The following is a 288,358-nucleotide window of genomic DNA, read 5'->3' on the forward strand; positions in this document are numbered from 1 at the left end:
ATTATAAATTGCATAAGAATTGTGATGATATTCCTGCATTTTGTTTAGCCTGTATCACTTGTGAATTCAAAATATGATAAAATATATCGCTATCTGGCAGCTCCACCCCCCACCCTATTATTAGCTCTACCTGCTTTACTTTGAGAACGTAGATGGATCATAAAAAAATAAACAAAAACGTAATGTGCAAGCTCACATACCTACGACAAAACAGTTTTAATAAATAGTCCGATTCTAAAATCTCGTAAACGCCTAAATATGTACAAATTTAGCCTGTGCTAGTCAAAGGTACAGAATTATTTAATTATACTTCTTTAAAGTAAACGATTACGCAAATGCTTAAAGATGGATTAATAAGTAAAGAAATAGTACTTGACGTTCCAAACACTTTTGAAGCGCGTTTCTCCCACCACTTCGTGCCTCGAATTTATCGCGTCACCTAAAAGAACACCAAAGGCTATACGAATTGTACGTTGTTCCCACGATATTATTGTAGGTCTGTAGTATATTTTGCATCATAATAGCGTAGTTATTCCTGTAGAAATAATGTATTTCGCTACCTACAGACGATAGTACAAAAGAGGACATAGTATTAGGTAAAACACTGTGACACGCTATTAAGCAAACCACAAGTAGATAGGTATAACTGGCACCTTATAATAAGAAGGGAATAAATTGCTAAATTATTTTTATTACTTTATCGCTCTACCTCGTACATAATTGTAGACTCCAGATGATAGAACATGGAAAACCTTGAACGAGTACTCGCTAAACCGTTTGAAACTCAAATACCACTGTGTCATTGATATGAAGCAAATAAATAAACAGGTTGGAAAATACTGAATAGTAAACTAATAGTAACCTCAGGCACTCTCACAAAATCTGGAAAACCCCAATACTACTAATACATTTACGTATTTACAATCATGAAACTACATGTATCTGATGAACGTTCAGGACAGTAGCAACACAAACAGTTTTTAACACATTAATGTAATTTTGTATTTTTGAGGCACTCAAGGATGTAACAGAAAACTTATCCTTCTTCTTTATGCAGCTAAAAAATATCTAGCTTCAGTTATGGCCGTTATGTAGTAAGATCTACCAATAATTGGAACGGAGAATAATAAACGTAACGAATTTCCAGGAAAAAATTCATTAACGAAAAAATATAAAACTTTAATGAAAATAAGTCACTGCTTAGCTGTTCTAAATAATAGATAAGTTAGACATTAAGTGAATATTCGAATTAAGTACACTGCCGAAGCAGGAATTTGAAACACCTGAAGCGCGCTTCACTTTTCTTCGTTCTGAACGCGAGGGTACAGCGTCAGATTTATTTTTGAAAACAATCGCGACACGCGCTTGCATTTGACACCACGGCTACAGACAATAACCGGTTTGACAAACTCTTACATATAAAAAAGAAAAATTGATGGTGCGCATAATTTCATCGAGCAAATTTTTGAAAATCAGCGTTTGTTGACATTCTGATTTCCCCGTGCCGCAAATGCTCCAAATTTACGAATTTTTTTCGAGAATTTGAGGGCATGACTGTCGTAACGGGCACTCGCAAATTATAGATTAAAGAATCACAAATAATTTCGGTACTTACCGTGTCCGTCGCTCATTCACTTTTCCCGAAATACACAAAAATTATACACTCACTAGTACACGGCACCCGCACAAGCAGCCATCATCCGTGGGAATCCGATTCCAGATGTCAGTAGTACTCTGCCACTAAAGAATATAGTTCCCCCCTCATCTCAGCTTTTTACGCTATGGTTAACGATAAGTACAATACAAAACGCGGCTATTAAAATCTATAAGGGCTCCTGAAGCTTTTCTGCAAATTTATCACGCGCGTTTCTAAATAATCGCGTTTACCCTCTCTTTCTATACGTGCGTAGAAATACTTACCAAAGATTACACACCGCTGTGTAAACTCCGTTGGCATTTAACAAACGACACTTTTTTTACATGCAAATGTTCAACACCATAAAAACAATGTTTAGGACTGTATATAATAGTGTGTTAATAATTCAAGTTTTGTTGCGGAATCGATTATTAGTCAAAGATAGTAGATATACCACTGGAAAAATGTGTTTCGTAGTCAGAGCACTTGATTCGCACAACCACTGGGATTGTTGTCACCGATAGTCAGTTGTCTGTGAATGACGGATGAGAGAGGGAGAAACGTTATGTTGATTGAGGACTTACCAAGCGCATGGCCCACAATAAATGTAGCATTTAGTACAGAACTAGAAAATTTCTGCACGTCTTCTTTGTTAATAAACTATTTATGACTATTCGTCTATGCAATTAATTGGCATGTGAATGCGAAGTATGATTCTAAGTAAACTATATACACCAGGAAAATGTTGAAAAACTTAATTCAGATTGTAAACTTTATAGGTGTTTGAAGTCAACTTAAGTATTCTGTAACGATGCATGTATATTAGTTTTGGAATGAGGGAACATTCCGGTTGTCAGTAAATCTTGAAAGAATTTCAGTGAGGCATATACTGGTATCATATATTTTTCGTACCCGTCAAAATACATATCTAACAGTATTTGTTTGTCCATGTAAATGGTGTTTTGCCAACTAGAGTACGTCGCAAGAGTTCTCGTAACCGAACGAATTAGTAATAGGAGCTTCATCATGGATACGGTGAAGAAATACATGTTAAATTGCAAGAAAGGAATTTTCGTCTAATGCTCGACGTTAAAGTTGTATTTACTGCTGTAACAAAATGAACAGCCCTGATATAAGTAAAGGTGTTGGCGTAATGATGTCGGATATTGCCGTTTCACAGTGTTTTGATTACAATGTGTGAATATTCTACACACAACGTTGTAGGTCATTGTATTAAGATATTTATTCATTACAAATCGTACACGCAATAAAAATAACTTTAAGGATTATTGTTGCAATATGAGAAGTTAGTTCGTAGGTGTTTTATTTCTCTTAATTTCTTGCCCATATTTAAGGATAGGATTGGAGGGAATTAATGGACATTTAGGTTAATAACTAGAAGTTCTTGCTACTTCACCAAGTTGGGTTTCCTAAACAGGATAAACATACCCTTGTAGTTGATTAAATTTATTAATTGTGAAAGGAATCTTATGGTTTTGTCACTCATATTTCATGGATTATGAAAAGCTCACAAACATGGTATCTCATAACATAGAATTTGTTTGTACACCATGCATAACGATTTTATTGCTTCAGCCAAGTTCTACCATCAGTGGGATTTTAATTTTGAGAATAGTGACACACAAAAATGCGGGTGATGTACAGGCAAATACAGTGGTTTATGGGTTACTAAATATTTGCTTAATTTTTCCGTATCTTTTCTTTATTTACATATTAAGTGTCAGTTTGCTCTAAGAAATAAAGGTTGTATTTACAGCACAGCGTGCCATGTGAAACATGAGTTCTTATCGTGGTTATGAAATGTGTTGGCATTAATTACTTTTCAAATATCAAATAGTACCCTTACAGAAACACTAAAACTAACTATTATGTCACCCAGCTAAATTAATGCAAACAATTCCATGTTTCAGATGCCACAGTGTCTTATTAAAAACTACCTACGAACTGGCAGAAACTAAATTTTGTGTCAAAAAGTAAAATGCTGTATTACGAATGTACTCCTGTATTTTTCATGTTTTCAAAATTAATAAACCAATTATCTAGAGCTACTACTTTGTGCCAATATGTGTTTGGCAGAGACAAGTGTCTGGCACCTAAACAGGCATGTGAACTCTTGTTTTTTGTTTGCACAAACTGATCAAGATAAGAATTTAAGTTTCCAACAATTCACTACTTTTTCCTGGCTTACGCCACAAATGAAAACTTCTTGGGTGAATAACTGGACCATCACAATGAACAGGCATCTTAGTTCCATAAACCAGTCAATTTCCAAAGAAATTTTCATTTGTGAGTGAACAGTTGTTACTAGGTTGCAGTTTATTGTCATTGCCCCACCCCATTCTTCTCCACCCACTAACTCTCCACCTAACTGCCTACCCTTCAGTCATTAAAAATCTCCAGTTTAGATTACAATGGCAAAATAATACTTCAGTGTAAGCAAATGTGACATCCTACTGGATATTTCTTGCCCGCTCAGCGAGTATTAGAAAGCTGTTCCTACCATCACAGTTCCACACTAGAAGTACCAACACTGCACATACAAATGAACTAGGCCTATATTGATGGAATAAAAAATTTAAAGTTCGATAACTTCTACCGTATTTTACAATTTTTGTTTGTTATGCTGCTTTCATACCACTGATGCTAGTTCAGGTGTATTATACACTGTGAACCTAGCAGTTTTAGGCAGGCTGAAAAATTTCTCCCAGCTTCTTATAACAAACAGCTCCAGATCACAATCCGAATTCTCCATTTTCCACCTCAACTTCCTACATTAGCAGTAAGGTTGCTCATACCTGAACTGTGTAATTGAATTGCCAGCCTTGTGAATTACATAGTGTATTGCAGGCAGGGCAAAAGTAAAATGTTGCCCAATTCTTCATGATTGTAGTGCTCTGTATTACCAATTTTAACATCAGTTAATAATTTCACAGCAGATCACAAGATAGCTTACTATTATTTTTTTTTAAATATACCCTGCTATGTAACCTCACTTTTAAACTATAGTTTTACTACCATCATATGCAAAGTGTATGGATGCACAGAAAAAAATCAGTATGTGTTTCAGGTGATGCAGCTGTGAATCATTTCAAAGGACTGTGATAAGTGAGTAGTTGTTGATGATGCCATACGTACTTTAGAACTAAGTGTTCCATAAGGATGATAGTGGGAAGAGTGGATATCTTTGTAGGTGCATTTAACTTCTCAACTTTTCCTCTTACCACCATCTTGTAAACAGTAATTGCCACAGTGTAAGTGACTCATAAGGTTGCTATGTGTTCATTCTATCTGACCTCTACTCACTCTGTAAAACAGGAGGTTTCCACAAATGCCATAACACAGCTCTCCCAACAATCCCTCATGGATGAAAATTTTAATGCACACATTGTGCTACAGGGATTCACTACCCTCTGCCCAGGGGAAGAGCTCTTGAGAGTCTCTTATTGACAGAAGGTCTGTGTCATGTGAAAATGAGACAGAGCACACATTTCATCACTGATATAGTGTTGTTCTGCACTGTCAATTGTTGAATACAATCTCATACCCTATCAGACATTGCCTAGAAGGAACTGGGTGGTGATCTGCACTTTAATGGCCATTTTTCACTCTGTATACACTTGCCATGCAGATGAAAACTGCCAAAATGGATGTTTATCTATGTAAAGTGGACACAGTAAAATCAACTTGCTGCTCTTGAGCACCATCATTCCATCTGGGAATGGGTGGACCAAATTATAAAGACATTCTTAACACACTGCTGAAGCATACATCCCATTGTATTTTAGAGCGTGTATGGAGGCAGCCAGTTGCCTGGTTGAGTGATGAGTGCTACTCTGCTGTCATATCCAGGCTGGTGGCACATGGAGGATCTAATACTAATCAACAGCAGAGAACCTCACATCATTTTGGTTAGATAACTGCTACCAAGTTATAAAGAACAGTAAATGATTATCATGGCAACCTTTCCTAAATAGTATAAACCATTCCACTGATAGTATAATTTGTGGGAGACCCTTATGACCCAGTTATTGTTATGATGCAAAATGGAAATCCCCAGCCCGACCTAAAAGACAAAGCACAGACAATGGTAGAACATTTCACATGAATAACTGCCACTGCTAGTCAGGATCCGAGCTTCTAACACCACAGACTTGTCATTGAGAGAGGTAGTTGAACATTCAGTTTCAACAATGGTGAAGCATAGAACATCCCCCCTTAAAGTGAGAGCAGGATTCACCTTTGTCTGTGACTTACAACACATCACCTGGTTACAGTGAGAGTTATTAGAGTATGTTGTAGCACATTATGAAGAGAAGTCACCCTCTTTAATTTTATCTACGTTACAGAACAGTTTTGTGGAGACATGCTATTTTAATTGCCTCTTGAAACATGGGAAGGAACACATTTGTGCTCAAGTAGTTATTACTGTATTGCCCTCACTTGCTGTATGGGAAAGATCTTGTAGCAAATGCTCACCCACTGTCTTTCCAGGGCCTTAGAATCCAGCAGGTTCTTAATCATTTTTTGTTAGGTTCAGGAGATATCTATCATCCACTGATAATCTAACACTATAAAGTCTACAACAGGCTATGCCACACAGGCATTACTTAATAAGAATTTTTTCAGCTTTTGAGAAGGCCCCTGACACCTTTTTGATTCATAATATCCTTGGATGGCTCTCTAAATAGGGAATCTGTGGACCTCTTTCAATTTTCCTTCTTTTCTTCACATTGTTTTGAATTTATATTGTATAATCCTCTGTTAATTGTTTTGAACAAGAGGATGAGACCCTCAGCATAATGTTTTAATAGTAAATATGTTTGCAGTTGCTTTCAATAGTATTGCATCCATACTAACAGATATTGTACAGTATTAATTACTTAGGGATAACTTCTCCATTTTTAGTTATTTTTCCAGTGTTAAAACAAGCACTTGATAGCTGCACAAGGCAGCTAGGAGGCTGAAGAAGTGGACAGATAAATTAAATTTTTTACAAGGAAATCTGTGGGTACCATTTTTAAATGTTCATGCCCTGTTTTTAAATTGCCTGAATTGAAAATGGGGAATACCATTTTAGACTTTAAATCGATGAGGTTTCTGAGCGTAATTTTAAATTCTCGAGCCACACCTAAGGGAGCAATAAATCTCAGGAATTTGATATTTTAAAATGTATTAATTACAGGTCTAGAAGAGCAGATCAAAATGTTTGCTCCAGTGTTGTCAAACCTTTCTGCTATCCCAGCTTGAGTAATAATGTATGGTGGACAGGACAACCAATGGGTCACATTAAAAAATATATTAGATGCTGTCCACCATGAGGGAACTAATGAGCCACTGGGGTATTTAAGACCAGGCCAATTAGTCCAGTGATTTGCTTCATTATATTAGACCTGACATAGGATAGAGAGAGAGACGACGACGACAATGATGATGATGATGATGATGATGGCATAAGGATGCCTGCACATAAGAATTTTCAGGAAAATATTAAAAAAACCACACACACATTCTTCATGTAAGGCTTTTGTGTAGCTACTAAATGCCTAAATGTTGTGCATTCAAATGATCTTATCATGACCACTATCATGGGATATTAGTTACCTACAATAATCTTTTATGAACTGTATGTCACTCATTTCCCTCCACTTATTAACTATATCCTGTTAATGAAAATTTTTCAGTTGGCAAACAAAAGCTAGAAAATTCAACTCTAACTAGATTCAGAAAGAAAAATATTTCTCATTGACTACTGCTACTGATCATCTTACAACATGAACTAGACAAGGATTGCAAACTCATGTTAATGGCATGAAAGTGACAATGTTTACATTAACTGGGACTTTATTCTCACATTGTATAAACGACAGTTATTCCCTAGCAAATACCAGTGAAGCCTCGTAAATACTAAGTAAGCAGTAGTGGATAAACCGAAAATACTTCCTGAAAAAAGAGCATCTTCTTTCAGTGCAGCAGTAGCTGATGGGATTACAAGTAATGGAAGGAGTGTAGGTAAACAGTAACCACATAATGAGGCATTGAGCAGTCTACAGGAGCATTGTTTGAAACATCAGCAACAATTTAAATTGTTGCTATGTTTCAAACAATGTTCTTTCTCTGAGCTGACTGACTGACAAAACACACACAAAAGAAACTACATTGTTCCAATGTAGTGCACTAGCTGAGCGACAGCTTCTGGTGTAAAGTGCGTGCCTGGCCTTCCCACAGCAGTTCGGGAAGCACACCGAAAAAAAAGTTGGCCACCTCCAGAAAATCACTCACAAATAGTGTAACACTTTGTCCAGCATTGGTAAAGGCATCAGTTCACCAAGGAAGAGAGGGCACAAGATTCTTCAGATATGGCACACCCCAGTTAAAAACCATTCTTTGATGATCAGATTCCGCAGAGCTACCAAACTATTATGTCTGACCCACTGTTCCAAGTAAGTCCAGGTATTTTTTTAGGAGATTAAGATTGGGTTATTTAGTGGGGCAGTCAAGGTGTGATTGGCTGTCTGATTATTTGTCAAACCAGGACTGTTTGCTTGTAGCACATTGTACATGGTAATTATGATCTTGGAAGATGTGTGTGTTCACAACATTCTCACCCTGAAAGTGAAGAAGACAAGGCAATGTTTGGACACCACAAATGTTGAAATAGATTTCCTGGTTCATATTCATGGTAACCTGAATGAGTGAGCGAGCACAAGCCCTGGTGTGAAAAGTACCCCTGAAACATCACTGAACCACCTCTGAGGTGAACTGGACCCTCCACACACTGCAGGAGAAATGTCTCATTGCTCAGACAGTGTACTCAGTACCTTGTAACATTTGAAAAGAGGCTACTCTGTAACTCGTCAGACCACTCTACATGCCTCCAGTCAGTTACTGTCTAATTTCTGTGTTCTTTGGCCCATTGAAGATATGGTGCTTTTGTGTCACTGTGAATGCCTTTTGCAAGATACCTGACTCCAAATGTCCACTGCATGCAGGTCCCATCAGAAAATTCACTTGGAAACTGGTGGAGATAGGCCTGCATTCACTAACAGTAGCAATTTCTGTTGGGTTTGAGACTCATTGTCATTGAAAAGATGTGACATCATCTTCATTTCCTGTCAGTTAGGATATTTTTATGACCATTAGCATTACATCATGTAACATGTCTGTGAGTGGTAAACCATTCCTTGAAGAAATGAACAGTCTCTGTCCATAAACCAATAATTTGGGCATCATTGAACCACCTCCAGCCCTACTACACCCACCAGACACTGCAGGTTCAATGTCACATTGGTCCAGTGTCTGCTAAAAGTCTGGAGAAAATGATGACAAAATTCAAAAAGACAGGTTCTTTTGAAGTGCAGTGTGTCAGAGGGAGGAAAACAGGACAATTAAAAGCCATTGCTTCCTAACTGTTGCATTACGATTCCATGGTGGATGTGCTTACCTAACGGTGCCACAACTGTTGACTGGCAGCTATTTTTCCCTGTGCATCAATAATACGCTGTTTAAATTTATCGTCACTCTGAGCAGGATTTTCTTTCTACAATGTTTTGATACTGGAATTTTAATAATGGGCACCCTGTACATCAGCAGCTATGGATAACATCTATAGCACTCAAAAAGTGACCAGTTTTGTCTTTTATGGGGAGTGATCAATAGTTTATCCACTCTATAGTGCCAGCCAATGAACCTGCAGCAAAGCTCACCACAGAACCAATAAAACTTCTGGTTTAGATCTGTCACTTGCTTCCACACCAGATATCCAGAACAGTCTTTATGGTGATGCTGCAGATTGACATCTGTGCTGAGACCTCATAAGGGGGTATCTTTGCCAGTCTCCTGAAAGACCAAAAAATAGTCTCAGATTTAACACAGCACAAAATGTTGATAGCAGCATGACAGATTATCTGTATCTAACTACAACTTGTCCTAATGCTAGCTCCCAAGATGCCCTCTTCCATGTGGCAGATGATTTCTCCCAGTATACACATATTTGCACATTCAACCTTTTCCCTTCCCTTGACATTTTTTCCTCTTCATGCACATACCATTAAAACACACTACACTACTACTTTTCCCTAAGTGGTTGCCTGTACCTCGATGACAAAGAGGTCTTTGCTCAAGCAAACTCACTGGTTCTGTTACATTGTCAACAAGAGGCACTGCCTCAAACATATTCATTAGAAGTATGAGGATTTATCACATACTGCTTTCACTATAAAACAGTTGCAGATTTTGCCTGCTCCACCAATGACAAGCACTTGGACAATTTGATGCCAGATCAAAGTTCTGAGGGGACTATAGCAGCAATAAGAGAAGCAGGAAAGGTCATTATGTACCTCCATCAACTAATCTGAACAGCTCAATTGGTTGTTCACATTGAATTGTGGTGACATGAAACTATGCTACAAAGTAAACTACACTTTAATGTAGCCCCCAAAATACACAAACATGTACAGAAATTTATGAAAGAGTTCTAATGAACAGTCATAAACTAGCTACTGTTCACTTTCACACAGAAGCACATGATGAGGTAAATAAAAAAATAAATGAAGTAAAAGATGTGTCCTGCATAAACTATGTACTGCTGCTCCTATAAATGGCAAACTCATAACTTGTTCTTTACCTGGTATTTCTACCTGGGTGCACCATATTACAGCTGCCATTTTTTAAAAATATAAATCATATCACAAGAACTAAATTGTATAGGCGACATAAAAATCTTATTATATCCCAGAGAACTGATGGTCATTCAGTCACTTTGGAACTATGTGACAATTCTATAATGAATAAAAACTGTGTACTCCAGATTACAGGAAATTTTAGAGGAGGAGGGGGAGGCAAGTGCACCTTCTTCCCCCTTATGGATGACTGTGGTGTTGTCCATTGCTTTATTGGTGGCTCCATGAGATAGTGTACATGAACTGTGCCAGTCAGCAACACCACCTCCAATTAAACACACACCACCCCTTCTACACTCTAAAGTGCCCGTGTCACACTGCTTGCCCACCTATGGACACTGCATCTGGTGTAACAAGCAGTGTCTCTCCTATTTGGTCTGATAGACTTGCAAAGGCCTTTGCAGTCTTTCATCAATCTTCCTTCCTTTCTTTCTGGGGTCTTTGTGGACTGACACCATCTTCTCCCCTTGATAAGAAAAAGATTTCCCCTGCCTTAGCCTGACATTCATTTGCACCCAACACTTTTTCATATACTTGTTGATCAATTACAGTACCACTGAGAACTCTAACAATTGAACCACACCTTCTGCTAGAGCTTCAACTAAATTTTTTCATCCCTTCAATTGAGGAATATCATACACACCATAATATCAGCTCTTAAAAAATGTATTTAGCCACCTAATGTTTCCATTGTCTCCTATCCTATAGGAGGCAAATCCACTTGTGATAGAATAACAACAATGTTATCCACAAAAAGCAAGCAGGGACAATCAGCGACCATAACATTGAGACATTTCAGAGTTAACTCATGTCCACTTCTTCTGAAAAAGATATATGGATACACAGTTGCAATGCTGCACATTTGGACTGACACAATTCAAAGTTAAATTCATTCCCTGAAAATTTAAACTCAAATAAAAAGAAAGAACACAATCTTAAAACAGGCTGTGCTTTAATCATCCTTCCTGAATACAAAGGCCTCGCCACTGTTATAATGAACCACAGTGAGTATATGACAGAAGGCATTTACCAGCTGTCTTCCACCTACAATCTGCCATAGTGATCTCATCCCAGAAGTCCAGCGTAACCTACAATCCAGTTCCTTCTCAGATCCCTAGGACGACCCCAAAACCTCTCTCCTGAATTCATTTCCTTCCTACATCATATACTTTTTTCTTCTCCAGATAATTAATTTATTCCTCCATAATTTTTTTTTCCATTTCTCAATCTCCTGACTGCATAACATCCTTGGTACCTCATATGGGTGTGTCATTGTTGTTTAATGGGCTGAATCGTTGCTGTAATACTGGCTTCTTCCAGGTTTGTTATTTACAGAAATAGCAGTTTCTTTTCCCATCATTCATTGCTTTTAAATTGCTCTCGACTTACACTTCCATATCATGAAGTTAGTTTTTAATAATGTCACTAAATGCGTCTTGTTAACACAGCCCTTCTCAATAACATAGTCAAAATAAAAAATTTCACATCCAGTTTCTATAACATTATCTTTTTCTTTTGAATCTGATACACCAACAACTCAGCAGATTCAGTGGCTTGTGTAATTTTTTGAGTTATTATTTTTGCATTCCTGCTATCAGTCATTGTTTCTACACCATGTTCTTTCAAAAACTGCTGAACATAGAGTTTATTTTGATAACCAAGTTATTCATGCTTTCTTAGTACAGTCTCGACAGTTTCAGCTATAATACAGAGTTTCCTTGACAAACAACTTTCAGGTCCAAACAGTATTTTTGCAACTGGGGACACCAATAGTAATTGCAGTTTTATTCTTTACTTTTATTCTAAATTATTTGTGTGATGCCCTTTTGTCTGGCTTTCTTTTTTTCCTTTTTCGACAAACTAAGTTATAACCTCCAACTGAACAAAACTAAACATCTTCAAAATATTGTTCTCTCTCTTTCTGTTCATTGAATACCCGCACATGAGTTTGACCTGTTCCAAACCCTTTAATTTGTGCACCATTTTTGCCATTATTCATATTTCTTGGAATTTTAAGTGTTTGGTAAGTCATGTACCAGTGGCATCAATCTGTAATTTAATGCATTGAACCACCAGTCCTGTTTGTATGTACTTACCCGCTGTCTGAATCTTCCTCCTACAATCTCTGCCATAGTGATCTCATCCCAGAAGTCCAGTGAAACCTACAATCCAGTTCCATCTCAGATCTGTCAAGGCATTACAGTTTCACATCATTATAACCTTCCTTTCACTTTTGTATGTATTTGTAACAATATTAGAGAAGGAAAGTTCCTACTAATCATATAGTGGAGATGCTGAGACATGATAGACACAACAAAAAGATTCACACAATTATAACTTTCAGCCATTAAGACCTTTGTCAGCAATAGACACACATGTGTAAGCTATAATTGTGTGGAAACTTCCTGGCAGATTAAAACTGTGTGCCCGACCGAGACTCGAACTTGGTGAATCTTTTTGTTGTGCCTATTGAGACTCAGCATCTCCACTATATGGTGAGTAGCAACTTTCCTTCTCTAATATTGTTACATTCCATCCTGTATTTTCCATTGTATGTATTTGTGTTGTTATATCCTAGAATTTCCTACAACCATTTCTCAAACTGACAGCATTGCACAATCTTTTGTTTTATTTTTGTTTGGATGCTTATTTGACCAATGACATTTTCTCTTGCATCAGTAACTACTCAAACAAGTTTTGAGATTTGATAAATGACCTACCTCCTTGACACAAGAAAAACATTCTCTATCTTGATTCAACTTAAAATATCTGTCACATAACTCTCAGATATTGTTTGACTGCATCTTTGTTGTTGTTAATCTTGAGAATTATTAAGCTACATCATTGCTATCATTCCTGTAACACCAACAGTTTCATCTTTTTGAACTGTTATTCTCAACTCACAAAGTAAACATCCTGCTTGTAATTTATTCCATGTTTTATCAGGAGGTAAGCCATCCCATTCAACATAAATATAATCAAACTATTTTGGCAAAGATTACAAAAATCACACAAAAAAGGTCTTCATCATCCATTGGCTTATTAATCAAAGAGATTTTGTTTGTATTGCATTAAATTTGGCAAATGACTTTGAACAACACCAGATGCTTCACACTCAGTGTTACAGAACTGATCTCAATATCAATCAATGTTTTCCACTGAGTGAACAGCATACATTTTATGCAGCTTCTCACAAATATTTTTGGCAGTTATGCGTTCAAATGAAGCAATAACTCCATGTCAGGTGATGGAATAAGACATTTCTAAACCTTGGACCATAGAATGTCTTGACAATTCTGTGCACTTTTTCTGGTTTAGGTAACCATTTTTATTATTACACTGCAAAGCCACACCAAAATAAAAATTCTTGGTATATAAAAGTGAACTTACCCTTAAAATGCCTGAAAATCATCATCTCAACTTTCTTCTCCTTCTCCTTCTTCTGCTTCTTCTTCTTCCTCCTCCTCCTCCTCCTCCTCCTCCTCCTCTTCATCATCACTGTTGTCTTCTTCATATATAAGACAGTCTCCACTGCCATTGAGAGTGTTACTTATGCCATACATCTTGAAAGATTTAACAATAATTCTTATCTTACTCTAGACCATGACTGTTTTACCCACTGACACACTCGTTTCAGTCTAGGTCAGTGTTAATTTGTGTTGGGTTTCATCCATCATCCATTTGTTCCATTCCTATCTCATAACCACCTTCAATGGTTTATTTTTCATAACATCAAGCCATTGTAATTGTAAAGTAAGTCCTCCCAGAATAATGGCAAGCTCTGTACTTCCCTGTCTCAATTTCTCTTTCACAGAATTTTTCAAATGACTACTAAACTGATCTAGCACAAGAAGAGAACTCCTCTTCAATAAAGCACCTTTCCCACTCTAGCACACTCTGTTAATCCATAATTTAATACCAGCCTCATCCATCCAACCCTTGTCATGTACATGAACAACACCACATGGCGATATTTAGAAGGTTTTAGCATTGTTTTGTACTTGAAAATAATCATTGCATTAAGCTTAGAACCAGCAGCACAACATGAGAGGACAACAGTGTAGTGCAGTTTTTCATGTCCACTTCTTTTTATAGTTACACTTTTAGCATGTTTCATGGTAACAGCTCTGTTTCTCAGTACATCAAATGTCAGAGGAGTTTTGCCCACATTCTCTATGTGGCCTAGTTCCACATTGATTTTCTTTCAGTGTTGAATAATGAAGTGATGGATAGGTAGTACGTTCTCTTCATACACTTGTGGCATTTTCTGAGATATTTTAGTTTTTGTCTGTGTGCTAAGTCCATGACCCTTCATAAACCCATAGCACCAACCCACACCATCCCCAAACACTTTTAAGTTTCACTGCTTACAAGTGTGTATTTGAATCATTTTTGTATTTATTCCAGTGCCATTTTGACAGTGTCCTTGAATCCATTTCAATATGTCGTCTTCTAGTTTTGGCCATTTTGCATTCAGTCCTCCATTTGCATATTTAATCTTCCTCTTTTTTTCAGTTCTTCTTTACTGACCTGCCAGTCATGAATGGTTTTTTTCTGCTGGTAGAGGGCCAAAATGCCGCTCAGCTGCTCTTTTTCCATGTTCTTCTGCATATGCTATTACTTTCAATATATAGCCTGCATCATGTGAATACCTTTTATTGTTTCCATTACAGAACCAGCTACTAACAAAAATATTGTACTGTTACAATAACACAAATCACTTTCAATTCGATCTCATTGGCACAGCACAAGAGACTGCAATGACGCATCATAGACTAGACAGCGTTCTGGGCTTGTGATGGCCGGATGGGGGGAAGACAGTGTTAGCAAACTTGTGAATCCCTGCAACACATGTTTGTCACATTGGTGCACTGCTGCTGCCAGCTGAATCCGATGTTGCCAGACAGAGAGAGGTTCCTCACAGCATCATATATATTGCCATTTTAAAGACTGGTGAGAATTTAAAATCAAACACTGGACATTTTTACATTAATTTCAAGTATAAGATACACCAGAATTTTGTAGGCAATTTTTTGAAGAAGAAAGTGCATCTTATAGCCCGTAAAATATGATAATTCACCAGGTTGTGTAATTTTTCTCCTCAACCAGATTTTCAATCTATTGCTTTTTGTCTGTCATCATCAAATATTATGAGGTTATGTAACGTAACATTGCTGTTGAAAGGATTTGCAACTGCCATACAAAACTTTATGCTACAGATGGAAACCACACTGTCCTACCATCTTAAAATATCATAGGCAGAATAAATAATATTGGTATTTTTCAAAAGCACCACAATGACCACACTGTTATTTGATATTGCATCCATTTGACAACAACAGATAAACTAGAATTTCACCAAAAACTGTTTATATCACCTAATCATACCATTGAGTGACTATTAAGATATAATAACATTGATACAAGTTTTGTATCTAGCAACTGATTGTATTAGTAGTTTACTTCTTGGTTTATAGTTGAACACAGGTATAGGGACTGCATATGTTGTGTATGCATATGAGGGAAAGAAGTGGACACTGTCTGAAAACAGTTGGGAGCTGCATTAGCCATAGTTGGCAGACATCAATCTGCTATTCTTGGGTATGGTGGTGTTGAGGCACCTGTGGCAGATCTAATGCCTGTAGCCCTAGAATTGCTGGGTCCCAGGGCCTTCAGATACACCTGACGTGGCCAATTTACAATCATGATAGGGTTAACAGAAAACTGTGGCAGGATCACGAATCTCTGGGCAGCAGGTAAAAGTGGGTACTGGTCACATGGCTCTCCCCTTAACCTTAAAACAGGTTTGAGGTTTTGTCCATTCAAGCCAGTTGGAATAGGGGACGCTCCCTCTGGTAAATCCAGACAGATGTGGAGAATGGGTTTGTAGGTCACTGTGTGAGGCCACTGTTGCTGTCTCCTAAGGAATAAATATAGCCTCTGTGAGCAGCAGCAATGTGTGGTTAAGCCTCTCTGGTCACAACAATCAAAGCTTGGTGACCTATACTTGTGCACCCAGTGTTGTAGTTGAAGTTATCATTTCAGAGTCAGTGGGAGTCATTAAATGAGTGCCATAATGAGTGTTTGTCCATTGTCTTGAAGAATATTTACCATTAGCATCAGTGTAGGGTGTGTCATCCCAAAATGAAGTTTCTGAAAGTGAGATGGTATTACCATCTCATGGCATGACCCATTATTCTGATTCTGTAACTACCACTGACAAAATGAATTTAATTAAAAGTTATTAATTAATCAATAAGTCATCATAAAAAGAGGTGTAATTCTCATTAAGTGAAGCAAGGGGAGTCTCACAGCTTGGATCATCAACATTAGGTAGGTAAAGGAGCACTCAGAAATCTAATGGTCAGGCTTAGAAGGAAAGCCAAAGGCAAGTGCCCACTCAGTATATTTGCCAGAGATCTTTCTGAAGATATGAATTAGGCTTTGCCTGCAGACACTCAGTGCACTGGCTGCAAATTGTGGCTCATGTTGGCATGAATGACATCTGCTGCATTGCCTTATCTGCCAGTATTCAGTGAAGCAGCCTTAGCACTTTATACTAGCTTGCGTTTCTGATCTAAGGAAGTTTGGTAGTGCAAATCCAAGTTTAAAAGACAAGAGGAATCATTTTTATTTATTTTCATTCTTTGTGGATTAGTTTTTCTAATTTAGCTTAGCACTGACTGCAGCACAACAGTCGCTTAGTGTGAATACAGAAAATGTAACCACTTGCACTGGCATTTCCTGATCAGGTGCCAGCCTCCATCCATAAATTGCCAGGAGAGTAGATCCTTTGTTGGTGTCTACCAGTGTGCAATGAACTATAATCAGAGAAAGGCTCAGTGTTCTCTAGTTGTCATCATCATCATCATCATCATCATCATCATTATCCCCCACCTTCATTTTGGTCATCCAACTCTCCTGGTTTTCAGGAACTATGTTGAATATCTTCTTAATCGTTCTCCTGTTTGCAAATTCCAGCCTTTTTAATCTTAGTGTAGCTGACAATGTCTGGTTTGGGAGAGAGAGAGAGAGCATTATATATATATATATATATATATATATATATATATATATATATATATATATATATATGGACAGTTTGTTGCTGGTCATTCCCACATAGAATGCATCACAGTGTAGGCAGGTCAGTTGGTAAATCACGTGGGTGCTTTCACACGTGGCTCTGCCTCTGATCGTGTACACCTTCCGGGTTACAGGACTGGAGTAGGTGGTGGTGGGAGGGTGCATGGGACAGGTTTTGCATCGGGGGCGGTTACAAGGATGGAGCCAGAGGGTAGGGAAGGTGGTTTGGAGATTTCATAGGGATGAACTAACAGGTTACGAAGGTTAGGTGGACGGCGGAAAGACACTCTTGGCGGATTTTTCCCACGTGGAATGTTTCCTTCCATTATATATATATATAACCCGGAAGGTGTACACGATCAGAGGCAGAGCCACGTGTGAAAGCACCCACGTGATTTACCAACTGACCTGCCTACACTGTGATGCATTCTATGTGGGAATGACCAGCAACAAACTGTCCATTCGCATGAATGGACACAGGCAGACAGTGTTTGTTGGTAATGAGGATCACACTGTGGCTAAACATGCCTTGGTGCACAGCCAGCACATCTTGGCACACTGTTACACCGTCCGGGTTATCTGGATACTTCCTACCAACACCAACCTATCCGAACTCCGGAGATGGGAACTTGCCCTTCAGTATATCCTCTCTTCTCGTCATCCGCCAGGCCTCAATCTCTGCTAATTTCAAGTTGCCGCCACTCATACCTCACCTGTCTTTCAACAACTTCTTTGCCTCTACACTTCTGCCTCGACTGACATCTCTGCCCAAACTCCTTGTCTTTAAATATGTCTGCTTGTGTCTGTATGTGTGGATGGATATGTGCGTGTGTGCTAGTGTATACCTGTCCTTTTTTCCCCCTAAGGTAAGTCTTTCCGCTCCCGGGATTGGAATGACTCCTTACCCTCTCCCTTAAAATCCACTTCCTTTCGTCTTCCCCTCTCCTTCCCTCTTTCCTGATGAGGCAACAGTTTGTTGCGAAAGCTTGAATTTTGTGTGTATGTTTGTGTTTGTTTGTGTGTCTATCGACCTGCCAGCGCTTTTGTTCGGTAAGTCACCTCATCTTTGTGTGTGTGTGTGTGTGTGTGTGTGTGTGTGTGTGTGTGTGTGTGTGTGTGTGTATATATATATATATATATATATGTGTGTGTGTGTGTGTGTGTGTGTTTTTTTTGCATCTCCTCCTCCAGGCACCATTTTCTTCCACTGGTCCAAGAATTAGTCTCAAGATCTTTCTTTCAAATATGCCCAGTTGCTTTTTATCAAGTTTTGTTAATGTCCACATTTCAGCACAGTATCTTAGCACCTGCTTAACTAAAATTTTGTACATCATAATAACTTTAATTTTCCTGAGTAGCAACTTAGATTTCAGATGTTTTCTGAGGTCACTGTAGCACTTGTTGCCAGACAATATTCGCTTTTGTATTTCAGAGGTGACATGGTTTACTTCTGATCCAAAGTAAGTGAAACTATGCATTGAATTTATATGATCCGTATTATATGAATGGTGGCTCATTTAGATGATTTTTCTCAGTTACATGCATGTACGTAGTTTTCCCTTCATTGATCTGTAGGTTCATCTTTCTAGCAGCCTTTTTGAGACGTGTAAAGGCTTCTTTTGTTGCTCTCGGTGTTCTTGCAATTACATCACTATCACCTGTATATGCCATCACCTGAACTGATTTGTACAGGATATTTCCACCTAGTACCGATGCCTGCACCTCTTATGACCTACTCCAAAACTATATTAAAGAGAAGGCAGGATAATGTGTTCCCTGTCTTACTCCATTTCTTTGGTCACAGCACTTTATAACATATTCTGCATTTTAACTCAACTCCAGATATTTTCCATAGTAACTTTTACTTAGGCAATCAGTTTGTTAGGAATATGTAACTCTTCCGTTGCTGTATACAACTCCCTTCTGTCAATACTATTGCAGGCTGAACTGAAGTCTATAAAGAGGTGGGGTGTATCAACCCCAAATTCTTTACATAATACTTCAAGTGACAATGGTATCAGATTGTACACTTCACTGCCTCAAGAAAGGTAGTATAGCTTTTAAACACAAAGTTTTGTCTATAGCTCAGATTTTGTTTCTAATTAGTTTGATAATGCAAAACCTTGTATAAAAGAAAAATGGATTCATTTTTTATCTTTTTTGGTACCTATTGTTTTCATCCAACATTTTGCAGTAGGGTAGATGGGAGTGTGCATGCTGTATGTGGGCGCAATGGAGTTTGCAAACAACTGAAGACACTATTGGTTGTGGTCAGCTATCTAGGCTGCTGCCTCAGTGTGTAGTGGCACCATAGAAATGGGCACATCCCACGGAACAGCTCAGGTGTCGCTTGTTTTGCCTACAGTCTCTGCTGGCAACTATTTTTTTCCATGTATCTAATTCAGTCTAGCCACACTCACTGCAGACTGAACATCAGGCTGTAGACTGCCCTGTCATTTAAGGAGAAGAGTGAATATGGGTACTGACCATCTGGCCTCACCCAGTTGCCCTGTGAGTTGACAAGTAGTTGCTCCTTCAGCGGAGTCCAAGCAGGCACACAAGGAGAGGAAGGAGGGGGGCTTTGCTAGTTGTTGGGAGTTCTAATGTTAGATGCTTTGTGGAGCCTCTGAGGAGAGTAGTGTCCACGGCTGGAAAGAAGTCCAGTGTGAGGCGAACCTGAGATGATGGTGCACAGTGCAGTCATCTTCAGGTTGTCATTCATGTCAGCATTAATGCATTCTGAGGCCATCTTCAGTTTGTATGGGTGGCTGGCAGATGTGGTGAAGACTGCTGGCATCATTCGTAGTGTGCAAGTAGAACACACAATTTTCAGTGTCATGCCCAGAATTGATCAGCAGCCTTTGATCTGGAACCAAGTGGGGGATCTCAGCTAGAGGCTCTGCTGATTCTGTTACACTCTTGGTTCCACATTTCTGGACTTGCATTGGGGGGTGAAGAATTGCAGGACTTCCCTTGATAGTTGAGGGTCGCACTGTGCATAGGAACTAACTACTCAGGTAGTACTGTACTTATGAAGTGCACATGGGTTTTATTGTGGGTTAAATGATAGTTTGAAGTCCTCGGTTAATGCTCACCAACTGATCCACAGAGAGCAAAATCAGACTGCTTACAAAGTAAAGACACTAGCAATGTCAAAATTTTAACAGTAAATTTCTGAAGCATTTGTAACAATTTTCCTGAATTTACTACCCTCCAAAATCTGTCATGACCAAATTATACTTGGAATCGAGAGTGTGATGAAACCCAAAATAGAGAGCTTGAAAATATTTAATGAGGTAGGGAATGTATATCAAAACGATTCATTAAATGCCATAGGAGGAGAAGTGTTCATTGTAACCATCAAAGATATTGTGTCTATCAAAGTCAAAAATTTGTCTGACTGCGAAGTTATCTGGATGCAAGTAACTGGCCTTGATGAATTCACATTAATCATACAATGTTTTACTGGCCACTTGATTAACAGTTGTGGAATCATTCAAAGAAAGTCTGTGATCAGTAATGTGAAAGTGCCCTGATCATGCAGTATTAGTTGGCAGCAACTTTAACCTACCAAGTAAAAACTGGGACCTCTGGGAATTCATTGCAGGTGCTACAGACAGACAGAATTGTAAACGCACTGTACGAAAACTTCTCAAGCAGTGAGTTTGATAACCAACACACAAAAGAAATATAAGGGGCAATTCAAAAGTTTTTGTTTGAGAACTGCAGTGTATATGCAATGTAGCATGACTGATGCAGACATACAAGCAATGACATGTAGGCAATGGATTAATGTGGTGTTTGTTCTTTCTGATGTGCATGTGGTATATGCACAACAGTGAACTATGGTGGTATTATTACCAAATGTGTCCGAACAAGACCAAAGTGGTGTTATGGTAGACATCCATCAAAGAATGAAGAAAGTTTGTGGTCAGCATGTCTTTTGAAAAGTGCCATTGGTGAATGGTGCACCAAGTTCGGTGTTGGTTGCACTTTGACAGTTGTTTGTTGTTGGTCTTCAGTCCAAAGACTGATTTGATGCAGCTGTCCATGCTACTCTATCCTATGCAAGCCTCTTCACCTCTGAGTAACTATTGCAACCTATATCCTTCCAAATCTGCTTACTGTATTCATCTCTTGGCCTCCCTCTATGATTTTTACCCCCCAATGCTTCCCTCTGATACTAAATTGGTGATGCCTTGATGCCTCAGAATGTGTCCTAGCAACTGATCCCTTCTTCTAGTCAGCTTGTGCCACAAATTTCTCTTCTCTCCAGTTCTATTCAGTGCCTCCACATTAGTTACATGATCTACCCATCTCATCTTCAGCTTTCTTGTGTACCACCACATTTCAAAAGCTTCTATTCTCTTCTTGTCTAAACTACTTATCATCCATGTTTCACTTCTATACATGGCTACACTCCATACAAATACCTTCGGAAAGGACTTCCTGACACTTAAGTCTGTACTTGATCTTAACAAATTTCTCTTCTTCAGTAATGCTTTTCTTGCCATTGCCCATCTACATTTTATTTCCTCCCTACTTTGACCTTCATCAGTTATTTTGATTTCCAAATAGCAGAACTCATCTACTACTTTAAGTGTCTCATTTCCTAATCTAATTTCCTCTGCATCACCTAATTTAATTTGACTATATTCCATTAGCCTCATCTTGCTTTTGTTGATGTTCATCTTATATCCTCTTTTCAAGACACTGTCCATTCCGTTCAACTGTTCTTCCAAGTCCTTTGCATCTCTGACAGAATTGCAGTGTCATCAGCAGACCTCAAAGTTTTTATTTCTTGTCCCTCGACTTAAATTCCTACTCCAGATTATTCTTTTGTTTCCTTTACTGCTTGCTCAATATACAGATTGAATAACGTTGGGGATATGCTACAACCCTGTCTCACTCCCTTCTCAACCACTGCTTCCCTTTTGTGCCGCATACCATCCACAGATGCATGATCTCACAGAATGCTTCTATAAGATGTTGGCAGATATGCTCTCTGTGTATACAGATGTTGAAAAGAGAAATGGGGAACAATACTGCTCATTGTATCATGACATTTGCCTACCTTTGATCCACATCATAGTGGAAAGGATGGAACAATGTGACCAAAATGTGAGGATCCACCAGCACTACCATACAGAGGACCTTGGTCAAGATCTAGATCAGAAGAGCTGTACTTAGCACCTGTGAGAAATTCAGGTCACTGTTTCACCAGAAGAGAGTGCATTGATACAAGTTGTGGTGCTGGTCTGCCTTTTCTCTCTCATCGTTTGAAAACATCTCAAATCAGTTTCAGAATAGATATCACTCACCAACATTTTTCCTCAGTCAAGCCAGATTCTATTGGCAGTTTGATAGTTGCTTCCTGCTGTACATTGTCTTTAATGGTAAGGGAACACAATTCTTCATTGATGACACTAAACGACCGTTCCTGGGCTGGTTCAGCTGTCTCTATGCCCATATTTTTAGGGATGAGTTGTGGCTGCTCACAACAATTAGTGACTCAAAGCTGTCCTCAGTCACATACAGTGCTTATGATTTTTGATGGCATGTAGACATCTTTTTGTGAACCTGAGTAGCTTTTTGCGATTTACAGTTCTAATGAGCATCTCAGTTGATGACTTGAACTCATGTCCTTGATGACAATGGGATAGTAATGTCTTCTATGACAAACAACCACATTGAACGATCTATGTTATGTGTGGTTCCTGGAATAGTTTCACAAATTCAGAGCTTACACAGTCTATGACTGCTTGTGATGCCTGGAAGAAGTCCCCTCCAAGGACAACATATGACTAAATTCTGCTAAAATGGCAAATTCAAAAGGCTATGTTCTGTCATTGATAGTCATTTGCAACACATGCTCCTGTCACCTGGGCATATTTCCCATTTGTGACATTCAGCATAATTGCTTTATGTCATGGAACATAGTCTTCTTTAGCTGGCAACAATAAACATTTAACATTACAGAAGAAGAAGAAGAACCTGAGTCACTAGTGTCCAGACAGGCTGGCCATCAATAAGATTTCCTGTCATCCTGAGATGATCACGTCATTAGTTTTCCTGAATTCAGTGGCTAGGCAAGTGGTTGGTACCTCTACACAGCAACAGGAAATGGCTACAGCTTCTTTGGGAGCAACCTCATCCTGGTTCCTGTGATGAACCTCCTCTCACTGGTCAGTTAAAGTTCTGCAGTTGACTGAATAGGGCAGTTGTGATGTTTGAAGTCTTGCTGCATAACAGTTGCCAAACACTCATCTTCTTTCTCTACAGCAGCATACAATGTGTCCAGGGAACCCACAGTGAAAACATGAAAACAGACCAGCATATTGCTCTCTGTCCTTCAAATGTTTCTTCTTCTGTGGGGCACAATACTTTGTGGTGGGGTTGGTTGTACCTGCATTGGTCAAATGCTGGGTTGATGTTTGACAATGATGGTGTAGGTCTGAACTGACTGAGTCTGTTCTTCACAGCATGTTCGACTGGTGGTGGAGATTAGTGCGAGACATCAAGACACCTCTTCTTCAATGTTCTCTATTATCTCTTGATGTATGAGACTGATTTCTTGTGTAGTTGGTCTGAGAGTTCTAGCTGCCAAAAAATGCTGTATCTCTTCTCTTGTGACCTGCTGTGTGAGAGAGGTGAGGACACGGTGGTCTTCCACAACTGCCATAGGGACTGCATTTGGGACTCACACCTCTTTTGTCCAAAACTTTTCTATTGCATTTCCTTGATGTGCTGACACAACTTGATGAATTCCTCTGTTGTACATTCTTTATCAGAAGTGTCTGAACATGTCTTCTGCACCTCCTTTTGTCAAATGTGATATTTTGTTGGCTTCTTTTGATTTCTGTCATATTCTGTTTCTTAATGTTGAAAACTGCCAAAACATTTTTTATGTAAGGCTGTATTGTTTTGCCATGACATTGGGTCCTGTTCTTCTTTCATAAAGAGGACTTGCAGTTGATTGTCACCAATGTTTTCTTCAGATTCACCTGCAGTTTGTTCAAGCTTCCCATTGTTGTTCTTCAACAATTGCTAGCCTGTGCCATCAAAGTAAAACAATGCATTTGCCAAGTACATATGTTGTCCTGTCTGTTGTACTTGGCAACTTGATCAAATCTTGTCAACCATTTCATTGGGTCCTAACCAAAGACTCCAGAAATGATGGGTGCCTTTTGTGCAGCTTACTTATTTCTGGCCTGGAATCCATTGGTCCTCTGAATGTACCTCTGGAGCAATGTATTGCTTATATTCTGCTTCCTGTCCATGTAGGCAACAGCTTTTACAGTGCACATCTGGACTCATGATGATGTAGATGTTTTAAAGTACACGGTGCCTTTTTACCAAACAATGTCACATCATAACCAGAATCCAAAAGCAGGGTCATCAATGAAATGCTGCAGTTATCAGTGGAAGTATGTTTATTACAAACACCGATGTACAGCCACAACAGAAGTGACCTGAGTGGAGAGTATAGTTATTCATGAAAACTTCGAATTTTCCAGAATGCTGGTATTTATAAATACACCAAATATTCCAGAATGTACAAATGTAAGATATTTCAAGAACTTTCCAGAATTGATAGATACTAAATAACAAATAATTGCTAGTAGTCAGGTTTGAACTGCTGCCCCACTGCACACCATCCAGCAACACTAACCACTATGCCATACTGCAAGCATCACAGCTCACAACAGTATAATAAGTTCTTTATTAATGATGACAGAGTCTTTTAAGGATTTTAAAATTTTCACATACCAATCAGAAATATTTAAATGTTCCTCATAATTAACACCACAAACACTTCTTATGATGGACCATGAATTGATTTCTCAATCTCTTTTATTCAAAATACTCTAAACACAGTACAACAGATAAATGATAGTATTTGAAATGCGGTATTGATGTATTGTTTGATACTATATATGTGTACCTGTTGATTACAGATGCTAATTATGCAGTCTTGAAGTTTCACCTTCAGGACCACAGAACAAAGAGACAAAGAAAATTTACTTAATTGCAAACTGGTGAACATTATTGTACCAAGAAAAATCCATTAACTGTCATTTGTAACTCCAAATGGGAAAATTCAGATATGTTACAGAAGTAACTACATGTGATCCATCATCCTTTCATACACCCACTGACAGATTTGTGAAAACTTTAACATTCAAATATTGAACTGTTCTCTGAATATGGGACAGAGATAAAAAGTGTGTGTAAAAACTATTGTACCTTATATGTATTGTACCTCTGTTTTCAGAGTTACTCACAACTTCATTTCCATTGTTAGCTACTTTTGTAAAAGGAGAGTTACATACAGAATTGATGGCGTCCCACCTCGGTTTATTCAAAAGAGATATCTACAGGAAACAGCATAAACTTTCTTAAGTCCATAATCCAAAGTAAATCCAGTCCATGCCATATTAAAGTTCCACCTATGACACTTATTTATTTCTTTGCCATTTTCTTTTAGTCTGTTACCTACGTAAAAGAACAGACCAAATGTCGCACGTGAGTTGGCATGAAAAAAGCTCATAATGTTTCTGACTGCTAGGTCTAGAATTAGCAAGCCTAATATTACCAACAGCACCTCAGTTGGTGTTTTTCTGTATGCACCTGTCAGGTGCAGGAGTACATTGCTCTGTGCTCACCATAGAGGCTGTGCTGTCGTTACCTTCCTGGCCCTATGAGCCCAAATGCTCGACCTGTAGCCCCCAACAACAAGTAATATTGTGTTTTGGTACATTCTTATTTCACTTAGTGGCAACTGACAACTTCTTTGGCCAATTGTTGTTATTTTTGGTAGGATTTTAATGCCTCTCTGGCAGCCAATTTCTACATGTGCATGAAAGTTTTACTTTTCGTCTATGTTGATTCGAAGGTACTCACATAGTTCTTTCCTTTTCACAGGCTGATCATTTATTCTGATTGTGGGATTTCTCATTCTTGATAATGTTTCTTTTAGTAACATACAGGCTGTTTTGTGCACTGCTACATTAGTTTGTTTTCTATGAACCAGCTTCTTAGTCTTTTGAAAACTACTCCACTGTTCTCCTTTAATTTGGGCCTATTGTTAGCACATACTATAATAAGCAGACTGTGATGTAGCCTCTATTCTGAAGCTGGTTTGCTAATGGCTCTACGCCAACGTCTCAAAACTCTGGACCACAAACAGAGCCCTATGGGCAGCCTGTGGTGATGTTTTTCACAATTTTCTTTTGGGGACTTTCTAATTTCACCTGCCTGTTTGTGCAGTAATTTCGTAGACACTTATAGGGACACCTTGAACAGTCCCATCTCTTTCAGTCTTTTTAATAGTGCAGGCCACCACAAATTATAAAACACCCCAGCAATGTCAATCATTATGCCTATAACATACTTGTCATCCGAGGTGTTTACACTATTCATTGCATGATTTACCTCATCCTCAATGGATTTCCCTTTCCTCAAACTGTACTGCAGATGGCTCAAGCCTACTGCCTGTGGTTTCGCAGGTGGTGGCACAGAAGCTTTTCCTGTACTTTGACTACAGCACTTACCAAGCAATTCCAGATTCTGGGCACCCGACCTTGCAAAAGATATTCGTTTAATAACAGTGTTATATGTGGCACAATTTAGTCCACTAGCTGATGTAATACTTCTGCCAGTATTCTATCAGGTCCTGTTGCTTTCCTCTTCTTTATCTTCACTGTGCTGCTCTAGTAATTCAGAGCAAAAATGCTGATGGAGCTCTGTGTCTTCCGTCATTGTATTGTCTGTCAACAAAGTTTTGAATAGGAACTGAGCTGATGTTTTCCAGTCTGTTACCATTGTGCCACTGGATCTTCGCAGTGTTGATAATAGAGTGGGTGATAAAACCTTATTTGTTACATGTTTGTATGGAAAACACCAAACAAATGTTACAATTCAGTCCTTAATGTACGACTCTGATTTTTCTACTCTTGTTTGGTGTAGTAATTCTTTATAATGTGGTTTGACTGTTCAATAGAAAATCAGCCTTCTGTGACATTCTGTTTCCCCTAAAGATCTTTTGTAGTCTCCTCACGTGCCTTGATCTATATCTTAAGTGCTATATCATGGGACTCCAGGGAATTTTGAGCCTTTTTGACTTCCTAACAAATGTTGGGATTGCCTTGTCTTGCACCATCTGCAACACTCACAACAATTCATCTGCTTTGGTGTGAACATCAGATCGGCTTCCTTGCAGTGGCTGTAACTTGAATACTGCCTTTAAAAGCTCCCAATTTCCTCTGTGTTTATTATATAAGTCACTCAGGCTGGATGTTAGTGTCTTAGTCATTATCTGTATTTGTAACTGTGAAATAAATGAGATTATGGTTACTTGTTGTAAGTCCATCACAGACCTTCCAGTTGGCAATATGGTTGTTGACTTTTGAGTTTGCAAGGGTGATATCTCTATTGGTTGGTGCACATCAGGTGGTGCCATTGAGTATACTGTTATGTAAGTGTAAGAATACTAACATTCTTGAAGAGATCTTGCACAGTTCATAGTTATGAACATACCATAAAATACTGAGCATGTTAAAGGGTCTCCTTCCCAGATACAGGGAGGGGTGTTGGATCCAGATCGAATCCGCTTTACAGATGAAAATGGAGACCAGTGTGCTGGTCAGTCTGGATCTGGTTTTTAAGTGATCTTCCATATCCATCTAGGTAAATATTGGATTGATTCCATGTCTAATATCAGATACATGGTGCACAGTGTCACATTTGGCTAGAAAATTACACTAGATGCAGACAGAAGGGATATATGGATTCCTCCCTCTAGCAGTAGCTTCCAAATGTCCATTAAAATGCCTTTGGGAGTCACAAACCCTGTACATGACAAGGGTTGGTACTCGGTGAAACTATAGAAGCAGTATGCTTGTCCTGGTCTGGTGTTGGCCAGATAACGAGCACCAGAAAGAAGGTCAGGAAAATTCATAAAGTTCATTTCTGTGGAATATTTACTTAGATCTATATTAGCTGTCTCCGGAGACAATAAAGTAAAATAAGATACATGTATTAGTATTCTTTATGCATATCTGCTGAACAAGAAACTTCTGAGGACAAGATAAATTGGCTGTAAACTCTTAGTAGAATATGGGAGTATAGAAGTCATTTTAGTTTATTACCCATGCATTTAAATCAGTAAAGAAAAATAGGTTAAATCTAGACATGTACTTAGTACAGTTAGTGGAGACAAACACTTTGAAATATCAGATACTGAATTAATGGGGGCAGACAACAGGAAGAAATTAATCATTTTGTGAATGTATCAGTCACCCAGTTGGTAATGTGGCTACTTTTTCGGTAAATTAATGTAAGTTCTAGATGAAGTCTCACCTACAAAATTAACATAATTTTATCTGGAGTCACAAACATAAATATCACCAATTAAGCTAGCTGCAACTTGTAATGTGACTCATCTGTAAATTCATTGACAGCCTTTGTAGGTCATTGGTGAGTATCTGTCTTGTGGGTGCTGCCCATAATCTAATTTTCTACCACTTTTTGAAATGATGTTCACAATACAGCATGAGTTAATATGATACATCTCCGCATTTAGTAACACTCATACTCACTTAATGAGCAGCTTAGTTTATAATGTGTCATACTGAGTAATAATTACAAGTAAGAACATTCACTCAACAACAAACTATTTTTACATGGCAATATTTTATAGTACTCAACCACAAGCAAGTTCTCGGTTTATCACCATGCATATAAAACATTAACTATACACTGTTGGCAAGGTTAATACCTCTTGCCAGTTCAAAGGACTTTACAAAAACATTTACATTGACATATAGATGTTAACACACTGATGGTGACTGTGAACTCTGACATATATGTCCAAGCTTTGATTACAGGACACTCACTCAATAATGGACTCTCATAGTTACTTATAGATGTGCTTAGAGATAATTATTAAACATTGTTATTAAATTCTAGATTGTAATGAGAACAATGTTGAAAGTAGCTGCAAAGGCATTTCAGAAAAACAATAATTTGGTTTATCTCCATGATGGATTACCACAAAAATAATAAAGTTCACTAGTCTGTTTAATTAACACCATGTACACCTCTGCTGGAATTTACCGATATTCGTGCAATATTTGTAGGTTCATAATTTTCTCAATTTTGTTAATTTTTTTAATCAAACCATTATTCAGTTAACCAAATGCAAATTTCAGTTAAAAAATTTATGGTAGCAAAATTATTCCATCGTTTCTTAGAATTACACAATCTTAAATACCAAAATAGCAAGAGTATCTTATGGGAGGTAAATTATAATTACAAATATCGTTTTAAATAGTTGGCTTTTGGAAAACATGAAATGTTTACTGAAAAGAGTAACTGAAGGGGTTTGAATGAGGTACATTATTTTACAAACCATTAACTATCTGCCCAACTGTTTTGGAAGAATTTAAGTGTTTAATAATTCTTCAAAAAAATTGTTTTTAAATAAACTAACTATTCCTTTGCAGATAAATATCATGAGGGTAGTTGGTGAACTATAATGTTATATGAATAAGACATGGAACAAGAAATTAATCATTTTACATGACTATAGCATATGTACGAGAGTTGTATCAAAAGTAAAGTTCCCACATTTTTTACAAATAGAAAACATTGTTTATTTTTATTAATCTATACATCGTTGAAAAGCTTACTCTTTTGTCTATTTTTCAACCTAGTCTCCATTTTTTTTGACACACTTTTGAAGACGGTGCTCCAGCTTTTGTATTCATAAGTCAAAGAAGTCTCCTGCCGACCCGTTGAGGAAGTGTGTGACCTCTGCTTGGACTTCATCATCGGTCTTGAAGTGTTTTCTATCTAAGTGTTTCTTTAGCTTGGGGAAGAGGTGATAATCACTGGGGGCTAAGTCCAGGCTGTACAGGGGATGGGGCATAACAGTCCACCCAAATTTCTTCAAAAGCTCCTGTGTTTGATGAGCAATGTGGGGCTGAGCATTGTTGTGAAGAAGCACTACTCCCTCCATCAGTCGCCCTCTCCGGCAATTCTGGATGGCTCGCCGGAGTTTGGTCAATGTTTCACAATTTCTGTCTAAGTTTATTGTTGTCCCAGGTTGCATGAAATCAATGAGGAATACCCCCTTCCGATCCCAAAACACAGTCACCATAACCTTTTTTTGCCGACTGCGTTTGTGGCGGTGAACTGGAGTCACGCCACTGACGAGACTGTTGTTTTGTTTCGGGGCTGTAATGAAACACCCATGTTTCATCTCCCATGAAGATAGAGTCCAACAACATCTCCTTGTTGCCTCCCCCCTCACACTGCTGAAGAAACTTGTGAGCACAGTCAAGGCATTGCTCTTTGTGTCCGTCAGTCAACATCTGGAGGACCCAGAGAGCACACACCTTGCAATAACACAACGTTTCTGTTAAAGTTCTTTCAGTTGTGCCGTGGTAAGCTTCAGGAATGTGTTCAACAAGTTCATGGACAGTGACCCTCCAATCATTGAGCAGTTCACTGTTGATCTTCTGGACAATCACATTCAAAACTGGCAGTCTTCCACTCCGTTATTTACCATAAACTTCCGTGCAACCCTTAGCAAAAGCCCTGCACCATTTGAAGATGTGCTGAACAGATATACAATCTTCACCATAAACCTCTGTCAGGTGCCAATGAATCTCCATGGGCGGTAACTTCCTTGCATGGAGAAATTGGATTACTGCTCGAACCTCGCACTTGATGTGAGCGGTGATCAGCACTTCCATCTCTGACAGCTGCCATGCCAACACTGAGTGACATAGTGGATCGCAGATGGGTGGGCTCAAGAGTGGGGGAACCAACACGCATGGTGCTGCTGTTAGATGTAGCCTAGCACCTTCCCTCGACACTGTAGCTCATTGGGAACCTTACTTTTGGTACATCCCTCGTGTTATGTACATATACATACTGAAAAAAATTATAAACATTAGGAATAGAATTGTAACAAGTGGAGCTAACTCATCCCCTTTCCACCTCACTATGTTTCAAACATCATAAGCTCCTTCACAGTTTTGACACGTCCTTGGTGGTCAATAGTGCAACAAGAATGATTACAGTAACTGCAGTAATAATCAACCAAGTGGTCACAGATATGGACAGGCAGGGGAAAGAGTGATTTAGCTGTACAGATCTTGAACTCTCAGGCCATTTATTAAATACTGACAGTAATGTCTGGTTTGGAAAAAAAATCTGTAAACTGTAAGCCTACAGATGAATTTCACAAGTCAAAATACAAAATTTTTCAAGAGAACTAGCAATCCTAAAGTTTGAATGAAGTGAATAGAGAAACCAATGTAAGTGCAAAATTCTCTAAGTTCTCTGCCTCATTTTAATTGGTACTTCAAAAGATGTTTCCAAAAGTACCCATATTATAAGCAGTGTATCACACAAACAAATGGTCAACAGTATGTATTGGGACATACTCCCATACTCTTACATATGGTACCTCACTTCCAAGAAAAGGCTGATGATGAGCTGGATTTCTTCAACCACTATTATAGGTACATAAAGATTTGTAGATGGGTGTTAATTGCACAATCAAAATCATCAAATGACAAAGTCATATGCAATGCAATGAGTAAAAGCAAAATATTTGAGGATCTCATTAAACAGAAAACAGGGAGAGAGACAAAAAACCATAATACTATACCAAAAAGGAAAAGGGAGGGTGATAAATTAATAAATGATCCACACCTATTCGCAAACTATCTGAATGACCTGCCCCCCACTTCCCCTTGCCCCCACCACCACGAACCATGGACTTTGCTGAAGCAAGGGATGGCTTGCATGTCTCATCAGCACAGACAGCCATGCTGTTGGTGCAATCACACTGCAGGTATACCTGAGGAGAGGCCAGACAAAAGTGTGGTCCCTGAAGAGGGGCAGCAGCTTATTCAGCACTTGTAGGGACGTCTGAATGATTGCCTGATCTGGCAGCAGAGGATCACATGGCGCTGTTGTGCTGGTACTACAAATGCCATGATTTTACTGTCTGAGAGCATGCAGCTCTACTGTATGGGTTAATAATGATGTCATCCTGATGAGCTACAGCCTGCACTAGCATTTGTAAAGCCTATTGAATAAATAGGGACATAGAAAATTAAGGGAGAGCCTATACTACAGTACACACACAAAAAGATAAGCTAAGGGATTTTATATACAGGTAAGGGATGCTAAACAGCAAGATATTTACTTAAGCTATGCTACTATGTACAATATTTACAAATTTAAGTATTAAAAGTGCATACACTAATTATACTTGATGGATGAGAAAAAGTCTTCTTGCTGCAGGTAAACAAGCAAATACAATATAAGAGGCAAACTGAAAAGATATCGCGCCACACTTCTAATACACTTCATATTTCAGACTTATAAGGTAATTAGAGATGCACACATGACAGTAAATAAGTTTTGTGATTGCACAATTGTGCACTTAAGTGAATGAATACATGGTTGAATAAATGAAAAAGGTATTAATAGCCATCGAGCCACAATACACTTATCTATGTAGATTTGAATATAATAGAGGCAAACATTCCACATGTGAAAAATATATCTAAAAACAAAGATGATGTAACTTACCAAACGAAAGTGTGTGTGTGTGTGCGTGTGTGTGTGTGTGTGTGTGTGTGTGTGTGTGTGTGTGTGTGTGTGTACCTGTCCTTTTTTCCCCCTAAGGTAAGTCTTTCCGCTCCCGGGATTGGAATGACTCCTTACCCTCTCCCTTAAAACCCACATCCTTTCGTCTTTCCCTCCCCTTCCCTCTTTCCTGATGAAGCAACCGTTGGTTGCGAAAGCTCGAATTTTGTGTGTGTGTTTGTGTCTGTTTGTGTGTCTATCAACATGCCAACACTTTCGTTTGGTAAGTTATGTCATCTTTGTTTTTAAATATATCTATGTAGATTTAATTTTAAGTTAGTATTAAGTTTTTTTCTTCCAGAGAACAATGCATTGACATGTCCTAAAGCGAGGAAAGATAAATGCTTGTATTGTGTCAGGTACCTTATAAACATATGAAAGGACCACACTGCAAGTAAATATAGTTATAAGTTTATGATATGTATAAATGTGATAGTGTGAAAGTATGTGAAGAAGAAAACAGTTGCATTACATCAAATATCGTGATGCTGAACTAAGGTTGAGCACAACAAAATAATCAAGGGGTCAAAATCTTACTACTGTGAGTGTTGACTACCCATGAAAGTGTCAAACAACTGATTTCCATTGAAATTTTTATGCACATTTGTTACTTATGTAAACATTGTTTTGCCATCATTGTATGTAACATATCATATTGATGATACAACTCTGTATACCTCAGCACATGATATGGTTATCCTTTATACAATGAGCATAACAAGTAACTATTGAGCTGCACTTTTAAACACTGAGTAAGTATTTGATACGATTGGTATCATCAGATTTGAATTGTGTTTATAAACAACAAACTATTTTGTTCTTGAGATCACAGTTAAATCTATTAATGAGAGGTAACCATGCACATTCATGCCTTTCCGTGGAATCTCCTCAACCCTGTAGTGTGTAGATCCTTCCTGGAGAATGCTAGAGAGGTGAGGCCGTTCATAGTTATCTGATTGGCACATTGTATCTATTGCAGTGACTATTGTTAATTTCTTTAAGTCTTTTGAATTGAATAAATATTCTCTGACAAGAATTCACTGTAAATTGAAATGAAATGTATATCAATTTATGCAATAAATGAAAACAGAATCTATTATTGTATGAATGTTATATGAAGAATGTTATCCAAAAGAGAGTGAAATGTGTACTCATATAACTGAAATTGCATAATGTAACAAAAATGAAAACAAAATGACAAGCAGTGACACTGTACATACAAAGGGGAGAGAATATGTTACAGACTATAATGTGTATAAGTGATGATAATAGCATGTCAGCCAATCAATAGGATAAGGGTAATTTGTAACTGTATTTGTATTTTATTATGTTATGTGTATAGTATGTAGAAAGGACCCTAGAGAAACTTTATGTAATGCGATTGTATAAAAGAAGCTCAAAAAAAAGCACAAAAACATACAAAACATGGCTGCAAAGTGTTAAGTGTGCATGTGATAAAACAATACATGGGTGTGCATGTGATAAACTAAAAATGGCAATACTTTGTGTAACATGAATTTTCTGTGCTCGACAATGTCGTAAAAGTGGCAAGGAACTTACCTCATTGATGGTTGTCGGATGTATGACTGGTGTCCCGACTGAATAAGTGAGAGCGACGAGGTGAAATAAATTCCTCGGGCCACTGATGTGGAAACCCGTTTTCACCGCATTGAAGATTTCACAAAGGATCACGCTACTGAACATGAGCTTCACAAATCTGTGCAGCAAAAGCTACTATAAATGCCTCACATGGACACTCTGGCCTTCTACTAAAAATATGAGTGTGAACTGGGACGGTAACGGATGTTGCGCTGTGGGCGCATGCTTCACAAGCTAATCCCTGTGCAGATGCTGACTGACAACAATGGGACTACGCAGTTATGCAAGCGCTTTGTCAGGAGAGAAATTATTATATACACTCCTGGAAATTGAAATAAGAACACCGTGAATTCATTGTCCCAGGAAGGGGAAACTTTATTGACACATTCCTGGGGTCAGATACATCACATGATCACACTGACAGAACCACAGGCACATAGACACAGGCAACAGAGCATGCACAATGTCGGCACTAGTACAGTGTATATCCACCTTTCGCAGCAATGCAGGCTGCTATTCTCCCATGGAGACGATCGTAGAGATGCTGGATGTAGTCCTGTGGAACGGCTTGCCATGCCATTTCCACCTGGCGCCTCAGTTGGACCAGCGTTCGTGCTGGACGTGCAGACCGCGTGAGACGACGCTTCATCCAGTCCCAAACATGCTCAATGGGGGACAGATCCGGAGATCTTGCTGGCCAGGGTAGTTGACTTACACCTTCTAGAGCACGTTGGGTGGCACGGGATACATGCGGATGTGCATTGTCCTGTTGGAACAGCAAGTTCCCTTGCCGGTCTAGGATTGGTAGAACGATGGGTTCGATGACGGTTTGGATGTACCGTGCACTATTCAGTGTCCCCTCGACGATCACCAGTGGTGTACGGCCAATGTAGGAGATCGCTCCCCACACCATGATGCCGGGTGTTGGCCCTGTGTGCCTCGGTCGTATGCAGTCCTGATTGTGGTGCTCACCTGCACGGCGCCAAACACGCATACGACCATCATTGGCACCAAGGCAGAAGCGACTCTCATCGCTGAAGACGACACGTCTCCATTCGTCCCTCCATTCACGCCTGTCGCGACACCACTGGAGGCGGGCTGCACGATGTTGGGGCATGAGCGGAAGACGGCCTAACGGTATGCGGGACCGTAGCCCAGCTTCATGGAGACGGTTGCGAATGGTCCTCGCCGATACCCCAGGAGCAACAGTGTCCCTAATTTGCTGGGAAGTGGCGGTGCGGTCCCCTACGGCACTGCGTAGGATCCTATGGTCTTCGCGTGCATCCGTGCATCGCTGCGGTCCGGTCCCAGGTCGACGGGCACGTGCACCTTCCGCCGACCACTGGCGACAACATCGATGTACTGTGGAGACCTCACGCCCCACGTGTTGAGCAATTTGGCGGTACGTCCACCCGGCCTCCCGCATGCCCACTATACGCCCTCGCTCAAAGTCCGTCAACTGCACATACGGTTCACGTCCACGCTGTCGCGGCATGCTACCAGTGTTAAAGACTGCGATGGAGCTCCGTATGCCACGGCAAACTGGCTGACACTGACGGCGGCGGTGCACAAACGCTGCGCAGCTAGCGCCATTCGACGGCCAACACCGCGGTTCCTGGTGTGTCCGCTGTGCCGTGCGTGTGATCATTGCTTGTACAGCCCTCTCACAGTGTCCGGAGCAAGTATGGTGGGTCTGACACACCGGTGTCAATGTGTTCTTTTTTCCATTTCCAGGAGTGTGTGTATATATATATATATATATAAGAGGGAAAGATGAAAGGATGTGGGTATTAAGGGAGAGGGTAAGGAGTCATTCCAATCCCGGGAGCGGAAAGACTTACCTTAGGGGGAAAAAAGGATGGGTATACACTCGCACACACACACACGTATCCATCCACACATATACAGACACAAGCAGACATATTTAAAGACAAAGAGTTTGGGCAGAGATGTCAGTCGAGCCAGAAGTGCAGGGGCAAAGATGTTGTTGAATGACAGGTGAGGTATGAGTGGCGGCAACTTGAAATTAGCGGAGATTGAGGCCTGGTGGATAACGGGAAGAGAGGATATATTGAAGAGCAAGTTCCCATCTCCGGAGTTCGGATAGGTTGGTGTTAGTGGGAAGTATCCAGATGACCCGGACGGTGTAACACTGTGCCAAGATGTGCTGGCCATGCACCAAGGCATGTTTAGCCACAGGGTGATCCTCATTACCAACAAACACTGTCTGCCTGTGTCCATTCATGCGAATGGACAGTTTGTTGCTGGTCATTCCCACATAGAATGCGTCACAGTGTAGGCAGGTCAGTTGGTAGATCACGTGGGTGCTTTCACACGTGGCTCTGCCTTTGATCGTGTACACCTTCCGGGTTACAGGACTGGAGTAGGTGGTGGTGGGAGGGTGCATGGGACAGGTTTTACACCGGGGGTGGTTACAAGGGTAGGAGCCAGAGGGTTGGGAAGGTGGTTTGGGGATTTCATAGGGATGAACTAAGAGGTTACGAAGGTTAGGTGGACGGCGGAAAGACACTCTTGGTGGAGTGGGGAGGATTACATGAAGGATGGATCTCATTTCAGGGCAGGATTTGAGGAAGTCGTATCCCTGCTGGAGAGCCACATTCAGAATCTGATCCCGTCCTGGAAAGTATCCTGTCACAAGTGGGGCACTTTTGTGGTTCTTCTGTGGGAGGTTCTGGGTTTGAGAGGATGAGGAAGTGGCTCTGGTTATTTGCTTCTGTACCAGGTCAGGAGGGTAGTTGCGGGATGCGAAAGCTGTTTTCAGGTTCTTGGTGTAATGCTTCAGGGATTCCGGACTGGAGCAGATTCGTTTGCCACGAAGACCTAGGCTGTAGGGAAGGGACCGTTTGATGTGGAATGGGTGGCAGCTGTCGTAATGGAGGTACTGTTGCTTGTTGGTGGGTTTGATGTGGACGGATGTGTGAAGCTGGTCATTGGACAAGTGGAGGTCAACATCAAGGAAAGTGGCATGGGATTTGGAGTAGGACCAGGTGAATCTGATGGAACCAAAGAAGTTGCTGCCTCGACTGACATCTCTGCCCAAACTCTTTGTCTTTAAATATGTCTGCTTGTGTCTGTATATGTGTGGATGGATATGTGTGTGTGTGCGAGTGTATACCCGTCCTTTTTTCCCCCTAAGGTAAGTCTTTTCGCTCCCGGGTTTGGAATGACTCCTTACCCTCTCCCTTAAAACCCACATCCTTTCGTCTTTCCCTCTCCTTCCTTCTTTCCTGATGAGGCAACAGTTTGTTGCGAAAGCTTGAATTTTGTGTGTATGTTTGTGTGTCTGTCGACCTGCCAGCACTTTCATTTGGTAAGTCACATCATCTTTGTTTTTGAGATATATTTTTCCTACGTGGAATGTTTCCCTCTATTATAACCATATCATTAATTTGAACCCAACAATTACGTTTGTTATTGTCGCTGTTGCATTTCGAAATCTTTCCTGTCGTCTTATTTTCTCTTTATTTTCTCTTTCTGTTTTTACCAGTAGTCTCACTTTGTATTCACCTTCCCCTTTTTACCGCAATACAATTTTATCCCGCCTATATATACTCAATAATACGTAGCCCACTTCCAAACCATACCTAAAAAAGTTTTTATTTTCCGCTTTCAACACTACCGCTGCTATAAAATCCACCGTTTCTAGTTCAATAACAGCTGCTTTCACGTATTAAACAACCATTTCGGCCAGTTCTAATAACTTTCACTTTATTTCCACTTCCGTTTTTCGCACATCACTGATCATTTTTAGCCGCTCCCCACAGGTTTTAACGTCATTATTTCTTCGTCAGACAATTGTTAGCCCCATTTTCGTAATCTTTCACCATAACACCACTCCTTTTAATACATTTACACGTTTTTTCGAAATTTTCCCGAATTTTTCCGTCCTTTAACGTGTTTCAGCGGCAACACAACCACCTAACCTTCATGCACATTGCTGTCTACCAACCCAAGTTCACCACAGGATCAACTTAACCAACACTTTTTCGCCTTTTTTCATACCAGATCTCCAGTTACTTTCTAGTTCACCCTTATCTCTCCCCATATATTTTTATCTTTCATTTTCATTTCAACCTCATGTTACACTTTCCACCTTCTAATACCATGTCACCCTCACAACACCCCCACAACGACCCCATTAAGTTTTATTTACATTCCCTCCGCAAACATGCCTTCACCCTAGCCAGATTACGCTCGCATATTTTATTTTCTCAGGCTTGTCTGACATTTGGCATAACCCCCAAAGGTCTCACACTTAAAGTTCCCATCTCTGGCTGCAACCCTTCTTTCCATCAGTCCCTATACCAGTTCCAAACTGAACAATCCATTGCCTTCACCCACCTAATCCTTCACCTACACATCAACTCAGCCAATGAACACACCTGTCAACTCCTATCCTTAATAAAAGTCCTCAATCTTTCCTCTCCCACATCCACACCGGCTATTCAGAGCATCCTCCTACAGGCCAACCGCAAATTAGAACAGCATGCCACCCTTCACCTCAAAAAACTATCCAATCTCCTGGTTTCCCACCTCCAAAAAGGCAACTCACTCACCCTTCACAACCTTTCCAGCAAACCTCAACCACCTCTCATTGCACACAAACCCAGTCTCTCCCATCTACTCAGTCTCCCACTCCCAGCTCCACTCCCTCCAAAACCTCAAAATTCCAATCAACACAATCTGGCACCACAACACCCTAATTCAGTAGTTAACCTTTCCTCCAAACCTCTCTCCCAATCCGAAACCTCTGTCCTATCCAAAGGCCTCACCTTCAGCCCCACTCCCAGATTCAACCAAACAGCCCTCGTCAAAGATTTACTGTGCTACACTCGTACTCTCTGCTGGAAGTATCACTTTGCCACGAAGAAAAATGATCCTAATCCTACCCCTAATGATCCGACTCCCCAAGACACTATCCAAATTTAACCCTGCCTGGAACAGTTCTGTCCTCCGTCACAGCGGGACCCACCTCCTCTTCCTCAAAATCACCCTCTCCAAACATTCCAGGAATTTCTGACTTCCAGCCTTGCCTCTCAATCCTTCTTAAAAAACCTTAATCCTACTCCCAACATCACCACTGCTGAAGCCCAGGCTATCCGTGATCTGAAGGCTGACCGGTCCATCGTCATTCTTCCGGCGGACAAGGGTTCCACGACCGTGGTACTTGATCGTCGGGAGTATGTGGCTGAGGGACTGCGTCAGCTTTCAGACAACACCACATACAAAGTTTGCCAAGGTAATCCCATTCCTGATGTCCAGGCGGAGCTTCAAGGAATCCTCAGAACCTTAGGCCCTCTACAAAACCTTTCATCTGACTCCATCAACCTCCTGACCCCACCGACACCCCGCACCCCTACCTTCTACCTTCTTCCTAAAATTCACAAACCCAATCATCCTGGCCGCCCCATTGTTGCTGGTTACCAAGCCCCCACAGAACGTATCTCTGCCTACGTAGATCAACATCTTCAACCCATTACGTGCAGTCTCCCATCCTTCATCAAAGACACCAACCACTTTCTCGAAAGCCTGGAATCCTTACCCAATCCGTTACCCCCAGAAACCATCCTTGTAACCATTGATGCCACTTCCTTATACACAAATATCCCGCACGTCCAGGGCCTCGCTGCGATGGAGCACTTCCTTTCATGCCGATCACCTGCCACCCTACCTAAAACCTCTTTCCTCATTACCTTAGCCATCTTTATCCTGACCCACAACTTCTTCACTTTTGAAGGCCAGACATACCAACAATTAAAGGGAACAGCCATGGGTACCAGGATGGCCCCTTCATACGCCAACCTATTCATGGGTCGCTTAGAGGAAGCCTTCTTGGTTACCCAGGCCTGCCAACCCAAAGTTTGGTACAGATTTATTGATGACATCTTCATGATCTGGACTCAAAGTGAAGAAGAAATCCAGAATTTCCTCTCCAACCTCAACTCCTTTGGGTCCATCAGATTCACATGGTCCTACTCCAAATCCCATGCCACTTTCCTTGATGTTGACCTCCACCTGTCCAATGACCAGCTTCACACATCTGTCCACATCAAACCCACAAACAAGCAACAGTACCTCCATTACGACAGCTGCCACCCATTCCACATCAAACGGTCCCTTCCCTACAGCCTAGGTCTTCGTGGCAAACGAATCTGCTCCAGTCCGGAATCCCTGAAGCATTACACCAACAACCTGACAACAGCTTTCGCATCCCGCAACTACCCTCCCGACCTGGTACAGAAGCAAATAACCAGAGCTACTTCCTCATCCTCTCAAACCCAGAACCTCCCACAGAAGAACCACAAAAGTGCCCCACTTGTGACAGGATACTTTCCGGGACTGGATCAGATTCTGAATGTGGCTCTCCAGCAGGGATACGACTTCCTCAAATCCTGCCCTGAAATGAGATCCATCCTTCATGAAATCCTCCCCACTCCACCAAGAGTGTCTTTCCGCCGTCCACCTAACCTTCGTAACCTCTTAGTTCATCCCTATGAAATCCCCAAACCACCTTCCCAACCCTCTGGCTCCTACCCTTGTAACCACCCCCGGTGTAAAACCTGTCCCATGCACCCTCCCACCACCACCTACTCCAGTCCTGTAACCCGGAAGGTGTACACGATCAAAGGCAGAGCCACGTGTGAAAGCACCCACGTGATCTACCAACTGACCTGCCTACACTGTGACGCATTCTATGTGGGAATGACCAGCAACAAACTGTCCATTCGCATGAATGGACACAGGCAGACAGTGTTTGTTGGTAATGAGGATCACCCTGTGGCTAAACATGCCTTGGTGCACGGCCAGCACATCTTGGCACAGTGTTACACCGTCCGGGTTATCTGGATACTTCCCACTAACACCAAACTATCCGAACTCCGGAGATGGGAACTTGCTCTTCAATATATCCTCTCTTCCCGTTATCCACCAGGCCTCAATCTCCGCTAATTTCAAGTTGCCGCCACTCATACCTCACCTGTCATTCAACAACATCTTTGCCCCTGCACTTCTGGCTCGACTGACATCTCTGCCCAAACTCTTTGTCTTTAAATATGTCTGCTTGTGTCTGTATATGTGTGGATGGATACGTGTGTGTGTGTGCGAGTGTATACCCGTCCTTTTTTGCCCCCCAGGTAAGTCTTTCCGCTCCCGGGATTGGAATGACCCCTTACCCTCTCCCTTAAAACCCACATCCTTTCGTCTTTCCCTCTCCTTCCTTCTTTCCTGATGAGGCAACAGTTTGTTGCGAAAGCTTGAATTTTGTGTGTATGTTTGTGTTTGTTTGTGTGTCTGTCGACCTGCCAGCACTTTCATTTGGTAAGTCACATCATCTTTGTTTTTAGATATATTTTTCGTACGTGGAATGTTTCCCTCTATTATAACTATATATATAGAGGGAAACATTCCACGTGGGAAAAATATATCTAAAAACAAAGATGATGTACTTACCAAACGAAAGCGCTGGCAGGTCGATAGACACACAAACAAACACAAACATACACACAAAATTCAAGCTTTCGCAACCAACGGTTGCTTCATCAGGAAAGAGGTAAGGAGAGGGAAAGACGATCCATGTGTTAAAAGAAGCTGACTTGCCCATATAAATTGATAACCACTTAGGGTAGCTCCAGTGGCCAAAAATAAAGGCTATGCCCATACCGGCCAGGATTATCAACCCACAATAACAGAAATAAGCTCACACACTTTGCACCTCCATATGACATCAGAGCACAGTGTGTGTGTGTGGGAGGGGGGGGGGGGCAATTGTGTTGAATCCTATTAATTTTTCATTCTTTTATTTTTATACATATAAGCTATATGTAAACTGAATGGGATATACACAAAGCCAAAGGTAAATTAACGAGTTGTTTTGTAGCAAGGATAATGTTTTGATACATCTACATGAAAAAAAGGAAGAAATATGTTCTTCAATTTATTAATTCCTGCATCTTCTCCTGTTTGTTTCTATAAATGGTAGAATGTGGATGAATGCATGGATTCGACATTATTAAACAATGCGTATCTCAACTGTACATTAAATCTGTTATAAAAAGTTAAAGGTAAAATTAATTCACATATGTGAGATGTGCATCCCTGTCTGTCCATCATTTCACCCACCACAAGATCCTGCATCAGGAGGTTTGGAGCAGACAAGAGGAATTTGTGCGAGCAGCGGAGGAGCAATCCTGCATCAGCATTGTTATAATTAAGACCACGCACAATGAAATTAATTTGAAGCAGTATATAATGCAAATTATGAGTATTGACCTTTAATATGTTGATATTGAAGGTGTTTTGATACTGGTATCAGTTAAAGTCACCCAGGATTGTGTACAGATTCAGAAATTACCTTCCAATTTGTTTCTCATCAATTTTTTCCCAGTTACTCAAGCAGCAATTATTGATTAATTTCCATTATCTCCCCACACTTATATGCTACCATGCATTGTTTACAACTGGGCTAAGCACAAGGCGAAGTGTGGAATTTAGAGTATCATCATCTCTAGACACACAAAAGTTAAATTCTTCCTTGTTACAACCACTCATTTTATCATTTACACATTTGACACACAAGAAAAAACACAAACAAAAATGTTCATTATCAACTAACAAAATAAATTCTGGAATGTGACTTTCCAGCATCCTAAATCTAATATTATTATACACATATACAACTTAGAGCGTATACAGCCCTTCTTCAATGTATATATAGGTTCTCAAGCCTTTGTGTGGGTAAAGACCTCATTATATCTGATGAAGCAAGTGTCGATCAAGCTTGTGCCCCCACTCTCCTCCATGTTCCAGAATGGGGGCTTACCATGACCAGTTCAAGTTTTCCGGTGTCACGGTGGCATCTGTCTCTGGGTTTGGTGTAACTTCTACTATATGGACTGTTGGTGTTTGATTACACCAATTAGCGTCCTGTGAGGCTCTTGACTGAAATTCTCTTTGCCTTTGTGCATTATTTGGCATATTTGCATTACTTTGCTAGCCAAATTCTGCTGTCTGTGGATTATTCAGCTGTCTGGTATTGTTTTATGTTTGCCAAGCGATCAGCTGATTATTGCTGGTAACTTGTGTCTGTACTTATTGTACAGGCTGGTGATATGCTACTTGCCCATTGTAGTTGTTCTTTTTCAGTTTTTGCCCATTTCTTTTATATCTGCCCTTAAATTTACAGCTTTCTTCAATGCCATTGTGATTACCGTTACTGTTACCATAGGTCTGTGAGGGGTAAGGTTTCCATCTGTGTTGTACCACAAATCCGTTGTTCACTTGTTGGTCTGTAAATCTCTATGACACTATCTGCATATTAACAGGCTTGGGTTGTACTCGTCTCTCTATGTACACCAAATCTATTGAGTCCAGTACAGATAGAAAGCATTCGGCGTCATGTTCCAGAACGGTAATGAGTTTTTCCCTAATGTAGGCAAGATGATGGCTCTTCAAAATTTTCATCATGTCTGCTTGAGATACTGGGTTGGTCCAGTATCTGGTTTTATTCAAATATTTTCCAAAATACCCCTTAAACTTCCATGTTTGTTATTGAGCTATGGAGTTGGGTTGAATATTTGTCATCTGAGCCTCTCTTGTATGGGCTGAAAACAATACTTAGCCAGAAACACTCTCTCAAACTGTTCATAGTAGTGGCAACATTCCACCATGTCTGTAGCCCATAGCAGAAAGTCACCTTGTGCGTATCCAACAAAAAATCTAATTTTCTGGGCTTCTGTCCAGATATGAGGTAAAACATTTTGAAATGTTCTGGTAAAGACCATGGGGTTTGTTCCTTTCCCTTCAGAGGTAAATACCAGAAATTGTCAATGCCTAAGTAATCACTCATCTGCAAGTAATGTTGACAAACACGCCGCACTGTCCATGAGTGGTGCATTTGTGTTTACTTGTGGTGTACCGCATGGTCTGCTCGACAGGTACAGCTGCCGGCAAGTGTTGCTGCATTCTGAAGCCTTCACTATTTTCCTTTGATGGGCTAGGCATATTATGTGGGTAACCAGTGAAAGTATTGTCCGCCCCCAGTAGCTGAATGGTCAGCGTGATGGATTGTCAATCCTCTGGGCCTGTGTTTGATTCCCGGATGGCTCAGGGAATTTTCTCCACCCAGGGGCTGGGTGTTGTGCTGTCATCATCATCATCATCATCATCATCATCATCATCGACTGCAGGTCTCCGAAGTGGCATCAAATTGAAAGACCAGTACCTGGTGAACGGTCTTCCTGATGGGGGGCTCTAGCCATACGAATAAATAAATAAAATAAAGTGAAAGTATCTAACTTCTCTAAAAGCATGGGTTTGTTTTCTGTCAAATGTTGTTTTGGAATGTCAGTAGTTTTAGCAATACTGCCTCAAAACCTTTCGTCTGCTTTCCTTAAACCTAAATCTATTTTAGTTAGAAACTGACTTTCTTTCTCTTTTAGAGTTTCTTCTACTGTATCTACATAAATTTTGCACTCTGATTCTACCTTCTCAGCATGGGTGCTGCTCCTATCCAGCATCCCAGCTTCAGCTTTTCAGTTATTTCCTTTACATCTGCACATACCTTATCTCCCTGTTTTTTTAGCAAATTTTGGCTCTAAACCTAACTGATCCACTCTTAGAGAGTTAACTTTTGTACTTCAGTAGGTGAGTTTTTGCACACGTCTTGCAGCTCACTGACTTTGCCTGTCATAATTTTTACTGACATATCCACTTCGGATTGCAACTTCTGAATTTGAGAATATGCTTCACTTAGGTTTTTTAACTCAGCTGCAAGTTGTTCCTGTTTATCGTGTAAGAATGATACTCTTTCTGTTAATGTATTTATATTGCAGGATACGTCAGTAATTATTTCTTGTTTTAGTTGTTTACTTAGCTCTGTCAACTTCCCAGATAGTTCGTCCAATAGTTCAGTGCATATAGTTTTGCTCACTTCACTGAACTGTTGAATAGTACTATTCTTGAAATCATTAAATGCCTCATTTTGGAGTGTAAACTGTTCCCATATATTTTCCTGATGTTTTTGAACTGCTGTGTCATACCCTTAAGTTGTTGTGCTACACTTGCCTGAAATTCCTGTTGTTTTGTAAACTGTTGTGTTACACTTTCCTGAAATTCCTGTTGTTTTGCAAACTGTTGTTTATTAGTTGCATGAGTTGTGTCAAATTGTGTGTGTCTCTAGTATTTACATTGTTTTTACGAACTGTTTCCTGTTCTTGCATTGGCGGGGGCTGAGAAATTGTTTCATCGAGTGTCATAAAAATGACATCATGATTAGTTATATTTCCTGTGCCATCGTTTTTTGATAGTGGGACACCAACCTCATTGTTTTGGTTGCCATTGGCCAGTTCATGGGTTGCCGCTTTACGTTCAACTGTTGCCAAACTCGGATTTCCTACATCTTGGCATACTACATTTTGTAATGAATTTTCATCAATGGCCATTTCCTTTGACTCCATTGTGAATAGTTTTTAACAAAATTATGAATAATTTTTTTCTCAAAAATGAAATTTTGTGTGTATTAGTACTGTTCAATTAAAGTTGGTTTATTTGTGTATTCACTTATGAATCTGTATTATCTGACACAGTCTTATAGAATTTAAATGACTCATCTTGAACTTCAGTGATGACTTTGTACAAATTTTCATCTTTTCTGCAGAAATGCACTTTCCATAAAGGATATTAATTGGAAGGAAAAGAGATTACCTAATGCCAGAGAGACAGCACCAAATGCAGCCATATAAGCATACAGCATGGCAGCTTCCTACCTTTACCACTGAAATCAGCATTCCCGGCATGTCTCATTTGCAAACAGAATTTAATTTTAATTTGCTCCTTTAATGTTTTTACGATTCCCAATCTCGCAGACATGTAACAAATACAATGAAAGTTTCATTTGTTTCTTATAACAATAAACTGAATTATTTATCTCAAATTTTTTTATCTCAACAATTGAAAGGTCTGTTCATATTTCACTCAGCACTGTCCTTTAAACAGTCCCATTGAATAGTGATGTATTTGTGTGTGTGTGTGTGTGTGTGTGTGTGTGTGTGTGTGTGTGTGTGTGTGTGTGTGTGTGGCGGGGGGGGGGGGGGGGGGGGGGGGTAACGGAAACTGATTAACAACTGATGCCTGATGCTTGAATTGAATAACTGGAAAAAAACTGATTGGAAAGAAAAGTTGAACGAAATTGGAAAGTAATTTCTGAATCTGTACACGATCCTGGGTGACTTTAACTGATAACAATATCAACACACCTTCAATATCAATATATTCAAGGTCAACATTCATAATTTGCATTATGTACTGCTTCACATTAATTCCATTGTGCATAGTCTTGATCATTACAATGCTGATGCTGGATCGCTCCTCCACTCCTCAAGAAAATTCCTCTTGACTGCTTCGAACCTCCTGATGCAGGATCTCGGTGGCGGGCGAAATGCTGAACAGACAGGGACACACATCTCACATATGCAAATTAATTTTGCCTTTCTAATAACTTTTTATAACACTTTTAATGTACGGTTGAGGTACACACTTTTTAACAATGCTGGTACATGGATCCAAGCACACATCTGCATGCTACCACTTATAGAAACAAACAGGAATTAATAAATTGAAGAGCTTATTTCTTCTTTTTTATGCAGATGTATCAAAACATTACCCTTGTCACAAAACAACTCATTAATTTACCTTTGGCACTGTGTATATCTCATATGTATAAAAAGAAAAGAACAAAAAATAATATGATTCAACACAGCAGGGATATCTGAGGAGAGGCCACACTAAAGTGCAGTTCCTGAAGAGGGGCAGCGATCTTTTCCATAATTGTAGGGACAACAGTCTGAATGATTGATTAATCTGGCAGCACAGGATAACATGGCGTCGTTGTGTTGATACTGCAAATGCCGTGATTGTTTGTCTGAGAGCATGCAGCTCTACTGTATGGGTTAATAATGATGTCATCCTCTTATGTAAAATATTCCTGAGGTAGAATAGCCACCATTTGGATCTCCAGGCAGGAATAACTCAGATGTATGTCGTCATCATGAAAAGCAAGATTGGCATTCTTCAGGTTGGAACATAAAATACTGGGTCCCGTAATCAGATAAGTAATTTAGAGGAATTAAAAAGAGAAATTGATAGGTTGAAGTTATAGTGGAGATTAATTAAGTGTGGTGCCAGGAAGAACAGAACTTCTGATCAGGTCAGTAGAGGGTTATCAACACAAATTCAGATAGGAGTAATGCGGGAGTGGGCTTAAAAATGAATAAGAAAACAGAAATGAGGATAATCAAATATTAACAGGATAGTGAATACATCATCATAGCCAAGACACACACAATACCACCACCGACCACAGCAGTACAAGTTTATGTGTTAACTAGCTCCAAAGATGATGAAGAGATTGAAAGGATATATGACGAGATAAAGGAAATCATTCAGATTTAATTCTGATGGGTGACTGGAATTCAGTAGTAAAAAAAGAAAGAAAAAGAAAAATAATAGAAAACATGGCCTGGGAGGAAAGGATAAACAATTTTGCATAGTGCACAATTTTGCACAGTGCACAATTTTCATTGCTAACATTTGTTTTAAGAATCACAAAAGAAGGTTGTATAGATCAAAGAGACCTTGGGATACTGGGCACTTTCAGGTTGATTGAGACTTCAAAACCAGCTTTTAAAGTGTAAGAAATTTCCTAGGATATATAAATGTCCAGCCTATAATCTATTCATTATGAACTGCAGATTAAAAATTAAGAAATTACAAAAAGGTACTGGGACCTGAATAAATTGAAGGAGCCAAAAGTTGTTGATAGTTTCAGAGGGAGCATTATGCAATATTGGACTGAAAACAGTGAAAGGAATCCAACAGAAAGCTAACAGTTAGCACTGAGAGACAAAACACGCAAGGCAACACAGGGTCACACTGATAAAAAGACAAAGCTTATCAGAAATCCCTGGATAACTCTGGAGTTACTGAATTTAAATGACAAAAGAAGAAAAATATAAAAATAGTATATACAGCAGGCAAAAAGGAATACAAATATCTAAACAACGAAATCGAGAGAAAGTACAAAATGGCTAAGCAGGAATTGCTAGAAGACAAGGTTTCAGAAGTATGCATAACAAATGGAAAGATAGGTGGCATACATATAAAAATTAAAGAGACCTTTGGTGAAAAGAAGCAAAGAAGGGAAAGCTGAAAGGTGCAAGGAATATATAGAGGACTATATGAGGGGAACAAACCTGAGGACAATATTACAGAAGGAAAAGAGAAAGTAGGTGAAAATGAGAAGGGAGATAGATGCTCGAGAATAATTTGACACAGCACCTAAGGATCTAAGTGGAAACGAGGCCCCAGAAGTAGATGCCATTCTCTCAGAATTATTGAGATCCATACAAAAGCCAGCCACGACAAAATTATTCCACCAAGTGTGCAAAGGAATATGACACAGGTGAAATACCCTTAGACTTCAAAAAGAATGTAATAATTCCCATACCAAAGAAGGCAGTTGCTAACAGGACCATTGCTTTAATAAGTCATGGTTGCAAAACACTGACAAATTATTTAAAGAAGAATGAAATAACCAATAGAGGCCAGCCTTGGGGAAGATCAGTTTGTGTTCCGCAGAAATGTTGGAACACAAAAGGAATAGTGAACCTATGACTTTTCTCAGAAGGTAGGTTAAGGACAGGCAAACTTACATTTGTATCTACATCTACATATATACTCTGCAAGCCATTGTACAGTGTGTGCCAGAAGGTACCCTGTACCACTATTAGTCATTTCCTTTCCTGTTCCACAAGCAAATACAGTGAGAGAAAAATGATTATCTATGTGCTTCCATATGAACCTCAACTTCTCTTATCTTTGTGGTCCCTACATACAATGTACTATGGCGGCAGTAGAACAGCATTTGTAGAATTGGGGAAAGCTTTAACAATGTTCCCTGAAATACAGTCTTTAAATTTCTGGAGGTAGCAGCAGTAAAATACAGGGAGCAAAAAGCTATTTACATCTTCTACAGAAACCACACAGCTATTATTAGAGTTAAAGCACATGAAAGGGAAGCAGTGGTTGAGAATGGAGTGAAACAGGGATGTAGCCTATCCCTGATGTTATTCAGTCTATACATTGGACAAGCAGTAAAGGAAACGAAGGATAAATTTGGAAAGAGACTTAAAGTTCTGGCAGGAGAAGTAAAAACTTTGCAGTTTGCCAGTGACATTGTAAATGTGGCAGAGACAGCAAAGGACCTGGAAGAGCTGTTGAACAGAATGGAAAGCGTCTTGACAGGAGGATATAAGATGAACATTAACAAAACCTAAACAAGGCTAATAGAATGTAGTTGAAGTAAATCGGACGATGCTGAGGGAATTAGATTAGGAACTGAGACACTAAAAGTAATAGATGACTTTTGCTATTTGGGAAGCAAAATAACTGATGTAGCTGAGGTAGGGAAGACAATAAATGCAGACTTACAATAGCAAGAAAATTATTTCTGAAAATGAAGAATTCGTTAATATTTAATATCAATTTAAGTGTTAGGAAGTCTTTTTTGAAAGTATTTGTCTGGAGTATAGATTTGTACGGTAGTGAAATGTGGATGATAGGAAATTCAGACAAGAAGAGAATAGAAGGTTTTGAAATGTAGTGCCACATAAGAATCTAAAGGTTAGACGATGTGACAAAGCAAGCTAGGATATTTTTACTTCCCCTCTTGTTTTGCCATCTGCCTCCTTAAAATCATTTTCTCGGTTTTAACTGATTACCATTAACATACATGAGTATAATCTGCATTTTCATAAAAAATAAAGGTTGGCCCTCAGTTTTAAAGAACATAACACCAGATTTAATTTTGTGCTTAGATTTATGTATGTAATTGATTTTCTAATTTATTTTGACTAGTACTAGTTAGGATCTTTCATTATAGGGTAAAATCAGTAATTGTTTCATAACTTAAATTCTGTTGTTTACCTACAAACAAATATAAATTATGTACTAATTATAAACATTTAGAAGATGAATGCTAGTGTTCTTAAAGTATCTATTTGGCTCTAGCTGGAAACTTATTAGCAAAACCAGTCCTTAATTAATTCAAAAGTAATTAAGTTTTGTTTGATTATTGTTTGAGTACTTATATTTGTTAATTTAATGATGTAAACAAATAATTTGGCCTAACTCTTGTAGTAGAAGAAACTGTTAAAAATAACCAATTTTTTATGTTTCAGTTAATTTAATGAGTTAAGTTTTAATTGTAATTCATGTAAATTTAACTTCAAACAATGTGTAGTTTCAGCACCTACTATTCTGAAGATATATAAGGGCCCGATGTTTGGTCACGAGACAGTCAGTCCACGGCCGAGTTTTAGATGAGGATCCTGTGTTGGTTAGAACAACAACAGTGCATCAATTGTGTGTTAAAGCAATGACAGTGGATGTTCAATTTATATGAAAGACTGTGAACTGTGTGGTTAGGCTTTTACTGCACGTAGATGTTCAACAGTAAACTATTGTAGCAGTATGTGAATGTTTGCCTGCAATCTATTAATGAGGCTTATCGAAAGTTAAGCAATAGTGCACAGGCCATATAACTGTGTATTACTGGAGGGTTGTGAACAGTGAAAGTAAAGTACTGTGAAATGCAAATGTGCACCTGTTGGCTACATTATTTAAAGTGACAGTATTGTTCTTCCAACCCTATTTTTTCAGCAAATGTGTTGACACGGAGGACAAACAAATGATGAAATAAAGCAGGAAAGTGTTGTCACAATGGGAGCATCGAAAAACAAATGTGGAGGATTTGAATCAAATTGTAGAAAAAAGAGATTTAGGGCACAACTTGATTAAAAAAAGACATACATGGACTGGACATATACAAAGCATCAAGGAATTAACAATTCTGTATTGGAAGTATGTATGTGTTTGGGGGAAGAGGGAGGGGGCAGGGGGGGGGGGGGGGGGGGAGAGCAAACAGTTTGGGGAAGGACCAAGGCTTGAGTACAGCAAGCAGGTACAAATGGATGTATGCTGTGGTAGCTACGCGGAAAAGACTAGGCTTGCAAGGGATAGACTAGTATGGAGAGCTGTGTTAAACCAGTCTTCAGACTGAAGACTACATTAAAAACTACATAAATGAGTATTTTTCAAGCATTGCAGAGAAATTACAACAAAAATTTCCTAAAATGAATAGAACACCTGTAAGTAATTATGCAGTAAGTACAGTGATATAACCAACCACAGAACACAAAGACAGTAAGATTGTGCAAAAGCTAAAACATAAAAAGTCAGTGAGCTTAGATGAAATATCAGTCCGTGTGCTGAAGCAATGCATACAGATGTGATTCTTGAATCTTTTCTGGTGCAAAGAGTACACCATGAGGTTTCAGGATTGCAGCCAGATGAGACTGACACCTTGCCACAATATTTTAGGTGACAACTGATCAGCCATCTCCAGGTGAGTGTTTTGCACTGTAAAAAGTGTAGAACACTTACCTGAAGATAGCTCAATGGTTGTAAGCTGAAATATCACAGGAAGAAGTCAACGTCAACTGACTGCAATGCCAAAATTTCATGGTATAATGCACACAGAGCACAGAAGTTCTGTTAACAAACTTTAAAAAAGGTACTGCAAAAGACATAGAAAACTACCACCCCATTTCCCTATTGTCATCATTCTCAAAGTCTGCAGCTTATAGTCTAATGGTTGGTGTCACTGCCTCTAGATCATGAAGTCCTGGGTTCAATTTATAGACTGGTCAGAGATGTTCTTCACCTGGGAACTGAATATTTGTATTGTTGTAATTATTTCATCTCATCTTCATCAGTGCACAAATTCTCAAAGTAGTGTCTAATTGAAAGATGTGCACCACGCGGCCAAACAACAACAGACAGGGTCTCCCAGCTGTTAATGCTGTATGACCATTTATTTTTATCTATCATTCTCAAAAAAAAAGAAATAATTATCAAAAGCAGATAATGAGCAATGATTTTCTTTTAAAAAATAATAAAAAATAAATTTAAAAAAGTAACTTGTGTTATTTTAAATCGCAGGAACCACAACATGAGCTGAAATTTTGTGCATTAGAAACATCGAATATTCTCAGAATGAAATTTTCACTATGCAGTGGAGTGTGCACTGATATGACACTTCCTTGCAGATTAAAACTATCTGATGGTCTGAGACTCAAACTAGGATCTTTGCCTTTTGCAGGCAAGTACTCTACCAAGCTACCCAAGCACCACTCATGACCCATCCTCACAGCTTTACTTCCGCCAGTACCTCATCTCTTACCTCCCAGCCATCACAGAAGCTCTCCTGCGAAACTTGCAGGGCAAGCACTCCTGAAAGAAAGGACATTGCAGAGACATTACTTAGCCCCAGTGTGTGGGATGTTTCCAGAATTAATTCTCATTGTCAGTAGAGCACTTCCCCATGAAAGACAAAGGTCCTGAGTTTGAGTCTCAGTCTGGCACACAGTTTTAAACTGCCAGGAAGTTTCATGAAGTATGCTAGTTAAACTTGATTAGTAATAGGGTAAAGTCAGGTAAGAGTATGTGTCTGGTAAGGACCCTGTGCAGGTTGTTGTCTGTTAACAGGATCAATACGACGACCAACCTATCTGATCTCCTATATGTGGATAGCTAACTAATTGCCTCAACTACCCCAAAACTAACACCAAAAATTCGGTTGCCCCTATGTTGCAACCTGGAGAAGGAGCTGAAAATAGGACAATTACCTGTGGCTGTGGAGCAGTGCAGAGAGTATGTGGACCCATCAGCAGCTGCTAAAATGCCTGAACAAGGAGGACAATAAGCAACTATGACAGGTTTTTGTTAGTTAGGGAATTAGCCAGACTTCACACAAAATATGGAAGTAAAGTCCTTAGATGTAGTGTTGCAAAAAGACCATCTGAAGCACTGTGCTAAATTGCTACTAGGACCTACCCCTACTCCCATCATATAGTGATGCTTTTTCCATATTCTTCACTACAAAGAACCCTGACAAGATGAACAATGGACTGCAACTGACTCTGCCTCCTAATGACTCTAACTGACTCTGGGTCACTGCAGCACCCAGTATAAATACTCTCCATTGATGAGCACTTCCTGCATGCCCTCCTACAGCCTACACCCTTGTTTTTCTTCGGTAAGATTCCACTGAATGTTCAGATCAGATGTAAGTGAACGCATGACTTCATGATTTCCACTCTTACTCATCTCAGTGTATGTGCTGGTAGCTATTGCCATCCAAAGGGCATGAGACTTATGTTTGTCTGTACCTGTTTCCTTGTAGGCCATCCAACCCGACAGTGCCAGCAAATACACAGTGTTGTCTTCATGCCCATTGCTGGCTTAAGGACTTCATGACACCTGGCGTCCCAGGGGTAAATTTTTTTGAGTTTCGCCCTTCAAAGAATACCCCAAAAATGTCTTCTTTTGCTAGTTTTACTATTCAAGTAGAGTACCTCCTCAATCATTTATTTCCTTCTTATATACATCACAATCATTTTACAATTTTTCATAAGCGTTTTCTCTTAGTGTGAAATCTTCATCATAGCTTCATATAAACTATCATAGTTCTTGAACACATGGTTCACTTCTCTACAAAAATATTCAACAATTTCTTTTTACAGTCAAACAATGGAAACTCCAGGTAGGAATATCAGCACTTTAGGAAAAGACAGATTGCTACTTACTATGAAGAAGACAGATTAAGTTGCAGACAGACACAATGAAAAGACGTTTAAATAAAGCTTTTGACCATAGACTTCATCAGTAAAAGAGAGACAAATATCATTCATACACACAAGCATTTAAAGCCTACCATATCTCAGTATTCAGTGCAAGGTACAGAATGTCCTGATAAATTGCATGTTGAACATTTAAATTGCACGTTGAACATTTCACTGGTACTAGACATGGAGTGACCCCATTCCCCTTATACAATTTTGTATCTGTTGGGTATGGGCTGTTTTTAATTTCCATTCAGGATTTGCTTCTACTGTGTGTACTACTCATGCACTCTTGCAGCCCATCAGCATATGGCTTAACATTCCACAATTACAACATTTCATGGATGTATTACAAAACTGTGTACTGCTAGTTTGTTTAGGGGGAGGCTGAATGTTACTTTTTGAATTGGTTTGTTGATTGGTAGGTTGATTTGGGGGAGGGGACCAAACAGTGAGGTCATTGTCCCATTTTTGAAATGGTTTTTCTTTATGGGACATAATAGCATTTTCTTCCATGATTGCAATATCTATTGGCTCAGATGAGGTGATGTCCTCTCCCCTCACCCTAATAATAGTCTTTATGTGCTCATCATACAGTCCCCGTATGATGCAGTTCAACCCAGCTTCCCAATTAATGCATTGCTTCCCTGTAAATTTGAAGTGTCTAATACTCTTCAAGTAGCTCCCCTGAATTGGTACTGTAAATGGTCAACCCACAAACCCCATTGTACTGTAATTTCTGATGTTCATTGCTGACTAGCAAACATGTGGCAAGCATAATAATCAATTGTTTGTGTACTTTGATAATTATCAATGAGTTTTGCATGGACTTCTGACCAGGAAGTGGTTCTATCTCTAAATAATGTGTTTTCCTTTTTGGTGTCTATGAATTGTGCCTTTACAAATTTTTATAAAAAATCATACAATGTGTGATCAATAACCTCAGATATACTATCACAGTTATCTAGGAACTCAATACAATGATTTTGTCTCCCCCCAAATTTTTGGGGTAACAATTTTAAAGCATCATCTAAACTTACTTACTGAATGGTAGGCTCTTCAAGGTTATTCTGTGACATTTTGGTAGTTGCTCACTCACTCTTACTGTTGACCAGCTGCCTTTTCTGTTGCTCCATGCTGCTTGGTGTTGCTGTAAGGTGCTCCTGGGGATGGCATTGAGGCTGCTAGGCTGCAGTCCTCTGCTCATACAGACACATTGCAAAGACCTACGCTGCTACTCATAAGGTCTGCACCGCTATTTGTGAAGATCTGTGCTGCTACTCATGAATGCTGCTTCTTCAGTTATAAGTCTCAAAGCTGTTAGTCTCTACCTGACTTCAGGCTGCGTTTTGACAAAAATTTCCTTGCTCTGTCTATTCCATCAACTCACAAGCTACAACAAACCATAACTATAGGTTGTTGTCTATTAACAAGGTCAGCTCTATGACCAACCTCTGATCTCCTATGATGTGGGTAGCTAACTAATTGCTTCAACTACCCCACACCTGGCACCAAAAATTTGGTTGCCCATACGTCGCATCCTGGAGAGGTAGCTGAAAACAAGACAACTAACTATGACTGTGCAGCATCGTGGAGATCTCATGGATCGATCAGCAGCTGCTAAAAAGACTGAAGAAGGAGGACAATAAGCAGCTACTGATAGGATTTTATGGAACAAGCCAAGTTACAGGCAAGGGGTGGAAGTAAAGTCCTTAGAGAGGCATAGTATTACAAAAAGACCATCTGAGGGACTCTACTGAACTGCTACTAGCATCTACTCCTACTCCATCACACAGTAATGTCTCTTAAACATTTTTGCTACTGAAAAATCTTGACAAGATGACCGACAAACTGCTGCTGACTGCTACAAATGACTGTGACTGATTCTAGGTTGCTACAATGCCCAATATAAATATTCTCCAGTGATATGTGCCTCCTGCATCCCCTCCAGGAGCCCATACCCTTGTTTTCCTTTGAGAATATTCTACTGCATGTTCAGATCGCATGCAAGTAGTTCTGTGATGTGATTTCTGCTCTTGCTTGTTCCTGCATACATGCCAAAGCTATCCAGAGTGCAATATGCAGATGTCACAAGACTCATGTATGTCCATATCTGTTTCCTTGAAGGCCACCAGCCCAGCAGTGCCAACAAACCTTGTTGCCTGCTGCTTGCTTGAGGGCTTGGCAGTTCCCTCATAAAATTACCTTTAAGCATTTTTTCTCACTCTGTTTCCCTATGCAAGACAGTTTCATGGCTCTCCATGAAGAAAAATCCTCAGTGCTCTGGAGTAGAGTTTCATTCAGATATTCACACTCTTGGCTACTCTAGTGAGGGGGTGTCCCGTCTTGTTGAAAAATGAAGTTGTCTTCATGCAGCCTCGGAAACAACCAGTTTTGTAACATAGCGAGACACTGCTGACCGTTAACTGTGTTTCCATCAAAGAAGACTGGGCCATAAACAGGTGATCGGGATATCGCACAAAACACATTGACTTTGGGCAAATCTCGTACATGTTCAGTGGCTGCATGTGGGTTCTGTAGGCCCCAAATTCGAACATTGTGTTTGTTTACCTGACCACTAACATGGAAATTTGGTTCATCACTGAACATGACATGCGAAAATGTTATCATTGTCAATAGCATCAATAATCTCGTTACAAAATGCCATATGTTTGCATTTATCATCATGACACAGAGCTTCTAACAGCTGTAACTTGTAAGGCTTCATAACCAACCGACATCTCAAAACACACCAAATTGTTGTTGCAGGCAGTTGTAACTCCCGATTAGCATGATGAGTTGATTTTGAAGGACTTTGTTGGAAAGTAGTTTGAATTCATGCAACATTTTCTTCAGGAACACAAGGGTGGCCAGGACTCTTTCCTTTATATACAAATTCTGTAGCTAGAAACTGTTGATACCATCTGCAAATGTTCTGAAAGGTCTTTGCACTGTAATCACAGAATTGCACTTTGCAAACTCGAGAATACAAAATTATTTCAGTTGCGGAGTAGCCATTTTAAACATATGATGGTTACCAAGCAAAACAGAAGACAACTGACATCTAGCAGCTATTAATATGAACTAGACTATGTATCCGTTTCTCCAATAGCAATCGATAGTTTGGACAAAATAATACTTTGTAATGCGTATATTCTTACTGAAACACTCGGTAGTTATTTCTCAACATAGCATTGCTGGTGATGAACACAGTTCTCCCAATGAGAGACCAGTTTGTTGATACTAGCACTATAAACTGTTTGACTCTGTTGATGGAGCCACAACCTCACCCACAACCTCACCTCTGCTACCATTGTCTCTTCACTATTAAGGTGAAGTCCTCAAAGGTGTTCTTTAATTTCTGGAAACAGATGAATATCAGATGAGGCAAAGGCAAGACTGTGTGGAAGGTGATCGATGACAAGGTGTCTAATTGTTGCAGATGTTGCAGCACTCCTGTGTGGTCTGGTATAGTCATGCTGAAGGAGTTGGTGCTCCATGCGTGGAAGTTTTGTGCAGTTAGAAATTTGATTACAGCTTGCTGTTTCTTACACACTGACAATAATGTTACACACCACCATATTACGTGCTACAATTTGGAACCCTCCAGCAGCAGAGGGCTGCAACTTGTGTCAGCAAAACGAAAAGTCAACTGAGTAATATACATGACATGTAATACCTCAACAGGTGTTGAGAACAGAATAAAAAATTTGAAGGCATTACTTTTTAGCATATCCTCATATATTAAATGTGAACAAATTTCTCTTTTCCAAAAACAGTTTTCCTGCTACTGAAAACCTGCATTTTATCTACTCTTTGCTTCAACTATTGTCCATTTTTTAATCTATAAACGCCATAAATTCCCCAGGTCATCTCCTATCAATTATTCCATATAAGTCTCACTTTCCTCATCCTTCTCCTGGTTAATGGTTCATTAGGCTGCTTTCCTCACATTTTCTTTTTTGTACATCATGATTTCACATGTGTTCTGTACACCTTATTTATAACATTTCAAATGATTTCAACTTTTCCCTTGATTTCTGATGGTTCACACAATACTATGCTCCAGATGACCACTTTCAGGAATTTCTGCCTGAAGTCCACATAAATATTTGATACCAGTAAGGCTCCATTTTAAACTTTTTATAACATAACGATATTGTTTGGAGAGTCAATAAATCTTCCTGTTCCTGTGTTGTTTCTTTTATAAGTTCAGGCATACTCGTTTCCTCTTATTATTTTTAGATTTGATCCATTATGGACCTTACATTTTTGTTTTTGTTTCTCCTTATTTTGTTCTTTAATTAGCTTTAGTGACATGGTCAGTACAGTTATGTAGATAAGGTCTCATAAAAAACAAGCTGAAATAGTTCCTCATGCAGATGACACTAATATTGTAAACACTCCAAGCATACTAACAGAAACAGAAGAAATGGTAAACAGTGTCCTTAAAAGCATCATTGACTTGTCTTCTGTGAATGATCCCATGCTCAATTTTAAAAAGATGCAACATATCCAGTTACGCACATCTATGGGTACCACACTAATGGTAAGTGTAACACAAGGTGAGGAAATAATAAGAAGGCAGAAAATTCAAAATTCTTAGATGTCCATATAGGTGAGAATTTAAAATGGAAAAAGCACCTTTTGAAACTCCTAAAATAACTTAGTTCAGCCACATTTGCAATTAGAATCGTTGCAAATCTTGGCGAGAGGCAAATCAGTAAGTTGACATGTTTGGTTTATTTTCGTTCAATAATGCCATATGGACTAATGTTCTGAGGTAACCCATCTTTATAAAAGAAAGTCTTCACTGGTCAAAAAAGATGCTGTAAGAAAAATACATGGTTCTCACCTCAGATCATCTTGTAAACATCTCTTTAGGAAGTTAGGTATGTTGGCTACTGCTTTACACTATATTTATTTCCTTATGAAGTTTGTTGTAAATAATTCATTGCAGTTCAAGAGGAACAATGATGTACATAATTACAAAATGGTACCAGAAGAAAAATCAACAGTCGTTATGCCACAACAAGTTTGTATTTAGCACAAAACAAGATGCACAACGCTGCAACCAAAACATCTGATCACTTACCAAGTGATATGTAATGTCTGACAGACAGCAAACTAAAATTTGAAAGCAAATTGAAAAAGTTTTGATGAACTATTGAAAACTGTGGTACAATTTTTTCTGCACCATGTGCAAAAGATAGCCTGTACCCTGTAGTTACAGATCTTGCACTACTAGTTATAGTGACACCTTAGTTGCACAAGAAATGTCAGTTTCACTTACTGTCCTTTATCTACATCATCTAGAAACCTGCATATTTGGTTTTAATCTGCTAAGAATTTTACTCTTTTTCTGAGCTATTATTTTACTTTCTTAATTGTCTCTTCAACATGAAAGTTAAAAGCAGTGATCTTAACCTGCACCCAGCCTCTGTTCTTTCTTCACAAAAACTGTCTTTGTTCTACTTCAGTTACTGCCATTTACTTTTTGGAGCCGTTTTAAGAAGATAGTTAGTCTTTCCTATTTGGTCTCAAACATCTCAGGATTTTTCTAGTCCCACAAACATTAGCAAGGTATACTGATTAATCTTTACTCTTTTTTTCTATTATTATTTACAAAGTTGGAATTGCTTCTCTCATACATTTTTCTTTTGTGAAACAAAACTACTTTTCAGACAGTATCTACTTTGTTTATCTATTTGGTCTTCTGCGTTTTATTCTATTCAGCAACCATATATAGCCTGCTCTAAGCTGCTTTTATATCAATATTAGCTTTCCTAGTGTGTCTGAAGCATCAGCATTTATCCCCTTTGCATTTATGCCCTTTTATATCTGTATCTTTCATCGGGTTATTGCTTTTGACCAGGAGGGTGATCTGCCTGTATAGCATAATGTACAGCATGCCAGCCTGTGAGACAGAGATGTGAACCAGATTTGGATTCAATCCATACAGCTGATTAATGACTGTGGACTGGTAAATCTGCTAACCCAACTGCACCTTTTAGGCCCTTTCCCACTCCCATTGAAGTAAATGCTGGGCTGATTCCAAAATTCCTTTTCATTGAATACAATACACAAACAGCCAAAATACGATGTCACACAGGACAAAGTTTAAACAAGTAAAAGGATAGGTTGAAATATCAACAATATTATGAAAACGATAGATTGCCACTCACTATAAAAATAATACATTGAGCTGCAGACAGGCACAATGAGAAGGCTATTAGATGGTGGCACAGTAAGTCTGTTAGGCACAGTGTTGGGAGGCTTTGGGCATAATAGGAGAGGGGGAAGGGGGAATGTGGAGGAGAAAAGGAGAGGAGAAGGAAAAGGGCAAAAGATCAGTGCGTGCATTAGAAGAAAGTGGCACACAATGAGAGTGAGACGACATGAATAGGAAGGAGGTGATAGGACAGAGGGGGTGGAAACTGTTGATTGGAGGGTGTGGAGCAGTAGATTACCACCAATTGAGACCAGGATAATTTTGAGAGCAGAGAATGTGTTGTAAGGATAACTCCCATCTGTGCAGTGCAGAAAAGCTGGTGGTGGAGGGGAGGATCCAGATGGTCCAGGTTGTGAAGCAGCCATTGAAACCAAGCAAGTTGTGTTCAGCTGTATATTGTGCCACAGAACACTCCCCTTTGCTCTTGGCCACAGTTTGTCAATAGGCACTCATCATGGTGGACAGCTGGTTGGTAGTCATAACAATATAAAAAACTGTGCAGTGTTTGCAGCAAAGCTGATATTTGATATGACAGCTTTCACAGGTGGCCCAGCCTCTGATGGGGTAGGATAATCCTGTGACAGGACTGGAAAAGGAAATACTGCGTGGGTGGATTGGGCAGCTCTTGCACCTAGATCTTCCACAGGAATATAATAGCTGTGGCAAAATTGGGATTAGAGTGACATATGAATGGACTAGGGTGTTATGGAGATTGAATTGGCGATGGAACACAACTTTATGTTGGTAACTACCTACCAGGATGAATGGCCACCACCAAATTATGGCCAAGAGCAAAGGAGACCAGCCTTTTGCGCAACATTCCAACATACAGCTGAACATAGCATGATTGATTTCAATAGTTGCTTCACAACAGGGGCCATCTGGAACCTCTCCTTTACCACCATCTTTTCTGAGCTGCACAGATGGGAGTATCCTTGCAACACATTTTCACTCCCAAAATTATCCTGGCCTCAACTTATGGTAACCTACTGTACCCACACCCTGACCCAACAGTTTCTGCCCCCTCTGTCCTATTATCTCCTTGCTATTCATGTCCCCTCACCCTCATTGTGTGCTGCTCTCTCCCAACCCATCCTTTAGTTTTTTCCCCTTCTCTGCTCCTCTCCCTTTTCACTCCCTGTTCCCCTTCCCCCCCTTCCCCACAACCACCCCATGCTGCAAGTTGCAGCCTTGTCATGCACCCATCTTGTCCTTGCATGCTCTGCCAAACAGCGTTCTTCTCTACACCCACCATTATCCCGCTATCCCTCTTCCTTCCCCATTCCATTCCGGATTGCTGCTTTCATTCAACATGACACGACAGTTGCCTTCCACCTAGAGCTGTTTGAAATAGTGGTCAAGTGTGCATGAGGTGTACTTGCTTGTGTGAATCTGTTTGTATTTTTGTTTATGAAGAAGGCTTTGCTGGAAGCTCCTCAATGTGTAACAGTCTTTTTGTTTCTGTCTGCAACTCATTTTCTCATCTTTATGGTGAGTAACAGTCTGTCCTTTTCATAATATTGTTGTCAGAACAAAGTTGACAAAGTTCACAGTCAGCTGATGCATACAACTTCCATCCTTTATGTTACCTTAGTGACTGTGATGTCAGGAAAGGCATCCAGCCATATACTTGAATAATAATATAAAGTTCTCCAATTCATGAAAAACTGGACCCTGTACTGGATGGGATGACTGCTAGAGAAAAGAACAAGAAGACTGTGTTTGATAGGGAGAAGCAGGTTGGCAGCTTTCTACATTTCCTAGAATACTTGCTTGAACATTTTGTTTCATATTATTCCTAGTTCCCTTTTTCATAGTTTTACTGCTAGTCACCTAGCACTTCACCAATTTCTGTATGACAAAAAATATCAGGACACCATGTATACACACCTCCTCAAAATTTTGGAATATCATAGAATTTACTATAATGACTGCTTATGGTACACCCATTGAGGTTTGTACAATACCTTACTAACAAAATAAACATAATTCCTTCTGAAAACAGAAATGATCTTGTTTAGTTACAAAAATCATTACACTCGGAAAGACGAAAATAGCAACAATCTTTATCTGATGATGATGATGATTATCAGTATTTAGTAGTATGTCCTCCCCCACACATGGATGAGTTCTTTCATTCTGGAAGGCATGCTCTGGATTATACCAACAAGTTTATCTTGAGGTATGAGGTCCCACTCCTCATACGCAGTTCCAGTGAGCTCCTGATGATCATCAAGCAGATTCAAACAGGTCCCATACATGCTCAATTGAATTCATTTGTAGGGATGGTGCTGGCCAATGCATTTGATTGATGTTGCATCTCTGAAGATACTGAGACACTGCTAGAGTACAGTGTGGTCTTGCGTTGTCATCAGCTGGGATGAAGTTGTCACTGACTTCATGTCTACAGGGCCTTTCAATCATTTGTAGGACCTCTTGTAGGTATCGAGGATCAGGCAAACTGCCAGAGATGGGAATTAGAGGTGACTGCCATCCCATCATTATTGCCACCCAGAACATTACACTTACACAACAAATGGATGGACTTCCTGAATATATCAGTACTCCTTGAGTTGTCTAGCACTTTAAACCCTTGCACATATGGTGTCACATCACAACCCAATCCTGTTCTTGTCTGTAAACATGACATTACTCCTTTCTGCAACAATCCAATGTTGATGTGCAAGAGCCCAGGTCCTTCGATTGCGTCGGTTCCATTGGTCCACTGCATAACTTCTCATTGGTCTTATGGAATGAAGACCACCCTGATGAGATCTTCTATGCTCTGTTTGAGATACAGATTCTTGTTGCCCAGGAGAAGTCATTTCCAGTGCTTCTGGCAGTTGACATTGGGCGCCTGTGAGCCGACAATTGGAGGACAGGATCCTGCATTTGTATTGTCATATCATCTCTCTGTAGTTCCTCCACACCTTAGACACACAACTTTGGGTGACATGTAACCAATCGGCAACATCTTTCTGTGTATGACCTGGTGAAAGTAAAGCTACTACCCTGACTCTATCAAAGTGTCATATGCCTCTACATGGCATGTTACTTTAGTGCTGAACACAAACTGAATGAAACTGTTGTTGATACAGGACTGCTCCTGGTGTACCGCTGTGGCAGCAGTATGTTTACATTACTGAGAAATAGCCATAAAGCATTCCAGTAGTAAACACCATGCAGAGTATGGGCTCTGACTGGATAATACATGAAGTGTCTAGGTCAATGAGACCTCTAGTATTGTAGACTACATTTTACAGTAGTATTCCAAACTTTTGTTGACCAGTGTAGTTAAAACCTCTAAAATTCTGACATATTTAAAATCATGAAATATTTATGAATGTTTAATGCAACTGAATAAATAAACAAAAATCTATTCACCAAATGGTAGCAGGAGAATGTACTCACATACAAAAAGGTTTAACTTATGCAAGCATAAGCAGTAGCTCCTTCTTCTGGCAGAAGACTTGAAGGGGAAGGGAAAGGACTGAAGATGTTTAGGAAAAGGGGTAAAGTTCAAAAAATTGCCCAGAATCCCAGTTCAGAGGAGACTTAACATCAGTAAGCAGCAACTCAAAAGTGGAATATTTCTATAGACTTTCAAATTACAAATTATGTAATAAAAAAATATAAAGAAAAAATTTTACTTCCACTAACCAAAATCATCAACCAAATGCTACATGAGGGAATCTTCCCAGATTGCCTACTGTGAAATCCACCCCTAACAAAAATGACAACTATCATCCCATCTCATTCACACCAATCACGTGGAAAAATTACAGAATATTGTACACACAAACAGATGAACCAGTACTTCAGGCAAACTAATATACTTAATTCTTCACAATATAGTTTCAGACCTCATCTTTCCATTGCCAAAGTAGTTGAGATGATTGTCACAAAAATATATGATTCTCTTGAAAGTAAGGAAACAATCTGTTCTGCTCTTCTGGATTTGAGTAAAAAGGTTCTGTCTCCCATAGTATACTTATCAAAATACTCCAGTACTACAGAGTTGGAGAGAATGCTCTTTACCTTACTGAGTCATACTGAAATAACAGAGAGCAGATGATAACTATAAAATCTAAATATTGGACTCATTAACTATTATAAAAAGGCATTCTACAGAGCTCAGTAATGTGTCCATTCCTGTTCATTGTGTGTATAAACAATTTACCCTCATTCTTCAAACAATGCAAAATCCGGGATGGAATAATAACAACTTTTTAAAATGGGTAGATTGCTACTCATAATATAGAGAAGATATTGAGTCACAGGCAGCCACAACATAAAGACTGCTACATGTGTGAGCTTTTGGCCAACAGGTCTTCTTCTAAAGTAGAAAACATCCCCACATTCATGCAAGCACAACTCACATATGCATGACCATTGGCCTCTACTCCCAGAGAAAGTGGTCATGTGTGCATGTGAATTGTGCTTGCATGAATGTGTGAGAGAGCTTTGCTTGCATGAATATGTGTGTGTGTGTATTCTACTTTAGAAAGAAGCCTTTTAGCTGAAAGCTCATATGTAAGCAGTTGTTGTTGTGCCTGTCTATGACTTAATATCTCCTCTATATGATGAGTCTATGATTTTCATAATATTACCCTTATTATTTCCATGTGTATGCAGATGATACAACACTAATAACAAAAGTTGATGACATAGGGCAGCAGCACCATAATGTAAATACAGCAATATATATATTGAAGCACTAATTGGTTCCAGGCATATTATTTACAAATTAACAATAATAAAACTGAAGACATTGTTTTCAATGGAAGTGTCTCCAACGAAGATCGCAAAATAATTAAACTGTTTCTATGTATATTGGGAACTCAGCTGCGTGAGCCACACAAAAAAATTGTGCTCCAAACTGTCTCGAGTGATTTATCTATTGTACCGATTGGGGAATAATGTAAGCAAACCGCTATTAGTGTATGCATATTTTGCTTCCCATCTTACCTATGGAACTCTTCTATAACTGTGCCAGCTCAAAAATTGTATTCAAGTGGCAAAGAAAGATCACTTCAAAGGGTGCAGTATTATAACAATCCTTATCCTCTCTATATGTAGTTGACTTCTTAATATTAAAGAGAATTAGGATGTCTGTACACAAGTGCAATACAAGAACTGGACAATCAGTTGATATGTACTACAGTTGCTAACTAAGGTTCATAAAAGCACGAACATCTAGACCTTAGATTTTTCAATAGACTTCCACAAGCTGCCCATTCTATTCCTTACAATACTAAAATTGTTTTAGCTGAATGTTTTTTTTTTTTTTTCATAGAAAAAGAGTATGAGGAATCAGGCATAAATGACTTAGCGCTGTGACTACTTATTGTCATACTAAGTTGAAACAAATTGTTGGTTTAAAGGTTGCAGTACATATTATTTTCACATGATATATAAAACAATGTGTCACTGATGTAAATACCATGAAATTTTATGAACTTTATGTCTCTTGGGATAACGTAAAAATATTTACCAAGAACATATAAAATGTTCTCTACCCTAATAACACCTTTTTTTTCACTTGATACTGGTTGCACATGGTTGTGACACCAGAAAGGGCATATGTCATGACAGACGTGTGGAAAAATGGAAATGAGCATTTGGCGTCATTGGCAGGGAGGCCCTTGCGGGACAGGTCCGACCGCCTTGGTCTTATTACATTGGACGCTTCATTGGGCGCCCTGCGTGCTGGATGGAGATGAAATGATGATGGGGACAGCATAACACCGAGTTCCTAAGCGAAGAAAATCCCTGACCCAGCCGGGAATCGAACTTTTTTTTATTTATCGTTGTGTTTGGTCATTGCGGACGTCACATGACATCCGTTCAAGTTCGTTGTTGATCCTTTAACTCAGTATTTTTATTATTATTGCAGAGGCTAAGCAGCTCTCTTACCGAACATGCTGAGTTACCGTGCTGGCACACCTCAGCTATCGGTGTGCACATGACAGCCATGTGAAAGATGTATAATGAGGAACCATTCATCAAGCGACGTCACTCAGCGAGCAGGGAAAAGACGGTCAACATTTTTGACGTAATGGAATGTAAAAACGTTCCACAGTGCATTTCAAATGGCGATAATCACATACGCCGTCAACGGCATGGAACGGTAGATATGGAACAGGACGACACTGTCCAGATTTCTCAGGGTGAAAGCTTTGACATGACGTTGGAAACGGTTGTGGGATGTTGACGTTGCAGGGAAAAGGTGGGGGGGAGAGAGAATTTTGTCGTCGTCTGCTAACATCGGAAGCTAACTTATTTTCTCAACGCTGACTTATGCTATAGTTGTGGGTTTTGTGCTTTTGCCTCTTCCTTCAAAGGCTATAATTTATTATATTCCCTTGTTTTCGTGAGAAATGACAAATGTTCTATGACCACTAGGGTGCTTTTTCCGTTGAGTGTTCTTCCATAATATATGCCATATGCCTGAAAGCGAAAAATGATGTACGTGTTGCATTAACTCAAAGAAGGTGTGTATAAATAATAACTTGAACTGACGAAGCAATTTTCATTAAAAACCTTTTGTTGTGTGAAAAAGTCAGCTCTATTAAGGAGAAAAATACAGTTTTTGTGACTTTATTTGCTATGTACAAAAACAAAACGAAAATAAACGGAATTGATAAGTCAAACAGACTCTATGTATTTCTTTAGAAATATTGTTTGATGTGTTTGTATTTATATATTTTCTCTAGCAAATAAATGTTGATGTTTTGAAATATTTTCACTTCTCAGCAATTTACTATTCAAAATGGATCAAGGATATCCATTAAGAAGTTTGTTTTGGCTGTTAATTAACTTTATAATTGTTAGTTCCTTAATTCTAATAAACATTAGACTTCGACTTTTTGTAGTATGGACGGCATCTCACCAGCTCATTTTAACCGCTCGGTACTGGGTTAATAAAACTGATGTTCAGTTTACTGTGAAACCTCCATGGTTTGACGATGAAGTCGCCTGACGTTCCGTTCCGTTGACGTCGACTTTGAATCGGCCTTTAATGAAGAAAGAAATATATGGACTCGTTTGCTTGAGTATCCATCAGCTGGGTTTTTAGTATTTTTGTGATATCTTCCTAAAGTCTAACTGGTCACTGCTATTCTCGTTGCCCCTTTTGTACAGTCCCTCGCTTGAATCTACTTTTAGCGAGATAAGTGTCCCGTGCTCTCGAGCAGCATCCGCTATAGAATTTTATGAGTAGTACACTCTTTTGAGGCAGGCTTTATTTTCCTAAGATCAGTGAAATAATCGAAGACTGCAATTTACATGCAGCTGAACAAGGCTGGTTATTTCACTTCATATCTACTCACATTGTTTTATCCCACTGTTGCACAACGTAATTGAATCATGGTTTCCTCAGTACATGGCAATGAAAATTCATAACAAGCTAAAAGGAAAGAATGTTCTGAGTATGAACCTAGAGACACTGAAAACAAAGCTATATGATATACTTGTCAAACGCTGCTACTACACTGTTGAGGAGTTCATGAAGGATGAACTGGACATTTGAGCAGGATAAATTTACATATAGTCTTGCGTGTAAATGTAGCTGTCCTTCACAAAAGGGAGGAAAGAAAAATAAAAGTTTATATTAATGTTAAAATTCTTTGTACCAATTGGGCCTAAGTTGTGTTATCCATTTTTTTACGAGTCTCCTGTACACTAATGATATGATTAGAAATTGTATGTTATGAGACGAATATAAAACACTATTCACTTTTTTTCAATCATGAAGTCACTCTCTGAGTCTAATCGAGGATTTTGGTAGGAGTCTGAGCTCGTAGATATTTTGTATCATCTAGGCGTCTCCAAATCCTCAAGAGTAAACGAAGGGGTTTCCTTATCCACTTTAGTACCAATTATAATGGCGATAAAATTTTCGAGACTGTTTAGTCTGACAGCTATGTTGAAAAAATCTCTTTCTTTCTCGAGATTAAGAATAAACAGATGTAGTCTCCTCTCCCCGACAGGATTCGCCCCTGAGTCATAGGCCAATAAATTCTTATATTCTGGAACGAGAAAGCGTTACATTTATAAAAGGAAAAGGCGGGCTAAGAAAAGACGATTATTACGACAGACGACAACATCTCCATGCATGAACTAATTTAGTATAAAAGGAAAAGAAAAACATGTATGAACCAGAACTAAAGACTTACGAATTGTGTGTGTTTATTTTTCATTTCATGTGTGTGATTTATGTAAAACGATGTATTCTTAGTGAAATAATGAATGGTACTTTATATTTTTGAACCTCTCATATTTTAAGGATGTTTTCCAATACCAACCTAGTGATTATGTATTTCAAGTAAGCAGTGTTTTAATCCTGTCAGCATTGTTACGGTTCGCATTAGCTTTTGGAGATGAAAATTACTGCATGTGTATTACTTACGAATCTCCATATGGGTAACGACTCCGCGAGCGCACATTGTAAAACCGAACTACAAATTGTATGGGATATTATTTAATAACCACTGGATAACATACTATGGAAAGCAGATTTCATAGAAGACCTTTTTATTTGGGTGATTTTATCTGAAAACGCTGTGGATGATCTTAATTTGTTTATTTTGAATGGCCAAGATTGTGATTAAACATAAGCGTCATGTAATATCGAATAGTTTCTTTTTGATACGGAGTCGACGACAACGAAAGAAACAAAAGACGCAAAGTTCAAGGACACGTTCTTGAAACCTAGATATAGGAAACCTCAGAATTTACATGTTTTCCATCATGTCTGAATATCTCAATTTTGTATGAACAACGCGCAAATTACCACTCCCGCCTCCGAGGAAGGATATGACGTTGGAATTAGAACAGTATGGCTGACAGTAAAGGACGTAAACATTCAAATACAAAGGAGAGATCGCATGAAGGTAAGTGCAGTTGTGTCCTTTTGTACTGTCACTGTAAGGAAGCTATTTGTGTGAAATGAGCAACGATAAAAACTTTAAACTTGACTGTTGCCAATGACATATACATATTAGCAATATTGTATGTTATGTTATTTTGCACAATACCCACGAAGCGATTGATTCCTTAGGCAAGTATGTCGACTGGTAACTGGTGCATATTTTATGGTAGTAGATATGCTGTGCACGTATTTTTGCGACAAATGCGAGTTGACAAAATTTACGTGCTAAGGTTTATGTGTTGTCTAGTAGACGTAGGTTATGTTTCATGTTTTCTAAACTGATATGCTAATACTGAACAATTTTTCGCCACGGTTGGTGGTGTTTATAACCTTAGAATATCTGTCACCATATGGGAAAAGTTTTGTGAACGTATGTTGCTTTGTGTACAGAAATGATGGGTAAATGTTTGGGTTAGAGACTGTTTGCTTTTATAGTGTTTTGGATCAAAACCGCGCTCCGTTTAGCATATTCCTGTCACGTTTGTGGACACGCTGTGGATACACACTTGTTCAGGCATTTAGTGTTTATAACGGCAACGACAGTGCGAGACGTTAATACAATCTGAATATAGCACTGTGTGTAATGAATTAGTGTGCTTAAATATCCGCTGGGAGCTACTGGTTAGTTGTTCTCATGCACCATTATATTGATGTAAACATTATGAAACTCACGATGAGCTAATGTATACGTATGGGATGTATCACATATTTTAAACTTGAGTCGTGTTTTTTGAAATGTGTAGGTGAATACAGGATACAAAGTCAGACATGTCTAGCCATTCTATATTTTTTTTTTTTTTCATTGGCTTTGTCACAAATGAACAAACTATGTTCAAGAGGTTGCCGCTCTCTGAGAACTGTTATTCTGTTGTCATTTGGGATATTTCCTAGCTCAGTGACAGGCAGCTAATTGTAATAATAGACAAATGAAATGCAGTTAACACACTCGCTACTTTTACAATATATCATCTGTGATCTATTTCATGGTTGTAGTTGCAATATTTTGAGATGATTGTTGAAATTTAAATGACACAAAACTACATGATTCTAGTATTGTTGAAGTACTTTCTAAAGTGTCATTCATTGACAGTAATCTGTTATGTGCTTTTCAATAAAACAAGAGAGAAATATTTGTTAGTTAGGTCTTGTTGTGTTGAACTGAAAAAGTTTAAAGAAGAGTTGTGTGAATCGAAACGTTTGATGACTTGTATGTTTCAAGGAGATGGTTCACCAAGTAAAGATCTTTTTTTTTATCTGTTGTGACGACTTAGAAACATCAGTACTACTTTCTTGTAACTCTGATTGAACAGCAATCACATCTCTGGTGTGGTGGAACTTTTGTGCCATGTCTACATCTGTACTCTGCAAACAACGTGAGATTCCTTTTGCCAGTTATTAGGCTTTCTTCCTGTTCCATTCATATATGGAGCACAGGAAGAATGATTGTTTGAATGCTTCTGAACGAACAGTAATTTTTGTAATCTTATTCTCACAATCCCTGTGCGAGTGATACATTGAGGGTTGTATTATATCCCTAGATTCATCATTTAAAACAGGTTCTTGAAACTTTGTTAATAGACGTTCTCAGGATAGTTTACATCTGTCTTCAGCAGTCTGCCAATTCAGTATCTCTGTGACACCCTGCCATGGATTAAACAAACCTGTGGTCATTCATGCTGACTTGTGTGTATACGTTAAATATCCCCTGTTAATCTTATCTGGTACGGGTCCCACACATTTGAGCATTATTATTCTAGGCTGGATCACACAAGTGATTTGCAAGCAATCTCTTTTGTAGACTGACTGCACTTCTCCATTATTCTGCCAATAAACCAAAGTCAGCCACCTGCTTTAACCCATGTCATAGTGATTTGGATAGTCTTTCAGTGCGCATAATAATGCAAAATGTAAACTTACTTACTTTTTTTTAAATTGCATACCAGTCACCTGCTGGCATCACATTCTAGTGACATGTGAATGAATAAATCTGTGTGATCACCACAAATACTGATACTGTGAAGGATGTTGAATAACAAAAATACCACAAAATAAGAGTGTGTGTGTGTGTGTGTGTGTGTGTGTGTGTGTGTGTGTGTGTGTGTGTGTGTGTGTGTTTGATTTTACATTAAGGTTTTCAAGGGATATAAAACTGTTTATATTTTCTACAGTGGGATTCTCTTCTCTCAGCAAAATTGATGAATTAGAAAACATGAAAAGTAATTATTGTATGCAAAATATGGTAGTGAGGCTACATTCTTAAATATGTTAGGAAGTGTATATTTTTGGGATGGAAAACTTCATTGTTGGCAGTATGGTATAATTACTATTTCTCCTATGAAATACCTGCAACAGTTAGAATTTTTGTGCCACATAACTACAATCTTTTCATATTGCTGAAGCACCTGAATGCTTTTCCATGTTTTGTCTTGTAGCTACCCCAGTTATCCCCACTTCATCCAGATTCCTTGCTTTTTTAACACTTTGGAGCCCCATGCGTGTAGTATAGTGTAGTCTTCAGTTTAGCCTAAATTACAGACACAATATTGTAGTCAGGACTGCCGTACCAGTTATGTTTAGAATGTGGCAGTCCTCGCTAAGACTGTTTGGTAATATTACTAGAAGGGAATTCTTTTCAACATTGAAGATAATGTAATATTATGGGCATGGCACTCACAGTATTAAGGCAGAATTTACATAGTGATATCTGTGAGTGCAGCATAGGCTTTCATTTTGTCTACCTGCTACTTATTTTTAGTGTTTTCTCATCAACAGCCCTGTACATAATGTTGGCTCTCCATCTCATAGAGGGCCATTACCATGTCTGTTGTGGGGATAATAATGTATTTTCCTATTGTTTTCCACAAAGGTCTTCATAGGTATTGGACTGTAGTTCATTTGTGAATTTTACCAAATTATTTTTGTCTTTGGATTCACCATACCATTAAACTGGTGTGTGCATAAGAAGGCAGCTATGTTATGCATGCGGTGCAGAGACAGAGTGATGGTGAATGTCTTGTGGCATTTTGTGTCATAAGCTTCAACCATTACTTGTCCTCGAACTGGCAATGCTGGGGTGAGCGCTACACCAGACCACTGCTTCTCTTCTCCCTGGTAGAATGTGTATGCTGAGAAAACTAAGCTTATCTATGTATTACGTGTCGTGTGTGCTTCACACCACCCATATTGAACAATGTAGTGGCTAAGTAACCTCACCATGCCTTAACTAAAATGAAAATAAAGTACACCAGAGACAGATACTACCGCCAGATGTGGCAGAATGACACTGCTATCGTTTGTGATTGCCCATTGTACAATCACTGCTGTTTGCCACTATTAACACAGTAGTTTGTTTGCCACTATTAACACAGTAGTTTGTTTGCCACTATTAACACAGTAGAGTTTTTGGGAGGTTGGGCTATAGGTGGTTAGACTTATAGGAGCACCATCAAGAAAAAGTTCTCTCTGTTCAAATGTTTCACGTTAGGGGGCCAGGGCAAGTTCATCTGCACGAATAAAATGTGTTGTAAGGAAGTGGCTGGTTGCTTATATACATATGAAACAGCAACAGAGCCAGCACAATTCAATTGCTTGAGGCAGCCCATTTTTTTCTAAATCCTCCAGTTGAATTTTTGCCCTTGAAAATCAGGAAGAAACCTACCATTCTGCAATAGTGTTGATATCTACATGCTAAGTTTTGGATCCTTATTGGGAACAAATGTCTTTTGTAAGATAATGGAATAGTTACAGTATCAAATGCAGTACTAAGGTCAATGAAGCTTACGCCTGTGATGCATCTGTGTTCAAAAAAATGTTAAGTAAGTTGAGCTAGGTGGAGGATCTGTGTAACAGAACTCGTGCCCGTTTTGAAGACAGTTCATTGTGGGTTGAACTATTGATCAACAGCCTGAGTGATTCAGTCAGTTGAGTAGTATATTTTCGAATAACTTCTACTGTGTTCTGAGATTTAAAAAGGCCATTACACTATAGCTATTTCTGTCATGGTTTTGGAATATTGGGCCTCATTCAAAAGCTGTATCAACCATTCCTTTGTGGCCATGCGGAAGTTCATTGTTCTGCTGTGACAGCACTGAAACCAGCGGCTTTCCCTGCTTTACATTGAATTATTGCATTTCCAGTTCAGTGACATTAAAATATTGCTGGTGTTTCTTTGTAGGGTGGACTTGTATTGTGGGTAACAGGCTACAAATAAAAAAAGTGAATTAATGGAAAATAAGCACACTTATAAAGTGTTCTTGCATTTGTACGAAGTAGGATTAAGGACTAAGTAAGTATTACACCATTGAAACCTAACGTTTTCGTTTTGGAAATTAGATGGTAAACTAATGAAAGAGACTGCTGATTTGTTGTTGGAGAAGTAGTACTGCATTTCAGTGTGTTGATGTTTCCAACTAAAGTTAAATGAAAGACAGTGACACTTCAGTCTGAGAATATTCTTGCGGTTTTTATTCTTCTAAAGGATGTCGATGATCATGACATTTTGCTTAGTGATGTGATAAAAAAAAAGCTTATACTATGAGACTTTCATTCTTCTTTTTTTTCCAGTAAGTAGCCTTTCTTGGTATTCATTGCCCAAACCAAGAACAAAAGAAATTCAGAAAGAACGTACGCAGCTCAAGTCGTAAGGTGCAACTACTCTCCTGATGGCCAAAAATTTTGAACTCATTCAAGATGTTACACAGCACTCCTCAGCATTTTACCCATTCTCAGTTGATGCATATGTATGTGTGTCCATCATTTTATCACCTCACAAAGCTTGTATGTATGTTGTTTAAATGAAGAAACATAAGTTTAATTTTTAAGGCAAAAATGAAAAACCAAATCCTCTTTATTTGTACTATGTCCATCGTTTTGTACCACAGAGGTAGATAAATATAGAAGAAACATGGAAAAACAATCATTTTCACAGCATCGAACAGATCAAAAGACTGTTAAGCTGCCAGACGTACTGGAACTAACGTACGTAGCTTTTTCACACGTCACTGCCGAACGCTGGCAGGGTATAGAACGAGTCGTCATGAAAGAAGAGAGAATGCTGCACCTGGTTGGCTTCATGGATTCTGTTGTTGATAGGCTCGTTATCAACGTAGCAGCAGGTGACACTTCCAGAACTGAAATGCATTTCTCAGATTCGGATAAGGAAGGAGCTAAGAGATTGTGTCGTTAGTGGCTTCAGTATTTAACTATACCATGAAATCCTTCAGTACTCTCTTGTGGTGCACACAGCTTACGCAGAAAAAAAGTACTCTATGATTAAGTCAGGAATTTTCATCATTCTTGTTTTTAATTACAGTAGTAGGCCCATGTTAGCTAAAAACGATATGTATTGGTGTTTTTGTCTAGTCGTCTAAGGACCATATTGTGGGAGATTGCTGTGTATTATTTCATTCTGCTTGAAAATTAAGACATTCGAAGCTGCATTGCTCCTCTGCTCGTATCTTTTTACGTGTGAACTGCAGCTGGCCATATCAGTGCAGGCTAGCTGTAACAGCTGACAGGCCAGTGCTGTCAAAGTTAAATGCGCCGGTAAAGCTGTTGTCCCGTATTATCGCTAAGTCGATGTGGGCGTAACGCACAGCACAAAACGTACTTATTATCGTACTCGAGACGGCTTGGCTCCAGTCCCACTTGATACGGAAATCCAATGAGGTTCCAGCAAACGCGGGATACATAGTGCAATATTTACATCAGGTTTATTTTTGTGGTGAAAGTTTTATAGAAGTGTATCTGCTGCGCTGGAGATTCTTTGATTCTCGAGAGGACATCAAATTAGTTGCTCTAGGGCTTTTTTTTTCCCCTCCCACAGAACTTAGGGGAACAGTAGTCGCCGAAATTTTCACTTCCTGTAATAGCCTGCCATAATATTATTCCGCAACAATAGTGAAAATCGTATCAGTCGCTGACTGACTGGTTTTAACGTGGCACGGCCCTTGACCAACGTTGCTCAGTTATCCCGCCGATGACTAGCATAAAATAGCGGAAAACTATAAGAAAATTTTGACTAGCAGTATTTTATTAGTTCATATAGATATGAAGAGTGATCAACTTTGATGAAAAGTAGTCAGATCATGAAAATGTGCAGCCGAGACGGCTAAATAAACGATTTAAATCAGTCTTTATAAAAATACCGACGAATTATATTTAATAAGTAGTTTCAAAAAGGTATACGAGGGATATTCATAAATAATGCGTAGGTTGATATTACTGTGGATTGTTGATGCAACAACGAAAATTACGTCAGATGTAGCTGGGAGCTTGAGGAAGAACCACGTGTACTCTTCACATAAAATTGGCGACAATTAGAAATAGAGGCTGCAAGGGTATCTGGTACTGTGATAGTGTCGTACATCAAGATCGGAACTTCACGCGACAGAAATGCACAATGCATTTGTGGTGATTTTGCAGTGGACCGTGGTACACTTTCACGTGGGGTTATCCATTTCGTGGTCGTCGTCGTCGTATGAATATAGACGATAATCCAAAAAGATGAAGTGTGAATCTTGAGGCAGTTTGACTTGAAGTACTCTCAGAAGCCACGGGAATTTCCCCAACATCAGAATTCTGTATTCAGAGAAATGATTTGAAGAAGAGAGAAATTTCTACGATAGGAGTCCCACACTGCTGGAGAAGCAGATACCCCTGGACTCTGCAACCTTGTTCTTGGTGTCGAATTGTCGATGCTGATGAAACTTAAATTAGAGAGGCATTGAATCGGAGTTGAAATCGCAGTCCTATGTGTAAAGAGCTTCAGATTCTGCATGTCCAAAATAATTTCGACGCTTTTATTCAAAGTTCAAGCAAATGATGAATTTTTTTGCTTATGATCACTAAGGAAGCATCGTTACAGAGTACTGCGTGGAACAAGTGTCACAGCTGTGTATTATCTTAACTTCATGCAAAAACCTGCTAAAACTCGACCCCAGTTGCTTGAGGCTGGGCCACTCGTTCTCCACGACAATGCTCGCCCGCATTTCAGCAATGTTGTAGGTCAAAAACTGCGCGAATACGGATGAGAAGTGTTGCCGCGTTCTCCCTACATCCCGGACATGAGTCCACCAGTCTTCTACTTGGTCCCGAATTTGGAAAAACCTATGCGTGAGCGTCGTTATCTTTCTCTGGAAGAGCTTTCTACCGCCGTTACCGTTCGACAGACGAGCAGAAATGGTGTCCTGAATGTAGTAATAGAGCTTCCGAGAAGTTGGGACTCAGTCATAGGGAAGCAGGGAACTATATTGAAGGACTATAACGAGGTATTGAAAAAAATAAACGTACAAGAAATAAGAATAATAATCGTTATTTATTAAATGCCCCTCGTACGTGTATGCCAGTACACTTGCGCACGATCTCATTGCTGTGCAATGAGTTGGATAACGTCTGTGATTACATTGTTATCGTTGTCGTTAGGAGTATAACGTGTTGTAGTGTCCTTAACAATACTCGGGCGAAGCGTTGCAGAGATGTGGAGAAGCCCAACCCATCAACGACAGGAGCCTGCAGACTCTAGGGAGAGCCGGATACGCAGAATAAAATGAAACCTTGGCAAAGTTTTCGTGAGCCTAAAATATCGCGTGGTGCGCTGCGGCGACGGCCTCTGCGGCGCGCTGTCTGTAGTGTGCAGCGTGGGCTCCAGCACAGCGCAAGTGCTGGCTAGCGTTGCGAAGCTGCTTGCAAGTTAAGCAATGACGGGTGACAGGCGTAGTAACGAATCCCCGACACCGGGGCGCAGCGGGCCTCGCCGACCGGCCAGACGGCAGAGTTCGGGTCGGCAAGTGACCCCTGCCCAGCAGGTACCTGCTCAGCAAGCTCCTGTGGCTACCCAGCAAGTACCTGCTCAGCAAGCTCCTGTGGCTACCCAGCAAGTACCTGCTCAGCAAGCTCCTGTGGCTACCCAGCAAGTATCTGCGCCTGCCGAGCCAGTACCTGCTCAACAAGTTCCTGTGGATACCGAGCGGGTATCTGCTCAGAAAGGAGCTCTGCCCGTTAAGCAAGTACCTGTGCCTGCCCCACGAATATATGCTCAGCAAGCACCTGTTCCTGCGCAGCAAGTGCCTACTCAGCAAGTACCTGTGCCTGCCCAGCAAGAAACAGTGCCTGCTGCACATCCAGCAATTGAGAAAGTGTCTACTCAACGATTACCTGCCCAGCGGTCATCTACTCAGCAAACATCAGGCAAGCATATCACTCCGTCTGGAAATCTTTTGCTAATCAGAAAGGACATGCATGGTCATACGTAATGCCGACACTTGTGATACTTTCAGGAACGTTGCTAGGTGTTTTACTGCCTTAGGCGAGAACTGATAAAATACGCCACCTCTTTTTCAATACCATTGGTCTAGTCTTCTCGGTCTCCTTCTCTCCACCACCGGCATCCAATGGCACAAGAATGTAAATTTCGTATTACACTTTTAATCAAGGTGACAAAACGTCCTCTTTTTCTTCGAGTATCCCTCAGTTTTCATGCTTTGTCCTCATTTCCTTTAAAATTGATTGGTGACAACAAGTGTCCTCAGTTTATTTTTTGTTCAGTTTTTCAAATTTCCCAAAATAACTGAAGTTGAAAGAATGTGCTGAAGATTTTAAATCGGAACTCAACTGAATACACCAGCGTAGCCAAATTTGGCATCACTTACTTATTTCATTTGATTACAAGAAAGTGGACTAGTAAAGATGTGGAACTATTTTCTGGCGCTAATGAATTTTTGCTTGGATTTAGAAATTATGCTATACTGTGGGGAGACATGTCAAAGTATGAAACTCGATCATCTGGATTCTCAGTGTTGTTTCGTTATCTGTTGCAATTGAAATATCTTTAGAATGAGGAATAAATCTACTCTTTTTCAGCATAAACTTTCTTGCGATTAAATAAATAAATGACGCAACGCTTGCATTTTCTGTTGAGAGTTCTAAAACTTTTACTAGCAGTCCCGGCGGCGCAGTGGTCTGAGCGATTTTCTGATCATTCGTCAAAGATGGGTCCGGGTTCGATTCCCTGCGAGGCATGGATGTTGTTTATCTAAAGGCATTGGCTCGATCCCTTCCCTGAAGTCAGTGGCCCCTAAATTAGAGACGGGCGACTGCTTGTAGCCCATTGAGTTGCTCACGGTGGTCGTTTAAACCCTAAGGAAAAAATTAAGTTTTTTGTTAAATTGTTTCTTCAAAGTTACGAAACAGAATATCTCTTCTTCTGTACAATACATTTTTGGCTTCATGTTTTTTTTCCCCTTGTACAGAATCACACTGAAATTTCAGTACGAAATCAAAATGTAGCTTTGTTTTTGTGTTGGCCCCTAATAGTAACATTTAGAAAATATCAGAAGTAATTCTCTGAATGATAGTACATTAGTCTTCTTTTATGCTTTGCCAATCTTCGAGAAGCTAGCGCACGTGCCCCGCACCAGCGTTCGACACAGATGAATCGTCATGTTTGTTTTCGTTTCATACCCAGTTGCGGGTGCTTTAGTGTTTAGGAAGCTAGAGGCAGTGGGTTTATCTTCGTCAGACTAAATAAAGACTTATTAAATAACTGTTCCATATGGTTTGAAAACAATTCAGTGTTTAAATTTTTACTCATTTTCATTTATGCTTCTCGTTTGATCAATTTACTCGCTGTTTAATTTGAGATTAATTTTTGCCGCCCCTAAAATGTTGCCACTTTAACCGGTCGCTTAGGCTTGCCTGATGATAGAAACGACCTTGGATACTTTCTATATGCCAGTCGTAGCTTTGTGTGGTGGTGTGAAACGCGCAACAAGCTTAACATCGGGAACAAGAATATACGGTTCAGTACCTTAAATAAAACTTCTGTCAGAAGATACCAAGAACATCCCAAAGCTGAGTTGTCGAAATTGTTAGTACGTTGTGCAGATGGTGCACCAAAGGTCGTAAATATTTAAAGAAAATTTTATTTATTTACCACCAATAGCTGTTCACACAGCAGCTACCAATTTAGATTGAAACTATCATTAGGCGACATAAAATTGTTATAACAGCTACTACAGCGTCAGTCATCTTGCGTCACTGTCTTCAAGGGTAAAATGTATAGAAAGTAATATTTGTCTATAACTGTCTACTCTATGCAGTATGCAGAGTGAATTACACAGAGCAGAAGGAAGGAAGAAAGAAATGGACAGTGACGAAGATTACCTAATTGTAAAAATTCATTTTACCTTTACTGACAGTGACGCAAACGATTTTTTACAATTTTATATTCACTATTGACGCCATAGTAAGAGCTATGCCACATAGGCTGCTGCCACTATTTTATATTGCATGATGTGTTCAGTCTAAACTAGTACTAAATAAAGGTTTGTTCTATCAGTAGCTCTTAGTGGTAAATAAACGTGACTTTCTGTAAAAATTGTAATTGTTGTTGTATGTAGGATTACAGGATAATTGCTGTTGGATGTAGCGTTCACAGCAAATTCAAACTCGTTATCGACCAAAAATTGCAGCAGCTGTTTCTCCTATATTGCAAAATTGGCATTTCGTACAATGTGGAGCGCAAGTTATAAGAGATATTAACTCCAGTCCAAAACGATGCTAATCGAAATTTTTACCGTCGCTGTGGAGCCTCCTTTTCACGTGGTTCGTTTGTTTCGTAAAGTTTAGAGGTGTACGGATGGAGAGCAAGTAGTCCACCTTTGGAATACCACTGAGTCTGTGGGATTCGAGAAGATGGCTCTCTTGTACTTGCAGGTGTGCCTCGTTAATACATATAGTTTTGCAGATGTTGTCGAGAACCCATTTGGTAGAAGACATTGTTCACAAGTGTCAGAAACCACAGAGGCTTTTCAGTAGAGTAGAACTGAGAGATACAGCTACCTAGCACAGTCTGGTATGTTGATTGTGGTGTCTGGGATTGTTTGTTCTCCCAAAAGCGATTGCTGTCATTATGAGTTATCCTCTGCGTTATCGTCAGAAAGTATGTTTTCGGGTGTACAGCCGAATTTAGCTGGATGAACTATTACTTGAATGACGATTTTGAGGGCTTGATTAGCCACCTGATCGGTTTCAACCCACGGAAGTGTAACTACTGGCGAGTCTGACCTACTTACGCATGCATATCTCACGTGATTATTTTCTAAATTTTTGCTCTTATTTTTCACAAATATGTTCAGTCAAGCTAACACTGAACTTTGTAAACGATTAAACTAATATTTAGTGACATTTTTAGCATACGTATTCTTTCTACCTTACACCAAACGTAAGAATGAAAGTGAGTGCAGTATCTTGCTGTACAAAGTCACGAATATGGTACTGTTGCAGTGATTGTGTACATATTCAGCAATAAATTTGTTGTGCGGTTTAAATTCTGCTCTTGGGCTTAGCCTTTGATTTGGTTTTACAGTGTTTTTACCGTGTCTTACACTTCTCCTCCACATAGCTATGTTTGTATGTGGTACTGTATGACCAACAGTAAAGTGCTAAATTGCCTTTCCCACTCTTACCAACACATTACACCACTTACCAAAAGCATCCATGCCACTTTTTGTGTTAGTGATGACAGCGATTGTGCTAAATAAGAGGCCATAATGCATATGATCCACTTCAATGTTCTTTGTACTTATGACTTAAAGGTCAGTGGCCGGGCACCAACTTCCTGAAGCAGTACGATGCATTTCGGAAACACACCTGAGGAAGAGGAAGAAGAAGAAGAAGAAACCGCGAGACGATAGACTTCAGAGTGTTGTGAAAGATTTTTAAAAAAAATCAAACTTTACTACAGAATCGTACGTACATGGTTCGTGTATAGGTAGCCTTCTAAGCCTGCAATCGCGAATTTGCTGTTTTGATTTCTTTAGACGGAACTTTTATTACTTGTAGTAGCATTCAGTATTTATCTGATGGAATTGTTAATTGTAAATGTGCAAGTATAATTTTTAATAAAAATAACATTTTATTTGTAATTACTAATTTAAATTAAAACTAACATTGCAGCAACCTCTCTCGTCTAGCGTTTTTAAGGCTTACATTTCGAAGTCATCTGCGATTTTAGTGCCGCACAAGCTCAGAACATCGAAGTTAACTTGTGCACCTATACGACGGTTTGGCAGCACAATGCTTAGGATACAAGGCTCATATTTTGAAGGAACGATGCTCAAATCACCGATCAGTCGTCCTAATTAGTTGTTCGTAAATCGCGCCAGTCGATTGTCGGGAGGTTCCTTCCGAAAGGCACCATACTGTCTCCTCCCTTACCCTTGTCTGAGGTGGTGTCAATGACAACGATTTCGACTGGTCGTTAAACCAGACCCTTTCTTCATTCAGTTTCACTTTGGTGTCTTGGTATTTTGGAATGTTATTGGTTAACATAGTGGCATGCCATTGGTTCATCTTGCTCTTTCCTTGGTTACTTTGCAATGTAAATGAAAGGGTCCTTGTCCGTCCACCGTATGGCAGCGGCTTTAGGATCAGATGACTGGTAGCCGTTTAATGTTTCGCTAGAGCAGTGGTTCCCAATCTGGGGGGGGGGGGGGGGGGGTATTACACCTGAGGGATAAAATGTAATTTTTTGGGGAAGTAAAAAGAAAGGATTCGGCCGTATTTCCGTCACGAAACCAAATTGTTTGTATTCAAATACATGTAAGCAGGCAGAAAACGGTGCAGCGCTCGGCAACGCCTGTATAAGACAAGTATCTGGCGCAGTTGTTGAGTTGATTACTGATGCTACAATGGCAGGTTATCAAGATTTAAGTGAGTTTGAATGTGCTGTTGTATTCAGCGCACGAGCGATGGGACACAGCATCTCAGAGGTAGCGATGAAGTGGGGATTTTCCCGTACGACCATTTCACGAGTGGACCGTGAATATCAGGAATCCGGCAAAACAACAAATCTCCGACATCGCTGCGGCCGGTAAAAGATCCTGCAAGAATGGGACCAACGACGACTGAAGAGAATCTCTCGACGTACCAGAAGTGGAACCCTTCCGCAAATTGCTGCAGATTTCAGTGCTGGGCCATCAACAAGTGTCAGCGTGCGAACCATTCAACGAAGCGTCATCGAAATGGGCTTTCGGAGCCGAAGAACCACTCGTGTACCCTTGATGATTGCACGACACAAAGCTTTACGCCTCGCCTGGGCCCGTCAACACAGACATTTGACTGTTCACTGGAAACATGTTGCCTGGTCGGACATGTCTCGTTTTAAATTGTATCAATCGGATGGGCGTGTATGGGGATGGAGACAACTTCATGAATCCACGGAGCCTGCATGTCAGCAGGGGACTGTTCAAGCTCTTGGAGGCTCCGTAATGGTGAGGTCCGCGTGCAGTTGGAATGGTATGGGATCTCTGATATGTGTAGATACGACTCTGACAGGTGACATCCTGTCTGATCACCTGCATCCATTCATATACATTGTGCATTCCGATGACCTTGGGCAATTACACCAAGACAATGCTACACCCCACACGTCCAGAATTGCTACAGAGTTGCTCCAGGAACAGTTTATACACTTTCGCTGGTCTCCAAACTCCCCAGACATGAACTTTATTGAGCATATTTGAGATGCCTTGCAACGTGCTGTTCAGATCTCCACCCCCTCGTACTCTTACCGATTTATGGACAATCCTGCAGGATTCATGGTGTCAGTTCCCTCCAGCACTACTTCAGACATTTGTCGAGGCCACGCCACGTCGTGTTGCGGCACTTCTGCGTGCTTGCAGGGGCCCTACACGACATTAGACAGGTGTACCAGTTTCTTTGGCTCTTTGTACTTTGATCCTGGATCTATTCCAGTAAAATTGAGACACATACGTCAAATATGCTTAAATATCTCATGAAAATGTCATCTCCGAACTGTAGGTAGGTCCTCCGCTAGATCAGAAATAGCTGCGTTATTCACTTCGCAACAGTAAGCGAAGTAATTAACAGCACAACAGCAACTATGTAGTAGCTACTATACTTCTGCAGGGCCTACACTGTATTATTATTATTATTATTATTATTATTATTATTAGTGGCAGTGGGCAGGCACAAAGCATTGGCAGCCTGTTCAGATTCAGGAATACAGCAGTCAAATGATCTAAAAACAATAGGCCTAAGTGAAGTGTACACATTTTAATTCGGTAGAGGTGCAGGTGGTGGGTGAAACAAATGTCGCCAGGGAGAGGACTGGTACAGAGGAAGCGTTTTTACTAACAAGTATTTACCTCATTGATAGTTAGCTTTCTTTTGTGAGAAGTAGATTTGGGTAACCCTCACAATGCACTGAGAATTGGTCTATAATTCTAAAAAAGGTTATTCGAAATAAGCCGTACCTATAATCGCACTGATTATTAAAAAATTAAATGTTGTTTATCAACTGTCATTTTGAAACAGTGTTCAAAGGAATTCTTTTTCATACTAAAATGTAGTTACGTAGTAATCTTGGTGATGGTGGGGGCAGGGAGGGATACTATCTGATACATGATTGCACTCAGGGGTAATGATTTCAGAAAGATTGGGGATCACTGCGCTAGAGAGACAAGGAAAAGGCGCTGTTGGATAAACTGTGGCGAAGGCGGATGGAGGGCATTGGAGGGCATTGCTGGCATGATGTGCCTTTGTTGCCGAATACTCAGTTTTAAACCGTGGTGTGCCACTTCTCACTGCCAGTGTTCTGTCCGGGCATGTGTAGCACGCTGTCGGAAAGCGTGCAGGCCGCAGCCAATTAGTGACGGTATCGGTGTAACAGATTTAACACTCTGCCGTTTGTTTTCCCGGTTAAAGACCGGGGGTCTATTGGCGCCTTTACTGCATGACTTTGCATCGTGTTCGTGTTCGCGTTCGAACAGCAGCCGTGATGCGGGTAAGTTCTGCGTGGGCTTGTAGAACAAGGAGGATGTGAACGTGCGCCCAGATATTTTGGCAGCATCCTAGCGCTGAGCTCATGCCATTGTTCTTATTTAGTAGACTAGCGGCGGTTGAGAGCAAGTAATCTTTGTCCCACAAGACGCCGGAATAATCTTGGCCCGTAGTATTAGTTCCCGTGATGACAGTTGAATTTTGCTCTCGGTTATTATTGTTTCCTTCAGTAAGGCAGTTCATTTAAGGAGTCTTCGTATTCGACGACAAAACCAGACTAGATAGGTCATAGGATGTGGTTCTGGATTTAAATTGCCTTTCAGTGCTGTTTACTGGGAGATAAGCTTATCGTTGAGTGTTCATAGCAAGCAGTGTGTGGCAGAGGCTTCTCTTTGTCTGTCTTGCTGACGGTGACGGTAGCTTATCGCTCTGCCTATGTAGTTATCTCTGCGATGTGGACACACTCCACGTAGTCAGCTACTCTAAGGCTTTGTTTGTAAATAAGTGGCTCATTGCGATACGTATTCACCATTCCACTCCCACTCAGTGGTAGCAAACTCGTCTCGACCAGCCAACGCATAGGGCATTGCCCTACGTAGCATAGCTTACTGTTACGACAGAACCCTCCAGAGCGTGAGGTATTTGCAGTGCACGCACTGGTAACTGTAATATCCACGCATTCCGACAGTGGTACGACACTGAATCACCGAGGAGTCTGGCATTTATTTTACAAGATCGAAATTTGAAAGTGATGAAATTCCAAATGTTGAATCTCCTCCCTGAAACTGAGGCGTTGACGCAGAAAAGCGTGTGTCACAAAAGCTAGATTTTGCAGGAGAGGCGGAGAGATTTCTGAACGTAGTAAAAATGACTCTCATTTGAGGCGCTGAGGACCATAAGGGCCTAAAGCAAAGCATCATTGATATTGAGGCTATGACATGTAAGCATGTCCGTGACATCTGTTGATCTTATGGTGCACCAGCTTTATCTATATTAGTAGCCCCCACACTGTATGTATGGACATTTACGGAAAGCTGCGTCGCTGATTTCTCGGATATTCATTTCCACATGGGCCCAAAGCGCAAAGCATAATTTAGTTGCTCTGCACTGCACAGTAGGATTGACAACATGATTTAGAGTCATCATCATGTACATGGTAATAATACTTAATAATCGGAGGTACATCGGCAGTTTTATCCGAAATCTCAAGCCCGCGAATGTGCTTAATGATAATGATAACAAGGACCATGAAGTGTTGGAACAAGTCATTACTGGTGCGTGCGTGCGTGCACATAAAGTGTCTGTTCTTTATGTTCTGATTCTAGTATATTTCAAAACATCAAGTGGGTCATTACTTTTTTCAAGGAAATGTAGGATGTTGAGGCATGATCAAAAAACAGTTTAGTCGTGTGACAGTTGGTTTGTCCATAAATTTCATTTTCGGAAACGCCTATTTTGTATGAACAAGTTTGATGTATTTGCTGATTTGAAACGCGACCATAGTTGTCTATAAATGTGTGATATTTTTTTGTAGACAAAGTATGTCAAATATATCCTCGTTAGGTTTAATAATTGATGACCTGCTCGTTATAGTTGTCTATAAATGTGTGATATTTTTTTTGTAGACAAAGTATGTCAAGTATATCCTCGTTAGGTTTAATAATTGATGACCTGCTCGTTATCCTGGTAACTTGTAGTTGCACTCGCAACCGTCTTACAGAGTTGATACTAGAGATCTTCCTGTTGCTGTTGTCTACGGCGGGGTCGGCTTCTAGGAGAGCAACGTGATCTTCAGCAAGGAGTTCATGTGCCGGTATTTTCCAAATCTGACTAATTGGGCAGTGCTCCAGACGTAAGAAGCCGGTTCAAGGTCGAATGAGTTACCCAGGAAGGCCTATGTTTCCAACTTTCGTAGAGAAAGTTCTGAAAGCCCTGCCACGAGGTAGCACATTACAAAACTGCTGTAAGCAGGCAGGAAATGACCAGTGAGACGGCCTCCTGCTGCTGCTGCTGCTGCTGCTGCTGCAAGTCTTATATGTGAAACAATGTAGTGGAGCGCTTTGCAGCTCGCGAAATCCTTCGAACGGCAGGCCTCGCGAAGTTTGAGCGGCAAGTGATGGGTCCACTGGGCAGGAGTTTGTGTTTTTAAAGTTATCGCTCCGGAAGGCTGGAGTTAGTTATTCTTCGTGATCAGTGACGTCACGTTTCCCTTGCGGAACACCTACGAAGCAAGCATTTAAAAGGGCGTTCCCTTGCCCGGGCGTCAAATTTTGCTTAGGCACTTTTCCGTTTTTCTCGGCCAGCGTTGCGGATTAGTTAGTGTAGACTTTCTTGGGGAAAAGAGGCCTCAGAGCACTGCGTGGAGCCAGCTCAAGATCTAGTTGGATGAAGGGGGCGTACTTGGCAAGGGTTAATAGATATCGATATTTTTTGTGCAAATTTAGATGTCGTTGTTCTTGAGTTTTTACTAATGACCTTGAAGTGCATTCTTGTTATCAGCGTGGGTCGCTAGTAATCAGTTGTAGGTGTTATGTGTTCGTAGTGAATATATTCCCCTTCGAGTGATTGTATATCGGAATCTGCCTGATAGTATTTAGATAGCTACAGGGCATTTCACTATTGACTTTAGAGTAATTAAAAGATATTATCCCATCCTGCGGGTCTGAGCGAGACAGGCGAAGCTTGTTTACTTTGATTTGATATTTTAGCAGAGTAGAGGCGTAATCTGCATGCGCCAATAAACTGTTAAGATTAAATCCGTCAAACAGTACGTCGTGAATCTCGCACGCTGCACGGTGTTAACGTTGAAGAGGCTACGACTGGTTACGACCGTGAGTGTTTTTTAGTGCGACAATCGGGAAGATCAGAGATGCGGTTGAAAGGAACGCTCCAGAAGTGTATGAGCCCAATAAGAAATTGTCTGATGTTCCTATGTTTGTTTCCCAAATCTACTCCACAGTTTACGTTCGTCGAGCAAATTTGTCCTGACACTTGAAGCAACACAAAAAAAACCACTCTTCTCTGAGCCACACGTATAGCTAATGCCATTTTTGGAGAGCTGTACAAACTAAAGCCCATCTACGCGATCGACTGTCTTGTCTGAATTGACTTCTGGAAACAAGCGAGTCTGCTGCACTATCCCTGGCCTTTTATTCCTCTACTGTTTTATCGGCTGATCATTTTCGTTTACACATCAGCGCCAAAATTTCTAGTGTTAAAAGAATCTGCTGTGCAATTCGGCGTATGAACGGTGAAAGTGAGATAGTTAGAAACTATCCTTTTTTACGGAAAAATCGAAATGCAGGAAGAAGCAATGGCGTTAGTTTATAAAATACGAAAACAGATTTCATGGTAGAAGTTATTGTCAAAGGTCGTATGGCAAATTCTTTACACTCTAGAGAATTGAAAGAACACGAGAAGTGTCATCCAGTCATTTCACAATATATACATTTATTTCCTTGAAAAAAATTGTAACGGTACGCAAACACGTCAAACAATATCCGGAGCGCAATAACCAGCGCCTTTTTGCTTTGTCCTTTGTATCCTGTTTTCTTGCTAAGTCCCAAATGAGAACTAAAATTATTTTTCTGGTCAATTAGTTCTGACTTTTCACTGTTAAAATACTTTTCATTAAAACACGTTTATCTGTTTACATTTTTGTTCATGCATGGTGTAAAACGTAAGTACCTTTCTGCTTTGAGATATTTCTCTTGGACAACAAAACAAACATATTAAAGATCAAGAAGACACGAAAGCATAGAATCCATTTCTATAATAGGAGTGAGCCGGGCCAGAATAGGTTTACTTCCGATGTTTGCAGACCTCACCGTAGTCTCTGGCTTCTGTGCATGCGCTTTGTGCAGTATCCTCAAATATAGTACTGCATATTCGGCACAATCCATTCATCATTCACGTCATAGACACATTTGTGTCGTGCTTGGTAGCAGATTTACAGGTAGGCACGAAAGGCGCACGCACTTGAGTAGTCTTATGTTGACTTTCTAGTCAAAACCGACCAGAAAGTTGCTCGTTTAAAATCTTGTTTGAGCTACTCGTAATTTATTTCATCTCTAACGTACTTTCAGTCCATATTCTATCCTCATTAGAACGTTCATTCCATTGAACAGGTCCTGTAATTATTGCTAGATTTCACCTATAGTAGCATTACCATTAGCAATTTTTTTTATTATGTTTTCACCCTGAATTGTAATCTCACTCCTGCCTGCAGTTATTAAAGTAGCGAAACATTAGGTTTTTTTTTTTGTATACGGAAGAAGGCGTAAAACCTATACCTGCGTCAAGAAGTGTTACATCTACATAGAACATAGCTACCACCTTTAACTGTAATTGACTACAAATTGTGAACTGCGTGTTCCAGTAGGAACAAAAAATCTTCCAATCAGGAGATACGTCTCACACACTGCTGTCTCCCCAATAGTTTTTGTAGTTCGGAGTGACTGATAAAGTTAGTTGACACTAGCAGTCGGTCGTAGCCCGTAAGCTGCAGTTAATTGCACAGAAACACTATGAACCATCTGGATGTGTATAAATAACAATGGGGTCTACTCCAAGGACTAGTAACATTGTCTCAACACTAATCCTCCGTCACTTCGGTGTAAAAAAAAAAAAAAAAAAAGTAAAGCAACGCTTGTACGTCTCTTCACAGTTTATTGTTGGTGCTAAATCGTCAGCTGATACAGGAAAAATGCTAGGATGAGATCAAATGCTTGTACACAGTACTTGCATCGCCAGTGAAACATCTGCAGGCGCAGCACCCAAAGCCTCCAACTGCAAAGCAACGTAATAGTTTGTTACAACACCCACCTAGAATTACGTTGACGTCAATCACCGAACATAAGCCGAACTATGTCGGGCAGCGGGAAACGAGTAAAAAACGCTGTTGTTAAACGAGGCCCTACATGTTTATTCGATAGAGATGTGTGACTTCACTTGACGACTTTTAAACGCTTTGATATTCTTGTAGTAGGCAGTATTTTTTTCTGAATATTGCATCTCTGTTTGCTGCAGAACATCGACCGCGGCAACACTTTTGTCAGTCAACATAGCATGTATTGCTGTTTGTAGTAATCCAGCATATCGCGTGCCCTACACCTTTGCACGCTTCGCTGTGTTGAATGATGAGTCTGAAAGACGTCGCAACTAGCTGACAATGCAAGCGCCGTTATTCCTAGCGCGTGACTCCCATCTAATTGGTCTAAGTGGCAGTGCTTCAATGGATTGTACATGGCAGGGTCGTGTGCTATTCTTCGTTGTGCCCGTCTCTCTACCTGCAACGGAGAGTTTTGTACGCATATACACAACAATTAGGGACTTCTCTGTATCGTTGGCTACAGTTAATGTTCCCTTAGCCTTGGTGTCTCACTTGCTCAGCAACGTTAGTGGTCTGCATAAAACCATCTACGAAGGATGCAAGCGATTTAAAACTCACAGGAATTGGAATGTCGGATAATATACACGTCTTCAAAGAGTTCGATGAATGGTGTCATTCAGCAAAGAAAATATTCGATGCAAACAAAACTACATTACTCAGTTTCAAGATAATCTCTACAGGCCTACACTACATATTTGTAAACGTTTGTAAAGCTGCTGTAAGTTGTCCATTTAATCCAAAAGTGTCTCCATCGAATTGCGAGTCTGACGAATATACAACGCTGCCATCATGATTGCGTACTCTAGTCCGGATGTTGATGTTAACATCAAGCATTATCCTCTGCTATGATAGTGTGCCTATAAGGTGGCTTGCGCTACACTTGCTATTGCAAATCTGTTAGTCAGTTTGACAGTTTCCAAATCCTCAGTTACCTGTATTGTACCAGCATCTGCCGCAATTTCGTCGTTGCTCTGTTACATTTGCCTTCCGACAAACCCAACGTGGCTAATCGGTAGTTTCTTTTCCCTCTCCTAAAGCGTTCAATCCATTGTCAACATTTTCTCTCCACGGCTTCTGTTTCATAGCCTTGCACCATTAAGGAGGCAGTTTCCGTCTAAGTCTTTTATTCGACGCTACGACATGTAGAAACTCCAGCAACATCGCGTTGTGGGTGCGCCATACTTATTTTCAGTATGTCGAATACGGACTAAAATTAATTTGTTTTAATAATTTCTTCATATTATTGGAATTTCTGCCAGCATTATTGTGGATTCTGTGCTGGCGGTAACGTACAGGTTTGTGCTCAGGAATCGAAGTTTCATGCCGTGGTAGGATGGGACGTTTGTTACTTGTGTCTCAACTAGGACTTTAAGAATAAAATGTTACGGTTTGTTGTGTCCCCTTCCCTGTGGTTGAATAAATGTTGCTATTCTTACTTGAAATAAGGGTGAAACTTTAAGAGTTTGCGTGAAATGGAAGTTCGTTCGTTTGAATAAAGCTGTAGACGAGCTAAGTCGTAAATCTTGTCACAGCACTTTGTCTGTGATAAGTGAGCAACTTGGTTTAGATGATCTTTAAGTGAAGCTATACGGCCTTGCTCACATTCCACAGCCTTACTGTGCCTTTGGGGCGATCACTATATTATGCAACGGCACTTCAGCTTGGGTGGTCAGGTGATTCCTTTTGGGAAACGATTGAGGTGAAACTATTGAGCGCAATCTTTATTACATGCGTCAGTTAACTGCAATATCCAACTGAAGTTAGGATCTGCTTTAGATCCAAACATTCGACTGATTCACAGAGAGAGATTGTCAACTTGCTAAACAGATGCCCTCCTGGTTGTGAACTAAACCGCATTACATACTTTACGATCCACATTTGTTCTCCACATTAATTGTTCCTAATGGATGATTACTTCGAACCATCTAAGTGCATTGGTTCGTAACTGATGTTCTGGCACCAGAGAGAGAGAGAGAGAGAGAGAGAGAGAGAGAGAGAGAGAGAGAAGAATCCTGTGGACACTTACGAGGGTGGTCTGATAAGTCTGGTAAATTTCCATGAAAGAGCGGAACATTTTTTGTTGCGCACGTTCATAGTTGGTAAGCTTGATTTTTTTTTTTGTTTCCTCCAACGATCTTGTAAAGAATTTAAACAATGTACAGCGTACAGTTCATTGTTGGCAGGCCTCTGAGTTGGCCAGTTTTTCGACTGCGATTGAAAATGAAGAAATCAAAGTTTCGTGCTGTTATTAAACATTTTCATTTGAAGAGTTGAACTGCCGCACAAATCAGAACAAAATTTGATGGAGTGCACATGGTGTGCACAATCACTGAAGGTCATTTACTTTTGCATTAATGAATTTGTGAGATTGTAGTCATCTCAGCTAAACATGTGCATAATATACTGCACGAAGAATATATAATCAAAAAGGTGTCCGAGGTGGGTGCCGTCATTGCTCACAGTCGACCAAAAGCGCAGCCGACGCATTTCAACATATGCATGGCAATGTGTAATCGAAGTCCACAAGACTTTTAGCGCCGATTTGTGACTTTTGATAAAACCTGTATTCATCATTACACAACGGCAGTCAATGGACAAGGTTGGTGCAAGTGCACCGAGGAATGCAAAGATCATTTTGTCAGCTGGTAAGACGACGGTCTCAGTTTTTTGGGAATCCCAGGCAATAATCCTCATAGATTACGTGGAAAAAATGCAATACCATAACTGGACCTTATTATGCTTCATTGTTGGATCCTTTGAAACTTGCATTGGCTGAAAAAAAGAAGGCCAAGGTTGGCACGCAAAAAAGAGCCCTTTTACCAGGATAATGCACTATCCGACACATCAGCGATAGCAATGGTGAAAGTGCATGAATTAGCTTCGAATTGGTTGCTTTTCAGACTTGGCTCAAAGTGACTTCCTGTTCCCCAACATGACACTTTCGCTTGCTGGGAACAAATTCTCATCAAACAAGGAGTGGTAGTTCCAGGCAACGAGTATTTTGCAGTTTTGCAGAACCTATTTTCCTAAGGGAATGAAAAACTGGAGGATCGCTGGACCAAGTGCATATCCCTCAAAGGAGATTATGCCGAGAAGTAAAGTGAGTTGTTCATGAAATACATTTTTCTTTTTACCAGACGTATGAAAGCACTCTCGTACTTAAAAGTTCTATGACGCTTTTCTTCGTCCTATCTAAAAAGAGGGACCAGGTTCGTAAGAAAGTGAAGCAAGCAGTGATATAACAGTTAAAAATTATAGTCTGATGGGCGAAACGTTATCAAGACTCGTAGAACCGAAGTAGATTTGACTTCTCTAGAGGAGCATGCAGCTGGTGCGTACACAATGTCACAGAAGTCAATGTGTTTGTAAAATTCTTTTTGCGTCCATCATTACTTCGTACCAAAACGAAAGTGATAACGGCTGCTTTTCTAATGGTTTTTACCAAGCCAAATGATGTGCACTGAAAAACAATGGGCAGTTACTAGTTAATTTGCCGCATCACGATTAAGTCAGCGGCTGCATCTGTTCGCTTGATAATTGTGGAACAGATACTGCCCAGTCATCGTTATACAGTAACGTAGCTGTAGGCTGTATTGTGTTAGTTATCGTGGTTGCGTTCTTCTTGCTGTCGAAGGACACAGTTTCATGTAGCCATTTCTTTAAACACTCTCCGTCGTTACGTAGAATATTGTTTTTATACTCTCAAATAAACGCGCGTTTAACGTCAGCAGTTTCTAAACCGGTTTTTGCAGGAGAGCATGAAAGCCCTTTTAGACTTGTTGAGGAATTGTCTTTTTGTGCACCTTAGATAGCAGTCGGTACTTTTCTGAGTAGTACATCAAAGCTGTCATTAACACGACGTTCGTTTGTGCGCCGTAGTGGTTTGCCAAGCGTAGTCCCATTGGAGTTGGAATGTACTTGCTTCCTTCAGAATAAGTTGTAAACCACACTTGCTTTTCGTAGACCTTTAAACTGACTTACCCAGCCAATTATAGGCAGATCTACAGGTTAACGTGGAGTTCTATACGTGATGCGGACTGGCATTTTTCACGTTAACAAATCGTATGGGGTGAAGCGATAAGTGACAGAAAAAAGAAATCCTAGAACCGACTAGAGATTCACCCTGGACGTTGATAGTCTGGCGGTTGTCACTGAACCACGCTATATGGAGCTTGGTAAAGTTCTGGAAGTTTACCTCCCCTCCACTCCCCCCTAACCCATCTCAATTCATTCCTGACCCATTCGTGAATGTTGCGCGGGAAGAAAGACTGTCAATAACCTTCCGAATGAGCTCGAATTACGGCAGTATAAAAGCAGACCGGATTTAATGTATTGCTTCCAGCCGCACCCATCTACAAATTTCTAATTCTTTTTGGTCTGTTAAGCACGTTGCGAAAAATAGAGCAGCGGTGGAATTTGGGACTGGAAGGAAAAAACAGCGTTCTTCACTATGCTGTTCTGATTCTTCTGTGGTTCCCATCCCAAAATACTTCACTGAATACTCTATCTTATCCTTGTCGCAGAAAAGTGGAACGTTGTTTCCGGTGGTTCTCTTAACTAACGAAAAAGTGGTAAAAGTTTTGCCGCTAGTAATTGCGGAGAATAACCTAGACATTTCATGCAATGTGAATAGGTGCCACAGTAGAAGCTCGTCTGAAAACGTCTTCGCTCTAAAGAGATGAGAATAAAAATAAACATTTAGCGTCCCATCAACAACGATGTTGTTATGGACGGAGCTCTAGATGGGTTTGGTATACTAGTGGGAATGAAATCAACCATGTACTTTTCAAAGAAACTTGTCCACCATTCGCCTTAATCGGTCAAAATCAGTATAGTTGGGTGGAAGTCTTAACGCGGTTCCTCCCAAACACAGGTCCCGTTTTACTAACCACTGCGCCGTATCCCACATAGTGCTTTAGTAAGCGTTGTTAGTTGGTGGTGATTAATCTTTCCCCGGCCTGTGAAACCAATTCACCCAACCATTTAAGATAGAGACATGCAACTCAACATAGACTCCGATACATAGAACAGCCTGATAATTTTAACAGATAATTCATTGGTTCCTGCTTCGACATGGTACTCAACCAGAGAATGTAATTCACATGTAGTGCTTCGGCACATGCAAACTGGATATACCTGACTGCAGCCAACTCTGAAATTACGGTTTCGATTTTGGACGGTGACTAAAGACATTTGTACAGTGTTCGCTGCGATTGTCTAAAGTGAGTTTCTTCCATGTCCAGTGGGGAGGAAACATCAGTATGTGGTATTAGGGTATGGTGAAATAGCGTTAATTTTTGGTTTCTTTGTCTTTCTATGATGATACTCGCAACTGCATTGATGTCCTCAGTGAAAGTGAGGAAGATTCAAAAGATCTCTTGAATAGGGCGGACAGTTTTATGATTAGAATATGGATTGAGGTAAAAAAAGACCAAATTAGTAACAGAAATGACAATACATGTAAAAACCAAAACAGTCTGATAGCAAGTATTTGTTTTACTCAGCAGATTGTTGTCGTCGTTACGTATTGTCAAACTTAGGACCGCCCTTTTCAAAGTGACCATATACCAGTCATTATAACAGAAATGATATAAGCGCAAAACTTCTCATTACAAATAGGAGCCATCAAGTGAAGGAATTTTGATACCGGTACCTCGGAAGTAAAACAAAACGGACGAAACATGGATATAAGGAACCTGACTAGCACGGGCGAAGAGGGCATTCCTCAGCAAAAGATGTGTACTGGTATCAAATGTATCAGTTTGAAGAAAAAAATTCTAGTAATGTACTAATAGATATGGAACGTATTTCTATAGAATTGAATTACAGACTATGTGTGGGTAGGGCGGGGGGGGGGGGGGGGGGGAGGGAGAAAGAACAGAAAAGGGGAATTGTAAGATTTGATATGTGATGCCATACAAGGATGTTGAAAATTAGGTGTACCGATAATGTAAGAAATAAGGTTCTGTGCAGAATCATCATGCGAAGGTATGTATAGAAAACAGTAACAGTAAGAATGAAACAGGGTGATAGGACATGGGTTAACGGCGGTAGAGAAGAACTCTCATGGCATTTGAAGAGCTGTGAAGGGTAGAAGCTATAGGGGAAGACAGGGATTGCAATATATCTAACAATCTATGATGTTGGGTGTAAATGCTGCTCTGAGGTGATGAGGTTGGCGCAGAAGTTGAAGCGGGTCTATCAACCAAGTCCGAAGACGGAAAGGGTGGAAGAAGAGTTGACCAGCCACATAGTTTGATGTAAAACCGCTATTTAAGAGTTTCTGAATGCACAGTCTTTTATTTTTAATTGTTTTGGAGTTGTTAATACTATTTGCGCAAGCTAAGTAGACACTCTGCGCAGCGTTTGATGGGAATGACCGTAAATGGCAAATGCCTGTACTGTCGCACCTATCGCCCAAGCGCCGAGTGTCAACTTAGTTTGGGCGAACGGATTATCCTCGTAAATCTGGCATTGGTGGCACGGCTTTCTTCGCCCTCCTAAGCGATGACGTGGTTGTGCGTTGTCAGACAGCTGCTGATTCATGAAATTATGTGCATGCTGTAACAATCCAAAGGTTTCATCTGAGTTTTTTGTGCCTTACAGTGATGATTCAATGCAGCATTGACGCACCTAGTCAACGTGATGTTGCTGAAGAGAGACTTTGTAACATTACCACTCTCTCATGTTCCTATCAGTAGTGGCACTGATAATTATGCTGTTGAATGTAGAGGCAGTTATCCAAATAGATTATAGCGTATATAGCAATACAGCGGGCCTAGCACTGCCTATTGTTCCGCGGAAAATTAGCATGTGCCAGTTTTCAATTAAAAACAGTAATACTGTTTCGGATTACGTACATATGGTTGTGCAGTACTGGAATTGATAGATCATTAACATTACGCATGAGGAATACATTGGTCGTAATTTTACTTTATTAAACCGCATTTTACATATTACGAAATTGCATTTTACATATTACGAAATTGGCATTATAATCATATTTACATATTGCAAATTGCACCACAATATTGTTCAGAGATTGTTTGCTTTGTATTGTCAAAGCTTGCCAAAAAATCATTTGTTCATACACCCTCACTTCAAGCGACGTATGCTGCCGAGCGTAACAATTAAAGTTAGTGTTAATCTATAAGCCCCTATATTTTTGCGGTTCTTATGATCATTTTTTGCGTTTCTTTTCCCAATTTTATTTTCAGCCAGTGTATCTTTACAGTTGGTTTGTCAAACAAGTTCCTAGGGATTTATTTAACGTTAAGACATTCAGGTGCGCCAGCGTTATTATTCTTCCCAACCGAAAGTCACTGTGTTAGACTTCCAGCTTCCACAGCGAAGCCCAACATAAATCAGAATCTCCCAGCATTTCTTGTATCCAGAGGTTAAACCTTAAAAGTGTATAACTCGACACATTTTAATTTTGGACGTGAATTATGATAAATTTCTCTTGGAACGCGGTCGACCGTCATTGCTGCTGCTAATAATTTGATTGATGGTAAAAACTTAGATCAACGGTTACCTTACGCTTTCAACAGTTTTAATTTGTACACGGTGCAAGCAAATAGTGGCTCAGAAGTCATATTTTGATTTCGCGATGGAGAGCCTTATTCTCAAAAAGCAAGCCTGTACTTAAATTGGTGACACAAATCTGTGTTACGTTCAGATTATATATGGAAGTAAAATAGTCAAACTTCCTGGCAGATTAAAACTGTAGCCGGAGAGCCTGTCCTCACAACCGTACCTCAGAACTGACAACGTGTTTTTTGCGCTCTGGGATTGAACCACGGCCATTCTTTTGGGATACGAGGGTGGGCAATACCGGCTGATACCAGGAATAAATGTGATTGTGTCTGAAAACAAATTATTAAAAAAAAAAACAGCTCGATGAAATGTTCTTTCCAAAGTAGTTCACAGATGTTAGCCAAAGTGTAATTCTGAGGACCATTGTGTTAGCTAACACCGAATATTTGGAATTGTAATACGATAATTGATATCTTTGACAGAGCTCCCAAAAGTTTTTAAGGACTTTCGTGTGTCGCACCTTCAATGTAATCGAACATTATGCAGCCGTATACATTTTGTTTGAAAGTGGGGGCGGCGTGGTTATGAATTTAGGAGCGCACTGTCAGGTAAAAGGGCACGGGGAACTGGCGACAGAGGTACGCGGGCGTGCTTAGAAGCGACGTAAAGCGCTTGTCAATGGAGCAAGAGGGAAGCACAGGGCACGGGAGTGTCGCCGTTATAGGTAGTCAGTTCGTATTCGCTCCCCGTCGGTTGTAGATTCTGCTATGCACTGGACGCTGGCAGGCCAAGCGTGCGTGATCGGCGTCTAGAAGGCTGTCTGCGCCGCAGCGTGAAGGTTGCCGCGGTTGCCTGTTCGTCGTTCTACTTTTATCATTGTTTAGAGACGTGTGTCGCTGCCAATTCGCCATCAGACCGCACGGAAATCAGGTCGTAGTTTACCCGTATCGCTTATGACAAACACAAAAACTATGCCGCAAGAAGAGCATATCCCTTTTGTCTGATTCGTGAAGTGTTGGCAGTGACGGAGGATACGTCGTATCAGTGATATTCTTTCCTAACACATTCGCATATTGTGCAAGTGAGAAACTGATTGTCTATATGCCTCATATATTATTCTCATGACCCCTTTGCGAGGAAATGACCCCAGCAGAACTATCGCACAGTATTTTTCGAGTACAGGTTATTTAAATTTACCCAACAGCATTTCGCGAGAAGTATTTCTTCCAGTGATTTACAGTCAACTTCCCTCAGCATATTCTGTTGCCGTTTCGTATGGGCCATACCGCCTACCTGTTACGACCCTAGCGGTGCGTCGCTAAATCCGTTCGATGTGTTGTCAAGCCTACCTGACAAAGAGGCCCAGCACTGCAACAGTGCCCTTCTCATTCGTTACACAAGCATCTTGCGTGCCCCTACCTGTACAGATGTATTTGATTTTCCCAATACCCTTCCAACAAATCTCAAGCCTTCTAAGCGCCTTCCTTAATACTGATTTTACGGGATCGTCTCATTTCATATGCTTCTTTCCTCTGAAGTACGGCTTGACGTGCTCAGTGTTCGCCACAAATTTTGTAGTCAGATAAGGTGTCTCTCTCTTTTTCTCTCTTTCATTACACCAAACTGGAATTTTGTCAAAGCCTTTCTGCAATTTCTTACGATCGTCCAACGGCGATATTACATGTAGGCATCAGCATCGTCAACGAACAATCATACTGTGATACTGAACCTATCTGACAAATCGTTTATGTACGAGGTTGGCTTGATAATTCTAGTAACAAAGCCAGAAACAATGTTTGTTTCATAAACAATTCACTTTACTTCTCGGTAACCTCCTGTGAGGGATATACATTTGGTCCAGTAATCCTCTAGGTTTTTCATCCCATCGGAAAATAGGTTATGTCAAACTGTAAAATACTCGTTGATTGCACTTTCTCGTTTGATGAAAACTTCTTTCCAGCAAGTCAAAGTTTCAAGTTAGGGAATAGGTAGAAGTCATTCGTGGCTACGTCTGGTGAATTGGGTGGAACAAAGTCAAAGCACAACTCACTCACCTCCGCCATTGTTATCGCTAGTGTTGGATGGATGGTGCGTTATCCTGGTGTGAAAGAGCATTTTTTGCCTACCATTGTTCGTCGTTTTCCAGACATTGCAATGATCCATTCAGGAAGCATAATATGGTCCAGTCATGTTTCTGCCTTTTCCTAAGTAATCCATGTGGATTATACCTTGAGAACGACACCCCCCTCCCCCAAAAAAAAAGTAGCCAACACCTTAGCAGCTTACAAAATGGCCTTTACCTTTTCGGCGCACTTTCACCAGCCTATGTGATTTTTTTTACCTGTATTTTGACTCGTGTAAGGATGGATCCAGGTATCACCAGACATCGTGTTGAAACGTTGTGCAGTCTTTCAGTTGAGATACCTACAGTCTCAGCGATCCCTCGAGGTTTGGACAGCTGGAGCGCGCTTCGCCCTGCGTGCTTGTCCGACCACGTTTAAATTCATTAATCCAAAAGTAAATATTCTTCTTTGATAGTGCAGAGCCCGTGTGGACTTCACCTAATTCTGTTTTAATTTTTGTCGCAGTCCAGCCCTTCAAATAGAAATGTTTAATAACAGCACGAAACTCGGTTTTCTCCGTTTTTCAATCGTGGTCGACATACCGACCACTTCGTGCAGTTGTCAACAATTACCTGTACGCTGTACACTGTTGAAATTTATACGATCTTTGGAATAAACAAGCCCACCAACCATGAAGACACAGCAAAAATGTTTCCTTCTTTCATGGAAATTTACCAGACTCATCAAACCACCATCGTATGATGAAAACATTCTGTGTCCTATTACGCTTCCTGGGGACATTCGATTGGACTAGTTCCTGTTGGACATACACCTTCCAGTGTACTGTACACCCTGCCTCCCTAGCGGAATCGCCAGTGCGTTTGACTATCATGCGGAGGAGCCGTGCTCAATGCCAAGTACTGCCTGGAATTTTTACACGGCGGGAGGACTTGAACGGGATGCATTCTGTCTCATTAATGCCAATTGAGGAGCTTCTTGAATGAGAATAAGCGGTTACAAGCTTTTGAAAAGCCGACAACAGCCGGGAGGGCGGTGTACTGACCTCATACCCCATCTTCCGCACTCGGATGACGCCAGTGGCAGAGGATGACGTTGCGGTTGGTTCGACATCGCGTGGTCTTAAGAGCCTGGTTGTGCCGTTTCTTTGTTTATTTAATGTTCTTTCCTCTGTTAGTTAAAACTTTATTGATCCAGTAGCGTATCGGTGGCGATAGGAAGAAAAGTTTGAGTACTATGTTATGGATGTGGAAATGTCACAGAAGTCTTTCTTTGGGATGCTATTCTAACTCTGACGTCACATTGTCTTGAAGCCAATTATGTCGTCGAAGCGTTGACCCTTCATGTGAATTTCTGTAGTTTGTTGTTTCGTGCTTGGTTCGTATTGATAAGACAGACTCGTCATCGTGATCATTTTTTCCAGAAAAGGATTTTCGGTGCTTTGTATTTCAATGAAGTCGCGGCAAGTGCCTACGCGTTGTTGTTCTTGTTTTGGATTCAAGTTTTGCAGCACAAACTTTTTATACACTTTTCTCTTCAAGAAAACTTTCTGGTGAATTTCTTGAAAACTCGATTTAGATATGTTGCGTTTTGAGAGACAGCATTGCACGTAATAGCCGCAAGACCTTTATCTCACACTGCCTGCTCGCAACTGACTGGTCGAAAGCATATCTATTGTTTACAGATATTCAAGCAGCCACCGTTGTAACTGTGGACGTCGCTTATACCCCAGGAATAAAATCCCGGAACTTTTTGGACGGACGGTTTGTCTACATCTGTATTTGCATCAGTGCTGTGCAAACGACTGTGAATTGCAAGGCAGAGGGTACGTCGTATTGTACCAGTTATTAAGACTTTACTATTCCACTCACGTATGGTGGACGGCGAGAGTGGCAGTTTAAATGCCGCTGTGCGCGTTGTAATTAATTCTGTCCTCACGATGCATACGGGAGCGAAATGTAGGGATTGTAGTGTATTCCTGGAGTTATCATTTAAAACCGGTTCTTGAAACTTCGTAAGCAGACTTTCTCTGGGTAGCCTATGTCTATCTAAGAGTGTCTGCCTGTTAAGCTCTATCAACAGCTCTGTGACACTGTGCTGCCGGTCACACAAACCTGTGACCTTTCATGATGCCCTTCTCTCAATAACACTTGTTAGTTCTATTTGGTACGGGTACCACACGCTTGAGCTATTTGTAAGCAAACTTCTTTGTAGACTGATTGCATTTCTCAAGCGTTTTTTCGATTAGTATTCGCAAAGTATTTGTGGGAGTGTTGCGTTGCATTGAAATGAAACGTGGACGATATATTGTACAGAGAAGAAAATAGAATCTTTTGAAATGTTTTGCTACAGACGAAAGCTGAAGATTTAGCGGCTAGGTTAGGTAATTAATTGAAATCGGGGAGGAAAAAATCCCCGTACCACAACCCGATTAAAAGGAGGTATAGGTTGATGGATTCCACCATGAGGTATGAAGGAGCAGTTGATTTCGCAATGGAGCGAAATACAGAGGTTAAGAATTGTAGAAACGAAAAGCTCTTTTCAGCTAGTCATAATTGCCCATGAAACTGCAAAGACATAGATGCCTGCGCCGTACATGGTGGAGTGCCCTTAAAGAGCTGCGGCATGGATTCGAGCCATCTCCGCACTGTCATCTAGTGAATTAAATACTAGTCTGCGAATCAACGTATTGGCTTTCATTATTCGATGAGAAATGGATCCAACGTCATTCTTAGCGCGGGGAAATCGTCAGATGTAAAAGTTACTTCTTGTGCACAACAAGGAAGTATCAACAAGACTCCTTATTGCACGATACATTGCATATGTGTGATTTAATGGGAATCGTCGGGAACTCTTGATGCTGTTCGTGTGCAGCTGTTGTTTATGGAAAATTGCAACGGTAGAAAATTGTATCGAAATACAGAACGTAACGACCACATAAAATTGTATATTAGGAAAATCAATGAGAGAATTCCTAAAGAAACTTAATTAACTCAAAGTCGACGTTGTGTTGCATGAGATAAGTGACCTTGTTTCATATTTTTAAGAACAAAACCTAGTGTACATCACTTTTAAATTTCCATTATCGGTTTCACCCGATCTGAAATACAGGCGGCCGGTATCCACCATTGGTGTCAGCTGCTGCGCATCGTTACAACGCGCTCTAAAATCGACAAAACCTTCGTTAGTTACGCAAGTCATCAACTTCGGAAAGGATGGACGATAGACTGGACCATGTGCAAGCTGTTTCGTAAATCACTTTCCAAGAGCCGGCCTTATTGGCCGAGCGGTTCTAGGCGCTACAGTCTGGAACCGCGCGACCGCTACGGTCGCAGGTTCGAATCGTGCCTCGGGCATAGATGTGTGTGATGTCCTTAGGTTGGTTAGGTTTAAGTAGTTCTAAGTTCTAGGGGACTGATGACCTCGGAAGTTAAGTCCCATAGTGCTCAGAGCCATTTGAACCATTTTTTAACTTTCCAAGACAGTTTAAATGGTTCAAATGGCTCTGAGCACTATGGGACTCAACTTCTGAGGTCATTAGTCCCCTAGAACTTAGAACTAGTTAAACCTAACTAACCTAAGGACATCACAAACATCCATGGCCGAGGCAGGATTCGAACCTGCGACCGTAGCGGTCTTGCGGTTCCAGACTGCAGCGCCTTTAACCGCACGGCCACTTCGGCCGGCCAAGACAGTTTAACGAAGCGTTGTCAGTGACTACAAACAATAAAATGGAATTCCAGGAAAACTGGTACCTCCTTCAGTAATAGCTTGTTCGTCAGAATGGAGCTTTTGCTTCAGGAATTAACGGTAGAATTTAATATTTTTGTTCTTATTTGCTGTCTACGCTCTCAGCCGCATTATCGTTGTTTCGGACCGTAACAGTTAATTCAGCGCGGAAATTAAATTATCAACGCACCAAGAAAATTAAGCTGTAGCTATTCACGGAACGGACAGTGAAGAAGCTCAAGCTGTTTCGTTTAGCTAGGTGTAAAATCCCTGTCTGTAACAGCTGTAGAACAACTTGTTACAGCCACAGGGAAGACTCTGGTAGCCAGGCACGCAGAGCAGCACAGTTCCCACGCATTGTTCTTGTTTGATATCCAGGATAAAAGGTTGTTTCACGTGGCGAATTCGCACCACTAGTGCGATATAGAACAGCAGTGTGTGAAGAGATTTGGATTTTTAATTCTGAGTGTGATTAACACCGTTAGAGATACAGCGCCATTACAATGGTACCGTAGTGTGAAATACACTTTCAGTGAGTACCGTTTTATCACTGATAGCAGTCACTACTAAAGCATTCTGTCAATGCGCGTAAGTACCATCCCGTGCTACTAATGTTTCTCGGCTGCTTGGTAACTTCGCACTGCCACTGGTTTTTCGGAAAAGGTACTCATTCATCACTGCGGAGTTCTTTGTTGGGCAGTAGTTTGCCTCATGCTTTTGACTAGCCGAATTAGTGTTGACATAAGTGTTTGAAAAATCTATACGTTGATAACTTTGTTTTGAATAATTATGTCAACTAACTACAGTCAGGTAAAATATTGAAGACAGGTGGTTGTTGTGCTGATACCTGAACCGGGAACTATTTATCGTTTCATCTTGATTGAGGGATATCCACAGTGTTTATGCCTTCAACTATATCCCCGCCCTGCCCCATGAGGTCTCCATTCTTTGGTGAGTTAGTTCTTGGCTATCACTGGCCCCTAGCTTTCGCAGCACCCCTTCCATTTCTGTGATGCATGTCTATCCTCCTGTTATTCTTTTTCCCCTCCCTTGGGAACATTTCTTGGGTATCTTCGGTAATGCTTTCTGAAATTTCGGTAGTCCGGTATCAGAACAGTCCCTTGTCTGCTTTTTCCTTCTTCCTTCTTCTCCTTCCCTTTCTCCGCATCGGTGTTTGAGGTCTCTGTTAGTTCCTTTTTCCTCCCCGTGCGAACGTAAAGGCCCTCTCACGCGTTTGACGCTTAGCAGGTGATTGGATAACGCGTAATTCCCAGCCCCGAGTCGACAGGTAGGGTTTGCACGTATTCTCGTGCAGGCCAGGTTCAGGGAGGCGTGATTGCGTGAGCTGTTACCATTCCAATTGCCAGTTAGTCCCTCAGTCAGGAGTTCGGGAAGTGTGACCTGGGGCATGAGCAATCACGTAAGGAGAGTGAGTTCCTCTCTGAGGAGGCCCTCAGTTGGAAGATGCGCACCATCGCAGGCGCTGGCAATAGTGGGGGATTTTTTCGCAGTGGGTAAATCACCATCTCAGCCTCTCTTTCTCTGTAAAAGATGTGAGGCTAAAGATTCAGAGACACTCTCAGGTGCACTATGGTTCGTCGTGGTGTGACATGCCAAAGTAAGCAGTCACTTGGTAAGGTAAATCTGTTTATTATTCAGAAATTATGTAAAGGGACTTCGCTTCGGAGACCAATTGTGATTTTCAAGACCAAAACTGCCTGCAGATTCGCTCCTCCATGACTAACCTGTTTGTATCAAAGACATCATACGCTGAATTCTTCGTGTGGTATTATTTACACTTCTCTACTTGATGGTCTGTCGAGGGAGAAATCCAAAATTATTTCTTGAGCAGGGCATCACAGTCAATCGGGTGATGAGAAAGTTTGATGCAAACTTAGTGCTTACAAGCACTCTTTTTGTTTTTTTTTTCTTACATTTGCTCGAGTGGTGCTTCTGTTGAAGATTAAGGCAGGCTATGAAGTAACCAAAGTCCGTCCGTACATTCCAAGTCCGATGCATTGCTACCATTGTCGACCTTATTACCACTTTCGTATGTCGTGTCAAAACGGCCAAATGTGTTACTTGTGTTAGAGATGATCACGAGAGTAATTGTCGACCTCCTTCTCCCCACTGTATCAATTGTAGTGGCGACCACCAGTATGGGCGCGCCCTTCTGTTACCTCCGAAGTTCACTTTCGGCTACTGCTTCGACAAGTTAACTTCACATACCTGCCACATTCCCTTCACTGCCCTGGCTTCGTGCGGCGTCACGTCTTCATCTTGGACTACATTCGCTTCCCAAGGACGCTACTCCGATTCCAATAATCACTGTAAGTTTCTCGACCTTAGCGATAGCACTTGCGTGTATACTGATGGCTCTAACAAGGGAACCTCCCCATCGTACCCCCCTCAGATTTAGTTATAAGTTGGCACAGTGGATAGGCCTTGAAAAACTGAACACAGATCAATCAAGAAAGCAGGAAGAAGTTGTGTGGAACTATGAAAAAAATAAGCAAAATATACAAACTGAGCAGTCTGTGCAACATATGCAACATCAAGGACACAGTGAGATCAGGAGCGCCGTGGTCCCGTGGTTAGCGTGAGCAGCAGTGGAACGAGAGATCCTTGGTTCAAGTCCCCTCCCTCGAGTGAAAAATTTTATTTCTTTATTTTCGCAGTTATGATCTGTCCGTTCGTTCATTGACGTCTTTGTTCAGTGTAATAAGTTTAGTGTCTGTGTTTTGCGACCGCACCGCAAAACCGTGCGATTAGTAGACGAAAGGACGTGCCTCTCCAATGGGAACCGAAATCATTTGATCGCAAGGTCATAAGTCAACCGATTCCTCCACAGGAAAACACGTCTGACATATTCTATACGACACTGGTGACGGCATGTGCGTCACATGACAGGAATATGTTGTCGACCCACCTAACTTGTACACTTGTCGAATAGGTAAAAAGATTCTTCTACCTTGCCCGATTTAGGTTTTCTTGTGGATGTGATAATCACTCCCAAAAAAGTGATGAAAACATAAGAGTTTGTCACATAAACTGCAACAAATGACTGCAACAGTCGCACAGTTTTCCCTGTGCTCTGTCAAAACATACGTTTTTAACGTTTTCAACTTTTTCCGTGTGTAGACCGTCAAATCCTGCATATGTCCAAGCAAATCTGAACATGTCCTGTAATTTTGGAGAACGAAGTTGATTGTGTGTATGTGTGCCTGAACTTTGATAATTGTCTGAAAATAAAAAATTAAAATTTTCACTCTGGGAAGATTTGAACCAAGGACCTCTGACTCCACAGCTGCTCACGCTAACCACAGGACCACGGCGCTACTGAGGTAGTTCTGTCCTTAATGTTACATATGTTGAGCATGGACTACTCAGTTTGTATATTTTGCTTATTTTTTTTATAGTTCCACACAACTTCCTGTTTTCTCGATTGATCTGTGTTCAGTTTTTCAAGGCCTATCCACTGTGCCAACTTACAACTAAATCTGAGGGGGTGGTGCGATGGGGAGGTTCCCTTGTAAGACTGACCGTGGTGTCAGGTGTGCTTTCGTCATTGGCACTGACCATTGTCGGTGTCGCCTTACAGAACACTGCTCGAGTTTTACAGTAGAGCTCTTTACCTTCTATCCGGCTACCCAATACATGCGGCGACACAGGCTTTTTAATTGTCATACGTTACGATTCTTTCAGTGCCCATCAGAGCCTCACTGTGCTGTACACGATCCATCCCTTAGTGCAACGGGTCTAAGAAAGCTTCCATTTGCTCGCTGTTGAGGGAGCCACCGTGATGTTCATATAAGTTCCTGGTCACGTCTATCTGGCGAGTAATGAGGCTGCCGACACTGCTGCTAAGGCTGCATTCCTCCTACCTCGTCCTGACAGCTCTTCCATTCCTTCGGATGATCTGCGTGTTGCCGTCTGTCGGCTGGTGGTGTCACTTTGGCATCACCATTGGTCTTCTCTTCGCGGGTACCAGCTCCGGCGAATTAAGGCTTGGCCGATCTCCTCTAGGCCATCTCGCCGCGAGGTCATTTTATTTAGGTTGCGTATTGGGCACTGTCCTTTTAGCCATCGCCATTTGTTACGTGGTGATCCCCCCACCACGTTGTGCACGTTGCCATCAGCCGTTGACGGTTCGCCTTTTCCTGACGCAATACCCTTTTTTAACCACTTACGTTCCAGCGTATACTTGCCGTCTGAGATACCGGCCGTTTTAGCGACTGACGCATGGGCTGTCGACTGCGTTTTGCTTTTTATCCGTCATAGCAATATAGCGAAGGACATTTAATCTTTGCTTTGGGAACTCCCCTGTCTCTGTGGCGTATTTTGTGGCCCTTTCTCAAAGGAGAAGACCTTGTGTTTAGCTTTTCCTTGACGTATAGCCACTTTTAACTTATTTTACTTCTTGATGTTCTAAAGTTATGAAATGGGCGCATATGACCTCAGTTACTTTTGCAAAAAATAAAAAATAAAACTATATTTTCAGTGATTAACATTCTGTATAATAGTTCAAATTAAAAACTCAGTTTATCAAAATGTTATTTTGTGGGTTTCTTTGTCATGTATTTGGGGAAGTTCCTACGAATGTTTAAGTAGCTGTCGCAGACTGAAAATAAACTTAAGTTGATTTAGTTAGTGTTCACTGGCGATGAACGTATGTTTATGAGCCACTTACACACGTTGTTTAGACGAATGAGGCGTAATGTAATTTTTTGCTCAAGGGCTCGTTCCCCAGACGCCAAATTTGATTGAGCATTGTCATTTGGATGGTGCTTTTTTGAGATTCTTGGTATAAGTGATGAATTTTTATTCAGATGACAGCATTGTAATTTCGGCAGTGGAAATTACACTTGACACTAGAGGTTCATTTGCTTCGAACACAGTATTGCGTGAAGGTTGCAGGTAATTCGAAAATCTTATATTTAGAGCCGCTCGGTTTTTTTGTTTTGTTTATTTCAACGAATACCTTCTAGCAAGTAGTAGCGGAATTACACCAAAACGAATTTTTCCTTTATTAATATGTTGCAGGTATTAAGTGGTAAATATATTTTGTCTTATTGAAATCTTTGTCTAAACGTGCGAGGGAGTAGCTGATAGGTCGCTTAGCAACTTCCATCCTCACTTTCTCGGCGGCCGAACTTCCCCGCATGGGGCCTCCCGGCCAACAATGCCATACGATCATTTCATTTAATTGTACCGTAGTGTATCACATTTACTTTACACCTAAATAATCTCTAAAGCAGCGCACTTACTACCTCCATTCGAGGAGACACTTAAAACCGATATGAAGCAAATGAAATTAATCGTGCAGCTTTTAAGCTGATTAAGTGGCGTACGCAAAACGCGTGGCTGCTGTGGCTTTTTCGGTCTCATTTCCGTATTGGATTTAAGACAGTAACACAGTTACGTATGTATTAAGTTATTTATAGCTAAACATAGGAACCCGACGTGTGTAACACAAATGGTTCACTGATGTTGTGTAGGTGGCTGTATCATATCATTTCGTAGACTGGATGTCGTTCTGTCCGCTGTGCGTAAGAGAAAACCGGACCGAGTTAAAATAATGTACGACGACTTTATGTAGTCGGAAATGCGTTGTGAATCGGCTGAGCTGGCATTAAACCTTTCGTAATATCGCCGTAATACCTGAAAATTGTGCCAGCTGGCTGGCGACCTTTCGTTTGTAATGTGCTATAAATGCGTTTTAACTTTACCCTCCATCTCTCTGTGACACGACTTTGTGGCCCTCACGCTGTTCTCTCCTTAACATGACCACAAAGAAAAACCTTCCCGAGCGCTTCGTAGTGACAGGTCAGCCGTTTAACTACAAAAGACCATAAGCCTACTTCTTCATCTTCTTCTTTTCCAGCATTATTCTGCAAGAAAGGCCGTGTCCGTGCCCGTTTCTTCCTTGGTATCCGGCATCCCATTATCTTTCGGCGATATACTTTATGGTTACTGCTTAATGGTCATTACTTCATACTTCATGGTAAATTGTATCCAGGTGCCCTTTGGAATCGTTCATACTAGCTTCTGCCTTCTATTTTTATTTTATTAAGTGCTAGCTGTACTCGGCCACGCATTACTGTGGCTCAGTCTGTTTAAATGGAAAAGAAATACAAGAAAACACACGTTTTTTTGGATATGCGCTATAATTCCTATTCTAACTCTTCCTTTTCCGTGTCCCTGTCCATCACCCCATCCCTCTTTCTTTGCCATCTCCTCCACCCTCTCGCTCCATTTCCTCCTGCCCCCGCTTTCCCCCTCTCTGTCCATCGCATTCTCTCCCATTCCTTTGACCATCTTCTCCTCCCCCCCTCTCACCATCTGCTGCTCCCTGTCTCCTCCTTCCCGTTTTCTATGTCCATTTCCTCCCACACGTCTGTCCATTTCTTCTTCCCCCTCTCTCTGACCTTGTCTTGTTTATTGTTGTTGCAAACTCTGATTTTGTAGTTGTATTATAATCATAAACCAACATTCCTGCTTACTAACAACGCCTCATTATTATAACGTTTCCCATTATTAAATTCATTTATTACGTATATTTAAGTAATAGGTAAATAAAGCCGGCCGTTGTGACCGAGCGGTTCTAGACGCTTCAGTCCGGAACCGCGCTGCTGCTACGGTCGCAGGTTCGAATCCTGCCTCGGGCATGGATGTGTGTGATGTCCGTAGGTTAGTTGGGTTTAAGTAATTCTAAGTCAAGGGGGCTGCCGCGCGTGATTAGCCGAGAGGTCTAAGGTGCTGCAGTCATGGACAATGCAGCTGGTTCCGGCGGAGGTTTGAGTCCTCCCTCGGGCACTGGTGTGTGTGGATAATTTAGTTTACGTAGTGTGAAAGCTTAGGGACTGATGACCTTAGCAGTTAAGTCCCATAGTGGTCAGAGCCATTTGAACAAATTAGGTGAATAAAAACACACGCGTATACCAATGGAACGTTGTCACAATCCCAAAGCAATTGGTCAATTAACAATTTTGAACAAACCAACATTTACATTTTTATAAAGTTTCCCCTTTTATTCGATATGTACCGACCATACAGCGTTCCAGCAGACATATAAAAACAATGGAGTATTCGAATGCAACGCTGTGTCAAAATGTAAAAGCAGTACACGAAGAACTTTCGGAGATACGAGATTTTGAAGAAAGTACCATCTGTGTTTGTACTTGTGTAGAAAATGTAGATGTTACTAATCGGAAATCTCCGAAAGTTTTTGACAGATTGCTTTGAAATTTTTAAACAGCCTTCCATTGCTATACGCATGGGTTGTTATTTACCTTTCTAAATATATGTAATATACAATATTTTATAAATTTAATAATAGGGAAACGTTGTTACAAAAAATCTCATACATTAAAGAAATAGGTATCAAGGACTTTCGGAGATACACGGGTTTTCAGCAAACCAACATTTACATTTTTATTTATAGAGTGTCCTTCTATCTAAGAATATTTTTAAAGTTAGCAAAGTGTATATCTAAGTGTGCCAATTGGGAATTTGATTTCTAACGTTTGAATTCGTGTCTTGCCACCCCCCCCCCCCCCCCCTTCCACTACTTCATCTGTGTCTACGCATCCATACAGGGAAGAACTACTAATTTGTACAGCTTTGTATCCAGATCTATGCCGTTCTTATACGAAGTGTAACGTCCAGAGATTTTTTAAAAATACTCTAATTTTATCTCCAGCAGCTATTAGTATGCACAGATCACATTATAAGCGTCAGACTACACTATATTTTACGCAAAACGTTTTCTTTTCGCTTCCTAATCAATTCCTGGCAGTTAAGTTTCTTGTGATACATGTGTGTTCCCAGCAGAAATAACGGAGGTTTCCTGATCTCACGCTTAAGATACATGTTTTAGTGTATTCCGGGCTGTCTACTCAACCCATTTTTAAGTTTGAAAGGTGCCAAGAAGTACACACATTACAGCGTAGATGTATTATATATTCCGCATATTTTGGCCGTCATATATCCATATTAAATCATGTTAGGCAGCCAGTAGTGCAATATCAGCTTAGCTATATTTGTAGTTGACCTTCATTTCGTGGAGGAAACAGTAGCCGAACTTGCAAATAGACTCCAGCTATTTTGACTATTGAAAAGAAAACTGCGATTGCTTGTGCTCGTTCTGCTTTTACGAGTGCAGTTCGAAAATTAGCTTAAACTTCTGGACGTTGCCAGTAGCTTTTGAAGTTGAAATGGTGTCTGGTAACGCTGCAAATAGGCGTTGCGGCCATAAATAATGTGTGGCCCCAACCAACATCTGCCTCAGTGAAGGCCATTTTGCCGCGTCCGGTGTCTGCTTCCTGCCGTCAGCAGCAATACAGATCTCGAAACATCGTTACCACTGTCCACATTAAATTTGGAGTTACACACCCATGCTTGAAACATGTCGTCTAGAGTAAGTTCTATCAAGCAAAGTTAAATTTTGAACAAATTATGTAAAATATAGGGCAACGCATGTTTACACATGCGACATTCAATGTGTCGCACCAAGTTAAATAAGTCACACAGTGAAATACTACTACTTACGAAGTTACGAATTCTTTCTAAGAGTATCTGTCTGGAAAGTTTAAAGAAAATACCTGTGAGTCTTCCTTGAACCCTATTGCAGTTGATCCACTATCGATGTCTGATTGCAGAACAGAATCGATTCTACATTACATTCGTACTCCGGCTGAATGAAAACTTGCGCCACTGAGGTAATTGCACTGACCATGCAGCACGTTCTCCTTACTTGTCCATTGCTCCTGACAGTTGTTAGGTTTGGGCAGTGACAAGATGAAAAGGCAGTTTCACCTGGTTCCACATTGTAAATATAACCAGAATCTTAGTTTACCTTCTGCTGAAAATACTTGCCGTTCTTGGTAAGATACTTTCAAACATTTGCAATATAGACGCTTTTCATTCCCCAGGTCAGAGATCATTTCGAACAAACCGCAGGTGATGACCAGTTTGTAAGGTTGACAGAGGAAAACAGAAGCGTGACAATATATAAATTACGTAAATGTAGCACTATAGATAATACCAACAAAGATATTATAAATAACATTAAAACATTGTAAACTCATTCATACATGGTGCTGTAAAGTTTAGTTTGTCGCAAGTGGTAAGAATGTAACATAAATGGTAAGCCAGACGCTATTTTTCATTCATTATGGGAACAGAGATCATGGTTTCCTGAGACATGTCGTCAATTATGAAGATACAATTTGATGTTTTACCAAGTACTTTGATAGCCATCATCGTTTTTCAGTTATGCTAGGATCGTCTGTTTTACTTGAGTAAAATTCCATCAAGTTACCTTCCGTTAAGTATGTGGATGCACTCAACGACTGTGATATGACGTTCAAAATGGAGCACAGCAATCAGTCGTCCTTTCCTTTTCAGGTTTTGGTAAGCAAATCTAGATTTCGGCTACTGCCTTCCTATTATCAATGCACTATTTTATAGCATTAGTGGAGCATACCATACCCTTAAAAAACACACACCAGTCTCCTGAATTATTTAAGACGTCAGTAGAGCTAGAACGGAATTTGAATAATATTCAGCTTTAAAACATCGAAAGGACAGAAACTGTAAATCAGAAATATGGCATACTAATCTTTTGAGACAAGTTATTTCCGAAACTAAAATTTATTAACGTGAACCATCGGGCAAATGAAATGGTTCATATGGCTCTCAGCACTATGGGACTTAACATTTGAGTTCATCAGCCCCCTAGAACGTAGAACTAATTAAACCTAACTAACCTAAGGACGTCTCGGGCTCCCTCTTTGTGGACGATTTTGCGATCTACTACAGCTCTCAACGGACCAGCCTTCTCGAAAGACGTCTTCAAGGATGTCTCGATCGCCTCCACTCGTCGAGCATCGAAACCGGCTTCCGTTTCTCACCCAGTAAGACCGTTTGTGTTAATTTTTGGCGACGTAAGGAGTTTCTTCCGCCCTCCTTACATCTAGGTCCTGTCAACCTTCCGTTTTCCGACGTCGCTAAATTCTTGGGTCTTATGTTTGACAGAAAACTGTGCTGGTCCTCCCACGTTTCCTATCTTTCGGCTCGCTGTCTGCGTTCCCTTAACACCCTCCGTGTCCTGAATGGTACCTCCTGGGGAGCGGACCGAGTGGTCCTTCTCCGCCTCTATCGCGCCTTGGTGCGCTCGAAATTGGATTATGGAAGCATAGTCTACTCCTCTGCTCGGCCGTCTATTCTTCGGCGTCTCGACTCTATCCACCACCGTGGATTACGTTTAGTGTCTGGAGCTTTTTACACCAGCCCTGTGAAAAGCCTTTATGCTGAGACTGCTGAACCTCCACTGTCCAATCGGCGGGCAGTCCTTCTGAGTCGTTATGCTAGCCATCTGTCTTCCATGCCTGCTAATCCAGCCCATGACCTTTTTTTCGACGCCTCCTTTCATGTCGGGTATGCAGGCCGCTCCTCCTCCCTACTACCCCCGGGAGTCCGCTTCCGTCAACTGCTCCATTCTCTTTCCTTCCGCTTTCCTAAAACCTTCTTGACAACTTGGGGTAAAGCACCGCCTTGGCTCCGTCCCCGGATCGACTTGCTCAGCGACCTATGTCAGTTTCCCAAGGATGGTACCCCTACACTTGTTTACCATCGGGCATTTGCTGCTCTATGTGCACAAATGACGGAAGCCACATTTATTTATACCGACGGCTCGAAAACATCGTTAGGTGTAGGGAGTACCTATATTGTTGGCGACACCCCAAATCACTTTCGGCTTCCCGACCAGTGTTCGGTTTATACTGCGGAGCTTTACGCTGTTCTCCAGGCTGTCCACTACATCCGCCGCCATCAGCGGATACAGTACGTAATCTGCTCAGATTCTCTCAGCTCTCTCCTAAGTCTCCAAGCTCTTTACCCTGTGCACCCTCTGGTCCACCGGATTCAGGACTGTCTGCGCTTGCTCCACCTGGGGGGCGTCTCAGTTGCGTTCCTCTGGCTCCCGGGACACGCTGGTATTTGTGGGAATGAGGCGGCCGATATAGCGGCCAAGGCTGCAGTCTCTCTTCCTCGGCCAGCTATTCAGTCTCTTCCGTTTACCGATCTACGGAGCGGTTTATGTCGCCAAGTTGCTCATTTATGGCATGCGCATTGGTCAACACTTCCCCATAATAAATTGCGGGAAGTGAAAGCCCTTCCTTGCGCTTGGACCTCTTCCTCCCGAACGCGTCGTCGGGAGGAGGTAATTTTAGCTAGACTCCGGATAGGGCACTGTCTTTTTAGCCATCGACATCTTTTAAGCGGTGATCCTCCCCCACTCTGTCCCCACTGTTCTCAGCTGTGGACGGTCAGACACCTTTTAATTGAATGCCCCTATTTTAATCCGTTACGCTCCCGTCTACAGCTATCGCCTGATCTATCGTCGATTTTAGCAGATGACACGCGCTCAGCTGACCGCGTTCTACAGTTTATTAGTGACAGTGAAATGACGTCAGTCATCTGAAGCTTTTTTTTTTGGGACAACCAACCCCTTTCTATAGTGGATTTTTAAGCATTCCTTCTGCCTTTAGTTTCTCAAATTTATGACTTTGTTCCCATTGCTGCTGATTTTAAATTTCGTTTTTTTCCTGTTTCCTACGTCACGGGCTGGGCGCTAATGACCATAGAAGTTTTGCGCCCTAAAACCACAAACAAAAAAAAAATAAAAAAAATAACCTAAGGACGACACACACATTCATGTCCGAGGCAGGATTCGAACCTGCGACCGTAGCAGTAGCCGCGGTTCCGGACTGACGCGCCTGGAACCGCTCGCTCTTTATGGCCGGCCGGACAAATGAAAGGAAATGTGTTAATAGATTATTTATTTCATAAACAGCGTGGATAATTGAGAGTTGTATTCTCTTGTGAGTCAGTCGATCCATCGTGTGTGTGAATGACATCGTTTAGATGTCCAAGACGACAAGATTTGAATGAAACCAATAATCTCACTTCACACTGTCTATAATGCCCCAATAACAAGAATTCACTATGCTGCCAGAAGTAGGTAATACTTTAGTACACATGGGTCGCAACACCACCTTCCCGAACAATTTACCTTTAAGAACCACGCTCCTTTGACAGACTCTGCTTAACATAGAGCGCTTCTTAACTTACTAAGTAAAACGTGTCCTGTATGGTTTTCAAGGGAATCTTATAACAGTCTTCTTGCAAAATAGTGGCAAGTTCAGGTAGCGATAATGGAGGGGGATAACGACCATGCATTCTTCTCTCCAAAGTAGATCACTATGACTCAATAGTATTGGAATATGGTGACTGGTGGCCAGCGAAGATGCGACAATTCATTCTAGTGCTCACAAAACCAGTCCTGGACGAAGCGAGCTGTTGAACAGGGTCTGTCACCTTGCAACACAGCCTAATCACTATTGGGGAACAAATATTGAACCGTGGTATACCTTATCAGCCAAAGTGATCACATAATCCTTAGCAGCAATGCAACCTCGCAGAGAAATAATGGGGCCCGTGGAATACAACGACATTGGTGCCCAAATCATCGACGAACGTCCACTATATTTCACTCTTGGCCCCAAGTAATCTGCATCGTAGGCTTGGGACGGCTTACACCAGACGTAAATTCGCCCAGAAGTTGGAAACAGCGTAAAACAATACTCATCCGACCAAATGACTTTCTTCCGTTGCTCAATAGTCCACGTTTTATAACTTTTTTTTTTCTTTGCTGGCATTTGCATCACTGATGAATGAGTTTGGAATTCCAGCCTGCTCTATAATTTCGTACTTACGGAACCCCCATGTTGTTTTGGTGCTGACAGGATTCGCGAGTGCGACGTTCATTTCTGCAGTGACTTTTGTAGTTGTCATCAACTACCTTGGTTACGGAAGCACCTACCATAAGAGCACCAACAATTTGCCCATGTTCGAATTCATCTAACTACGACTTAATTGCTCCCACAAATACACAGAACAGTGTTCGGACTACGACTGGCACAACTTATTGAGGTCATTTGCACAGGTGCCGTTCGTGGTAAATTTCAGCAACGCCACCTGCGGATTTTGATGTCATCTGTATTTATGTTCAGCCATGCATTTCTCGCTGCGTTTCCACGTTTCGTCATCCCTATATTTGATGTAATTGTTGTGCAGAGACTAATGAGCAGAAATTCCCTATTGATGTGTATTAGTCGTTTCGTGTTGCGCAAGATATTCAGATCGAACATAATAACAAGCGGTTGACTATTGTAAATATCAATTGCGTATGTATAGACGAATCGTAATAAGTTAGGTATAGCTATATAAGATGACCCTTAATACACTGAACGACGAAACTTCGGAACAAAATCCAAGATCATGATTGCATTATGTTATATCATACCCGGGCTGAAATGTTTATCTTTTTACTCGGCGTTGTCCAAACTGCTGTGCCTCCCCAGATTCTCCTCCTCCTCCTCCTCCTCCGCTTTCCTTATACTCTTCCTCATCTTTCCAAATTTTCTGCCGCATCCCTCTCGTTTATATCTCTCTGCTGATAGACAAGTTCCATCATTTTTTCCTCATATCCTTCGGTAGTCACTTCTGCTCCTATACTTTCTTCGTGTATAAAATAATCTAATCAACTCCCTCCTGATTTCTGCTGCCACTGTAACTTTAGGTATTGAACTCTCTTCTCCTTTTTTAAAAATAACTTATGTATTCATTCGTCTGCATTCACCCTTTTCTGGAGCTTTTACATGCACTGACTCTCCGTCTCTTAGTTCATAACATTTATTGCCACAAATACCTACCTCCATCCACTTCGTAAATTGCTTCATGTTGACTTGAGTGTCACCTCGGCTGACTTCAATTTTCTCTTTTCCGCTGCTAGTTTCATTCTCTCGTTGGAAACGTCTCTTCTGCTGCCGGCCATTAGCCACTTCTCTGCACAGTCAGTATACATTGTCATTGCTCTACTCACAGTGCCCGTCCCTCTGTGTTGTTGCAAATGTTTGTAAATACTTTCTTCTTCTCACGGTCCGGTTCTCGTATCCACGCCTGTTGTTAAGAGTCCTCAGAACGGCCAAAATCGCCTTTGCTGTCTACGCCAAATAGACCTGACTGCCATTTTGCATGTTTGCGGATCGTCACATAAGCGTTTCCAAATTTTCCGGTAAGTTTGGGTTCTGATTCTTTCTCCTCTCTTCTCCTGCTTCTCTTCCATTGTCACTCCGTAGTTGCCTGTTCCTCGATCATTTCGATCGCACCCCTTCGTCTGACAGTATTATTGTTGACCATTAACCATTCATGTAATTCAGGCGTGGTTCAGATGGAGTGATTGTTGTCATTCCACTCACTGTACTTTCATCAAAATTTTTTCATTTTTCCATGGACCTCCCCCCTTTCCTCCAGCGTAGCTTTCTTCAATTTCCTCTATAACGCTCTGAATTGTAGCTCACTTTTCCCAAACTGGTCTGTATGGTGCAGTTTTCTAAGTATGTTCTCACAATATTCATACACACTTCCTCCACTGTACCCTGGTCCCCATAGAACTTAATTTACTACGTTACATTGATTTTCTGGTGACAAATATTTTTCCATAAATTTCTGAATAAATTCTTCAAAGTTTCGACGTTGCTTTCGTATGTTGTTCCCTCACTAGTGGCAATCGTCTTTCATTATCTTCGTTCAATGTGCTGGTAGGTTTCTCCTCAACTCATTCACAAATTCATTAGGCTTACAGACCTTTCCTTTCTGAATTCTAGGCCGTTGAATTTCACTCTCTCAGCGCCATTGAAAATTCTTTTGTGGAACCCCACACATGCCAACATTTCGCAGCCCTTTCTGCAGTTACTTACCCATTTTACTGTAGTTCTGTTCTATGAACGTAGTCATTTTCTGTATGGCTTTTACCCTGCTTCTGGTTTCTTCATACTTTTCGGTAATTTTTTGTATGCTACTTGCTGCCAGTTGTTTACATGTTCGACAACTTTGTTTTCACCTGATCGACGCCACCTGTAACCTCAGATTGTAAGAGGGAGGTTTGAGAAGTTATCGGAGTCACCACGAGAGGTCAGCGCCAGTGCAGCAAGTTGTTAACGTGATATTCGTTGGACTGTTGCCTGTAAACACGTGCCACGTCAGTGCTCTTCGAACTGTGGCGGTGACGTGGTTGTGTTGTTGTTCCCGTGTAGTGATTTGCGAAGATGGAAAACATAGATTCAAGCAGTGATTAAGTACTTCGTAAAGAAAGGTATGAAAGCAAAGGACATCCAGGCCGATTTCCAGAATAGACTGGGTGACTCTGCTCCTTCATATTCAACTGTTGCCAAGTGGACAAATGAATTAAAATTTGGTCGGGAGAGCTTAGATGATGATCCGCGCAGTTGCCGGCCAAGATGTGTCACTACTCCAGAAGTCATTGCAAAAGTGCACGAAATGATCATGGAGGATTGCCAACTGAAAGAGCATGAAATTGCTCACGCTTGCCAGATCATCTGAATAGGTATATCACATTTTAACAGAAGAATTAGAAATGAAAAAATTATCTGCAAGATGGTTGCCGCGACTCTTAACAGTGCGCGCCGGTACATATGTGCCGTCGCCATGGCATAATTACCCGGTTGCCACACCCGCCTTATTCACCTGATGTGGCTCCGTCAGACTTTCATCTCTTCTAAAAACTGAAAATTTTTCTCGGTGGGCGAAGATTCACTTCAAACGATGACTTGATAGCCAGAGATGACAACTATTTGGCAGACCTGGAAGAAACTCATTTTCGAGATGGGATCAAGGCACTGGAACATCGTTGGACCAAGTTGGACTATATCGAAAAATAAAAAAAAGTTTCAGTGATGTAAGTACTTTTTTCTATTCCGTTCCGAAAACTTTTCAAACTACAAAATGAATTAAAGTGTCAGATATTGACGTTAAGCGCGTAAGCGAGAAAAAGTTCGGAAAAGGTTTGAAATTATGCTCAAAGGTTTTTGGAAGTCACTTAGTACTCTCTGCCTCAAATATTAGACGAATAAAGACAAACGCACAGTATTAAACTGTAATACTTATTGCAACAAACTCTACCATTTGGTTATATCTCCTAATGAATAAATTAAGTCAGCTTCTTTTAATTCGGTCAGTAACTACGCGTAATACGTAAAATCAAATATTTGTCGCCACTGGAAGCGGTTAGAGAGGCTGCCTGCAACTGGTACGGATTCTGGGAGAGTCGCTTAGTAAAATACGAGGGCGTGCTGAAAAGTAAGGTCTCCAAATTTTTTTCCGTCAGACTCTTAAAGCTTTTTAAATAAAACAAGCTTTATTAACGTTCTGCATATTTCTTCTTCACGCCTACGTATTTATTTCTCAATGTAGTAACCCTGGCGAGAAACACAGTTCCCTCAAATGAGAGACCAGTGTAACTGTAGAATGTTTGACTTTGTTGACGGAGCCACAACCTCAACTCTGCATGCACTGCTTCACCACTATCAAAGTGAAGTCATTGAAGATGTTCTTTAAGCTTTGGAAACAGATGAAAATCGGAGGGAGTCAGATCGGGACTGTAAGGAGGAGTATCGATGACAGTGAGATTACAGGGCATGAGTGAGGTCTGGCATTGTCATACTGAAGGAGATGATGCTCCATGTGTGAACGAAATCCTCGAATTCGTGCTTTCAATTTTCTGATGGTCTCGCAGTTTCTTGCAGAGTTGATTGTGGCGCCTTTATTCACGAATTCCAAATGCATCACTCCTTGAACATGCCAAGACACTATGAGGGTGACTTTTCCTGCTGATGACATGCTCTTGAACTTTTTTGATAGCGAAATTCCATTCCTGCTTTGTTTTCAGAATAAAAAGATGAACCCAGCTTTCATGACCAGTAGTAATGTTTTTAAGGAACCCTTCGCCCTCACGCTCAAAGGCAGAAGAGATTGTTGACAGATGTTCAATCTCCTTTGTTTCAGGTAAGGAGTGAGCATTCGTGATGCCCACAATTTTCTATATTGCTGTGATGGCCTGTACACGCTATCGTGATGTGTCACACTTCACGAAGAGCTGTCTCTGTGTTATCCGACTGTTTTCTCTGATGAGTTCATCTACCCGCCGTGAGCCTCGTCGGTTGTACACGGTCGTCCACTCCGAGCTCTTGTCACACACATTGAGATTAGCACATTGTTTCCTTCATTACGAGCACGAACAACGCAAACTAGCTCGATACTGATATCAATACCATCGTTACCGTAGTCAGGTTTCATTCTTCTGTGGAGTTAGTTGGAGGCACATTTTCTACAGTTATTACAGCAGACTGCATCTACATAGTTGTTACACGCCTCCATCTTAACATGCTACAATTTGGAGCCGTCTAGCCCAGAGGGTTGCAACTTGAGTTACATAACTGTTTGCTGTTGTAAAAATATACAGGGTGCCCCACCTCACTTTTGCCATCTCATATATTCCTGAAATGGAACAAAATGTGAACAATCCAATTGGTCAGTGATGCATCTCTCAGGGGCTCACACAGTGGGCAGGAATGCTCAGTCCATGAATGTAAACAGACATGACTTTCAGCGTAAAGTTGCGTTTTGTTTAAATGGCCGATGTATGTTTTTTCTACCGAAATGGAAATTAGAGGTATAGTCAGTGATGGCAGATTTGGTTTCACTGCTCTAAACCTTATAGACTTTAAATGTTGGAAACGGTACCACAGTTATGCCACAATGCTGTGATGCCGTAATACGGGTTGCTCGCGCTGTCCTGAAGCCTACTGTACTCAACCCTTTCTCTGCGCATTACGGCAGAGACTGTGGCGCCGTTGTCATCCTTTAAAGTGTACTGATTTCAGAAGATATGAGGCTTATAACAGTGAAAACAAGTGGGTCATCTCTAATTGTAGCTATATAGTTTTCATTTCTGTAAAAAAAAAAGCCATTAAAAAAAAGGAAGTTTGTGCTGAAACTGATGTTTATCTAAATTTATGGATTGTGCATTCCTGCCCATTGTGTGAGCCCCTGGCAGTTGCGTACCTGACCAATCGCATTTTCCACATGGACAGCAGCTTTCTCTATCTCTGTCAAGTTTGATGCGATTTTCCTACAATGGACAAATGAACAGAAATGCTCTACTGTTACATAATAGGTATTCAGATCTAACGCAGTAGCAGAATGTGACACTTCTAAATATCAGTCACATGTGGATGGACAAAGCCGAACAAGTGTTCGATATAGCTGCATAAGCTGAGCCTTAATGCACTAAAATCAGTATTACATCGTGTTTACTAGTACAGTGTCTCTACAGAAATCTCGTTATAGTGTACGATCAAAAATTCTACACTAGCTCTGGGAGAAATTCCTGTTACTGTTAACTCGATAGAGTTAGCTCTCGATAGAGCGGCACATAAAAATAAAATACCCTCTCTAGCACAACCTTCAAACTATATCTTTGTGAAATTTCAACATTTCAGCTGCAGCACCAAGGGAGAAAAATATCATTGTGTGTTACATTCCGAACATCCCTCCGTATTATTTAGTAGTGAGGTTGTTGCTTGATCCTTGCAGAGACTGAAATTTGCTCGCTACAAAAGCAGTATTAACGCGTTTACTTTCCTGATGTGTTGCTGACGGTAGTTGATGTACGACTGCCATTTCCCTCTTACCCTGTTCCAGTCGCGATTGGTTAGTGGGGAGAACGATTGCTGGTAAGCCCCTTCGTGAGCTCGAATCTCTCTAATTTTTACCTGCGTCTTTCCACTAGATGTACGTAGGAATAAGCAACGTTTTGGTTGACTCGGCTGAAGAGAAACTGAAATTAACCTGAAATTTCCCACAGATATCTGTTGTAATCAAATACTGGGTGTTTCAAAATGAATATCGGGGCTTTCAAGGTTTTATAGCATTTGTTACATTCCGTTTACAGTTATAAATAACTAGCTGCGTACCCGGCGTTGTCCGGGTATGTATTTACTCCAGTCTTCTATTAGTCCCTCTCTTCCTGTTCCATTTCGCTGCCTATTTTCTTCTCCCCCTTCTGCTCTTCACCTCCTCCTTCCCCATCTCTCTGTTTGTGTTTCCTTTCCCCCGTCTCCTCTGTCCAACTCCTCTTTCCTTTCTCTACTTTTTTTCCTGTCATCAGTCTGTGCGGCTCGTCTCTAGAAAAAGTTTCATAAAGGTTTGAAATTCTGTTCAGAGTTTGTTGCAAGTGTCGAAGTCCTCTTAGTCTCAAATAATGGATGAGTGAAATATGGGTAATCTTTCTTGCGCCCACAGTGATTCTTTCCAGGAAGTAAATGGTACTTTAACCAAGCGTGGTTGAAATCGATCCGTGGTTTAGAAGGAGATGTGGAACATACATACATTTTTGTAATTTGTATAGGTATACCAAACGAAAGAGTAACTCTTAGTTTTGTTTGTATATCAGTGCGCCGCTGTCGCTGCGAAGGAAAGAGTCCGGACGACCAAGAGTGACTTAAGAGTGTTGAACAAGAGATATTCTACAGGCACAGCCCCCAAGAAATCAGTTTGAACGGCTAATAGTGAATTAGCAGTTCCAATGACGTCTGTGTGGAGACTTTTAAGGAGGCGAGTGCAACTAACTCCTTATCGTTTCCAGTTCTTACAGCCCCGAAAGTCTATACAGACTACCGTTTACTCGCCAACTTGCTTACGAAATGTTACTTCATGACGATGAAGATTTTCTGGATCGTGTCGTCTTCACTGATGAATGGACATTTCAGCTGAGTGGAATTGTGAACACACAGAATGTGCACATCTGAGGGTCAGCAGATCTTCCACGAGATGGTGTACCTTTGCAACGAGACTCTCCGAAATTGAATGTTTTTTGTGCTATATCCCGGCGCAAACTATATAGCCTTTTCATTTTCGGTGAAGCAACTGTAACTGGTTTGATTTTCAGTTTTGATGCGCTAGAACAATGGCTCTTTCCTCAGTTGGAAATCACAAATCTTGATTTGGCAACTGCATCACTGGCATAATTCAGTACGCGATTGGTTACACGAGGGGCCGGATGACAGAGCTTGTTTCGCAAGGTCTCCACGTCCACCCAGTCTGATGCCAAATGATTTTTACTTTCGGGAGTTCATAAAGGATCACATGCATGTGCTTTTTGTTCCCTGTTGATCTACCCGACTCAGTGAAACAGAATTGAAGGAGTCGGTGCAATAGTTACCCCACACACACTGATAAAGGTTTGGGATGAACTCGCGTATCGATTCGTGTGACGAACGGTGCTCACGTTGAACACTTGTAAGAAAAAGTGTTTGAGCTGTTCTTTCATTTGATGCATTATTTATAATTGTGAGTTGAATCTAGTAAATATTATAAAGTCTTAAAACTTCGATATTCATTTTTAAGAACTCGATAGATTAAAAAATTTCACACATGCGTGACCAGAAAATAATTATTTAAATAAAAATCAATTTTTAATATACCATTTTTTGTCTCTTATCATGACACACAGTTTCGTGAATTGCATTGCAGTCATATTGGAGTTAATATTCTCTAAACAGCGGCCGAAAATTTCTTTCGTATAAACGCATTTGTGTAGGTGAAGATACTGTTCTTGATGCGATTATCTTCTATTATGACAATGGCAACCTACAGTGTCCACGTGGCTGTGAACAGCAATCTCTCTTGGAGGACTGGTAAAACCCAGAGATACTCATATTGCTAATCGAATCGCACAATTCAGTTTTAAATTTTAAGCAGTATGCATCTTGAAACAAGTGTGGAGCGTTGCCCTTATCTGCGACACAGAATCGAATCTGACGCGGTGTTTAATTTAATGCCGCCATCATTAGTTACTGGCCGTTAAAGTCGTGAAATTCAGCATTATAAAGCACCTAACCTCGTACGTCCCCAGTATGTTGCAGTAGCTCCTTAATCTTTAGGGATCTTTGTGTGTGCCATATGGGCGCAAGATTCATTCATTAATATGGGAAATACTGACTATTGTTCTTTTTTACGTTAGCGACATTGCGAGGTACTATTTGCACGTAGATAATTACACAAAAATACTGAAACTGTTAAAATTTAATAGTGCGATTTTACTGGACAACAGTCATTCGTACGTGGTGCATCGACGACGTGTAAAATTAGACACGCATGAAAGGAGTTTCGTACGATACAAAGCAGGTGAAAACTATCTACGTCATACAGAGCATATAGACGCCGAGGCCTCGAAATGCTACGAAATTATTGCCTGTTGTTTTGCTGATTAGACCGATCCGTTTCGCCAGAACACAGGAAGCGTTAATCAGAATGTGTGAACCAAGATTTTAAACCGACTCAGCTTAAGTGGCTGACACGTATTTTTACCATGGAATCTGTGCCAAAGCTAGCATTGTAAAGCACCTAGCCCCATACTCTAACAACATTAAGGCTACACATCGTCTCTGTGCTAACTTTTTCATCTTTCGGTTGATTGTGTGGTGTGGTGTGATGTTTCGTCCTCACTTGTGCAACCGGAGCAACGAGATAGGCCGTCTTGAAGATCTATTTTTTAAGGCGGGTAATCACTGGACCAACGAACGACAACCAACCACTGTATGGGCGGCAAATCGGAGCCAACGAAACGGTTGGCCTTGATTGCAGTTCGGACTGCCGGCGGTAACATCAAAGCGTTGAAGGTGACTTGGACGTGATACCCATCTCATGGTGTAGACGCCAGGTCGAATGTTCATTGGTTCAGCAGCAAATTCGCTGTGTGTGTTGAACGGATATGTATTTATAGTGTCTAAAAGTATTTTACTATTGAGTAGAATACGGAGACGGCATTAAGGCTGATATTAATCGTGGACGGCAATGTTTATAGGACCCTACGAACTGCGACTGTAAAAACAAATTGAAGAGATTAGCCGGCTGTTGTGGGCGAGCGGTTCTAGGCGCTTCAGTCTGCAACTGCGCGACCGCTACGTCGCAGGTTCGAATCCTGCCTCGGGTGTGGATGTGTGTGATGTCCTTAGGTTAGTTAGGTTTAAGTAATTCTAAGTTCTAGGGGACTGATGACCTCAGAAGTTAAGTCCCATAGCGCTCAGAGCCATTTGAACCATTTTAAGAGATTAGACGCTTGGAGCTGTGAGAAAGTAATGTGAAAGAGAAAGTGGAGTCTCTATGGATATCTTTTCTAGTGCAGATTCAGCTCTCCTAAAAGAGGCGCAATCATCGGAATTTTTTTGGCCTGCACAATTCAATAAAAATTTGAAATCTGTAGCTCTCATTCGTAAAATATGAAGTAACCCATATTCAAGTTCAGCGTTAAGGTCGGACATTAAATTCATCCCACCACACTGCTCCCTACATTTTAAGAGTGCACATACACCAGCGTCGTTTCTTCTACTTATTTTCTGATGATCAGCTAATTTCAGTAAAAAAGTCGCAGCACGTGCGACGAATGCTCAATCCTTCTCTTCCCTCATAACATTGGAAAGTGGAACTGTTATTAAAACGCCACTTTATAACAGCAACAAAATGGGAGCAACCAAGAGGAGTTATCAGAGCCAACTGCGATTCCACATAGTCGAATCCCTTGGTTCCAGCCCCATTGGTTTGCTGAGGATGATAGGCCAAATGCCAATGCATTTGCGACCAACGTTCGGTCTAATCCATTGGGAGTCGTTAATTTGCCTTCATTGGGCTAGTGTGTGCGTACCATCTACATCTACATAGATTCTCTGCAAGTCAGCGTACGATACGTGGCGGAGGGTACTCTGTACCACTACTAGTCATTTCCTTTCCTCGATTACCATACTATAAGCGAGACTGTCAGTATTCAGTATTATTGAATTAACTGTCACTTTTAGTAGCAGATCATTGATATACATAAAGAAAACCAGCAGGGCCCTGCGGTAAGGCTCCCACATAACCCTAGCTACATTCAAAAAAATTTCCGTTTATTGACAATGGAGAAAAACTTACTGCTTTGCAGATACGAAGTGAATCATTGTTGAGGTTTTTCTCTAACCCCATGATGTTCTAACTTATGCAAGAAGTGTTGTGTACGCCACACAAGTAAATGCTTCTGTTAAAGCAAAGGAAATAAGTATTGTCCTCTACTTACCGTTTAACACTGCTAGTGCCTCTCACAGAAGAGCATAAATTAAATTTTCTGTGGATACTTCTTTCTTGAAATGAAACTGCGAGTCTGACACACAATTTGTCTATTCTGAGGCGCGCCATGTCTTTCATACACTTTCTGAAAAAGTCTCGAAAACATTGATAGCAAAAAAGTTGGCCCGTAATTGTCTACATTCTCTAGATTCGCTCTTTTATAAGAGGTTTCATTGTATTTCAGCCTGACGGGAAACTGACGACACCTGAAACACACATTGTGTGGGTGACTTGTGTGCAGAAGAAATACGAGGGGCGTTTGAAAAGTCCGTTCAAAAATAAAAACTTTTGGGGTAACCCTTTTTTATTTTTCGACAGTCTCCTTTTAGACTTATACACATTGTCCATCGTTGTTCTAACTTGTTGATCCCTTCCGAATAATAGGAATTGTCCAAGTCTGCAAAATAGGTATTAATTACTGCAATCACCTGTGAAACGAGTTGGAATCCTATTTCCATTAATTTTGCCACCACAACTGCTGAGTTGTGCAGTGGTGCAATTTTGCCGTCCAATCGCCGGCGTTTTTCTTGCAGCTCGGTTTTCAAACGGTCCAATAACGGTGAATAATATGCACCTGTAATAGGTTTTACCCTTTTCCAGATAGTCGATAAGGATTTCCGGCCGAAGGAATTCACCTTTTTTGGTGCAGATTCTCCCTTGGTAACGTATTGTTTAGATTGTTCTTTGGTCTCAGGAGTATAGTAATGTATCCATGTTTCATCCACAGTGACGAAACGACTGAACAGCTGCAAACCATCCTTGCAACACTTCACACGATTCCGTTTTTGGTCAAGCGTGAGCAATCGCGGAACCCATCTTGCGGATAGCTTTCTCATGTCCAAATGTTTATGCAAAATATTAAGCGCCAGTTCATTGTAGATGCCCACAGCACTAGCAATCTCACGCATCTTAACTCTTCTGTCATCCGTTACCATATCATGAATTTTATCAGTAATTTCTGGAGTCATAACCTCCACAGGGCGTCCAGAACGTTCAGCATCACTTGTGCCCATATTGGCTCTCCGAAAATTTTGAAACCACTTATAAATTGTCCTAATCGAAGGTGCAGAGCCACCGTAATGTTCATCATGCTTCTCTTTAGTCGCCTTAGACGTTTTGCCTTTCATAAAGTAATGTTCAATCACCACACGAAATTCTTTTTCATCACTCGACTTCCTTGATTCACACGAATGCCAAACACAAAGAAATAGACCAATATGGCTGAAACTTGGTGTGCGTTCTTTCCTAAGGTGCTACTAACTAAACATAACCTCGATACGTGCCGGTGGTGCCATCCCTCGGATTTTGCACGGACTTTCCAAACGTCCCTCGTATATGGATCTGTGTAATCGTATATATTGTATTGTACCCGTGGAAGAGTCTATGGATTTAATAAATGGTTTAATTACATCTTCGCCGTGCGGTTCTAGGCGCTGCAGTCTGGAACCGCGAGACCGCTACGGTCGCAGGTTCGAATCCTGCATCGGGCATGGATGTGTGTGATGTCCTTAGGTTAGTTAGGTTTAACTAGTTCTAAGTTCTAGGGGACTAATGACCTCAGAAGTTGAGTCCCATAATGCTCAGAGCCATTTGAACCATTACATCTTCGCTAATATCCTGTAGCTGTCAGTGATACAGTTATCTCGGAACATCTTTTTAAGAGTTCTCCTTATTTTTATGGAACTAATATAATTTTGATTCAACTTGCCGATGATGGTGAAATATTCTTCTCATTTGCATACAGTAGTGGATGGAACGTTGTCGACACCAAAAAACTGGCGAATAAGGATACAGTATAGCTATAGTGTCTCCAGAGATGGAAAATTATCTATATGTTAGCTGCCCAACTCTACGGTCCACAGACTGAATGTGGCCCACGGTGAATATCTTTGCGGTTTGGGCATGGAATCACCATTACACATGTATTTTTGTATCCACATAAATCTCTTTTAGTCTTCTCTGACTAAAGAGTGACTGAATTTCGCTCGTTCGATGCCTTTCCGTACACTTACAAGGGTGGTCTTTTAAGTTATACAAACGGTGGAAAAAAGCATTTTTGGTATACATAGTTTCATTGTTTCTCAAAATATCCGGCTCTGTAATTAAGGCGTTCGAAGTGGGTTTGGGAAGTATCCAACAGTTTCATGAAGTGGTGAAAGTCACATGAGGGAACAAAAAAAAAGGCGTTCGGCGATCAGTTATGTGAATATGGTCACTGAGATATTTTATCAGGTGTTGCATTCGTCAAATAATTGGTTGCGATGTTGTACGAGGTGCATTCAAGTTCTAAGGCCTCAGATTTTTTTTTTTCTCCGGACTGGAAAGAGATAGAAACATGCACATTGTTTTAGAATGAGGCTGCGTTCATTGTCAATACGTCCCAGAGATGGCAGCACCGTACGGCAGATGGAATTTTACCGCCAGCGGCGAGAATGAGAACTGTTTTAAATACTTAAAATGGCGACGTTTTCCTTACTTGAACAGCGTGCAATCATTCGTTTTCTGAATTTGCGTGGTGTGAAACCAATTGAAATTCATAGACAGTTGAAGGAGACATGTGGTGATGGAGTTACGGATGTGTCGAAAGTGCGTTCGTGGGTGCGACAGTTTAATGAAGGCAGAACATCGTGTGACAACAAACCGAAACAACCTCGGGCTCGCACAAGCCGGTCCGACGACATGATCGAGAAAGTGGATCGCCGAATGACTGTTGAACAGATCGCCTCCAGAGTTGGCATTTCTGTGGGTTCTGTGCACACAATCCTGCATGACGACCTGAAAATGCGAAAAGTGTCATCCAGGTGGGTGCCACGAATGCTGACGGACAACCACGTGGCTGCCCGTGTGGCATGTTGCCAAGCAATGTTGACGCGCAACGACAGCATGAAATGGGACTTTCTTTTCGTCGGTGTGACAATGGATGAGACGTGGATGTCATTTTTTAATCCAGAAACAAAGCGCCAGTCAACTCAATGGAAGCACACAGATTCACCGCCACCAAAAAAATTTCGGGTAACCGCCAGTGCTGAAAAAATGATGGTGTCCATGTTCTGGGACAGCGAGGGCGTAATCCTTACCCATTGCGTTCCAAAGGGCACTACAGTAACAGGTACATCCTACGAAAATGTTTTGAAGAACAAATTCCTTCCTGCACTGCAACAAAAACGTCTGGGAAGGGCTGCGCGTGTGCTTTCTCACCAAGACAACGCACCCGCACATCGAGCTAACATTACGCAACAGTTTCTTCGTGATAACAACTTTGAAGTGATTCCTCATGCTCCCTACTCACGTGACCTGGCTCCTAGTGACTTTTGGCTTTTTCCAACAATGAAAGACACTCCCCATGGCTGCACATTCACCAGCCGTGCTGCTATTGCCTCAGCGATTTTCCAGTGGTCAAAACAGACTCCTAAAGAAGCCTTCGCCGCTGCCATGGAATCATGGCGTCAGCGTTGTGAAAAATGTGTACGTCTGCAGGGCGATAACGTCGAGAAGTAACGCCAATTTAATCGATTTCGGGTGAGTAGTTAATTAGAAAAAAAATCGCAGGCCTTAGAACTTGAATGCACCTCGTATGACACTCAGCAGTCATGCTGAAGTATAATTCTAGTTTTCAGTTTTTCCTGATAACATCACTGACTTGCAGCGAAGAAATTATTGTATACAATTTAGCATTAACTGTTCTTGAATGATCAGTAGCCGCGAGACAGCCAGTGTAACCAATCAATCAATCATTTTCATGGCAGGGATTCGCAGAAGAACCACTTCTGTTAATTATTATGCATCTTGGGACACCCAAACAGCTTGTAGCTTCTTAGTTACCGCCTCGTGCCGATATCTAATTTCGTTTCCTGTTAAGATGTCTCGAAATCTGGCAGAAAATACAAAGAGATTGTGGTTATATGTGAAGTACACCAGCAGCAAGACACAATCAACACCTTCACTGCGCAATACCAATGATAATACTACTGATTACAATTTCACTAAAACGGAGCTATTACACACAGTTTTCCGAAATTCCTTCATCAAAGAAGACGACGTAAATATTCGAGAATTCGAATCAAGAACAGCTGCCAACATTAACTTAATAGTGCAGCGAAGCAGCTTAAATGACTCAATAAAGGCAAACCTTCTGTTCTAGGTTGTATGCCGATGCAGTAGCTCCATACTTACTAATCATATACAACCAATCATTCGACGAAAGCTCCGTACCTAAAGAGATGAAAGTTAGATAGGTCACACCAATGGTAAATAAAGGAAAAAGATAAATTCGATTATTTACCGACCCATAACTCTGACGTCGATTTTTAGTAGGATTTTGTAACATACACTGTGTTCAAGCATTATGAATTACCACGAAGTAGTCTGTTGACACACAGCACAGATTCAGAAAATATCGTTCTTGCGAAACACAAGTAGCTCTTTCCTCACACGAAGTGTTGAGTGCTATCGACTGGGGATCTCAAATTGATTCCATACTTCTAGATTTCCAGAAGACTTGTTACTCCGATCGTCATAGGAGAGTTCTAATCAAACTACGTCCCTGTGAAGTGGATTCGTGATTTCCTTGCAAGGTAGTCACAATTCGTAGTGATTGACGGAAAGTCGTCGGTTAAAACAAAATTAATATCTGGCGTTCCCCAAGGAAGTGTTAGAGGTCACATGCTATTCATAATATATAGAAACGATTTTGGAGACAATCGGAGGAGCCGTCTTAAATTGTTTGCAGATGATGCTGCCATTTATTGTCTCTTAAAGCCATCACATGATGAAAACCAATTGCAGAATGATTTAGACAAGATGCGAAAAGTGGAAGTTGACTCGAAATAGGAAAAGGTGATATCATCCACAGCAGTACTCACAGAAATCCAACGGCAGTCAATTCAACTAGATTACTCGAAAAACTTAAATTAGAACGATCACGTAGATAATGTTGTGGGGAAGAAAAACCAGAGACCGCGTTTTACTCCCAAAACACTTAGGTGCAACAAATCTACTGCAGAGGCTACGTACTCTACGCTTGTCCGTCCTGTGCTAGAAAATAGTTGAGCAGTTGGGGATCCTTACCAGACAGGATTGACGGATGACACCGATAAAGTCCAAAGAAGGGCAGCTTGTTTTGTATTAGCGCGGATAAGAGGAATGTGGATCACGGATATGATGAGCTAGCGCGGATCAGAGGAATGTGGGTCACGGACATGATGAGCGAAGTGTGATGGCAGTCATTAAAACAAAGGTTATTTTCGTTGTGACCAGACCTTTTGATGAAATTTCAGTGACCCACTTTCTCTTGAATCATGGTAATAAAATAGGGAAATATGTGTGTTCATTTTCCCCACGCGCTACTAGCGAATGGGAGGGTAGAGAAATGGTCTGAAGGTGGTTTAGACACTAGTGTGAATTGCAGAGTAGTCATGTAGATCTATTTGGATTTAGACATTTTCTCGGTCGTATTTTTTCAGCATTTCCTTAAGCCAGCCGTCTTGAGACTATTTTTGACTTCAGTCAAATGGTCAATATAAATAGAACGTTGGGCATCCTTTCCTCTGGGTTATTGAGTAAACGTTCGCTCCCAAACAGAAAATCCACTTTCTGTTCTTGCATCTCCCTGCATCGCCTCCGTCAGTGCGGCTGTTTTGTTACAAAGGTTGTCCTTATGTTGTTGGTTGCGTTATTTCAATCATTAATCTGACGGCCATAGACGTCAGTTGCGGTAGCATCCACGCGTCGTGTGATAAACTGCTTGGTGTCTGATCCCTGGACTTTGGTGTCTGCTCAGTGGCAAAAGACTGCTGGCTACCCAACCGCAATTTGCGTAACGCGCCAGTTGTATGACGTTCGCTCGTTTCAGTGGAATCAATACCAAATCATAACACACATCTGCTTCACGCCTATAATTGAATCGCTCCATGCAGAAGGGGCCTTAGTCCATTATACCTAGTTTCGAGAATACTAAAAAAACCAATCTAGACACTAGAGTATGAGATCAAAGCTAAGAGTAAAAGTACATGTTGTTTATCTACCGAGTATCAAGGTCCTTGCAGAGTTTAAAGGCATTTAAAGTGTTTTAATTTAGGGAAAAAATGTTTTTTTGGTGATGGACTGAAGTCCTTTCTGCATGGACCAAAATAGATTTTCACGCTTTTAGTACTTTCTTGAGGAAAATGTTTATTACTTTGAGGATATGCTTATAGTTTAGGAATGTGAAAGGATCATGAGCAGTAGAAAAACAAAACAACTGGTTGTCAATCAATATTTATTAAGAAAATAACAGAGAAGAAAAACAATCAAATACATCATTTTGAGTTTCTTTAGTCATCTTGCTCTTCACTGTTACGTCACCTGTGGGCCAATGTGTCAGTTCGTGGTAGAATTCTTCATGCTCATTCTATACATAAGTTATTAATCTAGTAATGTTCTTTATTTTTGCTGCTTCTATTGGAACTTCCCCCATGGGATATGCACAGTTGGGTGGTATAGTAGAATGTGATATATGGCCAGTTTGAGACAGACGGAATGTGTATTTCACATTGCCATCAATAAACCGGTATGTTGTTATACATCCACAGAGTTGGCTACTGAATGAAAAGTGCATCATTGTACTGATCCCGAAATGTACTTTCTGGTCTCGTGGTACTGACTTCGGTATAGTTTCTTCTGATATGCAGTTTCTTTTATAAGGAATCCAAGATGTCCTCCGTTTTCACTTCACATACTTCAAATTTCACAGATGTGCCACTTTCTACGATCAGATTGGTAATTGCCTGCACACAATATAGTCGATCATGCTTTCTAAGGGTGCGTTTGATTGTAGCAAAATCTGTCACAGGGCAGAAACTGACTGGAAAGAATTGCTCAATTTGTTTAAATCGGCCAGTGTCTGTTAAAAATAGAAGCAGCCTTACTAAAGTATGGTTCTTGTTCTGCCCTGCACAGTTATCGGAATACAAATGTAGCTATGTAATTTCAGAAGGAATGTCCTGCAGGTAATTATACAAGAAAGAACATACCTCATTACATCCTTTCCTGGCAATATCCTCGTTATAAATGTATATTTTAGCTTTATTTTTCTCGATATCATGAATGCAAAACACATTAGTAGTCAGCTGGCGCATGTAAATAGTTTCCTGAACAGGGATCACTGGTAACTAAATGTTCTGCATAAAATCTATTGCCAAAGATAATACATGGCGTTTATCTTTCATTTCAGTTTCCGCTTCAAGTTTGCTATAGAATTTTTTAGCCCGTCTCTTGTGCACCAAAACTCAGCCACTGCACACCGTTTTGCAGCATCATTAGTATGGGGATTTCGAATCTTAACTTTTAATTCTTCACACAAGCAGCATGCATTTACCTGAGGTCGCCCAAGTGGCAGGGAGTATTTTTCATTGAAAGACAAAGCAAATGTCTGGTAGCTACATTTAACGGCAGTATGTTTCTCCTTCAACATTTTATATATCAACTTAATATTGAGTCTTGCGTCTCAATACTTAGTTGTTCTCCCACTGTAGTGGCTTTATCTTACTGGGTAGCTATTAATGTGTTCTCTCATGAGTTGTCTGGCTTTGGCTGACAAAGCGTTTACGCTGGGAGTTCTCTCTCTTTTATCATGTGGACTCTGATCTGATAGAGACAGCTTTCTCAGTCGTTTCACTCTCTTGTCACTTAAAGCTAGAAGAGCCAGAAATGCTTTGTGACATACCTTCATTTTGGTGTTACCCACAATTACATGGTAAGTAAATACTTTGTCGACTTGTCGAATTGAATCGTCTGTTCTAGGTAGGCGTCGCTGGACGTAATGTATGTCTATAACGACTGAATATAAACATCTTGTTCATCCTTAGAAGCCAAGTTATGAAGCCGTACTAAAATAGATTCCTTTTCATCTGCACAGATGTCTTGAGAGCACTTTGACCCTCTTGCACCTGAAAACATAAAAGGATCGTATATAGAAACATATTCTCAATTGACTGCCATACTAGCAGAGGCGAAGCCAAAATGTGCGCGGAGAAAAAGAGCAGCGCTATGGACGATCCATAATAAAATTTATCCCAAACACTAGTTACAGTGCTCAAAAAACTGTCAGTAACATCCAATATAATTAAAAATTGCCTGCAGTCACATCCTGTAATTTTAGCTGGTATGCGTTGTCCTTTATAGTTAATATATTCTTGGCCATATAGCTTTGCTGTTTTTGAAATATTCCTCTTCCATGTTGAAAGATTCTTTTTCTTCCCTTGTCTACTTTCTTCTTGTCTTGATACAGTGGTGCCTTCCATCGCTTTCGGAAATAAAACTGGTAGTATCGTCAACAAACGAATGTGTAGGTTAGCGTACACTTTCAGCTGTTTCCCTCCCCTGAATAAGTTGCGCACGTTAGCCAACATGCTCTGCACATTGAAGTTAACATTTCCGTGTGAAGTGTCCAACTACGTGCCTGAAATGCAGTTGCTTAGCAAGAAGGGCTTCAGTCCTGGACTGAATTCCTTTCTGCATATAACTCAAAACAAGAAACTTCAGTTTATGTATCTTCAAGCACTGGACGGAATACATTTTTGCTGAGAATGATGGGAACAGCCATTAAGATACGATTTCCATCATAATCTCATTTTCACAATTTTGTGACTGAAGCCCTTTCTGCATGGAGTCATTCGATTGCTTTTCGCTAAGTGTTTTCTTGTCTTATTTATATATAGAATACGCAGGGCACCCTATCGTCTCATCTTTTTTTTCGCAAAGGAAAATGTTTTAATTTTACCTCTATATCAAGACAATACAACCATGAACTATTATTTAAATACAAAGTATGTACACGTATGTTCCTTACAGTGAGAAATTTATATCAGAAATTATTGCTGGGTATTCATGTATCCGCCTTTTACACAAGTGGTTTCTTGTGCCTTCTTTTCTGTTCTGTGCCTGTTTTAGTCGTCTTCGTACTTGAACGGGATAGAGCTGTTTATCCGCCATTATTTGCATGTGTTGCTCGGAGTTCCGTTGATGAGTATGAGCAACTATGGCCTAAAGATGATGAAACATCAGATGGAAAATATTCTTCAGACTTCCTTAATTTTTTTTTTTGTTCAGTGGAGAATAAGTGGCGTTTACGGAAACACTATGGTGCATATTCTTAAGGCAGTACTAACTTTAATTATGTTCTATTATGTGTTCATTTGTCAGAGTTACCGTATATACAAATAGCGATTGTCGAATTAGTCACTGATTACAAAGCAAACTTGATTTTGCTGTCTCGTTCCACAGCTATCCGGTTATTATTGCGTGACCCCAGAAAATGTCATTCTCATTAGCATATTTGATCCTGTATCTATAACATTTACATAAAGCCGGTTTTGACACTAGTCCTACTGTGCATTAAACTGATTCCCACTTACTCCAGTACATGTCGGTTCTTTCCATAATGTTCTAGACGTATGTAATTGGTTCATCCTGAGCCTGCTGTTACTGAATGTTGTGTACCCTACTTAGCTTTAGAGTAATTGTTGTTGTTGTGGTCTTCAGTCCTGAGACTGGTTTGATGCAGCTCTCCATGCTACTCTATCCTGTGCAAGCTTCATCATCTCCCAGTACCTACTGCAGCCTACACCCTTCTGAATCTGCTTAGTGTATTCATCTCTTGGTCTCCCTGTACGATTTTTACCCTCCATGCTGCCCTCCAGTACTAAATTGGTGATCCCTTGATGCCTCAGAACATGTCCTACCAACCGATCCCTTCTTCTAGTCAAGTTATGCCACAAACTTCTCTCCTCCCCAATTCTATTAAATACCTCCTCATTAGTGATGTGATCTACTCATCTAATCTTCAGCATTCTTCTGTAGCACCACATTTCGAGAGCTTCTATTCTCTTCTTGTCTAAACTATTTATCGTCCACGTTTCACTTCCATACATGGCTACATTCCATACAAATAATTTCAGAAACAACTTCCTGACATTTAAATCTATTATAATTAGTAAACTACTTTCTCACATTTGACCACTTACAGTATTTTCTTCCTGTCAGTAGACATACCTTTGTCATTCAGAAATCCGACAAGTTTCCAGCTTTGTCATTCCAATTAACATTTCGTATACATGACACACCAAAATTTAATATGATTTTCGTGTGTTGAAAGTCAGATTGATTGATCGAGTAAAGAAAGAAATTATCAGCGATTGAGTAAAGAAAGAAGTGATCAGTGGGGAAAGTGCGGAGTCAAGTGCGTAATGAATCCGAGGAATGAATTGCAGAAACCAAACGGCTGATAAGAGAAACAGCAAAGTTGTCGTATTATGAAATTGGTGCCAGGTTATAATTTTTCTCCCATTTCCCCATCGGTAAAGTGCTGCGATTTTTATTGAGACTTCTTTTACTTCCTGCAGTTGAACGTTACAAAATCCAGAAGACAGCCACTTCGTCTCCTAGGGCTCTGCAGTATAATAGTATAATAACCTGTTAGTATTATATCTTGTTAACAAATACGTATCATAATCTTTCACAATTAACCCTTTCAGACCTGGTTTTTTTTCTGGAAGAAGGAAATTTTTATTTATGTGGTAATGGCCTTAGGTGATTTTTTTTTAACAATTTTTAGATCCAAGGTTAACACAGAAATGTGTACCCGTTTTCAAAACATACTTTGTATACTTCGGCAACATTTTATAGACTAAAATAACTAATTACGAAAAATTCTTTATTGTAATAAATAATAATCATTCAGTAATTACCAATCCAAGTAATTATTCATTTGCGTAGTGGAATATATTGAAGCAACCACATCCGTGTATTCTGGTGGTCACAAGCTGCTGCGCACTGCTACATTGACTTGCTGGTATTTTCGTAGTGATGCGCAACGGTTGAAAGCACTTTCGCTTGATGAAAAGGTTGAACATTCACAAATGTATACCTCAAGTTTCCATTGCGGAAAAAGCTTCTTTTGCAGCTAACACACAGTGGAAGTTAATGTACACAATTGTAGCTAAAGGTTCTGAAATGGTTAAATTGTAGTGTTTTAACACTTAAGTCCTCGGTTTTATGTACTTTTGTTCGCTGTAGAAGTACAACGAAGGCCTTCCAATAGTTTTACACTAGTTGGTGACCTTTCTTTGATCTATTCATTTGTTGCTCACTAGCCAACTGTTCTAAGCTTTGCTAAACGATGATATCACTGGTTTTTTCAAGGTGTACAACTTTGCTTCGGCCGTTTTTTTCCTCAACATTTGAGGCTTTAATGAAACAAATTGGTTACACATGTATCATTCGAAGTATTTTCCATCGCTGGCCACCACTTTCTGCCATCTTTCGGGCAGTGTACGAATCCCGCGTCGAAAAAATTGTTCATCTTTTGAAGCGATCCACGAAGCGATTCAATTTGTGACTTCTTCATGAGATTGGAAGTGTTGGTCAGCCAGGCGATACGCCATTGATATAAACAAGTGATAGTCAGAGGGAGCAATGGTTGGAGAATACGGGGGGTGGGGCAGGACTTCCCATTTTAACGTTTCCAAGTATGTTTCGACCTCTCTTGTAACGTGGAGTCGAGCGTTGTCGTGCTGCAAAATCACTTCATCGTGCCTGTCGCTGTATTGCGGCCGTTTGTCTTTTAATGCTCTGCTCAAACGCATAAATGCGTTCGATAACGAGCACCTGTGGTTGTTTCACTTGGTTTTGACACCTCTTAGTACACGACGCCGAGCTGGTCCCACCAAATGCAGAATATGATCTTGGAGCCATGAATATTCGGTTTGGCCGTCGACGTGCAAGGATGGCCGGGATATCCCCATGATTTTTTATATTTAGGGTTATCGTAATGAACCCATTTTTCGTCCCCTGTCACAATGCGATGCAGAAATCCCTTCCGTTTTTCCCTCTGAAGCAACTGTCCGCAAACGCCGTTCAATGTCTCTTGGTTTCAGTTCACACGGGGCCCAAGTTCCTCCTTTCTGATTCGTGCCCGTAGCCTTGAGACGTTTTGAAATGGCTTGCTGTGTCACTCCCACTAATCGTGCCAATTCTTCTTGAGTTTGACGCGAGTCTTCACTCAGCAATGTCTCAAATTCTGCATCTTCGAAAACATTATCTCTTCCACCACTATTGCCGGTCTACGACGTTAAAATCACCGTTCTTGAAGCGCTGAAACCACTCAAGTCACGTTCTTTCACTAATAGCGTCCGTACATACGTACTTGAGAGCATTCGATGAGACTCAGCCGCTGTTTTCTTCATATTGAAACAAAACAATAACACCTCCCGCAAATGACGAGAATTAGGCTCGTAAACTGACATTTTCAATCAAGAACAACTTTTATGATGCAGACACAAATCTACCAGTGTTTGAATGAGGTTACGTTGACCGAGGTCCAAGCTAACTGCCTGCCTGGCGTCTACGATCTGTTCCTTTCGATCGCTACTTACCGTTGTCGCCACCTATCGGAAAACGGCGGAAGCAAAGCTGTACACCTTGTAATTCATGACGTCATCTCCAAATCTAAATTTCTAAGTATGACTGTTATGAGCCACCTTTTTACTTTTCGCTGTTGCCCGAGAGTTAACTTTGTCATTCGCAGCTGTAGAATCAGGTAATCAGATTTTTTTCTCTTAACAAATTTATTCTCGTCTGCTGTGCGTTTCATACATTGTAAAATTATCATGTGATGATGGAAATTACAAGCAATAGTTTTGAGGAATCCGGGGCGAGCAGGCTAACGTCCAGGAAGTAAACAGTTGCCGCCTCCTCCCCCTCACTCCTATTCTTGATTTCTACGTGCCTGTTTGTAGTTGGCTTGATAGAACGAAATGAAACACTGTAAACTGCGTTTATTCCAAAGAAGACCCTATGCTGGTACATATTTATGTTTGATATGTTGCATAGAAATGTTGCGGACGACATAAAATGTAGCTCTAATAATGACATTTCGTCCGTATGTATCAAATGTCGTGTGACTTCGGTAATATGTGGTTCCAGCTGTATTATTTGTAGTTGTCCTATAAACATACAGTAGCTGACTACTACCAATATTTTTATACTAACGCATTACTGATTTCGTGTTTCGTTTTCTGTCAATCGCCAATTCTGTGAACTAGAATTGTAATTCAGATAATTTTCGACGTTCTTGGGTATTAATTATGGTTTCAACTGGCATAGGAATTCAGTCTTTGATGCAAATGTTTGCATTGTTTCTAACGGAGTTTTCGCTGCAAAATGGTGTAATGGATGAAGCTTAGTTATCTGGAGGTAATACTGTGAAACGATATGAAATTGAACGATCACATTAAATCAGACGAAGACAAGGCAAATATAGGACAGATTCTTTGCAAAGATTGAAGGAAGGCGAAGTACTTCTCTTATGGAAACCTCACACAAGAAATTACCGTCCCACATTACATTGTTGCTTGAGTATGTGGGATGTTTATCAAGTAGACTTGAGAGGATTGTAAGGAATTTGGAGCCGCGCCATTGATATTGTTACCGGTTGTATAGCCCATGCAAAGGAGACTGACTGCTGAAGTAAAGGTACTAGTAATGGGGATCTCAAAGTATTTTTAAACGACATCATATTCGCCGTTGACTGTAGTCACTATTTATTTTTACGGTTATAATTTCGCCCTTTGGACCATAATGAAGTGGTAGTGCAAAAGAGTTTGCTTCAGCACTTATCAGACTTTAAAATCCTCACACAACTGTCGTAGCGAACACTTAGCCATTTTACTACAGTGGAAGCGGCAACCAAATGATTATTCAAGGTAATTTGTTAAATCTGAGACCAGAGACATAACACGGACTTTCGGAAAGACATCAACAACGCAGCCAGGAAGATAAATGCGATACCCATCTTAACGGTTCAAGCATTCGAACCACTGACAATAAAAATACCGAGAAGAATGGAAAGAAAATTAAGGATCTATTAGATGACGATCGGTTTCGACTTGGCAAAGTTAGACCAGATGAGCAGTTCTGAATTTGAGTTGATACGGGCGGCAAATCTTGAGAAAAATAAACACACCTTCGTAGGAACTGTAACGTTGAAAAAGCGCACGATAACATAAAAAGGTGTACCATGTTCGTAATTCTCAGAAAGTAGCTATAACCTGTAGGTAATAACAGGTATATACAATATGTACAAATTCAAGAGGGATCAATAGGAATGGAAGACGAAAAAAAATTACTCAGATTAAAAAGGGCTTGCGGCATGGATGTTTCTTTCTTCCCTACCGTTCAATTTGTACGTCGATGAAGCATTTACTAAAATAAGAGAGTGGTTCAGGAATTGTGGGTGAAAGTCACACGACGCATGTATCTTGATGAGTCACACGACGACGATCGTGCAAGAACGATTTTGCCTTCACAATTAACAGAATTGAATGTTACCAGCCAGCATGGTCCGTGTTATAAAAGCAGTGGAGGACTCGTTGTCTTAAGCTTACATATAGTCGAAAATTTTCTTGTCTGCTTTGCGAAGTTGAATATATAATCTAGTGATATCATAAAATTTATATGTTTTGGCGTCCATTTGAATTTTCTCTGTCAGTGATGGCCCTTCATCTAGATTTCGTATTACTCTCGGCAGTCTGAAGCTGGTGATCACGCAAGGTGCTGCCGCCCAGTTTTTCAAGTCAAATACCTGACTGCTCTTTAAGTTGCTCTTATGTCATGGGAGGCACTGCAACAGATTTAAAGCATGTATTATACGTGGTGTGATCAAAACATAACGAATATTTTTTTTTAATGTCGCGTGCTTTAAACATCGGATTTTCAAATTTTTTGTCTTGTTAGTACACGTGTTCCTGATATGTTAGCATTTCCAGTCGTTTTGAATATTCAGCTTATTGTTAACAGTCGGAAATGCTATAGGTGTTTTCGAGTGCTCGATGAATTTTTAGTTTCAAAAAAGATGGATCACAGAATTTGCATTGAATTTTTGCTTGAAAAATGGAATAAAGCGGATCACTGCATTCGAAATGTTGAGTGTGCCTTCTGGCGACTCTCAGTAAGACAAGAGTTTACGAGTGATACAAACGTTACACAGATGGTCGAGAAAACCTTGAAGACGACCACTCTGTGGACGCCTTAGCATATCAATTACTGACGACAGTGTGGAGGAAGTAAAGAAAATGGTTTTGGAAAATCGCCGAATCACCGTTAGAGAAGTTGATGACGTGTCGGCATATCCTTTGGTTCACATTTTTTCGGATGTTATAGGCATGAAATGTGTAGCTGCAAAGTTTGTTTAATTTGGAACAAAAACGTCGCCCAGACATCGCTCCGGAATTGCTGAGTGAAGTCGACAACGATTCAGAACTTCTTTTAGAAGTTATAAAAGGTGACGAATCATGGGTATACGGGTATGAAATCGAAACCAAGGCCCCGGAAGTCCCAGTGTTAACTGCCTGAAGAATCAAGACCGAAAAAAATTCGACAAGTTAAATCACATCGAAAGATTCTTCTCACTCTTTTTTTCGATTACAATGGGATAATGTATCATGAGTTCCTGCCTTATGGTCGTATGGTTAGTAACGAATACTACCTGAAGTTACATTGCCTCACCCATCTTATTTGCCGGACATGGCCTCATGCTACTTCATGTTCCCGAGGCTGAAGAGAACGATGAAGGACCTAGTTTTGCCACCGTTGATGAGATAAAAACCGAGTCGCTGAAGGATCTGAACACCATAACGCAAAGTGAGTTCCAGAAGTGCTTCCAAGATTGGAAAAGCGCTAGCAAATTTGCATTATATCTGAGAGGGAATGCTTTGAAGAGGACAAAGCTGATGTTAATGAATAAAGATTATTTAAGAAAAGCAAGAGTTCTCTTTACTTTTTGGTCACAATTCGTATATATGAAGCCTATTGTACGGTATTTTGTTGGCAATATAAACTGTCTTACACGTGTGAAATTCATAAACTTTCTTCTAGAGTATGAATCTACCGGTTGGTAAAGGTCATGAGAGACGCGTTAAAACTCCGTAATGGCTGGAAATAAAAGCTACCATGACACTGAATTATTACGGCAACACTCAGAATAAGCATGAGTCAGCAGCCTGACGCATCACCTTAACGGAACTAGGTCTTTTATCGTATTGGAGAAGATACGTATCTCATTGTCGATCAGGCCAAACTGATTTAGTTTTGATCTCTCATTTTCATTTAGTTTGTATACTTTGTCCCTAAATTTCTGTAGTAGACCAAACACTTCATTTCAGCTGAAGTCTATTTTACCTGTTGCTTATCGTACCTATCGATTGGCCTGTGAGGGTGATAAATCACATTGTCACCATATGTTTGCGCCAACTCTGAAGTGGTGTAGATAACTCAAAGCGCTCAGAGACACAGATTTTAAGTTTTCATTTGTACAAACAAGTAAAGAGGGCAGCAGAGAAACTACCGCGCTCAAAGTTACCAATGTCTTGCAAAGGTTCTTACCAAACTCCTAAAACGCTTAATATGCATTAAATTCCGTCCGTAAACTGTCAGACGTAACTAATACCTCGTTTGGTGTATTCCTCTTCGCCACTCCGAGCCCTTCGCATAAACGAACACCAGCGTTAACAACGTTCATGGTATATCACATACTCAGCTGGGAATCTCTGGTATACGAGCCGGCGGATCACATGTGCAGTTGCGTAACTTCGGGTGTAACCAGAGTTGCAATTACGTGAACGTCACGCAGTGGGGAAGTGCGGTGCTTGACATGTGTGAAGCATGGAGATAGTGAGCATTATCCGACTGCGTAATACCAATGAGAAAAGCGGATGAATGTCAACGTCTGATACTGCGCCCTGAGCTTTCCAGGCAACGGTACAACATACGTGGTCGTCGTGACTATTTTTAAAGAATACAAATCGTATAAAACCGTCCAAAAAGGTCATATCGCCATCTAGCGTATGAAATATGGACAATCATTTAAAACGTGATTCCATAAAAGCTCAGGGAATGAGCTGCATATATGGGCTACTCCGATAAATCAGCCTATCATTGTACAGCTTTCCATTTAATGATGACGGAGAGCACATCGTTTTGTAAAATACACAAAATCTCTCTGATATTAGAGGCTGCACTGTTAAGACACTGGACTTTTTGGAAGGAACTGGCATGAACCCCACGATTATCGTAAATCGTTTCTTACATATCACGGAATGATTCTGTAAAGAAGATCGCGGCTAATTTCTGTCGACACCTTTTTAACAGTTGCCGTATTGACCAAGATTTTAATATTTTTGTAATCTCGAAGTCTATAGTGACAGAGTGAGATGGCTTAGCGGCCAGCACATTGGACTTATCGTTCGGGAGATTTGAGAAGTATAATAATGACATGAAACTTCCTGGCAGATTAAAACTGTGTGCCGCACCGAGACTCGAACTCGGGACATTGCACTTTTGGGGGCAAGTGGAGATACGCTACTGGCGTACGTAAAGCTGTCAGGACGGGTGGTAAGTCGTGCTTGGGTAGCTCAGTCGGTAGAGCACTCGCCCGCTAAAAGCAAAAGTCCCGAGTTCGATTATCGGTCCGCAACACACTTTTAATCTGCCGAGAAGTTTCATATCAGCGCACATACTGCTGCAGACTGAAAATATTCATTCTACAATAATGACATTGTCGTGGCGCATTAGTTTGTCTAGAACCTGGAAAAGAACTTCGGAATGAAGTCACACGTTATGCATTGACAGTTTCTACACAAGTTATGAATTGACTTTATTATTTCCAAAGCTTGGAACACCTGTGGTGCGTACATTAAATGATAACAGGAATCTCCTGCCGAAGCTGCTTTTCCTCTCATATGTGCAAAGTCAGGAACATAAATGATGAACCTTTCTGTACAAGTAAGAAACAAAGAAACAGATTTTCAGAGAAACCAGAAATCGTCTTGGTTTACAATAAAGGAAAGGCTGCAACCGATCTCTGACCATATGTCTTATTATGCAACAAAATGCTGCAAGGAAGTTCAATGGTGGAAAACATACGTTGTTGGCAGATAATTCAAACGCACGTAAGATAACAAAAAGGAAACTAGAACACAAATGACATCAGACCTTTCAGAGAAAATTGCTGTATCATTGCTTCTCATTCCTTCTGATTGTGTGAAAAAATAGAGTACCAACACACAGTCATTCAACAAAGAAAATAAAGCGAAGAATACTCGAAGAATGTAGACAGTCTGCCACCCGCCGGTGAAACAAACTGAGAGAAGAGAATGATCTGTTCACATTTTATCAGGTAGCCCTCGGTAGCCATTTATGTGCATGGAGTGTTTTGAGAAATGTCACAGGAAATGAACGTCTGTAAATCTGGTCCAGTGTGTAATATAATTAGATACATTATCTTATTAAAAGATGTTATCACGTTTCATGGTGTTTTAACTTCCGTCCCCCACTTACAATTAAAACAAAAATGAGTTCTGTATTGCGTGCAAACGTTGGAGAGGCAGGTGTGTCACTGACCTCGGCTATATATTGACAGCTGCGTATGATTAAATTATTGAATTCATCTTCCAGAAAATCCCTGTCGGGCCATTCTGTTCTAGGTTTACTGGTACCGTATTGCAATGGCTTCAGACGAATCCTGGGTGGTTCCTTTTAAGTACCTACCTTGTTTCAACTTGTCCAGTTCGTCTCGTAATGTTGTGTTGGTCGTAAGTCGCCTCCCCCTCCACCCTTAATCCCACCACCACATCTCTCTCTCTCTCTCTCTCTCTCTCTCTCTCTCTCTCTCTCTCTCTGTGTGTGTGTGTGTGTGTGTGTGTGTGTGTGTGTGTGTGTGTGTGTGTGTGTGTGTGTGTTCCTGCTTTTGTGGGCTTCACGTGGCATCACAGATGCCGCTGTCATTTGTTGGTGCGCAGGTGAGCACATCTCCGCGAAGCTCGCAGCACGCGCGTGCTCAGGATGTGTTGACCCGCATATACGCTTCGCAGCGTGCGCGTTGTTCTGTGGACATTGCACCGAGATATTGTATCAGGTGTGCGACCAGCGCGACCGCCGCCACGCGTCTTGCCTTTGTGCCGTCGGTGCTGCTTAGTCTTTGTATTCGCAGCGATTGATGCTCCATGAAAACGAAAAGCATTGGTCCAATGCAAGGTGCGGGACAGAATATTTCGCAGGAAAGTGCATTCTCTTTACCGTTAACATAAAATGAAGCTATCACTTCTTTGCCAAGCGCCTACTACTATGATCAGTTTTGAGTAGTCCGGCTAAAAGACTGCATCATTCACGTGGTTATTCATCGCAGTTCGCGCATGTCTTCGTAAGGGTGCCGCGCCCCCCCCCCCCCCCCCTCCCCATCTTCTTGTTTTACGGATGTAACCTATTTGCCCACCGCTTTGCGTGCTAACTGCCACTGAGCGTCCGAGCAGAAAGGCGGGCGCTTCCCCGTGGCCTTCCGTGCTACAATTGTATATAGCAGTGGTGATTTGTCTGCTGCGGTAATATTTTGTTACTTGGCTGTTTATCTTCAATTTAAAGTAACATTAAGCTCTTCTAATTCACACCAATAAATTTTAGAGGCGTCATCAGCAGCGCTGTGTTGTGCACACGTACGTGCAAAACCTGAAAGAACAGGGTTTGTAATGTTGCTATTCATATACGACCGTAAATTTGAATGCTGACGCATAATCATTATCGTAAGATTTACTTCTTTTTGTCTTTCGTATTGCTTTGGCTGTCAGGTTTCGTCTTGTTTGTAAAAATTTTAGGCTAATATGAACGGAGTGGCATTTTATATAGTGAAGGATAAGAAGAAATATTAGACTGAAGCTGTTTACACCTCGTCTAACTGAAGAGAGATAGTGATTGTGCTAACTAAATCATAAACTGCAACAGCTGTTTTCCAGACGCCGTATTTAGTTGGGCAAACAAATCCACTTCAGACTTCATTATGTAAACACGACAGCGAAAAACTGTTTGCGAAATTAGGTTTTCGTCTTTCGGAAGATGTGCCGCATGTAAACGTATTGAGTCAGACTGTCGCGACTAACGGTGAAACAGTAAAAGAAGAACCGATAGAGTTTGGACAATGCTATCAATTATTCAAATGCAGCACTTTGAGCGCTGTTACAAAGATTATAGCTATATCAGAATAGTACATCCGTTATTACATTAAGTAGTTGCCTTACTAGTTTTTACCAGGAAAATGAGTGAACCGTCACGCCCCGGCTGTGAAACTGAATTACCTTTGTGTTTTCTGTTTTTAACTCTGATTTGCACATTACTCGGCACCTCCTGTTTCCCTAAATGATGTCAGGTGAATGCCAGGATAGTTACTTCAACAAGATCACAAACGAATTCCTGCGATGTCAGTTGATGGAGACGTGACATGAAAGTGTAGCTTTTCTTTCAAATACTCCTTGAAGTTGATCATTTTTCAAGGCATTTAAAATTATCTACAATATAAAACTCAGTAGGCTAGGACACTTTTAATTTACTAATTCGCGTCAAAGTTTGTCTTACAGAATTGTTTATCAAGAATAACTGGATTTCTGCAGGTTTGATACCACAGCCGTTAAAATGACTGCCTTGTTATGGCACTGCTGGCAACGTGTTTGTTTAAAAGCGCAAGAGTGTACAAGTAATGTTTGGTTTTGTAGTATTAAAGCTTACGTGACGTTCGCTGATTCCATAGTCAAGTCCACTTGAAAATGTCTGTATAGTGGAAATCGACCACTATTGGTGCAAATAAACAATATTCTCAGCATATATGCCGTTCTAGTTGAAATAATGTCCTCCTTCAAACATCCCTTTGCACCGTTTATGTACTGACTGTCATGGAGTAGACATTTCTACCGCAAGAATACAGTTGGAAAATATCAAGTGTCCGTACGTAATTTGGTCGTCGACTCGCCCCTTGCTAGTAGAATTTCCGGTACGCAGTTGCTTTTCGCTCAAACGTTTAAGTGCTTCGACGATAGAACAACACACACAAGCACAGCTGTCATACGTATAGAATGGGGTCCCACTGTATCTGAATTATACTTTTCACGGTTTTGTGTTAATTTATCCTATTCATACCTTCACTGTTGCTTCAAAACTGTTCACATCCTCAGAAATATTTATCAGAATACTGTATACACTCTTTCAGTCTTGTTAGACGGACTCCACGGAGTTCGCAAATACATATATTATTTGGAAATGGACGTTCTAATAAAGAGATAGAGGCAAAAGAATGAGAACATACTTGTCAGTACGCTGTATTTGTGTAAACTTTCTAACAGTTATACATTTCTGCGATAATTCTTTAGACTTATGCTTAGAAAATTAAACTTAACACAATATTAATTTAGTCGCAGTAGCACCACAATATGAATAAAATGCCCCTTTAACTTTTTTCACGACGGAGTCACAGCTGTTGCTATGTAGGACTTTCAGACCTTTTTTCATCCCAAGATGCTTAGAAAAATTGTGTAGATGTACAAAAGCAAAATCGTATAAGGTGTGTTATTTCTGCTGTCTTAACATGTCATGCAAAGGCCAATGCTTCGTACTGCAAGACTGCAGCTTAAAAAAATTAAACTTCCTTCTATACATGTTAAGATATTCCCATACATGCTCTGCAGCAAAGGTTCAAACTACTACTAACACTTTTTGCGGCATGTTAGTCAGTACCGGTGTGTTGGTGCTTCCAAGAAACGTTGCCGTTGCGTGGAGAATGCTGACGACATGTTTTTCCAATTTTTAGATAGTTGAAGTATGTCCAAGAACAATAACTGCATTCACAAGATGTACGTTATCCACTCAGGCCAACATCCTTTATCTGTCGCTGAAGAGAGAGTTGCTGCCGTACGTAAACAGGAGGAAGGCTAGTGTGTGTCGTACCACGTGAACTTGTTCTTTTGTGTACCTACAATTTCTACCACTCTGTCCCAGACACTGCTCAAAGGAGTCAACCTTTAGTTTTGGATGCCGCACTCGTTAAGAGCATGGCACATACGGTCTCGCTAAACCAGTCTCGCAATATGTTGCTTCTCGCTATATGAGTAGCACTGATATAGGCACCGAACCTAGTTTTATTGCTGCTATATTCCGTTTAAGTCGAAAATGAGGGTGTGCTGTCCACATCCTAAAGAGAATAGCAGTTCTCTTCTCTGCGAGGAAAGTTTTAAATAAGTTGGCTCGAGCTTCTAAACCGCAGTTAAAATTTGCTATTTCAAACAAAGGCTCTCTCAGCTCACAGAGACAATAAATAAAGCTCTTCTATCTTACAGGCTGGTGTGCGTGTCATTTGATGACACCACTCTGGCGATTTGAGTGTGTGTGTGTGTGTGTGTGTGTGTGTGTGTGTGTGTGTGTGTGTGTGTGTGTGTGTGTGTCACTGCTTATTGATCTGAGCAGCATGTCACTTGACTGCATGGGGATGGATGGGCCTCGTTCTAGACTTCACCATCCCAGAAAAATCAGCGGTTGTCCCTAGGAACTGATATCTGAATTTCAGCACATGACCTCCGCTCAGATTCTTGGTGGAATATGCATGTTCCGTCCCGCCTGACGGGAGTTCAGCCCTACAGATTCCCTTATACCCAAGAAAACTAGGGGGCATGAAATTGCTTAGCTTCGTTTTTGAAGATCTTAAAACAAGTCGAAAATGCGTAGTTAGTAACTCCAGGTTCGAAGCAACAGATTTGCAGAAATTTTACACAGTGACTTTTGTGAAATTAATTCAAACAAATTAACCCATATATGCTCACAGGGTCAATAACGAGCCTGCTGCGACTCGTCAAGGTCAATATATTCTTACTGGTCAGGTCGGAAGATGATACGCATTTTTTAAAAATAACTGCCAAAATGTTCCACAAATGTAAACGTGCATGACAAATGCTTTGCAGAGTTTATGCGTAATGATTGTTTTATGTACCTTATCAACCTAATACAATTACTTAACGGTTCGTAACTTACAAATAATGACTGATTATAAACATTGATCAGCGGAAAATACGTTTCATTTCTTGCCATTTTCGAAAGCAGCTGTATATAAATTACAGTCGTTCAAAAGGAAACGCTTTTTGCGTGCTTCACATTTTTATTTTTCTTGAGCACTCAGACGCGCATTTCTCCTTAGTAGCAAAGAGTCTTCAGCGTGTAATTAATTATTTCTAAGCCAAACAGAAAACTGGTTGAAAGTTTGCACGTTTCCTTTTTATACGTAGAAAACAGTGACAGAACGGAAACTTGCAAACTTTCATCCAGTTTATCATCAGAGAGGAAGCTGTTTGGCTTAGATATAACGAATTAGCCGCTGATCTGACGCCCACTGAAGATGCCTTGTGACGATGGCGAAACGCGTTTGGGTGCACAAAAAGATGGAAAAAATGTAGAGCATACAAAAAGCGTTTTAGTTTAAAGCACTGTAATTGGTTCTGTTTTGATTATTCCTGGTCCACAGTAGTGTAAGATTTTGTGTGTCCTATACTCATTGAAGATCCACTCAAAAAAATCTTCTTTCAGAACTCACAACTACAAATTACTGTTACAGATGTTGTCTGTGGTCGCTAATAAATGACTTACGTGAAAATTATAAAACACTGTTGTAGAACACGTTCTGGGCATATGGGTTAAGAAAAGGCCATCAGTTTCAGGAATCTTCGTGCTTTAATGTTGCGTCCTCTCTGAACTTTACTGAAAGGTTAACTATCGAACGGTTATATTTTTATAGATACGTAAATTTTGAACCTAATTGTGTTGCCAGATATGTATCAATTTGTATTCCTCATTAATCTGAGTTTGCGGTTCTTTCGTACACGACATATTCATTGTCGAAGTAAATAAAGTATTAGCCACAATTAAACCCCTTTCTAAGATAATACCGTCAAGATACGTAGGTGGTCGCAAACATGGTTCTAATTCCCACATTTCAGAAACCATTCTGTCACTTATCAGTACACGAGCATATAAGGAGAACATTATAAAATTATGAGCATAAATATCAAGAATTAGTAGTACGTGGAGCAGTTCTCCTACTGAGTCTGTTCGTCCTTATTTGAACGTACAAAAGAGTGTCGTAGTATATAATACACGGGCTATTTCGTTACAAGCGTCAGTAATCATGGGCTTTAATCGCTAGACCACAGAAATAATGGTAGAGGCGATGAAAGCAATCGTTCCAATACAGAAATACGACATTATGTTCAGCCGATACAAAATTTTTCAGTGATATGCTGAAATTTCTGCCGTAATATAGGTGTTAAAATTCTAGAGCACCGTTCTTTTAGCTCTCAAAATGTTATGTGCCGAAGTTGGAAACCAACGATTTTTTATTTTAGAAAGAGATATTCACTCTGCAGCGGAGTGTGCGCTGATATGAAACTTTTGGCAGATTAAAACTGTGTGCCCGACCGAGACTCGAACTCGGGACCTTTGCCTTTCGCGGGCAAGTGCTCTACCAACTGAGCTACCGAAGCACGACTCACGCCCGGTACTCACAGCTTTACTTCTGCCAGTAAACAAAATGCATACAAAACTCTCAAAGAGAGAATCCCAGAGTGCCCCAGAGAGCATCCCAGGGTCACACAGAGAGAATCCCAGAGTGCTCCAGAGAGCTAAAACACTAAGAAGAATCGCTTCTCGGCTTTTGGCAAGATCAATGTGTAGAAATGTATATAAAAATATTAAAGCCATGTCTCCGCATTATCCTTTCTTTCAGGAGTGCTAGTTCTGCATGGTTCGCAGGAGAGCTTTTATAAAGTTTGGAAGGTAGGAGACGAGGTACTGGCAGAAGTAAAGCTGTGAGTACCGGGCGTGAGTCGTGCTTCGGTAGCTCAGTTGGTAAAGCACTTGCCCGCGAAAGGCAAAGGTCCCGAGTTCGAGTCTCGGTCGGGCACACAGTTTTAATCTGCCAGGAAGTTTCGATTTTTTTTTAGTTTAGTTTTGAAACATGAAGAGAGAAATCGGAAATAGTGAGAATGTTTGAAAAGTATTAAACTGGACATAAATTAATGCTCTCTGCAAGTGTCTCAATATTTTATCCAATCCAGATCGCTGGTGTACTATTTTTTAAGTTCCTGCACAGCAGAGGGATTCACGGAACAGCATTAATTACTTGCAAGTGCTGGTACACAATGACACAATGCTCTGCCACTGAGATTCAGCGGAAGTTATCCATCGATAAAAGTAACAACCGGGGTATCAGATGTTTACTCTTAGCAGAACTGGCAGCTTTCTGTTCAGAACACAGAGGAAGGAGGACATCTAATTTTGTGAGCTTATGAGATACCGAAGTTATATTAGTCATTATGTTTGTAACGCTCTCGTAAGGTGTGGAAATGTGTGGGTTAAAAAGTTGCCAGAACGCAAGCTAATGATAACATTAGTGATATTCTGAACGATTTCTGGGACTCCAGTCTGCAGTCTGTGTGAATAGGTCAACATTATTAAACAACACCATTCTGAATTAGTCATCGCTGATCGTATAAACATACTGGGTGATCAAAAAGTCAGTATAAATTTGAAAACTGAATAAATCACGGAATAACGTAGATAGAGAGGTACAAATTGACACACATGCTTAGAATGACATGGGGTTTTATTAGAACCAAAAAAATACAAAAGGTCACAAAAGTCCGACAGATGGCGCTTCATCTGATCAGAATAGCAATAATTAGCATAACAAAGTAAGACAAAGCAAAGATGATATCTTTACAGGAAATGCTCAATATGTCCACCATCATTCCACAACAATAGCTGTAGTCGAGGAATAATGTTGTGAACAGCACTGTAAAGCATGTCCGGTGTTATGGTGAGGCATTGGCGTCGGATGTTGTTTTCAGAATGTAGGTCGATCACGATATACTTGCGACTTCAGGTAACCCCAAAGCCAATAATCGCACGGACTGAGGCCTGGGGACCTGGGAGGCCAAGCATGACGAAAGTGGCGGCTGAGCACACGATCATCACCAAACGACGCGCGCAAGAGATCTTTCACGCGTCTAGCTTCATTCTTTGAACTAAAATAATCCGTTCCGTGATGTACAGCCGCTCTAGTGATATCTCCTGCTCAATCCATTCGGGGACTCCATCGCACTGGGGAAACAAGCCTCACGTATTCTCAGAATATTTTCGGTACCTTCCGTTAATTAGACTTAGCCGGGTTTCCTAAGATGTGTACTCTAGGCCCTTATTGGGTGTAAATGAAGCTCACTTACGACTCTTCCAATTAATCTATCTGACATCTCCGCAACGAGATTCATGTGTTTGTGTGAACATAAATATCTACGAATAGCTATTCGCAGGGTCTTCCAGTGAGTGATCGATGTAGTAGATTTCAACAATACATGGTCTTTTAGACTATTATATGATGCCGAGAGCGTACAGTCTACCTTCAAATGTAATCGTGCAATACCTTGCCATCACTTAACGTAGATACTATAACTTTAGGATGTACTCTAATTGACCTTCCTCAGATAATAAGAGTGATGTCCAAATCGTGCGCACGTCGTGGAGTCAATCAGTATTTCATTTTGTATATTAAAATGAAATCGTCAACACAGCCCTAAAGTAATACTTAAAAGTCAATCACGCGGAGTTAACTTCAGAAATCACATCACATTACTTACGATCCTTATTTACATCTGACGTAAAGTCAGTCAAATGATTCCTGTAAACCTTGTTTGTGGGTTTTTGTTACAGCATTTTTATTTATGCACTGTAGCAAAAATTCAAGTGTTGTCAATGCCTATTCTGTACACTGCCTTTCTTGCCAATGTTTAATTCCCTAGATCGCTTTAACATCTCTGGTTGCTAGTCGAACCAAGCGCATTGTGCTGACGTCATAGACAACTGCCAGAGGCCTACGCTACTGCCACGTCTCCCTTATGCCAAGTCATTGCTGTTGTCGGCCGTGGGTAACTGAAACTGATTTGAAAGGCAAAAGTTTACGACGTTCATGATCCCGTTCCTCCAGACAGACAACATCGTGATAGTAAGCTTGTACCTGGGGCAACATAGGAAGTTTGTCTTCAACCGTCTAACAATGGCCGAATGGTTTGATTTTGTCATGGTATTGCTTCCATCATGGATGGATTTTGTGAAAGTCGTCTTGAAGCGGACGTTGTAGAAACGCTATGGGCAAGCTAATTGAAGATGACTGTCATGTGACCATGACGAAGGGGTGTTCTTAGGAATATCGATTTTTCTTACATGATTAAAGTTTGAAAAAGATCTGTTGCTGGTGGTTTCCCCACACTTTGACAACCTCAAAAACACTCTTGTCAGTCGATGTAAGAAAATGCTCAAAAAATTCGGCTGAGGAAATTTAAAATCTAACAACAAAATCATAAGAGGATACGAAACTTGTATACATCCGCACGGGCCGGAAACTTGACAGTAAGCAGCGACCAACTCATCGCCTGTTCAAAGGTGACCTAAACATTTTTTTTTTCTTGCGATATTGCAGTGCCTGTGTTGTTCCGAATTACTATGCAGCGTCCCTTCGGGGATATATATATATATATATATATATATATACACAAAATGGATGTACGAATACAGGTCGTAAACGCATGGTTGAACGTTTGAAGTAATTTTTTTTTGTCAAAAGTCTCGTGATTGGGCTGCAAGTCTGCCCGTAACTAGGTGTTCAGGTTCTTGCTCCGAACGTAATTTCGCTATATTCTCAATAGGATAGAAAAATTGAATGTATAATATTACTCCGTCTATTTGTCGGAATTCTGTATATAGTATAGAGAAAAATACTGTGTTAACAACGTTTTCTTTTACACTGTGCTATAACGAAAGTGATAACGAAAATCCTCCATGCAATTGGTTGTGGTGTCGAGAAGGAACTTTTTCGGTGTACTTTTAAAGCAAACTTTATTTCTTCAGCTAGTTTTCATAAATACGAAACTAAACAAAAAACATTATTCCTCACAGCGTAATTAACACAATTTTGTTCCAGGGTCAACGATAGAGAAATGCAAAAAGACACTGTCCCCTCTACTGTTGCATGTTGTTTTCCTATTGTGTTCGGACAATTCAGACCAGTGAAATAGCTGATTTATAACAGCTTCTGTATTTTTTTTTTTTGCTCTATTTCCTTCTGTTCATAACTTGTCCCTGTTTTGGAAACCTTCGACCTTTTTACCTTTTCCCTGAATTCTTTTCCTATGTCTTTCTCTTGTCTCCAACTGCTGTCGATATTTCTTAAGTTCTATAAACCATGATGTCTGGGTTTTTTGTCAAAGTTGTTTTTTCTTTTAGCCTCTTGTTATCATTCGTTTTAAGTTGCCATGAAATTTAATCCTTCGCTTTCTTATAGCATTTGTTATACTCTCAGGTTTTTCGTAGAGCTCCTTGTTGCTTCTCAATTTCCAGATCCCATTTTTCATACTTTGGACCCAAAATTTTTCGAATTCTTCAAATTATTTGACTTTTTGACTGTGCTGATGTCGAGACATTCTTAGGCATAAGGACGCCCAGTTTTACTTACCACATTTTAATGCCTTAGTTTTGTATTAATGGATGAGGATTTCTTTTTCGTACATGTCCCTTTTTAAGTGGATTGCTGCTTCCATTTTTTCTGGCCCTGTTTGTGTTAGCTACTTTGTTCAGGGCATCTGGTTTGATTGTTTCTATCAGGTATTTAAATTCTGGAACTTAATTTATCTTTCCATATTTTGATTTCATATATTTTGGTGCACCTTTTACGTTGGTTATTTGTACGAATTTTTCAAAAAAATTTTGTAATCCAGTTTTTTCTGTTGCATCTTCGGCGATGTTTATCTGCTTTGCTGCATCTTGTAGATTCTCTTCTAAAATTGATAAATCATAATTAAAAGCTAAGCAATCATTTTCAAGGTTGTCACTTGTTCTCCCAAGTTTTCACTTTATTTCCTGCTCTCATCTCCTGTTCTTTTTCTCCAAAAAGCAATTGCGTAATGATGGAGGCAGTCCATACCCTGTCATGCACTTGTTTTAATTTCGAAAGGTTTTGATAATTCACGTAAAAAATTAACTTCAGAAATTTTAGTAGTCGAAGTTTTATTGCTATGTTATTTGCAACGTGCCTCTTGGCGCAGTGTTAAAGAGACTGAACGTTCGCTCCAGAGAAGCGGGATTGGAATCCACAATCTCGATCTGAATCAGCTTTTTGGAGGTTTCCGTGATAGAAAGTTTCAGTCGAATAGCGGTATGGTTTTCAGACAAATGATAGCGTATTTAGACTGGATTTCATTCACCCTAAGCTTGTGCACTGTCGCTAGTGCCCTCGAGAATAGCGTGGAGCCCTTTGGCGTAGAACTGGTGACTAAATCTACCGCTGCAAAAATTCAAATAATTTATTTTCTACGTCCATATTTCTCCTTTTCTCCATTCATTAAAAGGATGACACTGTTACAAACAAATATATGCGAACAGTTACGCAGTTTCATAATTCCACGCCTCGTGCATTGCTCCAGTCTTCATAGTGCAAAATTCATGTGTCACACGAATTGCACAAAAAAAAAAAAAATTGTGGACATAAGAGGTTTGCGGCACGAATTAACATAAAGTGACGAAAATTAAGGTAGGTGTAGTTCGAGGCCGCTCGCGATTGTTACCGTCTTCGAAAATGCGAGGACATTGCGAGTCCCTGGCGATCTTACTGTAAGTAAAAATTTCATGCTTTTGTAGTTCCCGAAGTGTACATAGTGGGTAGCGCGCACCGCTACAGCATGTCCGAAGCCTTTCGGCAAACGCGGACGACCCAAGCGCGCCTATCCCCTCCATAACACCGCTGTCACTTGGAACAGGTTTGCCGTCGTCCTTGGGACACACCGCTGCACGCATGATTTTGCTCGTAAGTTTATTTATTTAGACTTCTGACTATTTCCAAATTTTGTCGTAAAATCTGAGTATTTTCTCCTACAAGCACGTGTACAACACACATGATACCTGTATTTTTCTTCGGTATTCTGCTCTGAAATTAGTTGAGTCATTATTTTGACCTGAAAAAGACAGCAACTGTACACATGACGTCACTTTGAGCCATCTGATTTGTGCATTCTGGTGTCCTTCAAGCAGGCATATGTCTTCCATCAAAATGAAAGAAACAAAATAATTTTTACTATTCTTCTGGAAATAGATTTCTATCTTTCCAAGCAGATTTTTACTGTAGGTTATTGGCATTTTTCAACCTGTTCTGAGAATGCATCTCTAGTAACAAAAGTTTAAGTATATCTGTAAGCATGTCTAGATTTTTGTAATGTTCTAGTTTTGTTTCAGCTGCTGCCGGAGATAGTAACATCAGGGGAAGAAAAGAAAAGATGGGAGCAAGACCCGTGCAGATAGTTGTAGCTAAGGATGATCACACTTTTGAACTGGATGAAGCAGCACTTCAGGAAATACTACTGCAAGATCATGTGAAAGACAAGACTGTAGTTGTTGTTTCTGTGGCTGGAGCCTTCCGCAAAGGAAAATCTTTTCTGCTTGATTTTTTCCTGCGTTACCTGAAGGCACAGGTTGGTATTCGTATTTGCAATGATAACTGTAGAACAATTAGAAAAGGAATTGATGTTATTCACACTATTTGTAATTGTGCTCTGTGCTGCTCCCTGCTTCTTTTTCTCCTGAACTTCAAATCTGTCTCACGTTCAAGGGAAGCAAAAGTATGTTGAATTACCGACACATCATGTTACTAAACATTCATATGTTGTACTGCTACATTGTCTTGAAAGATTTATTTGCACAGTTCAGTTTTGTGTATGTATATGAAAAGAGATGTTACTTTGGAAATATTGATAATATTCATTGCAAGACTTGCTGAGCCTACATATTTCACAAATATGTTATGGTGCTATAGTGAGTGTGGAGTTACTTTTCCCTTATTATGTAAACAATTTGCCACCTGACCAAAATAAAGGTTATAACTCAACTGATGACCTCACTGTGGCACACTTTCCACTTAATTGTCACTTAAATATACAAATGTACAGCTGTGATTCGCTAAAATACAAAGAACTGATAAAATGTTTTACTCTTGAAGTTACATCTCCTTCTGAGCATTCCCATGGAAATTATGATGTACTGCTTGCAATAATTTTAAATTACGTCTTTTTGTAACATACTGATCACTCAGTATTTGAAAGTAAGAGCACTGAAATGTTGAAAAGGGTGGTGTCAAAGATCTAGACTTTAGATTCAAAGGTAATTTATTCTCATTCTTGAATGCATTGCAGTATTCCTATCTCAAATAGTGTAGCCTAAAACATTTCTTTCACATTTATTTTGTTACATTAGTTAGCTGAAATTTTAGCATTGAGTAAATATAAGCTGTATTTGATGAACTTTTAATTAGCAGAGATTTTTTAAAGGCCATTGCCACAGTTTATTTGCCCGACTTTCACATGGTTTAGTGTAGATATTGAGAGCTGTAATTCAGATTATGTTGGAAGTGTATACATAGTTTTGCCTAAAGCAGCATCTAATTCTATTTTGCCAGTAATTCCATATTTGACCCAAAATAGTAGCATGCTATACTAAGAGACATAGCTGATCTAGAACTAAGTTGAAAACTTGAGCGTGTGCAATGCATCCAATGATCTTCGCAACAAGATATTAACTTACTCTTCCTTCCTTGAATTCAAACACCTGTTGAACAGTTGTGGATCTGGTAATACCATACTGAGTGTCTATTTTTCAATACTTTCACACACTCATCTTGCCAAATTTTGGTGTGGTTTCACTCTCTCTGCTGCATAAACCCAGCACTCAACTCCTAATATGAAATAACACTTGGACAAAAATTTATCTTATTTGCAGGACAAGCAGTAGGCACAGATTTGCCTCTCCTCTCACCTTATAACAACTGACATTTTCATGAGCAGATTGATGACTGACTACAAAAAATAATTATTGGAGTATTGTTAAATCCAGGATGGCTGAGTGTTCACTATGTGCACATATTCTAAATAAGAACTTCGGGAAACTTATAAGTCTATTGTCTGTTTTGTTTCTCACACCCGAGAGTAGATGATGTCTGTAGGGGAGTCAATAAACACATTGTGTGTTTCCAATTTGCTCAGTTCTTTTGTACTTAACTCCTCTCTCAAATTAATGAAATTTTTCCTTCTGGTAGTTGTGGTACTTAGTCTCATGTTTTGATCAAAGTTTAGTAGTGTCTACAAAATTAGAATATTAGCAAACACACAAATTAATGTATATGACTTTCTGCTAACAGGGAAGAGCTGACTGGATGGGGACAGATGAAATGCCCCTGGATGGTTTCTCATGGCGTGGTGGTTCCGAGAGAGATACTACTGGAATCCTGCTGTGGTCTGAAGTGTTCATAGTGGATCTCCCAACTGGAGAACAGGTTTTGTTATTTTTCATACTATTATAAACAGTCCAATATTGGTTCGTAATTACTCCCCCCCCCCCCCCCCCCTCTCTCTCTCTCTCTCTCTCTCTCTCTCTCTCTATACCTTCAGTATATTACACACACACACACACACACACACACACACACACACACACACACACACACACACACACACATACTAGATTTACGAAGAACAGATCACAAAATAAAATACAAATCAGTTTTTGGTAGTGCATGAATTCCAGAAAATTGGTTTGAACACTATTTTGACAGCAACATGGGCAATTGTAGAAGATAGCATGTTGATATAATTATGCCATATTATACAAACTTTCTTTTTTCACAGATATTGGTAGCATTTGTTATGTAAGTGGAGAATTAATAGTTACGGTCCATGCTTAAACAACAGTGTTAATGATACGTACACTTATCCATCCTGTGAACTTTAACTTACTTGCAAAAAGTGAAGTTTTTTCACCGCTGAATATCCCAATAACTTCCTTGGCATGTTTTCATGTTGTGTTATAGCAGATAACCCTGACAATATGTCACAGTTTCAAAAAGTCTTAGATTTCAGAAGGATATGCAATCTATAATAATCCCTTGTAGGTTTGGCCCCACGTGTCATATTGTTAAAAGTATTTTGTCATTAACCAGTTCAGTAAGACATGTGATGGACATTTTGAATATATTCCATGCAAGTTTTACCCATCTGCCATCAAATTCCTGTATTTTATAGTGTTAGTAGTTCAGCACACACAAACTGATGAGTCAGAACATGACAAACACCCACCATGAGACTGAACACTTCCTGGTGGCTTTGCGGGTACTTTATGTGGTAAGGTAAGTATATAAGTGGAACAGAGATGATTTGGGAATCATTTTTATGGGCTGCAAATGAGTAATTCCACTGACATAAGTGACTTTGATGGGGAATAAGCGTCTTGTAAATGTTGTAAGCTGGCTGAGCATCCACAAGTTACTACTGTGGGCATCTATGGGAATTGGTTTAAGCATAGAGAAACCACAGTAAGTGACAAGATGTGTTATGTCCTTTCCTCATCACAGAACGCAGAGGCTTTCCAGCACTGTCAGGCCGATTGCCACAGCTGTCTGTAGCAGATCTGACAATAGAGTACAGTGCTGGTGCAGGCATAAGTTTTGTGGAGCGCACATTTTTGAATGTGAGACTCCTGTACAGATGACCCACATGTCTTTTTGTGTTGCCTCAACATCATTTACGATTGCAGTGGGCACAGAATCATCAATATTAGACTATGGATCTGTGGAAATGCGCTGTCTGGTTGGATGAATCACTCTTCTTCGTTAGAACAGATTGACGGTCATGTGGATACGCCATCATCATGAAAAACAGCTCCACAAAACATGCACCATGCCACAGATGCAGGCTTTTGGGGGCAGTAATACTCTATGGAGTACATTCACTTGGGCTTTCATGGGAGCTATGGTCATATTCAAAGGCACCATGATAGCTGTGTGGACCTGTTGAATCCCTTGATGCTTGATATCTCCCCTGATTGTGATGGCATCTTCCAGCAGGATAACTGTCGTGTCACGGGCCAGGAATCGTGCAGTAGTTGTTTGAGGAGTATAATAAAGATTTTTGGTTCATATCTTCGTCACTAAATTTGCAGGGAGAGCCTTTATTTGGAATAGGTGGTATTACGCCCAGTACCTTGTTTCATGAAAAGACTGAAGTTATAATCCGGAGACTGCATGCCTCCAGCCATCTTCCCAGACATAACACTTTTCAGTGCAAATCGTTACGACCCTGGGAATTGTCCCTCCTTGGCAATGCCATGGGAGAAAAGCAAAAGCGAACGACTTGGAGACATTCCCTTCAGTTGTACCTAAACATATGGGGAATCCTCTCTCTGTACTAAGCCAGTGTTCTTTATGGGGAATATTGAAAGCATATTTGGTGAACTCTCATCCATTTGTAAATTACGAAGTAGGTCAGTTTTAATTTAGATGAGATATCCTACCCACTGCGAGGCCATACTCTATTGTAAACAGCTTGGTGATATACCTCAATACCGTAACAACGTATAAGAACCTAAACATAGTGCTGGATATAATTTTTCACCAGGATGTAACATTGCAAGTGGTTTAAGAAGCAGGTGAACACTTGGGGAAGCGAAGGATCCACATTGTATGTCGCGTATTATAGACTATTCCAGCTTATGCATTCACTTGTGAGCTGGGGAGCACTCACTTGCCCTCAGAGCACTGCCTCTCGGCTGTGGGCTGTGGTTATGTGAACACATCTGCAGTGAACGAGGATACAAGTGAAGGGGCTGGACGGAGCGTGACATCATGAAAAACAAGCTGTAATTCAAATCCCATCATGAGCATGGCTTTTGTTAAATTAGTCTAATTGTAGTGTAATGTACATGAAATTAATCAGAATTAAAATTTGAGGGCCACAAAAATGTATTAGCTGGTAAGGGGTGAGCAGCCTGTTTGGAAATGATGAACAGAACAAATTATCAAGTAACCTTTGCCCAACTAACAAAAGATTATGTACTTACAGATTTTTTTGTGAGACTGATGCCCTTATGTGGGGTGATATCTTGTTTGTTGCAGCAATGCACAGCATACCCTTCATTGTAGGTTCGTGAAGCAATGATCTTTCCCTGTTTATTATCCTCTTCATTACAGAGAATAGCTGCTCACAACAGTATATTGACCTGACCATGCACGTAATTCCAGGTGCATTCCTTTGAAGCCGAATGAATGTTTCTGCTGTTGCATTTTGATACCATTGATACAAATTCTGACTATTGTAGTACCTGTCGTTTAACAACATTGAATTTTGTGTGTCAGTCAGTTTGAATTACATTATGGGTGGCAGGTCATCAGGTATAACTGAAAAAGGAGTACTGAAACACTGCAGTTTCTTCTCAGAATATGTCAGTTATTGTAACCATGATTCAAAACTATTAGCTGATTAATTATAAGTTGACTGTTTACAAAGGGGAGGTCAGCAGATAAATTTAGAGAATTGAGGTATGTGAAAACATCAGATCCCAGTTCCCTATTTGCCTCTCAAATAAATGGAGCTTATCTCTGAACACCCTGTGTTTGCCATGTGTGTAGTATCAACAAAAATTTTCCCCCTGTAATGACACATTCAGTGTATTCACATGCAGAATTATCAGCCAGAAAAGTGAGGTCTGATATCTATTTTGATTCTCTGAGGCAAGGAATTTCTTCCCCTTTCATGTCTAGAAACAAAGCAATTAAGTCACAAATAGGAGGAGGAGGAGGAGGAGGAGGAGAAGAAGAAGAAGAAGAAGAAGAAGAAGAAGAAGAAGAAAAACGATACTTCCGCTGATCCACTGAACAGTGCAGTGGTAAGGCCATACTTAACTTCAGTGTCTTGAAAAAACTGTTCAAACTGATGGTGGCTGTCTCTGTGTGTTTGTACAAAATTCAGTCACTTCACAGCAGTGTCCATTACATGACAAAGTTCCACAGTTTCATCACACAATGCTTCCTGATTTATGACACAGTTGTAATAGGTGGTGGATTTGAAGTGGTGAGGGACACAGTGAAGTGCCAGTCAAACAGCGTGATGTTCTAAATTCCTTTATTTCGGCTCCTCACTGTGGCTCCATACAGGAAGCAGCAATGTGGCTGTGGCATCCAGTGGCCTCATCTGTGATTTTTCCCCACACTGCTGACAGAGGTCAGTATCAGCCGGGCAGTGGCATGTGACACAACTGCCTTTGTCGACAGCAGCTCCAGGGCCGGGCAGTCTCGGTTAACCGCAGCCGCATATATTGTGGTACGACTTGCATACCGTGCACTGCCCAATAGGTGGCAGGCATGTGATGTAACGGCATTGGTCCACTGCCCCGCATTGATGGCCAGCATGCTGATGCCCACGACCAGCTGTGGTCCAATGTGGTGGTGCCTCCAGGTCCTGTGGTTTCAGGGAGGACTGTTGTGATGGAGAGTCAAACCGTGGTCCAGGAACAGCATTTCAAATGATGCCCCTAGGCAATAGAGATGCGATACTAACACAACTGATTTTAATTAGAAATGGCTAGGTATTTATATGCTTCAGAGCTGAGATCATGTAGGCTTTGCTTCATTATGTGGCACATAGACTAAGCATTTTGGTGGCTGCTGGTTTGCGAAGGCTGCCACCCTCCCCTGCTTAGGCACTGCTGTGTCAGCTGTTCCCACACCTCACCAGGCCATCTCGCTTCGCATCGTTGCGACAGCCGTGTTATATTTTGTAAGATGTAATACTTTTGCTTGCCTGCAGTTGGAGCTACTGCAAACCATTTCTTATTTTGCATATTTCTGACCAAATGTGGTCTGTACACTACACACGGTATGCTGTAGCTCTCTTTTTCCCATGTCACTCTTCAGTTCACTTTTTAAGCAAGAGACAAAAACTTGCTGATGCCCTTGGTGCACCATCTGTGGCCACAGATTGAAGGTGTTTCCATGAGAAATTCATGACGTCCATATACTCATATATGGCTCCAAAAATATTGCACCTATTTTCACATAATCCAGTGTCTTTGTATCCAGGAGCTTATCCATAACTTGCACTGCATGTCCGCAACACACACAAAAAATAGCAAGTTGAACAAAATTGGGTATATCTGTGCTCTTACTGAGTGTGAGAGGAGAAGCTGTGAAACTCTGAGCTTTATTCCCGTGTTGTGCCTCAGAAATCAGCTCCCATGTGAGAATTAGATGAGACACCATTTGCTTTGAGACACAGACACCTTCAAAAGATTTGATACCCTTGGAAGTTTGCATTCTGCTACTGCTACCAGGCAGCATATAATGAGAGGTCCCAAAGAGAATGGTGTACCAGTCATTGCTATGATGGGAGTTACTTTGTAATTCACAAAAATTACAGCTTCAGCTGTAATGAATAAACACATTATAGTAGTACTAGAAACTTATTACAGTTCTAAAAAAATCCTCATTCACTGTATTTTCTTAACTTACATCTTCCTCAAATTAGAAAATAGTTCCATGCTAGGATCCCCTTCTATTCAGTTATAATCCACTGCGTGAAAGCAAATGTAATGATGCTGTAAATTGTATTTGTTTGCAGAAAGAAGCATGTCGTGACACAACAAGCACTGTGGATGTCTGTCTGTGAAGAGATATGTTCCTTGTTACAAAATAGGCAGTGGACACTCGTGGCTGGACTTTCTGTTGCATCCACAAGAAGTGCATCTGTGTACTTGTGCCCACAGAGTACTAAGACGCGTGACATCAGCTCACACAATCACCGCAGCTGCAAGCTGAAGCCGTGAGCAGTCCTGCCTACAGGTCACTTGTTGGAACTGTCGGGTGTACATAGAGACCCAGCAGATATGGGGAATTAATCCTCACTTTTGAAGGGGGCGTGCTTCCGGAGGTGGTCAAATTTATGGTTTACCAGTGCAATTTGAAGCCACGTTCTAACCTCCAACGTGGTGCATTAAATACCAGTGCTTTGGGCAGAAGTCTTCCTGGTGTACGTATAATCACATTTGTGAGGACAGTAGCCAGCCATTTAATGAAAATTCATCCTGTGCGCTACTACCTGTCTGTCAGTTGCGGGAACCGCCACCTTCCTCGATCTCTGAACTGGGCTACCCAAATTGAAGAATGCAAAATACAGAAATATCGGATCTCAGATTGCCTCTCATATTTTGAAGGTTGGGAAAAATATTATGGTTTATATCTTGTCTTCATGATATCAGCTTCTGCCACTACTGTGGCCAGGTCGTTGTCAGTATGTGTCATCCATCATAGACCTCTGGTAGTTGTGCCAATAAACTATACCACAGTTCCAGCAGCACCACCTGTGCAAACCACTCCCTACACCCAGCCAAAGAAGCAGCATCCTCCTCTGGTGCGTACCAGTAACAGGACTCCCTTTCAGGAACCTTCTTCTCATATACCTAATGACCAGAGTCCAGGACTGCTCACTGGTCTTCCTCTCCTACTCTCACAACGAATAAGTCTTGGCAAGACTCTCTACTGACAAAAGCAGTGAAATAGGAGAAAACTGAAATCTTGGGAGAAGGCTACTCTGGTGACTGCAGAGATGCCGAATCCCCCTCACATCATCAGACTCTGAAACAATATTAATTGTTGTTGTTGTTGTTGCAGCCCTTGTGGTGCAGACTACACAGAGTTTGAAGATTGTTACATAGCCCCAATTTTTGGGTCTCCTCATTGTTGGAAAACTTGATACAGCTGCCCCATATTTTTCAACTAAATCTTAAGGTTTTCTCAGTGTTACCACAAGTTCTGGAAATCAGGGAATTTCAAATGTGTCGGGGGAAATATAGGGGAAATTTGAAAAAGACACTGGAAAAAATCTGGTTTTTTTCTCTCAGTAGATGAAATGGTTTGTTTACTGAGATGTCGTGCATTGTCACTGGCTGGATGCAGCTGAGTCTGTGCGCCGCTTCCGTACTCCCTGATTCTTTGTGCATCTCCCCTTTCTACCACTCCCCTCAGCTTGCAGTCAGTGCTGCCACCACTTGTTGCCGCTAGCCTAGCAACTGCCGACAAGAGGTAGACAGGCGTGAGGGGTATTTGTGTGGTTCTGATTCTCAGAGACTGTTGATGCAGAGGCTGGAGATGGCAGTGTGCATGAGTACTCTCTGAGTGATTGTGTGAATGAATGTGTGTGTGTGCTCTAATTTTCTGACAAAGGCTATGGCCAAAAATTTAGTTGCAAAAGTGTGATTGTCTTTTCTGTGTGCCTGTCTGCAGCTCAGCGATCATCTTTATGGCCAGTTGCTACCTATCCTCATTAGTAGGGACCGAAAAATGTAGCATCTATTTTTGGCAAAATTTGCATCTATTTTTTGCACAATTTGCATCTATTCTTGTCAAAATTCATGTCTATTTTCTTTGTTTGTAAATGATTAGATGCACAAATTTAAAAGGTCGTCATGTTACCTGAGTGAAGACGGACAAATTATTAGTTCTTTGTAATTGACTGTTAAAAAGAGTGCTGATTGGGAATTTCCGACTCGAATGTTTACTTTTGCAAAAGCTTCAACACCGTTTTGTTGTGAAAAGGCCTTTGTTTCCTTAGTTTCGCTATATTTAAGCTTTCAAAACTGATTGTAACTGACAAGACACTTAGCATAAAGTAGTAGATTTTTAATGTTTGGGGAATAATTTCAGCACCATCAAAAAACGTTACAGATTTTGTTTTCCAATCACTATAGGACAGATGGCAGGCACTATGGCTAGAGTTGCAGATGGCAGAGAGTGTAAACAGACTAGAATTTTGACTGCCATAGGGGAAGGAGCGGTGCAGGGAAACAAAACCCACCTCCATTGCTGCACAGCAACCTGCAGCAGAACTCTCACATTGTCACAGGGATCACCGATCTCTTCTGGTGTTGTAAGGGTCGTAATCAAAATCCGTGATGTACTGGGATTAGTCACTTCCTTTATTTCAAAATAAGAAAATGAAACAATGAACAACAAGCAGAACAAAAGCATTTGGGGATGGCTACTGCGCATTTGCTTGTTGAAGTTAGCAGAGTATTGTTAATGACGTAGTTCAGACCAGACCTCTAGTGGTGTCCTGCACAACTACAGTTAAAGACATCAGCCACCTAATTTGCCACATTAAAACTGTCCGCATTGTCTTATCTTTTGAGCTTTCGCAAACAAATGTGTGCATTTCGTTCTTATAAAATGCTAGATCCCATGGCTGAGTACTACGTTTCACTACACAAGTGTATCTTAAACGGACCATTCAATCGTCCACAATTGGCATCGCACCAAATCATTGAGCATATTAATACATTGTTGTGTTCATACACTTCATTTTGCACGTAGGTTCTTGCACACGTTATCTTTCCAAAGTGGGCTTCGCCACATAATGTATAATGCCAGTAACTGCATTTTCGATATTCTATGCAGGAAATACAGCTATTTCAAACTGTCGCTGATAAATGGCTCCTCTGGATACAATTCACTATGAAACGGTGTCTATTAAGTAATTTTGCATTTTGAGGCAGAATTTATTTCGCATTAATCACAAAATGCGAGTTATTCCGGTCCCTACTTGTTAGTATTGAGTCTCGTAGTATTTGCGCAAGTTATCTGTTGCATGGATTGATCATTTCATTAACATGATTTCTGTGAGTAACTGGCCACATGAGTGGACTTCAATAACGGGCCAAAACCGCAGGTCATTTCTGTGGGTATTTCTAACAGATCAGGCGTGTCAGTTTGAAGTCCATCATTTCCCACTAATGTACCCTGCTTGTTGGATCTAGTCCCATCGATCTGCCCACAAGCCAGGTCTATTTGTGTTTGACGTAATGCAGCAGATTTTTGTGGTTTATCCATGAATCCAGGAGAGCAGTGTTCCTCAACAGTCCAGAGGCCATGGGTGATGGATTTCAGGAATTGCGACTGTCTCACCGCAAGTACATTGTACAGTGCAGCATTTTTTAGACATTTTATTTATTCCAGTACATTTTTGCTTTCGAAAGTAGTTTATATATTACAAAGTATGGACAATAAAGAAAACTGTGTCAGTTCCTGGCAGTTTGCACACTATGTACTCATGTATTTCATGAAAGAAAAATCACAGAGTACATGTAAAATGAATATAATAGAGGGAAAACTTCCACGTGGGAAAATATATCTTAATACAAAGATTCTGTAACTTATCAAACGAAGGCGTTGGTACATTGATAGAGACAATAACAAACACAAACACACACACAAATTTCAAGCTTTCGCAACCCACGGTTTCTTCATCAGGAAAGAGGGAAGGAGAAGGAAAGACGAAAGTATGTGGGTTTTAAGGGAGAGGGTAAGGAGTCATTCCAATCCCGGGAGTGGAAAGACTTACCTTGGGGAGAAAAAGGGACAAGTATACATGCTTTACATATGTCTGCTTGTGTCTGCATATGTGCGGATGGATATATATATCTGTGTGTGTGTGTGTGTGTGTGTGTGTGTGTGTGTGTGTGTGTGTGTAAGTCTTTCCACTCCCGGGATTGGAATGACTCCTTACCCTCTCCCTTAAAACCCACATCCTCTCGTCTTTCCCTCTCCTTCCCTCTTTCATGATGAAGCAACCGTGGGTTGTGAAAGCTTGAAATTTGTGTGTGTGTTTGTGTTTGTTATTGTCTCTATCAACATACCAACGCTTTTGTTTGGTAAGTTACAGAATCTTTGTTTTTAAGTACATGTAAAATAATAGACATAACACTGTGGGTAATAATCAGCAGTAACGAACATAGTAGAACCAACATTTTGTTGATGGGCTCTATAATGTTGGTTTATACTACTCTTCTCTGCCTTATACACTTCTTTCAAGAGACCTACTTTTTTCTGAAATCAGTGAAGGTATTTTAATTCTGTCTTGTGACTTCAGTGAAATGCGTATTTTTGTCACCAAATGGGTTTGATTTTATAATATCGGTGGTCTTAATGAAACACACATACCATTTGGCTTGCTTTCTCGATCTAAAAATCTCCATTACAAAAGATGTTGATGTTAGCACTTAAGATTTTTGCTAACACATTTAGAAATACAGAAGTCCGTACATTTTTAGTCAACTTATGTCTTTACTTACTCTAGAGATCTCAAAATCTGTCAGGGGAAAATGCTAAAACTTGTCTGGGAATCTGGGAAATATCAGGAAATATCACTTGGGGAAACTTGTGGCATGTTTCTGCTTCCTTGCCAACACATCTTTGGTTACGGATCACACTACTCAACTTGAAAGATGACTGCTAGTGTTATGGCTAGGGCAACCACTTTGACTTCAAAATTATTGGATCCAGTCCATCATCATGGAGTAAGACCAGTCATTGGTGCCCTCTGTACTAGTCCTGTAGACAATCTTCTTGCCAAAGCAAAGATCTTACCTCTCCAGTTCTGGTGGCACCAACTCTTGCTCACTTATGCAATCGCTATCTGACAATTTCCTAATCATCCAATTTATCAAATTCTTTTTGGATGCTAGAATCAATGACCCCCTGACACCCACCCTCCTCAAGGCCCTCTGCCAGGACCTCTGCATGACCCCCATAGAACGTGCATATCTATGGTTGGATGACTTCTACCAAGGCAGTAATAAATTATACACACAAACCTCCATCATGCATCACTCTGTTTATTAGCATAAACTATTTTAAAATCCCAACAGTAGTTCCAAGATTTGCCTTCATGCACAGACAGAAAAATGCAGCAAGGGACTTCAGTTTATAATATGTAGTGATACAATATTTTAGATATTATTTTGGAGGGGACTGGGTTGTTGCAATTGGGCAATTTCCTGCTGTATGCTGAGTCCCTGTCAGTTGCCTTGATCATCCCTTTTTAGCTCAGTTTTAATTACTTTTGGAAGTGGTTAGGCCTTTTCTATGCTGTGCCTTATTTTGTTTTTTTAGGGGTAGCACTGTCATTAAGGGAAAACCTTATGGAAACCCCCCCCACACACACATATACCAGTCTACTTGTTTCTTATCACCTTATTTTATTACTATAGGTCCAACTGATGTTCATTACCATTTATTAGCCTTGTCACTTTTACTATAACGAAACACCCAACTAGAAGGACACCTTTCCTCCATAACTGCTTTAGCCTTTAATTGGACAGGTGGGGGTGAGATGCTGTTGATTATTATGTCACCACAAGTGAGCACTTGGGGGGCCAGCATACTGATCTGACCCATATACTTTTACCACCCTTCAAATTATTTCTCAGCTCTGACATTAATATTGCTTTCAATAGCTTTGTTACCACTCCTACATGCTTTCATAATTTGATCAGATTTCTGGCTGATGTCACTAACTGAAGATCTCTTGACTGAGGGTCTGATGACCTCCCTGTTTGGACCTCTGCATCCACATCTGCACGTACAGGACTACACTGTAATTCACACTTAAATGCTTGGCAGCCAATCAGATTTGCCTGATTTGAACTCTGTGGAACAAATCTGAGATGCCTACAGGCACCAACTCTACACTTACAAATCAATGTCCTGTAATTTATGGAATTTTGTCACCTGTGCATAGACATCTGCCACATACCTCCGGAAACCTACCAAGAATTTGCCAGATACGTGCCATACGGAATTGCTGCTTTATTGCTTTCCAGAAGTAGACCTATATACTGTTAAACCAGTGGTCTTACTGTTTTGGCTCATCACTGTATAAATCTGTACAGGCTGGACAGTGAAATGTCAAGTAAGAGTCTGCTATTCTAGGTCACTGAAGTGGTGTCCGATTGAAGTACTTGCACAAGGCTGTTGAGCCACACACAATTATTATCATTATTATTATTATTATTATTATTATTATTATTATTAACAGCAGCAGCAACTGAATGTAACCTTCATAGAATGCAATGATACATTCATTAAAATATTGCTTTGTTTGGGTAATAATTTTAATTTCTGTGTTTGTATTCTTTCTCCTGTCTATTTCATATGTGTCTCTCCCAAGTAACATAGTGTTATCAACTAGCTTACAACATTTTTTTTCCTCCTTTCCTGATGTATTTGTCATTTAGCTTTGAATTTCTCTTGCTGGTAATAAGGCCTTTTTTATGTATGAGCTATAAAGTAAGAAAGCTAAGCCATACGGAGGAAAAGTTCAGCTCAAAAATTTCTTTGCTCTGAAGTTTGTTATTTGTTATTTTGTCTTATGCATTATTGTTCTTCCAATTCACCAGGTAGCAGTATTATTAATGGATACTCAAGGTGCCTTTGACAGTGAAAGTACAGTGAGAGACTGCGCAACAATATTTGCACTTAGCACAATGGTCAGTTCAGTGCAAATATACAATTTGTTGCACAACATACAGGAAGATGATTTACAGCATCTGCAGGTAATAATTACTATATGTGGCAGTAGTAGTAGTAGTAGTAGAGTTTGTGGTGCTTGCATCTTCCATTCTTTTAAAAAGTGCTTGTTGGTGTAGATAGGGAAGCGAATTTAGGCTTGACAGAAAAATGGTTGTTATAGCTGAGTTGTGCAGGTGAAGATGACCACTGTGTGTGTTTTATGGAGAAATATATCACTGGTGTACATAGAAAAGGAAAAGAAGAGAGATGGTAGTCATTTTTACTTTCTTTTAAAGAATTTTTTCCCATTTAAGAGTATTTGATACTGCGAAAGTTTGATACGTAGAATTTGGAGGGGGGCTGGAGGTATGAAACAGAAGACTTAACTGTAATAAATAAAATATATCTTGTGTTGAAGTAGTTTAATGTAGTAAGATGTTAATGTTACACATACTGTTGATGGGTCTTTCTCTTACATGGTACATTCATTTTGGTAGTCAATATTAACTCACTGTTAATTTGCTGTTATTGCAGTCTGGAATGTTGCTGCAAGTTCACTGTCATTTTACATTCTTACAGTTAATTTCCCCATTGCTTCTCATTTAATTTTGTGTAAGAAAATTCTCATACATATATTTCTTGTGGTATGAATTAAATATGACCAATGACCAACAAATTTTAGCTGGTGTCCTTGTCTTGCTTATTTACCTACAGTGTTATATATCATGCTGTCGTTATGAGCTTCGGCGATAGAAAGCAATGTGACTGTGTTGATTCTGGACAATGAGATGTACTGCAGTACACATTGAAACAATATTCACTTTTGCGAAATAAAAAGCAATAATGTAACATTGTTTCTGGTATGCTCATAACCTCAAATTAGGAATTAGGTTAATGTTTTCAATGGGAACAATATTGCATGGTGTACTTTACAAATGCTAGAACTAATTAAAGTTTCTACTACAACAGCTGCACTTTAAATAATAGTTACTACTGTAACATTAGTTATGCTGTATGTTCAATGTACTTAGTGAATCCATTTGGTTTCACAGGCATCTGGAGAGTGAGGTTCCATTACGCAGTAGTGATTATTGCTTGCTGTTTACATTGCTAACAGTGACACCTTACTTTAATTGATTTAGCATAAGACATCAGACTTCAATTACAGCGTCAAAACATTCGAAGGTCTAGGTTGGAATATCAACAGTTATGGAAATGATAGATTGCTACTCACCATAAAGATAAGATGTTGAGTTGCAGAAAGGCACAATGAATGTGTGCCACACACATTTGCTGTTTTATTGTGTTCCAGAGGTAGACCAATACACTCTTAAATGCGTAACGGTGATGAAGAGAATGAGGAAGTAATAAGGTAGCTGGCAAACAGAAGCAACTTCAAATGAATTCTTTGTGAAAGTAGACACACATTGTACTGAACCAGAAAATCCATCATGGTTTTACTCCTCTTCTGGTAGCTCTTTTTGGTGGAAAGGGGAAGGGGGAGAGATGGGGAGACCAAGATAGGTGATAATGACAGCAGTTGGCAGACTGTTCTTGGGTTATGGAGAAGAGCAGGATTCAGATTCCTGTAAGACGAAAAAGATTTTGGTTTTATGTGCTTCCTTAAATCACTTAAGGCAAATGTCAGGGTGGTCACTTTGAAAAGGGCTTGGCTGATTCTCTTCTACATCTTTGTTACATTTGAATCGGGCTCGATCACTACTGACTTCAGTGTTGATGAGTTGGCAAAACTTAATCTTTCCCTCCTTTCCAGTGGAGTGAAAATTCTGGAGGTCAAATTTGAAACATTAATTGCTTTTGAACAGTAAAGAAACATAAATCGGTAAGAATTTAAAATGCATTATGCATGCAAGCACATGATTTTAATTAATGTATGCTAATACACAGTCGGGCATATTTATTTACTCTAAAATCATTTATTTGTGAAAACATCTGAATAATAAATGAAAACATAGAACACCAAGTGTTGTGACACCAATATAGTTACCATTTCAGGAAATACCTCTGACCTCAGAGTGAAAACATTAAATATATTTAGTGTTCATCCATTTCTTGTCCATGTTTATTCTTTTGTTTTGTACATAGCTTTTGTAGTTAGTTCTTAGTCTCCTGTAAGACATTAACTGTCTGTTTTCTGCTTAAATTACACAGTACTGTTGCTGTATAACTTAAAACTCAGTGTAAAGTTTTTGGCTTGTGACACATTTTGGAAGCTTTGTTCCATCATCAGGTGGCAGTTCCATTGTTTAGTTTAGGTGCATTACTCCTGGGAAACGTACAACGTGAAAATATTTCTTCAGTTTCTCCCAGCATATTTTATAACAAAATGTGTTATGTTGTTGGTTGTTAGTGTCCAAAGCGTATAGTATTTTGGCAATTGACCCTGTCACCATGATCTGGTACGCTGATCAACTGACTATCTGGAGCTGTGGGAGCATAATGGTGCTCATTATTTGTTGACCTTGCGAACTCCATAAATTCTCGGGTGTGACAATCTCGTGAAACTTTTTTTTTTTTTAATTTTTTTTAAATTTTTTTTTACAACCTCTACCAGCAGGTCTGAACTTTTGAGAAGATCTGTAGTCGCTTTCTCTACCTTCAGTCAGATTAGCATCTGTCTTCCAGTACAACTTGTCCTTCATTAGGCTCAACATCTTCAGTGTGATCATTGTGGGAAAGGATCCCAGCACTGTTGACCTTGCCAGCCAGGAAGACTAAAATAGCTAGATCTTCTTTCAGGTCGCAGATGGCTATTATTCCTATGGGATTAATTTAGATCTGCCATTTTGGGGAGAAAGTCGCACAGCAAATTTTTGTACTACACTGTTAATGTCCATGATTGGAGCTGACTTTGGTCTGAGTGCAAAATTGGACCTCCTTTTCCAGGACTGAAGCAGTATTGTTGCTCATTCGCCTGGCAGTCATATTAATGATAGTTGGGCAAGGAATGCCAGTAGGTGGCATACTTTGGACACAAACAACTGACAATACACCAGTGGAGTATTTTGTTAGTGTTGAATTATCTAATATCCTGTGTATTTCCCTTGAGAACAATGCATTTAAAGTTAACATATTCACTGTTAACAAACAAAAGTTCAAATGCAGTGCACTTGAGCTAAACACCGGAACTCCACTGATTATGACTGAACTGGTAATGGAGTAAAGTGTGTTAAATATGTCATAAGTGGAAAAATTTTGAATTTTGTGATGGTTACAGTGTGTGTTTATTTATATTTGAAGCAGTCACAGAGACAATGTACCAAATGGGTGTGTGTAAAATACTGCCACTATGTTGATCCTTTCTCATGTGACTGAGTCCATGTTTCAGATACTGTGGGTGGTATATCAAGCAGATTGCTATACTTCTGGGAGAAAGTTAAGAATTTTATTTCTGCAGTGCTATAAACTGAAATATTTTGGTGGTGTAGCAACCTCAAGTAGATCATTAACCTTGTTAGAAATGGTATAGTTAAAAAAAATCACTGAGTATATACCATTAACAAATAACTCATCTAAATAAATTTTTCTCTCTAGTTGTTCACAGAATATGGCAGGCTGGCCCTTGAGGACAGTGGTACGAAGCCTTTCCAAAAACTTCAGTTCCTTGTTAGAGACTGGAGTTTCCCTTATGAGGCAGAGTACGGAGAATCTGGAGGACGCAAAATACTAGACAGGAGATTGCAGGTAAGTGTATTCACTTCGGCGTGGTCTGAAAGGAACTTAGTGACCTTACAAAATAATTTGATTTAGTAACTCATTAATAACATAAAATAATGGAAAGGCTATCACTCACCTTTAGCAGACTGATATATAGCACATAGATACAATTCACAAAACACAGTATTAACTAGCTTTCAAATCCTGTCTCTTCTTCTAGCAGAAAGTACACACATTCACACACCTGAATGTGCACCATTGTGGCGACACTAATGAGGAAGAGGGGTAGGAGGAAGGGGTGGGAGAGGCAGTGGTGAAGGAGTGATATGGGTAACTATCCCACCTACCTCTCCCCACGTCTATCAGCCGGGGCCACTGCTCTCTAATAACGAAGCAAATTGTTGTCTTTATTTTATTTAGTCTTGTATCCATAACACATTAATTACAACTTCATAACCGAACGAGGTGATGCAATGGTTAGCACACTGGACTCGCATTTGGGAGGACAGTGGTTCAAACTCAGGTGATTCACAGCACTTGACTTTCATTAACTACACTGATGGCCACTGTCTGTGCAGTGTTCAGTTTCTCAGGCAAAGTTTCTGAAGCTGAGCTTGCCTGTGGATCATACAGTGGGTGCCAGTAAGGTCAGGATTTTTTTTCTTTGGCAGTACTTAGGAAGCCAGAACATGAACCTAACATGACTGGTGCTCTGTCAGTACAAATTCCCACCGAGCGAGGTGGCGCAGTGGTAGCACACTGGACTCGCATTCGGGAGGACGACGGTTCAATCCCGCGTCCGGCCATCCTGATTTAGGTTTTCCGTGATTTCCCTAAATCGCCCCAGGCAAATGCTGGGATGGTTCCTTTGAAAGGGCACGGCCGCCTCCCTTCCCCATCCTTCCCTAATCCAATGAGACTGATGACCTCGCTGTTTGGCCTCTTCTCCCAAACAACCAAGCAACAAATTCCCATTACTCTGTCCAAAGGCAAAAAATTTTCAACCATAAATTCGTTAACAGCAGAAAACACAGCAGCACCTTCTGATAGTGTTTCTAAATTTCTAGAAAACAGTAGTTCTTCCATTATTTTCTTATTGTCCACAAATCAGCAGTATATTATTAAGTGACATTGTTGAACTGTATCACTAGAATCGTCACTCTGCAAGGCAAAAAATTGATGTTTTCAGTCTTTTAAGTGTCTGTCCTTCCACATTGTGTCATTTCTTCGATTCTATGTTGCACACTTTTGTTTGAAAGAGGTATCTTGTTTACTTTTTGCTGACGGTCTTCTCCAAAAACGATTCTGGTTGTTTCAAGAATGGAAGGTTCGATTGACAACACCAGTAGTATGAAGTTTTTATCTTCGCTGTTAAGAGAGAAATTTCATATTGTGCTTCAGTAACTTTAAAATTTTCCTACAAGGGCAGTTTTGTGCAGTTTAAAGAATTTCTTTTTCCAACAAAAATCTGTTTTGGTTTATTTTCAAATACCAGATGAGTTATGTTGGATGATGATCCAGAAGCATAGGCTTCAATGAGTTGTATCTTCATTGTACAATTTTATTTTAGCAGATATTTTCATTCACATACAAAACCAATAAAAATATTACTTACTTCTACAGAACACAACAGGTTTAGTACAAAGTTCAGAATGCAGAGTGCAGGCTGAAGAACATGTTGTCCCCAATAACTTAGTGACGTATGAGGCAAAGCTGATGCAAACAACTAAAAAAAGTGCTTGCTAACTTTAATAAGAATGTAACATTCTTGAGTTGTCCATATAACTGCTTTCTTCTCAGCTGTCTGTGCACCACCTCCCCCTCCCTCCATTGTAATTCTCTCACGCTGCTCGAGATTGGGAACTGCTGCTCTACGTTATGCTTGCAAGCGTATTAATTTAATTAATGTATGCTAATACACAGTAATTTCTTATGTCACAAGCGGATAAGTATTTCCCAATGGGACCTACAGGTTCTGTAAGTCAAGTCTATTGATATTCAGTGTTACTATCTGCCTCACCTCTGTTGTTTTGTCAGTTTTGTAGACAATGTTGCTGGATGTGTCCCGTCAGTTTTCACCTTCATTGTCTACAAAAACATGTAAAATATTTTTAATTGATAATGGTTCAGTATTGAATCCCGAAAGAACTACTGATATTAATATTGTCCAAAAACATAAATTGGGTATAAATACAGAGTGCTTGACAAATAAATTGAAGAGTAAAGTGGCTTCAGTGATTTTTATCTAGTGCCATTAGTGTGGACACAGAAAGGTTGTGTGCCACAATAACATTGCATTAGTCATTAGCTACTGAACAATTTTCTTGTGGAATTAAAATACAATATGTCAGCATGTTGATGTTAAAAAAACTGAATTTTTGTTTACACAAAGGTATTTGATTTGTACTTGAGAACACAGCAACATTAAATTACTTGAAAGTAGTTCTTTTCCTGCTTATGGAAATATTTTTTAACAAAATACTTAATTTTTTTGCTCCTATCAGTTATTATTTGTTTTTGTTGTGAAATTGTCCAACATATTAACAAAATATTGTTTCCCAGTGATTGGCTAATTTTGCCGTCTTGGGTATCGTGAAGCAACCTAGTGGTAAAAATTGATCTTAACCCAAGTAAGACACTCTGCAGTCACAAGACATCTGCATTTTGAACTATGCCACTTCAATGTTAATGTAACATACACCTGCAGGCTATGTAAATATCACACATTCATTGCATATTGTCATTTGAGATGCAGTGGGGAAAAAAAGATCTTTGGGGTAACCCACCTTCATTCCGTGTATTTATGACAGATGTATGCTTGCGATACCCTCTGATATTTTAATGTTCTGCACGTACAGTCTTAATTTTAACTATAATAAGTGTTCAGTGTACATCACATTTCACAACCAAGGCCTTTAAATATGTCTGCTTTTGTGTGTGTGTGTGTGTGTGTGTGTGTGTGTGTGTGTGTGTGTGTGTGTACCTGTCCTTTTTTCCCCCCGTAAGGTAAGTCTTTCCGCTCCCGGGATTGGAATCACTCCTTACCCTCTCCCTTAAAACCCACATCCTTTCGTCTTTCCCTCTCCTTCCCTCTTTCCTGACGAAGCAATCGTTGGTTGCGAAAGCTTGAAATTTTGTGTGTGTGTGTTGTGTTTTATTATTGTGTCTATCTACCAGCGCTTTCCCGTTTGGTAAGTCATGGAATCTTTGTTTTTGATATATATGCTGTTCACTTAATTAATATTGAAGTTGTGGATGATGACTATCCTACTACCACGTTTGCACTCATTGTGTAGTGCATTTTCCCCCTCAGACACATGCAAAAGCCCAATTGTGGGGGGTAGTAACCGCTCTTTTTATTCAGAAGTCACTGTAACATGACTTAATGTTGTCTTTTGATGGACTTGATATTTCTGGGCAATATGTCAGATAAATCTCCATAGAGAATGCTGTTAGTGTCATACAGGGTGTCCAAGATGTCTTGTTACTGTATAAGTTAACACTGAAAATATATAGTACGGGAAGTTTTTTTTATACCTCATATATATATATATTTATAAGCATATTTTTCTCATGTGCTCATATACTATTGTGTGGGTAACATCAGTAAATATTTATTGTTCAGCCTGCCAATGCGGACATTGCATTCAGAGAACACAGCAACCATTGTAATTAACGTACAGAGAAAATGCCACAGGTTGCGTATTACTTCATTTATTAACTAGCTTCACTCACCAAGTGTGAGTATCCTCAAATATTTGTTGCCCGTGTGGCAACACATTAGAGGTTTAAAGCACTGTTTGTACAATCATCCAATGGAGCCAGTTTGTTCTTTAGACCTCTAACGTGTTGCCAGCAGGCAGTTAATTGAGAGGATGCTCACATGTATTGAGTAAAACTAATCAATAAATTAAAAGTAATGTGACAGTTCTGTATTTTAAATATGTTAAAAACAAAGTTGTCTACTAGTATTGTCATGTGATAATCACACTAGAGTCCATATCTGAAGCAGGGTAATAAATGAAGTAAAACACCTCAAACTAGTATCACATTCATTACAAACACCAGCATACAGACAGACAGACGGATCAGAACTGAACTCCTGGGCAGAGTTGAGTTATTTATACAAATATTGAATATTCCTGAACATGCTATCATTACAAATGAGATGGCTGATGTCTTGATGAAGGATCATAATCCTCAACTTCAAATGTAATGTCTGAAAAGCAACAAAGGATATGATATGGCCGAAAGTAGCACTTTCATAACTTTTCCGATAGTCTCATTTTTCGCACAGGTGTAAAAATCTGTATCAAGTCGCCCACACTATGTCACTGGCCAGTGCTTGATGATGTTACAGCACTCACAGACCAGGGTCAGTAGGTGAGCCAGTTGCCCTGTATTTACAGTCCTGTTGTTGTTGTTGTTGTTGTTGTCGTCGTCTTCAGTCCTGAGACTGGTTTGATACAGCTCTCCATGCTAATCTATCCTGTGCAAGCTCCTTCATCTCCCAGTACCTACTGCAACCTACATCCTTCTGAATCTGCTTAGTGTATTCATCTCTTGGTCTCCCTCTACGGTTTTTACCCTCCACGCTGCCCTCCAATGCTAAATTTGTGATCCCCTGATGCCTCAGGACATGTCCTACCAACCGATCTCTTCTTCTAGTCAAGTTGTGCCACAAACTTCTCTTCTCCTCAATCCTATTCAATACCTCCTCATTAGTTACGTGATCTACCCACCTAATCTTCAACATTCTTCTGTAGCACCACATTTCGAAAGCTTCTATTCTCTTCTTGTCCAAACTATTTATCGTCCATGTTTCACTTCTATACATGGCTACACTCCATACAAATACTTTCAGAAACGACTTCCTGACATTTAAATCTGTACTTGATGTTAACAAATTTTTCTTCTTCAGAAACGCTTTCCTTGCCATTGCCAGTCTACATTTTATATCCTCGTTTTGCTTTTGTTGATGTTCATCTTATGTCCACCTTTCAAGACAGTGTCCATTCCGTTCAACTGCTCTTCCAGGTCCTTTGCTGTCTCTGACAGAATTACAATGTCATCGGCGAACCTCAAAGTTTTTATTTCTTCTCCCTGGATTTTAATACCTACTCCAAATTTTTCTTTTGTTTCCTTTATTGCTTGCTCAATATACAGATTGCATAACATTGGGGAGAGGCTACAACCCTGTCTCACTCCCTTCCCAACCACTGCTTCCCTTTCATGTCCCTCACTCATAACTGCCGTCTGGTTTCTGTACAAATTGTAAATAGCCTTTCGCTCCCTGTATTTACCCCTGCCACCTTTAGAATTTGAAGGAGAGTATTCCAGTCAACATTGTCAAAAGGTTTCTCTAAGTCTACAAATGCTAGAAACGTAGGTTTGCCTTTCCTTAATCTAGCTTCTAAGATAAGTCGTAAGGTCAGTATTGCCTCACGTGTTACAACATTTCTACGGAATCCAAACTGATCTTCCCCGAGGTCGGCTTCTACCAGTTTTTCCATTCGTCTGTAAATAATTCGCGTTAGTATTTTGCAGCTTTGACTTATTAAACTGATAGTTCGGTAATTTTCACATCTGTCAACACCTGATTTCTTTGGGATTGGAATTATTATATTCTTCTTGAAGTCTGAGGGTATTTCGCCTGTCTCGTACATCTTGCTCACCAGATGGTAGAGTTTTGTCAGGACTGGCTCTCCCAAGGCCGTCAGTAGTTCTAATGGAATGTTGTCTACTCCCGGGGCCTTGTTTCGACTCAGGTCTTTCAGTGCTCTGTGAAACTCTTCACGCAGTATTGTATCTCCCATTTCATCTTCATCTACATCCTCTTCCATTTCCATAATATTGTCCTCAAGTACATCGCCCTTGTATAGACCCTCTATATACTTCCACCTTTCTGCTTTCCCCTCTTTGCTTAGAATTGAGATTCCATCTGAGCTCTTGATATTCATACAAGTGGTTCTCTTTTCTTCAAAGGCCTCTTTAATTTTCCTGTAGGCTGTATCTATCTTACCCCTAGTGAGATAAGCCTCTACAACCTTACATTTGTCCTCTAGCCATGACTGCTTAGCCATTTTGCACTTCCTGTCGATCTCATTTTTGAGACGTTTGTATTCCTTTTTGCCTGCTTCATTTAGTGCATTTTTGTATTTTCTCCTTTTATCAATTAAATTCAATATATCTTCTGTTACCCAAGGATTTCTACTAGCCCTCGTCTTTTTACCTACTTGATCCTCTGCTGCCTTCACTACTTCATCCCTCAGAGCTACCCATTCTTCTTCTACTGTATTTCTCTCCCCCATTCCTGTCAATTGTTCCCTTATGCTGTCCCTGAAACTCTGTACAACCTCTGGTTTAGTCAGCTTATCCAAGTCCCATCTCCTTAAATTCCCACCTTTTTGCAATTTCTTCAGTTTTAGTCTACAGTTCATAACCAATAGATTGTGGTCAGAGTCAATCCTGGTGACATAGGATTTCACAGTCATCTGCAGTATTGCCTAGTTGAAATGGGAACTGTGTGTCTGTTGTCATTTTGGGCCTTGTGTCCATGGAGCAGAACAAATGGTGTGAGGCCTGTGTGTCATGCACTACTGTGTTATATGCACATGTCTGGCAACATCTTGTTTAAGTGTTCTGTGAAGCCATTCGTCCAGAGATGGTATGCAATTGTCTTCCCATGGGTGATGAAGCAACAAGAAATTGCCTCCGATGCTAGTCTCAATTGGAAAACTTTTCCAAGATCCGAATCACCACACTGGGTGCTCTGTGCTTCAAATGATGTATTTTACAACCAACTTCACATTTTCTGGAACACCAGCTGTCAGCATGGCTTTGGTGACAGTATAGCAGGTAAGGTAGTCGGAGCAAATGGTTATCCATCGATTATCATTTGTCGATTTCAGGAACCTTCCCAAGATGTCAAATCCAGTTTAGTGGAATGGAACTGCTGTGGATGAGGATAGTACCAAATGCATTGGAGGAAATAATGGCATGTGGTGCCATCATTGACATTCTTTGCAGTGGCTCTCACAGTGTTGAACGGGTCAGTAGGGACCTGGCCAATAATACCTTTGTCTGATTCTGTCCATGGTCTTCATGAATTCCAGGTGAACAGAAGTTGTTGGGGTGTGGAAATACATCCAGATATCTGACTGCAGAACTGGGATGATGAGCAACCATTTCAATCCTATTGGATCATCGTTCCTTTTATACAGTGCTCCGTTTATTATTGAAATTCTTTTTTGGTCAGTTCATCCTCCCTCTTTAAGTCTTCTATGGTTTTCAGCAGTACAGTACCTTCCATTTGTACAGCAGCAATGTCATTTAAACTACTGGTGACTGAAACTTTGTCCAAACTGCTGTATTGTGCAAAGGATTCCTTGTAAAGTAGTTGGTGCCTTGTGTGTGTGTGTGTGTGTGTGTGTGTGTGTGTGTGTTCGCGCGCGCGCTGAAGTACCACTGAAGTACTCCTGAAGCCTTGATGCCCTTCTTTCCAGTTGACCTTATGGATCCTTCACTCTAGTCAGCTGGCATACAGAATGGTGATCCATCACAGCAGTGAATGGTTTACAAATAAATGTGGCAAGAACTAGCTGATGGCAGAAACAAGAGTAAGGCACTCTTTCTTGTTTTCACAGTAGTTCATCTCATGGTTCCGGGTGTTCACTGAAGTTGTTGCCATTTTCTGCACAATTTTTTGATGATTGATCCAGCTACCTTCATCAGGTATTGTGAGTTCTGCTGTTATGTGTACTCTCTGCCAACCAATCTGATTGGAATCGTGCAGCACCTGAAGAGACAGCTGCATCAGTTGTTGAAATATTGTGTAGAGAATGAAAACAGTTAATAAGCCATCACCTTCTCAGCACTTTCTAGTACCTTTCTCAATTTGCACTACAACTGCTCCTATTCCATAAACCCAAGTGTTGGTGGGAAGTTCTGTCTCCGTATTCTCATTGTCAGGCTGGGAAAGGAGATGATGATAACACTTGCTTAAGGATAAGGAAAGAACTTTTTTCTCATCATTCCAGAAAAATTTGATATATATCTTTGCTGTGGTTCTTGCAGCAGATTTGACTGGGTATGGAAGTCCTTTATGAATTGCCGATAGTACAACAAATTCCGAAACAACTTCTCACATCATGAATGTGCTGAGTAGTCATCACAGCATGGCAATGGAAAGATACCTTTCTTGGTGATTACCTCCCCCCCCCACCCCCCCCCCCCCCCCCCACCCCCAGTTGTCGACAGTAGATACACACCGTGTTCTGTCTTTTTCTTTGAAAGGACCACAGGAGAGGACCAGGGAATCTATGGAGGTTCAGTGAAGTAATCTTGCAGCATCTTCCTCACTTCTTCCTGGATTACCTGTTTGGATGACGACTCTAGTTATGATTGTTGGGTAATTGATGGATGATCCTGAGTGTTGATAAAGTGTTTCACCATGGACCATTTGGTCTGTCTGTACTCCATCTCAAATTTGAAAGCATCCAGAAGTTGACTCAGAGCAGCTGTCATTCGTCTATGTTGTTCCTTGGTCATGCCAGAGCCTATACACAGTTCGATGGTAGCTTTCTCCCCTACGTTGTCTATAGTGGTATATAGTGGTAGTGAAGCACAATTCTTCATTGATGCCACTAAGTGCCCTTACTGGACTTGTTTGGCTGTCCCTGCGCACGTACCTTTAGAGATGAGTTCTGGTTTCTCATGCCAGTTAATTCTCCTTGACCATCTACAACGCTTATGATTGTCACTGGTTGTAAATTTCTTTTGTTAACCTGCTTCACAGTTTAACTCAGCATCTTGATTGATGACTGGAACTTGTCTCGTTGGTGATGGTGGGTTAATAATGTCTGCAGTGGCAAACAACCAGAACTATCTTCGTTACGTGTGCTTGTTGGGATAGCTCTGATATGCCGCAGTCTATTGCTGTTTGTGATGCCTATAAGAAGTCCCATCTGAGATGTAAGATTATGATGCCATTCTGTTGAAACAACAAATACAAAGGGCTGTGTTCTGTAGTAATTTTTGCAATACACATTCCTGTCAGCTGAATGTATTTCTCATTTGTGACTTCGTATCACAGCACATGGCCTTCATTAAATGATAGTAAGCATTGGTCATTACAGAAAAGGGAACCACTGAGTTGATTAGTGCCTGGACAGTTTGGCCTATGATGATGATGATGATGATGATGATGATGATGATGATGTCAGTGAGATTCCCTGATATCTCGGTGACTGTTGCCCGTGGAGGATTTACATCTTTGGTGAGCTCACTTCATAGATTGCTTCACTTAGTTTACATGAAGTCTGTGGCTGGGCAAATAGCTGGTACCTTTGTGTGGCATCAGGGAATGGCTACAGCGTGTTGTTGATGAATGACCTCATCCATGATACAGCGATGGGCTTCGTCCCACAATTGACTGTAATCATCTGCAGTTGTCTGGCACGAATAGAAATGTTGTGATGGTTGATGTCTGGTGGCATAGTTGTTGTTTAAAGTGCGTTCTTTCTCTGAATTAGTGTACAATGCATCCAGGTTGGCCTCAGTGGAAATACACTCCACACTAACGTGGGTTTCTCTAAATGTCTGTTCTTTTATGGGGAGTCCGACTTGGCATAGGATTTGGTGTGTGTGTGTGTGTGTGTGTGTGTGTGTGTGTGTGTGTGTTGGTCGGGAGCTGTGTTGTTTGATATGACCGGAGCATACATCAGAGTTGGCAGAGTCCATGGGCTGCTATCTCTGTTTACCTGCTCCATCAGTTCCGGTCGGCGTAAAATACTGTACGTCTTCTCTCACTACCTGGTGTGTGTGAGAGTTGAGGTTGTGGTCTTTCACAACTTCCATAAAAACTGCAATCTGTGGTCGGTCATACTACTTTTGTCTAATTATTTTCTGTTTCACTTAATCAGTGTGTTGGCACCACTTAATAAACTCCTCAGTTATTGTGACATGCTTTAAGAGAACTTGTCTTCTGCAGCTCCTTCCATCAAGGGTGAGATTTTGTCCAGTTCTGTCATATACAATGTCTGTTCAAAAAATTTCCGAACTTATCCAAAAAAAAATTCTATACTTACTTACCTCTTACTTATTGTGCATGGTCTCCTTTGAAATACTCTTCTGCACAATTGATACCCTGCTCCCAATGCTGTTTCCACTTCCGGAAATGGTCTTGGTACGCCTCTTGCTGGATAGCGCGACACACAGCCTGTGAATTTTCTTTCATCTCAACTGTCGTTGAAAATCTTCATTGTTGCAGTGGGGTTTTCAGTGTTGGAAATAAAAAAAAAAAGTCCACAGGGGCCATACAGTTCTCTTAAGGAACATCTTGTTCTCAGTAGTGCGATCCAAAAGCTGTTCGCAGATTGTGAGGCAAAGGTCTTTCTGATATTGCCTCATGAGCCGTAGGGCAAACTTGCAGCATGCATTCCGAGATGCTGTGTAAGGATTTCATGACAAGATGCAGCTGAAATGTTACATTCTTCTGCAATCTCTTGGACTGTCAGTCTTTGATTGGCACACACAATTTCATTGATGTTCCTGTCATGAGTGTCGTCTGTAGACCCCTGAAGGGCATCCTGAACAGGGGTAATCTATAACTTCTGCCCAGCCATTTTTAAACCATGTGAATGATTCATAACACAGAGTATACCTTAAGCGCTCATCACTGTAGGCTTACTGCATAATTTGTCACCTCTCTGTGAAGGTTTTCTTGAGTTTCATGCAAAACTTAATGCTGACATGTTGCTCTTCAACTCTGCCATCTCAATATTTACAAACTGTAAGACACAACATTCTTCTCAATATAGCACTGAACAATAACTAACAGACATACAATAATGAAACCTCCAGCAGTTACACATTAAACATAGGCATGTGCAGGGATGCTAACTGTGGTTCGTTCCAACACACCATTGGTGTGAAATTATGAATGTTCTGGAATTTTTTGAACAGACCTTGTGTGTGACATTGGGGCCAAAATATGTTGTATGTAGGAACGTGTTGTTTTCCTATGATGTTTGGCTCTGTTCTTGAATAGTTCTTATTATAAGTGTACTTGTTGCCAGTTGACGCCAAATGTTTCATTAAGTTCGACCTAGAATTGAAATTTATTTAGCTTGTCATTATTATTCTTGATAAATTGCTAGGCTGTGTCATCAAAGTAAAAGTACACATTTGCCACACACATCATTTCATCTCGCGTGTTGTATTTGATGACTCAGTTGAATCCTTTCAGCAATTTCTTTGTTCTACCAGCATCTCCATAGAACAATGATGGATGCCTGATGTGCAGCTGACTTCCACTAAGGCATATTATTTGAACCACAGCTTACAGCAATATTTCTCTTACGGCCACTGTTTTACCGCCTTATATGTACATATTTTGGCAATTTTGCATGATGTATTTGTGGTATTATAATACACACTATGATTTCAGAAATAGCACTAGTGTAAGAAACTTAGTTCATATTTAGAATTAAATTAACAGTTCATGCTACAGTGTTCTGACAGATGCCACAAATTGACTTAACAGCTCTTTGGATGTGATCTTTTTTTGGCCACACATACAGACTCCATATGACTAATATACCCATTACTCATCTTCTAAAAAACACCTAAAATAAATTGTAATTCTTTGTCAACCTTTCAGTATTTTAATAAAAAATGCTTCAGTAAAATTTTACTTCATTACCATAGCATGCCACCTGTATTTCTCACATGTTAAGGATATGCTATTTTTATACCGAACAGCATTTGAATCAGTGCAGGAAGGATTTACTTATTTTGTCTAGTAATGATATGATACAAAATCTTTTTTCCCCCTCCAGATTTCAAAGAAACAACACCCAGAATTGCAGTCACTACGACAACACATAAGGTCGTGTTTTTCAGATATTTCATGCTTTCTTATGCCTCACCCAGGACTGAAAGTCGCCACACATCCTGAATTTGACGGTAAACTTTCAGGTGAGTTGTTATATGTAAACATATGATGTACAGACAGTAGCAATAAAATAGTGATGTGATAGCAAGCATAACTGTGTCCATCTAATTGTATAGTAGTCCTTGATACATGTTTAGGTCCATAAATTAATGGGATTATTAACATCAGTGAAACATTTTTGAAGGAAAAAATATGTTAATAAAATTGTGAACCATGAGACAGTGATATGAACGCAAGAGAGACAATGAGTTGTAGGTGCTAAATACTGTGTTGTGTCCTGCCACTGCAACAGACAGAATATCAATAACAGTTGTGATGTCCTCATATGGTATAATGCTGGATGCACGTCTTCATATGGTAATGCTTGATGCACAACTACTTGGTGTACTATGGATAATGGTATAATGTACCCCAGGCAATATTTCCTGTAACTGCTCATGTTCTCTCTGTAGGTCACCAATGAACCTTGCTGGGAGTGTTAGAACTTAAATCCAAATGCATATATATAAAGCACCAGCTAACAAATTGCATAATTATGTAGGCACAATATCTGCATGGTGCAAAAAGAGTCAATTTACCCTAAACAATAAAAAGAGAGAGGTCCTCCACATCAGTAATAATTTAAAAATTAAAGGTTGTAGATGTAATTAAGTACCAGGGGGTATTAATTACAAATAAGAAAACTGGAACTATTTCATAGAAAAGATCAATGGAAGGCTAATGAAATGCTGAATTTTATTGCTGGAACTCTTAGAAGAAGCAAACAGATGTACTAGAGAGACTGACTATCTTCTTCTGGAGTATTTGGTTTGCAGTATGGGATTCATACTTGATAGGATTTGTGGAGGACATAAAAAAGCTCAAAAAAGGGCGTCTTGTTTCATTTTATCACGAAATGGAGGAGACAGAGCAGAGTTGGGATGGCAATCATTAAAACAAAAATAGTTTTTTACTGCGGCGATATCTTTCCACAAAATTGCAATCGTCCCTTTCCTCCAAATGACCAGATTCTCAGAATCACTCTCTGTGTTAACCCGCAATTCATCTTTAAACAGAATAGTACCTCATCTTAAAACAGAATAATACTCAGATAAGATAACTGCTAAGTCGTGTAGTGTTTTGTTGAGAGAGTACTGTTTTTTGTGGCACACAGAGCCTGTAAACCTCTGTAAGCAAACTCCACATGGTATGACAAGTAAATATAGCTCTGAGACTATTGCAAAAAAATGGGAAAGATGCTGTATTGTTATTGTTTTCTGCATTACAGTCAAATGGTTTGTCCACCTCAAATCCTCTCCACAATGATGAGACAACACTACTACCACTTCACACTGAAAGGAGCTGGCATCTAATCTGCTTGTGTCTGTATATGTGTGGATGGATATGTGTGTGTGTGTGTGTGTGTGTGTGTGTGTGTGTGTGTGTGTGTGTGTGTGTGTGTGTGTGTGTACCTGTCCTTTTTTCCCCCCGTAAGGTAAGTCTTTCCGCTCCCAGGATTGGAATGACTCCTTACCCTCTCCCTTAAAACCCACATCCTTTCGTCTTTCCCTCTCCTTCCCTCTTTCCTGACGAAGCAATCGTTGGTTCTTAATCTACTTTCCAGGCGAAATTTTCTTCTTAATATAAATTTTATGCTTTGCACAGAATCACTGTTGTGCATATTTCATAAACTGTGCATTTTGTAATGAAGTATCACTTTTTAATCTTTCCTATCTTCACCGTGTCATTTTGTGTTCGCGAGTAAGAATGAAAATTTTACTTCCTTACCAAGATAAACAATTTTCCACTACAATAATGAAATATATTTTCCATTGTTATATACCTTGAAATAGTAGTCCGCACCACATTCTCTCTCATTGACCATTTTGTTGGGTGCCACAAAGTGTGGTGTCGTGAATATGTACATGTGAAAAAGTAAAGGCCACATGCTGCTTATATGCAGTTACTATCAAATTCATGTCATTGTCTATCATTGCATAAGAGATCGTGAAAGTCACAGTAAAGGTATAAGTAGGCAGCCTGATAAATGAGTTATTCTCTGTTTTGAAAAACAAATAGTTACTACAAGAACAGATGAAAATTCACCAGGAAGTGATGCATCCCACTGACTTAGTAAAATAATTAACCCATTGAATGCTGCCAGCATCTGACCTTGCCTGTTCTAGTAACAATCCATTTGTGAAGTAAAGAGCTCCCCAACTTTATGTGAAAGTTGTAAAATTCTCTCACACCCAGTCCTCCTCCTTACTTTCCAAGATCTCTATGGTGCCAGGATGGGCAGTCATTTTAACAGATAAATGAGTGACAATTTTTGTCTCTGATTACCCTGTTCCCTATTAAAAGCTGTCCAGCCATGTGAACCAAGGTTTTCTGTGTTAAGCAAATCCTACCTGTCTGCTTAAGAGAGATGATGTAACTGGTGGTTGAAGTATTAACCAATGAAGGCCTATCAGTGTAGCCCATAGTATGCACAACTGCGGTTCCCATTTCTCGTCACCAATGTGTCAATGCTAAACATATGCTAGAGCAAATTGGCTTTAGACATGGGAAGTTCTCTGGCCAAGTTTTGAACTTACTTCAGCTTATTGTAATGTACTTTGGGAAAAGATTATTGTTGATATAGATTCTACTGGCTTGCCTGACACCTGTGATTCAGGAAATCACAAAAAAGTGTTGCAGAAACACCAGTTGACAAAGGATTTCTGTTTGCATTGTTATTGTGGTCTTCCTTCAGAACCAGAAATTATTCCTCCTTGCAGGCCCAGGGGTTAGAATAGGTTCAAGGTATTCCTGCACATCATAAGAGGTGACTAAAAGGAGGCTCTCACCTTTTGGCCTTTGTGATGGTCCCCTGTAGGGTTTGACGTCCATTTTTCAAAATTTTCCCAAAGAGCGAGCCAGTTGGGGAAGGGCGCCTTACATGGTGCATCGTGGGCGCCTTACATGGTGCATCGTGTCCATTATACATTGAAATCTTTAGCCCACTTTCTCATCGTGGCATTGCAGTCCCCCCTCATCCTCCACCTCTTCAGCGAGGACACCTTCCTGGGTGCATTTTCTTCCACCCACTATGCAGTGTTGTTTTCGGTGCCAACAAGGACCATGGAATTCTTTGTACCTCATATCCAGCACAGTAGCCAGTCCGTTTTGGGGGGGGGACCGCCATGTAACCTGTTGGTTGTAGCCCCTTGACTATACAGGGATTGCTCTCCTGATGCCTGTCCCGTTAACTCCCCAGGTATGCCAAGGAGTAGATGCCTGTCGCCATGGGCCATTGGGACTCCCGCCAGTGGCCATCCTGCCAGCTGGCCATTGCTGCAGCTGGGTGGCACCCGTGGGGAGGTCCCCTGGTCGGACTGGGTAGCATCAGAGCGAATGATGCGCAATGAAGTGTACCATGTCATCACTTGCTGGTGATCAAACACCAGCAGTCTCTAAGTGTTCCAAGTCCCAGGACAATGCAAGGAAGTTTGGTCCTAAATTGTCCACCTCCCTGGCCACACCATGGGAGTAAAGCCAGGCTAAGGATGGCAGCGAACCTTATTCCTCCCGGTACCTCGTATGTAAGAGAGCTGATGGGAACTCCTTTGTCTTGATGAAGCCTCAGTCTTTTGTAGAGCATTTAGAGGACAAGTTTGGGGATGTGGAGGGCTTGTCCAAAATGCGGTCAGGGTCAGTCTCGATAAAAACATCATCCTCCGCCCACCCATAGGTATTACTCACTTGTGACGAGCTGGGGGGTGATTCCATTACCGTCATGCCTCATAAGAGCTTAAATATTGTCCAGGGTATTATATTCCACAGGGACCTTCTTTTGCAGTCTGACGACGAGCTGCGCACCAACTTAGATCGACATGGAGTTCATTTCGTCTGGTACATCCATCAGGGTTCGAGGGATAATAGGGTTGCCACTGGTGCCTTCATCTAGGCCTTCGAGGGTGACACATTACCCTAGAAGGTCAGGGTGATGGTCTACCGCTGTGATGTCAAGCCATATATCTCTCCCCAATGCGGTGCTTTAAGTGCTGGAAGTTCGGCCATATGTCTTCCCGCTGTACTTCCAACATTACATGTTGTGATTGTGGACATCCATCCCATTTCAATACTCCTTGTACCCTGCCTCCCATCTGTGTCAACTGCGGAGAGCATCATTCCCCTTACTCACTCGCTCACCAGACTGCAGAATTTTACAGTGAGAAAGGAAAATCATGGAATACAAGACCCTGGACCAACTGACCTACACTGACGCCAAGAGGAAAATTGAGCGCCTACATCCTGTGGCTATGACCTCTTATGCCACTGCTACGAGAACAGTTGTAGCCCCATCAGTTCCACGAGTTCCAGTCAGCTCTCAGAGCTGGAAGACTACACCTGCCCCCTTGATGATGGGGGGCACTTCCCTCCCTGTTGCTCCCGCACCACCTACCTCAGGAACACTGTCGTCCCAACCATTGGGGACACCAGTCCCCACTTCTCAGCTGGAGAAGTGTAAGTCTTCTCCAGTTCCTCTCGCTAGGAAGGGGTCCCTTGAGTCATCCCTTCCCAGGTTTCTGCTAGTGGGAAACATGACACCCACCAGTGGCTAAAGAGCTCAAAAGCAGCTGGTCGTAGGTCATCACGCTCATTCTCAGTCTCGGAGACTGAGCCAGTGAAGTCCTCCCAGACAGGGAAACCCAAGGAGCTGCAACAGAAATTCAGAAAGGAAACCCCCAAGACCAAGGGAATTGCAGTGGCACCCACACCACCACTGTCTACAAGCTCTGCGTCTGAGGATGAGGTGAAGATTCTGGCATCTGCTGATGACCTAGATCTCGCCAGACCCTCAGACACAATACATATAGCCTGTTCAGAAAATAAGTCTGTGGCAGCAGGTGACCCTGAGGCATCGACTACCTCATTGAGTGTTTCATGCCTTCCCTGTCTCATGATCATGTCATCCGCCAGTGGAATTGCGGCGGTTTTTTCCACCACCTGGCTGAGCTATGGCAACCGTCAAGCTTTACACCTGCTTTCAGTATTACTCTCCAGGAAACATGGTTCCCAGCAATACGGACCCCTACCCTTCGTGGCTACAGGGGATATTACGAGAACCACGGCAAATATAATAGTGTGTCAGGTGGACTTTGCGTCTATGTCCTGAACTCGGTATGCAGTGAGCCTGTGCCCCATCAAACCCCTCTTGAAACTGACTGCAACGTATCTCTCTCTCTCTCTCTCTCTCTCTCTCTCTCTCTCTCCAGGTGCTGTGGTACCCCTGAACGTATTCGCTGCACTGATTGATAAACTCTTTAAACCTTTCCTGCTTTTGGGAGATTTTAATGCCCATAACCTCTTGTGGGGTAGCCCCATGCCTACTGGCAGTGGCAGAGATGTCGAAAATTTACTGTCCCACTCGAACTCTGCCTCCTAAAAAATTGGGGCTGCCACACATTTCAGTGTGACTCATGGTAGTTACTCGGCCGTTGGTATATCAATTTGCAGCCCAGGACTCCTCCCATCTATCCACTGGAGAGCACATGATGACCTGTGTGGTAGTGACCACTGCCCCATATTCCTGTCACTGCCCCGGCGTCATGCCCACGGATGCCTACCCAGATTGGCCTTAAACAAGGCAGACTGAGTAGCCTTCACCTCTGCTGTCATCGTTGAATCTCCCCCACGTGAAGCAGCACCATTCCCTAGAACACCTAATAGCCTTTAAGCGGCTCCGCACCTGCATTCGGCTGCTTATAAGACTGCGGAAACAGGAGTTTTGGGAGAGGTATGTGTTTACCATTGGGTGCTATATGACACCTTCCCAAGTCTGGATGAAGATCAGATGTCTCTTTGGCTACCAGACCCCAACAGGTGTCCCTGGCATTAACATCAATGGCATGCTATGTACCGATGCAAACACGATTGCCAAGCACTATGCTAGAGCCTCTGTGTCGGAGAACTACACCCAAGCCTTTCGCGCCCTCAAATGGGGGATGGAAAGGAAAGTCCTCTTGTTCACTACACGCCATAGTGAACCCTATAACACCCCATTTACAGTGTGTGAGCTCCTCAGTGCCCTTACACATTGCCCTGACAGTTCCTGGGCCGGATCGGATCCACAGTCAAATGATTTAACATCTCTCGTCGGACTACAAGTGATATCTCCTCATCATCTTCGACCGGATCTGGTTCGATTGTGTCTTTCCATCGCAATGGTGGGAGAGCACAGTCATTCTGGTGGTAAAACCCTGTGAAAATCCGCTTGATGTGGATGGCTTTTGGTGCACCAGCCTCACCAATGTGCTCTGTAAGACGCTGGAACGTATGGTGTGTCGGCGGTTGCGTTGGCTTGTGGAGTCACATGGCCTACTGGCTCCATGTCAGGGCAGCTTCCACCAGGGTCTCAGACACCTGCTACTGATTTTTATCCAGAATTTCCTGTACCTCTGTACTTCCCTTGTCCAAATTGGTGCCTCCCATAGTTCCCCCCATATCCAGGAGAATGGGGTCCCGCAGGGCCCTGTATTGAGTGTATAACTATTTTTTAGTGGCCATTAATGGTCTAGCAGCAGCTGTAGGGCCATCTGTCTCACCACCTCTGTATGCAGATGACTTCTGCATTTTGTACTGCTGCACCAGTAGTGGTGTTGCTGAGCAGCGCCTACAGGAAGCCATCCACAAGGCGCAGTCATGGGCTCTCGCTCACTGCTTCCAGTTTTTGGCCGCTAAGTCGTGTGTCATGCAGTTCTGTCAGCGCTGTACTGTTCATCCAGAACCTGAACTTTATCTTAGTGATGATCCATTCACTGTAGTGGAGACATATTGATTCTTAGGACTGGTTTTTGACGCGTGATTGACTTGGCTGCCTCACCTTTGTCAGCTTAAGGGGGAGTGCTTGCAGCACCTCAGTGCTCTCCGCTGCCTGAGCAACACCAACTGGGGTGCAAATGACCCTACGCTGCTGCACCCTTGTTCAATCCCGCCTTGACCATGGGAGTCCGGTTTACAATTCGGTGGCACCCTCAGCATAGCGTTAACTCGACCCAGTGCAGCACTGTGGTGTTCGCCTAGCGACGGGAGGTTTTAGAACGAGTGCAGTGACCAGTGTCCTTGTGGAGGCTGGAGTCCCTCCATTGTGGATCAGACGTGCACAACTGCTCGCCAGTTATGTTGCACACATTCATAGTTCTCCTGAGCGTCCGAATTACTGTCTCCTTTTTCCCACCTGCGGCAGTTCATCTCCCACATCGGCGGCCCAGGTCAGGGCTCGGATTGCGGTTCGCGTGCGATCCCTTCTCTCCGAACTGGGGTCTTTCCCTTTACCATCTCCCCTCCAGGTCCATTCACGTACATCTCCATGGCGTACACCTCAGCCGAAGTTTCGTCTGCACCTTTTGCATGGTCTTAAGGACTCCGTTAACCCCGCCACTGTCCGCTGTGATTTCCTCTTGATTCTTGACATGTTCCGGGGATCGAGTGAAGAAACGCTTGAACATCATTTATCTAAGAAAAGTGACTGCCTGAGTGTAAAATAATTTTCATTCTAATATTAAACATCCCCACCAGAATATAAACCCAATTTATCCACGCAATATAGTTATTTTTCATATATCATTACTTGAGTTAGTTGGCCACCGTGTCACACTCGTTAATGATTACAAACTTGATTCTTGACCTTGTAAAATGTTTTCTGTGGAAGTACAGATGTACGTCTGGATGCTTTGTCCTCAAATGATAGCAGTCTGTAAACACCAGCTTTGTTGTGCTTTGACTGTTGCTGTATATCACGTCGTACATTCATTGACAGAGATCAGTTGCAGCTGTTGAAGCCAGAGTGCTTGCTGCTCTGTCAGAGTCACTTCCATGTATTCTGCATCTGCCATAAAAAATGCTACATCTCACTATTTACTTGAATTTCAAGCAGGACTGCTTTTTCTGGAACCAAAAAATGCCTTTGTCACAGAAACATAGTTGTAGATGTGTAGTCCATTGAAGACACTTTGAAACTCCTTTCATAAGAAACAAATGTTGGTTTCCTAGATCTTTTGGAACGTTGGCTTGTTTGCAGCGTACGGAATTTGGATTTTGCCACTTGCACAAGATATGAAAGACATTCTATTACTTGTCTGTACGGTATGTTGCTATTTCTTCCAGTAGGGCTTTTTAACAGATTTTGCATTCACTTCAGTGGGAGTTCTCACAGGTCCAATATTTGACATTAAAAGTAATCTAATACTTCACTGATTTATTTCCTTTATGTTTCATGATGTCTTATTATTTTCATGTCAACATATTGCTTCACTTTATCAAAACCTTTCATGCAAATTTTCGCTTCATCTTTTTTTTACTTTCTAGTTTGTTGTGTTGTTGTGGTCTTCAGTCCTGCGAGTGGTTTGATGCAGCTCTCCATGCTACTCTATCCTGTGCAAGCTTCATCATCTCCCATTACCTACTGCAACCTACATCCTTCTGAATCTGTTTAGTGTATTCATCTCTTGGTATCCCTCTACAATTTTTACCCTCCAATACTAAATTGGTGATCCCTTGATGCCTCAGAACATGTCCTACCAAACCGATCCCTTCTTCTAGTCAAGTTGTGCCACAAACTTCTCTTCTCCCCAATCCTATTCAACACCTCCTCATTAGTTATGTGATCTACCCATCTAATCTTCAGCATTCTTCTGTAGCACCACATTTTGACAGCTTCTATTCTCTTCTTGTCCAAACTGTTTATCGTCCATGTTTCACTTCTATGCGTGGCTACACTCCATACAAATACTTTCAGAAACGACTTCCTGACACTTAAATCTATACTCGATGTTAACAAATTTCTCTTCTTCAGAAACGCTTTCCTTATCATTGCCAGTCTACATTTTATATCCTCTCTACTTCGACCATCAAGAGTTATTTTGCTCCCCAAATAGCATAACTCCTTTACTACTTTAAGTGTCTCATTTCCTAATCTAATTCCCTCAGCATCACCCGACTTAATTCGACTACAATCCATTATCCTCGTTTTGGTTTTGTTGATGTTCATCTTCTACCTCCCTTTCAAGACACTGTCCATTCCGTTCAACTGCTCTTCCAAGTCCTTTGCTGTCTCTGAGAGAATTACAATGTCATCGGCAAACCTCAAAGTTTTTATTTCTTCTCCATGGATTTTAATGCCTACTCCGAACTTTTCTTTTGTTTCCTTTACTGCTTGCTCAATATACAGATTGAATAGCATCGGGGAGAGGCTACAACCCTGTCTCACTCCCTTCCCAACCACTGCTTCCCTTTCATGACCCTCGACTCTTATAACTGCCATCTGGTTTCTGTACAATTTGTAAATAGCCTTTCGCTCCCTGTATTTTCCCCCTGCCACCTTCAGAATTTGAAAGAAAGTATTCCAGTCAACATTGTCGAATGCTTTTCCTAAGTCTACAAATGCTAGAAATGTAAGTTTGCCTTTCCTTAATCTAGCTTCTAAGATAAGTCGTAGGGTCAGTACTGTCTCACGTTCCAACATTTCTACGGAATCCAAACTGATCTCCCCCGAGGTCGGCTTCTACCAGCTTTTCCAATTCGTCTGTAAAGAATTCGCGTTAGTATTTTGCAGCTTTGACTTATTAAACTGATAGTTTGGTAATTTTCACATCTGTCAACGCCTGCTTTCTTTGGGATTGGAATTATTATATTCTTCTTGAAGTCTGAGGGTATTTCGCCTGTCTCGTACATCTTGCTCACCAGATGGTAGAGTTCTGTCAGGACTGGCTCTCCCAAGGCTATCAGTAGTTCAAGGCTATCAGTAGTTCTAATGGAATGTTGTCTACTCCTGGGGCCTTGTTTCAACGTAGGTCTTCCAGTGCTCTGTCAAACTCTTCACGCAGTATCATATCTCTCATTTCATCTTCATCTACATCCTCTTCCATTTCCATAATATTGTTCTCAAGAACATCGCCCTGTATAGACCCTCTATATACTCGTTCCACCTTTGTGCTTTCCCTTCTTTACTTAGAACTGGGTTTCCATCTGAGCTCTTGATATTCATGCAAGTGGCTCTCTCTTCTCCAAAGGTCTCTTTCATTTTCCTGTAGGCAGTATCTATCTTTCCCCTCGTGAAATAAGCCTCTACATCCTTACATTTATCATCTAGCCATCCCTGCTTAGCCATTTTGCATCTCCTGTCGATCTCATTTTTGAGACGTTTGTATTCCTTTTTGCCTGCTTCATTTACTGCATTTTTATATTTTCTCCTTTCATCAATTAAATTCAGTATCTCTTCTGTTACTCAAGGATTTCTACTAGCCCTCGTCTTTTTACCTACTTGATCCTCTGCTGCCTTCACTGTTTCATCCCTCAAAGCTACCCATTCTTCTTCTACTGTATTTCTTTCCCCCATTCCTGTCAATTGTTCCCTTATGCTGTCCCTGAAACTCTGTACAACCTCTGGTTCTTTCAGTTTATCCAGGTCCCATCTCCTTAAATTCCCACCTTTTTGCAGTTTCTTCAGTTTTAATCTACAGTTCATAACCAATAGATTATGGCCAGAGTCCACATCTTTCCCTGGAATTGTCTTACAATTTAAAACCTGGTTCCTAAATCTCTGTCTTACCATTATATAATCTATCTGAATCCTTGTAGTATCTCCAGGGTTCTTTCATGTATACGACCTTCTTTCATGATTCTTGAACCAAGTGTTAGCTATTATTAAGTTATGCTCTGTGCAAAATTCTAACAGACGGCTACCTCTTTCATTTCTTATCCCCAATCCATATTCACCTACTATGTTTCCTTCTCTCCCTTTTCCTACTGTCGAGTTCCAGTCGCCCATGACTATTAAATTTTCGTCTCCCTTCACTACGAGCTAGTTGGCATATAGGCTTGTACTACTGTAGTAGGCATGGGCTTCGTGTCTATCTTGGCCACAATAATGCATTCGCTATGCTGTTTGTAGTAGCTTACCCGTACTCCTATTTTTTTTATTCAGTATTAAACCTACTCCAGCATTACCACTATTTGATTTTGTATTTATAACCCTGTATTCACCTAACCAAAAGTCTTGTTCCTCCTGCCACCGAACTTCACTAATTCCCACTATATCTAACTTTTACCTATCCATTTCCCTTTTTAAATTTTCTAACCTACATGCTTGATTAAGGGATCTGACATTCCACGCTCCGATTCATAGAACGCCAGTTTTCTTTCTCTTGATAACGACGTCCTCTTGAGTAGTCCCTGCCCGGAGATCCGAATGGGGACTATTTTACCTCCGGAATATTTTACCCAAGAGGATGCCATCATCATTTAATCATAAATTAAAGCTACATGCCCTCGGGAAAAATTACAGCTGTAGTTTCCCCTTGCTTTCAGCCGTTCGCAGTACCACAACAGCAAGGCCGTTTTGGTTAGTGTTACAAGGCCAGATCAGTCAATCATCCAGACTGTTGCCCCTGCAACTACTGAAAAGGCTGCTGCCCCTCTTCAGGAACCACACATTTGTCTGGCCTCTCAACAGATGCCCCTCTGTTGTGGTTGCACCTACGGTACGGCTATCTGTATCGTTGAGGCATGCAAGCCTCCCCACCAACGGCAAGGTCTGTGGTTCATGGGGGGGGGCTGAAACAAACTAAAAGCAAAATTTCTAGTTTATTTCATGCAAATATTAGTATACTAATATCTCCACATGCTATAAGGAACAAAATTACTAATTTTTCAACAAAATAATATAAGGATCAGTTCTCCTTTTTCATAGTCCTGTTTCAAGAATCGTATTATTCAACTTCTAGATTGCACTTTTGGTTAACCTGCTACAGATCATACAGTTGTCTGTAACAATCATAACAGGTTGCCTTCTGAGCACATCTCTGGTTGTGACGCATTAATTTTAGAGGCAATGGTGTCCCATTCCCTGTAGAAAATGCGGAGGGGAGAACATACCATATCTGAAATACTGGTTCTCCAGTTACTTGTGCACTAAGCAGGCACCCTAGTTCCCTCCTTTCTTTCATTGTATTCTGTCTTTCACTCTTTTTGTTTCCCAATTTCAGAAATTCGTTCCTTACGTTTTTCCCCCCATTTGTTCATTATTGTGCCTCATGTTGGCCACTCTTCCCCCCCATAGATACTTAATATTAGTTTGCCTTGTCATATATTAGACTCATTTATCATGTATAACACTTAACCTCTCAGGGTTCCAGATCTTTATTGTTAATAGCATTATGTTGCCAATTTCCATACATAATATTGTCCTTCAGTGGCCCCCAACAAATTGTTGATACAGATGATCTCTTTTTGTTTAATCTCATCATAGGGAATTCCGTTCATCCCATTAGTATCTATGCAGGATGAGTGAACACCTGATCTTAACTACTGTCAATATCTGTATTGCTGCCTCCAGGTAATAGTTTTTCCCATATGCATTGTGCTACACAGGCTTATATGGCAGACACATATTAGGGGAAAAAACACAGAACATAGTTTTTCTCTCCTGTAGTAAGGTATGAAGGGCATTTGAGATTGAACTATACATGTCCCAATGGTTGATACAGCCACAGAACTGAAAAGAAATGTGTGGGTGTGTTTATATGTGCAGTATTGTCAGTCAAAATTTAAATTTTAAGAGCCATTAATACAAAAGGTAGCTTGTGATGCTATGTAGATCGATTATCATTTTCTGTCTTTGAAAAGTAACTGAAAGGTGACCTATGTATGTGATCTGTCTTTCCAGTTGAATTTTTTTGTAACTTGTAGCATGTTAACTATGAAAATTGTAAAATTGTTACAGATATTGAGAATGACTTCAAGGTTCAGCTGCAGAGGCTGATTCCAATGTTACTAGCACCTGAAAATTTAGTGCCAAAAGAAATTGCTGGTCAGAAAGTGAAAGCAAAAGAATTACTACAGTATTTCAAATCATACATTGAAATATATAAAGGAGACGAGTTGCCAGAACCAAAATCCATGCTTGTTGTAAGTTTACATTGTACTGTTAAGCTTCTTCATTGTTCTACAATACTCGGGAATAATGTGTTGAATTTAGTATATTGAAATAGTTTCATTTTTAAATTACATGAGCTGCTTTCCTAGAGCATTTTCAGTAATTTTTCTCATTGAAGCATTGCGTGATGATATTGTTCTGGGTGGCTTCCAAACTCTACCCCTTTCCCTAAACCTCTCCAGTCCTTTTCCTTCACCTCCCTCCCCCCGCCCCCCCCCCCCTCCCCCCTTCCTACCCCTTCAACTCTTCTGCCAGAAGGAGCAGCCTCTGGCTCCAAAAGCTGGTAAAAGTTGAACTCTCTTGTTTTTGTGTGTGTGTGTGTGTGTGTGTGTGTTTGTTCTCCCGCTGCTGCTTGGTGAGTAATTGATAGTACTTTATATTATATGCTGTTCTGCTTCATTTTGGGTTTTTATATCTGATGCCAAAAATAATTTTGAGATGTACATGTTTTGATGGGCGATCAGCAATCAGTATTAAGAATTGGTTTGGAGCCATGGTTAAACACACACGTAGTAGGCAAAGGTGAAATGACAAATACCATTGTACAAAATGAAATGCTACCTTACACTATAAAATAATATAACAGAAACAAAACATAGAGGTAAACAATGAATGGCGTGTAATCTAGGATGGAATGTAACTGCATTGAAGCATGGTCTGGCCTCGGCAGCCGGAGACTGTGGTCGTGTGTGCGCGTTTTGCATTTTTTTAAAAACTTAAAGGTGACCCTCATAATTCTGTCATTCTTCTAATGAAAGAAACAAAACTGAAATTTTGCAACTGAAAAAACATGCGTTTGACCAATCACACAAAGATACTGTACGTATCTCAGGACTGGAGTGAGGACAAACCTATTCGCTATCAGTATTGTTGGTATCCACAATACCTCCAGGTAATGCTGTATCGACAAATCATGCTCAATTCACATGGTAATAAAAATAATCATCACAGAAACTTCGTAGGTTTTAGCTATGTTTCAATAAGTTTCTTGACTATTGCTAATAATAAAAATTTGTTACTGTAGGTTTCTGCTAAATTATTAATCAAACCCTTTTTCTTTCATTTAGTGACCAAAGAATGTTCTTTGTGACAGTGGAAATAGTAGCATATGTTTATCAAGTATTAGGATATGTTTGTATGGCAACCTGCTCACTCAGTAACACCACTGTTCCCTGCAGGCATTACCTTGCAATTTTTCACACCGGTAGTTTGTGTTATGTGTAGTGGTATGAAGTGAGAACAACGTTCTCACCATTGTTTGATCATAGTAACAGCAATTTGTTGATGCCAGAAATGTTACTGGCAAGGAGAAAGAAGAGGCGGTATGGTGTGCCTACTTTGAATGCAGAATGCTCACGCTAGAGATACTTGCACCAGTCAAAAACTGAAAAGTTATTCATAGTTTTTTTTTTTTCCTCCAGACAGTTTTCAATTAAATGTTAATTGGTACTCAAACTAAGATAACATTTTACTAGCTTTTGTCTACAACTACTACATGTAATACATCTGCCACATGTAGAGTTTAATTATGATAATTTACTGAGTAATGTTAAGTGAAACAATGTTATGAATTCCCAAAAATTATTAAATTATGGAAGGTCAAGAATGCAATAATGAAAGGACAGACTGCTACTTACCACATAAAGAGTTGCAGATGAGCACAATGAAAAGACTGTTAAACATTTAAGCTTTCAGACAAAAGTCCTTTGTGTGTGTGTGTGTGTGTGTGTGTGTGTTTTTCCTCTTTCAGGAAAAGGACTTTTTGTCTGAAAGCGTATATGTTTGTCTTTTCATTGTGCCCATCAACTCAACACCTCCCCTTTGTGGTGAGTAGCTGTCTATCCTTCCCATATTGTTGCAAAAATTATTGAGCCTAATTTTACCCAATATGATGTAGTTTTGATGATCTGTATTCCTCTGGTTCTAGATAATTGTGTGTTAAAAACATGTCTGAAATAAAATAATCGATCATAGGTCTCACTCATCATATTATTTTCAAAGCTAACAACAAATAGAACTGTCTGTATACGGTTTCTGGGAAACGGTGTAATAAGCAGCAGTCGGCTTGACAGCAGCATGGTTAGTGACTTTAAAACAGCCAATCACAGCTAAAGTTTCAGGACAGGTAGCATTGATCCCTGTCGGAAACACAGACCAGCTTGATACACTTGCTTGGCTTGGCTTGGCTTGGCTTGGGATGGAGCAAGCAGCAAGGTCAACAATGATGCTGCAAATTAAATATGTCACTGTTTAATTGTAACGGCCAGATCAACGATGTGGTTGCAGCACAAATACACCATTACATCCATGCTGCCTTATATTGTGATATACAGTTAAATTAGTGCATTTTACAGCACAGCAGTGATACTGTCATGCAATAACTGATGTGTAGTTAACTTTATAGTGTCATCTTTCTTATAACAAACTATCTTTATTTCATCTTTAACATAATGCAAATTTCGAGATTTAGCTAAGAATGTCAACACTGCTAATGTTGTGAAACAAAAACTATACTTGTAACTGTCAATATACAAGGCACATGGCATCTTATTACTATGTTCTTTTGTTCCAAAGAATAAGTAACATGTCCCAGTAAACATTATGGCAGATATGGTCGAGGCTTTTCTACATTATGATTGTCTGCTTCCAAACTGAGAGTTTTCAGTTCCTCTTACTACCTGGTAGTATGTGTATTTTCTGCAAGTTATCTTTTGCTACATCTGCATATATCTGAAACTTTGTGAAAAGTCCAGTTCATGCATGTAACTTCATGAATACCATTTAAATAAATTTATATTTAAAATAACTTTTAAGCTGAATATAACCCCACTGCTTATTACTTCTACTTGTTTAATGTTCTGAAATTAATATTTATTGTTCCACTTAAAATTCATATAATCATTATTTGTTTTCAGGCAACAGCTGAGGGTAACAACTTGGCTGCCGTGGCAGTAGCAAAAGACACTTACAAGCATGACATGGAAGAAGTGTGTGGTGGCACAAAGCCGTACCTCAGTTCAGCTCATCTTGAGGCCGAACATAATCGTGTTAAAGAGAAAGCAATACACCAATTCCGAAGTAAGCGTAAAATGGGAGGTGATGAATTTTCAGAAAAATATAGGGAAGCTCTTGAAAAGGTTAGTGGTACTTCAGTAAGTCAGTGTTTTATCGAACAAATGTATATCAATTACAGGAGATGTGAAATTTACCAAACTTATCGTCCTAGGATTTGGATGAAATGTTTGTCCAATTTAAACTGCACAATGAAAGCAAAAATATATTCAAAGCTGCAAGGACACCTGCTGTTTTCCTGTCAATTGCTGTTGTCTTTTACTTGGCATCTGGGATTTTTGGATTGTTGGGAATTTATACAATGGCAAATATGTGCAATTTAACGATGGGAACATCACTTTTGGTGCTCATTTTATGGGCATATATCAGGTATAGTACACATAATAAAATTTTATTTTATTATAGAACAAATTGAATACAATTCATGTTTCTTACTGCAACTGGTGGATGTGTGGTTTTCTATAGGTACAGTGGAGAGCTGTCTGAAATTGGAGAACAACTTGATGAAATGGCCAACTTCTTATGGCAAAATGTAAGTCACATTACAATACATTCTTCTGGTCCAATTTTTGGTTACCTGCCTAACCTTAATTTAACGGTTGATTGTTATGCTGTCAGCATTTTCAGTTTTAAAAAAGTGCAAATGCACATTTTAATTTTTCATTGATTGTGGTGTTGAGTTTTGACGGAACATTACAATATTTTCAGGTAATGAAACCAGTCTATCAGCATTTTGTGGAAGTTAGCATCCAGCAAGCTGTAATCCAGGCAACTGAGTCGGTAACGAGCGTTAATTCAACCCAAGCCAATGGTAAATTGAAACATACATGACTATTGGTGAATTAGAGAATGTCCTTATTTTTGTGATATGTGTGTGTAATGAAGAGTGATTCAATGAGGACAGAGAATGTGATACTTAAGAAACTTTTAAGTATGGCGTCTCAGTGTCAGCCACGTCAGTGCCTAATGTAACTATCTTCCAGTGATAAATCGATATCTCGTGAATGATACCATATTATATGTTATCATCCTTTGTGGATGAATACTAATTTACATAGTCGCTTTTTGTTTAAAAGTTCTACCTCCCTCAGATCTTGGTTTTGCTATGCGAATGTGATTCAGATAAGCAGTGCACACACAATATTTTAAGAGGATATGTAGAGTTACTTAATACTCTAATGATAATAAACTTGAGTGGTAGCTGTATTTTAGCACTGCGAAGATTAATATTTTATGCAAAAATCAAATCTTATGACATATATAATTTCAGTGATTTTTAAAAGTTTGTAATAGTACAAAAGGGTGAAAGAGCATAGCTGTTGCAGAGGAGTTGAATTGTTGTTCATGAATAAATTTGTATGTACTTTTGGATATTTCTACCATCTTAAACTGGAACATAAAAGTTTTTCTGTACCAAGTTTTTACACTTGTCATTTTGGTTTATTGTTTTCCACTGAAGTTAGTAATCTCCATAGTTTTTTGTTACTTTTCCAAATTAGTATGTCAGAGGAACTGGAAAATATAAATCAAAGTTTTACATGATGAAAGGGTTGTGGATTTATTTAGTTCAAACTCAAATTATTTAAAATTGGTACTTTGTAAATAAAATCTGATTTATTTTAAATTCTTGTTGTACGATAATGTTAAAGATTTCATTACATTCTATTTTGTAATTTTCTTTGCATAGCAGCAGCACACAACTACTGGGTAGCAACACTATTATTGTTGTTGCAATGTTGTGCAGAATTCAAGTGTTCTGTATTATGAAGTTTTGAAGTGAACTTTGTTATATTTGCACTAGAGTTATATGAATTTACATCAGATATATGAGAGAAATTATTTTCTACAGTTGTTAATGTGTTTGTAAAAATACGAATCCATATCAGTTGTTAAAGAACTGGAATGCTGGTTCGTGAAATTAGAATTATTAGTTCCTATTCAGGACTGTGCCATAATGTTGACTGCCCAGAAATCTTGCCGCTATGCAGATCAAGATGTGGGATAAATTTCACAGCATGAATAATTGTGCTCAATGTAATACATTAAGCTTGTTTATACAGTAAATTTTGTAACATCATGTTGTTAATAATGACAATGAAAAAGCTTCCTGTAATTATCACTGGGTTTGGTGAATAAATCCTTATTTTTGTATTTTCTGGTGACTTATAAATGGTGACAAAAGCTGATATGAACACCCCCTGCTCTCTCTCTCTCTCTCTCTCTCTCTCTCTCTCTCTCTCTCTCTCTCTCTCTCTCTCTCTCGTGTGCGTGCGTGCGTGCGCGCGCGAGTGTATACCTGTCCCTTTTTCCCCCTAAGGTAAGTCTTTCCACTCCCGGGATTGGAATGACTCCTTACCCTCTCCCTTAAAACCCACATCCTTTCATCTTTCCCTCTCCTTTCCTCTTTCCTGATAAAGCAACCGCTGGTTGCGAAAGCTTGAATTTTGTGTCTGTGTCTGTGTGTGTGTGTGTGTGTGTGTGTGTGTGTGTGTGTGTGTGTGTGTGTGTGTTATTGTCTCTATCAACATACCAACGCTTTCATTTGGTATGTTACAGCATCTTTGTTTTTAGATATATTTTTTCCCGCGTGGAATGTTTCCCTCATATTCAGTGTGGCAAAAGTCAGAAGAAATACATGAATTCAAGGGGTTGGCAGAAGGAAGTGCTGATCCTAAAGAGCATGGTTGTGAGCCATTGCATGTCAAGTGTTTTAAGTCCATAGAGAGTAAATCACAATGGACTTACTTGTAACTTTTTGTACAGATTGCTAACCATTCCTTTAGCTATATTATCTCTGAATGGACAAAAAAAAAATCAAGTCCTGCAAAATTGTTTACTTGTAACAGTGTTCTTACTTTTGTTAACATCATATTTGTCAAAAAATACCTGGGAAGTTTTTAAAGTATATGTGTTTCTTGTACTAACTTACTTCAGAGACTAGGAGAAGAGAGACACTTCACATAAGAAAGAAAAAAAGAAATGATGGACAGTAATATTCGCAAAGTAACAATGTGAGGTTTTCTGTAGTGACTGAATTAAGTAAGCAAGTGTTTCCAAACTTTCATGTCATTTTCCTTTGCATTGGGAAATAATACTACAGAATCAAAATGTCTCGCATAAATAAACTGCTGTTCTGTAAAATACTCGGGGAGAAACTAAGAGTGTTTGTTAAGTGTAGTCACAACACAATAAGTTCACAGCTCGCGGTCTAGTGGCTAGCGCTGGTGCCTTTGGATCACGGGGTCCCGGGTTTGATTCCCGGCCGCGTTGGGGATTTTCTCTGCCCGGGAACTGGGTGTTTGTGTTGTCTTCATCATCATTTGTGACAGTGGCGAGATTGGACTGTGTAAAAAATTGGGTCTTTGTACAGGCACTGATGACCACGCAGTTGAGCGCCCTACAAACCAAATATCAAACACTAATAAAACAATTTTCTATTTTCCTTTTCTTCATTATTCACTTGAAGGTTTTGAAAGTAGTATGACAGGATGTGGTTTAACATATTTTCTTGCTAATCCTGAAATTCATAGGTATTGTCTCTCTACCTCTTTCTTTTGTAATATAACATTTAAAAAGTCTGCATTCACGTTTGACCTCCACTGACATTTTCACCTACTTCTTACGTCTCTTTCCATGATATAGATTGTGCTCCATCCTAAAAATAAATACAAAGGTTTGTAGAGAAATAAAACAGGATAACAATAGTGCTAAGCCACAATGTTAGGGCCAAAACTATCATAACTCTCCAACATGTTTATTGTAGGACTCTATTGTTGTGTGGTAAAATGAACCAGCCACTGTAACAGCCTTACACGAGGTAATTTTTTTACCTAGAGACAATGAAATATCTCAAATTATGAATCACATTAAAAAACAGAAAAATTTGTGTTCAATACTTCTAAAAGTGCTATCCAGTCAGCTATAGAAATATTGATCCCCGAGTCTTCAGAGTATGCAGTGGTGGCATAACCGTTGTCTACACTCTGAAGGAATGAGGTATAGACAGGAAGGTTATTTTCTCAATATGCACCAGAGAAAATTTCAGGAAAACCTGATTCCGCACTTGGAAGTCAGTGCAGAGCAAACACAACACTCTTTCGTAACAGGTCTACGTGTAGTAATTTCACCTAGGGATAACATAAGAACACCTTACAGGCTACAAACTTTGGATAAAGGAACACTCTGAAGCCCTGAAGTTAAACAATAGGCCAGCCAAGAGCACCGACAGGCTCAGAAAACAGGAGCTCATTTGGTCACCTGTATGCGGGGAATTAAATCGTTCATCATTCCTTCCACCTACTTTGAGTTAGGCCACTCTATCTGCATCACTAATACTGATGATGGCAGGTCAGCTCTATTAGTTGCAGGATGGCCTGGTGTCTGTAGATGCTGCCACGTTGGAGTCCTATGAGTCTGCACCTGTCTGGTTGGGGAGGGAAGTCTGTAAGCTGCACTCCTGCTGGTCACAATGGTGACTGACTGAAGATAAGGACCAGGCCAATCTTCTGTAGTCGAAGAACCCATCTGCCTGTCTGTGAGCTGTTCTGGAGAGCAGTGTGCCTCTGCCACCACTCCAGGGCAGTAAAAGTACCGTCTTACTGGCTCTATGCTGGGACCGCTTCCTGGGCTGTCCTTCGTGTCACTGTTGGGTCTTCCACTTACACGACAATCGACAGCAGGGGCATTCAGACTTGTTGGGCTGACTCTAAGTGCAGCTTCACACAGCGAATGTGCTGAGGTTCCCACATACGTCCAGAGCCGTGCCAGACCCTCCTACAACAAGGCTTCAGCACTCACCCCAGACAATGCCAGAACTTGAGCCTGCAGATTCCTTACTGGATGCTGACATTGCAGTGTTTCCCTTTCTTTTGTGTGTGTGTGTGTGTGTGTGTGTGTGTGTGTGTGTGTGTGTGGAGGGGGTGTCAACTTGACTGTATGATGAGTAGGAAACACTGTGTGGCAGATCTGTCAGTGTGATGTGGTCTTATGTTATCTTTGACTGTTCTTCTTCCAATATAGTCACCTTTTTGTTTTGTTCTCGTGGCCCAGCTATTCCATACCACAACTGCACACAAACTTACTCCTCTTGCCTTTGTCTCTAGGCACAATGATACAGTGTGTCACTACTTCCAGCTACTGAATGATGAACACGTCTTAAATGATAATCTTCTGTTTTGTTTAAACTATGTACATTAGTTGTGAAGACTGATCCAGGTATCTATCAGTGACTCATAAATTCAAATACATCAGTCAAGATACCCAATCACATTGATCTCCATTTAAGATCTAAGATTTCCTATCTTCATTTGTCTTTAATTTTAACATTGTAGTATGTCCATTTTTTCTGAGGTGTTCATGATACATTCAAGAGACGTCACCAAGGCACAAATGTCCACATCCAGAAATTGCTACGGTGTTCACCATTCCACGACTTGGCCCTGCTGTGTTGTGTCACTGCACACACACCATCTGCACAGATCACAAATTGGGATGCATAAAGTGTATTTTTCACACTACATAAAATGTTTGTACGTGACATTACCATCTTTCACCAGCATGAGTGTCCTCTGTGGAACATAGACCATTCTCATGAATAACCCGTGTTATACAACAACGTACTACCCTGTGCCTTCATGCAATGGGCCCAGCACAGCAGCAGCTGGCCATCACTGGGAAGAAGGCAGAGTCATTTTAAAGCCCTCAAAATAAATGTCCGTTAAATGAATTATGTCTCATTAGTGCCCCAGTGCTCCATAGCACTCCACCATTGCACTTATGTTTCTCTATCCTACACTCGTGCAGTGGGCCAAGAGCACTGGTGGACTCTCATGTTCATGAGAAAAATGCGTGGGCCCAAAATCATAAAAATGTATGTGTGATAAATGACTCAGTGTTTTGCAGTTTTCTCCGCGTAGCTGTTTTAAAACATTAATTAATTAATTAATTCATTCATTCTTTATTTGACTTGATCTCAATGCTTGCACATCACCCTCATTTGTTAAGTATGCTTCTCATAACCTGACTGCGAGAATTCAGGCTATTAAAATAGAAGATAAACTGAAATCATTTACATTTATGGAGAAAGTGGCAGAGACGTCAATAATGTTGTAAACCTTTGTGCTCAGCGTTTTCCAATCACATGCGTCATTTTAATTAGGTCATTTGACAGTTCTACACGAAGCGAACTGTACGGCCACGGAAAGGGAATGGCCTAAGAACTATTTCTGGAGATGATAATGAAGTTACGATATTAGATGCAGTGAATCATAACCCTCGACAATAAGTCGTGAATCAAAAATAGTCAGATAACTCTTTTTGCCAAATTTTGAAACATAGAAAATATCATGTTTTATCTTTCCCTCGCTCAGAAAATACAGAAATATCACTATTTCCTTGCTCAAATATTGTTCTACAGTGAGCCAACTTCAACAGACCACAGTACACTTACTCAACGCAACAAGCATTATTAGCATGTGGGAAAATCCAGTGTTTACCCAAAGTTGATTGGCATTCATGGAATGTGAATGTTTGGCATGGAATAATTGGTGAGAACTGAGTGCTCCATTCTTTATCGATGGCACCTTAAATTGTGATAAATACTGAGCAATCTTAGAAGATGATCTTCCAATATTGCTTGCAGATCTTTCCTCCGACTTGCAACAAACCATGGGGTTTGAACATGATGATTGTACAGCACATTATTCGATAGGATCATGGGAAGTGCTACGTAGTGTGTACAATTGTCGGTGAATCGGAAGAGGTTGTTCAGGCCTTGACCTGTGAGATGGCCAGACCTTACTTCTCCTGGCTTTTGTTTGCAGGGTTACTTTAAGAGTGAAGTTTATTATAGAGTGCCAACAACACACGAGAATACACTTCATTATATCACCAATCCATGTTGGAAGGTTGCATTGCAAACACTTCTCAGTTGTGGAATCATTCCATGTGCGGATAAATAAGTGCATCAAAGTGGGTAGTAAAATTTTTGAGTACTTTCCTGTGAAGTAATTCTTACAAACCAGCACCCTGTTGGTGAGATGTGACCTTAAATGAGCACTGCATTGGTGAGAGTGCAATCTTAGATGAGCTTTTTTCACAATTGTTAGTGAACATGTTTTTTTAAATCCAATGTATTTTTCTTGAGAACACCGTTTTTGAATTATACTTCCCGCTAACCCCTTTCAATTAGTGTCATCTGTTACATGACGAAAAAAGGGTTAAGAACAAAAGTTGTGTATTTTTTCATGTAGAATACAAATCTACAATAAAACCGAGATGCTCCTATTTCAGATTTCAAATTTGCCCCCCCCCCCCCTCCCTCCTCCCCCTCCCTCACTTTAGACCACCTAGGGGTGGAGCAAAGGGTCAACTTCAGTATCGCTGGATAACATTTTTAAAATGTTGAACGCATTTTTCTTTTTTAATCTAATGTATAGCTTTGGAGATTTCATTGTCTTAGGATAAAACACTCACCCTGTATATTATATTAAATTCATAAACTGCTACCATGTGGCTTTCCCAAACTTATAATAAATGCTGTGTCTCAAATTTTTTAGTTAGACCTGTGGCAACTTTCATCCAATGACAGAACATAAATGCAATATGGCAAAACGATGTACGTAGCTGACGAACACTTTCTACCAGTTAAAGTGGAGTTAGTTGTTGCGAGCATGTTCTGCAGCTGAAACGACAACAGATAGCTAGATTGAGGGTTAAGCACTTCCTTCCACTGACCCCTTCAATTGCATTTGAAGAACACAGTTCATAGTCATGACAACCAAAGAAGTTTTTATAGTTTTAACACATCCATGATGTTAACAGGAGAAATGACAGGGATATGTCAATTGTTCCATAGCAGACTGACCTTCATATCTTTCACTACCTAGTTTGATCTGGTACAAGCTTCCATTGAGATGTTAGTTGAGTACTTTTTAAGCACCATTACAGATACCAAACTTTGACAGCAATTATTTGTTAGGCTATTCGTTTCCCGAAAGTTTGGATTCTGAGCTTTCTAAATGTAGGGCAGTACTTCCAGAACTATTGATTAGCCTAATCAAAATCTACCATTCCATGCCATTATGACAATTTCAGTTATTCATTACCTTTAATCAATATGGTTTCCAGAAAAACTACACACATTACTGTAATCAGCATACTGAAAATTGTCACCTGCATAATAAATTATATGAAATAGTCCGAATAGCATTTTGACAGATGTGGACACACTCTACATATATTCAATGTGTAAGACTGGACTCAAAATGAAAAAGAGAGAAAGGAAAAAAAATTATTAATAGAATGCAGTAATAGATGGAATGGTTCTAGCTTGTTTTGTTTTAGTGTGTCTAAGTGGAGACAGATATTGTAGAACCAAATCATGAACTTCTTTCGTACTCACTCTACCACCTCTCAAAATGAGCAGATGACTGGATGACAGGCAATATACACCGGAGTACACAAATACTGGAAAATGTGAACATCCTGCCACCTCTCCATTGCATAATCAGTCTTAAACAATGTCTGGCATTACCAGGAAGCAAACATTTTGTCTATTAAAAAAAGCTGTTCCCCATGACATGATGTAACATCTATAGACATTGCTCGTAAAAACTTTGAAACACCCTGTATCTTGTCATACCTTCAGGAATGTGAAGCGTTTGTCTTTACAGTAGAAGTTGCAGGCAGAAACAAAACATATTCACTTGCCTAAAGAGGTGAGTAGATGAAAGCTGGAGCATTCATCATGATGCGTGAAACAGGCTGTTGCATTTATAAGGCAGTGTCCTGGTTGTGCTTATGAGACAATACCATATCTCTCTTTTTCACCTCAAGGATCTGATCATGTACTTTTTTCTTGCGTTAATTTTTAGGATACGGACAATGAAAGGTTTGATCGAGAACAATTAGTGGCGGACCACTGACTATGATTTATTGCTGAAGTTATTTATTTCAAAAAAATTTAATTCAGTTTTTGCAATATTTCATGTGCCACAATAAATCATTAATAATTTCACACCAAACCTTAAGATTGCCAGAATTTGGTCAAATTAATAGCCGAAGAATAAATTACCAAGCCCAGGTGCACAACAACACCACTGTAGCCACAGTGTGGTGGCAAGTACGTGCAAAAAGCAACGATCATTGTATCAGAAAGCACTGTCAGTGGCGAAAGATTATTCTTAAATGCTGGACACGGCTAAACCAGTGGTACTCTGCGGTGATGCTAAACAATAAGCATACAAAAAAAGTTCACAAGTGTAAAAAGTATTCTGATGGAGGAGGATACAGGATCCTCACACATTCCCAGACCTGAAGAAATAAGTTTTGTATGGGTATTTATGACAGCATACAGTTTCAGTATGAAATTAATAAAAAGGAAGAGCCCAAGTGCACAGACAAGAAACTATAGCTAAATATTACATGATGCTAAACAAACAGGCATGGGGATCATATATTCTTCACAAGTGTCACTACATGAAAACACACTTTACAAAGTAATTACACAAGACATGAGAAAAATCTTCAAAATGTGATGTTCAAGGAAATGTACAGTATGTGGGGAAAATGGCGCAAAATACGATTATTTTCAAAATTTGTTTATTGTCTGTAACTGTAGCAATTAATAAGAAAGTAACCAATAATTAATAGGCAAAATATGATGACGATGATGATGATGATGTCCCATATTCAGAGGAGCGTAGGGGACGATGCAGGAAACTTGTACCACTGTACTAGGCAAGGTTCTAGTGGAGGTGGTTTGCTATTGCCTTCCTCCAACCGTAATGGTGATGAATGAAGATGATGATGAAGACGCCACAACACCCAGTTGTCACAAGGCAGGGAAAATCCCTGACCCTGCCAGGAATTGAACCCAGGACCCCGTGCACGAGAAGTGAGAACACTATCACAAGACCACGAGCTGCGGACCTTCATAATAACAACTGCATTATTAAACTTTTAAGAAGTGATGTTTATGTAATATAATTATCAAAAATGAGTAAAGGATGTAAATGAAGGTAATCCGTTGTCTAATAGTCATTTTTTTTTTTTTTTTTTTTTCTCAATTTTAGTCCTACTTTAAACAAAATACAATAGGTTCAGAAAAATGTATTTTGAGAGGAAATGATCCCGTTATTACTATTATCATTGTAGGCAAACTTCAGCTAACTACACATCCACATGTGAAGAGTAAACACGCACATAAAAAGTACAATACACACAGTAACTTCCTGTTGGGTGAGGGCCCATGTAGCAAGTCGATCATGCATCAATTTACACTGAAATAGGAAGGATAATGTCTTATGATCTGTCTGTACAATGGTGTGTCGCCGGAGCAGAAAACAGCAGACGTGGTCAAATCCTCAAACAATTGTGAGTACTTCGCACTGTTGTCATGTTTACCACACTGACAAAACTTGACTTGAATGTTATCGTGTGAAATTGTTTCTGACTATTTTCAAAGACTATTTGATATAAATGAGCTCCAAGGTCAAATTTGATGTCAGACTCAAGATAAAATGATTTCTGGCAGGTGTAAGAGTGGAGCTTCTAAGAGTTGCTTCTTAATTTTGTCAAATGTTGTCTTTTCTCAAAGACTGGTACTGGAAAATTTAGAATCCATTTTAATTTCTTCAGATATGATTACTGCCCCACTGATGAGATGACATGCCCTAAGAACCATATCTTCATTGTAAATTCCAATTTTTTATGAATAGAAGATGACTACAGCTGATTTAAATGCAGTCAGAACTTTATCCAGATGTGTCTGTGCACTCTTCCCACAAAGTAGATGCAACCAAAAAGGTCATCTGCATAGACTGTTACATTCTGGAAAACTTTCTCCCCACGAATATTGCCAAAAGCTTGAACAGTGCTTCTGATGAAACATTTAAACCGAACAGTATCTATTTGAAGTGGTCGCAACATCCATTACACAACAAAGTTGTGAACTTGCTTTGCTTATCCAACTCCAACTGCTAATAATTGCTTGTTACATACAAGTTAACTAGTGCTGAGTTAACAAGTGCCAGTAAATTTCTGCAAAAGTTATTGTATATTTTTGGGCTGATCTCGCTGAAGCAGAATGGATTGATAGTTCGTGCATCCAAAACGAGTTTGACTGAGCCGTCTGTCTTAATTGCTGTATGTATCAGTTTGCAGGTGTTCACTGTCTGATCTCTCAATTTAGTCATTTTCTATCATAAACTAAATGTCATTTTTACAGCTGGTCTTCTAGCTAGCAATTCTGGATTCAATTTCATCTTGAAAGGTTTGTGTAGTTGCACCTTAATTTGACATTTGCATCCTTTCATCAAACCAGGTTTACTTGAAAATATCTCAGCATGCATACATAAGACTTCTTACAGTTCCTCTCCATAAGATGTGGGCCAATTACTACTGAATTTTTGATGTGGTTTCTCAAGTTTCATCTTCTCTTACTGAGGCCACATTATCATTAATGTAAACTGTTGCATCTGTCGTATCATCTGTTTTTTTCTTAATAACCCTAACTCCTAAACTCTCAAACTATTTTCCTCCTCTTCTAAACTGCTCAAAATTAACCTCCAATTCTCCATTCGTGTCACAAATGCTTAAAACACCCTCTCCAAAATCCGTTCTGTATCTTTGTTTAATCAAAGAGTCATTAACACAAATCCAATCCACAGATAAAGATTTAATAATCAACACAGTCACATCAAATTATCTTTCTGAAATCTTGCACCTAAAGAGCACTTGCCTGGTAACAGATGGCTTTCATAACTAGTTGCTGTACCTGTATGCACACTTCTTGAGGATGGTACAGGTATTTCTTCTGTTTCATGAAGCTGCTCATATAAATCCCTGGATATAGCAGGTAGCAAAACTTCCAGAATCAAGGACACTGCAACTTTACTACCATTTCTCTCTCTCTCTCTCTCTGCTTGTGTGTGCACGCGTTCTCCACATCTTCACCTAAACCAGTACGTCAATTTCAACCAAACATGGTACACATTATACTTATTGTGTGGAAAGAAGTACTGTGGGGTTAAGAACCACCTAACTCCCATTGCGGTGAGGGTGAGAAACAGAAGAGGGAGAAAGAGATGGATAAATGAGAAAGGAGGGGAGAGTCGTAGAAAGAGTGCAAAGGAGGCAATGGACAGGGTGAGGGTTAAGGAGGTGATGGGCAGGGGCAGGGGAAGGAGTAGGAGGAGGAGGAGGAGGAAGAGATGTGTGCAACATATCTGGAATACGCATAGGCAGCGAAGCCCTGGGCATGAATAGTACACTGATACATTTTTGAACAGGTCTTGAGGGGGGAGAGTGGATTATGGAATAAAAAAACTATAGGTTGCTACTTAAAAAAGAAGACTTATGTCCGTATCTTTGTAATGAACAAACTTGCAAGAAAGGCAAACCTGTTGGTAGCTAAACATTTGCTTGATAAGTTTTTTTTATTTTGATTGTAGACAGGTTATTTGGGGTGATCAGAATAAGTGGGATTACTTGTATACTGATATGTTGTTCAATCCAAAACACTAGTGGAAGCACCTAACCACAGGAGGACCCCTCACTACTGCCCCAACGCATGCAGAAAAAGAAATTTAGTTGCTCGTTGGCCCTCTTCATACATAAATAGTTCTGGGTAATTTTCCAGACAGCTTAAAATATGTCATTCTTAGGATTCTACATAGGTCAAGTGTCCAGTGTCTCTCCCACTTTCATTGTGTAGGCAGTGCACTAAAGAGCTGTAATCCATTTAAGTAATCCTTATGACTACAAAGTAACTCTCTTTTTTTTATTGAGATAATTGTTTATGCATTCAGTTTACACACAAGAAAATTATTAAATGACTATCTTGATGTCACTTCCCAAGTGACCTACCACTCACTTCCAACTTTCCACAATCAATCCCCTCTTCCTCCCCCCACCCCGTGTAAGAAACCTAAAATTTCCGAAGCTAGAAATATAATTTTGTATTTTTAAGAGTTCTATCAGCAGTGCTTGGATTTCATCTCCTGATGGTAAGTACTGACAAGCCATTCTGTCTTCTTGTAATATATAAATTTTCTTAACAGAATTTCTCTTTTAATGTAATTAAGTATCATTAGCTGAGACACACATATTGCCTAGGTAGTCTGAAGAAAGACATTGAAAGCTGTTTATGTGCCTCTTGATTGCTTTATACTGAAGTCGTACACTGTGTTTAGCTTTACTCCGTGCATTTTTTGGCGTTCCTCTTAAGACTATTTGGGAAAAATAAAATGTGGTTGCATCATTGTCACTGCAAGAAATGGATGCTCCACAGCGTTTGGTCATGGACCTGAGCTGTTCTAGCATAACTAAATGATCTAACACGTTATTGTCGTCTTGGGCTGGAATAAGAATCTTTTTAGATGATACAGGTAGTGTTGTCAAGCCATGCAAGGAAATATCAAGAAAGAAAATAATCAGTATTGTTAAGCAAAAATTAGTACTGAGTGCATAATTCAAACTTTGAGAAATTAAGCTTATCGAATACCTTATTTTGAAAGTATAACACATTTGATTAATGCAGTGAAAAAGTTGTCTCTGCCATGTTTATTAAAGTAATGAGTGTACACACTGATGAAAATTTAAATGGATTGAACTGTACAGTTAATTGCTAAGGTGTACTAAGTTCAGTAACTTAAGCTACAAGTATAATTTCTACACAAGAACTTTTTCAGTATCACCCACTGCTTATCATACACCATCTGGGTTTATTAAACTTAATATGCGAGTCTTACATTTGTTGCCTATTTCACATATGTGAACAGTACATGCATTGTAAAATGCCACATTTCTTTGAAAATGTTCTTTCTCCATTAAACATGGCAAAACACCCTAACAAATTGTATTTTTAATCTACCACTTGGTTTAATCACGTACACCGGTTTTGTAAGGACCTCCCTTTCACTTCTTTAGTTTGTCAACCCAAGAGGCTTTAGAAGAAAACATATTCCAGGAATAAATTAACACATCAACAAACTCAACCACCAGTTCCTTGAAGGTGGAAACAGGTAGGTTAAAGATGAACTTTTACATAGCCTAAATGCAGTGGAGCATGCCAAATGATTTGTAACATCAGAACAACTGAATCTCACAAAATCAGTCAGGAGTGATCAGTCTATTAAGGCAGGGGGGGGGGGGGGGGGGGGGGCAGGGCAGCAATCAGCTTACCTTTGAAACTAACCATATATCACTAAACAACGCTGCAGATCACGTTGTGAGAAATTGTAGAGCCCCAGGAGAGCAAGTTTGTACTACCAACATGAAACACAAAAATGTGAAAGGCTAAAATCATTATCTGAAGAGAATTCTCCTTATTAACACACTGTTTCAATTGAGGAAATTCTTGTTGGCATTAAAGAAATGAAACTGGGAAAAGGTCATACTCATGGGTTGGAGACAGCAACAGTTAGTGGACAATGTGGCGATAAGGAAAGGGATTAGAGTAGGGTTTAATGCCTTGTTGAAGACAATATTGTTAGAAATAGAGCACAAATTGTGAATGCAGTGCGTTAAACACTGAACTACTTCACTTGATTGTCCAATTACGAGCCTTTTCCAGGCAGCAGTGATGAAGTTCCTTCATTCTTTATTTTCAAAGGCAAAAATTAAGTAATGGATAGAGAAATCTGGCAACACTTATGATTCGAAAGAAGCCTGCTGAAGCTGAAGATCCTCCATGTAAAACAATTAAAGTTGTGTAGTAATCATAACAGAATGGCTCACCAGAGGATAGAGAAATCTGGCAACACTTATGATTCGAAAGAAGCCTGCTGAAGCTGAAGATCCTCCATGTAAAACAATTAAAGTTGTGTAGTAATCATAACAGAATGGCTCACCAGAGGATCCCTCTAGTATATTTTGATGAAAGTGTTAGAAGAGACCAAGAGTAAGACTGCATGATTGCTAGGAGAACCAGATCTTTAAAGAGCCCAAAACAAGACAGATGCCTATTATGCATCAAGTCGTGAATAACCGTGCACAGTGTGTCACGTTGAAGCAACTTTATAATGAGTTCTGGACTCATGATTTACAGACAAATTGCCAAGATACATTGTATTGTCAAGCACAGAGCCTGAGATATCTGTGAGATGCTCCTTCACAAAATCATTTGGACATGTGGCTAATAGGAGGTACAAATAAAATGTCTGAAGGGTGAAAGGCGCTGCAGAAAAGGCATCAAGTGATTAACTTTCTTACAGTATGTGTAGCCACTGATTACCATGACAGAACCTTGGACAGATATAACATAAAGGCTATATCCTAATCAACATACAAAATTAAAGAGATACGGAGTTCCTTCATAGACCTAGAATGATTATTTTACTTACTTATTTTATTGAGAGTTACGTTGATCTCAGTAGTATTAGAGTTATTAGGATATGGAATGAGTCAGTGTTTTTACAGTATTTACAGTCAGTAATTGTTGTATCCTGCCTAGTTGTCAAAGATGAGTGTCTAGGAGACCTACTTATCAGATCACTAGACAAAAATTCAAGAAAATCATATTAAAGAGTTTTATTTCGAAATGAATCAATGACAATACTTAACTTTGAAAAACACATAAATGTGTTGCAAGCAAAGGGTGACATGCTATATAATCAATGTCTTTCAGTATAACGATTCTGATAAAAGTGAAGTAATACGGTGGATGTTTCTATCCAGGTCACTAGTCTTGACACTTCTGCAGAACTCATAGAACTGGGCTGTGGGCAGTCTTGTGTCCTCTCCACATAGAGGTCGCTGCCGTCACATTGTCGCCCTGGGGAGGGGTGTCAGCATGCAATTGGCTGACATCTTCTTCACAGCCCTCTCTGCTCTCTCATTTTGGACAAGTGCGCCGGCACTTGACTTTACGCCCTAACATTAATTTTTCATAAAATTTTTAATAATGACCACAGTAGAGTAGGCCTACAGTATGGTAGATTGATGATAACACTCGCATCTACTAATATTACCCACAATACACTGACAAGCCAAAACATTATGATCTCCTGTTAATAGCTTGTTGAGCCACCTTTGTAGCAAAATATATCACTGATTCTGCATGTCATTGATTCTACAGTTCATTGGTAAATTTGTGGAGGTATGTGGCACCAGGTGTGTACACAGAAGTCATGTAACTCCTGTAAGTACTTTAACTGACCACATATTTGTGTACATGGTGATGGCACTTGATAGGGACCCAGATGGGAACCATCAGAATCACATCAGGCAAATTTGGCAACCAAGATATTAACGTGATTTCACCATTGAGCTTCTGGAACCACTGTTGCATAAGTCTGACTTCAAGACATGGACAATTATACTGCTGAAATATGGCATTGCTGTCAGAAAAGACATCAAGCATGAAGGAATGCGGGAGGTCCGCAGCTGACCTGGTGTCTTTGATTACTACTACAGGCTCCATGCAAGCACAACAGAATGTGTCCCATAGCACAATACTGCTCCCACCAACCTGCACCCATGGTGCAGTGCGCGTTTCAAGCAGCCATACTCCTGGATGATGGCATTTGAGGAGATGACGAGTGATTGGTGTAGCAAAAACTTGATTCATCTGATGAGCTGACACATTTCTAGTGATACAAAGTCCAATCTTGATGGTTCCGTGCCCATAACAATTGTAATTGATTATGTCATTTGGCTAACCTATGAACATACAGGGGTCATCTGCTGCGGAGCCCATCATTCACAATGTGTGCTGAATGGTGTGCTCCGAAACACATGTGCACCCACCTGCATTGTGCTCTTTCACCAGAGGTGCCCACATTCTGTGAAGAGTCATGGGCACATAGTGCCTAATGGTAGTTTCAATGTCCATCTATCACTTTCTGTAGATGCTTGACAGTAGCACAGTGACATTCGACCAGCTTCGCTATTTTAGAGATACTTGTTCACAGACTCTGCCTAATAACAATCTGCCCCTTAGCAAAGCTGCTCATCTCAGTGAATTTCTCCATTTGCAGCACATATCCTTACTAGGGTAATCCCCCATCTGTATCTGCTTGGCTTACATACTTTTCTTACTGTGTCACATACCTGCAACGCCACCAAGAGGTATCCAACCTTACTATGGACAGTGGGCATTTACACTCTCTCTCTCTCTCTCTCTCTCTCTCTCTCTCTAAAAAAAAAATTCAGTAAATGAGTAGAATAAATTTTGCAACATATATATTTATTTCCAGTTTGCGCTTGAATTTCAGTGTTACAGTAGCAAGCCTTTTGATGTCTCTAGAATACTGAAAACTTTTATGCCTGATTAACTTACACCTTCCTGCCTAAGAGTAAAATTTCTCTGCTTACAACAAAGTATTGTTTTGACCATAATACGAACCATTGGTTTTTATTAGCGACACGCACAAGGAAAGAGAGAAACTGAGATATCATTGTAAAAACCTGTAGTCTCCAGAACAGATTCTTGCAAGTGTGTCTTGGATGAACACCATTAATAATGTGTATAACTCTCCTGTGAATGATGATTTTTGTACCAGGGACTGAGTACCTCAAAAGGTGATCTAGGATAAAATGCATGAAAAAATACAAAGTACACAGCTCTGACAGCATTCTTTTGTGTACATGTTGCCATTATGTGCAAGGCAAAAGCTGCAAAATGAATTCTTTTTGGTAGATCTAGTACATGGTAAGAGCAATTTAATTTGCTGTCAAAAGTACACACCCAAGAACTTAGGAGTGTCTGCTTGCTGTACTTACATTCTTTCCATGTCACATGAAAATGTACACAATCAGATTTTTGACATTCATTGAGTCAATTACAGCTAAAATAATTGACAACTTCATTAAGTACACTGTTAGGAGGTTTTCCATGTTGTCTTCTCTATTAGGAGAAGTATCGTTTGGAAAGAAGATGAACTCACTGTACAGATCAGGAAGTGATTTTATGAATATAAGAAACAACAAGGGCTCCAGCACTGAGCCTTCTGGCACTCCAGTGTTAACTGTGCCCTTCTTAGATGAAGCTATAATTCCATTACTTCAATAATTGTTACCTTCTGCTTCCAGACTGTTATATAAGACTTGTTATGTGGCCCCCAGCTTTCCACTTAACCCACAGAATTCTGTTTTCTTTACCAGAATTTCGTGGTTGACACAATCAAAAGCCTTGGATAGCCATTTACAGTATAAGGCACAACTGTGATTGTACAGTAGCAAAATCAAATGGAGCAACTCATTATTACTAGTGTTAAAAGCTAATGTTTATGAATGGTGGCAGTCTACAGAGGATGTACAACAGTATTCACAAATATACAAAATGAGTTTTTTTAACCATACTATCAAAATATTTGCAGGGTAGAAAGTATCAAATAATCTTCATCTATAATCAGACAACTTCCACTGCACAGTCTCCAGGCTTGAAGAATTCCTCATCACTCCAGACATAACAACAATGGTGCATACACAAGTGTTTCACTGCGTGCACCTCTCCACAGCAGCAATGGAATGTGTTTATTGAATAAGAAAGAAAAATGTCCTTCGATTTACTCACATCTGCTCTTAGCCTGATCAATGACTACCATTTAGAACAACTGAGATTACTTCCCGCCAGTAAAAGTTTCAACAGTTTAACATGTTTTCGAGAGACCCAGTTCTTGCCGCTTAGTGTTCATATCTGGCTTCTGTTGTTATGTATTTTAATGTTGATTATGACTGGGAAGCTGTATCTGGATTTCAATCTTAGTATTGTTAGCTTTTAACCATACAGTCAGTGCATCTTTTTTTTCTATAACCTCCTTTCTTTCATCGGCAGCAGTTATCTTTTGGTGAATAACTTGTGAAGCAATGGCGGTTGGATAGTAAACATTTTTCATTGGTAATGGCTACCAGCATTCAAGAACTAGTCTTAAGGTTTCATTACGAGCAACATCAACTTGCTTTACATGAATGGACTTACTCCATGCAACACAATCCTCTATGGATAAACATTGTTACGGCAGATATTGTGAGTGCTACTGGATAGGCTCCTGATTGCTCTCATTAAGTGTATGAATGGAGTATATTTTTGGCTCGTACAGTGTCTTTAATACACGAGCTAATTGTTGAAGGTAATAGATTGTATTTGATGTTCAGAAGTGTTCAGACTCATTTTGCATTATCACAAAATAGGGGAGGCAGTGTCACAGATACGATAAGCAAGTTGGGGTGGCAGTCATTTAAGCTAAGGACTTTTTCATTGTGGCAAGATCTTTTCATGACATTTCCATCACCAACTTCCTTGTCCAAATGTCCACCTACATAGAGGGAAATTACCATCATAATAAAATAGGAGAAATCGGAGATTATATGGAAAAATTTAGATATTCATTACCCCTAAAAGTGAGAATGGTCTTAGTAAACACATAGCCATGAGTAATTTCATAGCTTCTGCTGAGTAATGTATGGTGCTGGATGATGCCACAGGCAGATGAGAGGCAAATAAATAGTATTACAGTTAGATTTCCACTTGCATCCAGTTGGTTATCTGTGCTATGCCATTTCTTTTAGGTCTGAAGACTGATAGGTTACTAATACTTGGACAGACAGTCTTAGGTGCCAGCCGATTTAACAGTAACATTTCCAGTACTTTATATGGTTGGGACCACTGACATATACCAACAAATTTTAGGATCACATAGTCCTTTTATAGCCTTTAAAATGCAACTATTTTGGTTTTTCTCCATCTTGGCATTTTTTCCTTCTTCTAATCCTATGCGAGGGTGTAGTGGCATCACGTGGTGAGCCCCCTTGACCTGTCGACTTCCCCTCTATGGTTGATCTTTCCATTGTCTCTTGCTTCTGGCAATATGATCAAAATATTTCAACTCATTTTGGTTGACAGGAGTCAAATGTCTTGTTCTGAAGCTGAGCTGCCTCAGGATCAATTCATTAGTTCGATGCGCAGAACATAGTATTCAAAGTAATCTTCTGTAGCATCACGTTTCCAGAACATAAATCCTGTGACAATCCACCATCTTCATCATCCAAGTTTCTGTTGCTAAAATCATGAAAGGGAAGATTAAAGTTTGGACGAGGGTTAGCTTTGTCTTGGCAGTGATGGAGGTGTCCTTCCAGAGGTGAGCAAGTTTTGCTGTAGAATATCTCAGTCAAAATGCACCTACAGATCTCAGGCTCGCAATCTCCACTACCAGTGACAAAGAGCCTAAATACTCAAAGTGAATGACTGACCTTGCAGCCAGCAATTTTTGTGATGTCATGTCTGTTGTCATTAGGGTAATCTACAACCATCACTTTGGTCTCTGTGTTGTTGGTTTCAAGAACATATTCTCTGCGTCACTTGGCCAACCTTTGCATGATGGTTTCCACTTGAGATCTGTCTGTTCCAGTTATCAGAGCGTCATCTGCATTGTTAATTTCTCTGCCAACAACAATGATACCACCACACCAGTCTTCAAGAGCCTCCTTCATATTGTGCTTACTATATGCATTTAATAATAGTGGAGAGAGAATGCAATCTTGTCCGATGCAGCACTAGTAGAAAAGATGTCTCAGAAGGTGTTACAGATTTTTACTATTGCTGTGTTTGGAAAGTTTAGTTGCTGGATCAGGTGTCTCAGTGTAGCCATTTCAATGGAATGGTCCATAGCAGTGACCATTTCACGATGTTGATAGCTTTCTTGTAAGCCAAAACACCTGAACATCTTGAGATTATATTCCCTTGCCTTTTCTGTGAGGTTCCGGATGTTTAGGATCTGCTCACGGGCTCCCTTTCCTGTAATAAACCAAGAGGCTTCATCTAATGTTTGCATGAGCAAGAAGGTCTTCAGCCTCTCTTTTCAGTATAGTAAACACAATTTTAGTAGCATGTGAGAATAAGGGCTATCATTCAATAGTTCACCCAGTTAAGTGGAGACGCTGGGTAGCAATAGCAATGTGGATGCAAAATTTGTGGAGTAGGTTCCACTATATCTAACTTCAGCCTGTCCCTCTCTCTTTTCAAATTCTCTAATCTACCAACTGAGCTTTAGTTATATGACCTCAGCTTTTTGTTTTAACAAGAGTGACTAATCATACAACAGTGTAACGATAATGAGAAAGGGCGCTCATGACAACATTGTGTAGCACCCAGCAATTTTAAGTTCATTCATCCCATACGTAGAATGCTGGTTTTGTTTCTCCTGATGATGTCCACCTGAGTAGTCACAACCTGGAGCCTTGAATGGGGGACTATTGACGTCAATGTATTTTTTATTTAATTACAAATACTTTGATCAAACTGACAGAGTGGCTGTGGGAGTCCATTATCCCCCATGGTCGCCAATTTGTTTATGGAAGATTTTGAGGACATGGTGTTCTTAAAATCAACTTGTTTTTGAAGATATGTCTATCATATCTTTATGGTATGGCCACATGAGAGGGATGCTCTGGATCATTCCCTAGATCATTTTAATTGTATGCATCCCAGTATTAAGTTCATGATGGAAGTCGAAAGGGATGGAAAACTTCCATTTTAGATGTCTTGGTCTACAGGAAGGATGAGAGATTAGGAAACAGCGTTTATTGTAAGCCCTCACATCTGGATCGATATCTTCACGCATCAAGTTTTCATCCATCATACCAATGCAGTTGGGTCCTACATACATTAGCAAAAAGAGCTTATGCCATCTCAGGTGCAGATAGTTTGACATAAGAACTGGATCATCTAAAAGCTGTGTTTAAGCAGAATATTTATACTGACAATCAGATCTGTCATGCTCTACAGACTGGACCTTTCCAGGAACCAACAGAAGATACAAGCAAATCGGTGGCATTCCGACCTTTTGTGGGAAGCATATCTTCAAAAAAAGAAAAAGGAAGAATTTTGAAGAAATTTGATATTAAAAGTGTATTCCACCCGTCAGCGAAGACCAGAGCACTGCTGGGCTCAGTGAAGGATGATTTGGGTTTGAGGAAACCCAGTGTCTACCAAAATTCCCTGCCACTGGGGGAAGGTCTATAGTGGACAAACAATTTGTATGTGCAGGATCAATATGTGGAGCGCCATCATCACACACGTTTATTTCAGCCAGAAAAATCTGCTATTGTGGAACATTGTCTTACGGAAGGACATAAAATACTGTGCGACGAGACACAAGTGGTTGCCACTGCATCGTGGTTTCAGGATTGTGTAATGAAATAAGCCATTGAAATCCAGCTATCTGACAATATTATAAACTGAGATAAGGGGAATCCTTTAAATAAGATTGGAACCCTGTTTTGTTTGAGATTAGAAAACAACTGTCTTTGTTTTGGTCCTCAAAAGCTGTCAATAGTCTTAGGTAATGATTTACCATTTCCACAAGCTTTCAGCACCGGTGTACTGTTCTATCCTATGCTAGAGGGCATTAGATTCGCACATGCATGGTGGACCTATGGGCAGTGTGTAAAGGAGCCGCTGTGGCATTCTTGATTTCAGTTGCGGCTAATTAATGTGACAGCTTAAGTCACCTGAAGATGGTGGCCAGGTGGAGTGCCAAAATATTGTGTCCACGTGATGATATGTTCTGGCTGGAGATCCAACAAGAATATCAACAATTACTATGCCGGGAAAGTTTACAGAGCCACATCGAGAAAGTTGGTGAATGAAATTTCATTAGGAGATCCAACTACAAAGAAACGCCTTTGTTTTAATGATGTCCACCTCACATCCTGTATCATGTCCCTGACACTCTCTCCCATGTTGCTCTTCTTTGAACTTTCTTGATGTGCTCTGTTAATCATATCTGTAAGGATCCTACACTGAGCAGCAGTACCCCAAAAGAGGGCAGACAAGCATAGTGTAGGCAGTCTCTTTAGTAGATCTGTTGCATCTTGTAAGTGTTCTGTTAATAAATCACAGTCTTTGGTTCGCCTTCCCCACAACATTTTCTACGTGTTCTTTCCAGTTTAAGTTGTTTGTAATTATAATTCCTAGGTATTAGTTGAATTTATGACCTGTACATTTGATTGATTTAGCGTGTAACCAAAGTTTAACGTATTCGTAATAGTACTCATGTGGATGGCCTCAAACTTTTCATTATTTAGGATCTACTGCCAATTTTCACACCATACTGATATCTTTCCTAAATCATTTTACAATTTGTTTTGATCACCTGATGACTTAGTAGATGATAAATGAAAGTATTATCCAAACAACCTCAGGAGGCTGCTCAGATTGTCTCTTATCTTTTACATAGATAAGGAACAGCAGGGCACCTATAACTCTACCTGGCAGAATGCCAGAAATCACATCTGTTTTACTCGATGAATTTCCATTAATTACTATGAACTGCGACTCTCTGACAGGAAACCATGAATCCAGTCGTATCCGAGACGATATTCCATAAATATGCAATTTGATTACAAGCCCCTTCTAAGGTACAGTGTCAAAAGCCTTCTGGAAATAAGGAATCAATCTGAAATCTCTTGTCAATAGCACTCAACACTTCATGTTCATTTGGCACCTTCAGCAACATATTGTCAGTTTTATATTTACTGTGTAAATGCAAAAATGTATGCAGTCACAGCATATTGGAAATAGACAGTTTTTCGCAAAACGATCTTTTTACCGAAAATATATGTTTTATGTCTTAAAAGTGGCATATGAATGTGCAGATTTGTTTTTGAGAACTATTGACAGCTGTCAGCTACTGTGCCTGTGCTCTGCAGGTCTTCCAGCATTTTGCTATAGTCTTCTGGCAATACAACATTCCTGTAGACACCATCATCTATGAACAGCATCACAGAGCATCAGATGCTCCAGTTACAGGTATTTCGTTCTTTCTGAGTTAATCAGAATGTACAGCTTCTTCACAACCTAATGTCATTTAACATGGTATTCTTTTAGTTTCATTTTCATTGCAAAGAATTGAAAATTTGTCATTTGTGTAGTAACAGCAGTTGTACTGTGTCAATTGATCAAAATCCAGAAGATTCAGTAATGCGGAATTTTTTCCTCGGTGATGATTTTTCCCCATTATTGAGTGAATTTGGAAATATAGTTTTTCTCGTTAAGTAGACTTGCTACCCTGAGAGATCCAACATTGTCTTTTGAGGCAATTTGTGACTTGTTATGTCTACATTTCAACAATTACCCCACTGAATTGCATCTGGGCTTAACTTTCACCTACTTGGAAAACAGAATAATTTGTGTTGCACTTTGATAATATAGCTTTGTGCAATGAGGCACATAAATTTTAATCAGTGTTGTACTCGCAGATAGCCCCAGAAAAGGAGATACTGAAATCATTCAACTCGTCTTGTGGCCTACCCTTTTTTACCTGTACAATTAGCCTCGCAGCAACCCCTGCGTTGAAATTGGCTGAAAAGAAGATAATGGGAACAACCTACTGTCAATAATGTAGTTCATACCAAAATTTGCAGTTCACTTTAATAGCATGTGAATGCCTGAAAGAACTACTGTTTATGGCCACTGTGTGTTGCATGAATTACAATTACATTCCAGATAAATGAGTAGCCACATACTGCACTTCATTGACATCCTACAATATAGTTAAGAGTGCAGTAACCCAACACTGACATACCATTCACAAATATTCACATGTGGCAAATACAAAATTATCACAGTCACTGAATATAACACTTAAGACACTGTCCTTCAGATCAAAGAGTCATATCAATACGAAGTAACTTTTGGGAGTAACATTGGGCATAGCCTGATCCTATTGTCACAATTTTCACTAGCCAGTATTGTAGTTTAACACAGTTGTTTTTGAAGTAATTAACAGAGTGTTGGTGTTGTTAACATATTTTCATTGCTTGTTGTATGAATACTTTACTTACTTCCAAAGTGTTGTTATCTTCTTTATCAGGAAGTCAGTAAACAGATACATGTTTTACAAATGAACAACGATAACAAAATCTGAACTCACTGATATTTTGTAATGAGCATGGTTTTCAGCCATATTAATGGATTCAGAATAACCAAAATAAGGTAACAGATAATAAAGTTAAGCTGAACCAGCCCTGAATCAATATTTGAGGTTTTTAAAGATACTTTGCAGATTCCATATAAAATACAATATTGAAGATGTTATAAAATTTGGAAAAAAGACAGAAAAATGAGAGGGGGGGGGGGGGGGGAGAGAAAAACATAAGATGGATACTAATCCACGCGCTTTGTCATAATGTCATAATATTTAATAGACATATTGAAACTGTTCTGGCATCTGAAGTAGTACTGGTTACAAGCAAACGGCTACAAGAGCAAGAGAAAATTTTGGAAGTACAGGACATGCCACAGAATCACATAGATGTATGCTAAACTCAAAAGCAATGCTTTTCTTGTAGCAAGCTGGACAGCAGTAGAAAACAGACAGCAAACAAACAGTTCACTCATTGTGAAGTATGTCACCCTAACATAATTATAATTACCCATAGATTACAGCACCACCCTGAACTGCCACCTTGTTCTAATTATAACTACATTTTTTGTCAATGTGTTTGTTTCAAAAGGCAAAATTAGGAGTCAGGATCAAAATCCTGAGTACACGCATATGGATATCAATTTAAGATTGGTCAAATAATTATTGGGTTCTCACCTAAGTCACCAAAACCTTGGAACTGCAGCTATACTGACTGTGCAAGGAACATTAGAGTTTGATGTCCTGTCGACAGTGCAGTCATTAGAGACATAGCACAAGCTCGAATTACAGATAGATTGGGGAAGCTCAGATCACAGAAAGATGGAGGAGTAAATCAGCCATGCCCTTCCCAAAGGAGCCATTCTGAAATTTGCCTGGAGCGATTTAGGGGAATAACAGAAAACCTAAAATGGGATGGCTGAAGGGGATTTGAACTGTCATCATCCAGAACACAAGTCCAGTGTGCTATCCACTATGCCATCTTGTTCGGTCTAACTATGCATGCAATCACTGTACCTCATCAATGTGGATAATGCGTCACATAGGCCCCAAATGTGGAAAATATAGTAATTAATCCAACAATGGAAGCAATGATAATACCACCCAAAATCTTTTCTCTTGGTCTACCACAAATCCCTGTATCCAATTATGGGTCAGTTCACCTCAGAGCCTGAACAATACTGCCTGAAATACGGGATGTCATCTGACTGTGACCTCTTCTCATCCTCGGAGTATTAGGGATGTGGAGTTTCTGATTAGAACAATTTAAGCTTCATCTTTTGACAAACCACAGCTGACACTTCTTCCTCAGAGGCAGTGCTCAACTTGTTTTTAAGCTTGTGTAGAAATGCATCAATCCAGGACATAAGCCTGGTGGACATACTTCTTGAATGGCAGCCATGCTTGCTGACAGCAAGCACTACAACTGTGCTATCACCAAACCCCACATTTACACCCAGGTGCAGCAGTGCAGGTGAGGACATCCAGGAAATGATGGGGTTGGATAACAGCCACTGTACGTGTCTGTGCTGTTGCTTGTATGCCATGAAGATGCAATATCAACCCACTAGGTGAGCACCATCTCATCTGCACTAACAACCATATTGAACCTGCCTCACCCAGTTACCCCTAACAGCACAACCTAAAACGACATCTGATGCTTCCCCCGCCCACATACCGGCAACAGGGGGCATCTGAGAGTCCACATTGCTTGCTCACCACTGCAACACAAAGCAGGATGATAGTGTCCCTAAGTAATAATTTTATGTGGAAGGGATTTTGTTGTTGTTGTTGTTGTCATCTTCAGTCCAAGGATTAAGTTAATTTGCCCCTTCACACCAGTCTATGCTGTGTAATGCAAATTCCTTCATATCTACATAACTAATGCAAACTACATCCACCTGAACCAGTAACTGTTGCAAACTTTGACCACCACATTATCCTCCATTGCCAAATTAATTATCGCTTGGTGTGCCAGGGTATGTTCTATTGGTCCATTCCTTTTTTTAGTTGAGTTGTGTAATAAATTTCTTTTCTTCCCAGGTAGATTCAATAGCTACCTCTTCATTAGTTATCTGCTCTACCCAATTAATCTTCAGCATTCTCCTGTAACATTACATTTCAAAATGTTTTGTGCCCTTGTCTGAACCATTTACCATCCATGTATCACTTCTGTACAAGGTTAAATTCCAGTTAAATATCTCCAGGAAAGACTTCCTAACATTTAACTTTACACTCTATGTTAAAAATTTTCTCTTCTTCAGAAATGATTTTCTTCCTATTGCCAGTCTGCTTTTATATCCTATCTACTCCTGTCATTTTGTTGTCCAAACAACAAAACTCATCTACTATTTTTAGTAATTCATATCCTAACTAACCTCCTGTAGCAGTGTCATGGCTTTCATTCATTAACATATAGTCTTCTGTAAATATCGCCCAGCCTCCAAGAACATAGAGTAAAGCAGAAGCAACCACTGCTGGAAACTAATGTGAAGTACAGCAACAACAAACTATAAGTAGCGCTAAGCTACTCAAACTGGTAACTATGGTAGTTGCTTACAGATTTCTTTATATTTGTATCTCAATAAAAAATCCACTGCTTCTCCTATACAGTCAGTGCTGTTTTTATGTAATATTTAAGTACAGCATTTATGTAGCTTTATACAGGTCACTACCAGCCGTCTACACACTGACAGAGTCACGAATTATCTAATACACAGAGTGAAGTTAGGCAGAATTTACATTCCAAGTATTCTGATAAATTGTAGCAGGAGTGGCTAATGAGGCATTCCTTCACTTTGTTTTCCAATATTTGGAAATATTCAGTTTCTTGACTGATACACATTGGCAGCCTGTTATACATGTTTGCACCATAGTATATTACTCCATACTGCAGCCTAGAGAGGAATCCATAGTCTACATGGAAATCAACCTGGGGACAACAGTGCACAATATCAGTGTGTGCAAATGTGGTTTTCCAGGGGGTCATATCTCAAGTCCTATTGATCACAGAGAAAAGGTGTCAAGTGTATCAGATAGGCCCTCGGCCTTGTGACATTTGTATACATGTCAGAAGACTAGGCATAATGTACTGTGATACAGTACAGGGTCAAAATTTAAACATCATATACTTCCTTGAGCCCAGGCAAATTGAGAAAAATAGGTAGATTCTTTTGCATTAGATGTGCAGGATGGGCCTTAGGCAGCTTATAAAAAATCATTTATTTGTGGTCAGTTCCTGATAAAATCCTATAAAACCATGATTTTTGGATATTACCAAAAGTGCCAATGGTGACAATAGCCACTTCTATAATTTCTATTCTGACTAACTCCTGACTGTGGAAGATCACTGCAACCTCACCTAAGTCATATGCCAGATAGTGAGAGGAGAGATACAGCATTTTATAGCAACCAGAATTGTTGGACAGAGTAAGCAAGATATAGCAGCCATGAATATCGACCCTATATGCCACGAGGTAAAGGAGAATGTTGAAGAAATGGTGTATCAACCTTTAGCACCAATCTCTACCACCAGCTAAATGTACCAAGAATGATGACTTTGGCCAACTCAGATTTATGCTGCAGCCATCAAATGACAACCCATTAAGTAACCAACTCCTACATCAAATACAGTGCATCATACAAGAACAGACATTTGAAGGACAGACAACAAAATGCCTGTGCATTTCCACTGTGGATGTCCTATGCATTGTATGCTCCTGTAAACAAAGAAGGTGAGTTTTTGAAAACTGCTACGCTGCCAGACGTCAAACATCACAACAGTTCTATTCATGCCAGTCAGCTGCAGACGATTATAGTCAACCTGAGGCATGAAGCCCATCACTGCACCCTGGACAAGATAACTCTCCAACATGCCGTAGCCATTCGTTGTTACTATACAGAGATACCAGCTGCTTGCCTGCCCGTTGACTTAAGTGATCATCTGTGGAAGTGCGGCCACCATAGATGCAAATCCTCCAAAGTCGAAAAGGAAATCTCACTGACATCATCATCAAAGGCCAACCTATCCGCGCACTAATCAGCTCAAGGGGTTTCCTTTTTCGTAATGTTGGATGCTTATTGTCAGTTGAAGAAGACTATGTTATGTGATAGAAAAACAGTTGTGCTGAAAGTCTCAAATGAGAAACACATGCAACTGACAGGAACATGTATTGCAGGAATAACTACAAGGTTTGGAACTTAAATAGTGGCAACTATTTATTCAAAACCTATACAAAAGAGTTAAATGTTTGCACCTGTTACTGTCCTTAAAGTGGTCACCAGAGTTGTGTAGAACCCGTTGCCAGCGATGTGGAAGGCGTAGTATACCGCAAGCAGAGCCTGTTTTGTATCTCTGGAAAAGTTCTGAAGCGAATGCCACCAAGTGGTTCCTTCATCTTCGGAATCAAATCAAAGGCACAAAGACTTAAGTCCGGGGAATTTGGTGGATGGTACAGTACTTCCCAGTCCCATCGGCCGAACAGAGCAGCCACAACTTTCACTCTACGCGCCCGCGCATTGTCATGAAAAATGACGGATGGGTTGTGCAGAAAGTGTCGCCGCTTCTTTCGTAAAGCTGGTCGCAGGTGATGCTCCAAAAATGAACAGTAATTCTGTGCATTTGATTCCGAAGATGAAGGAACCACTTCGTCGCATTCACTTCAGAACTGTTCCAGACATTCGACACGCAGTAGACCGCTCCATTTGCACTATCAACAGAACAGGCTCTGCTAATGGTATACTTCGCCTTCCACATCGCTGGCATCAGGTTGTACACAACCCTGGTGACTACTTTAAGGACAGTAACGGTATAATACGCCTTCCACATCGCTGGCAACGGGTTCTACACAATGCTGGTGACTACTTTAAAGGACAGTAACAGGTGCAAACATGTAATTCGTTTGTATTGGTTGTGAATAAATAGTTGCCACTATTTAAGTTCCAAACCTCGTATAAACTACAGAACACGGCTCTTTTGATTTGTTATTTTAGCAGACTGTAGTCATAATCTTATTCTTGGATGGGACTTCTTGCAGCCATCACAGGCAGCAATGTACTGTGACATATCAGAGCTCCAGGTTGATGAAGCTATTCCAACAAGCATACCCAACAAAGAATGTTTTGGGCAGCTGTTTGCCATTGCAGACATTGTTATCCCACAATCATTGAGATAAATTCCAGTTATCAATCAAGATACTCAGTTAAACTGTGAAGCTTTTATCAGTTAGTAAAACAGGTTCACAAAATAAACCTACACCTCAAGGACAATCATAAGCACTGTAGGCCATCCGGGAGAATTAACTGTCATGAGCAACCACAACTCACCCCTAAAGGTATGTGCATAGGGACAGCCAAACAAGTCCAGGGAGGGCAGCTTAGCATCATAATGAGGAATTGTGCTTAACTACTCCTAGAGACAACATAGGGGAGAAAGCTACTATCAACTGTCAATAGTATCTGGGCTGACTGAAGTACAATGTCGGCAAGTGATAGACACTGAGTCAATTTTTGGATGCTGTCAAATCTGGAGTGCAGAAAAGACAGATCAAGTGGCCTATGGTGAAACACTGTACCAACAGTAAGGGCCATTCCACCAATTAGAGAGTGCTTATATAGTTCCCTCGCTGAATGACAAATAACCTGTAAGTGGAGAAGATGCTTGAGATGACACCACTGCACCTTCAATGTGTCCTTTGTCTTCCTCCTGGGTCATTGTGAAGGAGGAGAACAGCACCTGGCATTTCTGCATCGACTGAACAAAATCATGAAGAAAGGTGTGTATCCATTAGGGCACACTGATGACACCCTTGAAAGGAGAGAAGTATTTCTCAGCTGTAGACATGCAGACTGACTGACCAGGAAAGGACTGCCTTCATAAGTCCTGCCAGGGTGATGCTGAACCTATGATGGACAGTGTGTCTCTGTGATGGAGTCTGTCCTGATCCAGTGAAAATAAGAGCAGTCACAGATTTTCAGACTTTTTGCCACATACGTGATGTGAAAAGTTTTCTCAGAATGTTCTCATACTACTGGGAGTTCATAAAGGAGTTCTGTACCAAGGCAAGACCCTTACAACAATTGCAGGGGTACAACAAATTTACATGGAATGAGGAGTAACAAAAATCTGTTTAATGTCTTCTCCAGTCCTGGCATTGTATAACAAGAACGCCAAAACAGGATTTCACACAGACACTAGTGGTTACAGGACAGATGTAGTTCTGGTACAAATTCAGGAAGGAGAAGAAAAAGTTGTAGCAGCTTCCCAAGTATGAGATGAACTACACTATAACTAAGTAGTAGTGCCTTGCAGTTGTCTGGACTGTCAACAAGTTCTGGCTGCATTTATTTGGCAAACCATTCCCCATGGTGATGGACCAGCATTCACTATGCTGGCTGACTAGCCTGCAGAATCCATTGTGACTGCCAGTGAGATGGGCACTCAGGCTTCAGGAGTATGAAGTCAAGTGGTATAGAAAAAGAGGATGAAAACACAAGGACAGAGACTGCCTTTCAACTAATCTTTTGGCAGAACATAGCAGTAAGGTGAAATCACAGTCACTGCTGCATTCAATGACATTGCTGCTGAAGGGAAGGAAGATCCAACACTGCTGAAGACCACAGAAACCTTAGAGGAGGAAGAATCAACCAAAGGAGAATTCCAATTAGTAAACCGAGTATTGTATAAAAGAACTGCGATCCAGTGTGAGTGGAAACACTTGCAACTTCATTCCAGCTCAACTAAAGCCAGCCATCCTTGATTATTTCCCCAATGCTCTATCATCTGGAATTAGACACAGGTATCACTGGCCAGGTCTCTTCTGATCCATTAGACACTATGTGAGCCACTGTAAGAAATGCCAATAATGGAAGTATGTGCCACAGTTACCTCTGGGCATGTGGTACCAATCCTGCCAGCAGCAGAACCATTCCACTAACTGGGCTCGACATCTTGCGGAGGTTCCCAAGGTTGACAAAGAGAAATTGATGGACAGTAGTCTGCACTGACAACTAAAGTGCTACTTTGGGCCATATCATATCTCATTTCATGTCAGACATCACATATGAAGTCGAGGATTATGAGCCTTCACAAGAAGACAAAAGTGCAGAGATGTCACCCATGTCCTCTGTATGAAGCCCTGCTATAGTTGAGAGAGAAACTGAAGACCCACTCTTTCGTAAGATGAAGCAGTAACTCATTAAGTACTATAGTACGAATAATTCACATTGTGTAGCACTATTGTAACAAGTACCATAGTACGAATGATTGGTGTTGTACAGCGCTATTGTAACACTTTTGTAACAAGTACCATAGTCCAAATGATTGGTGTTGTACAGCAAAGACCCACTCTATGATCACAAAGCTTCAGTTGGAGAGGCTACCTAAGATTCTCATCAATGTGAACAGGATGTAACAATTGATCATAATGCAAGGATCTGCCATTGCTGCCGGGCAGAGGACAACTGAGAAGATCTAGACCCAAAGTGTAGAAGGTGACCCCAATGAGAACTCCTGAAATAGCAAGTCATTGTATTTATAACTTCTGGAAGGTTCTTAAAATATGTTAAGATTTGAATATTTTGGAATAATCAATGTTTCTATAAAAAGCTGGGCTCTCTGTCCAGGTCAGTTCTGTTCTGGCTGTATGTTAGTGTTCCTAAAAGTAGTGTATTACATTCACAGTCCTGTTTTCAGATTTAGACTCGAGTGTGATTATGAAGTGACTTATTTTAACTCATCCAATGGTAGCTAGTGTGGCAGAATGTTATCATTCAGCCAATTTTCATTGGCTGTGGACCCTATTGTAAATGAAGTAGTTAAGAACTTTAGCCCTATGACAGGGAGAGGAAAAAGTCAAGTTATCAAATAGCATAAACAAAAGTTGACGTCTCAGGGAGCTTGAGAACTTCACAGTGCTTTTCCCACAAAACATGGGCTTGTGATTCTTGACGAGATAAAGATGCATTTTCCATTATGGCTAAGTGCCACATCACCAAAAACGACAAGCTTCCACATTTTTTCCAATGCAGCAGCAATAAGTTATGTTCCGAAAGGAGACTTAGCTTTCTATTTGCACTGAACAGCATACAGGCTAGCTTGGGGCCCTGCAACCATAAATAAAATAATAAATCATTTCAGTTGAGCCTCATCTTTTGACTGATAGCAATACAAAAAAATTGTAGTATCAGGACGGGTTTACAGTTCAAATGACAAATGGCTGCTTGGAGTGCCAAGCTGGGGGGGCCACGTAAGGGTATTAATTATTTTATAATTTTGGAATGGACAGATAAGACTGCCTGTATGCTTGATATTTTGAATAACTCGGCAATCAGGCTCAATGACACATAGAATTTCTTAAAATGAATTCATTACATATTTAATACATTTGGTATGTGCTTTTTTTTATGTTTGAAGTGCTCCAGGGACGTCATGCAACAAGCAAGACTGCCACGTGCTCCAAAGTATATGTCTCGGAGTCTGCAGCACCATGCACTACACCATAGAGTTCATACTGTGGGAAGTTCCATGTCATTGGGATTGCTTTTTTTCGTATCTGATATAATCTCAGAGAAGCTCTTCATTCTTGGGAAAAAATGAAGAGCTTCTCTGAGATTATATCAGATACGAAAAAAGCGAGTGTTGTTAATCAGACTTTGACAAGCAAGTATGTAATTGGACAGCTGGAAAAGGCTTTGTTAAAGCTGGCTATCCAATTAATAAATTTGTTGCCTGTGAGAAATGTATCCCTCTACACTTATTCCAATAGTAACTGACTATCAGGAGTGAAGATTGACTTCAAAGCGAGGTTCCAAACGACGAATTTCAACTCCACGGTCAGGATAGTCAACATAATCCTCGCAGGTACCCATGTGCAATATTTGTGTGCAAGGTGTATCATAATTAGTAGTAAAAACTGGCACGCATGAAAGTATATGACAATAGAAGCAAAAACATCCCATTATACTTGTGTCTGCAAAGAAGCCATTTGCTAGATAATTGCAAACGCATATGTTTAACACATCAGTTTAAAATTAGATGATACTTTTTTTATTTGCGCCCCACTTTCTCCTACTGAAAGTGAAATAATTTGTGAATTACATGATAAAAAGTTCTACTGTTAATGTGAAAAATAACAAATTTTACAATTTCATTCTTTCCAGTGAGTTTAATAAATAGCACATTTTTATTGAAGCTAGAACAATACAAAATTTCTAGTTATTTCTGTTTCTAAAGATCTCAGGAATTATCTTAAATGGAAATGAATTGTTTCTTCTTTTAATATTTAGCACTAGAATAAGATCCACAAATTTAACAACTGGCTCAATATAAATCGAATGATATCAAATGATATTCATCGGTAATCACTGCCAAAGTCAACTACCAGACAAAATTGTGTCAGTGCTTCTACGTATACAAAAACAGAAGTTGTACATTGAGTAAACAATTGCTGAAATGCTTTGTTTAACCAAGATTGAAATCAACTTATTTACTGATATGCTGGAGGCATGAAACACTTTTGGGAAGGGACAAATGATTTTGCTTGTGTGGAAAAATGTAAAAATCCCCAATTGCTTCTCTAAGCAAGTGGTTACAAGTCAATGGCTACAGATGCAGAACTTGTGGGACTAATTCCTGGTGAATTCCTCATACTTCCTATAATAGGACAGTACTGAACAGAGTTTTAGTGATTTGCATCTCCCACAATTCAGATGGCAGGCATCTCTTGAATTCTCTTACTGCTGAACAACAGTCGATGTGAAGCCCTCAAGGAATTAGTATAGTGAGCACGTATTTATTGCACAAATTGATGGTGTGTTATTTTTATATAGCATATTTTCTTATTTTTGAAGTATTCTGAGGATGGCACATGTCTCCCATGTTCTACTAGGAGAGCACATCACATTTTGTGGTACCGGTATGGTGATGGAAGGTCCATGGACCATGCCAGTCTGCCAAGAAAGAATTGCTGAGTACCTTTGAGTCTGTCAGTGTCAACACTACGCTGGAAAAAAAATTAGTTAGGTGTGGTCACAAGATAGTTACATTTATGTAGGGTTATACTGATTTTTTCATGTCGTGTATTATCTAAATATACCCTTTCTTATGATACATGAGAAGATGGAAGTGATCCAAGTGGTTCGAAATAGTTCCAATAATGGGATAATATATTAAACAGTGTTCTTTCTTATTTTGTTTTGCTATTGTAAGCCATGAAGGCATGCTGTTCATGTAGCCTTATATAAATGTTCTGTTATAGCTCTAAATAGTAATTTTGTAATAACTGAACAGATAACAACCAGTAATAAAGTATTGTAGAGAAAACATAAATCACATTCCTCTTAAATCACAATGTTCTGCAAAGGAATAAAAGTGCTTCCAGACTTTTATGAACTATGATACAAGACTGATCATTTATATTAAACTGTTATTCCAATGGGTAAACAAAAAAGGCTACAAAGTATTTGCGTCTAACATACACAAAAAGAATATAATTCTGAAACCTTGTGAACTTTAATTGCAGGAGGAGTAGTACATTAGTGTTCAACTTCCCATCGAAAATGAAGTCATTAGAGATGGAGTACAATCTCAGATTAGGGAAGTTTCCTTCACATGTGGTAATTATTTACGCTAATGGACGTGAAATAAAGTTAAGCCTGCTTTGATTTCGGTGTTTCTCTATCCCAGAAATCCATTACATTTATAAGAATACAAAAACACCATTGAGGACTGCAACAAAGATGAACAAGCCATCGTACAACCGTTCACTGAACATGTCCTGTTAAATGTGGTGTCGCATGCAACAAATGGAGTAGCCTCCATTGGATTCAGTCAGTGGAGGTACAATACATTCTGGATTCTGTCAACAGGCTCTGACCAGAACTACTGTAAGTAACATTAATGCAGGGTAGTGAAGGGTGTACGAGGTGTAACTACATAAATTAAACTTAAGTGGAAGGCACAGCCACTCTATTTGCTGTACACCAATCACATCAGCCATCCTTTGGAACAAACTGCCAAGTAAGCCTGCTGTTTACACTCCATATGGTAGCAGCCACTCCATTAGTGTGAGATCACCATGCTATACAGCTATTGGCTGCAGGTGGAAAACAAACATCAGAGATTATGTAACCAGGCAGGTTTCACCATATTTCACAGTCTTCAGTTTATTTCAACAAGTAGGCTATAAATTTTTGTTGTTTCCAAAATGAATACAAAATGAAAGAACCCTCAAAATGTGTGATTCTTCAGTTTCTCCCAGCGTATTTGTTGCTCGAATAGTCCACGGGTATACTGCCGGTTCATAGTGTCCAACGGGCACAATATTTCGGCAATCAGACATGTCACCATCGTCAGGTGCGCTGACGAACTGAGCTCCTGAGGGCGGGCAGCTGATTTAAATCCCCTCCTCCCCGTGGACCGCTCTCTTCGCCGTCCGCGACCTCCGGCGCGCGGGCGGTCGCGGAGACGTGGGCGTCGGAATCTGTCGTAGCGTCGATGTGCTTGCTACGTCCACCCTGGTTGCCAGTTCGTACTTCTTGCTGAGAGTCTTCTTAATTAAACTCAATGCCGGGTCCCAAGCCTTGCTGAGACTGTAGCCGCAATCTCGGTTGATAAGATCTTTCCTGATGCAAATTTCAATAGCTTCCTTTATAACACTGTCCCAATATTTAGAGGTCTAAGCCAGGATCTTAGTACGCTCATAGTCCATCTCGTGTTTCTTGGACAAACAATGCTCTGCTTCCGCCGACTTATTTGGATATTTCAGTCAAGTGTGCCTTTGATGTTCTCGGCAACAATCTTCGATGGTGCGTACTCTTTGTCCGATATAAGTCTTCCCACACTCACAGGGAATTTGGTATATGCCGGCCTTCCTCAAACCGAGGTCATCTTTCACACTTCCCAGTAATGCCTGTGTTTTATGGGGCTGGCAGAAGACTGTTTTAACTTGGTGTTTCTTTAATATATGGCCGATTTTCCCCAATAGTGCGCCATTGTATGGAATAAAAGCAGTGGCTACCTCTTCTTCCGTGACTTCATCCGTCTCCACAGGTTGTGCTGAGTAGTCAGTGCAGCTGACTGTCTTATGGGGGACTTGGGTATGATTCCCAGTACTGCCAGGGATTTTTTCTAAGTGGGAGGCCTGGTACCGGGTGCACTCAACCTCATGAGGCTAACTGAAGAACTACTTGACCGATTAGTACCTGTTCCAAGGTCAAAAACACGACAATGACTGGGCCAGCGGTGTGGTGACGATATGCAAGGGGCGGTGATAGACCTCTTGTGAGGCAAGCCCGCAAGTTCACTCTGTGTTCGTAACACTTGAATGCTGTTTGTCACAGAACTATGGTGATGAAAGACATTCTGTGAAAGTTTACAGGCTATAGAACAAACACAGAACCAGCTGCAGTAGCCCAATCTAGGATAATTTCAAGTACAATTCATTTAATTTTATCAGAAATTTGCACCATTTAATGTCATATGAGTGAGGTATCTAATATAACTTTATCAGATTTTTCTAAAGTTTTCCTTGTTCAGTCTTACAACCACACCCAATAAGACTGAAGTTTTATTTTCATACTTCTTTTAGTTTCTGAACAACGGCAGATTAAAATTATAAAAACCGGTGCATTTCTTTGGCTCATCATCTAATTCTCACTTCCACATAAAGCTGTCATGGACGAATGTTCAGGAATATCATCATGCATCACAGGTAAAGGAACATTAAAATAAAAATAATTTTTGAGAATAAAATTAGCAAAAGTGTTTCTTCAATTTCATCGAAACATTTGAATGATGTTTATTATTTACTGAAGGAACAGTCTGCCAAGTTTCAACTTGGAACAAATGTAGGACTAATTATCATAATATTTACTAATTTGCTTTTACTTGTCCCCTATTTTCAAAAAATTGGCTTTATTACACTGACAGAAAGAAAAATTGTAAGACCAAGAAGGAGTTGGGTTACGTTAACAAAAGTAGGTAGGCACATTTCTACATCTGAAAGGTGATGTGTCTTAAAATTTCACGCCAGTCATGTAAGTGTAGTAGTGCCACTATGAGGGTGCAAATCAGGTTTGCTTTAAATACATGCTGCAACGGTCATGAGTGTTAGTTGCTTTTGATATTGGACATGGTGAATCGATGTTAGTCAAGAATGCCTTTAAGGTAAACAAAAGACGCCATATCAACAGCTTACTAAGTTTGAACAAGGTCGTGTAATACGGCTACAAGAAACTGGAAGTTCCTTCTGCAATACTGCAGAAAGATCTGGCAAGAACACAGCCACAGTACGTGACTGATGGCAGTGGTGGTAACAAAAATGTATGACCACAAGGAGCATCATACTACTGAGAGGGAAGACCACCATATTTGGATTATGGCTCTAGTGCATCATACTGCACCTACAATTTGAGCAGCAGCTGGCACCACAGTGACAACAACTCTTACAAATTGGTTACTCGAATGATAGCTCCAAGCTAGATGCCATGTAGTGTGCATTCTACTGACCCCAAACCACCACCTTTTGTGACTTCAGTGGTGTCAAGTGAAAGCTCACAGGAGGGCAGGATAGAGGTCTGTTGCGCTTTCTGTTGGAAGATGGTTCTGCCTTGGTGCCTGCGATGGCCCTATGTTGGTTAGGAGGAGGCCAGTTGAGTGCCTGCAACCCAGTCTGTGATGCAATTTCACATGATAGCAGGAGCACTCTAGTGGTTATCCCACGCACCCTGACAGCGAATTTGTATGTTAACCTGGTGATTCAATCTGTTGTGCTGCCATCCAGGAACAGCATTTGCCCACATACCACTGTTGTAACCTCACATGTTCTACAGAGTGTTGACCTGTTCCCCTGCCTGCTCGATTGGCAGATCTCCCACCAATTAAGTAAATACGGGATATCATCAGAAGGTAACTCCAGTGTCATCCTCAAACAGCATTAAGTGTCCCTATACTGACCGACTAAGTGCAACAGGCATGGAACTCCCATCCCACAAACAGATATGCATCACCTGAGCAGCACAATACAGGCACACTTGCGTGCTCGTATTTGACATTCTCGCAATTACACTGGTTATTAATGTACCAGCATTTCATTTCAAAGCTGCAATGGGTTATCTCACACTTACATTAACCAGTCATTTTGCACTGTTAATCACTTTCATTATATGGCTACATTTTTTTTTCCATCCATATTTCAAGTCTCAGTCCCAAGTGAGGAAAAAGAAAGAAAATGTGCACCAAACTAGGCAAACGTCCCAGGCTCGAGTACCAGTCCGCAAGATAGCTTTAATCTTCCATGAAGTTTTATATGTTGAACTGCTGATCAGAGGTTTGATAGTACACTAAGAAGAGAAGGAATAGTCAATCCGCTCTCCTCTACATTAATTCCACAGCTGGTGTTCACTTCTAGACAAACATGAACAAGATATTATTGAAAATGAATATACCACGTGATGAGTTTAAGAATGTTTTTGTCTTTATGGAAGGCCACTGCCTTTATCCTCCATGAACTCTTCATGTCAGTTATGTAAGTCCTATGCATTCCCACCAGTAGTGCTTCAAGCACAGGGAAATTTTAGCAGGGCAGGCTTAGTTGTACCAGAGAAGCACTGCTGTATCAATCCATATCGTGTCAATGACATTTTCTTAATTCATAAAAATAAGGAGGACAAGTACGCTACAGTATGAAGCAAATCTTGGGTTGTTAGATAAAACAGAATTCATGTGAATACCCAGTACTCCTATAATACATCATTTCGTATTCTGAAGTCACTGTTACAAATAATTTTTCTGGCTTCCAGATACATACAATGTGTTACAATATCTTCAAATTCTATTTTGTCTGATTTAGCTTTAATTTTATTTTTCATTTAGATATCATGAATATTATTTCTTTCATTGAAGAGCCATGAAATGACTTCCTAAACTGAATACCATTATAGTGGACAAAAGTTCTGCTTTTAGGTACATGCTCAATAAACAAACCTTGTGACCATCTTCTGATACAACAATGGTCTTAAACCAGAAAGCAAGAAAATGTATCAAAATAGTGTACAGGAAGTACTGGTTGAGAATAATGAATTATTTAAGAACATAGGAGATGACTCACCGAAATGAAGAAGTGCTGCGTTGTCGACAGACACACAAAGAAAAGGTGCAGAACTTTACTTTCCTAGCTTTCGGAATGAAATTCCTTTCTCAAGTTGTAGGAGAAACATGGACACAAACACACACACACACACACACACACACACACACACACACACACACACGATCACTCACATGCACATGCCTGCCTCCCTACATTGTGCTCAGTTAACTGATAGCTTTATCCTGGCCCACGGTCAAGGTACTGGGCTGAGGGCTGAGGTGAGGTGAGGGTGCAGGGTCAGCACAGTGCGGGACGGACAGAGGTGGGAGGATGGAGGGGGTTAGGGTAGCTGTCCGTGGGCTAGCTAAAGTAGGGGTGCATGTAGAGGAGGCAGGTGGCAGATGGGACATGCTATCTCACAAACTAGGCCATGAGATGGCAGCACACAACTGGCTGACACACGTAATGGGCAGGGGTAATGGGAAAGGGAATCTGTTGATGATGCAGTCTCCTGCCTTTCATTGAGTCACCCCCTTTATTCCTAAACTCAAATATCATTATGAGGAGACAACACTCATTAAGTGTGTACTTGTCATGCAAGCACTTTTCACTGCAGGCTATTTATCATCAGTTTCCTTATCTTCCTTCCTCCCTTCCACTATGAGTACACTAGTCGCCTTGCTGATGAATGCCCATGTTTGAGTAATCAGTTTCTCACTGCTCCACTCCGAACAACTACCTAGGTCATGTTTAATGAGAAAGCTTGACACACACAACCACCTCTGCAGTACATTTATTGAATGGTTACAGCCAAAGCAAGTAGTAAATGTTACTAAGGAGCATTAACTTCCCAGTCTCACTTTCACCGAAGAGATTCTCTTGATGATGAGCACAAGCCCTTGGTATGTGAGGATTAGAAGAATTTTAGTCTACTGAGAATGGTCCTATCCACGTTAGATGCGTAACAGTAGACCTTACTCTCTCTAAAAATTAAATTACCAAATATACAACAGCTTCAGATTTCTCATTACTTTAAAAATGTGTTAATGTGTTAATTGCCAAGGTATGGAATTGAGAAATAACTTAGAAAATGTTTGAAATTATGTTTACAGTTGGTAGGAAGTCACCAAGTGCCTTCAATCTCGATACTGGTTTGAATATAATATAATTAATTTGCTCGTTGCCAGTTACACTGCCTCAAGATCTACAGGGGATGGACAAAAATACGTAAACAGCAAAAAGGCAACACATTACCACATGTAATACAGTGTACGAAAAGCGGTGACATTCGAAACAGCTTCCAATCATCTCAAAATAGATACTGTTCCTGTGTGGTTTTAAAGTGAATCTTACACTATTCTTCTTACGAAACAGAGGGAAGTTCAGGTAATAACAATGGAGATGGATAGCGATCATGCATCCTTCTCTCCAAAGTGACCATAAAGGCTCAGTAATATTGAAATGTGATCACTGGTGGCCAGAGGAGATGCGACAATTCATCCTCATGTTTACAAAACCAGTCCTGGGTGATGCGAGCCGTGTGAACAGGGCACTGTCACCTCTGAACACAGCATCCCCATGTTGTTGTTGTCTTCAGTCCATAGACTGGTTTGATGCAGCTCTCTTTGCTACTCTATCCTGTGCAGGCTTCTTCATCTCCCAGTATCTACTGCAACCTACATCCTTCTGAATCTGCTTAGTGTATTCATCTCTTGGTCTCACTCTATGATTTTTACCCTCCAATACTAAATTAATAATCTAACGATCCCTTGATGCCTCAGAACATGTCCTACAGACTGATCCCTTCTTCTAGTCAAGTTGTGCCACAAATTTCTCTTCACCCCAATTCTATTCAATACCTCCTCATTAGTTATGTGATCTACCCATCTAATCTTCAGCATCCTTCTGTAGCACCACATTTCGAAAGCTTCTATTCTCTTCTTGTCCAAACCATTTATCGTCCATGTTTCGCTTCCATACATGGCTACACTCCATACAAATACTTTCAGAAACGACTTCCAGGCACTTAAATCTATACTCCATGTTAACAAATTTCTCTTCTTCAGAAACGCTCTCCTTGCCATTGCCAGTATACATTTTATATCGTCTCTACTTCGACCATCATCAGTTATTTGGCTACCCAAATAGCAAAACTCCTTTACTACTTTAAGTGTCTCATTTCCTAATCTAATTCCCTCAGCATCACCCGACTTAATTCGACTACAATCCATTGTCCTAGTTTTGCTTTTGCTGATGTTCATCTTATATCCTCCTTTCAAGACACTGTCCATTCCGTTCAACTGCTCTTCCAAGTCCTTTGCTGTCTCTGACAGAATTACAATGTCATTGGCAAACCTCAAAGTTTTTATTTCTTCTCCATGGATTTTAATACCTACTCTGAATTTTTCCCCCAATAGGAGAATAAATATTGTACCATAGGACAGACCTCATCAGCCAAAATGTTCACATAATCCCGGTCAGTAATGAGACCCTGCAGAGTAAGCACGGGGCTAATGTTTTCATGTTTCACTCTTGGCAGCAAGCATGCTGCATTGTGGACTTGAGACAATGTATGCCACAAGTTCAGATCTGTGAGAGTGAAGACCCATCCAACCAAATAACATTCTTCCACAAATCCATAGTCCACATTTTATGGCTTCAGCATCGCATTTTGCTGTTACAATTATGAGCGGTTTGGAATTCCAGCTCACACTGAAATTCCCAGCTTATGGAGCTGCATTTGTGCTATTTTCGTGCTTACAGAGTTTGAAAGTCCAATGTTCAGTTCTGCATTGACTTTTGCAGCTGTCATTCTCTTATTTTTTGTCACAATCCCATTCAATGACCGTCTGTCAGGATCACTCAACATACACTTCCTCCAGGATTGTGACTTAGCAGATCTTCCACTTTCCCTGTATGCCACATAAATCTTCGATATGCTGCCCCTTGAAACAAACACCTCAGCTCCCTTTGTTAGAAGAAGCACTCACCATATGAGCAACAATTTGCTACATTCGGGTTCACTTACCTCCAACATATTGCACTCAGAACTGTACAGGACACTCAGTATCTAAAGTGCCTTGCACACATTCCATTAATGGTCAAATAAAACAGCACACCTGCTAGATTGACTGACATCTGCATTTATGTTCATGCATTCCTCTCACAATGTTTCCACATTTTTGTCCAATCCCACTATACACAAGTTTTTAACTGTAATACTTGTCTTCTGTTTGAAATCTTTAATGTAAAATTAAACCTTTAATGAGTAGATGGCAATTCTTAAATTCTGTCATATTCTGTACTGAAAATCAAGCTGTTTGATAGGCACCCTACAACAGGGACACAGCACCATGAACAGGGTCAATCTTTTATTAACAAGTATTTTCTTGAGCAGTTTTGAATCTTTTCATGATGCATTATGTAGTATGGGTTGCACAGGTTGTGTACTAAGTTTTTCCTCTTTGAATGATAATCCGCAGTGTACGAGAGTAAACAAGTTATTGCTGGCTCTGTCATCAAGAAATGAAATAATTTCCAGTATTTATGTTGTCCAAACCAATATTCTAATGCATGCCAACTTATGAAAGGGCTTCATAGGTCAAATTTTAATCATATTTGTCCCTTGTACAGTGGATGGAGAAAGGAGGCAGCGGTGGCAGAAAGAGCGGTACACACTTCAGAAACTAGCGTCTATTGCAAGTTTCAGGATCACATGCTTTAACTTTATGCAACACAGCAGGTGCAATGACCCTGTGAACTACTGATGTCTATCCAGTTTCCTTGGGACTGATGGACTATGAAGGTTGCAGCAGTTTTCCTTTCTTCAGAATATTTATTACATTTTCAGTTCATGAATCTTGTTCCACGAACAGCACTCTCACATTTTTCTTTAGCAACTAATGAAGACTAGTGGAATAAACATTGTGTATCCTGATCATGTATATCACGTCAGCAATATAGCATTTTAGGGGACAGTTTGCTATTACCCCATGCACAATATGAATATGTTCCCAAGTCGTCCCATTAATTTGCTGAGTTCATAAGGAGTAAACTGTAATGCCAACACCAACATATTGTGTCACCAGTGTATGCAACAATGCTCGAGGTTTATGAAGTGATTAATATTTTTCCAGAAATGACTTTTCAGCCCCTATGTGAAAACTGATAAAGAAAAGGCTTATTATATTGTGAAATGTAAACAATTTCCAACAATATGTTTTATTATTTTTATAATCAGTTTTCTACAAAGAATAATCATAACAAAAGACCACTAAAACAGTGTTGTCATTGGAGTATGTGAAATTTTTTCCTTCTATTGTTCTCTATGAGGTATGAAGTGGCTGAGATAAAAGATTAGCTGAGGTCTGTTTTAAATATCGTAAAAAATATTCGTGTTGTGTGAGGTACAAGTAATGTAAAATACAACATATCATTGACTAAATGTAATTCTAGTGTATGGACTTATTTGTAACTAGATGACCTATAATGTGTTTTAAGTTTAATATCCGTAGCAAACAGGAAAGCGACCATTAGCGCCTGGTACAGCGATACTGAATTATTGGTAATTGGTGCATAATACTGTTATTGTGAACAGTTATAATGGTGTCAACAAAAAGAGAAGGGTTGATGTGATTGATTTTCTATGAAAAATTATGTTGGTATGAATACCCAGTCCAGACTGTTTTGCCTGCCACCATTACGTGAGTGTATGGACACAATTTCAAACTGTAGAAACAGTAAGACATTAATTCTTTCGATCGATATTACTATATTTGAACTCCGAGGACAAGAACCCACAGGAATTTATTATTTTTCTATTCTAACAGTGAAAATAACATTCAGTAGAACAATCTTAGACTTTATGTAAATGAAATAGTTTTTGTGGCTGGTGCTTAAGATTAATTTTTCTCTAAAAAATTTATCAGAGAGTTTAAAAAAAATATTTACATTATATTAAAGGGAAAAGGTTGAGGTTTGATATATCAATTATTTGGTGCAAACATTTTAATGTCACTTACTGAATTAATGAAACAGCATTTCAATACTTATTTGTAGTGATAAGGTATGACAAAATAATTCATTGCAGTTGGGCTCAGCAGCACCTAAATAAGAATTATCAGAGATTATTTATTTCTTTTAAATAATACTGTTGCCGCTGCTGCTACACTTTCACATGTTTTAAAATAACACACACACACCACCACGACAACTTTAAACAAACAGAACAAAACCCATCACATTGGTGCCCTATCACATAGGGCTCGAGTAGAAACTTTGTGATTGTATTTATTTTAATCAGTGTATTTCTTTTTGTGTATAGATTGCAACTGTAAAGTGTTAATGCTTGTTTGTTTGCCTTTTCATGTATCAACTGAGAACATACAAGATACTGTTGTAAATATCAAACTGACACCTGGCAAGATCATTGTAATTATCCAAACAAACTGTAACTGAGTTGCTATATGATCTTATTTGGGAATTTGCAATCAGTGTGTAGTTCTGTTTCACTGATAGCATCGCCTGTCAGCTAAAGGTAGGAACAGGTGCACATATTATCCCAGTACACAGCTAAGATTTGTTCGCGTGCTGCAAAATTTTTGCAGCACTTCAGCCGAACAAAATCACTCCAGTCATAAGTAGCAGCAGTATCATATTCTGGCTGCGAGAAGCATTTTCAAATATTGTCTTGTTTCTAGTGAATTATTGTGTACACAAACACACATTTAATTATAGTGATTATTTCTTGTGTTAGTTATAGAATATATCTGGGGATTTCAATTTGTTCCAATTGCTTTATTGTGCGAAATATTTGCTGCTAATAAACATTATTAGGCCTCTCGGTGCAGGAGCTAGCTTAAGTGTTGTTGATATTAGTATTTTACCGGACATTGATGCTGAAAATGAGGAGTTGCCAGTATTGAGTGACACTCCTGTGGTGAAAGGTTTAGAAGCAAATGATAGTAATTTTACTGGGCAAGGAGCAGGACCTAGCAATGCTGAAGTTATGACATTGCCAGATGGTAATATATTAGCCATATTATTTCAGAAATTAGAATTGATGGAAAAACAATGAAGGGAAGAAGCAGCTCTTAAAAGAGCAGCAGCGTTTAGAAGCGAAGGCTTTAAAAGAAAAGCAACATAGGGAAGACGAATCCCTTACAGAAAAGCAAAGGCGAATGAAAAGAACAGGAAAGACAAAGAAAATTCTTAGAACAAATCAGTCAGGTCTTTATCCAGTGGGACAAAGACATTGTTCAATATATTAACCAAGTGATAATCAAAAGGGATAAAGCATTGTCAGCAGACTTTAATGCAGAGATAAATGCAGTTAAAGACATGATAAAACAGTTGGCAAACATTTCCACCAAAGTAAATGACATGCAGCCAGAAATCAGTACCTTAAAAACTAGTTTTAAAATGCTGACTACTGCTGTAGAAAGAATTGAATGTGAAATACAAACTGAAGTGAAGAAACACATACAAATGGAGGTAGCCAGAGTTTTTAATCTAGACCATCGAAATTTAGAGGTAATGCCAGAATCCAGTAATGAAGAATCTGGTCCTGACGGGGAAACTAGAATTGGCAAATGTTCAACTGATAGTACGGCAATGTAGAATAAACCACATTTGCCCACTGGTCATGTTATAAATCAGAGTAACACACACAGTTTGCCAGCAACCCCTTTTACAATTTATGATAAATCAAGCCATGGTAGCTAATTTTTACTAGCACAGCCATTGATGCACACAAGAAATTTAAAACTAGAAGCAGACTGTACTTGTAGCAAAATGAGTATACCGACTGCTAATGAGAGGCGATCCATGCATTTGAGTACATTGATGCATGACGAAAGCCTCATTACACATCGCAATTTCAGATTTTCAATGAAGAGAGCAAAAAGAATATCCACCCAGTCATATTTATACAACTTCAGTAGTGTCCTTCCAAAATCTTGGATGGAAGAACAGAACATACAATTCGTGGTATCACAAATTGCTGGGGATGCTTCGCTTTGGGCATTGAATGCTGCCGAGACTTGCCAAACTTTCAGTGATTTTGAGAAGGCATTTCTTGATCAGTTTTGTCAGCCTCAATACAAGAAAGACTTACTACATTGTTTACAATGCAGAAGCATATAATCTGACGACTGCGGGTCTACGAAAATACTTTGAAAAATTCATCAATATGACTCTGTACTGGGACGAGCCGGTCACTACATGAGATCCATTGAGAGTATTAAAAGCAAGGTTACCAATTAACATAAGGGAAAAGCTTGTTAAGAACACTGACCTTGAATGATTTCTGGCCGCAATAGACTCACTAGACCTAGTCCAGGAAAATGTACAAGAAAGTTCAGATACAGTAAATTCTAAAAGCAACTATTCCAATGGAAAAAGCTCTTGGGATGGCAACAACAGTACTAGGGGGCGAAAATTGTCCAAAGGAAAATAAAAATAAATTTAATGATGATAACAATTACAATGGGAAAGGTAACTATTACCTGAAATGGGACATTCCCAGTAACAGTAATTACTAGGGAAACAAATTATCAACATGCGAATGATAATCAGAAGCAGTATTCAAATGACAATACAAATAATAAACATCAAAATAATTCAAAAAGGAGAAACAATAGCAAATCGGGAAGTCCATACAAAGATAGACCGAAAAATATGCGTAATGACAATCAGCACTGGCGACAGCCAGCACAGATTCATTGGCAACCCCACTATAATTTTGCAAACCAAGTGCAGTCTGTAAATTATACAAACTGTCTCTGTACCGAACAGTCCATTTTCACAGTCATGATATCCAAACAGACCACCTCCATCTAATAATATCCAAAATAAGAGAAGAGCGGAATTATCACCGGATACGAAACAAGCAACAAAGAATCCGACAAACTAGATTCAGTCCCTACAGGCCTTTGTCAGGACACTGGACTACAAAATGGAGGCAATAGGTCTATTCCCAACAGAATTAATATGATTAGATATGAGGACAGAATAAAATTAGAGGATGAATTACATCAAGAAGATACCGTCTCCGATAATGAAACAGTAGAATATATACGGTCAATGTATCCGTAATCTGAATTGTTACCTCAGTACCCCTTGATATTGGCACAAGCATTTCAGTGAGAAGTGGGCAATTTTTCCAGAGGGTTTTGTGAGCAAAGCAATTACTGGTTCTGTCAGTCAGTAACTTAAGTTATAGGAGCTTTGGAAAAGAAGTCACAGATGAAGTTCCAAATGCAGATAGAGCTTTCCTTTGGAAATGATAGCCTCAAGTGCACGTTCTTAACTATGGAAAACCTGTAGTACCAATTATTTTGGGCTTTGAATTTCTCCGGGATAGAAAAGCAATAATAGATCTCGCCCAAGGAGTTTGCGAACTGAAATACCAAGAGCTATAACCTTACAGCTAAATCGGGAAATCTAGGTAGGCCTTCAGCTGACTAGACGTGTAAATATAGTCGTCAGCAAACAAAAACTGCTTATATTAGAGGATGATCACCCAAAAGGGTGGCATACTAGCCAAAAGGATGATGTTCACAACAATGTGAGTGACATCTCTGCCATGATTGAGGAGAAAGTGTAGGAAGCTTCATACATTGACAAAATTCAAGCTAGGCAGTTAGTAAATCTATTGCCTAACTATGAAGAAGTATTCATATATTGCCAGGTGTTATAAAAGATTATATTTATGATATGAAAGTGTATCCACACCAGACCTATTGTAAAGCTTCGTATTCAGTCACTCGGATGAAGAAGAATCAGGTAATGAGGTCAGGTAGTGAAAAATTGCTCCAATATCTTTTCTGAATATGCGCCACAGCTGTACAGTTTACCCAAGCTCCACAAACCAGAAGTGCAACCCATCCTGTGGTATCCGCAATACAAGCTCCAGTACACAAGATTGCCAGGAGAATCAACACCATCTTGAAGAAGAAGCTGCACTTCAAAGGGAAATTAGCATTAAGAACAGTTTACATTTATTTAACAAGTTAACAGATGTTAAGGTTCCAACAAATGCAAAATTAGTCTCTTTTGATGTGCACAGCTTGTTCACATGTATTCCAGTGAAAGACTGTATAGATATTGTGTCACAATCATTGTTTTCAAACAACAAAAATCCAGAAGAGCAGCTGATCATTGTTAGTACAGTGGAATAATGTTTGAATCATAACTATTTATGCTTTCAAGGGAGCTAATATCTGCACACAGTTGGTCTGGCAATGGGCTCACCTTTACCCCTCTTACTAGCAGAAAGGTTCATGGACTAGTGGAAGACTGATTTTCTAAAGAGAGATCCACCGGCAAAACATGTGTATTGGTACAGATATGTAGACGATATTCTTTGTCTGTGGAAAGGTTCCAATAGACAACCCCATAAATTTGTGGAAAATATGGACCAGTGGCACACTAACATAGGGGCCAGCGTGGAGTTGGGGGTGGCGCGGGGTGGGGTGGCAGCATAAATTTCCTGGATATTAGTTTAAAAATAGAAAACAGTAACAATAAATTTAAAATTTTCCCCAGAAGATTCCTTCACTGACACTCGTCTCCGCTTCCTCCCAACATCCTACAAACATGTAGCATTTCATCACATGATCCCCATCTCCCTTCTGCCCCTGCCCCAAGGAGACTTTGACCAGGAATTTTATATAAATAGCCATAAATAGTTGATCCCAACACAACTGATAAAATTTTAGGTAAAAAGATGAAGCAGGCCAGGTCCCTACTGTCCCCAATGAACAATACAAACAGGAAAAGAAATGGTGCAGATTACCTTTTATAGGGATAACATCAAATAGCGTAAGTAACATCTTGAAGGCAAAGGGTTTCTCCGTGTTTTTCTATGTCAGTCAGACAGTGAGTACTTTTTTGTTCAATGCAGAAGACAAACAAGATATCTCAAAAAGTGGTCTTTACAAAAATCACACATCGTGTCAGTCTTAATATACTGGAGAGATGGGGAGGTCAACCTGTACCAGACGTAAAGAACACCACAGAAGCTGGAGATTGAAGAACCATGATTCAGCCTTAACAGTACATTGCCAGAACAATAACCACAAATACACAATAGATGTAGAAGTCCTACATACAGAGGAAAGGGGGCCAACTCAACCAATTAGAAATTTTTAGAAATTAAAAAACAGATGTGTATATCCCCACAACTATTATTAAATGAGCAAACCCAATTCAATTATTCACCTCTTTTAGATGATGTCACAACCTCATGATAGAAGCAAAACTTTGGGTCCCAATCAGTCGTAGTTAAAAACGTCTTGGCTGCTGCATAACTTTAGCCCAGTCATAAGTATAATCGATGAATATGAAATAATACGTGTAATTTGTTAAAAAATGGTCACTGACGTAACTGCACATAAGTTATGGATCAATACCTTAAGAAGTTGAAATGATATCTTTGACTTGTCACCATGTTTATCTCTGCATTATCTTTGGAAGCTAAAAACAGTGTTTGTTTAGTCAGTCAATACCATTACTATCCACACATATAGAAAGGGTACAAGGAGTTGTCAGAACCTGCAACATTTATCAAAAGGTTAAATCGAATAATGTCTGCAGGGACACGGATTTGCATCCCATTGTTGCATGACATCCAACACAAATCACAGCACTTGACGTAACGGAACCCCTACATACTGCAAGAGGAGGCGTAAAGTATATTTTAGCGGTGCATGATCTGTAACATCTTCTTGGGTAAAATATTCCGGGGGTAAAACAGTCCCCCATTTGGATCTCCAGGAGGGGACTACTCAGGGAGACATCGTTATCAGGAGAAAGAAAACTGGCATTCTACGGATCAGAGAGGGGAATGTCAGATCCCTTAATAGGGCAGGTAGGTTAGAAAATTTAAAAAAGGGAAATGGATAGGTTAAAGTTAGATATAGTGGGAATTAGTGAAGTTCGGTGGCAGGAGGAACAAGACTTCTGGTCAGGTGAATACAGGGTTATAAATACAAAATCAAATAGCGGTAATGCAGGAGTAGGTTTAATAATTAATAAAAAGTAGGAGTGCGGGTAAGCTACTACAAACAGCATAGTGAACGCATTATTGTAGCCAAGATATATACGAAGCCCACGCCTACCACAGTAGTACAAAGTTTATATGCCAGCTAGCTCTGCAGATGGAGAGTGAGGAAGTCTTATGATGTGATTAAAGAAATTATTCAGATAGTGAAGGGAGACGAAAAATTAATAGTCATGGGGGGACTGGAATTCAATAGCTGGAAAAGGAAGACAAGGAATAGTAGGTGAATATGGAACGGGGGTAAGAAATGAAAGAGGAAGCCGCCTGGTAGAATTCTGCACAGAGCATAGCTTAATCATGACAGAAGATTGTATATGTGGAAGAGGGCTGGAGACACTGGATGATTTCAGATAAATTACATAATGGGTAGACAGAGATTTAGGAACCAGGTTTTAAATTGTGATCCAGAGGCAGATGTGGACTCTGACCACAATTTATTGGTTACGAACTGTAGATTAAAACTGAAGAAACTCCAAAAAGGTGCATTTTAAGGAGATGGGACCTGGATAAACTGAAAGAAACTGAGGTTGTAGAGAATTTCTGAGAGAGTGTTAGGGAACAATTGACAAGAAAGGGGGAAAGAAATACAGCAGAAGAAGAATGGGTAGCTTTGAGAGATTAAGTAGTGCAGGCAGCAGCGGATCAAGTAGGTAAAAAGACGAGGGCTAGCAGAAATACTTTGGTGACAGAAGAGATATTGAATTTGATTGATGAAAGAAGAAGATATAAAAATGCAGTAAATGAAGCAGGTGCAAAGGAATACAAATGTCTCAAAAATGAGATTGACGGAAAGTGCAAAATAGCTAAGCAGGGATAGCTAGAGCAAAATTTAAGGATGTGAAGGCATATATCACTTGGGGTAGCATAGGTACAGCCTATAGGAAAATTTAAGAGACCTTTGGAGAAAAGAGAACCACCTGAACAAACATCAAAAGCTCAGAGGGAAAACCAGTTTTAAGCAATGAAGGGAAAGTACAAAAGTCGAAGGACTATATAGAGGGTCTATACAAGGGCGATGTACTTGATGACAATATTATAGAAATGGAAGAGTATGTAGATGAAGATGAAATGGGAGATACGAGACTGCGTGAAGAATCTGACAAGGCACTGAAAGATCTAAGTTGAAACAAGGCCCCGGGAGTGGACAACATTCCATTAGTGCTACTGATAGCCATGGGAGAGTAAACTATGACAAATCTCTACCATCTACTGGGCAAGATGAATGAGAGATACAATACTCTCAGACTTCAAGAAGAATATAATAATTTCAATCCCAAAGAATGCTGGTGTTAACAGGCTTGAAAATTACTGAACTATCAGTTTAGTAAGTCACCGCTGCAAAGTACTGACATGAATTCTATACGTACAAATGGAAAAACTGGTAGAAGCTGACTTTGGAGAAGATCAGTTTGGATCCCATAGAAATGTTGGAACATGTGAGGGAATACTAACCCTACAACTTATCTTGCAAGATAAATTACAGAAAGGCTTTTATAGAATTTGCAGACTTATAGAAAGCTTTTGACTATGTTGACAAATACTCTTTCAAATTTTGAAGGTGGCAGGGGTCAAATACAAGAAGCAAAAGGCTATTTACAATCTGCACAAAAACCAGGTGGCAATTATGCAAGTCAAGGTGCATGAAAGGCAAGCAGTGGTTGGGAAGGGACTAAGACAGGTTTGTAGCCTATCTCCAATGTTATTCAAACTGTGTATTGAGCAAGCAGTGAAGGAAACAAAAGAAAAATTCAGAGTAGGAATTAAAATCCATGGAGAAGAAATAAAAACTTTTGAGGTTTGCCGATGACATTGTAATTCTGTCAGCGGCAGCAAAGGACCTGGAAGAGCAGTTGAATGGAATGGATAGTGTCTTGAAAGGAAGATATAAGATGAGCATAAACAAAAAGAAAGAGAGGATAAGGGAATGTAGTCACATGAAATCAGTTGATGCTGAGGGAATTAGACTAGGAAATGAGACACTTAAAGGAGTAAATGAGTTTTGCTATTTGGGAAGCACAATTGATGACTGTCGAAGTAGGGAAGAGATAAAATGTAGACTGGCTGTGGCAAGGAAAGCGTTCCTGAAGAAGAGAAATTTGTGAACATCAAGTATGAAGTCTTTTCTGAAAGTATTTGTGGGGGAAGTGAAACATGGATGGTAAATAGTATAGACAAGAAGAGAACTGAAGCTTTTGAAATGTGGTGCTATAGAAAAATGCTGAAGATTAGAAGGGTAGCTCATGTAACTAATGAGGAGGTACTGAATAGAATTGCAGAGAAGAGGAATTTGTAGCACAAAATGACTAGGAGGAGGAATTAATTGGTAGGACACATTCTGAGGCATGAAGGGATCACCAATTTTGTATTGGAGGGAAGCGTGGAGGGCAAAAATCTTAGAGGGGGACCAAAGGATGAATACACTAAGCAGATTCAGAAGGAAGTAGGTTGCAGTAGATACTGGGAGATGATGAAGATTGCACAGGATAGATTACCATGGAGAGCCGCATCAAACCAGTCTCTGCACTGATCTGTTGACTACGTACATTGCGATGTATCCTCCCTGGACTTCAACAGCAAGCAGCATTGGAAGGAAGCTAGCAGGCAAATATATAAAATCTTTTGGTTGCCCAGTAACTGCTCACTGATAATGCTTCTTACTTCACAGAAGATAGATGGAGGGCTTTAATGGAAGAAATTGGTATCAGACACGTCATCTCATGTTTCTCACCTAGCAGTAATCCCTTGGAGAAGACATTGAGACTTGAATTAATTCATTATGACGTGTCCACAACAAACACTGAAGTGGGTTGAATATGTTAACAGCTTCATGGAAATCTGTAACAACCTACCCCACATTTCAACTGGTTTACACCAACTGAATTAATCAGGGAACAGAAAGAGGAAGTAAGTGAGTGGGTTAATGCCATTCCAAAGTTTCAGGACCGCAACAAAGAGAAGTACTCAGCTGATGAACTAGTACTGCTTAGAACACATCCTAAGCCATCACCGATCGGGAAGAAAAAAGAGTGCATCTACTATATGAAGGGCAATTCCAGAATCCCTTATGATTTGGCTCGGTCCTCCCACCACTTTTCTTCCTCCACTTGCTGCCAGGTCACACCTCTCCTTTCAACAGATATTCTCACTCCCATTTTCCACCGTGTTCTTTGGCACCCTCTAGGTCTTTTCCCATCCATCTTTAGTTCTTCCATAATTTTGGGGAGTCTCTGCCCATGCATCCTCTTAACATGTCCATACCATCTTAATCTCTTTCTTTCAATTTCTTCTCTCATACTTTTTTGTTTGAGGTCCTTTCTAATCTCTACATTCCTTACTCTGTCCATTCTTGTTTTCCCCTTAACTGCTTTGAGAAATTTCATTTCCCCTGCTTGCAGTCTGCTCCAGTCCCTTTCTGTCATTGTCCATGTTTCTCCACCATAGGTAACAATAGGGATGTAATAATTCTTATACATAAGGAATTTTGCTCTTTCTGAAACTTCATTATTCCAAATCAGATGTTTTATTGTTTGGTAGAAATTGCCTCCCTTCTGTAACCTCTTAATTTCGTTAGTTATTCTTCCATCCCTAGATATTTCACTCCCTAAATAAGTGAAACTTTCTACCACTTTGAGGGGTTCTCCATTCAAATAAAATATGTAAACAGTAGTTTTATTGTAAATTCTTTTACTCACATGTCTTAGTTTATAAGGGTCTATTTCAGGTCATGTATGACCTGATGGTATGTTTAACTGTAATTTGAATTCCTGATTAAACCTAAGTTCCCCCAATGGAACAATTAAAGAATTTAAAGTCTAAGTTTCAATCCTGAAAGTTCATTCACTGAATTTTTTAAAAAGCTGAGTAAATGTTTTGATGTAAATGTGATTTTCTTTTTTTTCTACCTAGATTCTATTGGGGTAAATATATGTACACTTTAAGTATATCATGCACCTATGAATGTGGACGAGTCATGAATGTACTTTACCTTGATTTATGTAGCACACACGCACAGATATTAGTCGAGTGCTAGTCCGCGTGTTTGCTTACTTCCGATTTGGCTCTGTTTGGAGCATTTGCCTTCTTGCGTACCACTTTGGGTACTTTCAACTTTTTGGGTTTTGCTTTGCCGTTAACTCTGAGCTACCTACTAGTAGGTGTACCGAATATGGACATCTGTTCCAAAATACTAATGAGATTTAATCAACTGAATGAATGAGAATAAAAGACAATAAACAAAACACACCAACTTATGGAAATGTACTGAAATCTAAACAGTTTGAAAGTGATCCATTGACCAAGGAAAATGAAGATTCTATCAGTCAATTTTTTATTTTTATCTCCATGTTTCGACATAACACCAAATGTAAACAAGAACAAATATCATTGCTGTGTAAGTGTTAAGTGATATGAAGATTGCCGTTTGAGTAGAACTATGAGCCCCAGCAGTAATCAATATTTATGCTGTGTGTCTCGCAAGAACTTTAAAAATCAAATGGATATGCACAAACTATTTTTTTTTTTATTTTAAAACTGTTAAGCAGCAGTCGAATTATGATAATATGAATGCTCTGAGTGCAAATGTTAGCAACAACTGGAAATTGGTACACAAACTTTTAAAGTTACATAAAATTGAACGTACCTCAGACTTTTAATATAACAAGATAACCTCACGAGTATAAACTCTTAATAGACTGTACTGCCAGCTGCATGTCAACAATGCGAGTGCAACACTGGCTCTGCTGCGCCATGGGCAAATGTCTACGCACAGTCAGAAATAAACAAACCACACGAACACCAGACTCCGAAGTGCAGTGTCATACAGGTGTAATTTATTTAAATGAACTGCAAGTCACTACATTACTACTACAAAACAAAGTTTATATACAGAACATACTCCATAAATAAAATGAGTGAATCTGTATGAATGGAGATGAACTTTATTCTTGAACATAAGTAGTTTCTTTGTCACTTACCCCAATTTTCGATATTGCATGTACCCATACTGGACGAGAGGAACATGGAAGCAAGACCTGTTCCAGAAATATGATTGAGAACCAGGTGCAGTTGACAGCAGCTGGCATTCCAGCGACATGTCGCGGCAAACCAGCAGCAGCCTCCACCAGCAATTCGATACGCAGTTGGGTATTCAACATCACCGAGAGCTTCATTCAAATTTTCTTTCAATTGAAATGAACTTTTCTACATTTACTGACCTCTTTTGACTTCAATAACAGATTCAATATTTTCTATAATGAACATGTCAACCCTGACACTTTTTCGAAGGCCGTTGGATGGTTTTGTTCCCTGTTTTCCAGATCCAGTAAACCCAAATGGGGAGAGATAAGCAATTAAGGGAAGTCTCCTTCGAAACTTTACAGTTGCTGAAGCCATGTAAAACTACCACATGAATGCCAGATATACGGTATACTAATTGATTTGTCCTACCACTATCTAAACATCAGACACTTGGAAGCTCTTTACCTATGGTGAAAACTGGTATGTGCCACTGACTTAGTGGACTGTAAAAAACACCTTATCTCTGAAGAAATGACTGAAGCCTATGTGAAAACTGATAAAGGAAAGACATATTGTGAAATGTGAATAACTTCCAACAATGTGTTTTATTATTTTTATAAGCAGTTTTCTACAAAGAATCATGACAAAAGATAAGATCACTACAAAAATGTATTGTCATTGCAGTCCAAAATTTTTTCCTTCTATTGTTCTCTATGATGTATGAAGCAGCTGAGATCAAAGATTAAGCAGAGGCCTTTCTTTTAAATTTTGTAGAAGTAATTGCATTGTGTGAGGTACAAGTAATGTAAAATATAACATACCATTTACTAAATGGAATTAGATGACCTACAACGAATGTTTTAAATTTAATATCCGCAGCAAACAGGTAAGCGACCATTAGTGCCTGGTACAGCGATACTGAATTATTGGTAATTGGTGAATAATACTGTTATTGTGAACAGTCATAATGGTGTCAACAAAAAGAGAAGGGTTGATGTGATTGATTTTCTATGAAAAATCACATTGGTATGAATACTCAGTCCAGACTTTTGTCTGCCACCATTACGTGAGTGTATGGACGGCAATTTCAAACCGCAGAAACAATAAGACATTAATTCTTTCGATTGATATTACAATATTTGAACTCCGAGGACAAGAACCGACAGGAATTTATTATTTTTCCTATTCTAACAGTGAAAATAACATTCAGTAGAACAATCTTAGACTTTATGTAAATGAAATAGTTTTTGTGGCTGGTGCTTAAGATAAATTTTTCTCCAAAAAAATTTATCAGTGACTTAAAAAAATATTTTTTTACTTTTCCAACACACACACACACACACACACACACACACACACACACACACACACACGACAACTTTAAACAAACAGAACAAAACACATCACAAAACCTACTGGACTGAGAAACAAAGCACACAACAAAAATGAATTACAAGTTGCATTGTTGGGCACAATTTTTTGCAGCTGTATGTTCTAGTCAGCACACTATGTAATAGAGCAAACCAACAATTTTAAGCAGAAAATAATGCCTGACCGATCCATTCTCCACCTGGTTTGACATGTAAACAACTCATTCACTTTTGTTACTGAATTGAACTTTGTGTAACTACAAAATAATTTTCCTTTACCAAAGTTAATGCACTAAAGTCACAGAATTCATTTAAAATTTGAAAAAGCCTACAAAAAAGAATTTGCATAACAACTAAGGCCAGAAATGAACCATTAGGACACCTGCCAATTTTGGGAGTTAAATGAGGAATGGAAGTTTACTCTTTTTTCTGAAGGGTAACGGTGCATTTTAGAACACTAACAACATTGGCACATTCAACTAAGCAACTAACTTCATAACACCAATGCAACAGAAATATGTAAGCAATGAAAAAGATGTTTAGCTGTTTGTCACTTGACACATTCATAGTGGCTGGCCCAAGTATCAATACGAGCTAATAGCTCACTGCTGCCAACTCTTACAAGCATTTCCACAACCAATGGAGGCAAAACCTCCAGGAAAAAAAAAAAAAATTGTTTGTGCCTAGTTTTGTTTTCTTGCACTTAGCTGTCAGTAACTTACATTGTTTGTGGTGGCAGCTAATCAACACCTAGATTAAAAAGAGTAGAACAAACTAGTAAAATGACTCACCACCACTACTAATTAGTCACTGAATACATTAGAACATTATTTTGAGTACAAGAATAACAAATCTGGTGAAAACTCGAATTTCTAGAATTCAGAAATTTTTTTAGTGGAAAGAAAGCCATCAAATGATCCATGAGAACAGAAGTGGGAGTTACAGATGACGATGAACCCACTTTGGCAAAAATCAAGAGACATGGCACGATGGACAAAACATCCATTTGCAAAGCTAGAATGTTTGCTCATTGCAATGTACCAATGGATATCTTTCAACTTTCACTTACAGACGACATTACAGTGCATAATTATTGAAACTGACAACAATGCTGTGAGTATTTCCAAGTGGTAAAAATAAGAATGAGTGAGGATTGTAAGTGGAAACCTGTTAGTATGGACGAAATGCTTTTGTTCTTGGTTATTTAACTTCATATGGGCAGCATGAAATCTGTCCCATTACAAGACTATTATAGGACGGACATTCTGCTTCGACACAAGCAGCGATGAACATTGGCAAACATATACAAAAATGGTTTGGCAAGACTGGTAAAGTTTCACAAACAACTTGCCTTACATCTTGACAGGCTACTTTGAGGAATATACACTTGTCCAGTGTTGCTGCAGCTTTTTTGTCCCATTGGAAAAACATGTTCTCTGAAACTGCAAAATACTCATTGACTATTAGTTCTTCATTTGATGAAAATTTATTCCCAGCAACCAAGGTTAGGAAACCAGATGAGGTCACTTGGGGATAAATCTGGTGAATATGGTTGGTGAGCCAATTCAAAGCCCAATTCACACACATTCAAAATTGTTATCACTGACATATCAGATGGCACACAATCCTGGTAAAAGCACTTTGTGTGCTGTCCTTTGTCTCTTTCAGTTAATGCAAGTACCAAACAATTCAACAATGACACCAGCAGACAGCTTTGCCTCCTTCAGTGCACTTTCTCAATTGAGAAAAATTTTGTGGATTCTGACTGAACATCCCCAAACATTGGATTGAAACATGCTAGATGCACTTTTTGGTGAGTGAACAACTGCAGCACTCACCTCACATACAGCTTCTTCACAGCCAATTCTTCAAGTTGTATATTATGCATCCATTCAGTTGAGATGCCTATAATCTGAACTAATATGGGTGGAAAAGTTTGTTAAAAAAGTAGTTTTAAGTTTACTGGAGAAGCTGCACATTTGCTACCGTTTTTACGTGGACAAGTATAACAATAGCTTTGAATTTGCTAAAATCTCACAGAATATGAACACACAATACACCAGGACAAAAATGAAAAATCCAGGATGGAATGTAACAATATTAGAAGAAAAGTTGCTACTCACCACATAGCGGAGATGGCGAGTTGCAATTGGCGCAACAAAAGGATTCACCCAATTATAGCAATTAAACCTATCACGACTCAGCATCTCCGCTATGTGGTAAGTTGCAACTTTTATCTAATATAAATACACTGGAACAGTGAGACTAAATAGGAAGATCAACCCTAAATATGATGCATCTGCAAAACTCTGTAAAGGAAATACAATTACTCTTCACAAGTCTTGATAACTGTAAAATGGACTGATAGACAAGAGATTAGTTATATTTCCACGGAACTGTTACAATGGGGCAAGTGATGAATTCATGCCAGCAAATAGTCTCAAAACTGTTGCCAATTGTCAAAGCATGAATATGTCGGGCTCACAGGCAGGATTGGATGTTTATGAATAGCAGGCACCTGGTATCCTTTTAAGAAATCATTCTTCCACATAACTGACATGCTAATTTTCAGTTCGTATCATCTACAGTATGATCAAAGTAAAATGACACTGTAGAAATACAGTAAAATAAAGTGCTTACTTCCATCAACAGAAATTCCAAGAAATAAGAGAGAGACTTCATACAAAACTTTGTGCAGAAGTTGAAAGCAACTGAAGGGAAAATTCAAGTCGTGGGTAACATTTGTAAAAAAAAGTGTGCTGACAGGCCAATCATACTGACAGCATATGAGTGTAGGGACTGTCCAAATAATCCTGTATTTTGTTTGAACAGCTATATGCTTACACACAATTAGCTGGATTTTATTTTATAAAGGAATTTGTTAATATTTCTATCCATCTTTTTCATTTAGCTGTCAAAATCCTCCTCTAATGATTTATGATTGTTTTTTCGAAACCAAACCTCTTTACCAAAGGTGCTAGTTCTTGCAGATTTAACTTCACTTAGTTTACACTGACAAAACTTCAGATGCTATTGTGATTGAAATAATGCTGATGTAACTTAAAGCTTATCACACAAGCCAAGTGTGACTGACTTAAGCATTAGCTGTCAATATTACAAAACCACAGAACAAAAATTTTATGAATTTGCTTAAGTATTGAGTGTCTCTCTCTCTCTCTCTCTCTCTCTCTCTCTCTCTCTCTCACACACACTCTCACACACACACACACACACACACAATCATACTTAAACCCACAGTGAATGTGTTAATGTATGTTGACCCCAGCTCTGGGTTCACTTATCAGTCTAATTTTTTTCTGATATGGGGAGTGCATGTAACCCACATACAAGGGATTGACAAACTTATTTTTAAGAGCTTTGAAAGATTAAAAAATTTGGCTTTTTCTCTAAAGACCAGTATGAAATCCCTACCCCTAGATCACTGTGAAAATAATTGTTCATGGTTCATTACTGACACTACCCATAATTGACAATTCCACAATGAGCTGCATGAAAAACTTTTTACGTGTCATTTGGTATTAAGATGCCTATGTGAGTATTTTAAGCAGATTAAACTATTCTGGCACTACTTGCCAGGTAGTCTGCTTGGCTTATACTTTATCTCAATCATGCTACATTACTCTGGAGTACAGCAAAGTGCAGAAATCTAAGTAGTCCAGTACAAAAAGATTGCAAATTTAATCTTATTTGGTCCTGAGAGAAGAGCTCTTGTTATTGTGCACAGTATGGTACAATTAAGGTTAACAATGTTTTCATACTCCACTTGGTTTCTCTTTCACAAGGCTTTAATTTTACTGTTACCACATAGTTCTGGACTTACATAAATGCAGTACATGTGTGTCTTGTCAGATGAGAAATGTAAACAGCTTTTATTCCAACAACATGGATTGTGGAATGGCAAGAGGGTAGGACAAAACTGACTCCATTAAACAAAATTTTATTTGTGTTCTGCATCGCAAAATGCAATTAATTTACAGAAAATTGTTTTCATCACTGTACACTACTAATGCTTCACTTACTGCAAAATTTATATAATAAAGTGTAAATGTGGACCATACGGTTATTAAAATTCAGATCACAGATAACTGGTTATCAATCACCTCATCCTGCATTTTTTATGGACATCTCCATTGTTGGATTGTTCCTGACAATATTTTGCCATTCCTGCTGTTGATGCATTTTATGTAGAATGAACATTGTTCCTTGGCACCAACAGCAGGAACATTGTAGAGTAAGTAAAGTACAAAAAATAAATAGTTCACACAATTTTTTTAGGATTGTGAAACCAATAAAGTGGTCCACCACTTGTTGCAATTGTTCCACAGCTACCTGCTGCCAAGGTTATCTGTGGGAACTGCATACAGTACACATGCTCACGTTATGGGCAAACATACATTTAACCATTCAGAATATTTATTGTTCAGGAAGAAAGACACTACAAGAAATATAATTTATGGAATGATATTTGTGAATTATTTATTTTGACTTTTAATCTTTTAAATATTAATACTCTGAAGGGCCAATTTGCACCAAACTGATGTACAAATACGAGTATTTAAATTATATAGCATAAAGCGTGCAAGAATTTTGGTTATGTAATACCCCAAAAGAAATCCTAACCCTTCAAGGATATTTTCTGAAATGTGTATTACTTAATACTTAAGTATACTATGTATAATATTTTACATGTGTGAAATTCTTAGAAGTATCAAACGTTTATATTAAATATACATCTGATTAAATTTCGAGGTTCCTCAGATTTGTAAGTCACAGGGCTATTCCAGAATTAAGCACACCAGCACGATCTGCTCCACACATCTATACACAGAATAACACTATTTCTATAAAAACATGAACAAAAACCTGCACATCAGCCATTATAATACAGCAACACTGCAGAACAAACTGGCTGGATTGAAATGTATGTCACATGGTACTCCAGGCTGTCTTTGGATAAAAGATATTCACAAAAACTAACACATTTCCAAAGTTTCTGGAAAACCCTGCCAGATCTCCCAAGCAGATGCTACTGCAACATGCTGAGCTGGGAAGTGTACACAGCAGCAATAAATCTGAAGAGAAAGAAAGTGTTAAAATGAAATCAATATGCCTAGTACAATATAGAGTAATTCCAAAAAAAGGTGTGTTACATACTGCACTAATTTCAGCAACATCCAGACTTTGCCGTTTCAATTGGACGACCCTGGTCAATTTTAACTTTATTGGCCGTGTCAGCAGCTGATGATGGAGGTCCTACACGGTTCTTTATTTCTGCTGCCATAGTCATGAATGCTTGCTCAACATTCGTAGCATTCTTCGCAGAAGTTTCAAGGAATGGAATTCCTAGCTGATCAGCATATTCCTGTAGGTAATAATGAGCTCATAGTAGTTTATGTAAAACAATGAAACTTTTCAGTTATCCAAAGATGTCATTAAGGTTGTATTTTGAATGCAAGAGTGAAGTCCTTACAAATTCCTTTACAGTTAGAGAAACTGCAAAATCCTGAGTCACACTGGAAGCAACAGCACAAGTTTAGTTAATGAATACACACCAAGCCTAAACACTCCCTATATTGCTGTCAGTGAACCTTCCAGCATTACAATTATCCAATGTTTCACAACTCCAAAGTTTTACAACTAACACATTCCTGCATCCCAATGTTTATGTTTTCCTCAACCTAATGTTGGATCTGTATTGAGGACTCAAGTTCTGAATCGGCACTAATTTATCTCCCTGTTCTTGGTTTTTTATTTTGATTATTTCACCTCTATTATAAATGTGCTTACTGCAAAACTAATATAAAACCATTTCTTTAAGTATTCATCTTGTTCATAGGTTTTAATAATTTTTTACGTTTTTAACTTACAATACAGTAAACAGCATTTTGCCATTTACACTCAACACTGTGAAAGTAATGTAGGAAATTTAAATATCTGAAGTGTGCTGCAGAACTGCAATTCTAAGTTCAAAGTGAAACTAGTTATGTTTTAAGCATAGATAATTTATAGTAAGCACACACCTGACAATTCTTTCAATAAAAATTAAGCTTAATATCACAGATCTCAAATATAAAAATGAAGTTCACTCATTTACTAATTGATAGCTGGAACTAGATGCCTTTATAATTACTACTGCTATGTCTAATCAAATGCCAAGATTGGCTGCAAGAAACTTTTCTGAAATTGTTGCTGTTTTGATGTGCCAGACTGCTGGCAGCATTATGTTCTAGAAGCAGAAAACTATCATGGCAATTTTAGTAACTAATGACAGCTATCAACTGGCTTCTTGAGTAGCAGAAGAACAATGCTCCAAATACATGCAATAATGAAATGAGTAAAATTAGATTTAAAGGCAATGGTAAAAGTTATTGAAAACTGTCTACAAATACATGAAATGTAGCAACATGCACATTGCCAGTGTCACAAACGTATCATGCACTGCCATGTTATTCCAAAGCTCACATACAGGTTAAAGTATTCCACTCTTCTAAAACACTTATTCAAATCTTTCAAACAACTATTTAACATCTTACCTTAGCAGTAGTATAATCAACAACCTTTTTGGCATGCAAGTCACTTTTGTTTCCTACAAGCAATTTATTTACATTGTCACAGGCATAGCGATCAATTTCTTCCAGCCATTGTTTAACGTTATTGAATGACTCTTGGTCAGTGCAATCATAAACCACAATAATTCCATGAGCACCTCGATAATAACTTGACGTAATTGTGCGAAACCTCTCTTGACCAGCAGTATCCCACTGTAAAATAGAATTTTGTCATTCAGTACTGACTGTTACATGAAAGGAGCAATGCTCTGCTCCCAAACATTAAAACCTAAGCATTCAAAATTATAAAAACTTACAATTTGTAGTTTTATAGTCTTGCCATCCAGATCAATTGTTCTTATTTTCTGAAACAGAATAGAAATTTCTTACACCAAATACTAAGTATAAAAAAGACTTTGTGAATTGAATTAAAACTATTGAAATACTTACAAAATCTACACCTATAGTGCTAATATAGCTTTCCGTGTACGTATCATCCTGCAAACAATGAACATATGCATGAAAAACTATTAATAGTTGAAATCTTTAATATTTCACATACTTAACAGTACATACCGCAAATCTCAGCAGAAGACAAGATTTGCCAACACCAGAATCACCAATGAGCAGAAGCTTGAAAAGGTAGTCACTGAAAAATGGTCAATGAAATATTAAGTATCTGTTCACAGTCAAGGAAATTTACATAGCACAGCACTGTATCATATCTTCACAAGCAATTCACAAAGTGATGCATAACTTCCCGAAATGCCAGTAACCGCAACAGATCTGAATCAGAGGTCACAATACTAATAGTTTGCCTGCGATTAGGATAATGTTTTCATTCAGTAAATGTCTACTACAAGACTTCCCAGTTCCAATACAACATAACATTTAAAACTACGAAAAACATGCCACTATTGGCAGAAAACCACCTATACGCAGCACATGGTCACTAAACACTCCCAATAATATTAGATTTGCAATGTACAGCATATGCTCTGGTTACTTTATTCCTTACAAAAGCAGTGTGTCAATTTGAAATTCGAATGGGGATGTACTCAATCAGAATATTCTGTCAAAATGCAACCCTTAAGTGAAATTAACTTTCCAATTAACTAGGTAACCCAGTGCTCAGTAACAGTTGGCAAGAAAATACATTTTGTGAAATGCTCCACTAAGTTACCTTTACACAAAGAAATCTGCAGCAAATTATGGAAACACATCGTACTAGACTTCCAGATTATCAAACTACTACAACAATTATTAATGCAAGGAAACTTCCTACTCATGTAATGAAACAATCTGAAATATCCAGTAACCAATATTGACTGTGGCACCAATACTGAATTATCAATGCAATCAGCTTTAATTCAAAATCCAAACCCATCAAATTTGTGTGATACTTCTGGGCATATACATACAGTATATTGTATGATTTTACAGAATTCTAATTAAACCCAAAAACATTCTGGAAGTCGCTGGTGTGTCACTGTCGAGAATGTATGTGATGTTTTGATTGCTTCACTTCATGACAGTAAAATGAATAACATTCAAACCGCAAAGAAATGAACGGGTTCCTCTTTATGTCGTAAAACTCACATTCTGGGCATGTAAGACAAAGAAGAAATATACTCGTAAATATGTAGTTTTTTTTTTATTTCCTGCTTCATGCCGGGTAATTAAGTACTAAATATTCCTTAGTCTAGTCGAGTTCCTAGTGCTCACACACCTACTGCACATTATTTCCTATTCCAAACAAATACAACCACGAAACATGGTCTTCGAAAAACACATTTGAAGCAGCCACAGGTCTCTCTAACAACCATATCTTGATACAGATATGCACGAATCAACACGAATATCGAGTAACTACCACCAATCTATAAATCATAACAAATTAGAATTGTTGATTACGGAAGCAAGGAAAAAATTACATAAGATAATCTCCCACATATCTGAAAAATAACATGCTCGTAAGTCAATTCTTGCCTCTCCATGCTCACAAACGCTACTTGCCATTTACACAAAACTAAAAGCATAAAGGCAACCATCCATGTTTGCTGATTTCATTGTGCCTCCACCCGTCATGGATGACAGTGAGTCACAAAAACGTATCGAAACGAAGTAATGTTACATTTGCCTTGCGCAAATATCTACGCTCCTCCAAAAAATTTTAATAAATACTGTAACAACAAAAATTAGGCACACCACACAATAACGCCATCAATATGAGATATACGCAGAGAGAATGTCAATCGACAAACAGCTCACATACTGAACCGCACAGTTGACACTCCGTACTTACTATTCGGGGTTCATCGTGGACATCACCAAATGTGCGACGAGTGTATTTCAAGAAAACCGTACACAAACTACTTCGTCCCTTTAAAACTGTTGCAGGTAACGTAAAAACAATGGCTGCCTCTTGCTATGTGAACTGCAACTCTATAGGAGTCTACGGCATTGACGTAATGCCAAAGTGGCAGAGAGGTATGAGAAATTCAGATGCACGACAACTGTCACAAAATGAAGCTATCGATAGTTGTTCCGCCTTAAAAAGTATTACCTTCAATTAAAATGTAATCCCATTAAATTTAGAAATACCTGTAAAGATTTTTCATAGGAAAAGTATTATAACTACATGAATTTCGGACATCTGCTGAGAAAATTACTACCGTACGTTTTAAATTCACACTCTTTTGAGTTGCCAAGATTTTATCCATCAGTTTGTGAAATTGTAACATTACGTTGGCAGAAAGAACAGCCACTGTATTTACTCGAACTATTTCTTTATTTTTCCATTTCAGATTTTTATTTGAATTGGTCTTTGGGTATTACACATTTTGCTATCAAAATTTTGTACTTACACCGGAACCAATAGGAAAACAATTCGATTAATAACATTTAATATGACAGTTTTAGCTCGAATTTCTCAAATTTATTTTGTTTTCAGTATATTCCTTTTTCTTTTTTGTTTTTGATGGCAATTCCGTGCTATTATCTTTTATTCTGTTGTTGATAAGTGGTTGCCAACTGCCACAGTTCCTTGTGCTTTTTCAGAATTCAATAAATCACAAGATGATCAAATAAACCACTATTAACGCAAGTGACTTATAATTTGTGTGCCTCAGGAACGCCCGCAGCTCTTTAAATTTATTAGGTTATGACCCAAGAGCTGCGTTAATTTACTTGTACTGTACAACAGACGCGATCTCTCTATTGATCATGGTTGACTAGGCGGGGATGACTCAAATGGCTCTGAGCACTATGGGACTTAACATCTGAGGTCATAAGTCCCCTGGAACTTAGAACTACTTAACCCTAACTAACCTAAGGACATCACACACATCCATGCCCGAGGCAGGATTCTAACCTGCGATTGTAGCGGTCGCGCGGTCCCAGACTGAAGCGCCTAGAACCTCTCGGTTACACAGGCCGGCTAGGCGGGGAAATATATACTTTATTAATTTACTTTTTTTACGTGTAGCCATCGAGCTGACGTCTTTTGGAAACTTTATACATACGATGAGTAACAAACTAATATAAACACATGTATTCATCTTAATATTCTCAATTTAACACATGTTGCAATTGACGGCCTGTGACTTATTGCTTACACTGTTTTTACTATTCTCAACAACATAAGTTTACACAAACATAAGGAATATATTTTTAATATCTATGTTGGCGATTTGAGCTTTAAATGAAACCGCGGTTACGGTTTGAAACAAAAATAACATTTTTATTAGTTCACAGAACGACAGTAACATGATTAGACTCAAAACAAAAAATAACGAGAAAGGCACATATAAAAAAAGTCCATAGAAATGATGCCAAAGATGAATGTTCTCGCAGAGGCACTGGTTTTAAATGAAATTTTTAACACGAAAGTTTCATGGCAGGGCTCTACAGACTTAGTCTAGCCATTAACATAAATTATCTTTTCTGCAGCAGCAGACTATTTGTAGCTTGGAGTTACTGATATTTGTGTTTAGACATGGGTGTAGAAAATACATGGTTCCATTAGTTGCACGCTTGGTTGCCACCGGCTGCAATGCCTCAGAGTCTTTCTCAAAAAATAGGAGGGAGGTTCCAATGGCATAACTTAAGAGATGTACATTTAAAGGTTCTGTTATGTCACTGACATAAATCATGAACAGCAAGCGACCAAGGCTTGGCACGTGAGGCACCCCAGACTACTATATCCCTATAAAACAGGAAATGTATGACGTTATTATCTATATTAAACTGCATGCAGTTTATTAAGTATGTGGGCAGAAGCTCCATAGATGCTTTTTTAATGCTGTGTGCCTCCAGTTTCTTAACGAGCAGCACATAGTTTTCCGAGTCAAAGACTCTGGAAAAATGTAAGAATATGCCTGTTGTCCTCATTTCTTCGTCTAGGAGGGTGTATACTTTATGGAAAAATTCAGTGAATGCAGTTGTTGTGCAGGGATCCCTTCTAAGGCAATGCTGTGTTTCCATTAGCAATTAGTTTTTTGTAAAATAATCAGAGAGCTGAGAAAGGTTCACTATTTCAAAAACTTTACTGAAAGCAGGGACTAATGATACAGAGTGGTTGTTTGAAGCCTCTTTTGTGCTTCCCTTCTTACCCACTGCTTTAACAATATTTATTTTTAAGCAACTAGGATAAGTGCTTTGTCTGATACTACAGTTTATGACGTACATTAGCGGTTAAACTATTTCTATTATGCATTTTTAATGACTGTACTCGATACCATTCCATCCAGCTGAGTATTTGTTCTTTAATTTGAGGGTTATCTTGCTTATTTCATTTTCTTTAACCTCCTCAGATTCAAAGTACACTGTTTGAGTGATGTGATTCGGTATATCTGGGCACATGTCTCTAGTCTGTGTTGCATTTCTTGTTGGTGACACGAAACGGTTATTACAAAATATTATACACTAGTTTTCAGTCATTTATAATATTACTATCCTGTATAATGCATAAAGGTAAGCAATACCTAGTTATGGAAGTTTTTTGATACTTATGATGAGGTTCCAAGATGACTTACTTACATTATTGGACACTGATATTTCATTATCATGGACCTGTTTTCTAAGGTCTGGAAGTGCTGCTTCAGCATAAAAACTGTTCGATGGAACCAATTTTAGTAATTTGAAAACTCTCGAATTGATGTTTGATGGAATGGACTGCGAAACTTTTATTCAAATGAAACATTTTGAAATTATGATATATAAAGAGAATGACATGGCAGACGTATGCCCAAAGAAAGATGACCAATTAGCAACTTTGAAGAAATGTGACAACATATGTAAGGCTGAAGTCATATGGAGAACTGCAGATAATTATCTGGAGTACCCCAAAAACGAAGCTACGACTTTAGATCTGAGGCTATCGCTTTGAAATTCGACAAATTAACTCAATAGTGATGATCATGTGGAGTAAGATTAGACGACAGTCATGTTGTCTGCAAATAGTGTTCACAGCACCCCCAGATTGTAATAATCTAATCACAGAGCGAGAAACACTGTTACCATTTAAATCTAGACTTCGTGTAGAATGTGCTTTTGGATGAAGAGACAAAGAGGAAAGATGTCAATAGTCCACTTTAAGCCAGCAACAGAAATCGAAGTCAGGTAACAATATTAAATTAAATAACAAAAGTACCAGTCGTTTTATTTTGTGGTGATGTAACTGTGTGTTGAAAGGATACAAAATGTCAAATTATAGAAAGCAAAAGAAACACAAAGCACATAAATTAAAACAAAATTCTACAGAGGTACCCCATGACGATCAAAGTGCAAAAGGAGAATAATGACTTGCTTCCCAACAGCTACCAATGAAAATTCAACAACATCAATTGAAATTAAATGGTAATATACAGTTGAAAAAGTGAAAAAGTTGCCAGAGACAGTTAAAATTAATGTTTGGAAGTGAGGAACATTTTATATCTGCTAAATGTGGTGTAAAATTGAAGTTATAAGAAGTTCCTGCTTCTATAACAGCTATTCTGTCAGTTCCAGATCTCACCTACAGCCTGCAATAAATGTGCAAACCAGGACCAAAAGGTTTACAATTAGTTTTTGAGAACTATAAAAGTATTTTTCAGAAAGACAATTGACTCTTGCCATTACAGTGAGAAGTAAGGGAAATATGTACACATTAAATTTTATACATAAGGAATTTAAATACCATGTAGCTTTGCCAAGAGAGACCACTGAATTATGGTGTAAAAGTATGGGTGACCTGACTTATGATAAGTCATGCACATATTGAAGGGAAACAGACCTCACAGCCTATTAAATGCGAAAAGTAAATACAAACAATCTACTATGGTTTATTCATAGTGATCTAATTGGACCAATTAGTGCGAGTTCACATAATGATACACCGAAGAGCCAAAAACCTGGTACACATGCCTAGCATCGTGTGGGGTCCCAAGAAGTGCCGCAACATGATATGGCATGAACTTAATTAATGTCTGAAGTAGTGCTGGAGGGAATTGACACTATGAATCCTGCAGGGCTGTCCATAAGTCCATAGGAGCACGATAGGGTAGGATCTCTTCTGAACAGCACATTGAAGGCATCCCAGATATTCTCAATAATGTTCATGTCTGGGGAGTTTGGTGGCCAGCGAAAATGTTTAAATTCAGAAGAGTGTTCCTAGAGCCACTCTGTAGCAATTCTAGACGTGTTGGGTGTCGCATTGTCCTGGTGGAATGCTCAATTCCATCGGAAAGCACAATGGACATGAATGGATGCAGGTGATCAGACAGCATGCTTATGTACACGTCACCTGTCAGACTCATGCCTAGACGTAATAGGATCCCATATCACTTCAATTGCACAGGGCCACACCATTACAGAGCCTCCACCAGCTTGAACAGTCCCCTGCTGACATTCAGGGTCCATCGATTCGTGAGGTTGTCTCCATACCCATACACATCCATCTGCTCAATACAATCTGAAACGAGACTTGTCCAACCAGGGGCCGCGCGGGATTAGCCTAGCAGTCTAGGGCGCTGCAGTCATGGAATGTGCGACTGGTCCCGGTGGAGGTTTGAGTCCTCCCTCGGGCATGTGTGTGTGTGTGTTTGTCCTCAGGATAATTTAGGTTAAGTAGTGTATAAGCTTAGGGACTGATGACCTTAGCAGTTAAGTCCCATAAGATTTCACACAGATTTGATTTTTTTTGTCCAATCAGGCAATATGTTTCCAGTCATCAACAGCCCAATGTCAGTGTCAACAGGTCCTGGCGAGGCTTAAAGCTTTGTGTCCTGCAGTCATCAAGGGTACATGAGTGTGCCTTCAGCTCCAAAAGCCCGCATCGATGATGTTTGGTTGAATGGTTCGCTATAGCCGGCCGAAGTGGCCGTGCGGTTAAAGGCGCTGCAGTCTGGAACCGCAAGACCGCTACGGTCGCAGGTTCGAATCCTGCCTCGGGCATGGCTGTTTGTGATGTCCTTAGGTTAGTTAGGTTTAACTAGTTCTAAGTTCTAGGGGACTAATGACCTCAGCAGTTGAGTCCCATAGTACTCAGAGCCATTTTTTTGAATGGTTCGCACGCAGACACTTGTTGATGAGCCAGCATTGAAATCTGCAGCAATTTGCAGTAGGATTGCACTTCTGTCACTTTGAATGATTCTCTTCAGTCGTCGTTGGTCCGATTCTTGCAGGATCGTTTTCTGGCCACAGCAATGTGAGAGGTTTGATGTTTTACCAGATTTCTGATATTCACGGTACACTCGTTAAATAGTCGTATGGGAAAATACCCGCTTCATTGCCAACTCAGAGACGCTGTGTCCCATCGCTCATGCGACGACTATAACACCAAGTTCAAACTCGCTTAAATCTTTATAACCTTCCTATTTGCACATCTCTGTATTTGAATACACATGCCTGTACCAGTTTCTTTGGCACTTCACTGTAAAACGTACGTCTTAACATTTATTGATGTCTTTGCTCCTTTTCAAGTATGTTTTTCACAAACAAAGTCTGAAGTGTCAGAGTTTTCAAAGATTTTTGAGTTATGTCTACACATCACTTTTACTTGAAATTATCTTCATTCTGATTATGAGTGAGAGAATATGTCGAATTAGCTGAAGACTTGCAGTGAATACTTTGGCATTCAATTTGAATTCATAACGAGATATACACGGCAGCAGAATGAGGTTTCTGACATTTAAATAGGTCTACTTTGGATGAAGTACATCATATGCTTCTGAAATCAAAACTTGGCGAGTGTTTCTGGATGTAAGCAAAATTGGCTGCGGTCTACGTTGGAAATAGGAGCCCCATATACAGCTCTGGAATGACAAGTACCAGCAGCTCTATGGCATGGAAGAAAACTCAGCTAGGAGAAGAAGAAGTGTTTTGGTTGTGTAACCTTTTTACGAATTCCACAAGCACTTATAGTTAGAACGGTTGGTTATCGTTCACTCTGATGCAATTGCTCGGGCTAAAATCCAGATTTTGATGTCCAGAGCTGTAGAAATAAGTACTTCAGGAAAAGGATGTAATGTTTGATGAGATGATATTCAATTCTGATGAGACAACTACTGAATAGTAGTGGCTTTCAGGAGAAGAAGAAAAAAGGACAGACAAATACAAGATTGACAAGTACAAGATAGATGAAAATAGATCACTGGATTACAAGACAGACGAAAACAAGATGGAAGGAGAAGAGCGAAAATTCAAGAAAATAAGCTGTGGCACCTCAAATGGCACAAATTATTTGATGAAGCAACAGGAAATGAAGGATGCTAGTGTAATTTGTCGATTATGCAGTATAGTGTCCCTTTTGAAATATTCAAGCCAATATATTTGAAGTATATAGTAAAAGGACTCTGAATAATATTATATAGACATAAACGCCAAATTAATTATGAAAATATATTAAATTAGCTTCAAAGAAAGACTATAATGATAGCAATGTAATAAGAAGGCATTATTTATTTAGATGAGATAGTAGTGCATAACGTTTTCGAAACTAACATTATTGTCTTTGTCATTATATATAAGAGGAAAAAAACATTTAAAATCACATCGAGTCAGATCATTTCTTCTGCTGTATGTAAGGTACGCTTACTATTGTAAAGCAGTAGCTTTTGTTCTATTTGATCTCATATGTAGCGAATAATTCAAGTTTGTATTCTCTGCTTAATGGAAATGTATTTACAAAAAGTGACTGCATTGTATTACTTAAGGAACCCATGCAAACAATTCTTCCTGAATTAATAATTACAAGAAGTTACTTACCATTTCTTCAGTCTCTGAGAAGCGACTAGTGGTGATCTTTGACTGGCAACAATTGGCCGCCATTACTCGGGTTATTTAAATTTATTTTTTTGTGTAACATATCACCACAGCCGGAGCAGGAAGAATCATTTCAAGTTGAAACTTCCTGGCAGATTAAAACTGTGTGCCAGACCAAGACTCGAACTCGGGACCTTTGCCTTTCGTGGGGAAGTGCTCTACTACTGAGCTACCCAAGCACGACTCACGCTCCGCACTCACAGCTTTACTTCTGCCAGTATCTCGTCTCCTACCTTCCAAACTTTACAGAAGCTCTCCTGTGAACCTTGCAGAACTAGCACTCATGATAGAGAGGATATTGCAGAGACATGGCTTAGCCACAGCCTGGGGGATGTTTCCAGAATGAGATTTTCACTATGCAGCGGAGTGTGCGTTGATATGAAACTTCCTGGCAGATTAAAACTGTATGCTGGACCGAGACTCCAACTTGGGACCTTTGTCATTCGCGTGCAAGTGCTCTACCACCGAGCTACTCAAGCACGACTCACGCTCCGCCCTGACAGCTTCACTTCTGCCAGTATCTCGTCTCCTACCTTCCAAACTATACAGAAGCTCTCCTGCGAACGTTGCAGAACTAGCACTGCTGAAAGAAAGGATATTGCGGAGACAGTTCTGCAAGGTTCACAGGAGAGATTCTGTAAAGTTTGGAAGGTAGGAAACGAGATACTGGCAGAAGTAAAGCTGTGAGTGCGGAGCGTGAGTCGAGCTTGGGTAGCTCAGTAGTAGAGCACTTGCCCACGAAAGGCAAAGGCCCGAGCTCGAGTCTTGGTCTGGCACACAGTTTTAATCTGCCAGGAAGTTTCAACTTGAAATGATTCTTCCTGCTCCGGCTGTGGTGATATGTTACACAAAAAATAAATTTGATACTCCGAGTAATGGCGGCCAATTGTTGCCAGTCAAAGATCACCACTAGTCGCTTCTCAGAGACTGAAGAAATGGTAAGTAACTTCTTGTAATTATTAATTCAGGAAGAATTGTTTGCATGGGTTCCTTAAGTAATACAATGCAGTCACTTTTTGTAAATACATTTCCACTAAGCACAGAATACAAACTTGAATTATTCGCTACATATGAGATCAAATAGAACAAAAGCTACTGCTTTACAATAGTAAGCGTACCTTACATACAGCAGAAGAAATGATCTGACTCGATGTGATTTTAAATGTTTTTTTCCTCTTATATATAATGACAAAGACAATAATGTTAGTTTCGAAAACGTTATGCACTACTATCTCATCTAAATAAATAATGCCTTCTTATTACATTGCTATCATTATAGTCTTTCTTTGAAGCTAATTTAATATATTTTCATAATTAATTTGGCGTTTATGTCTATATAATATTATTCAGAGTCCTTTTACTATATACTTCAAATATATTGGCTTGAATATTTCAAAAGGGACACTATACTGCATAATCGACAAATTACACTAGCATCCTTCATTTCCTGTTGCTTCATCAAATAATTTGTGCCATTTGAGGTGCCACAGCTTATTTTCTTGAATTTTCGCTCTTCTCCTTCCATCTTGTTTTCGTCTGTCTTGTAATCCAGTGATCTATTTTCATCTATCTTGTACTTGTCAATCTTGTATTTGTCTGTCCTTTTTTCTTCTTCTCCTGAAAGCCACTACTATTCAGTAGTTGTCTCATCAGAATTGAATATCATCTCATCAAACATTACATCCTTTTCCTGAAGTACTTATTTCTACAGCTCTGCACATCAAACTCTAGATTTTAGCCCGAGCAATTGCATCAGAGTGAACGATAACCAATCGTTCTAACTATAAGTGCTTGTGGAATTTGTAAAAAGGCTACACAACCAAAACACTTCTTCTTCTCCTAGCTGGGTTTTCTTCCATGCCATAGAGCTGCTGGTACTTTTCATTCCAGAGCTGTATATGGGGCTCCTATTTCCAACATAGACTGCAGCCAATTTTGCTTACATCCAGAAACACTCGCCAAGCTTTGATGTCAGAAGCATATGATGCACTTCATCCATAGTAGTCCTATTTAAATGTCAGAAACCTTGCCCGCGAAAGGCAAAGGTCCCGAGTTCGAGTCTCGGCCCGGCATACAGTTTTAATCTGCAAGGAAGTTTCATATCAGCGCACACTCCGCTGCAGAGTGAAAATCTCATTCTGGAAACATCCCTCAGGCTGTGGTTAAGCCATGTCTCCGCAATATCCTTTCTTTCATGAGTGCTAGTTCTGCAAGGTTTGCAGGAGAGCTTCTGTAAAGTTCGGAAGGTAGCAGACGAGATACTGGCAAAAGTAAAGCTGTGAGTGCGGGGAGTGAGTCGTGCTTGGGTAGCTCGTGGTAGAGCACTTGCCCGCGAAAGGCAAAGGTCCTCAGTTCGAGTCTCGGTCTGGCACACAGTTTTAATCTACTAGGAAGTTTCATATCAACGCACACTCCGCTGCAGAGGGAAAATCTCATTCTGGATGATTTGAACTTATTCAAATAACTTTAGTGCTAAGCTTCACTAATTTTATTTCGTCAAAAATGTATACTTTCAAAGATACGATTTATTCTAGGTCAGTGAAATTAGCCTGTATTACATTACCCCAAAAGCATTTGAAATAATTTGTAAGGAGCCTGGCACCCATTTGAAACATAATTTAATAATTATCTTTGGCCACCTGCAATTCGATATATATATATATATATATATATATATATATATATATATATATATATATATACATATATACATATATATATATATATATATATATATATATATATATATATATAATCCCTTTCTTGTGTTTCACATACTAATAATAATAATTAATAACCACATAAAGGAAGGGATATTATAAATGCCGCCAGGTAACGTGGGGCTCAATAATATATATATATATGACCATGTCATAATAAATAAAGCTCAGTAATATTGGGGCAAGACATAGTGATTTTATATATATATACATACAGGGTGAGTCACCTAACATTACCCCTGGATATATTTCGTAAACCACATCAAATACTGACGAATCGATTCCACAGACCGAACGTGAGGAGAGGGGCTAGTGTAATTGGTTAATACAAACCATAAAAAAATGCACGGAAGTATGTTTTTTAACACAAACCTAGGTTTTTTTTAAATGCAACCCCGTTAGTTTTGTTAGCACATCTGAACATATAAACAAATACGTAATCAGTGCCGTTTGTTGCATTGTGAAATGTTAATTTCATCCGGAGATATTGTAACCTAAAGTTGACGCTTGAGTACCACTCCTCCGCTGTTCGATCATGTGTATCGGAGAGCACCGAATTACGTAGGGATCCAAAGGGAACGGTGATGGACCTTAGGTACAGAAGACACTGGAACAGCACATTACATCCACATGCTAACACCTTGGTCTTTTTCACTGACGCACATGTACATTACATTGAGGGGTGAGGTACACGTACACACGTGGTTTCCGTTTTCAATTACGGAGTGGAATAGAGTGTCCCTGGCATGTCAGGCCAAATAGATGTTCAATGTGGTGGCCATTATTTGCTGCACACAATTGCAATCTCTGGCGTAATGAATGTCGTACACGCCGCAGTACATTGGTGTAATGTCGCCGCAGGCTGCCACAATACGTTGTTTCATAACCTCTGGGGTTGTAGGCACATCATGGTACACATTCTCCTTTAACGTACCCCACAGAAAGAACTCCAGAGGTGTAAGATCAGGAGAACGGGCTGGCCAATTTATGCGTCCTCCACGACCTATGAAACGCCCGTCGAACATCCTGTCAAGGGTCAGCCTAGTGTTAATTGCGGAATGTGCAGGTGCACGATCATGCTGATACCACATACGTCGATGCGTTTCCAGTGGGACATTTTCGAGCAACGTTAGCAGATCATTCTGTAGAAACGCGGTGTATGTTGCAGCTGTTTGGGCTCCTGCAATCAAGTGAGGACCAATGAGGTGGTCGCCAATGATTCCACACCATACATTTACAGTCCATGGTCGCTGTCGCTCTACCTGTCTGAGCCAGCGAGGATTCTCCACGGACCAGTAATGCATGTTCCGTAGATTCACTGCCCCGTGGTTTGTGAAACCCGCTTCATCAGTAAACAGGTAGAATTGCAACGCATTCTCTGTTAATGCCCATTGACAGAATTGCACTCGATGATTAAAGTCATCACCATGTAATTGCTGATGTAGCGACACATGAAATGGGTGAAAGCGGTGACGATGCAGTATGCGCATGACATTACTCTGACTCAGTCCACTGGCTCTCGCAATGTCCTGTGTACTCATGTGTGGGTTCATGGCAACAGCAGCTAACACACCAACTGCAGCCGCTTCTCCTGTGACGGGCCTGTTACGGACCCGTTTGCGTGCTACGACCATACCTGTTGCATACAGTTGGCGGTAGATGTTTTGCAATGTGCAGCACGTTGGATGCTCTCTGTCCGGGTACCATTCTGCATACATCCTGCAGGCTTCAGCTGCATTTCGTCGATACTCGCCATAGATGAGTATCATCTCCGCCTTTTCAGAGTTCGATTACACCATGGTCACAGTTCCTACAACACTACACTATCACAGACATCTGGTAACACAGTGTACTACAGTTGGTCTGCGTGCGGAGACGAATGCAGAATAACAATAGCAGCAAGCGCTACATGCGGACACTGCGACAGCTAGACCAAACCACAACAGTGCACTACAACCACACTCTTAAACACAGTCGTCATTGTAAACATGTCCCTGCAGATGCTGCTCGCCGACCGTGGGCCCGTGTTTATTACAACACGCAACTGAATGTCGGAGGTTTCAAGCGTCAACTTTAGGTTACAATATCTCCGGATGTAATTAACATTTTACAATGCAACAAACGGCACTGATTACGTATTTGTTTATATGTTCAGATGTGCTAACAAAACTAACGTGGTTCCATTTAAAAAAACGTAGGTTTGTGTTAAAAAATATACTTCCGTGCATTTTTGTATGGTTTGTATTAAACAATTACACAGCCCCTCTCCTCATGTTCGGTCTGTGGAATCGGTTCGTCAGTATTTGATGTGGTTTACGAAATATATCCAGCGGTAACGTTAGGTGACTCACCCTGTGTATATATATATATATATATATACAGGGTGGTCAGAAAACGTGTGAAATGCTTGTAGGGATGTTACGGGGCAGGTTGTACTGAGACATAAATGTTAAGAAAGAAACTCGATACATCGCTCCGTTTCTGAGTTATTTAGCATAGAATTTAGCCAATCGGGGCGTCGCGTGCTCGCATTCAAGCGGCCTGCCAGGGGCGGTGTTGCCCAATGAGTGCTTTGTCTCGTTAGCTGAAACTTGAATTTACGCGCGCTACGATTCGATTGGCTAACTTCAATGCTAAATAACTCGGAAACGGCGCAAAGTATCAAATTTCTTCCTTAACATTTATGTCTCAGTACAACCTGCCCTGTAACATCCCTACAAGCATTTCACACATTTTCTGACCACCCTGTATATATATATATATATATATATATATATATATATATATATATATATAATATATATGTGTGTGTGTGTGTGTGTATGTGTGTGTGTGTGTGTGTGTGTGTGTGTGTGTGTGTGTGTGTGTGTGTGTGTATGTGTGTGTGTGTGTGTGTGTTTATTAATGTGTACAGCATGTATTCTAATACTAAACAAATTTCATTTCATGTATAAATTTGACAAACGAGAGCACCAGAGAAGAAAATTTTAGACCCTGAGAGGATGGAGATAGAAATAAGAAAAGTACCAAGGTAAGGACCACTAAGCATCATGTCTTGCTACATTGACCTGTATCATCAGAGTACAGTATGGTAGATGATACACGGTACATAGTGAAGTAGATAAAAGTTTGTATTTGTAAAAAGAAGCGCAAGCAAAGGATGATTTTGTGACGTTAAAAGTAGTAACCATTCTTATTGAAGAAATTAGTCTGCATTTCTAGCCCAGAGTAAGTTTTGTAGTGAGTAAAATGACTTTATTGGCATTATGGGTAGAGTTGGAGTTACAACCAGATAATTATACCAATATTCCGAATGATGTTCAGTTGTTGAGTAAAATTGATAGGAGTACGGAGATGTTAGATGTTGAGAGTGATCTAAGGGGTGAGATACTGTAGTTTCCTGTGAAATGACAGAAAGTAGTCAGCACACTGAAGAATTAGAACTGGTAGCTGCTACTAGTAGTGCCAGTGTCAATGTTCAAAGGAGTGGAGCAACAATGACACCGGTATGTTCACTGATACCAGACCCAATTGCAGAATTTCTCCGGAAATTAGAAGAAAGAGATAGACTAAGGGAAAAGGAAAGAGAAGAAAAAGACAGATTAAGGGAAGCAGAAAGAGAAGAAAAGGATAGATTAAGGGAAGAAAAAGCTAGAGAGAGAGATAAGGTTTTAATGGAAAGTATAAATATGCAGTTTGAGAAGGTAAAGTTGGAAATAAACGAAATAAGGAAGCCTATACCGAACTGCCGAACATAGTCAGCGACATAGCACAAGATGTGCAAACGCTGCAAACAGCACACACAGTTATGAAAGACGAAGTAGTGCAACTCACCAACTGTATGGGAAAAATAGAAATCGTTACACGGCGTATATAAATTTATTTTCTTGTGTAACACCACAGCCGGAGCAGAAAGAGTCATTTCAAGTTATTCAATTAACTAAATGCAAAGCTTCACTAATTTTATTTCATCAAAAAATGCATACTTCCAAAGATACGATTTATTCTAGGTCAGTGAACTTAGCCTGCATTACATTTCTCCAAAAGCTTTTGAAATAATTTGTAGAGAGCCTGGCGCTCATTTGAAACATAATTTAATATTTATCTTTGGCCACCTACAAAACAGTATATATATATATATATATATATATATATATATATTTCTTACACTATCCCTTTCTTGTGTTTCACTTAGTAATAATAATAATAATTAATAGCCACAGAAAGGAAGGGATAATAGAGCAGTGCTGGCCTTGCATGCTGAATCGTTGGTTGATGATGTTTCTGAATGTCATGAAGATATAAAGGGACACATGATGACGTAAATGGAGAGAAGTGAGCAGCAAAAAGTAAAGTTACTGGAACTGAATGAGACATGGGCACTGACGGAGTACTGTCCAGAGAAGAAACCAGTTGATAGCAAATGCGTCCTCAAAATGAATGTAATCGAGATGGAGAAACTGAGGGACATAAGGCAAGCCTTGTCATTAAAGTCTGTGCTCAGAGGAAGAGTTATGATTACAATGAAACGATTGCTGTTTTTGCATGTTTGGGTAGGTTGAAAACATTATGGTCTATCATTTTTGAAGGGGATCTATATATGTTTTTTTTCTTCAAAAATGTGTGAATTCCTAAGGGAGTTCTTTTCCTTTACGTGGGGCACTACATCCATATATTTGTCAACAGACATTTTGGTACTTTCCACCTTGACTGTTTTCATAAGTATTCAATTTATTATACCTTGTGTGATTGGCCAATTTCTGCCTTGAAGGCCATTTTATAGCACTGCAGGTGTCGATGTGTTGCACAATTATCCTGTTAACAAACGGCGATACAACTGATCTGAAAGGGAGCCCATAAAGTACAATTGTCAGAATTAAAGCAGAAAGTTTACTGTATGCAGTAGTAGCCATCTTCATTACTAATGCCACGTTATAGAACACTACATGTGTTCGCTTTTGTTGTCAAACACTGACTTTGGATGACTATTACCACTCAGTAAGCTTTCTGGTTTTAATTCTGGCACTTACACGTTATGTAGTTGCTTTCAGATTGGTTGTATCATTGTTTATTAACAGGATAACTACACAACACGTCGACATCCACTGCACTCTAAAATGGCCTGCAAGGCCGAAATTGGCGAATCATTCAAGGTATAATAAGCTAAATACAAGGGGGAAAATAATAAAATGTCTTTCAACAAATATGTGACTGTGGTGCCCCACATGAAGAAAATAACATAAATGGATCTCTTCAATGATGTTTGACCCTAAAGATCTCAACCTAGTCAAACATGTAGCAGGAGCACAGATTTTTTTATAATCATAACCCTTCTTCTGAGCACAGACTTCAATTACCAGCCTCACTTTATATCTTTCAATCTCTCCACCTTGATTATGTTTCATTTTGAAGATACACTGGCTATCAATTGGTTTCTTCTCTGGACAGTACTCAGTCAACTCCCATGTCTCATTAAATTCCAATGACTTTATTTCTTTGTTGATCACTTCCATCTATTCATGTTCATGTTTATGTTAATTATGTGTATTCTGTCAATTCCAAACATTAGCTAGAGCCTGCTTTGAATATGTAAACCAGAATCAATAGATTTGCAAGTAATTTTGAAGAATGTAAAGACATTATTCAGAGGGATAATGTGACTCTTGAAGTGGTGCAAGAAAGTGAGTGATACAGCTAAACAATAAATTTTATATGTAAGGAACTTCAGGTCATGTAGCTTCACTAACAGGTAGGACTTGACCTGTTGGTAAGTTCCAGACACAAGTGGACAGAATTAATCATAAATATAGCTAGTCAGATTAAGAGATTTGTCATACATGTACTGAAGAGAGATAGACCTCATGATCTCATAAAATTTAACATTTATTGATGCCCTTACCCTTTTTCATGTATATTGTCTAGAAACAAAGTCAGAAGTGTCAGAGTTATTTAGACTTTTTAAGTAATTGTCTTCATTATGATAATGAGTGAGAGTACACAACACTACATAAATATGTATAGGTCACAGAATGCAAGATTTTCCAATCATAATCTAAGATTGAATTTGGAACCATGGTCGCCTCAAGAACAATGGTCCCTGTTGGCAACTTGACACACTGCATATCATTGCATCAGTTCTGAAACATGAAAAGCAAAAAAAATTACCTCTCACTGAAAATCAGTGACAACATCACAACATCTCCAATAATTACGGCAAGAACGTTTTGTAAACTTAATTGCACATAGAATTGTGCAAGAATACTAGAGTCAGTTATTATTGTCCAATTCTTAAATACAAGTAGCATTCAAAAAGGTCTTTAAATTTATTCCAGAATTGTGACTTACTGTTTCCTGACCATATATTTTGTAAGAGTTTCTGTGTAAATTTATACAGTTTAAAACATTTTACGACAAAGTATGTTTGTCATAAGTTCTAGATAACTATGTTACAGCTTAAAGAGCTATTATTGTTAAACATTGTGGTCCCATTGATAACTTGTTTTAAAGTAGCACCACGATTTTAAGTTTTTATTTTCAATAATCATATAATTCAAAACTTTAAAAATGGTAGCGATTGTGCTACATAGATTTTCACTGTTTGCATCCATCTTGTTTCTAAAGTAAAAATGTGTCTCTAAGTAAAAACCCATTTGACAAAAGATAATTAACTTCATTGCAGTACTTGTAACTTTATTCCTGAAATGTTAAAGTTAAATTGCTCCTTCAGCGCTGGCAACCAAAAACTTTGTAAAATAACATTTTTTTCAAAGGGATTGGCATACAGCATGGTAATATTAGTTCTCTTTGAGACTTCAAATTACATGCTGTTATGCTGAGGATAATACTGAGTTGTTAGGAATACAACTTAGGTAGCCAGTGGAGTGAAGTGCCATTTATATGCATGTTCCACAAACGTTCATCAAAATTATAAATTAGACTCGTTACCCTACTCACACTTTGGAAGGAACCCACTGACAGCTTTTGATTCCCTTGACTATAAAGTAAATTCCAGTTAGGTTACACATATTTAAAAGTATTAAAAAGTATTTGAAATTTATACAGTAAAGTGTTTGTAAAGTGCAGAACAAATGCCAGTACTCTATTGTATGGAGGTTCACAGAAATTTTTCCCAGAGGGGGAAACATTCAAAACTTACCAGTTCTGTTACAACTGGTTTGGTGAGGCTGAAAACGTGTCCTACACCAAGAACTAATTATTTGCTTAGTATTTTTAAGGTAAATTATGTTGGTGCCAAAACAGTAAACATATTTCAATAGCACATTAAAAGTATGTTTCTTATGTTATTAACATGAATATGGATGCCACCTTTTGATTCAACGATCTGAAATTAAATCCTCATATAATTAAATCAAGGGTATGCAATGTGTTATGAAATACATAAAACTATATAATATTCACAAAAATAACTTATTCACACATTCATAATATTAGGTTGAAAGTGAAAATTAAAAAGCTGGAATAAGAAGAAAAGTCAGAATGACTGAGAAAAATCCTGCTGGACTTCAAAAAAATTGGTTCTTTAATACTCCTCAAAACAGAGGAACAGGGAATATACATTTACAAAATAGTAGTAGTAGCAGTTTTAGAAACAGTAGCAGGCTTCTAAGGGACTCGAAGCTTCCATGCCAATCTTGCATGATTCCTCCAGCTTATCCTGTCTTGCCATCCGGAGTGGCCGTGTGGTTCTAAACGCTACAGTCTGGATCTGAGCGATCACTACGAAGGCAGGATCGAATCCTGCATCAGGCAAGGCTGTGTGTGATGTCCTTAGGTTAGTTAGGTTTAATTAGTTATAAGTTCTAGGCGACTGATGACCTCAGAAGTTGAGTAGCATAGTGCTTAGAGCCATTTTTCTCCTGTCTTCTGCTTCCTCTTTCCAGTTATTTGTTTCCAATCATTCACACATGCATATGCATACATGCATACATATGCATATATTGCATGCGCTTACAATGGCTTATTCAATTTCGATGCAATTTATAGCACTTTTCTTATAAAATGTATCAGCTGTTCACGTTAATGGCTTTATTGCATTACTTTCACGGTAGTATCAACTGGCATAAATGAAGTTGAATGAAATGTTTTTTGAAAACTACATTTTTTTGGGTTAGGTAAAGTGTAGCACAGGGACAATCTATGACGAAATGAATATGGATATTTTCCAGAAATCATCCTCTACTTGGCGTGAAGAATCACTTTCTAGCAGCCTAGAACTGCACGAAGGTAATCTTTTCAGTTATGGTGTGGCATGCCAACGGAAATGTAGAATTTGAAACTCTGTGACTACATGTGGCTCTGTGTTGCACCCATAGACTTTGAGAAAGTGCCAGTCCTGGAAAGTAGATAAATCACTCCATTTCCACATTACGACTGCCCTGTTTTCCCCGCCAACACTCCACTGCTAGTGGTGCCACTTGCTATGTGTGAGTGATTACTGCACGTTGAAGTCGAACATAGGCGCTGGTTACATTAATGTGACTGGACAATGTACAATACAGCATTACTGTGTTTTTCTGAGTGTACTGAAATAGCTGTAACATGTAAAACTGAATTCACAATTACGAAGGCATCATGGGTTTTCTTTCTCCACAGATTATTGGCATGCTCTGTTCTGATTACTTTTTGCATCAAGTGGAGGGGGCATTATTATGGGAATTGGGGATGGGTGACTGGCACCTACATTGCTGCCATGTTTATTTTTTTGCGAATTGGCAGTGTAATCCATGCGTGTAGTATAAGACTGCCTTCATTCTGCCGATCAGTGAGGACTGAATGAAGAAGCAATAGAAATAGATTGAAGACAGATTCAGCACGATTCTGCAAATATTCGTACCATCTTGATTGCAGGTCAGTGTCAAAGTTGCAGCTGCACCAAGGAATCGGATAATGTCCCATGAACATAGTGGCAACGAAGAAAACCCAAGGTATAACTACAGTGATTGCTAAGGATGCAGTATTTAGTGTCGCAGTTAGCAATACTATTTACTGGAGTAGAATATAACGACTGCTAGAAATTGAAGAGAATTCTTTAAAGAATAAAACCTATTTAACCAGATCTCAGGAGTGAGTGATCAAAAATGTTAGACTTTCTGGAATCAATGTGTGTCCAGAATGGTACTTTCTTGCGACCGCACACGCGCAGGCGAGCTGATTTGCAAGCAACAGACAACAAGCTGGCATGTGGTCTCCAAACATTAATAGTTCTATTCTGTACAGTATCTACACACTGCTGAAAGTAAAAGTAGTTAACACAGACCAATTCACACTTATTAACTCCATAGTTAAAAAGTATAGTCCTAATTACCAAAAATTTATAGGTTCGATTCCATGCGATCAGTTTCGTAAAAATTTTTTAGTCAGGTCAAACGGGAATTCGGCGAGTCTGTCGCCGCGTGAAAGGGCTTTAAATCTGTTCTGGTGGTTATACGTAATAATTGTGTCGAAGAGATGTACCAAAATTGATGAAGTTATGACGACAACTGTAAAGCGGTAGGCAGAAAACAGTTTAGAACAGTAGGTCAGTTTTTGTGGACTGTATTTGAACAGTACTGAGGCAAGAAAGAGAATGAAACAACATGGCAGTTAATCACAATGTACCCGATAAAGTACCATTAGAATCCAAAACGGATCTTGATAAAGCAGGTGACGACGCCATATTTGTAGATGGTGGGTGTGTGAGTGCAGACAGCTCTGGCGTTAGTCGACAGGAATGAGTAACAATGAATATTGAATGAGCGAACAGCTTTTCAAATCCGCTAAGAAAATCAACCCCGCTTCCAATTAAGAGAACTACTGAAACAGTGACTTATGAACAGGAAAATGTAGAAAAAGATCGAATGTTAGGAGTAAAACAGTAAATTTAGAATTCTGCAATCATGGAATTGTTAAAAAAAAACTATGGCCTGCAATATGGCCACTTAGAACAGTAACAAGTTGTGCTACAATCAAATCTCACTACTCAGATGAAAATGGATGTCGTAAAACAGAGAATAATATGCAATCTGAAACTGGTAAATTGGAGGCTCAGTTGAAGAAAAATTATAAGGAAATATCTGATTTGGATACAAATATTTCAAGCAAGATAGAAACGAATTTATCTATTTTGAACACACAAAATCAAAGAATAATTGAACTCAGTAAATCCATAGGTTCCATAGGGAAAGGATGTTCAAATGCAAGGTGCTAGAATCAAGGACATGCTCTATTCTAAAATCGAAAACAGTATAAAACCAATGTTAAACCTTAAAATGCAGGAATTTGTCCCTGTAATGAAAACGGAAATTACAGATGAAACAAATGCAGATACAGTATAATGAGAGACAGTTTCACGAATGTTCAAAACGGTGTTGGTACTGGCACCGCTTTATGTAGTGAAATTGAGTCATTGCGACAACAGTTGCTGAGTAGGCTGAGTTGTATACTAATGGTCGTACAAAAGTCGGATCTCTTAAGCACGGTAGAATGGTACGATCCTCAAAAGAAGCAAGGGGGTAAGGAATTGCAAACGAGTTATACCGAAAGACCTGACTGACTGAGAAAATAATCAACATAACATTAGATGCTATATCTGCTAACGCAGAATGGTGGGGCTTGAATTTTAGATACGGCAGGTCCTATTTATGGAAGAGTTTGGTCGATCCAAAAACAAGATAATCTATGGTGCAAATTCGTAATCGCAAGTATGTCATATCACAGAAGAGGTTCCACGAAAGGATGAAGGATGGTCTAAAAGACTCAAGTATATCAAAGATAGACGATCTGATTTAGAAACAGCATTGGAGTTGTGGAAAACACTGTCGAACGATTAAAGAAGAGATGTCGCAAGTAAATATAAAATTTTCAACGAATT

General features: G+C 39.8%; 2 protein-coding genes across 5 annotated transcripts; one reads left to right on the forward strand and one right to left on the reverse strand.

Moving 5' to 3' along the window:
* The first annotated feature begins 69,356 nt into the window (after nt 1-69,356).
* LOC124619345 (atlastin) lies at nt 69,357-203,644 on the forward strand. Of its 4 annotated transcripts, none has more exons than XM_047145790.1 (11): nt 69,357-69,575; nt 155,906-156,141; nt 157,860-157,994; nt 169,718-169,873; nt 173,385-173,534; nt 185,348-185,486; nt 198,209-198,393; nt 201,337-201,558; nt 201,648-201,862; nt 201,959-202,025; nt 202,202-203,644. In XM_047145790.1, the coding sequence occupies exons 1-11, from the start codon at nt 69,521-69,523 to the stop codon at nt 202,322-202,324; spliced, it is 1,683 nt and encodes a 560-aa protein (XP_047001746.1). In that variant the 5' UTR covers nt 69,357-69,520; the 3' UTR covers nt 202,325-203,644. The 4 variants fall into 4 exon arrangements, with proteins under 4 accessions (XP_047001746.1, XP_047001659.1, XP_047001916.1 ...); XM_047145703.1 differs by lacking the exon at nt 69,357-69,575 and adding an exon at nt 77,248-77,800; XM_047145960.1 differs by lacking the exon at nt 69,357-69,575 and adding an exon at nt 155,371-155,480.
* A 59,194-nt stretch (nt 203,645-262,838) lies between these two features.
* LOC124619720 (ras-related protein Rab-1A) lies at nt 262,839-267,957 on the reverse strand. The gene is made up of 7 exons (XM_047146319.1): nt 267,771-267,957; nt 266,042-266,114; nt 265,916-265,963; nt 265,783-265,830; nt 265,451-265,678; nt 264,072-264,279; nt 262,839-263,989 (listed from the first exon to the last, which is right to left on the reverse strand). Exons 1-6 carry the CDS (start codon nt 267,791-267,793, stop codon nt 264,082-264,084), a joined length of 618 nt encoding a protein of 205 aa, XP_047002275.1. The 5' UTR covers nt 267,794-267,957; the 3' UTR covers nt 262,839-263,989; nt 264,072-264,081.
* Nucleotides 267,958-288,358: the final 20,401 nt, after the last annotated feature.

Source organism: Schistocerca americana, chromosome 1, assembly GCF_021461395.2.
Source record: "Schistocerca americana isolate TAMUIC-IGC-003095 chromosome 1, iqSchAmer2.1, whole genome shotgun sequence".
NCBI lineage: Eukaryota > Metazoa > Arthropoda > Insecta > Orthoptera > Acrididae > Schistocerca > Schistocerca americana.

Coding starts and splice junctions, on each gene's coding strand:
- LOC124619345 (XM_047145703.1), top strand. CDS start 77,311: ATGACGGGTGACAGGCGTAGTAACGAATCCCCGACACCGGGGCGCAGC. Junction 156,142..157,859: donor TGCGTTACCTGAAGGCACAG/GTTGGTATTCGT, acceptor TTCTGCTAACAG/GGAAGAGCTGACTGGATGGG. Junction 185,487..198,208: donor ATTTGACGGTAAACTTTCAG/GTGAGTTGTTAT, acceptor AAATTGTTACAG/ATATTGAGAATGACTTCAAG.
- LOC124619720 (XM_047146319.1), bottom strand. CDS start 267,793: ATGTCCACGATGAACCCCGAATA. Junction 265,964..266,041: donor GTCTTCTGCTGAGATTTGCG/GTATGTACTGTT, acceptor CATTGTTTGCAG/GATGATACGTACACGGAAAG. Junction 265,679..265,782: donor AGACTATAAAACTACAAATT/GTAAGTTTTTAT, acceptor TCTATTTTACAG/TGGGATACTGCTGGTCAAGA.